The 261,616-nt window shown below is 44.4% G+C and overlaps 9 protein-coding genes and 1 pseudogene across 15 annotated transcripts; 5 read left to right on the top strand and 5 right to left on the bottom strand.

Annotated features, from left to right (window-relative positions):
* Positions 1-3,694: 3,694 nt before the first annotated feature.
* Positions 3,695-17,686, top strand: SUN2 (Sad1 and UNC84 domain containing 2; the record flags this gene model as incomplete). Of its 4 annotated transcripts, none has more annotated exons than XM_079715477.1 (17): positions 3,695-3,831; positions 4,702-4,904; positions 5,285-5,422; positions 6,102-6,197; positions 6,550-6,643; positions 7,695-7,765; positions 9,834-9,961; positions 11,632-11,886; positions 12,336-12,413; positions 12,891-12,934; positions 13,518-13,683; positions 14,028-14,249; positions 14,596-14,680; positions 15,067-15,182; positions 15,315-15,482; positions 15,861-15,953; positions 16,934-17,686. In XM_079715477.1, 17 exons carry the CDS (start codon positions 3,710-3,712, stop codon positions 17,045-17,047), a joined length of 2,193 nt encoding a protein of 730 aa, XP_079571603.1. In that variant the 3' UTR covers positions 17,048-17,686. The 4 variants fall into 4 exon arrangements, with proteins under 4 accessions (XP_079571603.1, XP_079571604.1, XP_079571605.1 ...); XM_079715478.1 differs by having other exon boundaries at positions 3,710-3,831; positions 6,529-6,643; XM_079715479.1 differs by lacking the exon at positions 6,102-6,197 and having other exon boundaries at positions 3,710-3,831.
* Positions 17,687-22,468: 4,782 nt separating this feature from the next.
* GTPBP1 (GTP binding protein 1) lies at positions 22,469-45,641 on the bottom strand (the record flags this gene model as incomplete). The annotated part of the gene is made up of 12 exons (XM_079714704.1): positions 22,469-22,561; positions 23,454-23,654; positions 24,943-25,121; positions 25,758-25,893; positions 26,645-26,827; positions 26,943-27,087; positions 30,792-30,906; positions 31,769-31,892; positions 35,445-35,793; positions 36,387-36,567; positions 42,665-42,776; positions 45,450-45,641. The coding sequence occupies 12 exons, from the start codon at positions 45,639-45,641 to the stop codon at positions 22,469-22,471; spliced, it is 2,010 nt and encodes a 669-aa protein (XP_079570830.1).
* A 4,413-nt stretch (positions 45,642-50,054) lies between these two features.
* JOSD1 (Josephin domain containing 1) lies at positions 50,055-59,304 on the top strand. The gene is made up of 4 exons (XM_079715184.1): positions 50,055-50,363; positions 58,091-58,219; positions 58,348-58,542; positions 59,196-59,304. The coding sequence occupies exons 1-4, from the start codon at positions 50,179-50,181 to the stop codon at positions 59,293-59,295; spliced, it is 609 nt and encodes a 202-aa protein (XP_079571310.1). The 5' UTR covers positions 50,055-50,178; the 3' UTR covers positions 59,296-59,304.
* A 3,359-nt stretch (positions 59,305-62,663) lies between these two features.
* Positions 62,664-69,092, bottom strand: TOMM22 (translocase of outer mitochondrial membrane 22; the record flags this gene model as incomplete). The annotated part of the gene is made up of 6 exons (XM_079714904.1): positions 62,664-63,373; positions 63,606-63,723; positions 64,191-64,309; positions 64,561-64,715; positions 64,765-64,847; positions 69,073-69,092. 6 exons carry the CDS (start codon positions 69,090-69,092, stop codon positions 63,299-63,301), a joined length of 570 nt encoding a protein of 189 aa, XP_079571030.1. The 3' UTR covers positions 62,664-63,298.
* Positions 69,093-70,766: 1,674 nt separating this feature from the next.
* Positions 70,767-85,439, bottom strand: CBY1 (chibby 1, beta catenin antagonist). Its single transcript, XM_079715706.1, has 5 exons — positions 85,356-85,439; positions 73,942-74,057; positions 72,907-73,012; positions 72,703-72,821; positions 70,767-71,431 (listed from the first exon to the last, which is right to left on the bottom strand). Exons 2-5 carry the CDS (start codon positions 74,017-74,019, stop codon positions 71,351-71,353), a joined length of 384 nt encoding a protein of 127 aa, XP_079571832.1. The 5' UTR covers positions 74,020-74,057; positions 85,356-85,439; the 3' UTR covers positions 70,767-71,350.
* A 4,173-nt stretch (positions 85,440-89,612) lies between these two features.
* Positions 89,613-170,165, top strand: FAM227A (family with sequence similarity 227 member A; the record flags this gene model as incomplete). The annotated part of the gene is given in 14 exon segments (XM_079714903.1): positions 89,613-89,754; positions 97,814-97,896; positions 104,850-104,996; positions 109,050-109,151; positions 109,648-109,752; positions 112,000-112,123; positions 116,703-116,810; positions 129,013-129,107; positions 138,588-138,759; positions 140,480-140,636; positions 146,016-146,156; positions 157,725-157,810; positions 170,030-170,118; positions 170,121-170,165. Coding segments are annotated over 14 exon segments (1,596 nt in total).
* Positions 170,166-172,684: 2,519 nt separating this feature from the next.
* Positions 172,685-212,149, top strand: DMC1 (DNA meiotic recombinase 1; the record flags this gene model as incomplete). Of its 2 annotated transcripts, XM_079715639.1 has the most annotated exons (13): positions 172,685-172,735; positions 173,420-173,464; positions 174,378-174,524; positions 177,623-177,705; positions 183,257-183,309; positions 184,907-184,948; positions 186,060-186,132; positions 189,769-189,860; positions 190,275-190,348; positions 190,481-190,595; positions 191,629-191,689; positions 203,494-203,610; positions 212,080-212,149. In XM_079715639.1, 13 exons carry the CDS (start codon positions 172,685-172,687, stop codon positions 212,147-212,149), a joined length of 1,023 nt encoding a protein of 340 aa, XP_079571765.1. The 2 variants fall into 2 exon arrangements, with proteins under 2 accessions (XP_079571765.1, XP_079571766.1); XM_079715640.1 differs by lacking the exons at positions 186,060-186,132; positions 189,769-189,860.
* On the bottom strand, positions 176,632-177,167 carry LOC307059951 (large ribosomal subunit protein uL22-like; annotated as a pseudogene). The gene has a single exon. The product of its transcript is annotated as a large ribosomal subunit protein uL22-like (transcript).
* Positions 212,150-227,011: 14,862 nt separating the features above from the next.
* On the top strand, positions 227,012-243,252 carry DDX17 (DEAD-box helicase 17; the record flags this gene model as incomplete). Of its 2 annotated transcripts, none has more annotated exons than XM_079714421.1 (13): positions 227,012-227,076; positions 230,893-231,043; positions 231,732-231,831; positions 232,669-232,802; positions 233,108-233,173; positions 234,576-234,717; positions 235,091-235,251; positions 235,343-235,515; positions 235,859-235,969; positions 236,102-236,163; positions 237,625-237,684; positions 241,667-241,903; positions 242,747-243,252. In XM_079714421.1, the coding sequence occupies exons 1-13, from the start codon at positions 227,027-227,029 to the stop codon at positions 243,250-243,252; spliced, it is 1,953 nt and encodes a 650-aa protein (XP_079570547.1). In that variant the 5' UTR covers positions 227,012-227,026. The 2 variants fall into 2 exon arrangements, with proteins under 2 accessions (XP_079570547.1, XP_079570546.1); XM_079714420.1 differs by having other exon boundaries at positions 241,667-241,909.
* Positions 243,253-245,873: 2,621 nt separating this feature from the next.
* Positions 245,874-256,631, bottom strand: KDELR3 (KDEL endoplasmic reticulum protein retention receptor 3; the record flags this gene model as incomplete). Its single annotated transcript, XM_079715278.1, has 5 exons — positions 245,874-246,600; positions 247,468-247,720; positions 248,753-248,911; positions 252,228-252,328; positions 256,541-256,631. 5 exons carry the CDS (start codon positions 256,629-256,631, stop codon positions 246,560-246,562), a joined length of 645 nt encoding a protein of 214 aa, XP_079571404.1. The 3' UTR covers positions 245,874-246,559.
* Positions 256,632-261,616: the final 4,985 nt, after the last annotated feature.

Raw genomic sequence — 261,616 nt, 5'->3', positions numbered from 1 at the left:
GTTTCCTGATCTGTAAAAAAAAAAAAAAAAGTGTAGAAATGCCTAAGAGAACAATTACGCAAGAGATTCCAACAATCCTTTGGGGGAGGTCCTCTAAGGGCTAACTACACGCTACCCCTCCAGGTGGGTCTTAGGCCAGGGGTCGTCAATCTCTCCTGCTCCCCACTTCCTCGTGCCATCTTCAATACCTTTAAGGTCCTGGCACCCCGGCCCTGTCGAGTCAGCTTGCCGAGAGCTGGGACCCAGAAGGCCGCGGGTGGGGTGAGGCGCACGAGGCAGTACCAGGACAGGGCTCAAGTGTTTTGAGCAACCAGACCGGGAGTCCAGTGCGAAGTCAGGCCAGGTCGAGCCCCTGCTTGCCGGCTCCATCCGAGTTCTCCAGCGCCCAGGGGGTGCCCACACCCCCGCGCCTCCCACGCGCGGATTCTTGTCTGGCCTTGCCCCGCCCGCTTGGCCCACGCGGCGGGCGGGGCGAGCCGGAGCCTTTGTGTTCAAACCGCCCAATGGGCAGTGGCAGTGGGCGGTGACGCGGGCGGGGTCTGACCAATGGGCTGCGGTCTGTCAGCGTTGACTGACAGGCGCACACATAACACACTCGGCCACGCGCGCCCCGTCCGGCCCCACTTGCGCAGCGCGGTTCTACGCGGGCCGCATTGTCCGCCAGTCCGCCGTCCGCAGTTCCCCGCGCGCCCCGGGTCCCCGCGCCGACCGCACCTCCCCGGATTCCGACGTGGTAAGGGGGTGCGCCCGAGAGGCGCGGCTGGCCTCGAACGTCCCCGGCCCCGCACGGAGCAGCGGCGACAGCAGGTAACAGCCGGCCTTGGGCCTCTGGCGGGCGGACGCGCGGGGCGAGGGTGGTGGGGCGGTCTCGCTCCCCTCCCCGCGGGTCCCGGGCCCGGCCTGACCCCGGGGTCATCGTCGGGCTGCACCGGCCAGAGCCGAGCTGCCCAGGCCTGGCCCTTCCTCTCCGGGCCAAGCTGGGCCAGGCTCCAGCCCCGCCCGGCGCACGCCCCTGGACCGGTCGAGAAGGGCCAGCGCTGTGCCAAGGCCGCCGTGACTCATCTCCGCCGCCCGGCCCCCGCCCCCGGGACTGGCCGCTCCACTGGTCAGTCTGGAGGGCGGATGTCTCCGGGCGGGACTTCCCCGGGCCGAACCTCCCCGGTAGGCGAGGAGCGGAGACCCGGCTGTCCCAAAGCGGCCCAGGCCAGTGCCCGCCTTTTCGTGCCAGTCAGGCAGTTTCCAGGGACAGGTAGTTCTCTGCTTCTGCCGCCGCCTGTCATAACTCTGGTAATAGGAGGGAGGCCCATTTTGTTCAGTTCTAAAAAAAAAAAAAAAGAAAGAAACCAAACAAATAGGAGGCGGGAGTGTGACTTAGAGCAGAGAGGCAAGGAAGGCGCATGGTTGGTAAAAACAAAAACAAAAAACAAAAACAAAAAAACTCCCGCAGGTTTAGCCAGTAGGGAATGAAGGGAGCAGAGTTAGCACCTGGAGCGTTTTGCAGGTCCCAGGAGAGAATGTAGTAGGAAAACGTACCGCGGAGGATGCCCAAGATCTAGGTTAAGTCTGAAGACTGGATGGATACTGCCATATAAGTTTGTGATGGGGGTGGGGAAGGGTGGAGCTGAGAAAGGATGTGGTTCCTCTCAGAAGTGGGAAGGGATGTTTTATTTGAGGGTGTCTTAATGGGTGTGGGGGGGAGGCGGGGGATGTTTATTCTGATATGCAAAAGATTGGAGCTCTGAGAGGCTCACCTCTTGTTTTGTTTTGGAGGACGGGGCCTTGACCTTTTCATCTTGTGAAACCCAGATTCAGTGATAAACTCTTTCGTGATAGCAGAACCCTATGAGAAAGACTAAAAGGCACCCCTGGAAGGGTGCTGACTGCTGATGGTTTTCAGCAAAACCCCCCCCAAACACACACACACACACACACACACACACACACACCTCCATCTAAATATTTATTTATATTCTTGCCAGCAGTAGCTTGAGTTCTGTATAAACACATTGCTTTGTTCCTGCCCCAGGGCGAAGGCTTCATCAGCTTCTGCAGGGCAGGGTTAAGAGGAGGAGCCTGTGTGAGCATCTGTAGCTTTCAGGTGGGGAGGGCAGTAGCGGGGGTGGAATTACCTTATAAGGAATGGAATATAGAAAAGGATCCAGACCAACTTCCTGCTGTGGCTACTACCAATCAGTCCCTTTACCACCATCGGCTAAAACCAGGGTGGACATCCTACCTGTGAAGACACCAATAAGACCCAAGACATGAGGCTGCTTGTTTTTCAGAAGAGGACTTTGTAGAATTCTTCAACTGGACTAACCAGACCTCCTGGTTTCTGTAGTCTGAGTTGGGATGTGTTAGAGCCTATGTCCACCACACAGCCCAGAGAACTAGTAATTTAAGTATCAACCAGGAATATTGGAAGTGATAAGTCACAAGTACTAGGACCAAAGTATAACAGTGACTTTGTGACTGGCCAAGGCACCATGTTCAGAGTGCTCACACTGGTCATCTGAGATTTTGAGTCTGGGTTTCTAGAACTGAAGGGTTTATGAATTCTCCTTGTGTTGTAGAATGCCACCTTTTGCCATGTCTTTTCACCTTGGCCTCCTCTGAGTCTTCCTTATCAATTCCAGAGCCTTGGTTTTCCACCCCACGTAGTGACTGGTCTGGCTGGTAGGGACTGAGGGTAATCCCACACTGCCGCTCCACCTGCCTGTTTTGTTAGTTTATTAACAAATGGAACAGCTCTGCAGCCTGTTCTGAACATACTGGAGGCTGTAAAAGACTCTAGTTGGGGGCACAACAACATATTCCTGAAACAACTTGAAAACTTCCTGGTGGAGTGGAAGGACCCAGGCTCTGCAACCTGTGAGAGCTGAGCTCAAACTCTGCCACTGTCACTTACAGGCTGGGTGGCTGTGGGCAGGTTACTGATCATTTCAGTGTCCCAGGTTCCCCCCTGTACAATGGGGGTAACGATGCCTTCCTGGGTTATAATGGGTGTGTAAGGAGCCGGGTACCTAGGAGGCATTTAGCAAAGTATTTTATTGTATTAAGATGCACTGATGTTGCAGCCCAATCATCATTAATGGGATACGGCATCCGGGCACCATCAGGGTGTAGGCAGGGGTTACCGTGCAAAAGTTTTCTGGAGTCAAAGTTTGATTGCGGCTCTGAATCAGTGAATACAGCTATGAAGAAAGGAAAGCACGTCCCATCTAAGGGAAACAAGCTAGAACAAGAACAGGCACAGCTCTAGGGACAGGGCAGCACGGTAAGATGGCTGGGCTGGAGAGCGGGTGCAGGGCAGCAGTGATGGAAGGCATTCATTTAGCACCTGTGGCCTACCTATCAGGCGCCACAGGCTCTGTCTCATGTCAAAGGTTGCAGAAGGCCCAATTCTAGCTCTCACGGACCTCAGCATCCAGTAAACTGAGAATTAGGAAATCCTGTGGAAGGTGCCATGAAAGAGGCTGCCCAGGGCAGAGGGCAGCAGGGTGGGCGGGGCCGGGATAATTAATAAATTCCCCATGTCACCCACATCTCAGGCTGTTTCAGTTGAATCCCGGCGGGGGGTGGGGATTGGCTGGGAGGCAGTGCCTTGTTTCTCCTCCCCTGGAGAGGGGCTGAGAACAGCCCCACGCTTCACATGGCACCCTTTCTCTCCCAAGACTCTTCAGGGGAAGGGTCCCCCGCCCACCTCATCATGTCTCGAAGAAGCCAGCGCCTAACACGCTACTCCCAGGGTGATGATGACGGCAGCAGCAGCAGTGGAGGGAGCTCGGTGATGGGGAGTCAGAGCGCCCTGTTTAAAGACAGCCCTCTCAGGTAGGGGGTCGCCACTTCCAGCCCCACCCGCCTCCGTGGGATGCACTGACCTGCAGAGCAGATGTCTTGGGCGGTTCACTGCGCAGCCTCTTCGTCTTGTGACTTTTGTGGGCAGAGATCAGATACCCATGTCTGGTCAAAGGGGACATTCACACCTCTGGGGATGCCAGGGCCCAGTGCTGTTTCTTCTCTCCATACTGTAAGCTGGGCTGCCGCCCTCATGTTCAGAGAACAGGAAGTGGGGAGAGGCAGCTTCAAGAATAAGCCGGGCCGGAAACCCCAAAACCGAGAGCTGGGCTCACAGGAACCCATTGTGCTGTGGATGGCTCTGCCAGTCTGGCCATCCTCCCCAGACCCACACCCACATGTGCCACTGTCTGTAGGGCCTCCTCAGGGCCAGCGAAGCAGAACAAGTCCGAGGGGCACCAGGATGTGCGCTAAGGCAGGCGCCTGCCTCACCCTGCCCCCTTGCAGATGTGAGGCCCAGATGACAGCCCCTGAGGCTTTGACTAGCTCTAGAAGGCCAGGTTGGGTTTGTCTGGGTTTTCAGTGGGTTGTAGAAATTACTAATCCATGAGGAAGCATGAAAAAACACTTTGGCTTTGAAGTTAGAGACCTGGATTTGAATCCTAACTCCATCACTTACTGATGACCTCGCCTAACTGCTTGTGAGATTTAGAGATAATGGGAGCACAGAAAGTACCTGCTTTGCGGGTAGACAGTCAGCAGTTGGGAGTTGTTAGTTGCCTAGCAACAAGGCCACGCCCCCCATCTTAGGAGGGCAGAGCGCTGCCTAGGGCGCCGCTTTCACTTTCCTGGCTGGGCTCACCTGCCAGCTCCCTCCTCTCTCCTCCTGCTGACCTCCCACAGGACCCTGAAGAGGAAATCCAGCAACATGAAGCGCCTCTCCCCAGCACCGCAGCTGGGCCCCTCCTCCGACAGTCACACCTCCTACTACAGCGAGTCTGTGGTCAGGGAGTCCTACTTTGGCAGCCCCCGGGCCGCCTCCATCGCTGCCTCTCTCACCAGGAACTCCATCCTCGACGACCAGCCGCTTGGTGACCCCTTCTGGAGTGAGTGTCCACAGCCTTTCTCCTGGGTCTCTGCTGCCTCTGGAGATTTACGGTCCAAAATCCTCCCCGGGGGTTTCCTAGCCGCTGCTGGGCCAGAAGAGGGGCTCCCCACCTTCGGAAACCCTTGGGAGAGCAGCTGAGTGTCTGAATTTCCAGGCCCTTTTAGACGATGGAGGAGCCACGTAGCTGCTCCAGGCCTAGGCGACGGAGGGGCCGGTCCTAGTTCACCCTCCCTTGACCCAAGGGAGCTCGGGAGGGGCTAAGAGTAGCTTCCATCTGCCCATCAGAGATGCTCCTCGGGCTGTCCCCGCGAGTCCCTCTGGAACACCCTCCTCGGAGCATCTCTGCCCCAGGAGAACCCCGCGTTCTTCCCTCCTCAGGTGAGGACCTGCGGGTGAGGAGGAGGAGAGGCACAGGTGGCCCTGAGAGCAGCAGAGTCAACGGGCTCCCAGAGGACAAGCTCTCCGAGGACTTCCTCGGGTCGTCCTCGGGCTACTCTTCTGAGGATGACTACGTAGGTAGGCGACGTCCTCCCTCCCCAGCCTCGGGGAGATGCTCCACCAGGTTCCTGGGCTGCTGGGGAGGTGACGGGAAGTAGGGGAAGGCGCCCTTACAGCTCGAGAGAGCATGGTGTCCAGCTGAGTGTCGCTGCTGTGCCACCATGGTGCCCTGAACCCAGGCCTGGGGTGGCCCTCGACAGCGCTGGGATGCGATCGCCCGGCCCCACGAGGCCTTGAGCAGCCTGTGGCCAATTCCCTTATTTGACTCATTTCCAGCAAGTGTTTAACGTGGAGCTTCACACGCAGGAGGTGCTTGATCCCTTAGTCTAGTTCTGAGTGGTTTGAGGGGTTGCTGGTGAGGGGAAGGAAGCAGACAAGGCGTCCAGGGGAAAGAAAATGTCAGAAATCTAGCACTTCGCTTCGTCAGCGTTTACTGGCCTGCTAGCTGCCAGCCTCTGTCACTTGGGTCTCAGCTCAAAGTCTAGAGGAGCAGACAACCGACAGTCTCCATGTCCCAAGGCTCTTAAGAGTGAGGACAGCGGCGGTCCAGTGGTTAGGACTCCGCGTTTCCCCTGCAGGGGGCACGGGTTCGATCTCTGGTCAGGGAACTAAGATTCCGCAGGCCCTGCGGTGCACAGCACCTCCACACCAGAAAAAAAGAGTGAGGACAACTGGGCATCTCCTCTCCTCCCTGCAGGCTACTCAGAGACAGACCAGCAGGGTTCAGGGTCACAGCTACGGAACGCTGTTTCTCAGGCAGGCTCCCTTTTCTGGATGGTGGTCACTTCTCCAGGTGGGTGCCGGCTGCTCTGTACGTGATTGTTTCCATTCTCTCTGGCAGTCACTTTCATCCATCTTTCTGCGGTTGGGTATCCAACCCGTTAGAAAGAGACTGTAGGGCCACCAGGGGTAGCTCGTTCCAGAATAATTACTGGGAGCCTGGAGCCACGGGAGCACCCTTGCTTGAAAGCTGGACAGAGGGCGTTGGCAGCGCAGGCGGGTGGGATCACAGGACCTGGGTAGCGTGGAACAGGATGGAGGTGCACTGGCAATCAGGGTTGGGGTCGGGGCAGGGAGGACCGCTGGTGGAGACACACAGGCCAGTGGTTCGGGGTGGCACTTAGGCTTGATGGGCCCTCTTCCAGGCCGGCTCTTCGGACTCCTCTACTGGTGGATTGGCACCACCTGGTACCGCCTGACGACAGCTGCCTCCCTCCTCGACGTCTTCGTTTTAACCAGGTGAGCAAGACTGACAAGGAATCAGAAGGCCCTAGGCAGAAGGGGCCAATAAAGCATCTAAACCTGTACGTGATGGTTTCTCTGAAGGTTTTTTTTTTCCCAGTTTACTTTCAGCTTTTATTAGTGAGCGTGGAGTGGACACCCAGAGCCCCCTTTTCTGCCTGACAGTGGACAGGACTTAGAGTCAGGTGCAGGGAGTGTTCTGGAACGCAGGTTCTTGTTTCTTCTTGGGCGCTCCCTTCCAAACACCAGCCTAGCCACTTCTGAGTCTCAGACAAGCCCAGCCTTACTCCTGCTGGCCAGGCCTTAGGCTCTAGCCAGCAAATGGTGTTTCCCAGAACATTCAGCATCCCTCTTGGCCCCCTGGTGATCTGGACCCCCAGTGTTTTCCAAAAGAAAATACTGTCTGACTAAGGAGTTACTTTTTTTTTCTTCTATATTTGCTTGCCTAGAGGACATCTGTCTGTGAAAGTTTTAGGTTATTCAGAGACCCCAGTATTTACTTATTTATTTTATAAATTTATTTTTATTTATTATTTTTGGCTGTATAGGGTCTTCGTTGCTGCTCATGGGTTTTCTCTAGTTGCGGCGAGCGGGGGCTACTCTTTGTTGCAGTGCGTGGGTTTCTCATTGCAGTGGCTTCTCTTGTTGCGGAGCATGGGCTCTAGAGCACAGGCTCAGTAGTTGTGGCGCACAGGCTTAGTTGCTCAGCGGCATGTGGGATCTTCCCGGACCAGGGTTGAAACCCGTGTCCCCTGCATTGGCAGGCGGATTCTTAACCACTGCGCCACCAGGGAAGCCCGCTCCTCCCCCCCGCAGTATTTATTTTTGATAACATCAATACAGTTCAGAGTCAGAATTGTCCCCGTCACTCCAAGCTTTGCAGGTAAAGCATCCAATCTGGCCCTGGCAAGATGAGAGGCTTGAGGGTGTCCTCTCTAACTCTAGCTCAGCACTCAGGAAAAATCTCTAGGAACTCCCTGGGGGCATATAGAGGCCCTGGAGCCCTCCTGACACCTCCGCCTGCCCTCTCTCCCCTCCTGTGGTCCAGGCGCTTCTCATCACTGAAGCCGTTCCTGTGGTTCCTCTTGCTGCTGCTGCTTCTGACCGGCCTGACCTACGGTGAGCTCATCCACTGTCACAGGGAGGGGTAGAACGAGAGCTTGTGGAGATGGGGCTGGCGAGCCAGAGGGGCAGGCAGAGTGTGGGCCGAGGCTGGTGCTGAGCAGACATGTGAAAACTAGAGGGACAGTGATCAACGACAAAGAAGGGAAGGAGGCAGGACGAGCGGGGTCGGGTGGAGCCTGGGCAGCATCCTGCCTGGCTCTCCTGGGTCCTCAGGTGACCAGTGGGTGAAAGGGGAAATGTTCCGATCCACTGGTCTTGTCCTTGGTTTGGGCTGCTACGCTAGACTGCCTAGCATGTCTAGAGCATCCTTGCAGCCCCAGGGGCTGGAACATGCCTTAGTACAGGAGTACTGGGGTAAAAAGCAGGGACTCTGACACTGTTATTAGCAGTCGTTTTCCCTCCATTCCAAATCAGAGGGTTGTCTGGGTGAGTGAATTATCGTTACAGCAAGCTCAGTCTTCAGCTGTCTTTAGGATCAAAACAATGAAGTAGTAAAGAGAAGTAAGAGCACCTTTTTGCACCGAGATACTGAAACACCTGTCACCTAGAAGATGCCCCACGTTGTTCCAGTCTCTCTCGTTGAACTTTCACATTTTTTACATAGTTGTAATCATTATGTTTATATATTTTGTGTTCAACTTTTGATTTGACAATTTCACATGCGTTTCACAATTTCCTGTGAGTTGCCCCTGTGGCCCCCAGGCTCAGTTTTACCAATTTGTAATTAAAGACCATGCTTTATTATTATTATATTTTTAGAGGTGGTTTTATAGGTTTAGCATCTACTCAAGTTGTATTTCTTTAATTTCTGCCAAGGTAGAACATCTTTCCAAGTGTTGATTCCTTTGTTTCCTGTTACAAGAACAGCTTGTTCCTATCCAGTGGAAACTGGGCATTGCCCTTAAAATAATAATGACCTTTTATAATCTTACAGTGTTTTGTTCAGGCAGCACATTCGCTTGTGTTATCTCAGTTTGTTTCACCACCCCCATGTGGGGTTGGTGGAGCTGAGGTTCTCGTGGTGTCATGAGATGCATACGGAGAGTCTGCAAGGCAGAGGGATGGAGTGACCGGCTCCGGGAGGGCAGTAAGTGAAGGCCTGTCCGGAGGGTCTGACTTAAAGTCTGGTGGTCACGTGCTTCCCGTTGCACCTGCTCGAGGCCAACAATTGAGTGGCAAGTGTGGCATCTTACCAGGGTGGAGACCCCACAGCCAACATGGCTTTTTCAGGCACTGTCAGCCCCACGCATACATGTACACACACACACATGGCACGTGCATAGCTCAGGAGTAAACACATCACAAACAGGTAGCCCCTAAAGCAAGATGCAAATGTCTCTGTGGTGGCAGCCTTGTGCTCTGTTCTGGGGCAGCAGGCAGCCTCTCTTAGCAGGTGGATTCTGTTTCAGTGATTCTCAACTATGGCAGCCCATTAGAGTCACCCGGGGAGCTTTATTTATTTATTTATTTATTCATTCATTCATTCATTCATTCATTCATTTTTGGGGGCCATGCTGCACGGTTTGTGGGATTTTACTTCCCCAACCAGGGACTAAACCCACACCCTCGGCATTGAGAGCTCGGAGTCCTAACCACGGGACTGCCAGGGAATTCCCACCTGGGGAGCTTTTAAAACTCCTTATGGAGGGATCCCCCAGGCCCACGAACTCACTCTGGAGGGCGGGGCCAGACACTGACTGTTTCAGAAGCTCCGTGGGTGATTCTGATGTACGGTCTGGACTGAGGACCACCGTCAGGGCCTCTGTGTTCTACCATTGGATCACCATTGGATCATCCCCAACTTGTGATAGCCGTTTCCTCCAAGCTTTGCCACCTATGGAAAGATGAGAAGTCCTGAGGGGACGTGAGGATGAATACACGCTGGGATTGTCGGGTGGAGGCTGCTGCCTCAGAGAGTGGCGGGAACCTCCACCCCTCGTACCGCTTTTGGCCGGGGCAAGGCTCCCGCGAGCGAGACAGGCTGCTGGTGAGCGCTGCTCATGAGGCTGCCGTCCGCGCTGTGGCCCCGGCCCAGGTTAACTGCCCTCTCCTCTGTGTGCAGGCGCATGGTATTGCTACCCCTTCGGGCTGCAGACGTTCCACCCCGCTGTGGCTTCCTGGTGGGCCTCGAAGGGCAGCGGCGGGCAGCGTGCCGTGTGGGGTTCCAGAGACTCATCCCCACATTTCCAGGTGAGCATCTTAGGGTCGCAGGCTCCCGCCTCGGCCTGAATTTGCCATTGAAGTCCCTGCCCTTCTTCCTCACACACACAGCTGAAGAGATGCTGCCAGGATACCTGTCTCTACTGTTTGTGGTGCAGGTGTTGGGGGGATGTTTTGCCTGTGCTTAAATATGAATCAAAACTGCCCAAAAGTTAGTTGCCATCCTAAGAAGCACGGAAAACAGAAGGAAAAGGAATAAGACAAATTGTCTTGCCTACTTTGTTCCTTTTCAGTATAATTTCACGAATCTTTACTGAGTACCTTCTGTGAGTCAGGTAATATCCTGTTCTGTTACCTATTACAATAGATAAACCACCCCCAAAATCAGTGCCTTAAAAGTACCAGCACTGGGGAATTCCCTGGTGGTCCAGTGGTTAGGACTCGGCACTCTCACTGCCATGGCCCGGGGTCAGTCCCTGGTCAGGGAACTAAGGTCCCGCAAGCTGTGCGGTGTAGCCAAAAAAAAAAAAAAAAAAAACCAAAAGTACAGCATTGGATTAGCTAATGAGCCTGCAGGTCCTCTGGGTGGCTTTTCTGGTCTGAGCAAGGACAGCTGATCTTGGCTGGGCTCCCTCGCGTGTCTGCAGTTGACTGGTGGATCAGCAGGGGCGGGCTGGTCTAGGCCTGGGCTGGGCAGGTTGTACCTTTGCTGTCCAGCAGGTAGCCTGGGCTTGTTCTCATAGTGGCCGGGCAGGGTTCCAGCAGAGTGGAATCATGCCAGACCTTGAGGACTAGATTCAGAACTAGCATACTGTCACTTCGGCCACATTCTATTGGCTGAAGCAAATCTCAGAGCCAGGCCAGATTCAAGGAGGGGGAAATAGACCCCACCTCTCCATGGAAGCACCTGCGAAGCCACATTGCAGAGGGCACAGATGCTGGGAGGAGGGCAGGACAGTGGCCATTTTTGCAACCTGCCAGAGGCTAAAGATGGATCCGGCCCAGGCCCTGCCCTCAAGAGGCCTGCAGTCCAGTGGGGGGCGATGAGTGCACAAACAACCGGAGTGTGTATGTGCAGGTCCTGGGGTCTACGATGAAAATGTAAAACTCTTTGTCCTCTAATTATAGTTATTTGAACTTTGCTTGCATCCTGCTGAATTTAATTTGCTATCACATTTTTAACCGTTTATTTTGGTAGATACTACTTTCCTGACCCTGATTTTATTATTTCACAAAATAATGATGTGTTCTGGCATCTTTAACTTTTTTTTTTAATCACTAGTAAAGACAATTCAATTTCAGGACCACCTTTTCTGTAAAATGGGGGAAGTAAAGAATGACATATGTTTGTATTTACTTTCATCTGCATAAAGACACTAATAAAAATAGTTGTCTGGTTTGGGAAGGGTTGGTGGTGAGGGCTCTGAGTGGATGGGGCAGAGGTTAGGAGCATGAGTTTTTGCTGTTTGTTTGCTTGCTTTTTGAGTCATGCAAATACTGCCTAGTTTAAAAATGGAATTTTTGAAAGTCAGAAGCCCAACCTCTGTACTCAGTAGGCTCGTGCCTTTTAACTGACAGTCAACAGGCTGTGTTTCATAATTTCATTTGGGTGTTTCTGGGATTCTCTTCCCTTCCTCTGTAGCAAGCACTGTTGTCGTAAGTCCCTAACCTCTGTGGCTCTTCCCTCCCCGTCCTGCCAGGCGGAGCAGCGCATCCTGTCCCGGGTACACTCTCTGGAGCGGCGCCTGGAAGCTCTTGCTGCTGAATTTTCCTCCAGCTGGCAGAAGGAGGCCATGCGCCTGGAACGCTTGGAACTGCGGCAGGGGGCTGGAGGGCAGGGGGGCAGCGGCAGCCTGAGCCACGAGGACACCCTGGCGCTCCTGGAGGGGCTGGTGAGCCGCCGCGAGGCTGCCCTGAAGGAGGACTTCCGCAGGGACACCACTGCTCAGATCCAGGTCGGGGAGGGGAGCTGAGGGGCCCGTGGGGCTGACACCCTGGGTGTGTGGGGTGGAGGGGGCGAGGCCCTGCACCCTGACATGAGGGAAACAGCAGTGTGTCATTCAGGGTCAGACGGCTCTACCACTTGGCAATTACCTTCTCTAAGACTTAGTGTCCTCCTCTTTAAAATGGAGACTCTCCTGTCTGCCCCGCCCCTGGTTGTGAGAACATGAGATTGTAGCGCGCCTGGCACAATGCCCATGTAGGTGTGGCACACCATGCCGGTGTGCAGTAAAGACCGAGAGGAGTCTTGCATGTTTCCAAGAAGCACTGTAGCAAAAAGGCCAGGAGCTGAAGTTTGCAATCAAACAGGCCTGGTTCGAATTTGGTTACACCACTTACTGGTTGTAAGCGGCCTCTGAGCACGACTCAGTAAAATCCTTAGCCTCTCTCCTATGCCTGATAGGAAGAACTGGTCACCCTGAGAGCAGAGCATCAACAGGACTCAGAAGACCTCTTCAAGAAGATTGTCCAGGCCTCGCAGGTTGGTGGGCTTGGGGGCACTTGGAGCCTACGGTGGGGCGCTGATCGAATTCATCATCTGTTCTTGGGCTCAGAGAGACACCTTGGCCCCTAAGGGTCTGCTTAGATGCAGAATGGGGAGAAGGGTGTGTAGTCTCCTGACTTCTGCTTGAACTGAATCCACCTGGGCTGGAACACTCTGCAGAGACGCCCTGGGATCATGCCTGAGGACAGGAAGGGCTACTTTCAAGTGGCCTGTTGTGCTGGGTATACATGCTGAATGAACGAGTGAACGGGTGAACGCCTAAGCACAATAGATATGGGGCGAGACTCCCATAAGGACCTCAACCAGGAGGCCAGTTTGACGTGTGCTAGATCAGTCAGGAGGCCCTGGGGTGGGGATGTGGTTAAGCAAAGACCCCAAAGGGAACAGATCCTGCTCTGGGAGACTGCTGTGAGCCTGACATTTCTTGTATTGGTCCTTTCTTTCTGCTTATAGGAGTCTGAGGCTCGACTCCAGGAGCTGAAGTCTGAGTGGCAAAGGTAACTCGCACTGCCATCTGTCCGAGGCCTGCTCAGCCCCAGCATCCCCATTCCCACCCCCAGCTAGGCCTGGGCAGCAGAGCCCCGGAGCAGAATTCTGATTGTGTCCCAAGCAGAGAGGGAGATGGCTGAAACCTAGCTCAGGATCACCTACTCAGAGCCTGTCCTTGAGGTGCAGTGGAGGTCTGGCAGGGGTTGCAGGCATTGCAAGAGAATTGGGATTCATGGGTTCATTTACAGACATACCGTCTTTTCTGTACAGCCTCATGCCGGCTGCCTTCCCATGCCCCAGATATCTGTACTCGTGGAGGATGTGAGAGCTGAGGCAGAGTGAATTATGGATCTGGGCTTAGAAGGGAAATGGGATACTGTAATAATTAGCTCCTTGGGATATGCAAGCCAAGTCATAGGCACCGGAGCTGTGTTCTACAGCCAGAACCTCCAAGAGTGAGCCTTGCACTCACCAGTGAGTGGTGGGCACACACTTGTATCAGGTGCCAACTAGGGGATCCTCTTGTTCTCCTCAGCATAGCCTTACCCCTCATCAGAGATCCAAGGCTTACTCTTCTCTCTCTGGGAGTAGGATGACCCAGGAGTCCTTTCGGGAGAGTTCCATGAAGGAGCTGGGGCGGCTGGGGGTCCAGCTGGAAGGCCTGCGGCAGGAACTGGCAGCCCTGACCCTGAAGCAGAGCTCGGTGGAGGACCAAGTGGGCCTGCTGCCCCAGCAGCTCCAAGCGGTGCGGGACGACGTGAGTTGGAACCATCCACATCCCTTGCTGAACACCCCTCCTCTGAGACGGTCCTAGCAGTCTGCAAGGCAGAGAGCCTCTCAGCCCCTGCTCTGGACTCGGCACAGATGCTGGCTTTCTTTGACAGAAGTTCTTCCTGTTTTCTCATTGATAACATGGAGGGTTGTTCATAACTCTTTCCTCGTTGTGGCCTGAGCAGGCACATGCTGGCCCTCCCCTCGCAGGCCTGTCCTCGCTCCCTGTCCCCTCTACCCAAGCCAGGCGCCACCCCACCCTGGCCAGGGCTCTGCTGTGGCAGCTTCCACTGTGAGCCTCCCAGAGTGAGACCTTTTTTTGGTCCCTAGGTGGAGTCTCAGTTCCCTGCCTGGGTCAGCCAGTTCCTACTTCGAGGTGGGGGAAGCCGCACTGGGCTCCTTCAGCGAGAGGAGATCCAAGCTCAGCTGCAGGAGCTGGAGAGCAAGATCCTTGCCCACGTGGCCGAGACGCAGGGCAAGTCAGCGAGGGAGGCCGTGGCCAGCCTGGGGCTGACGCTGCAGAAGGAGGGCGTGATTGGGGTGACAGAGGAGGTGAGGACTGGATGCCCCTGGACACCCCCGCCCCCCGCAATGGCTAATCCACCCAACACACACGCACTGCTTTCCTCCCTGGGGGCCGTAGAGCTGCACAGTCCCACACTGCCAGCTCCCTGGCCTGTTCTATGACCTAAGTGACATCCAGGAGGCTCCGATGTTTGTTTTGGGGCTGGTGTGGAAGGGTGGAGGTGTATGCCTGAGCAAGCGGCATGTGTCTGGACTGCAGCATGGTGCAGGCACAGGAGGGCTGAGTCCAGGGGTTCCTGGCCTCTAACAGTGGGGCCACGGAGGTGGACCAGTCTGCTTCCCATCACAGCTGCTCGGGGCGCCTGTGTTTTAGCAGGTGCACCGTATTGTAAACCAGGCTCTGAAGCGCTACAGTGAGGACCGCATCGGGATGGTGGACTATGCTCTGGAATCGGGAGGTGTGTACACATCTCCTCCCTTTGCTGGGCCCCTTTCCCTACACTGGCGGGCCCCCTGGCATCTGCTAGGGTAGCTGTGGTGTTAGGCAAGCAGGGCTTGAGGTCAGCAGAACTCACCCAACCCAGAACTCACAACAAAGGCGAGTGACTGCATGGGAGAAGCCGGGATGTGCTGAGCACCCTCCTCGGCCAGGAAGAGGCGGGCGATGCTTACAGCTGCTCTGGGGTCTGGGTTAGGTGTGAAGACTGGTCCTCAGAGAGGGGACGGGCAATAGTAGTCCCTGCTGGGGTTCCCTTGGCTGGCGAGCTAAGCTGGTTGTGTGGGTCTCCCTCCTCTGCTGGAGTCCAGCCCTAGGCGCCCACGCTGCCTTTCTTTCCTGTCTCAGGGGCCAGCGTTATCAGTACCCGATGTTCCGAGACCTACGAGACCAAGACAGCCCTCCTCAGCCTCTTCGGCATCCCCCTGTGGTACCAATCCCAGTCTCCCCGAGTCATTCTCCAGGTGGGGGCCCTGAGCACACCGAGTCGCCTGCGTAGCTGGGTGACTGTCCCCTCCTGGGCCATTGAGAGCTGCGCTCAGGGTGGCTTGTCTTTGTCACCTGCCATGCGCTGACCTGACGTTCTTCCCCTCCAGCCAGACGTGCACCCAGGCAACTGCTGGGCCTTCCAGGGGCCCCAGGGCTTTGCTGTGGTTCGCCTTTCTGCCCGCATCCGCCCCACTGCTGTCACCTTAGAGCATGTGCCCAAATCCTTGTCACCCAACAGCACCATCTCCAGTGCCCCCAAGGACTTTGCCATCTTTGTGAGTATCCCACCTGGGGGCTAGAGGGGCTGTAAGAGGGCCCTGTGGGTCTCTATTGAGGATAGAGTTGGGATCGTTCTTTGGTTGAGGGGAAGGGAATAGATATGGAAGAGACGGCGCCAAGGTGGGAAACGGCACTTTGGTCTCAGTTACCTCGGGCTGCGGAGGAAGAAACGGAGGCCTGATGAGTTAAGTGACTTGTCACAGATCAAACAACAGCCCTGTGTACAGAGCTCAGGCCCCCTGCAGTCCCCGAGGAGGCTGGTGCCTGCCCTACTGGGTGGGAGGGGACCAGTGGGGAAACGGGAGGGAAGGCCTTCCTCCCTGGGGGCCCATGTCTAAGAGCAGGATCTTCCCTCCATCCTTTGCTCTCTTCAGGGTTTCGATGAAGACCTGCAGCAGGAGGGGACGCTCCTTGGCCAGTTCACCTACGACCAGGATGGGGAGCCCATTCAGACGTTTTATTTTCAGGTACGGGATTCTGTTCTGCTGGCGGAGGAGGCATATATATGTACTTTCCCATCCATTCAGCAGAGGTTTTCTGAGTACTTGTCCTGGGCTAGGCACTGGGGGTTCCAAGTGAGAAGTCACAGCCCAGCCCACCCACAGCTCGAGGTACGGAACAGAGACCACTGTCCCTGTGGCGTGGGAGAGGCGCCAAGTGCACATCAGCGCAGGGGAGGGGCCCTCCCAGATGGGCAGTGCTGGGGAGCTGCCTGCAGAGGGCAGGTATCCGAGTGAAAGTGGCCCAGCTGGGCCTTACACAGCGCAGTGTGGCTGGGCCACTGCTGGGGGGCTCCTGCCTCAACTTGAGTGGGCATCGGTCTCCTAGGCCCTTGTTAGAAGTAGATCCCCAGTCTCCAGCCCAGGTGAATCTCTGGTAGGTGGCCTGAGAGCCGAACCAGGGGAGTCCTAGTGTGAGGGAGTGGGTGAGGTGGAGAAGGGACCGGGGCGGGGGGGCGGGGAGAGGCAGGCCTGGCTACCAGGCAGAGAGTTTCAGCCCTCAGCTGAAAATGAACGTACGACACAGAGGACTGATGGGAACTTGAGAAAGAAAAGAAATTCTGCTTAATTCACAGTGAAGGAATTCTTTTTCAGCATCGACATACATCAGACTCTCCGTAAAGGTAGTTCTGTTCATGGTCAAAGAGAGGTCCTGTGAGGTTTTCCCAGTTTGAGATGAATCATGCTGGGGCTCGGTTACAAGGCCATTTTTATATGGCCGTGGGCTGGGCCTGGCGCAGCCTTACATGCGTTGGCAGCCCCTGTGGGACCTCTAAAGCCTGTGGGGCTCCTTGGCCCACCAGCTGGAAACTCTGTGTTCCAGCGTCTGAAGACAGGAGCTTTGAGGTCCGGTTCTCTACAGAGGCCCGGGGGAGGGGGCATCTGGCCCTAGGTGTGGCCGTCTCCCCTCCGGTCTGAGGACTCTCACCCCTGCCTTCTCTCCCCAGGGCCCTAAAATGGCCACGTACCAGGTGGTGGAGCTGCGGATCTTGACTAACTGGGGCCACCCCGAGTACACCTGCATCTACCGCTTCAGGGTGCATGGGGAACCCGCCCACTAGGCCTTCTCTGTGCCGCTGCCGCCGCCAGCGGGGAGGCCAGCTCCTCTCGGCACGTGCTCCCTGCTCTGGGGGTGGCTGCGCAGCACCCCCGCCTCTGCCCCCACACGCTTGAAGCGCACTGACTTCCGGGAGCAGGCAAGAAGAGCCCCTGGCCCAGTGGAGATTAGAAGGAACGCGCAGGCTCTTCCTGAGCACCGGGTGGCTCTAGCGGTCAGCAGGCTCCGGCGTCTCTTTTCCTTCTTTGTTCTCTGCGCGCTGGGCACTGGGTGTCGTCTTCTCCCTCCTGCGAGGGTGTATATATGTAGCATGTTGTGGGAAGTCGAGGCAGGGAGAGACGGGATGAGTGCCCATGTTCCGGCAAAGGTGGACGAGACCTGCCTACCCCTTGCCCATGTGCGGGGGCTGGCACCCAGGGAGCTGCATAAATGAAGCAGGTGCCAAAGCCGTGGGTGAAACAGGCTAGGGCCTGGGGCAGCTGAGCTGTGCCCCCTCCCTAGGCAGAGAAGTGAGGTCCTCTGGGAGGAGGGTGCAGGCTGGGACTGGTCCCCAGGCAGGAAGCTCCTGGGAGAAGGCAGCTGGGCTCCTCCAGAAAGCTAGTGCCATCAGCCTAGGCCCACAGCATTCCTGAAGGGCTTCTATACACTGTATTTGTCCTGGATCAGGGTGGGTCAGGGTGGGTCAGGGTGGGCCGTGGCGCTTCTTCTACCCTGGAGGGTCTGGCTCCTGAGAGCCTGAGGGTTACTGCTTCTGTGGCCCTGTAGGAGTCCCCTCTGCTGGGGACAGTAGTTGCTTTCTCCTGATGCTGGGACTGGGGCCCACTCTGCTCCCCACTCCTTGCTAGGGCCCACCTGTGCCCCAGCACAAGCTTGCTGCATTCCCCAGGGTGCCCAGACCTGTCCTTCGAGGCCATAAACATCTGGGGTCAGCTAGAAGTGTTCAGGGGACTCCCTGGACTCTTGTGGTGGCCCAGCGATACAATGACTGACAGTGACACTCAGGGTGCCACGGTGGGAGGAGGTCGGCACTGTTGGCCCTACCCTACCCCTATCAGGCCGCTGATGTAAGGGGCCCCCTAACCCTAAGCCGCCCCCGGGGGCTCTCTCAGCTCTTGCTCAATTCTGTTTCTATTCTCTTCTGACTCATTTTCTATGGGGGACAGACAGGGGTGGGGGGCTGGGTTAGGAGGGGGGGGCTGAGGTGGGAGCTTTTGGACCCAGCAGGCCCTGCTCTATTATGTATTTTTCAAGGTCTGTTTTTTAACTGAAAAGCTAAGGGCTTGATTCCTAGCCCCGTTCTGTGGGGTCTCGGGTGAGTTCAGGTCCTTGTAACCTGGCTGCCAAGAGGGGCTTGGGGCACTGGTTCCAACTCTGTGGTTCGTTCCGGCCCGTGGGGAGGGGGCAGGAAAGGCTGCTGTGCAGGTGGGCGCCCTGAATGGAGGACGGAGCTGGAACGAAGGCGAGGCCCCGGCCATCCTGTAATAGGTCCTCTGGCACTGGCCCTGCCTCCAGACAACCAGGTTTTGTTTTGCGCTCTCCTGTCACAAATGCTGCACTATTGGTTATTAATTTTGTATCTCCAGATTCTAATTTATGCCTATGCAAAAAATAAATTATGCCCAGGATTAGTGGAGTGTGTGGTTTTTATCTGGCCATTGCACGGGACCCTGCTCTTGGGAAAAAGAGAATGAATTCTTAGCCAAAACAGTGCCCCAAAGGCTTCCTCCTAAGCTTTAGAAACGCAGGCTTCTTGGCTAAAACTCAGCTGTGATGGGAGGTGGGACCTGAGGCAGGCCCGGTGCCTGTGACTCTGGGCTCAAGGGCTGGCAGGAGAAAGTGAGTGGCTTTATTAGCTATCGCTGATGTCCCAGTCCCACTGGGAAGCAGGAGGCCTGTCCTGCGTCTCTCAGCGCCACTGGAGCAGAGGGTAGAAATTACCCACTTTACTGCCAAGCTCGTCCGCCATCAGTGCCGCAGCCCCCTCCGTGGGAATTAAACCCTTGTCCCTTGTACCTGTGTTGGGATGGCACGAGGTGGGTCCCCTGAAGAGCCAGAATCTTGCCAGTTCCAGGGAGCAGGTCCTGGCCCTTCCCTGCAAATATCTCCCCAGATTCAGTGCCTCCAATGAGCAGCTCCAAGGGCCAGGGGTGGTTGCCCAGGTGGACTCTCAACACACGCCTCTCATCCTGACCATGGCACCTGGCCCAGGGAGGGGCCCCATCACAGCTGAGAAAATAAAGGCAGGAACAGGTCAGTAGGCAGGAGTTGGGGGATAAACTGCTGCAGGAGATGGTGCTGGGTGGAATGCAAAGCCAGGCCCAAGGCTTCGGGCCAGTTACTCAAGCCCTCAGCTCTCTCTCTGCATGAGGAAAAAGCTAGTACTATGGCTCACCCCTCAGCAACTGCTCGCTTCATCACCTATTTCATTCACACTTGCACTGCGTTTAGCACCATTTTTCAACAAAGGTGACATCCCTGAGCGGCATTAGTAAACGCATCCCTGGAACCTACCACACACAGGGCTCAGGGCCTCTGTTCGTGCCCTCTGGGGCCTGTCTGCACACGTCCAAATCGTAAGAGGCCCTCATGGCACAACCCTCACACCGTCTTTTCTATGGTCCGTTCCGTGACCCCAATCAAACCTGCGCTTCCCCTGCAGCATGGCACATTCCTGTGACCTTATTCTGTGCTGGGGAGGCCGATAAGCCAGAACAGTGGGCCTGGCTGAATTAAAGATGCCACACGTTAGCTGCGTTACAAAAGGGTCAGGATTTGCCATTTGAGGTGACTGGATTAACAACTTTATTCTTCATCAACAACAAAAGGGCTGGTGTTTTGTTCCAAATAGTCGGTAGGGCTGAGACCCATATGGGACCTTTGTAGTCCCAGCTAACGACAATAAAATGCTGTAGCCAGCCCCCGGCTAGCAGGTGTGGGCCTGGTGACCACAGAGATCAGAATGACCTGAGTGTTTGAAGGCAGAGGCCAGGGTGGAGGCCACAGTTTCAAAATGTAAAGGAAGTGGTTATGCTCACAGCAGCAGGAGAGTTCCAACAAAATGTGGTTCTGCCTGTTCCAAGGTCCCCCCATGGCCAAGTCCTGTGGAAACACAAATTCCACAGCACCCGCCATGGGGACAGAGAGCACAGGGTGCTGCTCAACGCTGGAACTCCTATTACAAAGGCACCACTGGGCAACGGCCCCTGTAAGCAGAACCAGAGTCAAAATGCAAGAGGGGAACAGCCAGTAGACGATGGAAATAGGACAGGCTGAAGGACACACTGGAGTGGGTGACTGGCATGACTGGGGGCTGGGGGCACTGCTCCCCTGAGCTCCAGTGTCCTTAACCAGAAAAACACAACTACCACCACCTCCCTCATAGATGGGAGCTGCGAACATCAAAGAACATGAAGCGAGGGAAATGCCTGGCACTGTCCCAGCTACACAGCGGAGACGTGTCCATGCCACATTTCTCCTTTTGAGTCTGTTGCCCAGCTTGCGGCCTCTGCTATGGACGTGGGAGCCGGCATGGGTGGTGAGCAGTGTGCTGACCATTGTTCACCGGGCACCGCCCACACGCTGGCACATCAGGGCCTCACACACACTCTCTCGCTGAATCCTCGCAACCACCCGACGTAGGCATTTACCTCTTGCTGTGGATGAGGAAACTGAGGTTCAGAGGATGGCAACGTGTCCTGTGTCACAGCTGGCGGAGGAGTCTGGGTTTTGAAGCCATGCCTGCCTGACAGGAGAAGCTGGGCCCCTCCCGGCCCGGCCCGCAGCCGGGGGCTCTAGGGCAGGCAGAGCAACGGAGTTCCCCGTGGCCGCACCTCCACCTGGAGGGGCTGGGCAGGGAACAGGACACCGTCAACTTGGAACAAACTTTTATTTTGTGTGCTGGTTTGGTCGGTCCACGGCCACAGGTCAGTGGTAGCTAGAAACAGTTAGGAGGGGAGGAGAGGGGAGCAGCAGTCCGGAAGCAGGAGTGGCGGCGAAGGGTTGGGGATGGAAGGGAGGCGAGGCTGAGGAAGCACCCAGCCAGTTGGGTGTCCCAGGCTAGAGAAAGAACATATCTCTGCCCATCAGTCCACCCTAAAGAGAGGGCTTCAGTCCACAGCTCTGAGCAGGCTGGTTCGGGGCCCATGCTGCCATCTCTGGCCTGGGCAACACCACCCCCACTCCTGGCAATGATTCTTCCAAAGGGCTTAATGCTCTGAGCTGGGTCTGGAAGAATCTTTTTTACTACCTCCTACCTGCTCTCCCCGTACCCCAGCTGGAGCTTCCAAATCTGGGGCTCAGGCCCTTCACTGCTGGGCTCCTGTAGCAGCCATGCTGGGGCGATGTGGCGGGGAAGGAGGGGTTCCAGTCCCGGCCTGGCTCAGAGGAACACCTGGCACCCCCACCAACAGGAGGTGCTGTTGACCGTGACCCTGAGCAGGCGGACCCCAGGCCCGATCATCAGTGCCCTGAGGCCCAACAAGAATCAGAGTCAAAGTCCAAGCAGGAGGCGGCCCCAGGGCGAGGTGAGAGCCCCCAGCTCCGCAGACTCTGCAGAAGAGGAGTCACCCCAGCCAGCCAGGCAAACAAAGGATTGTCTCCAAGGGGAAAGAAGAGCCACAGCTGTCTTCAGGTCAGTGGCAAGGTCAGAGGGGCAAGGAGGGGCCTACAACTCAGTCACCAACACCCTCCACACGTCTACAGTTACAGCCTAAGAGCTTTTGGCATTACCTGTTTGGGGGTTTAAGGGAAACGAGGGAGAAAGAGAAAAGGGGAACCACCGCTCTCCACTCTGCTGAGATCCCCAAGTCGCAGGAGGACGGCCCCCTGCTCTGGCAGCAGCAGATACTTCCCTGGACGCCCCTCAGCCTGGAGGCGGCTCCGTGGCGGGGCTCCAGGCGCACTGGCGAGTGAGCACAGGGAAGGAGGGCGCGCTTCGGCTCCTGACGGCCCTGAAAGGTTCTCACAGAGACACACGAACGCACGGACAGACAGGCAGCCAGCTAGCTCCTGGAGGCTGGTGGCCAGCCACGGAGGAGAAAGGGGAAAGACTGCCAGGCCCTGACCGGCCGTACTCCTGCACCTCACACGCCCTCACACACGCACACGCACACGCACACTAGATAGATAGATAAGATAGATAGATAATAAAAAGAATAAAAACTAAGGGCCCAGATGTACAAAAAAGGTGTGAGTGAGGAAGAAGGAGGGGAAGAGGGTCGGAGATGGTCAGTCCTCCACAAGTCTGGCCACCTTCCTCAGCTTATAAATTACAACCCCCCTGGAAAATGGGGGTGGGGGGAATGACGAGGCTCCGGGTGTGGCCTGGGGGAGGGCGAGCGGTGGTCAGAGTTGCTCTGGCCCATCTGGTGGAGTCGTGGCCAGAGAACGAGGATCCCTTGGGTGGTGGAGGTGGGCTGGGGGAGATTCAGCAGCCGCTGGCGGGAGTCATGCAGGCCCCCTGGGACTTCACTTTGTGACGCTGGCCCCCCCGTCGCCGGCCCCCGCTGCCGGGCTTGGGCTGAAAGAGAGAAGAAGGAGCTTGAGAAGCAGTGGCCCATCGGGGGCAGGGCAGGACAGGACAGCAGAGGGGCAGGGGAAGTGGGGGCAGGAGGTGAGCGAGCAGCCATCTGCTACGCCCTCCGCCAGATGGAGCTGGCGCCCACCCTGCCTTCCTCGCAGCTGGTGGGTCACAGGTGATCACGGCGTGAGAAGCACAGAGAGAGCAGGAACTAACGTGTGCCACTGCTGACAGGTGGGAAGAAAAAAGAAATGAAGGGGTCAGAGGAAAGACTCGATGGGGAGGGAGAGCAGAAAGGACAGGTCCAGGCAGAAGCTTCCTTCTCCAAAGAGGAGTCGGACGAAGAGACGCTGGAAAGGGGTGATGTGAGGGCCACCAGGAGAGGACTCCAGGGGACAACACTGGCAGGAGGTGCTGAGTGAGAGCCACACTGACAGGGCCCAAGACCACCTACCCCTCAGGAAGTGTCACGTCGGGGAAGGGGCCAGGAGGACCCTCTAAGGCAGCGTCTTTCAGATGTTTGGGCTGCAGTATGCACATACATCACTTGCACCCTCACACACACAATGCTCACTCTTACTATGACAGGGCAACGCTGACATTTTTCTATTCTCTTTCATTAAAACTAAATGCTGGTCAGGACCTATTAAGTTCATTTCATGTACGCCACATCTCAGTTTGAAAAACACTGCCTTGAGAGACAAGAAGTTCACACTTAGATAGCACTTAGGGACCTGGAGTTGTGGGAAACACCCATCTAGGAACTCAAAGACATGGCAGACTGGTGAAGGCTGCCGGCGCTCTCCTATGGGTCACCTCCACGGCCACGCCCCCGCCCCCGCCCCGCCTGAGGCCGTCAGGGGCCCAGGACCAGCCTGGGAAGCACACTCACCTGTGGCTGGAGACTGCCGGATGCAGCTGGCTGCGCAGCCGCTAGAGAGCAAGCTTCATCTCCAGTTGGGGGTGCCCCTACTGCTGGCCCTCCAGAGGGACCTCCCTCTTCTCGTTTGGGCAGGGGACCCTTTTTCGTCGATTGCATTTTAATCTGCTGGGGCTTGGAGTTCATTGGGGAATTGTTGGTGGTCTGGAGGAGCTGCAGGAGCCAAGGGGGTGGGGGATGAGACAGAGCTGCAGGCAGTGACCTGGGCTCAGCTGCCCCCGCCCCGCCCCTGAGGTCTCAGGGACCTCTCACTCCGTGGCCTGGCTGGGCCTGGGCGAGGTGGGTGGCAGGAGGGCGATGACAGGGCAGTGGGGTGGAGAGATGTCCTCTCCACTCAGCGTACCAGGGCTGCCCCAGCCAGGGCCGATGTCTCACCTGCCTCAGCCCAGCCCAGAAGGGTTCCATCCTGTTCCCTGCCCCAGCTGCTCTTCCCACAGACAATCTGTGAACCTCAGCCATCTCCTACTCAGCCCAGCTCCCAGGTTGGGGTCCAGTCTGCCCAGAGCATCAACTCTATCTCTTGCTGCCCCTGTAACAATAGCCTGGGGTAACTTTTAATTTTGGGCCTCCCAGAGAGATCAAATGAGTGTCTCAGGAGCTGAAAACGTTTGGAGTGTGGCCATCAAAAATCTTAAGAGCTACCACCCAGGAAGGACTGACTCAGAGCCTTCCTTTATGGTCCAAGTTCAATCTCAAACAAAGCAGCGAATAGGCCCAGCTGCATCCCCAAGGGCATTACAGCATATGCGGGCAGCTTCTGTCAAACCCTCTGCCAGTCCGAAGCAAGGGGGCCTTCGAGGATGATCCTCCCCACTCCTCAACACACTCTGCAGTCTTAGTGACGTGGATGGGCCTAAGGAAGGCCATTCTGGAGGAAAAGCAAGCCTGAGGCTGATTCCAAGATCTCAGACAGGATGTATGGAGCAGGGGTCAAACCATTCTATCAAGCGCCGCTACTCAAGGCCATAGATGAAGTCTGCAGAGAGCATAAGGTGGGCTCCAGGACACAAAGAGCTCAAGCCCATGCCCCACTGCTATCCAGCCCTCACTCCAACTGGACCCACTGCTCTAAGGGCACAGCCCCAGCCAGACCATCGGAGCCTGTGCCCAACATCTCAGAGGCCAACACTGGCTGGGCCCAGACACTCTCCCACCACGGACTGCCATACCTCAACTCCACCTTCTCTTCTCCATGGTCACTACCAAAGCTCAGAAAGACAGGAGGTCTAGGGAAACCTCTGAGGAGAGCAGAGAAGACGGCACTAAGGCTATACCTCGGCGCTGTTCCAGTTCTCCCAAGGTAGGGACTGGTGCCTCTGCCCCTGGCGGTCAGTAAGATTTCACAGGGCTTCTTGAGAAGAGCGTGCTGTGCTCACAGTCTAGAACTGGAGCAGCCCCTGGTACTTCTTGTAGGCAGGCAAGGTGGTCTGCCCGGCCGTACCTTAGTGATGGTGCCTACAGCCTTGGTGCGACCTTCCCGGAACACCAGCCGCTGGTCTATGTGCAGGTACTCGGGGGTCTTGATAAAGCGGAAATGCACAGTGGCCTTGTCCCCGGTGCGCAGACAGTCCTTGTCCATGCTCAGGATGGTGGCTGTCTGCCTGATGCTCCCACAGTGCACTGCCAAGGGAGCCAGGAAGTCAGGAGAGGCCTGAGCCACTCAGTGGCCTCAGGGCAGGGGAGGCAGTGGGTGAAAGCATGAGACAAGCTCGAGCTGTGGCAGGATGAGGACCTGAGGGCAGAGCGAGGCTAAGCGGCTGGAGGCCCGTCCTGGGCTGACCCCTGCCTCACGTCCTCCCACTTTTCCCTCCAGTTAGACCTCGCTTGTCCCCGGACCCACTTGTCCTTAGTTCCTGAACACAGGGCACTCTGTTTGCATGCGTGCCTTCTCTGGACTGTGGGCTTCTTGATGGCAGGGCCCTTGCCCATCTTGTCTTTGTCCCCAGCACCTTGGCAACACCGCAGGGCACACTGCAGCACTTGGTAGATGTCTGCTGAAGGACTGAGTGTGAGGTCCTTGAGGGCAGGTCTGGGTCTCCAGAGCCCAGCACTGAGCTGGTACTTGGTTAGTGTTTGCAAGAATGAATAAACCACAAGCCACAGCTCATGTGTGGAACAGAGGGGATGGCATCACTGAACAGGGCAGCGACCTGACTCTTGGCTGCAGCTGAAACTTTGGGGTTTGGGCTGCTGGAGCACACTTTATGGGGAGCTAGAGCAGGGGGCTTCAGGCTGGCAGTGCCTTTAGACACCTACCCATGGCCTGGTACCGCGGGCTGATTGTGGTGGGGTGGTGAAGGACAAGGATCTCGGCCTCGAACTCCCAGGATGCTTGGGGATTCAAGCGTGGAGAAACCATCACCATGCCCTTCCGGATGGACGAGCGCTTGATCTGAATGAGAGAGAATCCCAGACCTCAGGGACAATAATGCCTTCTGGCTTCACCCCCTGGTCACAGAGGACCAGGACTCCTTCTGGGAACTGCTACCACCCCAACTTGGCCGTGACCCCTCACTGCACTGGACCACAGGCCTTCTTTAGTGCTACATGGGAAGCCTCAACACTGCTATTGGGGGGGTCAGGAAAGACTTCATACAGAAAGTGGCATTTTAGGCAGGACTTGCAAGACGGGTCGGAATTAAGTGGGTGGCGAGAGGGCAAAGGCAGGCAAGCACTCAAGTAGGAGAAATACGGCAAGCATGATCTGGCTGTTGGGAAGTATATAGAAAACCCGGCTTTGCTGGTTAATTTGGCTGGTGCAAATGACCCAGGAGCTAGCACTGACCCCAATCCCCAGGGGACTGAAAGCTGAATGGCAAGAGGATCTGGCATGGACTCAACAGCCCCGTGTAGAAGGACCCCAGCAAGAAGGAAGAGCAGGAAGGCTCCCAGCTGACCTCACCGAGCTCAGGGTACCAGGTGGAGGAACAGAGCTCAGGAGGCCGGCAGGCCTAGGTTCAAGTCCCGGTGTTCTCACCGAATGCTGGGCAAGTCACTCGGGCTCTCCTGAGCCTCAGTTTCCTCACCTGTAAAAGTAAGGTCAGTAATCCCTGCCTTGCAGAGCGGCTGTGAGGACTGGAGATGACCCGGGGCCTAGCATAACACGGAGCTCGAGGGGAGTTCTTGGTTTTATCAACACTCACCTTCTTCAGCGCGAAGGAGGCCGTCTGGCCCCCCCGCACCTCCTTGACAGGCATGCGCTTGCGATGGATCGATTTGACCGCAATGGACAGGAAGTTACCCAAAGGATCTGGGCCCAGCAGCAGCGTGTCATTCAGCTTGATCAGGCCCCTCAGTGTTGTCCCCGACACCACTGTTCCCACACCCTGCAGACAAGACCCCGGTCCAGTAAGTCCACCGGCACTACAGACTCGCCCCGGCACCCCTGGAGGAAGCGCCACTCAGCCTCCCACCTTATTCAGTCCACCAGAACCCACTCACCGGGACAGAGTAGGTGTCGTCAATCTGAAACTCAGCAGGCTCTTCCTCCCGGTAACTGGTGCGAGGGGACAGCAGGTTGAGGAACATCTTCAGCAGATCTAGGTTCTCGCCTGTAACGTTGGAGATTTGGAATATCGGGCACATCCTAAGGTGGGGAGTGTGTGGAGAGAGAGGAAGAAAGGTGCTCAGGTGGCGAACTCCTGCCTGATAGGGGATGAGCGGCACGAGGGCTCCTGGAACGGCTGCCGCTGCTAAGGGTCCCACCACCCCTTCACTGGCCTCCCAGGCCCTCTGCCCAGCCCACCTACTTCTGTCCAGACCTGCTCTGAGGCCTCCTCCTCCTAGTTAGTTTTGTCTCTGAAACCTGTCTCCTCCTCTCTGTCTCGGTACCACTACCCCATTTCGAGCGATCATGACTGCCTCTTCTTCCTAAAGCACACACATCCTTAAAACCGTAGCCAACTCTCCACTGCAGAAAAGACAGCTGGAATCCCTCCTCCCAACATCTTTGCCAGTTTATTTCTCTCAAATTCCTATATTCCAGCCAGACCAGAGAACACTCCCTCCCTTCTCCTAAGACCTTCGGACTTTTTTGTTCCCATGTACTTGTTCACTCTGAATTGTTCACCTCCTGCCTGAATTCCTTCCCTCTTATCCAACTACCAAATCCTCTCATCCTTCAGAACCCAGTTCCAACGCCGCCTCTTCTAGGGAATCCTTCCCAGATGGGCACTCTTCATTCCCTCTGAGTTTTCAAAGAATTTTTTTTTTGTGTAAATTTTATTGAAGTATAGTTGATTTACAATGTTAATTTCTGCTATACAGCAAAGTGACTCAGTTATACACATATATATATTCTTTTTCATATTCTTTTCCATTATGGTTTGTCACAGGATATATATATATATGTATTTTTAATTTATTTATTTTTGGCTGCATTGGGTCTTCGCTGCTGTGCGTGGCCTTTCTCTAGTTGCGGAGAGCGGGGCTACTCTTCGTTGCGGTGCGCGGGCTTCTCATTGCGGTGGCTTCTCACTGCGGAGCATGCTCTAGAGCGCAGGCTCAGTAGTTGTGGCACATGGTCTCAGTAGTTGTGGCTCACGAGTTCTACAGTGCAGGCTCAGTAGTTGCGGCGCACAGGCTTAGTTACTTCGCGACATGTGGGATCTTCCAGGAGCGGGGCTCGAACCCGTGTCCCCTGCATTGGCAGGTGGATTCTTTTTTTTTTTTTTTATAAATTTATTTATTTATTTTTGGCTGTGTTGGGTCTTCGTTTCTGTGCGAGGGCTTTCTCCAGTTGCGGCGAGCGGGGGCCACTCTTCATCGCGGTGCACAGCCCTCTCACTGTCGTGGCCTCTCCCGTTGCGGAGCACAGGCTCCAGATGCGCAGGCTCAGTAGTTGTGGCTCACGGGCCTAGCCGCTCCGCAGCATGTGGGATCTTCCCGGACTGGGGCACGAACCCATGTCCTCTGCACTGGCAGGCGGATTCTTAACCACTGTGCCACCAGGGAAGCCCTGTCACAGGATATTGAATATAGTGCCCTATGCTATACAATAGGACCTTGTTGTTTATCCATCCCGTATATAGTAATTTGCCTCTGCTTATCCCAAACTCCCACTCCTTCCCTCCCCTACTCTCCCTCAGCAACCACAGTCTGTTCTCTATGTCCGTGAGTCTTTTTATGCTTCATAGATATGTTGATTTGTACTGCATTTTAAATTTCACATATAAGTGATATCATATGGTATTTGTCTTTCTGACTTACTTCGCTTAGTATGATAATCCCTAGGTCCATTCATGTTCCTGCAAATGGCATTATTTCGTTCTTTTTTATGGCTGGGTAACATTCCATTGTATATATATACCATATCTTATTTACCCATTCATCTGTTGACGGACATTTAGGTTGTTTCCATGTGTTGGCTACTGTAAATAGTGCTAGAATATAGGGGTGCATGTATCTTTTCGAATTATAGTTTTGTCTGGGTATATGCCCGGGAATGGGATTACTGGATCATATGGCAACTCTATTTTTAGTTTGTTTGTTTTTTTAAATTAATATTTTGGCTGCACTGGGTCTTTGTTGCTGTGCACAGGCTTTCTCTAGTTGCGGTGAGCAGGGGCTACTCTTTGTTGCGGTGCGCGGGCTTCTCATTGAGATGGCTTCTCCTTGTTGCGGAGCACAGGCTCTAGGCGTGCAGCCTTCCATAGTTGTGGCATGCGGGCTCAGTAGTTGTGGCTTGCAGGCTCTAGAGCGCAGGCTCAGTAGTTGTAGTGCACGGGCGTAGCTGCTCCACAGCCTGTGGGATCTTCCAGGACGAGGGCTCGAACCCATGTCCCTTTCATTGGCAGGCAGATTCTTAACCGCTGCGCCACCAGAGAAGTCCCTACTTTTAGTTTTTTGAGGAACTGTTTTCCATAGTGGCTGCACCAATTTACATTCCCACAAACAGTGTAAGAGGGTTCCTTTTTCTCCACACCCTCTCCAACATTTATTCGTAGACTTTTTAATGATGGCCATTCTGACTGGTGTGAGGTGGTAGCTCATTGTACTTTTGATTTGCATTTCTCTAATAACTAACAATGCTGAGCAACACTGCATGTGCCTATTGGCTATCTGTATGTCTTGGGAGAACTTTTTGTGTCTCTGTTACACGTGACTACATCTGATTTTCTGTCTGTTATCTGAATGGCCTCTATATCTCCTATTCACGATTAATCAAACTCCTCAAGATCAGGAATTATATATTTCCCACAGCTCCTAGAGTAGGGACAGCACAGAATAGGCACTCAACAAAATGAATGAATTGAAATGGGGTCGACTGAAATGTACCCCCTCTGCTGGCCAACTGCTGGTACTGAAGACAGCGTCAGGGCAGAGACACAGGCCAAAATGTCAGGCTGCTCCGGGTCCTGTACTTAAGCAGCCCCAAGACTCTGGGAGAAGGAGCAGTGTTAACAAAATTTACTATTATCAAGAGATTATCTCTGACCAAGGGGCCGACCACCTTGAGGACAAGGACTATGCCCAAGTCAACTCTGACTCCTCAATGCCTAGATGAAAAGCCCAGTACAGAACACCCAATAAATATTTATGGAATCAGGGAATTTCCTCGCAGTCCGGTGGTTAGGACTTGGTGCTTTCACCGCTGAGGGCCCAGGTTCGATCCCTGGTCAGGGAACTAGCATCCTACAAGCCGTGCGGCACGGCCAAAAAAAAAAAAAATTTATGGAATCAAAGGACATGCTAATGAATAAATGCCAAAACTGATCTGTGATTAGAGAGCTTTTGAGAAACAACCGTGTAAAAAAATTAATAACCATTCTAAAAATGGCTGCGTATCTATCACACAGCAGCCAGGCACAGTGCTAAGTGCTTTACATACATCATTTCCAACACTTACAAGAGCCCTATGAAGAAGGTAATATTATTTCCATTTCACAGATAAGGACACTGAAATATCAGCTGGGATTCCAACCTCAGTGAGACCAGCACCTCAGAATCTGGGTCACCTGATACAGCCCCCGAGCAACATTGCTGAGAGCAGAATCTTCTATTTCAACCAATCTCTGTGCCTGTACAGAACTGAATGCTCCCAGGACTTCCCTGGTGGTCCAGTGGCTAAGACTTCATGCATCCAATGCACGGGGCCCGGGTTCGATCCCTGGTCAGGGAACTAGATCCCACATGCTGCAACTGAGAGTTCGCATGCCACCACTAAAAGATCCCGCATGCCACAATGAAGATCCCACGTGCCACAACTAAGACCTGGCGCAGCCAAACAAATAAATATTTTAAAATACATAAATAAATAAAAGGAAGAAGTGAATGCTCCCTATCCATTACCTCTCAGAGCTGAAGTTGGAGGCTGTAACAATTACATCATCCTTGCTCTGCACCAACACAGGGATCTTGCGGCAGCCGGGTGACTTCAGCAGGCGCTGTAACAGCTTCAGGGTTTCTTAAAGGGTAAAATGGAACAAAATTAGGGGAACGTAGCCTTCTCTTTGGCCAGGCTTCTAGGGCAAGACAGGTCCACTCATTACTGATGCAAGCAGGAGACAAACAGATGGACAGTGTTAAATGTCATAATGCCTGGAGAAGCAAAAGGAGGATCAAAACTTTGGGTGGGTAAGTGCTTGCTAGAGTAGAAGGAGAGTACAGACGGGGACTGTCTGCTAAGGTTATAAGTCTGAAACCTGTCAGGTTTCTCCAGAGTCTCTAGAAGACCCGCATCCTATAAGCAAGTAATTTGGGGGTCCACCAGAAGGACAATGTTGTTCCTAGAATGCCCTGCTTCCTGGAAAAAAAAGTTCATCTGACAAAAGGATCTCTAGGACATTTAGACGCCTGAAGAAGCCCTTATGAGGCCCTCCAAAAGGATACGTTTTCACTTCTCTTCCACCATCTTTAGCAACGGGGGAGAAATGCATGAAAGCCTAGTCTTGCAACACTGTTTTGAAACCTTTGGTGGTAAAAGGTAATCAGACTCTCTGCCCAAATGTCTCCACGTATGTCCAGCTTAGATGGTAAAACCCAACCCCTTTTGCGTGGAACCATCTGAAAAGAGATGCCAGATTAGGGATTTCAAGGACGCTGAATTTGTAACCAGAAGGAACAATGAGTAGGAGATAACTCTAAGCTCTGCTCAGACCAAGAGGCAAACAGGGAGAAAGCAAAAGATTCTGGGTTGATGGACATTCAGGCCAAGGTCTAAGCACAATACAAGGAAACAGAAAATTCCGGGTAGCAGATCACAAAGGAGCCACAGTGCGTGACTGTCCCAAACAGAGAGACTGCTACTGGCTGTTGGCTTCACTTACCTTGCAGGATGTTGGCAGGACACATGTCAATCTTGGTGACCACCACAAAGACAGGCACATTGAGTGCCAATGCCAAGCCCAGGTGCTCCTTTGTCATCCCCACGATGCCAGCATTGCTGCCCACCTGCCCCGACAGAGAAAGAACTGTCAGGACAAGGGAGACAGAGATTGCTGCTGGGTGGGCACAGGGGCTCAAAGAAGGCTGAGGTAAGAGAGAACTCCCATCTCTGAGGCCACCATCAGAACAGAACACAGGGGGCACAAGTCTTAGGCCAGAAACAAAATGGCTGTAGATGAAAGCTGGGCTGGGCACAGATTGCTTTAACCTCCAATTTAACAGTGTGGGCTATCAAAATCTGAGGAGACTTCGAAACAATAAAAAAGACAAACTCAGTCTGGGAAAACAGTCATCAAAGTGTATTCAGTTTAACATCCCTGGCCCCCAGTTACCCCATCTATAAAATGGGGGATAATAATATTCACTTTAGAGGGTCACTTAGGTTTAAATGACCAAACATATGTCAAAGGTCCAGCACACAACTAGCACGAATTAGGTATTCAAGCAATGGCTGGGACTTCCCTGGTGGCGCAGTGGTTGGGAATCAGCCTGACAATGCCGGGGACATGGGTTCGAGCCCTGGTCCAGAAAGATCCCACATGCCGCGGAGCGGCTAGGCCTCGGTGCCACAACTACTGAGCCTGTGCTCTGGAGCCCGCGAGCCACAACTACTGAGGCCTGTGCACCTAGAGCTCGTGCTCCGCAACGAGAGGCCACCACAGTGAGAAGCCCATGCACCGTGACAAAGAGTACTGCCCATGTGCAGCAGTAAAGACACAGTGCAGCCAAATAAATAAATATAAATAAATTTATTTTAAAAAAAGCAATGGCAGCTGTTACTACTGTTACCATTCCTTCCTGTAACAATAAATGTTTTAAAATATCATCATAAAGGCTGGTTAAATAAATTAGAGCACATGCACAAGTGTGCGATACAAAAGAAAGAGGAAACTCTTAACTGATGTGGGGCAATCTCTAAGATATGTTTTAATGGGAAAAAGCAAGGTGGTATACAGCATGCTACCACAGAGAGTGGTGACTGGATCACCGTTTGAAAAAAGCAGCTGGAAGACAATTGGGGGAACGTCTGAGATAACATAAATACTTTTAGACTAGATACTGTATGATATTAGGGAACTCTTGTTCGTCTTCTTGGTTGCAATAACAGTAGGAGGCTGTGTGCTAAAGTATTTTAGGGGCTGTGTGCTGAAGTATTTGGGGGTGAAGAGTCACAATGTCTATAATATAATCTACTTTCAAATGATTCAGCCAAAAAACCAACCAACCAAAAAAACAAAAACAAAAACAAACAAAATAAAACAAAAACCATACACACACACAGAAAAACTCCACATATGCATCTATCACATGTACAGATAAATATGGCAAAATGTTAATGATTGTTGACTCCGAGTGGTGGGTTTATGGCATTCGTTGTACTATTCTTTCAACTTTTCTAAATGTCTGAAATTGGAGGGAGAGAATATACGCATATATGCTGGTGTGATTACAAAATATCTCTAGAGGATACATAAGAAACTGGAAGTACTGGTTGCCTGTGGAGGAAACAACACAGGCGGAAGAGAGGCTTTAAGTCCTTTGGTACCTTTTAATTTCTGTACCATATGAATGTATTACTTACTAAAACAAAATAAAATTAAAATTAAAATCGCCAAGACATATTTATACAGGGCTTTATACATTCCAGAGGGACTTCCCTGGTGGTCCGGTGGTAAAGTCCCCTTCCAAGGCAGGGGACGCAGGTTCGATCCCTGGTTGGGAAACTAAGATCCCACATGCCGCGGGGCAACTAAGCCCGCGTGCCACAACTACTGAGCCCGTGCGCCTCAACTAGACAGCCCACGTGCTGCAAACTACAGAGCCCATGCACTCTGGAACCCGCGCACCACAACTAGAGAGAGAAAACGCGCATGCTACAGCTAGAGAGAAGCCTGCGTGCTGCAACGAAGCGTCAGCGCTCCGCAGCAAAAGATCCCGCGTGCTGCAACTAAGACCCACCACAGCCAAAAATAATAAATAAATAAAATAAATATACATTCCAGTGTTCTCAAGCGATGCTCTCATTTGACCATTACGATTCCCAGGTGACCTACCACCCCACCAGCATAGATGTCCCACGCATGTTCCCTTTGCCTACACCGAGACACCCCCACCATTTCCCTCCTAATTCTTCCCATTCCCTCCAACCACCTTTCCTAACCAACCCAGACCTGCTTTTGTTCTTCCCAAGCGGGATACGAGAATGCTCTCTCTCTGTTGTCTTTATATTTTTAAGGTTTTTTTGTTTTTGTTTTTCTGGAAATTGATTGCCATGGAACATAATGAAATATTTCATTGTTTTCCACAGAAATTTTTAGTATTTAGCTCATGGCCTAAAAGTCAGATAATACATAACATTTCATCTGGGGTGAAGATATGTTCGTTAATTGACCTTGATCACTGTAGCTCAGTTAGAAAAACGCTCACGTTAAACTGATTTCTACACCCTTCTTAATCTCAACCCAACAACTGCTCCAAATACACCCTATGGCTCTTCCTTCGAAACCCTTCTGTAGAGCGGCTTTCCTTAGCCAGTCAAGGTCGGTAAGATATGGGAGATAAAACCACAATGAGATTGCAAGAACCTCGGGCAGAGAGCTGACCAGAGTGTTCACACATATGCTCTGCCTCTCTTTACTCTCCGGTCTGGGGAGAATTTGCCTGAAAACCTGCGTTTGTGGGGCAACTTGATCAAGTTTGCTCTGAACAGATGTTGGCATTCACTACACTTACGAATACAGACAGCTGGAGGAACTGGGAAATGGGGAAGGGTTTTGAGAAGGATTTTTGCCAAAGGAAAACTCGCTCACTTGCACCCTGTGTGAAAGCTGTGAAGTTGTGACCAAGGCTGGGGGCCTCACACACTCCTACTCTCTGGCCAGGAAGATCAAAGGGGCCCAAGCGCGAGCTTCGAAACATGATCCAGCCCAGAAGCCTCTGCTCCCTTCCCTCTTCAGTTCACCTACATGATGAACTGCTTAAAAATCTATTTCCCACTAGACTGTAAGCTCGATGGGAGCTCAGGACACCCTGTTCACTGCTCTGTCTTCAGGCCTGGCACCGTGATAGGCATGCAGAAGCTTCTCAGCAAATAGCTGTGGGACTGGTTGACACTGGTTCCAGGCTTCAGAAGAGGCCACCTCTCAGGCCCCTCAGTGGCTGTCTGTGCTCTCTTCCATTTCCTTCCCAGGCCGCCCCATCTCTGAGGGTGCTGCCTGGTGTCATCTCAAAGCAGCCCAACTCCAGGAGGAAATAATTCTGAAGGTAATAAGAAATGCCCCAGGAGAAACCCTCCCTTACCCCTCTCTGAAAAATAAGAGAGGTCTGCAAATGGCACCTTGGTTTCTGCTTAGAGGATCTCCTCCTGGCCTAACCTAGGAGAAAGATCAAGGTATAGTCCTTGAGAAGGCTGGGCACCCCTGCAAAACTTGTCGTTCTTATCCAATTTCAAAGCCCTAAACCAAAAGGCCCTGTCTCAGAACTATTTCAAACACTTGCATACCACCACACCCCAGGAGCCCAGCTGAAGCCTCCCCTCCCCAGCAGCACCTCACTTACCATGAGCATGCAGAAGTCAGGCAAATGGCCAGTCATGCCAAAGACAGTGGTCTTCAGGTACTTCTCATGGCCGGCCAAGTCGATGAAAGTAATCACCTTAGTGGATTTCTCACAGATCTTTGTCCACTCCAGGCTGCCACCATGGCTGTCTGGCTTGTTTACCACATTGCCTTCACTGTCAAAGCCCAGAATGTCGTTGCCCACACTGCTGGTGCGACCAGATTCAATCTCATGTTTGTGGCGGAAGAGTTTCTGGCGGGCGAAGCCTCGGCCATTGTCCAGCTCTCCGTGGGTCAGGACCCCCAGAAGCGTGCTTTTGCCGGCATCCACGTTGCCCACTACCGCTACCCTGTGTGAACACAAACCCATCCATTTGTGTGAGAGCTGGTGAGTGAGTGAAGTGAGCCTCAGCAACCGGATCCACAAGGACAGGCTCACCCCTGAGCCTCTCCACCTCTCTGCTCCTTCTATTCATGGACGAGCACATTAGGAGTGCTCTGGGAGCTGTATCCAGGGAGCAGAAAGTTATTCAGGAGGAACCGAGTTCCCACCACAATGACTTTCTCCCTTAATGTCCACTAGCTTTCCCAAAGCTGCCAGACAGATGCCCTAAAGCCAAGAGAGGTACAAAATGCTCTCCTCCATTACCCTGGTTTCAAGCCTCCCAGCCTGATGGGAAAGCAAATGCAGCCCACAAAATGGCCACAGAACATATGGTTGGCCTCTCTCCCACTCTTTCCAGATGGAAATATTTAGGGATGAGGAAGTGCAGAAACAGAGAATGGAGCTATCGGTGTCTCTGGACACTCTTTCCATGCCTCAGGAAGCGGAAGGGTGTAGCCGACATGCCAGGTGTCAAAGGCTCAATCACCATTCTCTGTGAAGCCCTAGACCCCAGGGTCATGCTTCAGGGGACCTGGAACTGTTCTGAAGCCTCCTCACCTGACTTCCAGGAAGTCATTGTCTCCTACTCGTTTCCGGACCAGGTAATCGCGCACACGGCCCCCAGCTTCTTGACGTTCCCGGAGGAGGATGACATCGGCCTCTATCTGTTCTGCCATGCTCTTCACTGTGGCATAGGAGGCCTCCATGTCAGCTTCACTCAGCCCGTACTCAGTCCCATCTGGTGACAAGAGCCCAGACGTCAGTCTGCCATCAAGTCTGCCAGCCAGCCACCCCTCACGAGGTCCCACCCCGGGCACTGAAGAACATGGCTCTCTCTACCAGACACTTCAAAGATTTGGGCACAAGTAAAGTTAATAAATAATAGGCTTCCCCATTAAGCAGGGCATTCATTAATTCATTCAACAGTAATCACTGAGACTCTCCTAGGTTTTATGCCAAGTCTCAGGCTGGGTACTGGGAATACAGGTGCCCTTAGCGAGCTCACAGCCCAGCGGGAGAGACAGGAAATTAATTAACTGCAATACAGCTTGAGTGCTTTACTACAGAACTGTGCAAAGAGAATGTAAAGCATGAGCAACTAGCATTGCCTGGGGAAGCTGAGGACAGCTTTGCAGGGCGCTGACTCCAAGCTGCGGCTCCAAACATGAAAAATGGGCCTGCGGAGAAAGGAGGAAAGACATCCAAGGCAGCAGAGCAAAGCATGGAGCACGGCAGATCATGGCACGTTCAGGGAGCAGTAAGCAGCTGGGCGCGTTGGGGAGCAGGGTGTCAGGTGGCGGGGGACCACATGAGAGGCAGAAACAGTTAGGCAGACGAACACCACACAGCAGCAAAACACATATGTACCAGGGTGGGAAGCCTTGGGGTTACACAGGGGAGTAACAAGATCAGATCGCTGTGGGACAGAAAGATCTCTTGAGCAGCAGTGTACAGTGAGCGCTGGCAAGCGAGAGACCAGAAACGGGGAGTCCAGTTAGGAAGTAATTCTAATAATCCAGGCAAGAGATAATGACAGGAGACAAAGGAAAATGGAGAGAGAACTTAAGAATGAGTTTAGGGACAGATTTTTAACAGAGGTGGCTCAGGTGAAATGTCCAGCAAGTAGCTGGAAAAACTGAGTCTCAGCTTAGGATGAGGAAGGACGGACCAATCAACCACTAATTTATTGAGTGCCTACTGTATGACAGTCCTGGTCGGGTACTGTCCACATGGTGTCATATTTCATCCCCGCAGTAGAATGGCAGCCCCTCCAGCTGTCTCCTGGGAGCACCCCTCTCCTTCCCTGGGCTCATGTGCCCAACCTCTTTTCTTTTCTGCCTCCAAAGACCTTGCAGCACCTTCTCTCACCCCCTTCCACTTCTCTCCCTACAAACAAGCTCAAGGCTTTCCTAAACTAAAGGAGACCCAACCCCTCTTCCCTTGCCCCAGCTTATCTACTGAGCTACCATCTCCTCCAAGCACCTCCAGAGTAATGGACACTTGTTAACTTTATTTCCTCACCACCTTCTCACTGATCTGATGACTCTGGAAAAAACTGGTTTTCAAGTCATCAGTGGCGTTCTGCCCACTCACCCAATGCCCTTTCCTTGACCCCTTCACAGTCAACACTGCTGGCAACTGTCCCTTTGTTTACTGAGGCACTTCATTCCCACCCTGCTTGCCTATAACCCGAACTCTTCTGATTCACCTCCTGGCCCTCTGGGCCTTCCTTCTGTCTCCTCTGCTGGCTGTTCCTGCTGCGGTCCCCAAATGCCAGTGTTTTTCAGTAGTCAGTCAGTGGCCTTCTTCTCTATCCTTGAAACATTCCCCTTGGCCTTCTCATTCTATGGGTTCAACTGTCATTTTGAAAACTATGAAAACATTCATATCTACTCATTCTTCCCGGAGCTCCATCCACACCCTTTTTAAACAACAGCACAAAAACTAACACCATTAATAAAGCATTTTAGTCCTCCCTGCAACCCCATGAGTGAGGCATTACTGTTCCCATTTAATAGTGGGGAAACAGAACCTCGAGGCCTCTGAGCTGGGAGGGCACAGAGGGGCCGCGGGAGCCTGGGTCTTCTGATGCCAAACCTACAGCCTTTTTCTCTTGGTGCCAGACCAGTTCCTCCTCATGCCTTACCTATTTCTAATGACACCACTGTCCTTCCAGTCACCCCAGCTGAACACTCATCACTCCAGTCCTGCCCCTTTCCTTGTCCCTGCTCTCCTCTTTTTGCCAATCCAATGCCACCAGCCTGATTTAGGCCATTATTCTAACTGAATCGCCACAAGAGATCCTTAACTGGTCTTAGCAAATCCAGTCTCTGTTTCCGCCAACCCACCCTGCATAGACATACAAGCTCAAGGTCCTAAAGAATGCACAGCTCTGACGTTTGTCACTTCCGAGTCAAAGTCTTGGAAGGGCTCCCCAGGCCCAGCAGCGCTCAGTTCCAATTCCTTAGAGGCTTCCATCCCCCTCCCCCGCCCTCCCCTTCTAAGCTTTGTTCCAGTGCAGGTGGCCCAGTCACCATCCCTCCATGTCTCTGCACTTTTCTAGCTCTATACCGTTGCTCGTGTATTTCCTGCCCTAGAAAGCCAATCAGCGTATCTCTACTTGCCAAAATCCTACCCATTCTGCTCCCTTATGAAGTTTACCATGGAACAGTGTTTTGGATGCGTGTCTTCCCCTGCTATACACAAGCATCTCGAGGACAAGGGCCATATCTCAAACATTCCTGGACACTCCATGAGGGGTGCCTTTCCTATACCAACTCCTCAAACGTTTGTAAAATGCAAAACAAATGAACAAAGAGGATGCAGTTGAGCCAAGGAGTTTCTTTTTCTTTTTCTTTTTTTGGCTGCGCCACATGGCACGCAGGATCTGAATTCCCCAACCAGAGATCGAACCCATGCCCCCTGCAGTGGAAGCACGGAGTCTTAACCACTGGACTGCCAGGGAAGTCCTGCAAGCAGTTTCTGAATGCACGGCGAACTGCGCTCTGGAAATATTCTGGGTTACAGAAGGACTCGGAACCATCCCTAAGAGAAGGCCAGCTAGCCCTGCCATTCTTGCTAGACCCCCAAATTCTATCCAACCTTTCCTGCTTCTGGTACAATGAGAAGCTTTCAGATCCTACCCCACACCAGCAGGCAATCACCAGTGTCACCTCATCCATCCAGGGCTCCCAGAAATGCACCCAGTCACATTGCCCTTCTCCAGCACGCTCTATACTCCTCACTCTGTAGGAGCGGAAACAAAGGCCAAGGAGAAAAGCCGCAGAGGTCCAATTACTAAAGGCCACATATTCAGCCATGCAGGAACCTAATCAGATCTCGGTCCCACCACTGACTTACCTTTCCTATATGTACTCTCCTGCTCAACATGCTGCATAGGCTCCCCAAACTTTTAGGATAAAAGTCTAAACGCTTTGGTATGGCATTCAAAGACCCTCAGACCTGGGCCCTAACTACCTGTCCAGTCTCCCCTCCTGACACTCCCAACCTCACATTCTACATTTCCTACTTTACTGAATCACTCCTGGTCCACCAAATACTCCACACTCACCAATGCCTCCATGCCTCTGTGCTTGTGGCTTTCTCTGCTCACTCACTACTGCCTCCACTCACCTAGAAAACTCCTACTCATCCTTTAGAATTCACTGAAGGGGCACCTCCTCCTTTGGAAAGACTTTTAAGTCTTTTCTGACCCTCCCACAAAGATGTAACACTCCTCCCATGCTCCCTGAACTTCTAATGCAGTACCTGGGTCTTAGAAAGTCATGATTTAATATTTGAAGAATCAACAAGGTTCTTTTTGAAAGAAATCTCATGGTAAATCATCTATAACCTGGAAACCTTAAAAAATTACTACTGCAACTATTAACACTAGCTAACATTTATCTAGTGCTTACTATATGCCAAGTGTTAATCTTCACCATGCCACCATGGACTAGATTCTATTATTATCCCCATTTTAAGACAAGGAAAAGAACCAGTAGGCAAACTTAGATCCACCAGGTTCCAGACCCTGAACTAACTACTAGGTCACATTGCCTCCTTTTAAAATATCAACCTTAACTTAAGAATGTATACTTAGGGACTTCCCTGGTGGTCCAGTGGTTAAGACTCTGTGCTTCCAACGCAAGGGGTGCGGGTTCAATCTCTGGTTGGGGAACTAAGATCCCACATGCTGCACGGCGTGGCCAAAAAAAAAAGGAAAAAAAGAATGTATACTTAAAGAGCACATTCCTCCACACTGCTTCGAATTTTTTTAAAGTCTAATTTATTCCTAAAAAACTTGCCTCAGGTTGTGGGGGCAGTGGTGGTACCATCCGCCCGATTTTATAGATGAAGGAAGCGTCAAACAGAGGGCAAGCACCAAGCACACACAGGAAGTCAGGGATGAAGCTGACCCTGGGGGCCTCACATCTCTTGTAGTCTTCTGCTTGATCTTCAACTTGTTTAACTAATTACAATCTCTTTCTGCCCCTGAAGAATTCCAGCAGGAAGGAGTCACTATGAATCTAATAGCATCCAATTGGTAGATGCAAAGATAATGCTTGGATGTGTAAAATACGTGTTAATGAACGTTTGCCATCTTCCTATGCTGTGCCACGGGAGGGTTAATTAACTGTGAGCCACCAAGGTATGGCAAAGTTCAGTAAGAGCCCACATTAAAGAATAAGCAAAGAGTGGGGGCTTTAAGAATCTGGGTCTTCAAAGAACAGTCCCAACACTTGTCAGAACTGATCTAGATGTGGTTTCTTCAATTCTATAAGCTGGAAGTGACCTTTGAGTGGTTCATCCTATTACAGGAGGCCAGGTGTGCACCTGACACAAAAGCTTTCAAAAGCCTACCAATGATCCCCCTAGTCACCAAATGGAATGGCTTTTTCTGAACCTGACTCTCCCTGCTGTCTCTGTAACACTTGACAATGCTGGCCAACTCCCTCTCTTTATTTTTTTTTTGCGGTGCGCGGGCCTCTCACTGTTGTGGCCTCTCCTGTTGCGGAGCACAGGCTCCGGACGACGCACAGGCTCAGCGGCCATGGTGCACGGGCCCAGCCAATCCGCGGCATGTGGGATCTTCCCGGACCGGGGCATGAACCCGTGTCTCCTGCATCGGCAGGCGGACCCTCAACCACTGCGCCACCAGGGAAGCCCCTCCCTCTCTTTCTTGACAGAACCTCTTGGTTTGCCTATCTCTCTGACCATGCCTCCTTTAAGGTGGTAACACCTAAAACTGGGGAGGTGGCAGTAAATACAGAAAGGAAAGGATAGATATGAGAAACAGTTCAAAGGAAGGCAGAGCAGTATTTGGAGATCAAACCCTTCTTCCTTGTGTCATTCTTGCAGCATTTCCAAATATTGTTTTCTACTGAGGTTAACTGTGTATATGCCATCTCTCCTTCTCGAGACAGAGACCAGATTTTAAGTATCTAAAAGTGCTTTGCAACAGTATCAAGACCTTCTAAGATACTTAATAGATATCTGTCAAATAGTTCAAGACTGATTTTGAGATTTCCTCCATCTTAGACTCAAACTACAAAAGAATTATTACCTGCCTTTACAAAACCTACATTCAGCACAAAGAGAACTAGTCCCTTAATGATGCATTGAGGCCTACTTAGGCTTCTTGTAAAGACGACAGAGACAAGATCTGGTACAGGCTAAATTCATAATTATTAAACAAGTCCAGCTGCCATTTCAGCAAAGATAATGTCTTAATGAAGATGAGAGTAAGCAGGCTTTGTATTGAGGATATAAACTAGGAATGACCAGGGGGAAAAAAGCCCAGGATATAATCTGGGATTCTGTCTTGGGGGCTGCCTTCCTCTAAAACAATGGGCCCCATTACAATGGAATAAGGGGCTTGGAGGACAATAACAAGTCCCTTCCAGAATGGCAACAAGCCTACATGTCTGATGGGATCTCACAGGGAGAAAAGAGGACCTCTGTTATCACAGCTATCCCCACCGAATGGTCAGTATGGTCCAGGGCAAGGCAGCCTTGCTGAAGACAGGAATTCTGGATGTCCTTTCCTTGCTGACATCAAGAAGTATCACAGGGGTTCTCTGCTAAGCAGGCAATAAGTAGCAATGGGATCTGTAAATCAGGCTTGGAGGGGAAGACTTAGAGCTGCCTAGGGAAGGCTTAATTCTAGACCTAACTGTGACTTACTCTATTACCTCGGACAAGAAGTTTCCTTGCTTTGTGCTTCATCTCCTCTTATGCAAATGTAGAGTACTGGCAGTAGAAAAGCAGCATCTGTAAAACCGCTTGGAAAGTGAATTTTTAAAAAAGTAAAGTGAAAGGAAAACTATGCTCACCTGATCCCTGCCCAATGACATATATGGTCTCTCCGCATCCCTCGTCCATCCTCTCCCACATTTGCCGAAGTAGGCTGTCATACTGCTCTGATGTAGGGCTCACTAGAACCAGCTAGAAGAGAAACCAACAACCTTAGGACCACACTTACTAGAAGAACACCACAGCCAAAGCAGATCAAGAGCCTGACCAAAGACCCTGACTGAACCCCACAGCACCCTGATCTAAAATAGCTGTGCAGCCCTCTCATGCCCTCTCTGCCTCTCCTTAAATAGCCTTTGAGCCCAAGGCCTTATGAGAGTTGAGTTATATGAAGTACTGAAATGAGTATGTCTGAACCACAACCCACAGAAAAGAGGGTGTGAGCAGCCTGCCTCCTGCTGCTTAACAGGAGGGGCAGGATCCACAATGACTGAGAATCTGGCATTGTAGGTAGGAATTAATGAGTAGTGCTTTACACCTACATGCCAAAGTCTTCTACCTGCAGCTTGCAACTCACAGGACAGAGAGCTCATATACTGCCATGCCCTCCATCCAAGGCCAATGGTTTCCATAATAACATAAGAAGTCTGTTCCAACTTGCCTTGGCTATCTCGATTATTTAGGAATCGGCAGTAAAAACTGCTGCAAGACTCATCTTTATCAACAAAACACATTACCCCTAAGATGGGTATTAGCACCGTCATTTTGCAAATTTCTGCCAATAACACTAAAATATCAACCACTTATCTGAGGAGGCCATTTACCAACAGACATGTCAGATCCCATTCTCTAACCACTCACGTGTGACCTTGGACAAAGAACTTAACCTCTGAGTCTCAGTTTTTTAATCTACAAAATGGAGATACTACTACCTACATCCTAAGGCCACTGTAAAGACCAAATAAGATAACATGTAAAGCATCCAGTGCACAGCTCAATAGTGGTAATTACAATTTTCTTCACCCAGTCATCCTAGAAAAATCTTCCCGGATGAAACTAGCCACCACAGTTCACTAATTGTTTCTCCTTTTGGAAGCTCTCAGAGCCTTATATCCATCCCCACATTTAATTGTAGCAAGTATATAAACTTATAGCTTCTAATCTTTTCCTCAGGAATCAATCTGTTCAACCCATCTATTCTCTCCCTTCACATCAGTTTTTCTTTTCAATATCATCAGTATTAATCTACATATAGCTTCTCAACTTTAAAATACTGAGAAGGACTCCCCCAGCTACGTGATGAAGCAACACTTCCCTATCCTGGAACATTAAATTAAGTTGGTCAGGAAATAGAGGTACTACTCTCTGCAACTCTGCCCTGCAATTTCCCACTGTTTTCAGGTTTCTTCAGCACCTTGGCCATGAATTGACATCTAGCTCATCTGCTTGAGTCAAGTGTATCTCTTACAATTTCCTGAGTTGACTCATCAGAGCTTATACTTTGAACCTGGGTGCTGGGTCTTGTGCATCGTGTCCCATTACCTCACACATTTCCCCTGACCATCCTCTCTCAACTTGGCCAGCCTCGTTATGGCATTAGAGGCACCAGACAGGACAACTGTGACAAGGTGCAGTACCGGCTTCTAAGTGCTCAGCAGAGACTAGAGGGAGAGATCATTTAGCTGCAAGGTAAAGTTCTCTCCTGTCTGGACCAAGTTTCATGCAACTTTGCCACCACAGACTAGAAAGTCACAAATGTTTTCAAAAGTCGTTAAACTTCTCTACCGTAAGTACACAACAACAGGTAAGGAGGTGGTATCGGTGTTCTATCTTGCATTACCTGCTATTTAATCTGCACAGGGAATTATCAGTTTATTCAGTTCACCTCAAACATTTACTGAGTAGTATGTAACCGGCAGTGTAGTAGGTTTCTTACATACAGTTCTCATTTTTACAATGCATCTGTACTAAAAAGATGATGGAGCTGGAGAACTGAGAGGTTAAGAAACTTTCCCAAGGTCACAGAGCCTTTTTAACTGGCAGGGCAGGAAAGGGAACCCAGCCCTGTCTGACTCCCAAGTTGGCATTCTTTCCTTTAGCAATGTTAGGCACCTTCGAAACACCAGTCCCAAATTATACTTAATTTTTTATTCCTCCCACTCCCAACGCCAAGCAGATGAGCCCTTAAATCCTGCCCACCTTCTCAAGAGCTCAGAAGACACGATTTAAATCGTCCTTCATTATTCCAGTCAAACAACATAAGGTTCCACTCCCAGAATGGCGAAATGATGGGTCACTGCCCATCTTTCACTTCTGTTTTGGGTGGGTTTGTAAAGTAGACATTCTTCAGACGTCCTTCTCCCGGACTGAGCGACTACTTAATGTTTCCTCTCCCGACACCAGGAAGAGCCGCGGCTGACTCCCTGCTCCCCCCTCGGACTACATGATCCTCCCGCGCGCCCTGCCCAAGCCACCTCCGACCCTAGGCTGCCGTGGACAGTCCACGGGGTGAGCCACTCTCGATCTCAGGGGAGGCGGCACCGCGTGGGGACGACCACTGTGCGAGTAGCTGCCGGCGTCCGGCGCCCGCGTTCCACGTGGCGGAGGCGAGGGGTTGTGATCTCGGCGGGAGCCGGACGGCGGGAGGCCGGTTGGGCGCCGCCGGGGAAGGACAGCGGTGCGGCGGGCCGCCGGAGCCGCCCCTCGCCGGGGAGCCCGCCGCGCGTCCCGCACTTACAGGTGGGTGGGTTCGGCCCCTCCTGCCCCAGCCGTCGCCCCGGAGACTGCGCGGCCCCACCGCCCGGTACCCCTCGGCGCCCGGTCCCCTCGGCGCCCCGTCCCCTCAGCGCCGGCGCCCGGGCCTACCTTGCTGGTGAGGTCCAGCTCCGGTTCGCCGTTGAGCGCCTCGCCGTCCTCGCTGCAGTCCGAGTCGAAGCCGCCGTGTAGCCGGGCGGCAGCCGCCGCGGCCCTGGCCGCCCCCGGAGAGCTGGGCTCGGGGGCGAACATAGAGGCAGGGACCGGCGAGTCCATCGGGAAGCGACTCCGCTCCGCCGCCATCTTTAATAACTTAGGCTAATTCGTAGCCGGCCTCCCCTCCCTCCCCAGCTCATTTGCCTAATCTATGCGCAACCCCGCCCCGAACCTCATCAGAATAATTTATGCGAAATTTCTCCAGCCGCGTAGAGGATGACACTTATCTCTCGCTAAGAAACAAACGACCAGGCCTCTCAGCCACCAATCGCTGCAGCTCTTTTAAGTACCTAATGAATAATTAATGAGACCCAGAGCCCAACAACAAATGTCTGAGACGTCACGCGCCTTGATCGTAAGTTGGGAGGGACAACACCATGTCCACGCTACCTGCCAGGAGCATTCCCGCCAATGGGAGCAGAGCAGAGCACGACTGACACAGCAGCCATACAATGAGAGAAATACACACAACGCTTACCTTCACCGCCCATCACTCTCCTTGTTTTCAGAGGCAGTGCTCAGCTTCCAAATCCTGCTGCTAGGCAGTCGGGGGCGGAGAGCCTTCCGATGATAGACAGGTGAAAGGCCCAATCCAGTCTTCGGACAAGTCCCGCGCCTCGGGCCACCGCCCACGGAGATAGTAAACTGCGCAAGGCGCCTCCCACTCAACTCAGTGACTCCAGGCAGTCACTGAAGACTGATTTTCGACCTGCTGGCAGTCTCCAGGCAATTTTAACACTAGGATCGATGCCTGGAATACTACGGCAGCCAGAGCGCGGCAATTAACTGAACGCTGACCTTAGGGAAAATTCTCCATTCATTGCCTCTGCGGAGAGAGCAATTACACGACCAAAATGAGGCACCTAGCTCAATAGAAGCCAAACGTACCTCAACACATTTGTGAACTGTAAGGCCGAGATCTAGAGTCTGTTAAGGTAGTTTCCTATGGATGATTCTTCCTGTGTCATCAGCTGTGTAAAACCCAACCCAAAACACTATCAACAGAAGTTTTACTGTCTTGAATTCCTCTTCCAAAAGACTGAAGAGCTTGATGAAATTAGGGATTAGTCAAACTCTAATAATGCTGGCCATGGCCACTCGTCCCAGGCAGCAAGCAAGAAAGAGCAGCCATTTCAGAAGATAACATACCCAGATTTAGGGGTTTGGAACACAAGATTTTGTGAGCAAGAGGCAGGGTTCCAAAGAGCCTTCAGTTTCAGGGATCTACTTGAGAGTTAAGAGGCAACTTCTTGTTCTTGTTTGCAACTACGATCAAATCTTTTTTTTTTTTTTTTTTAATATTTGTATGCACCGGGTCTTAGTTGCGTGGCACGCGGGATCTTAGTTGCCGCATGCGGGATCTAGTTCCCCGACCAGGGATTGAACCCAGGCCCCCTGCATTGGGAGCGTAGAGTCTTAACCACTGGGCCACCAGGGAAGTCCCCAATCAAATTTTATCTGTACAAACACAGGTGGGAATCTGGGATGAGAAGCCATCCAACTCCAAAGGTCTTGATAATAGTTCTTCAATTTTTTTTTTTCTGGTGAAATTGCTCACCACTATCCTACATATGCCTCTATGAGGTAGATAAAAATATTAAAATCTCAATTTGGCAGAAGAGCCAAATATTGTGGCATTATACTCCAGAATAATATTGATATTTAGAATCTTACCAACTGGCTCTTCCAGAAAAAGTTCAAGTTCAGAATGCGCTGACACCTGATGGTAAGCTAAAAAACATGCCCTTCTCATTACAGGGCTTTACCCAGAAAAAAATATATTCTCAGAGAAGGTGCTTGTTGAATTGAATAGAGAAATCTGAAAACACATTTTAGAGAGGGAATTCCTTACCATATTTACATCCTCTTTCGGAAGACAGGTTAGAACCTAGGTTCAAATCCTAGGTCCACTATTTACTATCTATGTGACCTCAAGCAAGTTAATTAACCTCTCTGTGCTTCAGTTGTCATCTCAAAAAGAAAAAGTACCTACCTAACAGGTTAGCAGTAAATGAGTTAATATAAGTAAAGCACTTAGAAGAACAATGTTTGCAAGCCTCAATTACGAATCATACACAAATATAACTGTAATCCTTAGGTGACTTACAGATAATAAAAATTTAAGATAATTCAAAAGTTGTCTGAACGAGGGCAGAGGACTCCCAACCACATGGTACGCACACAAGCAAGTGTGTTAAGTGATAATTCTGTGTTTAGTGTAATGGTGTTGTTAAAAAGAAACAAGCCCCAAATGGAGTCACTTGTGTTGAGCCCCACCAAGATTTAACACATAACCTAACTGCAGTTTCAACCTCTATCAGGAGTAGAATCTTAAACCAATCACTCTGGAATTTCCTGAACAACACTAGTGAGGTAATCTGCCTGATAAGACCCTTTGCTTCCTATAAGGAAATGTGACCTTCCCTAATACAATCCACTCTTTCTTCTGCCTATTGAAAACTTTCCATTTTGCACAACTCCTAGGAGCGCCTTTCTATTTACTAGGCGGGATGCTGTCCGATTCATGAGTTGTTTAGTAGGCCAAGTAGATTTTCAGATTTACTCAGTTGATGTTTGTGTTTTAAGTGTTGAGCTGTGTTGAAGCAGGATTAAAGAAATGACTGAATTAAGTGTGATCTTTTGTTTTTCCAACTTTCTGAACAAAAATCCAAAAGGATAGCAACACTAAAGTGGATGATGAATATTTGCTGAAGCCTTCCACATGTCTTTGAGTAAAAAAAAAAAAAAGGGAAAACAATCCATGTGGGACTGAGTTCATCTTCCTGACACACACAATGCACTTACGCCTTGAGAATACTCAGAGGAAAGCTCTACGGCCGCCACTGTGAGACCAGACGGGAACCCGAAGGCAAAAGGGCAGTGATCTGTGAGTAGCAAGCCGAAATACGACACCAAGGAACTGAAATAGGATTATTCCACTTGAAACGTGACTCCCGGCGAGGCACTTACCCTCAGAGCTCCCGGAAAGTGAGGGCGGTCGGGCCCACTAAACAAGAGAATTTGCGCCCGACCGCGTCAGTAAGGTGCTTTGAAATCACCTGGCGAACGGCATGCTAGGTAAACATAAAACGGCCAGCGCAGGTGAAACTAGTCCGGGTTCGCGAAAGCACTCTGCCCAAAAGGCCTGATCAGAAAGACGGGAGGGCTGGGGAGAGTCGCGAAGTGTAGCCCCAAGCTGGGTCGCCGCCCCGGAACTGAGCCGACGCCCGGGGGAGGAGAGGGGCGGGACAGGCATCGGGGCGGGACTCCCGCCGGCCGCCCGGCCTGCCCAGCCCCGGAGGGAGAGCAGAGGATCCGGGCACCAGCCGAGGAGCCGGGCACTATCTGTACCTTCGGCGAGTCGCCGCTACAGCCGCCGCCGGGCTACCCACCCCACACCGCCAGGGGGCCCAACGCTGCCTGCACCCGCGCAACAGACGCACGGCGGCCGCGGCCCCAAAGCCGGCGCCGCTGACGTCAGGGTGACGTCAGAGCGGACGCCGCGTTGGGGCGGGAGCTGGGACGGCGAAGGAGGGCGTTTTCGGAGCACGCGCTGGGCTGGGGCCGCTGACGTCGGGCTCAGGTGCGCGCGCTCGCTCGCCCGCCCGAGCGCGGCCCAGGTGGCGGCCCGCAGCTCCAGGTGGCGGCCTGCAGCGGTGAGGGGGCGACCGGCGGCGCGTCCGTAAGCTGTCCCGGCGGCGCGGGGGACCGGGCGGGGTCGGGGTTAGGGGAGCGGTGGGAGGGCGCCTCGGCTTGCACTCACGTGACGGGCGGGGAGGTTGGGGTGGGGGCGGCGAGCTGGGTGGGCCCGGGCCCCCGAGGGCGAGACGAATTGTCCGGCCCCACCCCTCGCGGGCCTGCCAGTCGCAGTGCAGGACCTTCCTTGGGGCTGGGGCCGGTCCCGCCGCGCAGCTTCCCTGGGCAGCCTGGTCCTGTGCGGCGGCCCGCCCGACCGCCGGAGCTGACAGGAGTTGTCTCCCCCGTAGGGCCGCGGCGAGAGGGTGAGAGTCCGCGCTATCCGAGGGAGCTGCGCCGGCCTCGGCCCCGCGGGGTCCCACCGCACCCGAGAGGATGGAGAGCCTCCCCCGACGCCCCAGCAGGGCCCGCGATCCCACGCTGGCCGGCCCTCGCTAGCTGCTCGAAATTTGCGTTTTATCCACCACCTAGGCCTTGTCTCCTGAGTCAGTGGCGTTGTGGTTCCAAAGAAATGGAAGAAAAGGAGCGATGTGACCGACTCCGTTCGGTCCTCCTGCCTTGAGGCCTGGTTGTCATTTGCAGAAAGGAAAATACAGCAAGAAAATAGTGTTTTTTTTTTGGAAGGGGTAGAAGAGGAGGGTGGAAGAAGGAAAACAAGGTCGTAGATTTTATATGATTTTTTAAAACTTCTGCACTTCGACAGTGGTGGCAAAATACACTAAATCCAAAAGTTATCTTTGTTTTGAGAAGAGGGGAATTATTTTTCCTTTTGATTACAACCTTTTCTCCCCGTGACAAAGCATAAATCATGGACACCAGAAAATAAGGTAGACCTCAGGAATCCTGCAAAGACTGAGAAGCTTACATTCCTCCTCAGGAGGGAAGAGTGGGGTGTTTTTAGCCCTCTCTGGAACCTAAAACGAAAAACATGAGTTGCGTGCCATGGAAAGGAGACAAGGCCAAATCCGAATCATTGGAGCTGCCCCAGGCTGCACCCCTACAAATCTACCATGAGAAACAGCGCAGGGAGCTTTGTGCTCTGCACGCCCTCAATAACGTCTTCCAGGACAGCAATGCCTTCACCCGGGAAACGCTGCAAGAGATTTTCCAGAGGTAGGGAACTCCTTCTTGGTGTCTCTATACTTTTGTGCTCTTTTTGAATTTCTGTGCGTGGGGCAGCGTCTCTGCTGCAAAAACCTTCAAACCAACAGGGATTGTTAGCTAAATGCTGTTAGCAGGTATAAGGGACACAGGAATGGGAAAGTGAATAATCAGGACCATTTACTGAGCACTTACAGTGGGCTGGGCACAGTGCTAAGAGCCTCAGTGGTGTTATCTCAAGTGATCCCTTCTACAATCCATTGGAATCTGTGTTGTCATTTCCATTTTATGGATAAAGACAGGGCTGAGAGAAGTTCAGTAATTTGCCCAAGGTAACATAACAAGAGATGAAGCCAGGCTTGAATCCAGGTTTGTTGTTGCTGTGCTATTGACCACTATGCTGTTAATGCCTCTCAAGTCCTGCCCCCAAGGAGTTTAGAGTCTAGAAGGGGGACAAGATATGTACACACTCAGTCACCTGTCATCAGAGTTGGAATGTAGTGGGTTCCATAAGAAGGGTATATACACAGTGCTTTTTGCCTCAGCTTTTCTACGAGGCCATGTGCTGGCGTTGGTACTTTTCATATGGTGTTTTGTGTAGCTCTCCTAACAGTAGATTTACTGTCTCTATTTTACTGATAAAGAAACAGAAAGAAAGGTCAGGTAATTTGTCCAAATAGCTTCTAAGTAGCAAAGCTGTGATTTGAAGCTGACTCTAGGTCCCCTCCCCTTTCTACTTCATTCTAGAGGGTCTTTCTTATCCACTTTCCAAACGCTACCAGACAGGTTGATAGAAGTTCAGCTTTCTTCTGTCAGCTTTGATGTTCTAAAATTCTCTCAAAGGGTATGAGAAATGGTTCTGCAGTGGCTGGTTCAGCACGTGTGCTGTCCATAGCAACTTTGTGAGCCTGTCTCACTACTCCAGCTTATAAAGAGTTATCCTGCTCAATTTTCAGTGCAGAGAAAGCCCAAGAATTCTTCAAGCAATGTATATTGGCAGTTCCAGAAGACCCTTCTCTGACTCCATTCAGAGATGAAATGATTGCCCCAGAGGGCCTGAATTACAGCTGGGAACAACCTATTTGGGGTGGTTTATGAAGCATAGGTATGGACCACTTACCCTGAAAGAACCATAGGCCCTCTCTTAAAAGAATGTTAATCCCAGTGTGCTGACAAAATTGTAATGAGAGTAATTACTTTCCAGTGCCAGTGATAACCATAGTAATGCCTTAGCAGGGCAGATGTGTCCTTTGCATCATGGCCATCATCTGGCAAGTAGAATTAACTCTTCTCAGGAAATAGGGCCCTGGGAGGTGAGATAATTTGTCTCAGATTGCTAGGTCATGTAACTGAAAGTAGAAAGGAGGCCAGTCCATTAGACTGCTTCCTTTTGGCCAGCCATTAATATATCTTCTACTGCTAATTGGATATTTGCAGATTATTTCCTAATCGAAGTCTAGGGAGAAGAAAAAGACTGACAGTGAGTCCTTGAATGTGCTTGGTACTTGGTACTCTGTGACAGCCCTGCAACAACCTTATCAGTAGTGATCCTAGGAAACTAGGGTTCCATTTAAGCAATTTGCCCAGTTTCACTCACTAGTAAATGTCAATTCCAGGATTCGGTGTGTCCATTCAGAAGTTTTCCACTTCTCTAAATTTGGCCTGGATCTGACATGATGATGATCACTAACACAGATGAACACTCACTCTGTGCAAAGCACTGTTCTGAGTGCTTTCCTTGTGTTAACTCACGCCTGACACCAATCTTAAGGGTAGATCCTGGGACTTCCTTGGCGGTCCAGTGGTTAAGACTCTGCACTTCCACTGCAGGGGGCACTGGTTGGATCCCTGGGTCAGGGAGATAACATCCCACATGCTGTGCGGCCAAAAAAAAAAAAAAGGTAGATCCTGTTATTTTTCATCTTTCCAGATGAGGGAACAGAGTTCACAGAGCTATTAGTTGTAGGATTTGGTCCCAAGCTTTGTGAATGGAGGGCCTGCTTTCCTATCTGCTCTGCTACTTCCTGAGTATTGGGAAGGCGTCTCAGAGCAATTAGCTCATCAGTAGCTGTTCACCCTGCTAGGAAGTTGGGCCTGGGTTTGAAGATGTGGACTATAAACTGTTTGTGGATAATAGCAGGACTTTTTCAGCTATGTTTTCCCTGAATCAAAGAATGCTGAATATTTGCTAAACACTCACATGGAACCAAAGTTCTATTCCTGGCTTTTGAAGCTTTAGCAAGTTGTACTACATTCCCCCAGGTACCTATCAGCACAATGTAGAGATCCACCTCAGAGTAACAGCAGACCAGTACATATGAGAATATGTGTACCCTACCACTCCAGAGGTGGAACTCTGTATGGAGTATTTAATATGGGAAGATTCGGTGTGGATAAATAGAAACCAAGAAGTGTGAAAGGGATGAGAGGAAAAAACAAAGGGAGGAGAGGTGAGGGAGAGGAGATAGAAATTCTAAACAAACATTTACTAGCTGCCTTCAGTATGCCAGGCACCACTACACACTGTAAAGAAAACAACCTGAACAAGACTCAGCTGCTGAGAAGTATGTCTTAGAACTATCCATTGACCCGGCCTTGAGAAAAGACTTAAGTGAATTTAGAACCATGGAATTCAGAGCAATCTAAAGGGAAAAAGATAATCTATTTGGATTTTTAACAGAAAAGAAGGGTAATGTTGGCAGTAATGTTAACTAGATAATTTTTAATTCCCAGATCTTAAGTTCTATGCTTTTTTGAAGATGTGGCTGATGAATGGTAAAAATGGGTCAAAATTTTTGATTAATGCCATTTGTTGAGAGGAAGTTCATTCTAGCAGTTGAATTTTAGCCAGACAGAAGAAATACAAAAGCAGGGTGGAGTTTCAATGCAGTTGTGGGTATGAGATGACTCATGGTTGGAATAGAAATGAATAGGAATTTAGACAGGACTAAGCTAGTGACTCGGCAGCAACACAGAAACAGGGAAGAGAGGAGTCAGGTGTGACAGGCTCAATCCAGGATTTGAAGATAGTGGTCATGATCGCAGTGATAGCAAAGAGATCATTGGTTTGAAAAGGAGGAACAACTGCAATTGGAGAAAAGGTCAGACTATAAGAGATTATAGATACTGGGGAACATCCTTTACCACAGAGAAGCCCTCCTACCTCCCCATTAAAAAGTCCCTGAGCACACATTTAAAGGAAGGGGCCGCATTTCAAGGTATGGTGGTTATAAATTGAGAAAAGGTGTTGTTGAGTGTTAACCTCTAGAGATTTAAATTTTCTCATCCAAGGGCCAGGCAGACTCCTCCTCGTCATCATCATCGCCAGCACCTACAGAGTACTTTTGTGTGCCTGGCGCTGTGATCTGTGCTTTATGTATTTAATCTGTGCTTTATGTATTTAATAATTTAAAAACACATTAGGAAGTTCTGAGCCATATTTTCTAAGGTCACACGTCAGAACTTATAAAAAGGAAAAAATTAAGGGAAAAAAGGAATCTTGATGACATGTTTCCACATCTCCTTTTCATTCAAACCTGAAACATCACCTTAGCCAGACACAGTGGTAACTACAAGAGAGGACCAGAGACTTAACTGAGGGCACAGACATCAGTGGAGAGACCTGGACTAGAACCCATCTTCTCAGTTGTAGATCACTTCAAATATTATGGCTCTAAGCTCTGCCTATGGTGACAAAAATGAGAGGCTAGCGTATAGTCCAGAATTTCCGTGGAAATAATTAAGACAGTCCTGAATAGGAGTTTGCCGAGGAGTCTCAAGAAAACATTCCACTGGGACAGAGTAGAATTCCCATGGAATTCAGTGGGATCAGTGTGTTGAAATATCCAGGAGACTTCATTGTAGCTTTAGGTTTGGAGGTGGAATCCTAGCTCTGCCACTCACGAGCTGTATATGACTGTACAAGTCCATAACCTCTTTGTACCTCAGCTTCCTTACTTACACTATGGGGTTAATTTCTATCTCAAGATTGTTGGAAGGATTAAGTGATAAATCTCATAAAAATAGCTAACACAGTGGGCACTTGATTATTGTCAAAGTAAAAACAAGCACTGGTATAATGGGCGCACTGGATGGATCCCACTTATTCAAATGGCCACTCTTCTAGGAGTGAGATGGAAACCATTCTTAGCATTTCCTGTATTGATTGGTTTGACAGACCCATGGTTATGCAGTTGCCAGTGCCCAGCTGTGAGAGATACAGAGGAGATGAGTCATCCCCTTTGCTTCAGGAATTTACTATTTTGTTGGACATGTATAAAATAAATGAATTCTTCATTCCTATAAGATAGGAATCATTTCCATTTTTACAGAGAAGCTAACAGGCATGGAGACTAAATCTCAGAATTGATATTGATTCTGCTTGGATGTGAACTCAGATGTGTGTGGTCCTCCTGATCTCCCTCCTTTTTCTACTGCACTGGAGCCAGGAAGGATTCCATGGAAGAGGTAGGAGGTTAGGTTGAGCTTGAAGAAGCTTTAGGATTTAGCTTGAAACAGGAACTAGGATAAAAGAAGAGAGGCCACATGGTCATGGTGGCTGAAGTACACTAATTCCAATGAAAGGGAAACAGCAGGTCAAGTGGGGCTGGGAGGGTTGGAGTTGGCCAACCAGTCAACTGGCTCCACTGACAGTTCTTATGTAAGTGAGTGAAATGATACCTTGGTGAAGGTGGCAGGAACGTAAAGGCTGAATAGGTGGAAGGAGCATTTGGAAGCAAGGAGGTCAATTTAGGAACCTGTTTCAAAAACTCCAGGTGTGGGACTTCTCTGGCGGTCCAGTGGTTAAGACGCTTCCAATACAGGGGACGAGGGTTCGATGCCTGGTCGGGGAACTAAGATCCCACGTGTTGCATGGTGCAGTCAAAAGATTTAAAAAAATTTTTTTTAAATCCAGGTGTGAGGTGAGGGGCCTCCAGTTAGGGGAGAGATAGTAGGAATAGACAGGCAAGGATTTGAATATGTAGGACAAGGAGAAGAGACACTTGGAACACTAGTCCTAGAAGGTGCACCTGAAAAAAAATGTGTGGTCAAACCTGTTTGGGAGCTGCAACCTTTTGCATACCCTCTCCCCGAGACTCAAGGTAAATATTAGCATATTAGGGGCTTCAAGGAAACCTGTAGGAAAAAAACCTGTTTACTTGATTCATTCAGCTATTGTATTAAATGCCTCTGTGATCCTCTGAGGAGCGCATTGGGGGGAAACGCAGCACTAAGGTTTGAGCCTGGTAGGGAGTTAGATGGTGAAAGAGGTGGAAGACTCAGCAGTTTCTTTGCTGGAACCTTCCTGTGTCTACTGGCTGGAGACTTCTCTGAAGGTATTGAGAAGCTACTGAAAAGTTGGTGAAGGGAGAGGAACTTGATATATCTTGAGATAGACTTTCATATGCTTTCTCATTTAATCCAAGTGCCCAAGAACCCACTGAGAGCCTTTGTCCTGTTAAGCTACATTTTAGGCCCAGGCCAAGGGACTCAGCTGGCCTTTCCTCTTATCAGCCCACCGCCACCAGCCACTCTGATTCATGAGTCCTCACCGTAAGACAGCAAGCAGAACTTTGGATTCAAACAAACCTGAGTTTGAATCCTAGTTCTGTCATTTATAAGGGAAGTGATCACGGGCTAGTCATTTTAAATCACCAAACTTCAGTTTCTAAACCCATAAAATGGTAATAATTCATAGCTTCTTATGGGTTTATTGTGAGGATTAAATGAGATACATAGATGAAAGCATCTGTCATCAGGTATGGCAGAGAAGTTTTCACTAAACGGTATTTATTGTCACAGGTAAAACAAAGTTTGGTTGCAGAGTGGAATTTAGTGTCCTCAGATCCCCTTCTTTGCTAACTCTGGAGGCTAGCATATAAGCCCTTATTATTTTAAGGGTCCGCTAATATTTACAGGGCAAGAGAGAGGGAAAACAAAATAAACATGGAAAACGTTTCAACAGATGTCCCTCGAGCACCTGTCACGTGCCAGGTATTCTTTGAGGTCTGGTGATGGGTAGAGAAGGCCTCTGCTGTCATTCTAGTGTGGAAAAACACGCAAGTCAGAAAACATGTCCAGTAGTAACACGAGCTATAATTAAATGAAAGCAGATGGATGTAAGAGGAAATGACTGGGAGAAATGTAAGGTTGGGTGGTCAGAAAAGGCCTCTAGGGCAATAACACTTGAGACCCAAAAAATGAGGAGCAGAGCAAGTGGAGATCTAGGGGAAGAGGATTCCAGACGGCGGGAACAGTGAGTGCAAAGGCCCTCCAGTGAGAAAGGGCTTTGTGTGTTCAGGTTGCAGAGAGAAGGTGTTTGTGCTAAGAGGTAGGGATGAGGTCAGCAGAATCCTAAGGGCCTCGCAGGCCAGAGGAAGTAGTTTAGGTCGTATTTAAGTGCTTTGGGAGCCTTGGAGGGTTTAAGTAGTGGCAAGAGTATGTTTTATGTTGGAAAAATATCAGTATGGTTGCTGTATATAGAGTATAAGATTTCTCAAGTTTTTAGAGTTGACCTAAAGATCTGATTCTCTTCTGGAGATGGCATTTAGCAACCTCCTAGACATCCGCTGTCCTCTTTTATTCCTGAGGAACTCACGTCATTTCCCTTCCTCCCCTTCACACAGAGGTGAAAGGCATGCTGCCCCTTCCTTCAAGATGGCCTTTCCGGGCTTCCCTGGTGGCGCAGTGGTTGAGAGTCCGCCTGCCGATGCAGGGGACACAGGTTCGTGCCCCGGTCCGGGAAGATCCCACATGCCGCGGAGTGGCTGGGCCCGTGAGCCATGGCCGCTGAGCCTGCGCGTCCGGAGCCTGTGCTCCGCAACGGGAGAGGCCACAACAGTGAGAGGCCCACGTACCGCAAAAAAAAAAAAGATGACCTTTCCTCAGGTCCTGGCCTGTGCAGCCTATGAAAGCAAATTAATAGGATTGGGAATGCCTTCAGAACTGACCTTGTCATGAGATGGAGGAGTGGCTAAAGAGGCCTGGGCAAAGATGGCTTAAAGCCAGCGAGCAAACCAGACTTCAGTTGAGTTTTGTTTATCTGGTACAAATTTTTTTTCCAATTTGTGTTTGTTTTATTTTTTTTAATTCAGGTATTTTACACACGTGTATATTCAGAATACCTTTAGGTGGTTCATGAATTTCAGTTTAATATGGGCCTTACTACTTTTTATTGCCTTATGTGGCCCAGTTCATACATTTATGTTACCTGTCTGAGCCCCTGTAGGCCTTTGAGTATTTAAAGATTGATGATTACCAAGTTTGCAAGCCTTAAACAGAAAGCATTTAAAGTGTAAGAAATAAGAGTAAGAAATACTACCCATGCAATCAAACTATCAAATACTATTTGTAATGTTAAAAAAAAGGCTGTATCAAGGCAGGAAGATCAGCAAGGAAGAAGACTGCAGAAATGGGAAGACGGGATTTCATAGATGAGACTCCTTCGTGGAACATTCTCTGTATCCATTGAATTCACTGGAGACACACTTTCTAAATGGCAGGCAGATAGGCCCCACTGCTATTGAATTATTGTTTTTCATAAAAGGAAAGGTAATCTCTAGGGCAGCAGGAGCCCAGACTCCAAAATACTTTGGTAAAAACTCGTTACATTTACTTGAATGGGAGGAAACAAGCTTCCAGGGGCAGTGGTGTAAAGTGCTCTTTTGTCCCTGCCAGTGCAGGGCCAGGAGGGGTTAGGTTGACCAGCAAGTCTCAGCTTTCCTCTTTCACATTTGCAGGTTGTCTCCAAACACCATGGTGACCCCCCACAAGAAGAGCATGCTGGGAAACGGGAACTACGATGTGAACGTCATTATGGCAGCACTTCAAACCAAAGGCTATGAAGCTGTTTGGTGGGACAAGCGCAGGTAGTTGAACCAGGCTTGACTTGATGAGAACTGGCACTCAGCTGGGGAGGTGGCCAGTGGTGTTGGTACAGCTGGGGAATCCGGGGGAGGTGGCTGCTGCAGAGCCCGACACCGTTTCTGTTCTGCAGGGATGTCGGCGCCATTGCTCTCACTAACGTTATGGGCTTCATCATGAATCTGCCCTCCAGCCTGTGTTGGGGTCCGCTGAAGTTGCCACTCAAAAGGCAGCATTGGATCTGTGTTCGAGAGGTGGGAGGTGCCTACTACAACCTCGACTCCAAACTGAAGATGCCCGAATGGATTGGAGGCGAGGGCGAGCTCAGGTACCTGTGTGGCTGATGTAGTGGCAAGTTGAGCTTATCTTTGGACAAAGGAAATGAAATTCCTAGCTCCTTGGGTCCTCTCCTTATTGTCACTTAGAATCATAGGGTTTCAGACTTAAAAAAGACCTGAATCTTTGATGACCCATGAAGACATTAAATCCCATTGGTAGAGAAGTCCCATTACCTGAGATGCTGGCTTTCTAGTCTGGCAGGACTGGCATTGTAACATTCTCCAACTTGACAGTATAGCTGCCAGTTCAGTGAAAGGAAGGCAAACATTTGGGCCAGAGGGGGCTAAATTTCCCTGTAACCAAAGAAGAAACTCTTCTTCTTCTTCTTCTTTTTTTTTTTTTTTTTTTTTAACAATTATAAGTCCTTTAGAGTACTTTGGGCTCTGTTCCTCACAGAACTGGCTACTGTTGGCAGTAACATATGAGGATGAGCAAAAATTCAGATTGGAAATTGAACTAGACAGATTGAGGGGTAACCAAATGTGGACTCCTCCAAGAACAGATCACTACTAGAGCGTGTTTAGGGCAGCCAAGGGTATAAATAACAAGGGTCCTGTCTGGCGAATGTGTAGCCCCAAGACTGGAGTTTGCAATTTTACTAGTATTTTCATTTTCTCTTTCATCTACCCTTTTTTCCTGTAGGAAATTTCTAAAACATCATTTGCGAGGAAAGAACTGTGAACTCCTGCTGGTGGTACCAGAAGAGGTGGAGGCCCATCAGAGTTGGAGGGCTGATGTGTAACACAGTTCTGCCCAGCCTTCCCTCACCTCAACCCCCAAAATCCTCTGTGATGTGCTGTGGCCTCTACAGTGGGTCTGCCCTTGCCACGTCCCCAAACATCTCATCGGGTTTTTCCCCTCAGATTTGACAGTGCAATAGGACAGACGTGTAGACTGTTACAGAACCAACCAGCGTTACTTGTTCTGGGAAAGGAAAGTAGGAGCTCTGTGTGCTTAGGGCAAGCTATGGAAGACTTCTGTTTTATTTAAGAGAGGAGAAAGAAAGGTGGGTCTTAGCTTATTTCCCTGCTTCTCTGAGGACTTGCCAGAGGCTCTGCTGGAGTTCACTGCTGCTCTGACTCACCTGGAGATGCTGCCTTCACTTCCCCTTTCCTGGCAACCAGTGGGTCTGAAGACACAGTACAGGCAAAGCCCATGTGACAGGTTTGAAGGACTTAGAGCAAAAAGGCCTCTCAGGAAACCATCTCCAAAACTGCAGCAGCAGTACAGCATGCTGTCTCCAACCCTCAATGCCGCCCTTACCCCGTTTTTAAGAGTGGTTTATGGCCATCCTTGGAGTTTTATAATGAAAAGTTCTTTAATATTCCATGCCGGGTGGTTGAATCCTGCGATATTCTAGGGTAACAGGGTGAGCTAGATACCTAAGAGGATGTGGCCAGAACCAGGCTGGGGCAGGCGTGGGCAGCCTGTCCGCCTCACTCCAGCATCATCCCTCGCACTTCACTGCATTGCATTGGTTTAGGAGGCTTTGAGGCACAAGATAGGCAAAAGGGCAGTTTTCCCAGCTGACCCACTCTGGCAAAAATCAGGAAAAAAATAAGACTGCCTTTGACATCAAATTCTTCTGGTTTGAGACAGAGTTGGGCAAGGAAAGTATTGGGAAGATAAGCCTTCAGAGACTTGGAGCAGCTAGAATGGGTAGAAGTCCTAGGCTTGGAGTCACTATAGTGACGAAGCAGAGCCCTCACGTTGGGTGGATATGTGCGTGGATATGTGCGTTAAGCTTTGTCATCTCTCTGTAGCTTCCTTTACAGATCAACTGAGAATGGACCCGTCCCCTACCTCTTTAAATAGTTGTAGGCCACTTTTCTCCCCGTAACTTGAGAAAACAAAAGGAGAAGTAAGGGTAATACTACACCGCCTGTCACCACAGTGACTGTGGTTGTCTCAGGACAGGTGGGCAGGCAAGGATGGCCTGTCCAGCCCTCACAGGTCAGTGGTTTCGGCAGGTCTGAGAGCCGCCCCACTGGCCAGACCTCTCCAATAGCAGAGCCAGCCTGGGGCTTGCATGTCCAGCCTGAGCAAGCTTAACGGGATGAAGCTGAGGCTTTCTCCCCACTGTGACTGGAGTGCATGTTTACACCAGCACTTTTTCTGCACATGTATCTTCAATCCAACAAGGCCGTTTTTTATGCTGAGTAACAGAGGCCACCAAGAGGCAACTGCATTATACCCTCCCAGCCCGTGGCCGCATTCTCTCCTGCACCATTTTCTACACCAGACCTGCTTGGCACCACAGGGAGCTCTTCGCCCCTGCACGATGACATTCCAACCACCACCAGCCAGAAGTTACAGCCAACCTTGCTCATTGTCACAAGCAGGACCTTGGGTCCATTGGCACTGTCAGTGATGTAAGCCATTTCCTGGGAGGAGAAGGAAACTCCTCACCACCAATCTGCTTGGGCCTGTGCAAATGGCACTTCAAAGGAGTCCCCATGCACTTGGAGTCCATGAGCCAGTGGGATATATGCAAAGACGCTTAAAACATTTCAGGGCTGGTTTCTCTGTTCATATCCAATTCTGGTGCTTAGGAACAGGGACCTATGCTGATGCCCAAGGGCAAAAAGCCCCACTTCCTTTAAGAAAGGGGGCAGGCCTGACCCTGATGCCCAGTAAGGGGCAACCCTAGGCTTTTTGTTTTTCTTGCTTTTATTCCTTTTTGTTGGCCTTGTGCTGGGTTTGTTTACAAAAGATGTATTTTGTTTAACCAAATATTAAAAATGGAAAACTCCATACATAAATTTCATCTGTCTGAATTCTATAATTATGTACATTAAAAAAAGTGTAGTTTAGTATAATGCTGCTTTGGAAGGAATTCACTACCACCATAAGTCATCTTTTAGAGACATTGTGCTTTGGCCAGACCTCTCACTTCAAAAATCCAGACAAAATGCTCACCAAGTAGGACTTGATTCAAAAAAAGCCTGAGACACTTTTCGATTTAATTTGTAAAAACTAGGCTCCACAGTATGAAGAACCCTAACCCTAATCTTAAGTACAAGTTTTCTTCACTGACAAGTGACTATTCTTCCCTGGTTAACAGGTAGAAGAGTATGCATTTACACAGAGGACCTGGGAGGCCCCAGCACCAAGTACATAGCAGGACTCCGAGCCAGACTGCCTAGATTTGAATTCAGATCAGGCATTTTCTATTCAGCCTGGAACAGATCACTTAACCTTTCTGGGACTGTTTTCCTCTTCTGTAAAATGAGACTACTACCTCCTCCTAAATTGTATAGTATAGTTCCAGCAACCCACATAAAGGACTTAGTATTGTTACTAGCACAATGCCAATAAAAATGTGTGTGAAGTGGAAAAATGTAAACAAACTTCAAAGATAGGGCTACAGTTGGATTCACTGTCAATAGCTCATCTGCAATTACAGCTGATCCTCAAACAGCACAGGTTTGAACTCTGTGGGTCCACTTACACGTGAACTTTTTTCAAGAAATAATACAGTGCCACATGAACTGTGATTCGTTGGACAGCAGACACATAGAGGGCCAATGATTTTTAAAAGAAATGCACAGGCTTTTGACTGCAAGGAGGGTTCCCCTAACCCCGTGTTGTTCAAGGGTCAACTGTATTTTCAAAAAGAACAAACCCAAAATGTTCTATTTGAAACCTCCCTATCCCCAGACTAGATAGCAATACTATGTCATTCCTTACAAGTTCTTTATAATTATTGTTTTTTCTTTTTTTTTCCTTTGGCCGAGCTTCACAGCATGTGGGATCTTAGTTCCCCAAACAGGGATCGAACCCGTGTTCCCTGCAGTGGAAGCACAGAGTCCTAACTACTGGATTCCCCCTTTATAACTGTATAATGTCATTGTAGACTGCAAGTACATGGACCCAATCCTTTGCTGGTGGATCTGAAACTGACTGCCTGAACTCAGAGAGGTTCTTGGTCAAAAACGAATTTTTTTTTACCTCTGGGAATTTAACTAACTTGGGCCTAGGGATCAGTCAGTATTAAACAGTGGTGCTGGCTCAGGTGAGAGAAAATGTGAGGGGCAGTTTTCTTTGCCCTTCTAAAATGGTCTAAATAATTTCAAGGTATGTATGACGAGCACTTGCAAGACATTTTTGGTTGGAATCATTTTTTAATATTTAAATAGAAAAAGTGAGCACTGACTTTTTTTTCTCTTTTAGACACACACACGTCTAACAGCCAAAATATGCAGAGGAAATGAGCTCCTGCTCTGTCCTCCACAGTCCCCATCTTGTGGTTGAAGCTGTTGCCAGCCCTCCCTCCATCCTTTCCAACATACACAGAAATTCACAGCACAGCTGTTGCATTTTATCTCGTGTGCACGTCCCTCCCCAACATCCCCATTCTTAAAAACCAAACAGTCGTTAATGGTCAGGGGCACATCCTTCCCGATGGCATCAGTTCCTACCCCACAATGGGATAGTGAGGAGATCTCCCGTCAGAAGTAATTTAGTGAAAGGGGTGGGATGGCCGGAGCTGGAGTAACCGTCTGCATTGCTGCACTCTGGTATCAGAGTGAGGACAGAAGAAATAAGTCAGGAGAGCATGGAGGGCACAGTTGCAAGTGAGGAGTCTCTCCATGAGACAATGTGGGGAGAATTCTCCCCCCCAGGTTTAGATAGATCAATGTGCCAAAGTTTAAAAAAAAAAAAAATCCAATAATCAGCAGTTCAAACACTATTGAATTTTCAAACTTCTCCCACCAAGACAGGCCAAACATAGCAGTAACAATCTAGATCTTTCCAGGAAGTGAAGGTAGGGCCCCGGGCATTCCTCCTGACAGCCCTGTATTAGGCCCTAGAAGTATCTGGAAAAGAAAAGGAGGGGTGTAAGGCATTGTACAGACCTAGGGCTCTCATTTTCATCATACCTGTCCAGGCAGACAAGGTCTATGAAAACAATGCTGAGAGCACAGGCACCTAAAAGAGTGTGGGCCGGATCCCAATCCCTACCGGCACATTAACCGCCCTACCTAGGTGCTGGAGCAATAAACAACTTATGTATCCACTACTGGCAAAAAGCCCAGGGTCTGGGTTCACCTGCCGTTGCTGCAGCTGCTGCTGTTGCTCCATCTGCAACTTCTCAGTCTCAAAGACGACCGGAAGAACCAGGATCATGAAGGAAGTGGTTCCAATCCACAAGGCTGCCCTGGAAAACCTGCAGAGGGAGCATGAGCATGATGGCAAGACAAAAATACACAGCTTCACCGAGAACTCACTAGTAACCAAATCTCTCACCCTGCACACTCCAGTGTTGTTGGTAAGCGTGTTCTACCCAACTCTTGCCTGTACTCCCACCGGAAACGGGAGGAGCAGTTCCAGGGACTGTACATCTAGTGAGAGTAGTCTGAACACTCTCCTGAGTTCTCACAGTGCTACTTATACATTAATTATATCACATAATCTGAGATGATCCTCACAACGACCCTGCCCAATAAGAATCCTCACTTTACAGACGAGGAAATAGAGACCAAGAAAGGTTAAAGTAGCACCAGTCCAAGGTCACTCAGTGATCTAGCTGGCGGGCTGGCCTCCAACCCAGGTCTGCTGCTCCCAAAGCCCGTGTTCATTCAGGGCACCTCAGTCAACCCAGCACACCCCAATGTCTTTGCCCTCGTCCCTTACCTGTACATTTTTTGAGCCACGAAGAGGGAGAGATCAAAAGTGGCTCCAGCCGCGGACCGGACTCTCTCGGGGAACATCTCCGTCAGACCCCACAGTCTCTCCGACAGAGTCTCATCTAACTGTGGTGGAGGAGGCGCGGATATGGGCCGAAACAGCGGTAACCACCCCCCGACGCCGGGACATGCCGGTCCCCTGGAGCTAGGGCACCCCGGCCCCAGCGGGGCCTCACCCCGCCTCCCGGAGACGCCTCTGCTCGGACTCTCCAGGCTCCGCGACGCGCTTTCATCCCGCTCCTGCAGCACGCGGAGCCCTTACCCCCGCTCCCCGCCCGCACCCTCCCAGCCCCGCTCCGCCCCGCGGCGCCCAGTACCTCCTCGTCGTCTTCCTCCTCCAGCTCCTCCTCAGGCTTCTCAGCATCACCTTTCGGAAGCAATTCGTCCGGGGACAGCGGCACCCCAGGGCCGGCGGCGGCGGCGGCGGCGGCGGCGGCCGCGGCGGCAGCGGCCGCGGCGGCAGCAGCCATGGCTGTGGGGAACACCGGAAGCGGAAGAGAAGAGGCGAGTGCGGCGCCGACGGCGGACAGAGCCGCCCTTCCGGGAGCCGGAGGCTGGAGGTCTGGGGAAGAGCGCCGCCCTCTGGTAGGCGGGCTTCACCGGCCTTCAGCAAAGGGCGGCCGGGAGGTCGGAGAACGTGAGACACGTGGGAAACTTATTAAAGCCCGGAATCGGGGTGCATCAGCGGTAATTCTGTTCTGTGGGCTTAGGGTGAGCCTGAAAATCTGCATTTTAACAAGCCTCCCAGAGATCACACGTAGACAAACACGAATCCAGTTTCATTTCCCTGAGGGCTGTGTTTGGGAGGAGTAAATTAGAGATTTGGAGATTTATTGGTCTTCTGGGAAAACGTCAAGTAAACAGTCCCAATGTACAAAACAAAGGCGAGTGTGTACCAGGCACTGTTTGTGCGTACGAAGGGCGGGGGTGGGAGGGGCGCTCATTTAATCTTTGCATCAACCCACTGAGGTGCTACTATCCCCATTTTTTTTTTTTGGCCGGGCCATGCCGCATGCAGGAACTTAGTTCCCCAACCAGGGATGGAACCAGCGCCCCCTGCATTGGGAGCCGCGAGTCTTAACCACTGGACTACCAGGGAAATCCCTATTGTCCCCATTTTAGAAATGAGGAGATTGAGGTACAGTACAGGGTTGCTGCAAGTATTTCTGGAGGATGGATTTCAAGATGTGGGTTTGCTGGCCAAAAAGTATGAACGTTTAAAATTTTGGTAGGTATTAGCTAATTGCCCTCGGAATTATTATATCACGTACTTTCACAATAGTAAATGGAAGTGTCCTTTTCTCCACACCCTCCCCAGCATTAGGTATTATCCATATTTTCATATGATGGATGAAAATGCTCCTTTTTATAATGTGTCCCACAGTTATTAATACAAGGGTGATTTGATATACCTCTTTAGACAACTGACCATGGAACCGAAGAATCTCAGGATTGGACAGTCCCGATCCTTATCTGATACTTGAGAGACGTCCTCTGCTTACATATTCCGGGGAGGGGGGGCGGGGTTTGCACTTTCTCCAGATAGAGTCCTCAGTCCTCTTTATCTTTGGACAGGGCAGCTCTAACTACAAAAAGTCTTCATGTCACAAAAGGGTGCCTACTGTCTGATTCCATTAGGTAAAGTTAAAAGACAGGCAAAACCAATCTATGGTGAGAAACGTAGTGATTCCCTTTGAGGAGGAAGAGGAGGTAATATTTGGGAAGGCAGGAGAGCTTCTGGGGCACTGGTAAAGTTCTATTTCTTGACGTGTGTGGTATTTACATGGGTATGCCCATTTTGGATAATTCATCAGGCTGTACATTTATGAATTATACTTTTTGCATGTATTTAAATTTTTTTAAAAAGTAGGCTTGAAACCAAGCAGGACCCTGTGTGTCCCTCCCGGGTACAAATCCTTTCCCTGTCCCTGTTTCTTGTTTGTAGGAAATAGGCTTCTTTCAGCTTCCCTGACCTTCCCTGAGTTCCAAAGGGCAGGTTCAAACAGTTGCTAATCAGGGAAGGGAGGGAATGCAGAAACAGAGGAGCAGTCAAGAAAGAGTGCAGCGATCCTGGTTCCTCCTCAAGAGATATACATAACATTTGGGTTCTTCTGCAGGAACTAAGGTCCCCACGCAGGTGGAGGATGGTAAACTCAGGCTGAGAGCAAGATTCCTGCAGCACCGCCCTGTTACCTCACCACCAACCAATCAGAAGAAAGTCTGCACACAGTGGAAGATAAGGAAGACTCTGACCCTCTCCCCAAATGATTCTCCCAGAATCTTTGGAGTTGGTTTTTGGATATGAGTCTGACTTCTCCCCAGGTTGCTGACCTCCTGAATAAAGCAAGCTTTCTTTTCCAACCAACACTTGTCTGAGTATTGGCTTTCGAGCAGTGAGCAGCTGAACCTGAGTTAGTAACAGGTTAGCTCTACATAAATGCAAGGGCAATCAAATGCCAATGGCTTTTGATTCTCTTATGGGCTCTTTTAAGAAATGCTGGAAGACCAACACTCTTGAAGGGTAGAGAAGGCAGTCTTATGTGGAAACTACAGACATCATTGATTCTGATGAAATAAAATTCATATTTTATGGCAAGACAAGAAAAATTTAAACATAAAATCTTTCTTTGCCTGTTTGGGCCTCCTCCCTCCCCTTTAGTGTGTATTGTGCACCTGCATTAACCAGACATCCTTAGGAGACAACCTTCCTTCTTGTAAAAGGCCATGATGACCCATGACCCACTACTCCCTGTGTACACATAGGTCTGGATTGTGTAAATTGTCAATAATACGTCATTTAACATATAGCACTCTGTCTCAAAAACTTATATAACTGTGCTTTGACCTCTAACAGATGGAAAAATTCTCAGAGCTTTCTGAGAGGCTTTCTCCAGGTTATAATCCTCAATTTGGCTCAAATAAAAGCCTCCATTTCTTTCTTAGATCGACTGATTAATCTTTTTTTTTTTCCATCGACATCTCCAAGTGGAAAGTCACAATGCTAATATGAAGAAGTTTTTGGAAAACTTTGACCAATTAATTTTGTTTATATTCACAAATAGTACATGATTTTTTTTTAAAAATCCATGTTTAAGGCTGAAAGAGCTCTTTCAATGTTTATAAAATTGTCAAAGGATAGGAAAAAATATTGGGAATCATGCCATGCAGAGTATTCAAACCTTAGGAATAGATGCGATGATCCAGAAAAGGCAAAGTGAGAAAGACAGAGCCCTGTGGAATCAGACAGGTCAGGGGGTACTTAGTCAAAATCATAGACAGAAAGTAGAATGGTGGTTGCCAGCGGCTGGCAGGGAGGAGGAGATGGGGAGTTAGTTGTTGATGGGTATACAACAGCTTCAGTTTTACAAGATGAACAGTTATGGAGATGGGTGGTGGTGATGTCTGTACAACAGAATGAATGTACTAATATTACTTAACTGTATGCTTTAAAATAGTTAAGATGGTAAATTTTATGTTATGAGTTTTGCCACATAAAACAATTTAATTAAAAGCAAAAAAAAATCAGAGTAATAACAACAACAAGAAAAACAGAACAACTATCCCCCAGAAAATCCCCCAAAAAAGGTCAGGGGCAGGGCGGGGCACCTTCTTCTCCCAAATCCAAGAGATTCGAGGAGGAGCTGCTGGAGATGAAGAAGGGAAACCTTCACTGAAGGTTTCAAGGGGAAATGCTCAGTGGCAGCAAAGAAGACATATGGTAAGATTGATGCCAGCCCAGGGGCCTCAATCGAGGCACAAGTAAGGGTGCCATCACGTAAGTGATAAGGTCCCATGCTGGGCACAAAGCTGACTCTGCCATCTGGATGATGATGATGTGCTCTAGAAACCCACCCCCCAGCTCCTCTCATTCCCTATCCCTCAAGTCCATGGTTTCCACCTTTCTTGTTCCTGTCTTGTCACAATGTGAAACTGGTAATGTAGTAGCTCCTAACTCAGTTCGGTTCGGTGTGGGGCGTAGATCCCTTTGAGAATTTTACAAAAGCTGTAAGTACTCCCCCCGCAATAAAACATACACGTTAGCCCATATCTGTACAATTGTGCATATGGATCCCCTTGTTAAGCCTCAAACTGTTAAGATTTCCTCTGATTGTTTTGCACTCCCTCCCTCACACCCGCAGGACTTTCAATCTCAGCTCTTCAGTAACAGTTCTTCCCTTATCTGACACTCAGTTCAGAAATTTACAAAACCGCTGTAGTGATTACAAATGATAAGTTCAAGTAGAGAGCACTATTTACTTGGGTGCCCCCAGAAGTAGTAGATTTGGTCAATAAAGGCTTTGAGGAGGAAGTATTTTAGGCAGAACCTAATAGATGTATCGGACAAAAAGGTAAATCTTTAAAGTATGTAGCTTTTTTTTTTTCTTTTTTTTGGCCACACTGCCCAGCTTTCAGGATCTTAGCTCCCTGACCAGGGATTGAACCTGGGTCCTCAGCAGTGAAAGTGCAGAGTCCTAACCACTGGACCGCCAGGGAATTCCTGAAAGTACATAGCATTTCATTGGGGGGGAAAAAAAACAACAAGGGTTAGGGTGGTGACATATAGCTGATTCTTTTTCCTATTTCTTACATATTTTCATTAATAGGATTATCCTTGACTCAGCTCACACACCACATCCATCAGCAAACTTACAATTTGATGGTGGGCTCTACCTTCAATTCCTGCCTAGAATTTGACCACTTCACCTCCTCTACTGCCACTTCCCTGTTCCCAGCCTTGAGCTCTTCAGTCTGTTCTGACCACACAGAAGCCAGAGGGATCTTTTTTTTTTTTTTTAAGTCAATCATAGCATTCCTCTGCTGAAACTCACCAATGGCTTTCTTCCCTCATCACCCCAAATACAAGTCCTTCTTCACTGCAGAGCTGTCCCACACAGCTGCAGCCCCCTCAGGTGCCAGTGGTGGTACGGAGGGGACCAGGACCCACATCACTATGACAACCAAACGTGCCCCTCCTGACTCCAAAGGTTTCAGTCCTAGCTCCTTCCCTCCCAGCTGTATCACCTTGCTGGGCTTGTTTCTTCATCTAAAAGCAGGGGATGACGATAACAAACTTGAAAAATTCTCATGAGAATTAGAAATATAGCCCTTCTTTGGTTTATGTCCCAATAAACCCATCATAAGTTGAAAATATAAGTCGAAAGTGCATGTAATACCCCTAATCTACCAGACATCGTAGCTTAGCCAACTTACATGTGCTCAGAACACTTACATTAGCCTACAGATGGGCAAAATCATCTAACACAAAGCCTATTTTACAAAAAGTGTTGAATATCTCATGTAATTTTTCAGATACTGTACTGAAATGAAAATGAAAGACAGAGTGGTTGTCTGGGTCCAGACTGGTTTTAAGTGTGTTGATTGTTTATCCTCGTGACTGCATGCTGATGGGGAGCTGAAGCTCACTGTCACTGCCTCGCATCACGAGCATCGTATCGCATTTTGCTGGCCCAGAAAACTATCATAATTCAAAATTCGAAGTACAGTTTATACTAAATGTGTATCACTTTTGTACCACCATAAAGTCTAAAAATTTTAAGTTGAACCATCATAAGTCAGGGGGACCATCTACAGCTGTCTGGTATCCAGGGTGCAGGGTAAATGGTTGCTAATGATACTGGTCTAGGAATAAGCAAACTCTCAATTGCGCCTATTATCTGCACCTGAAGATTTACACCCTCATATAACATCCTTTTCCAATGTCTTCTGAATTAGTCTCTCCTATTATCAGGAAGGAAGGTTATGGGCTGGGGCTACAGATCATGCTTCTCTATCCATCCCCCATGGAGCTGGCCCTGAGGATGGCCTACGCACAGCAGCCTCCATTTGAGGCAGCCCCCAACCCAGCTCCCCTCTTTCAATGTGGGCTGGGAATCAGCAGGCTCCCACACTTCCGCTGTCTGATCCTAGACCAGTTTCTGAACCTCCTGGGGTTTGCTTCCTTGTCTGCCAATAGGCAAGCTGACTGAGAGGCCCTGCTCCACAGGGCTGAGTGGAGGAAATGAGAGTGTGAGCAACACCCTGAGCCCCATCCAGGTGGGTAACAGGTGTTCTGGCCTTAGTAGCCATCCCTGGTCTAAAGCCTGGGGCTCTGTGTCCCCACCCTCAGTGCCTTCCCCCTTGACTTTGGAAGCTCGACTCCCTCTTACTGCCTTTGGCTGGCTCCCTCCCCCAGCCAGAGAAGCCCAGCTCACTCGAAGACACAGATTCCCACTCCAGAAAACCAGGCCCCCATCCCAACCACTCGGTCCCTGCCCGGTCCAGGCTAGTTCCAACACCCCGAAAGAGGAAGGCAGGGGAATCTGAGCAGAGAGACTGCTCTGTTCCAGATCACCCTCTGCCAACACCCAGGAAGCTGGAATGCTTCTTCTGCAACGGTGACCTTCCCCCACAACCTAAAAGTTCTGTCTTTGGATGGAGCATCGGAAGCTTAGAACCCAGCCTCCATTATTTACTTCTTCAAGAACTGATGTTTCTTTTTTCAGTCACTTTGGCCAGAGAGAGATTATAGAACATCATTTAATTTACAAAAGAAGGATAAACAGGAAAGTAGCACAAAAAAATAGTGTTGCCGTGGGAGGTCAGCGCTTGCTGCTGAGAAGCTGAAGCCAGAGGAGGCTGTGGATTTGGGGAACGAGTATTCTTTAAAGGAGGGAGAGAGTGGCCTGAAGGGCAGAGAACCAGGATAGCTTCTTATCTGAGACCCCTAACAACAAGGCTCTGTACACCTGATGCCACACCACACCCAACAGTGTGAGGGGATGATACGATGAACTCCGTCCGATGAGGGTGAGCCTGGGCCACAGGCATTTGTGTGTTAAGTAACTGGAGAACACCCAAAGGCCTCCATCACTCCAGGCCTCCCTGAGGGGGCCTCCCTGTGCTGTGAAGCACAGGACTGGCCTGGAATCCACTACGTTGTCACCTTCCTACTGCCAACCTAAGGGGGCCAGTGCCTTTTGGCCCCATTATATGATACTCTCTCCCAGGACCTAATCCACTAGTTTGGTTAAAAATTCCCTCAGCCACATCCTCCTCTTCTGATGAATGGGTTTCCCCCTGTGCTCCTAACGGGTGGCTTTGGGGTCTTCATTTTCTCCGCCGGCTGACACTCTTCAGTTCATCCAGCTCCTTCTCCATTAAGTGGGATTCGGCAGTGGTCTCAGAGAGCTGGAAGTAGAGCAGCAAACCGTTATAAAGAAGGACTTTTCTGGGCTACGTTTCAGGTTGGCAAGGCCAGCCCTGCGCGCTGGGAGAAGCCCCACGGCATTTCCCTTAACGCAGCCGGCAGCCTCCACGACGGGAACCCCTTGGTAACTGGGCAGAAAGTAACGTCCTGATGACCCAGGGCCTCAAGCACTTGAAGAACATTCACCAACCATTCTATCAACAGTTTTGATCACCTAGGATTGCGTGGCACTCACTGCGCGAAGGACACCAGGTTTCAGGGGATGAAAAAGGCAAATATTGGTGATTTTAAGGTTAAAGGACTAAGGTCTAAATTGCTTCTGAGTCGTGGCTCACATAAAAATGTTTAAAAAAGCATGCCACTTCCCGCATCAGAATCCTTCAGTGGTCTTTAGAGGGGAGGGTGGAAGACACTCCAGGCAGGGACGGAGAGATACAAACTCCAGAGGTCAGCTTACTGTGAAACAGAAGAGCTGCACTTCCTGAGCAAGACACTATTCCAAGAGCTTTGCTTATATTATTACCTCACTAATGAGGTAGATCCTACTATCGTGATCATTTTATTGCTGAAGATACTACGTTTCTTACAGATACAGAGCAGTTAAGTAACTTGCCTGAGGTCACACAGCCAGTGGTGGAGCTGGGCCAGGGACCTGGGCAGTTTAGCTCTAGACACATGCTCTCAACCACTGCAGTGTGTGCTCTGCTGCCTCTCAACCAACCGTCACACACAGCCCTAGGCTCAACAGGTTGTTGGGTTTCTAAAAGCCACAGGAAACCGATGCCAATGCAGAGAGTGCCCCTCGGCAGGCCTGCACGGGGCACTGACTAATGGCTGCGTGGTGCAGGACCTCGCCCAGCCAAGAGCAGGCTGTCCTTCTTCCTGAATGCCTTCATCCCAGCCTCCATTCCCACCTTTATCTTTCCACATTCAGCTCAAATATCCCTTCCCCTGCAACATCCTCCTGACTGGACAGAATGAATCTCTCTCTCGCATGCGTGGATGCCAGGCCCCGGACAGACTTTAATCACTGCCCTTACCATGAGGCACTGTCACTATGTTTACTGTCTATTTCCCCACTAGACTGGGAGCCCTGGAGGGTGGGGACTGTGTCTGGTTTGGTTTTGCATCTTTGGATTCACAGCAATGTACCTGAGCAAACTGGCACTCGAGAGGTGTGGACTGGCTGAAAGGATTTGCAGTGGACCTGCCCAAGGAAAGCCAAGGCTTCCCTCCCCACCACCCTCCTCACCATGTCCAGCAGGATGTCCACCTTCAGCCGCAAGAGATTATTCTCTTCCTCCAGCTGCTGGTTCCGCCTCTGGAGGCGCTGGGCCTCCCTCCGGTCCACACCTCCACTAACCCCTGTATCTGGTGGAAGGACACAAGCAGCAGTCACTAGGAGGGGGTTCCTTCCACCATCTTGCTGGGCAAAATGGTAGGAAATGCAGCCCACCTGCTATCCACTGGCCGTTTTCAAACTTCAGGCTCTGCCCGGCCAGGTTCATGGTGGGCGTTCCATAGTCAAGGCCCAGCTCCACCTCCCGGGTCGACCGATCCAACTGTGGGGGAGACGCGCATGCTGGCTTTGGGAGGCCGGAGCACAGGGGCTCGAGGCCCAGCACCTCTTCTGCTAACGGCATGGTCCCAACAACTCATTTCTTCTCTATAATCATTACCCAGCACATTTAGTAATTGTTTTTAAGTCAGAAAATTAAATAAGGTACCCCCAAAACTTTTAAACTGTAAGAGAAGAAATGTACAGCTTTATACCACAGATATTTTCTGGAAAAGCTATATATGCTGAAATTTGCAAACTGAATTATTTCATATCTACAGGGCACTTAGCAGTTTAAGAAACCCTACTGTAAATTTTGAATAAAGTGAAAAATTCTTTTTAGATGTAATAAGCCCAAGCTATCATTTGTTTCTTATGGAGCTACGTATGTCCTGGAAAAGGCATAAAATGCTAAGGCCCAATGAGTAGTAGTAGCTGTTCTTTAATGTGTTTTTCAGTGTTTCTACAGCTCACTGAGCACCCACCCTGCACCAGGACTGGTACTGGATATACAGAAATGAATGCAACCCCTCTGCCCTCAAGGAGCTCAGAAACTGTCTTTGGAGCTGTGATATATCCTTCTGAACGCTCTTAATGATAGCAAAACATCATCCTTTAAGAATAAATTTGATTCTTAGACATGACTAAAACTGATTCCTGGACAAGTCTTGGAAGTAAAGTGAAGTCAAATTGGATAACATCACTTGGTCCCCCAAATCATAAAGAGGATGACTATCTTTTAAGGTTCTTCAACAACCTCTGACAATAGTTCCCAAAAAGGAGTTAAAAAATGTTTTCAGCAATAGCAATAATATGAATTAAAAGGATGCCCTCCCACGAGGACACCTCTGGAGGACCACACTTTCCATAAGAAACCAGGCTCGATGCTCCAGTCACGCTGCACACCAGGTCGAGCCCCGTGCTGACACTCACATTGTGCAGGTTGGAGAGAGACGCAGACTTCCGAGGGGGCGTCTTCTTCGGACTGAATATACTCCCAAAGAGAGGCATCTTTGGCCTGATGAAGGAAAGGTCAATGCTCCCTTCTCCTAGGGTCAGAAAAAGTCAGGGATACAAAGGGTTGGGTCAGTGACCTTGCGCCCCTTACCGGAAATCATGAAAACACACATCTTATCATGTGGCCATTAACAATCTTGGGTAACAATCCTCAGTTCCCATGTGCTGAGTGCTCACTATGTGCTAGGCATAGTGCCAAAACCTTGGCAATATCTCAGGCCTCACAACCACTCTTTGTTTAGTTCCTCTTCCTATACCTATTTGACAGATGAGGTTTAGAAAGACTAAGGTCCTAAGTGTGAGTGAGGATTAGAATGCAGGTCTGTGTGGCTCTACAGTTCACGTTAACCACAGGCAAGTGCCTAACTGGCCTCTCTTAAGTTTTGTCACAAATTGGCATCACCAGATTTACACTCTAGGGCAAGGCATGTGACCCTACTTATTCCTGAACACTGGTAAGACTCACAGCTAGGGCAACAGCTTATAAATATACTCCATTTTCAAGAAATGAAGTCTTTTCTGGGACTTGCCTTTTTCCTTTTTTATTGGTTTCTTTTTAAGTTTTTTTCATTTTTCTTAAAATTTTATTTATTTATTTTGGCTGCATTGGGTCTTCGTTGCTGCGCACAGGCTTTCTCTAGTTGCAATGATCATGGACTACTCTTTGTTGTAGTGCACGGGCTTCTCATTGCAGTGGCTTCTCTTGTTGCGGAGCACAGGCTCTAGGCGTGTGGGCTTCAGTAGCTGTGGCACAAGGGCTCAGCAGCTGTGGCTCACGGGCTCTAGAAAGCAGGCTCTGTAGCTGTGGTGCGTGGGCTTAGTTGCTCTGCAGCATGTAGGATCTTCCTGGACCAGGGCTCAAACCTGTGTCCCCTGCATTAGAAGGCGGATTCTTAACCACTGCACCACGAGGGAAGTCCTATTGGTTCCTTTTTGATTAAAGAAGTTCTTAATTTTAATGTGATCTAACTTATCAAAAAAATTTTTTTAATAATTAGTGTTTTTGTGTCCTATTTAAGAAATTTTTGCCTAAGGTCACAATATTTTCATATATTAACTTTTGGAAATTTTCTTCTTTCAGCTTTCACATTTAGGACTATGACTCATCGGCAATTAACTTTTGTATGTGGTGTGGGGCAGGGTCATGGTTCATTTCTTCCCATGTATTATGCAATTTTAATGTGTAATACACAAATAGCTTAAAAAAGATTCCCTCTAAGAAACTGTAGACTGATGATAACAATAATGAAAGCACAGGTGAACAACAAGAAAGAACCAGAGCTCTCACTTTTCCTACTCTTAGGTATAAAAATCTTCCTTCACCACATTATGAGACAGAAATAGTAATGAGTTTATCACATCTAACAGGAAGTTGGCAAAAAAAAGAGGGAATTTATCAAGACTATCTGAAACAAGGTTTTATGTCAACTATCTTTTTTTTTTTTTTTTTTTTTTTTTGCGGTACGCGGGCCTCTCACTGTTGTGGCCTCTCCCGTTGCGGAGCACAGGCTCCGGACGCGCAGGCTCAGTGGCCATGGCTCGCGGGCCCAGCTGCTCCGCGGCACGTGGGATCTTCCCAGACCGGGGCACGAACCCGTGTCCCCTGCATCGGCAGGTGGACTCTCAACCACCGCGCCACCAGGGAAGCCCATATGTCAACTATCATTAAATGATAACTCAAAGTAGGAATTCATCACAATTAGCAAGACATATATTCAATGAGAAAATGAAGAAGAAATTCTGGGCTGTTTTCAGTGATGCAGAAATTAACATCACTAAAATTAATGATAAAAGTTTAGAAGCTTCTTTAGAAGCTTTACAATACATATATACACTGCATAGAAATATATGCATAAATGACTTGTAAATAAATAAATAAGACATTTAGATGTGTGTGCTCATGAGAGTTTTACTGGTGTGTGTCTGTGATTAAAAACAGTGGTAGAGAGACCTGAACCAAGATGGCGGAGTAGAAAGATGTGCTCTCACTCCCTCTTGCCAGAACACCAGAATCACAACTAGCTGCTGAACAATCATCGACAGGAAGACACTGGAACTCACTAAAAAAGATACCCCACATCCAAAGACAAAGGAGAAGCCACAGTGAGACGGTAGGAGGGACGCAATCACAGTAAAATCAAATCCCATAACTGGTGGGAGGGTGACTCACAGACTGGAGAACACTTATACCACAGAAGTCCACCCACTGGACTGAAGGTTCTGAGCCCCACGTCAGGCTTCCCAACCTGGGGGTCCAGCAACAGGAGGAGGAATTCCTAGAGAATCCGACATTGAAGGCTAGTGGGATTTGATTGCAGGACTTCGACAGGACTGTGGGAAACAGAGACTCCACCCTTGGAGGGCACACACAAAGTAGTGTGTGCATCGGGACCCAGGGGAAGGAGCAGTGACCCCAGGGGAGACTGAACCAGACCTACCTGCTAGTGTTGGAGGGTCTCCTGCAGAGGCGGGGGTGGCTGTGGCTGTGGGGACAAGGTCACTGGCAGCAGAAGTTTTGGGTAGTACTCCTTGGCGTGAGCCCTCCCAGAGTCCACCATTAGCCCCACCAAAGAGCCCAGGTAGGCTCCAATGTTGGGTTGCCTCGGACCAAACAACCAACAGGGAGGGAACCCAGCCCCACCCATCAGCAGTCAATCGGATTAAAGTTTTGCTGAGCTCTGCCCACCAGAGCAACAGTCAGCTCTACCCACCACCAGTCCCTCCCATCAGGAAACTTGCACAAGCCTCTTAGATAGCTTCATCCACCAGAGGGCAGACAGAAGAAGCAAGAAGAACTACAATCTTGCAGCCTGTGGAACAAAAACCACATTCACAGAGAGAGACAAAATGAAAAGGCAGAGGGCTATGTACCAGATGAAGGAACAAGATAAAACCCCAGAAAAACAACTAAATGAAGTGGAGATAGGCAACCTTCCAGAAAAAGAATTCAGAATAATGAGAGTGAAGATGATCCAGGACCTCGGAAAAAGAATGGAGGCAAAGATTGAGAAGATGCAAGAAATGTTTCACAAAGACCTAGAAGAATTAAAGAACAAACAAACAGAGATGAACAATACAATAACTGAAATGAAAACTACACTAGAAGGAATCAATAGCAGAATAACTGAAGCAGAAGAACGGATAAGTGACCTGGAAGACAGAATGGTGGAATTCACTGCTGAGGAGGAGAATATAGAAAAAAGAATGAAAGGAAATGAAGACAGCCTAAGAGACCTCTGGGACAACATTAAACACAACAACTCTCGCGTTATAGGGGTCCCAGAAGGAGAAGAGAGAGAGAAAGGACCAGAGAAAATATTTGAAGAGATTATAGTCGAAAAATTCCCTAACATGGGAAAGGAAGTAGCCACCCAAGTCCAGGAAGCGCAGAGAGTCCCATACAGGATAAACCCAAGGAGAAACACCCTGAGACACATAGTAATCAAATTGGCAAAAATTAAAGACAAAGAAAAACTTATTGAAGGCAGCAAGGGAAAAACGACAAATATCATACAAGGAAACTCCCATAAGGTTAACAGCTGATTTCTCAGCAGAAACTCTACAAGCCAGAAGAGAGTGGCATGATATACTTAAAGTGATGAAAGGGAAGAACCTACAACGAAGATTACTCTACCCGGCAAGGATCTCATTCAGATTCGATGGAGAAAACACAAGCTTTACAGACAAGCAAAAGCTAAGAGAATTCAGCACCACCAAACCAGCTCTACAACAAATGCTAAAGGAACTTCTCTAAGTGGGAAACACAAGAGAAGAAAAGGACCTACAAAAACAAACCCAAAACAATTAAGAAAATGGTCATAGGAAGATACATATCGATAATTACCTTAAACGTGAATGGATTAAATGCTCCAACCAAAAGACACAGGCTTGCTGAATGGATACAAAAACAAGACCCATCTATATGCTGTCTACAAGAGACCCACTTCAGACCTAAGAACACATACACACTGAAAGTGAGGGGATGGAAAAAGATATTCCATGGAAATGGAAATCAAAAGAAAGCTGGAGTCACAATACTCATATCAGATAAATTAGACTTTAAAATAAAGAATGTTACAAGAGATAAGGAAGGACACTACATAATGATAAAGGCATTAATCCAAGAAGAAGATAAAATAATTATAAATATATATGCACCTTACATAGGAGCACCTCAATACATAAGGCAATTGCTAACAGCTATAAAAGAGGAAATTGACAGTAACACAATAATAGTGGGGGACTTCAACGCCTCACTTACTCCAATGGACACATCATCCAAAATGAAAATAAATAAGGAAACAGAAGCTTTAAATGACACAATAGACCAGATAGATTTAATTGATATTTATAGGACATTCCATACAAAAACAGCAGATTACACTTTTTTCTGAACTGCACATGGAACATTCTTCAGGATAGATCACATCTTGGGTCACAAATCAAGCCTCAGTAAGTTTAAGAAAATTGAAATCATATCAAGCATCTTTTCTGACCACAACGCTATGAGATTAGAAATGAATTACAGGGAAAAAAATGTAAAAACACAAACACATGGAGGCTAAACAATACGTTACTAAATAACCAAGAGATCACTGAAGAAATCAAAGAGGAAATCAAAAAATACCTAGACACAAATGACAATGAAAACACGACGATCCAAAACCTATGGGGGGCAGCAAAAGCAGTCCTAAGAGGGAAGTTTATAGCTATACAAGCCTACTTCAAGAAACAAGAAAAATCTCAAATAAACAATCTAACCTTACACCTAAAGAAACTAAAGAAGACCAAACAAAACCCAAAGTTAGCACAAGGAAAGAAATGATAAAGATCAGAGCAGAAATAAATGAAATAGAAACAAAGAAAACAATAGCAAAGATCAATAAAACAAAAAGCTGGTTCTTTGAGAAGATAAGCAAAATTGATAAACCATTAGCCAGACTCATCAAGAAAAAGAGGGAGAGGATTCAAATCAATAAATTTAGAAATGAAAAAGGAGAAGTTTCAACAGACAACACAGAAATAAAAAGCATCCTAAGAGACTACTACAAGCAACTCTATGCCAATAAAGTGGACCATCTGGAAGAAATGGACAAATTCTTAGAAAGGTATGACCTTCCAAGACTGAACCAGGAAGAAACAGAAAATATGAACAGACCAATCACAAGTAATGAAATTGAAAATGTGATTAAAAATCTTTCAACGAACAAAAGTCCAGGACCAGATGGCTTCACAGGTGAATTCTATCGAACATTTAGAGTAGAGCTAACACCCATCCTTCTCAAACTCTTTCAGAAAATTGCAGAGGAAGGAACGCTCCCAAACTCATTCTATGAGGCCACCATCACCCTGATACCAAAACCAGACAAAGATGTCACAAAAAAAGAAAACTACAGGCCAATATCACTGATGAATATAGATGCAAAAATCCTCAACAAAATACTAGCAAACAGAATCCAACAACACATTAAAAGGATCATACACCATGATCAAGTGGGGTTTATCCCAGGGATGCAAGGATTCTTCAATAGATGCAAATCAATCAATGTGATACACTATATTAACAAATTGAAGAATAAAAACCGTATGATCATCTCAATAGATGCAGAAAAAGCTTTTGACAAAATTCAACACCCATTTATGATAAAAACTCTCCAGAACGTGGGCATAGAGGGAACCTACCTCAACATAATAAAGGCCATATACGACAAACCCACAGCAAACATCATTCTCAATGGTGAAAAACGGAAAGCATTTCCTCTAAGATCAGGAACGAGACAAGGATGTCCACTGTCACCACCATTATTCAACATAGTTTTGGAAGTCCTAGCCACGGCAATCAGAGATGAAAAAGAAATAAAAGGAATACAAATTGGAAAAGGAGAAGTAAAACTGTCACTGTTTGCAGATGACGTGATACTATACATAGAGAATCCTAAAGATGCCACCAGAAAACTACTAGAGCTAGTCAATGAATTTGGTAAAGTTGCAGTTTACAAAATTAATACACAGAAATCTCTTGCATTCCTATATACACTAATGATGAAAAATCTGAAAGAGAAATTAAGGAAACACTCCCATTTACCATTGCAACAAAAAGAATAAAATACCTAGGAATAAACCTACCTAGGGAGACAAAAGACCTGTATGCAGAAAACTACAAGACACTGATGAAAGAAATTAAAGATGATACCGACAGATGGAGAGATATACCACGTTCTTGGATTGGAAGAATCAATATTGTGAAAATGACTATACTACCCAAAGCAACCTACAGATTCAATGCAATCCCTATCAAATTACCAATGGCATTTTTTACAGAACTAGAACAAAAAATCTTAAAATTTGTATGGAGACACAAAAGACCCCGAATAGCCAAAGCAGTCTTGAGGGAAAAAAAAATGGAGCTGGAGAAATCAGACTCCCTGCCTTCATACTATACTACAAAGCTACACTAATCAAGACAATATGGTACTGGCACAAAAACAGAAACATAGATCAATGGAACAAGATAGAAAGCCCAGAGGTAAATCCACACACCTATGGTCAACTAATCTATGACAAAGGAGGCAAGGATATACAATGGAGAAAAGACAGTGTCTTCAATAAGTGGTGCTAGGAAAATTGGACAGCTACCTGTAAAAGAATGAAATTAGAACACTCCCTAACACCATACACAAAAATAAACTCAAAATGGATTAGAGACCTAAATGTTTAGACAGGACACTATAACACTCTTAGAGGAAAACGTAGGAAACTCTTTGACATAAATCATAGCAAGATCTTTTTTGATCCACATCCTAGAGTAATGGAAATAAAAACAAAAATAAACAAATGGGACCTAATGAAACTTCAAAGCTTTTGCACAGCAAAGGAGACCATAAACAAGACGAAAAGACAACCCTCAGAATGGGAGAAAATATTTGCAAATGAATCAACGGACACAGGATTAATCTCCAAAATATATAAACAGCTCATGCAGCTCAATATTAAAAAAAAACAAACAACCCAATCCAGAAATGGGCAGAAGACCTAAATAGACATTTCTCCAAAGAAGACATACAGATGGCCAAGAAGCACATGAAAAGCTGCTCAACATCACTAATTATTAGGGAAGTGCAAATCAAAACTACAATGAGGTATCACCTCACAGCAGTTAGAATAGGCATCATCAGAAAACCTACAAACAACAAATGCTGGAGAGGGTGCGGAGGAAAGGGAACCCTCTTGCACTGTTGGTGGGAATGTAAATTGATACAGCCACTATGGAGAACAGTATGGAGGTTCCTTAAAAAACTAAAAATAGAATTACCATATGATCCAGCGATCCCACTACTGGGCATATACCCAGAGAAAACCATAATTCAAAAAGACACATGCACCCCAATGTTCATTGCAGCACTATTTACAATAGCTAGGTCATGAAAGCAACCTAAATGCCCATCAAGAGATGAATGGATAAAGAAGATGTGGTGTATATATATACAATGGCATATTACTCAGCCATAAAAAGGAACGAAATTGGTTCATTTGCTGAGACGTGGATGGATCTAGAGACTGTCATACAGAGTGAAGGAAGTCAGAGAGAGAAAAACAAATATCATATATTAACGCATATATGTGGAACCTAGAAAAATGGTACAAATGAACCGGTTTGCAGGGCAGAAATTGAGACACAGATATAGAGAACAAACGTATGGACACCCAGGGGGGAAAGCGGCGGGGTGGTGGTGGTGGTGGTGTGATGAATTGGGCAATTGGGATTGACATGTATACACTGATGTGTACAAAACTGATGACTAATAAGAACCTGCTGTATAAAAAAATAAATTAAATAAAATTCAAAAAAAAAACCCCAACAAACAGCGGTAGACCCACAACCTGGAAGATGGCATTTGGGGTGGGGCACAACACTTTAGGACTTGGACAAACCAGAATGATTCCAGCTTGGTGGTGGATAGGACGGTACTGAGGACAAAGATGATGAGGGAATTTGAAGCTGTGCTAGCATGTCATCCAAAACACAGTGGAAGCCCTGGCATTGTTTCTGCTGGAGAAAAGAAAAAGGGTGGAAGAGGGAAGACAGTTAATCTTATGTCTACAGAGGGTGGAACAGGAATGAAATGGGAATATCCAGGAAGAAAGATTTTTAACTCAAAAAAGAAAAGGTCACAACAAAAACTAACTAATATCACTTCCTGCGTATCCACTAGGGTTTGGACACAATGCTAGGCACACTTCATAAATTTCTTTTATTCCTGTAGTAACCCCATAAGGTAATTTTCCTGTCCATATCAGAGATGAGAAAACTAGGGCTCAGAGAAGTTATCCAATTCTCCCAAGGTCCACAGCCATGGTCAGCTGGCTAAAGATGTATACCAAATTATCCTTATATTAATAACTTGTGGGGGAGACTTCCCTGGTGGCACACTGGTTAAGAATCCTCCTGCCAGTGCAGGGCACATGGGTTCGATCCCTGGTCCAGGAAGATCCCACATGCCGCGAAGCAACTAAGCCCGTGCACCACAACTACTGAGCCTGCACTCTAGAGCCCACGAGCCACAACTACTGAGCCCGCGTGCTGCAACTACTGAAGCCCGTGTGCCTAGAGCCCATGCTCCGCAACAAGAGAGGCCACGACAATGAGAAGCCCGCACACCGGAACAAAGAGCAGCCCCCACTTGCCGCAACTAGAGAAAGCCCACGCACAGCAACGAAGACCCAACGAAGCGATAAATAAATAAATAAATGTATTAAATAAATAAATAAAATTTAAAAATTAAAAAAATAAGTTTTAAAAATTAAAAAAATTTTTAAATTAAAAATTTTTTAATTAAAAAATCAAAAGATAAATTAAAAATTAAAAAAACTTGTGGGGTACATCATAAAAGGAAGCATTTTCATCCATCACATTGGCAAAATTTAAGAGCTCAATAATATCTAATGCTGGTGAGGGTATGGAGAAAAAGATACTTTCATTTACTCTTCGTGGAAACATAAGATGCTATCATTTTTTCAATTAGGCAAAAGCTAGCAAAGTTTTTCATGTGCATACTTTTTGGGCAGCAAATCTGCTTCTAAAAACTCTCCTCCAGAAAGAATTGGACGTGTTCACACAAATGTTCTCTATTGTTGATAACAGCGAAAAATAAGAAACAATTCAAAATGCCTACCAATGGTTGGTGTAGCCAAATACATCGTGGCACATTCTTATAAGGGAGTCCTAGACGGCAAGTAAAGACAGAGAGACAGCTGTACATGGACCACTCTAACATTAAGAAAGCAAGTGAGGGACTTCCCTGGTGGCGCAGTGGTTAATAATCTGCTCGCTAATGCGGGGGATATGGGTTCGAGCCCTGTACCGGGAAGATCCCACATGCCACAGAGCAACTAAGCCCGTGCACCACAACTGCTGAGGCTGCGCTCCAGAGCCCAAGAGCAACAACTACTGAGCCCACGTGCCTAGAGTCTGTGCTCCGCAACAAGAGAAGCCACGAGAAGTGGCTTGAGAAGTCCGCGCACCGCAGCGAAGAGTAGCCTCCGCTCGCTGCAACCAGAGAAAGCCCACCCACAGCAACGAAGACCAAACGCAGCCAAAAATAAATAAATTAATTAATTTTTAAAAAAAGCAAGCAACAGAACAATGTGTATACTATAATCTTACATGAGAAGACAAAAAGAAAATAAAAAGCGAGAATATAGGTCGCTAAATAAAAGGGATTTGGAGGGATAAACTGCACACAGTGGTAAAATCTGGGAAAGGAAGTAGGATGGCTGACTGAACTGAATTTGCCATTTTTAAAAACTTTTAATTTTAATTCTAATTTGTTTTGGCCAAGTCGCGCAGCTTGCAGGATCTTAACTCCCCAACTAGGGATGGAACCTGGGCCCCTGGCAGTGAGAGCACCAAGTCCTAACCACTGGACCACCAGGGAATTCCCTGAATTTGCCATTTTAAAGGTTAAAAAAAAAAAAAAGCCAAATAGTGGCAATTTCATGTTACAATATAAAGTTATAGTAAAGAAATATATTTCTGGATTCACTGAATTATTACAATGATAATATATCCATATATTACTTATGAAAAAACAAACCAAACAAATGAACAAAAAACCAGATAAAAAGCAGTCCCCGCCCCTCCAAGATTTGGAGACCAATTGAAGAAGGAAAAATAAGCCAAGCTGTTGTTGCAAAGCCCACAGTGGTGCTAAGAGCACTAAGCCTGAGCATATCACCTGGACACAACAGACCAAGTTCTAGGCCTGGCTCTGCACCTCAGTTGCCTGCTAAACCCTGGCCAAGTTACTTTATTCCTCCAGGTTTTAACGAGGGCACTTCACGCGTGACCTCACTAGTTCTCACAACACTTAAGCCAAGCACCGTCACCAATATTTTACAGATGAGGAAAAGGAAGGGTCTGGACTCGCTTTTAAGTCAGATCCACTCATCCACAAACAACTCTGGCTGAGATCCTGGGATCCTAGAACATTAGTGTGGACCAAGAGGTCCCAGCTGTACCCTTGGCCCAAGGAAGCCTTCTTTCCAGTGAAACTCCCTGGAGAGAAAGGGCTCAGCACAAAGGAAAGCTTCTACGTTCCAACCATTGCTCTGCTTCTCAACCCCAGTGGGACCCTGCAACGTACCTTCCCTGGGCCCCAAGGATAACAATAGTACCCACTCACAGACTGTTTTGTGCTTTAGTGTTTTTAAAAAACGGTGGCATTTGATGCTCACAACAACCCTGGCAGAAGTAGATCAAGTAGTTTGTTCCTGTCTACAGATCAGAAAACTGAGGCTTAGAGAAGTTAAGTAACTTGTTCCCAGTCACGCCGTGGGAAGGCGGTGGAATTGGGCTTCAAATAAGGTCTACTCCTCTGCGCTGATGACAATAATCACTTCAACACTGTGCAACGCTTTACAGTTTGCAATGGGCCATAAAATACATTATCTTATTTTAATCTAACAAGAAGGTGAGGAAGCAGTCTCTGGCTTTCATCGGATTCTCAGAGTTCAGAGCCAACCAAGTATAAGCCACGCAGGTTCACGCCCACCCAGGGCTGTAAACTAACAGTAGCGAACAAACGTTCGTTCGCACGCTCTCGTTAGTCACCTTCACAGCTGACTTATGAGAGGAATTACCACCCCAATTTACAAACGAGGAAACACACTTGGATAAAGGAGGTGACGGGCCTGCGGTAAACCCGGCCCCCGCCCCCTGCTCCGCGCCCTCCGGCTGCCCCAGCTGCGGAGAGGCCCTGGGTCCCCTGGGGAACGCCCGGGGGTCCCAACCCTCCTCGGGCCCTGGGGCGACGCCGGGCTCGGAGACGTACCTGATGTGCCCCAGAAGCCGAGGTTCGAAGAGAAACCCCCGACTTCCCGCTAGGTACCCAGCAGAAACCGCCTCGCCCGCCGCGACCTCGACCGCGGGGGCCTCCAGTCTGCGGGCCGCGCGCACGCGCACACGCAGCCCCGCCGGGCTCTACCACCGAGGGAGGTAGGGGTGCCCGGCACGCCACGGTCCCCAGCGCGAGCCTACGCAAAGCACCAGAAACTCTTGAGGACTACCCCCGATATATTTAATAGAATCCACAAAGGCAGTGTCTTCTGGAGTGACTTCCATGCCCCGTGCTATAGGCTAGGACGAGGAACCACACTCATCCTCCCCACAAACCCCTGGGTCTGGTCTCCCCCGCCTACAGGGGCCTTCGCCGTGGTAACAGCGTCTCGCGGATGAGGTGGAGGCTCGCCACGCCTCCGTTGTAGTGGGAAAGGTGCGAGTGGTGGCTGCGGCCCGCGTTGCCTGGAGACCGTCAGGACTTAACAAACGCAAAATGGGCCTCTCCCCGACGTCCCTCCTCCTCTTCCTCCTCCCAGACCACAGAACAAAGTGCACCCCTTCCTGGTGGATGTGGGGACAACGGGTGTCGGGTGTCCCATCCAGAACTTTACAGGGTCCCCTGAGGGAGCCATGGCGGAATCGGCCCCGAGTTCGTCGGATTCCGCCTATGTCTTCAGGTAAGATGAACAGACAGACAGTGACCCTGCCTGCCAGCCTCCCCACGCCGGGCCTCTTATCGGCTTTGACGGGCAGGGGTACCTGAGGTCAGGGGCCGCTTCAGGGTCGCACAGTGAGCAAGGGGCAGACAACTACTCGAGAATCAACTCCAGATCTCCTAAAATCCTAACTGTGTGTATTACTGGTTCCATTTGACAAATGAAGAGACTCCGGGTCATTCAAGGGATATTTACTGGCTGCTTAGTGAGTGCACCAGGTCATCCATCCAGTGAGGGGCAGGACCCATAGGTCTCTGGCTCCAAGTGCAGTTTTCTTCCAACTACACGTTACTTCACTGAAAAGGGGAGAGCTCCGTGTCCTAGAACCAAACCACATGGTCTAACCCAGCACAGTCCAATGGAAACATAATGTGGGCCACATATATAATTTAGAATTTTCTAGTAGCCATATTTTTTAAAAAGTAAAAAAAAATCAGGTGATGTTAATATGAATAATGTTTTAACTCATAAGTCCCAAATATGATCATTTCAACATACAATCAATATTTTAAAGTTTATTCTGCTTCAGTTTTTAAATTTTAATTAACTAAAATTAAGATTTTAGTGTTTCGCTCACACCAGATTCCAAGGGCTCAATTGTCACATGTGGCTAGTGGCTACTGTGATGCACCGGTCCAATCTTTTCCTATCTTTCTACTGTGTGTCCCTCTGCTTGGGTGGTATTTCCCCTCCCCACTTATCTAATTAACTCCTGCTCTTCCTTCAAGTCTTAACTCCCTTGACTAGGTCATTATCCACTATTATGTTGTCTCTCACAGCACTGTGTCCCTCCCTTTGAAGCAGTGGTCAGTTATAATTCATGGTTATGTATATAATTAATTATCACTTGTCACCCCTAGTAGACATAAGCTCCATTAAGGCAGGGATAAAGTCTGGTTTAGCTCACCATCCTGTCCCCAAGTAGGGACACATTGCTGGCTGTGTTGCGCAGTCAGTAAGTAGTCATTTAATGACTGAAGTTTAAACTGAACAAAAGTCTGTCTGACTCCAAAGTCAGCATTGTTTTAACTTGTTTAACATGTTTAAGTTAAAATGTGTTAACTTTAAACAAGGGGCTTCCAAATCTCAGCTGCCAGAATATGTGCTCCATGAGGGCAGAACGTTTTTTATTCTTCCACTCACCTGCCCCTAATATACAGCACAGTGCTGGGCACAGGGTGGATACTCAATAAAGTTAGTTTGCTCCCCCACCCATTTTTTCTTCCCAAATAGTGACAGTAAAAACTTATCATGCTTCAGAGAATACTTATCCTAAAATGATATGATGAAAATTTCAGAAGGGAACAGAGTATTTTAAATGTTTTTTTAACATATGCTTTTAACAAGCATAATATTCAATTCTCCCATTAGGCATGGGTAATAATGTTAAGCTAAAGCAAGAGACTTCTTAACAGGGTCCCCCTAAGCCTGGCTTTTCAGAGAGCATGGAGTTTTCCAGTCATGCTGGCGGGGGTGGGTGGGTGGAAGAAAAGTGAGAAGCCCTAAAATGCACCTGCCTCCTCTTTACCCTCACCCGCTTGCCTGTATGGCTAAAGACTAGGGGCAGGAGGCAGGAAATAATAGTGTTGACCTGAGCCTGGGCCAACCTTTCCTACAATCCAACTGACTTAGGACAGCCCAAAATGGATAGCCTCTTTGGACCAGAAAGAAGTGTGGTGAGTGAGTTAAAAATGGAATCAAATATTGAGTGAACCTAATTCCTAGAGAGTAATTTGACTAATGGAGAAAGACGTAGAAGCAAATAATTCTGGTTCTGTATTGTAAGTGCTGTAATAGAGAGTTGAAAGCAGAATCCTGGACTTAACAGAAAAGGGGTGGTACTAATGGCCTGGAGTAATTCAAGAAGGTTTTCCAAAAAGACATATCACCTGGACTGATTGAATGGAGGGAATTGCATGTACAAAGGCATAGAGGCACAAAGCGCACAGCATGGCAGGGACCAGGAAGAAGTTCGGTGGGGCAGGCATGTAGGATGGATGGCTGGGGAGAAGACAGCAGAGCAGAAGGCATGAACCAAAGGAGAAGAAAGGAGGCTGTGGTGAAAGGACACCTCGGTTAAGTTTTCCATCAAACTATACCTTTTCTCTCTCTTTCCATTATGTATGAGCTTCTTGAGGGCAGGTCTGAGTCTTTTACTTCATTATAACCAGGCCTAGACCACCAGGCTCTGGACAGGGAGGACCCACAGAGGGTAGTGATGAACTCCTCCTGGCCAATAAGCAAGGACCCAGGAGAGCACTGTGGCCAGAATATTCCAAATCCAGGAGGAAAAGTAGTGTGGGCCAGTTTCCTGAAAGGGAACAGAAAGCCTCAGCTAGATTAGGAGCCTCATGCTGAGGAGATGGACCCAGTATCATAGAAGCCCAGCATCTGAGTGCTGAAAAGGGGCTTAGGGACCTAATCCAAATCTCTGACTTTACAGGTGAGGCTCAAAGAGCCAAAGAGATTTGACTGCATTTCTAACTTGGAAATTGGCTTGCTAGATGGTCTGGAGCCCCATTTTTTCAGCAGTCTAGTCTTCTTATTTTTATTTATTTATTTATTTGGCCACACTGTGTGGCTTATGGGATCTTAGTTCCCCAACCGGGATGGAACCCGGGCCCCTGGCAGTGAGAGCGCCGAGTCCTAACCACTGGACCACCAGGAATTCCCTAGTCGCCTTATTTTTAAAACCAGAATAATTCTCATCAGGGGGTGGTGGGGATCAGCAGGTAGAAAGCAAAAGTATATATGCCTTGAAGTTCTCTGTTAAGAATGTAGTACCTATATACAATGAACACATGTGGGCTTCTCATGTGGTACATATATACAATGGAATATTACCCAGCCATAAAAAAGAAGGAAATAACGCCATCTGCAGCAACATGGGAGGACCTAGAGATTGTCATACTGAGTGAAGTAAGTCAGACAAGAGAAAAACAAATACCATATGATATCACTTATATGTGGAATCTAAAAATATGGTACAAATGAACTTATTTACAAAACAGAAATAGAGTCACAGATGTAGAAAACAAACTTATGGTTACCAAGGGGGAAAGGGGCAGGGGAGGGATAAATTGGGAGATTGGGAATGACATATACACACTACTATATATAAAATAAATAACTAATAAGGACCTACTCTATAGCACAGGGAACTCTACTCAATACTCTATAATGACCTATATGGGAAAAGAATCTAAGAAGAATGGATATACATATATGTATAACAGATTCACTTTGCTGTACAGCAGAAACTAGCACAACATTGTAAATCAGCTATACTCCAATAAAAATTTTTTTTAAAAAATGGCTTCTCAGACAAAAGCCTTTATTCCCCCATTAACATGCAGCATGTGCCTCGCTATCAGCCCTGCTTACAAGATGAGCATGGTTGTGCCTTCTAAGATGGTTCTATGCTATTTGTGATTCCCAGGAGGCTGGTGGAACAGAAAACAAGATTGTAGTGAGGAATGAGAGGCTCTTAAAAGTGGAAAGTTACTGTTTGTCAGTTTACAAGAAACTGGACAATGGCTGATTTCAGGAAGATGGATGTCATCAATTTCACTGCCTTGCCAATGGTGCCAGTAGATGAGCACCTGACTGTCTCATTCACTGCACAGAAAGTAATGAAGGATGCCATGAGGAAGAATCTGGAGGACAATCCACCCTGTATCCTTCTGTGGTGCTGTCTGCAATTGAGACCAAACACACCCGTGCAGAGGTGTAACCTGGGCTCAAGTCTATAACATACACCACTTACTAGATCGTTTCTTATATGTTTGTTAAGTTTTTTCAATTACTTAAGCCCTACCTGTCCTTTAAAAGGATATGAGGCTGTGAAGGATTGTTTGTCTTGAGTTTGTTTTACTAAGATAATCAGAAAGAGCCCTAAAGGAAGACATACTGGAAATATTCGTTGAAAGAATGGGGAAGAAAAGAAAAAAATGTTCTTTTTCCCCCATTGTCTCTTTCTTTCCCTTCTGCCTTCCAAAGAATTAAACTTATAGATAGAAACTAAGTTGTAGTCCAAACCTCTGCCCTCAGACTAGTTAGGTGAGTACCCAACTTTAAAAAAATTTTTTTCTTTTTTTTTTTTTGTGGCCACACCGCATCGCAGCTTGCAGGATTTTAGTTCCTTGATCAGGGATTGAACCCAAGCCCTCGGCAGTGCAAGTGCAGAGTCCTAACCACTGGACCACCAAGGAATTCCCTTTTTTTCTTTCTTTTTCTTTCTTTTTTTTTTTTTTACTCCCTTTGACCTTTCCTCTTCTCACCTGCCACTGCCAGCACCTCTACCTGGGTCCAGACTTTGCCCCTTCTGACATCATCCAGGCTCTACCAGCATCTTTCTTCTCTGACTCTGCCTTTATTGATCCAGATCTCACTTCTGACCCTGAACCTTGTATCTCAGGGACCCACAGAATCCCGTCTCTGGGGGACCATAGAACTCATCCAGCAAATAAAGACCCTCTCAGGTTATAAATAACCCTGTCTTTCCATCTTATATAGAGCTCATTTACCTTCAAGTCATCCTCCTGCCAACCAAACTGCATGTATCCCTCTGCATCACCTCACTTTCCATGCCTCTCAGAAACCCTTCTCAAGATGAGCACAAATGATCCCATCAGGATCTATTTCAGGGTCTCACTTTCCTGGGCCTTTTTCTAATGTACCCTCTTTCTTCCTAATCCTACACTTACCTCAACCTAAGTAATCCATTTCACTTCCTATGATTTGTCATGTCCCTCCTTGACATCTTCATTTGTCAAGTATCCTCCAATTTGTGAGGACACTTGAGGGTAATGGAAGTAACAGTGAACCCTGCTATATGTGAAGGCAGTGAGGAGTGGTAGGATAACGGGGCTTTTACAAAGGATATATCCTAAACCAATTGAGGCTAAGACAGAAAGAAATGCAAACGTAGAGAGGGTAATAAGAGGGTGCATTGAACTGAGCAGCGACTTCAACAGTGATAAACAAGGTTGAGATGCCCTTGGACCCAGGCATCCTTCACCTGAAGGAAACAGCTCTCTGTGTGACTGTGTGCATCACAGCATTATCTGTAGTTGTAAAAAAAAAATTTAAACAACTTAAATATTCAATAGCCAAGGTACAGTTAAGTCTATTAAGATGCATTCTCTAAATGGATTTGTATTCTACCATTTAAAATATTATGAAGAGGGCTTCCCTGGTGGCGCAAGTGGTTGAGAGTCCACCTGCCGATGCAGGGGACACGGGTTCGTGCCCCAGTCTGGGAGGATCCCACATGCCGCGGAGCGGCTGCGCCCGTGAGCCATGGCCGCTGAGCCTGCGCGTCCGGAGCCTGTGCGCCGCAACGGGAGAGGCCACAACAGTGAGAAGCTCGCGTACCGCAAAAAAAAAAAAAAAAAAAAATATTATGAAGATTATTTAGCTTTATGGAAAATAATCATAATAATGAGTAGGAGAGAAGTCAGAGTAGTAAAATAGGCATCCACTGATATTATAATTATGTAAAAAAGTGTGTATATCATAATGCTAGAAGGAAGTCTCCCAAAAACCTAACAAGTTGTTAGGGTGGTAGCGTAATGGGTGATTCTTTTTATATTTTCCAAAGTGTCTAGAATATGGTTAATTTTTGTTTATAATTTGTAAAGCAACTCATTTAACACAAGATAAAAGAAGTGTGAATGTTCGCAGAGAAAATAATTAAATGAAAAGACAGCACAGAGGGCCCTGAACCAAGATGGCAGAATAGAAGGATGTGCTCTCACTGCCTCTTGCGAGAACACCAAGCTCACAACGAGCTGCTGGACAGTCATTGACAGGAAGACACTGGAACTCACCAAAAAAGATACCCCACATCCAAAGACAAAGGAGAAGCCACAGTGAGACGGTAGGAGGGGCGCAATCACAGTAAAATCAAATCCCATAACTGCTGGGTGGGTGACTCACAGACTGGAGAACACTTATACCACAGAAGTCCACCCACTGGACTGAAGGTTCTGAGCCCCACGTCAGGCTCCCCAACCTGGGGGTCCAGCAACGGGAGGAGGAATTCCTAGAGAATCAGACGTTCAAGGCTAGTGGGATTTGATTGCAGGACTTCGACAGGACTGTGGGAAACAGAGACTCCACCCTTGGAGGGCACACACAAAGTAGTGTGTGCATCGGGACCCAGGGGAAGGAGCAGTGACCCCAGGGGAGACTGAACCAGACCTACCTGCTAGTGTTGGAGGGTCTCCTGCAGAGGTGGGGGTGGCTGTGGCTCACTGTGGGGACAAGGACACTGGCAGCAGAAGTTCTGGGAAGTACTCCTTGGCGTGAGCCCTCCCAGAGTCCACCATTAGCCCCACCAAAGAGCCCAGGTAGGCTCCAATGTTGGGTTGCCTCGGACCAAACAACCAACAGGGAGGGAACCCAGCTCCACCCAACAGCAGTCAATCGGATTAAAGTTTTGCTGAGCTCTGCCCACGAGAGCAACAGTCAGCTCTACCCACCACCAGTCCCTCCCATCAGGAAACTTGCACAAGCCTCTCAGATAGCTTCATCCACCAGAGGGCAGACAGAAGAGGCAAAAAGAACTACAGTCCTGCAGCCTGTGGAAAAAAAACCAAATTCACAGAAAGATAGACAAGATGAAAAGGCAGAGGGCTATGTACCAGATGAAGGAACAAGATAAAACCCCAGAAAAACAACTAAATGAAGTGGAGATAGGCAACCTTCCAGAAAAAGAATTCAGAATAATGAGAGTGAAGATGATTCAGGGCCTCGGAAAAAGAATGGAGGCAAAGATTGAGAAGATGCAAGAAATGTTTAACAGAGACCTAGAAGAATAAAAGAACAAACAAACAGAGATGAACAATACAACAACTGAAATGAAAACTGCACTACAAGGAATCAATAGCAGAATAACTGAAGCAGAAGAACAGATAAGTGACCTGGAAGACAGAATGGTGGAATTCACTGCTGAGGAGGAGAATATAGAAAAAAGAATGAAAGGAAATTAAGACAGCCCAAGAGACCTCTGGGACAACATTAAATGCAACAACTCTCACGTTATAGGGGTCCCAGAAGGAGAAGAGAGAGAGAAAGGACCAGAGAAAATATTTGAAGAGATTATAGTTGAAAAATTCCCTGACATGGGAAAGGAAATAGCCACCCAAGACCAGGAAGCACAGAGAGTCCCATACAGAATAAACCCAAGGAGAAACAGGCCAAGACACATAGTAATCAAACTGGCAAAAATTAAAGACAAAGAAAAACTTATTGAAAGCAGCAAGGGAAAAACGACTAATAACATAGAAGGGAACTCCCATAAGGTTAACAGCTGATTTCTCAGCAGAAACTCTACAAGCCAGAAGAGAGTGGCATGATATACTTAAAGTGATGGAAGGGAAGAACCTACAACGAAGATTACTCTACCCGGCAAGGATCTCATTCAGATTCGATGGAGAAAACACAAGCTTTACAGACAAGCAAAAGCTAAGAGAATTCAGCACCACCAAACCAGCTCTACAACAAATGCTAAAGGAACTTCTCTAAGTGGGAAACACAAGAGAAGAAAAGGACCTACAAAAACAAACCCAAAACAATTAAGACAATGGTCATAGGAAGATACATATCGATAATTACCTTAAACGTGAATGGATTAAATGCTCCAACCAAAAGACACAGGCTTGCTGAATGGATACAAAAACAAGACCCATCTATATGCTGTCTACAAGAGACCCACTTCAGACCTAAGAACACATACACACTGAAAGTGAGGGGATGGAAAAAGATATTCCATGGAAATGGAAATCAAAAGAAAGCTGGAGTCACAATACTCATATCAGATAAATTAGACTTTAAAATAAAGAATGTTACAAGAGATAAGGAAGGACACTACATAATGATAAAGGCATTAATCCAAGAAGAAGATAAAATAATTATAAATATATATGCACCTTACATAGGAGCACCTCAATACATAAGGCAATTGCTAACAGCTATAAAAGAGGAAATTGACAGTAACACAATAATAGTGGGGGACTTCAACGCCTCACTTACTCCAATGGACACATCATCCAAAATGAAAATAAATAAGGAAACAGAAGCTTTAAATGACACAATAGACCAGATAGATTTAATTGATATTTATAGGACATTCCATCCAAAGACAGCAGATTACACTTACTTCTCAAGTGCGCATGGAACATTCTCCAGGATAGATCACATCTTGGGTCACAAATCAAGCCTCAGTAAATTTAAGAAAATTGAAATCATATCAAGCATCTTTTCTGACCACAACACTATGAGATTAGAAATGAATTACAGGGAAAAAATGTAAAAAACACAAACACATGGAGGCTAAACAATACGTTACTAAATAATCAAGAGATCACTGAGGAAATCAAAAAATACCTAGACACAAATGACAATGAAAACACGACGATCCAAAACCTATGGGATGCAGCAAAAGCAGTTCTAAGAGGTAAGTTTATAGCTATACAAGCCTACCTCAAGAAACAAGAAAAATCTCAAATAAACAATCTAACCTTACACCTTAAGGAACTAAAGAAGACCAAACAAAACCCAAAGTTAGCACAAGGAAAGAAATCATAAAGATCAGAGCAGAAATAAATGAAATAGAAACAAAGAAAACAATAGCAAAGATCAATAAAACAAAAAGCTGGTTCTTTGAGAAGATAAGCAAAATTGATAAACCATTAGCCAGACTCATCAAGAAAAAGAGGGAGAGGACTCAAATCAATAAACTTAGAAATGAAAAAGGAGAAGTTACAACAGATACCACAGAAATAAAAAGCATCCTAAGAGACTACTACAAGCAACTCTATGCCAATAAAGTGGACCATCTGGAAGAAATGGACAAATTCTTAGAAAGGTATGACCTTCCAAGACTGAACCAGGAAGAAACAGAAAATATGAACAGACCAATCACAAGTAATGAAATTGAAAATGTGATTAAAAATCTTTCAACGAACGAAAGTCCAGGACCAGATGGCTTCACAGGTGAATTCTATCGAACATTTAGAGTAGAGCTAACACCCATCCTTCTCAAACTCTTTCAAAAATTTGCAGAGGAAGGAACGCTCCCAAACTCATTCTATGAGGCCACCATCACCCTGATACCAAAACCAGACAAAGATGTCACAAAAAAAGAAAACTACAGGCCAATATCACTGATGAATATAGATGCAAAAATCCTCAACAAAATACTAGCAAACAGAATCCAACAACACATTAAAAGGATCATACACCATGATCAAGTGGGATTTATCCCAGGGATGCAAGGATTCTTCAATAGATGCAAATCAATCAATGTGATACACTATATTAACAAATTGAAGAATAAAAACCGTATGATCATCTCAATAGATGCAGAAAAAGCTTTTGACAAAATTCAACACCCATTTATGATAAAAACTCTCCAGAACGTGGGCATAGAGGGAACCTACCTCAACATAATAAAGGCCATATACGACAAACCCACAGCAAACATCATTCTCAATGGTGAAAAACGGAAAGCATTTCCTCTAAGATCAGGAACGAGACAAGGATGTCCACTGTCACCACTATTATTCAACATAGTTTTGGAAGTCCTAGCCACGGCAATCAGAGAAGAAAAAGAAATAAAAGGAATACAAATTGGAAAAGGAGAAGTAAAACTGTCACTGTTTGCAGATGACGTGATACTATACATAGAGAATCCTAAAGATGCCACCAGAAAACTACTAGAGCTAGTCAATGTACAAAATTAATACACAGAAATCTCTTGCATTCCTATATACACTAATGATGAAAAATCTGAAAGAGAAATTAAGGAAACACTCCCATTTACCATTGCAACAAAAAGAATAAAATACCTAGGAATAAACCTACCTAGGGGAGACAAAAGACCTGTATGCAGAAAGCTACGAGACACTGATGAAAGAAATTAAAGATGATACCAACAGATGGAGAGATATACCATGTTCTTGGATTGGACGAATCAATATTGTGAAAATGACTATACCACCCAAAGCAATCTACAGATTCAATGCAATCCCTATCAAGTCACCAATGGCCTTTTTTGCACAACTAGAACAAAAAATCTTAAAATTTGTATGGAGACACAAAAGACCCCAAATAGCCAAAGCAGTCTTGTGGCAAAAAAAATGAGTTGGACGAATCAGACTCCCTGACTTCAGACTATACTACAAAGCTACACTAATCAAGACAATATGGTACTGGCACAAAAACAGAAACATAGATCAATGGAACAAGATAGAAAGCCCAGAGATAACCCCACACACATATGGTCAACTATCTATGACAAAGGAGGCAAGGATATACAATGGAGAAAAGACACTGTCTTCAATAAGTGGTGCTGGGAAAACTGGACAGCTACATGTAAAAGAATGAAATCAGAACACTCTCAAACACCATACACAAAAATAAACTCCAAATGAATTAGAGTCCTAAATGTAAGGCCGGACACTATAAAACTCTTAGAGGAAAACGTAGGAAGAACACTCTTTGACATAAATCACAGCAAGATCTTTTTTGATCCACATCCTAGAGTAATGGAAATAAAAACAAAAATAAACAAATGGGACCTAATGAAACTTCAAAGCTTTTGCACAGCAAAGGAGACCATAAACAAGACGAAAAGACAACCTTCAGAATGGGAGAAAATATTTGCAAACGAATCAACGGACACAGGATTAATCTCCAAAATATATAAACAACTCATGCAGCTCAATATTAAAAAAAACAACCCAATCCAAAAATGGACAGATGACCTAAATAGACATTTCTCCAAAGAAGACATACAGATGGCCAAGAAGCACATGAAAAGGTGCTAAACATCACTAATGATTAGAGAAATGCAAATCAAAACTGCAGTGAGGTACCACCTCACACCAGTTACAATGGGAGTCATCAGAAAATCTACAAACAACAAATGGTGGAGAGGGTGCGGAGGAAAGGGAACCCTCTTGCACTGTTGGTGGGAATGTAAATTGATACAGCCACTATGGAGAACAGTATGGAGGCCCCTTAAAAAACTAAAGATAAAATTACCATATGATCCAGCGATCCCACTACTGGGCATATACCCAGTGAAAACCATAATTCAAAAAGGCACATGCACCACAATATTCATTGCAGCACTATTTACAATAGCCAGGTCATGGAAGCAACCTAAATGCCCATCGAGAGATGAATGGATAAAGAAGATGTGGTACATATATACAATGGAATATTACTCAGCCATAAAAAGGAATGAAATTGGGTCATTTTTTGAGATGTGGATGGATCTAGAGACTGTCATACAGAGTGAAGTAAGTCAGAGAGAGAAAAACAAATATCGTATATTAACACATATATGTGGAACCTAGAAAAATGGTACAGATGAACCAGTTTGCAGGGCAGAAATTGAGACACATGTAGAGAACAAACGTATGGACACCAAGGGGGTAAAGCAGCAGCGGGGTTTGGGGTGGTGGTGTGATGAATTGGGCAACTGGGATTGACATGTATACACTGATGTTTATAAAACTGATGACTAATAAGAACCTGCTGTATAAAAAAATAAATAAAATTCAAAAATTAAAAAAATAAATAAATAAATGAACTGTGGGAAAAGAAAAAAAAAGACAGCACAGAAAGGCAGTGAGCTGCTGTTCTTTCCAGGCTCCCCCATCCTGTTCTATTTGTGTGTAATCATCAGCCAGAAAGTTTCCTTAACAGACTCACCTCCCAGCCTGCTGCACTGGCTCCATACAGCAGGTGAACCAAGAGATTGCTGAGACAGATCTGAGTCCCAACCCATTGGTGCACAGCCTGGTAAGTTATGTGTGCTGAGGCAAGGCCTCCAGGAAGGAAGGGCCCTAGGGGCCCCTCTACTTATTTGAAAGCACATTTGCACAATAGAAGTCTCAAAGGTATATTTTTTAAATTAATAAACTTTATTCTTAGAGACATTCTTGGTTCATAGCAAAATTGAGCTGAAAGTACGGAGTTCCCACATACCCCTCCCCGTCCCCACACATGCACAACCTCCCCATCACCAGAGTGGAACATTTATTATAATTGATGAACCTAAATTGACACATCACATTCACCCAAAGCCCATGTTTACATTAGGTTTCTCTCCTTGTGCTGTACATTCTATGAGTTTGGACACATGTATAATGATGTGTGTCCACCCTTATAGTATTATACGGAATAGTTTCACTGCCTTAAAAATCCTCTGTGCTGCTATTCATCCCTCTCTCCCCCCAGTCCTTGGCAACCACTGATCTTTTGCTATCTCCTTAGTTTTACCTTTTCCAGAATGTCACAGAGTTGGAATCATAAAGTATGTAACCTTTTCAGATTGGTTTCTTTTACTTAGTAATATGTCTTTAAGGTTTCTCCATGTCTTTTCATGGCTTGATAGCTCATTACTTTTTTGCACTGAATAGTATTCTGTTGTTTGGATGTCCACAGTTTATTTATCTGTTAACCTACTGAGGGGCATGTTGGTTGCTTCTGAGTTTTGGCAACTTTTTTTTTTTTTTTGTGGTACGCGGGCCTCTCACTGCTGTGGCCTCTCCCGTTGCGGAGCACAGGCTCCGGATGCACAGGCTCAGCAGCCATGGCTCACGGGCCCAGCCGCTCCGCGGCACATGGGATCCTCCCAGACCGGGGCACGAACCCGCACCCCCTGCATCGGCAGGCGGACTCCCAACCACTGCGCCACCAGGGAGGCCCTGAGTTTTGGCAACTTTGAATAAAGCTTCTATAAACATTCATATGCAGGGTTTTGTGTGGACATATATTTTCAGTTCATTTGGGTAAATACCAAGGAACATGAATCCTGGACCATATGGTAAGAGTATGTTTAGTATAGTAAGAAACTGCCAAATTGTCTCCCAAAGTGGCTGTGCCCTTTTGCATTCCCACCAGCAGTGAATGAGAGTTCCTGTTGCTCCACAGCCTCATCAGCATTTGGTGTTGTCAGTGTTTGGGATTTTGGCCATCCTAACCAGTATACTGTGATATCTCGTTGTTTTAATTTGCAGTTCTCTAATAACGTGATATTAAACATCTTTTTATATGCTTACTTGCCATCTGTATATCTTGTTTGGTGAGGTGTCTGTTGAGGTGTTTGCCCCATTTTTTTATTGAGTTGTTTGTTTTCTTATTGTTGGGTTTTAAGATTTCTTTGTATATTTTGGATAACAGTCCTTTATCAAATGTATCTTTTGCAAATATTCTCTCCAGTCTGTGGCTGGTCTTCTTTTGCTCTTGACATTGTCCTTTGCAGAGCAGAAGTTTTAAGTTTTAATGAAGTCCAGCTTATCAGTTATTTCTTTCATGGATCATGCCTCTGATGTTGTATCTAAAAAGTCATTGCAAAACCCAGGGTCATCTAGGTTTTCTCATCTAGGTTATCTTCTAGGAGTTTTATATTTAGGTCTATTATCCATTTTGACTTAATTTTTGTGAAAGATGTAAGGTCTGTGTCTAGGTTCGTTATTTTGCGTTTGGATGTTCAGTTGTTCGAGCACCATTTGTTGAAAAGTCTATCTTTGCTCCATTGTATTGCCTTTGCCTCTTTGTCAAAGGTCAATTGACTTTGTTTATGTGGGTCTATTTCTGGACTCTCTATTCTGTTCCATTGATCTATTAGTCTGTTTTTTTGGCCAATGCCATGCTGTCTTGATTACTGTAGTTTTATAGTAAGTAAGTCTTGAAGTCAAGTAGTGTCAGTTCTCCTTCAATACTGGGTTTGCTATTCTGGGTCTTTTACTTCTCCATGTAAAGTTTAGAATTAGTTTGTCAATATCGACAAATAAGTTTCTGGGATTTTGATTGGGACTGCATCGATCAAGTTGGGAAGAACTGACGTCTTGACAATATTGAGGCTTTCCATCTGTGAACATGGAATATCTCCATTTATTTAGTTGTTTAATTTCTTTCATCAGTTTTGTAGTTTTTCTTATTTTGATCTTGTACATATTTTATTAGATTTATACCTAAATATTTCACTTTTTTGTTAATGTAAATGGTATTGTGTTTTTAATTTCAAATTCCACATGTTCATTGTTGGTTATAGGAAAGGTCACATATCCAGTTGATTGATGATGCTGTTGAGTTCAGCTATTTTCTTACTAATTTTCTGTCTGCAGGATCTGTCCCTTTCTAACAGAGGGGTATTAAAGTCTCTAACTATTATAGTAGATTCATCAATGGATTCATTGTCCATGCAATTCTTTTTTTGCCTCATGTATTTTGATGCTCTGTTGTTAGGCACATACACATTAAGATTGTTAAGTCTTCTTGGTGTATTGACCATTTTATAATGCCCCTCTTTATCCCTGATAACTTTCCTGGATCTGAAGTCTGCTCTAAGTGAAATATACTTTTTTTTTATTAGTGTTAGTATGGTATATCTTTCTTCATACCTTTACTTCTAATCTATATATTTATTTATATTTAAAATGGGTTTCTTATAGACAAAGTATTTTGGATCTACTCTGACAATCTCTGTCTTTTAATTGGCATATTTAGACCTTTCATGTTTAAAGTGATTATTGATATAGTTGGATTAATATCTACTGTATTTGTTCTGTTTTCTATTTGTTGGCCTGTTCTTTGTTCCTATGTTTTAAAATATTTATTTATTTTTAATTTATTTTTATTTTTTGGCTGTGTAGGGTCTTAGTTGCAGCATGCGGGCTCTTTGTTGTGGCGCGTGGGCTTCTCTCTAGTTGTGGTGCATGGGCTCAGTGGTTGCGGCACGTGGGCTTAGTTTCCCCGTGATGTGTGGGATCCTAGTTCCCTGACCAGGGATCGAACCCACGTCCCCTGCACCGGAAGGCGGATTCTTAACCACTGGACCACCAGGGAAGTCCCCTTTTTCCTACTTTTGTCTTCCAAACTTTTTCTGCCTTTTGTGGTTTTAATTGAGCGCTTTATGTGATTTTATTCTCTCTCCTTTCTTAGCATATCAATGATACTTCTTTTTGTACTTTTTTTAGTGGTTGCCCTAGAGTTTAAAATACACATTTACAACTAACCTAAGTCTACTTTCAAATATTACTATACCACTTCACAGGTAATGCAAATACTTTACAATAATAAAATATTCCTAATTCCATCCTCCTGTCTTTTGTATCATTGCCATCATTCATTTCATTTCACTTGTGTATGTGTGTATATGTATATAGACACACATTGCTACTATTATTTTGAAGAAATTGCTATCTGTTAGATCAATTAAGAATAAAAAAACAAAATTTTTTATTTTACTTTCACTGATTCATTCTTTGATGCTCTTCCTTTCTTTATGTAGATCCAAGTTTCTGACCTGTATCATTTTCCTTCCCTCTAAAGAATTTCTTTTAGCATTTCTTCACGGCAGATGTACTGGCAACAAATTCTCTCAGTTTTCGTTTGTCTGAGAAAACCTTCATTTCTCCTTCACTTTTGAGGGATAATTTTGCAGAGTACAGGATTCCAGGTTGGCAGGGTTTTTTCCTTTACACTTTAAATATTTCACTTCATTTTCCTCTTGCTTGCATGGTTTCTGAGAAGTTGGATGTAATTCTTATCTTTGCTCTTTTATAGGTAAGGTATTCCCCCCACCCCCCGGCTTCTTTCAAGATTTTTGTTCCTTTTTTTTTTTTGTCGCTGTTTAAATATTTATTTATTTATTTATTTAGGCTGTGCCAGCTCTTAGTTGCAGCAGTGGGATCTTCGTTGCTGCATGTGGGATCTTTAATTGTGGTATGCGGGATCTTTTAGTTTCAGCACGCAGATTTCTTAGTTGTAGCATGTGTGTGGGATCTAGTTCCCCGACCAGGGATTGAACCCAGGCCCCCTTCGTTGGGAGCACAGAGTCTTACCCACTGGACCACCAGGAAAGTCCCTAAAGATTTTTATCTTTGATTTTCTAAAGTTTGTATATGAAATGCCTAGGTGTAGTTTTTTGGGTTTTGTTTTTTGCATATATCCTACTTGGTGTTATCTGAGTTTCCTGGATCTGTGTTTTGGTGTCTGACATTAATTTGGGAAATTTTCCAGTCATTTTTTGCTTCAAATATTCCTTCTGTTCTTTTCTCTCTTCTACTTCTGGTATTCCTATTATGCATATGTTACACTTTTTAAGAGTTGTCCCATAGTTCTTGAATATTCTGTTCTGTTTTGGGGGGTTTTTTTTCAGTCTTTTTTTTTTCTCTTTGCTTTTCTGTTTTGGATGTTTCGATTGTCATTTCCTCAAACTCAGAGATTCTTTCCTCAGCCGTGTCTAGTCAACTAATGAGCCCGTCAAAGGCATCCTTCTGTTTTGTTACAGTGTTTTTGATCTCTAGCATTTTTTTCCAAAGATTTTTTTGATGTGGACCATTTTAAAAGTCTTTATTGAATTTGCTACAATATTGCTTCTGTTTTATGTTCTTGTTTTTTTGGCCACGAGGCATGTGGGATCTTAACTCCCCAACCAGGAATCGAACCACAGCCCCTGCATTGAAAGGCGAAGTCTTAACCACTGGACCACCAGGGAAATCCCCTCTAGCAACCACTGGACCGCCAGGGAAATCCCCTCTAGCATTTGTTTTGGACCCTTTCTTAGAATGTTCATCTTTCTGTTTACATTATCCTTCTGTTCTTGTATGTTTTCTGCTTTTTCTGTGAAAGCCCTTAGAATATAAATCATAATTTAAAAAAATTCCTGGTCTGATAAGTCCAACATTTCTGCCGTGTCTGACTCTGGTTCTGATGTTTGTTTATGCTCTTCAAACTGTGCCTTTTGCCTTTTAATACGCCTTGTAATTTTTCGTTGAAAGGTAGATATGACGTACTGGGTAAAAGGAACTGCAGTAAATAGGCCTTCAGTAATGTGGTGGTAGGTGTGAGGGTTGGGGGGGGGAGTGTTCTGTAGTCCTATGGTTGGGTCTCAGTCTTTTTTTTTTTTTTTTTTTTAGCTTTTTTTTTTTTAATTTTTATTTATTTATTTATGGCTGTGTTGGGTCTTCGTTTCTGTGCGAGGGCTTTCTCTAGTTGCGGCAAGTGGGGTCCACTCCTCATCACGGTGCGCGGGCCTCTCACTATCGCGGCCTCTCTTGTTGCTGAGCACAGGCTCCAGACGCGCAGGCTCAGTAATTGTGGCTCATGGGGCTAGTTGCTCCGTGGCATGTGGGATCTTCCCAGACCAGGGCTCGAACCCGTGTCCCCTGCATTGGCAGGCAGATTCTCAACCACTGCACCACCAGGGAAGCCCCGGGTCTCAGTCTTTTGATGAACCTTCGGTACCTCTGGACTGGACTTCACCATTGCTTCTCAGTTTTTTCCCCCCTCTTGGGTGGGACAAGATAGCTAAATGGTGCTAGAATTGGGTATTTCCCCTCCCCCAGGTGGGTTAGGCTCTGGTAAATTATTGTCTCCTGAGGGAAGACAAAATGCTATATGGGATATTTAAGAATGGTTACATTTCCTCTGCACTTCCACGTGGGGTCATCAGCTGGAGCAGAACAGCAGTGGCTCTCTTTATCAGAGCGTGAGGTCTCCAGGTCGCCACAGTCCCCACCACTCCCTGATGCTCCTGATATGGAGGCAAAGTGTTGGTTGCCACATGGTCTTACGCTCGGCCGGCTTCACTCATTTATGTTACTATGTCTCCAAACACAATGAGAGAGACACAGACTAGAAGAGAACCCAAGTCATTTGTTGGCAGTGCAGTTCTGTAGATTGGGAGGACCTTCTCTGTGGGTTCTCACTTGGCCTGATCTTCAGTCCACCATGCTCCCTGGCCCTCCTTCTCTCCCATCCCTTCTCTCTGCTTCTTCGATCTGTCTTAACCCTGCTCCTTTACCTCCTGCCAGTTCACTCCACCTAAACCTCCTCACCCCTTCCTACCTGGCGTCTTGCTCTCCACCAAGTTCCTCTGGCCCAGGGTCCTGAACCTGGTGGTCTGCCTCCACAGTTTTTAGCTTTACCCTCACCTCGGCTTTTCCAGTACTGACTTTTGGGCCAGTTTAGCTCTTGAATCAACAATCTTTTTCTTTTATTAAAAAAAATTTAAATAGCAAGGTAATGCATGCTTATTCTAAAGTATTCAGGTATCTACAAGTATGTAAGTAAACAGTGAAAGTCACTTTCCCTCCCAGCCCTAGATCCCTCCCTAGAAGTAACCATTGCTAGTTATGTGGTATATATCCTTCCAGAACTTTAAAAAAATACATTAGAAATATACAATATAGACATTTAGGGTTATTGTTTTCTTTTAGGGTTATTGTATCCTTCCAGAACTTTAAAAAAATACATTAGAAATATACAATAGGGCTTCCCTGGTGGCGCAGTGGTTGAGAGTCCGCCTGCCGATGCAGGGGACACGGGTTCGTGCCCCGGTCCGGGAAGATCCCACATGCCACGGAGTGGCTGGGCCCATGAGCCATGGCCGCTGAACCTGCGTGTCCAGAGCCTGTGCTCCGCAACAGGAGAGGCCACAACAGTGAGATGCCCGCGTACCGCAAAGAAAAAAAAAAAAAAAAAGGGTGTGTGTACATATACGTATTCTAAAATGATTGAAGTAACATACATATTTGTATACATGTGCTCAAAGCCAGAAAGGGAAAGTGGAAATAATGTATATAGGTGTTTGGTAAGGGGTGCTGGGATCATGAACGCACTCTATAAAACACTCTGTCTATAAGGTTGTTATATTGTCTCCGTGATAAAAAGGAGCAGATACTGTATTGTTTTAAACTGTCAAAATGATGGACCCCATTTTCGTATTCTGCTTTTTTCTTCAGAAAACAGCAGACAAAAATTTGCTGGCAGAGCTGTACCAGTATCCACAGTTTGACGACTCTAAGCCAAACAACCTTCCAAATGGGGTGGACTTCTGTGACATGGTGGGCAATGTGATCCAGGCTGAGAGAAACCCCCTTAGGGGCAAGGTGAGGAAAGAGAGCGGCAGCCCCTCTGTGATATCCAGCCAGCCTCACACCAACCTGCACGGCAGACACAGCGGTCCCAGTTTTACACACCAGGAAACCAAGAGTGGTGGCAATTAAGTTGCTGAGGGCCACACAGTTTGCAAGTGACTGAGCTGAGATTAGACGCCAGGCCCACGCTTCCTCCAAAACCTTCATCCTTTCTCCCAGACCTCTGGTCTCCCAACTACCTGTTCTGATCATGTATCCTATTAGCACAACATTTTGAGTTCACAGCCTCAAGATATATGTTTCTTTATAAATGATATATGTGTTCTGTTGTCAGTCATGATGTTGTATATTGGTAAATTTCATTTCTTTTTTTTCTTAATTAGACATTAGTTAGAATATTTACTTCCCATACCCTGTGGTACCCCTTGGGGTGAGTCACGCACTTGGAGAGCAGTTCACACTGGGTTCCTTAGGAAGGAAGGAAGGAAGGGAGAATTCGAAGGCCCTGAAGCACCTGTGTGCATGTGAAACAACGCTGGCCACTCAGGAGCTGGGGGATAGTTGTGAGGAGGGGTGGAGAGGGGAGGAGGCCCAGAAAATCGTCTCAGCAGCCTTACAGCTGTGCCTCATCGCCCTTCACGATGGCACAACTCCAGGGTCCCCAAAGAAGCTATGACATTGTATCCTCAGCTCCTAACTAGTCACCCCTACCCCCATTCTTGGGACCCAGCTTTTCAGTCTCTTCTGTCTGTACTTCTCACTGCTGCTTCAAATCACACCCCCATCTCTCCCTCTTTCTTCCTCTCCCTGCCCACCCCCATCTCCTCCTCCCTCTCTCCCTCTCCCTTCTCTGCCTTGTTCTCCCCCTCTTCATGATTTTTCCCTGCTACCCTCTCTCTGGCTGTGTCTCTACCTCTGTTCCATCTTGCATTCAGACTTCCTAAGAGCAATGATCTGTTTAGTCCAGTCACTGCCCAGTATGACAATGGTGTCTGCTGGATTTCCAGTGCCGGGCTCTGGCATGGACTGCAGTCAGTAAGCTGCCTTTCACCAGGTGCTGGTCCCCAGGGCAGGCAGTGGTCACCCTGGGATCAGGTACCTGATCCCCTGCTTTCTTTATCAGAGAGGTGGAGGAGCAGCAGGCCCTCAGAGCATCACATTCTCTCCAGGACAATGTAAAAAGATGTTCCCCACATGGTTTCTGTGATAGCAAGGAACTGGAGGGCAGTACATCTATGGTGGTTAAGTAGCTCTCTGGGCTCCAGTTTCTTCTCCTATAAAATAGGGATAACAGGGCTTCCCTGGTGGTGCAATGGTTGAGAGTCTGCCTGCCGATGCAGGGGACACGGGTTCGTGCCCCAGTCTGGGAAGATCCCACATGCCGCGGAGTGGCTGGGCCCATGAGCCATGGCCGCTGAGCCTGCGCATCCGGAGCCTGTGCTCTGCAACGGGAGAGGCCACAACAGTGAGAGGCCCACATACCGCAAAAAAAAAAAAAAAAAAAAAATGGGATAACAATAGTCTCTACCTTGAAGTATTATTGTAAAATTAAATAAGATAATATACATAAGCACACTTAGCACAGTGCTTAGTAAGTCCTAATTGCTCAAAAAATGGTAGTTTTTATTATCAATGTTATTAGAAAAGTTTAATGGTCAATAATAGAAGGACAGTACAGTCATTTTTGGTTTATACATGATGGACTACTTAGCCACTACAATGAATATGTATGAAGAGTGTATTTTAACATGCTATGCTATGTTGTTAAATGAAAAACATCGGTATATAAAACGCAGTACAATGTTACATAAGCACACACAGGAAAATCTGGGGTGAAACCATACATAGCTATCACTAGCATTCTCTGAGCAATAAGATTGTAGTTTTTAAAAAAAATTTTATTGAAATATAGTTTATTTACAATGTTGTGTTAGTTTCAGGTGTACACGATTATAGTTTTTTCTTCTTTTTCTATAATTTAAAAATGGAAGAAAGACCTTTGGAAATGGATGGTGTGTTTCACAGATCCACCATTCCTGTGAGACCTTCCAGCCATCTTTGCTGCCCCTGATAGGCCCACTGGCCCAGCCACATGTGCTCTTGCTCCATTTGCTGTGTGGGTGGCCCCCAGGACAGTGACTACTATGCTACTTAATGTCCCATTTTTCAGGTCCCCTGGGGAACATTTTCCTTAGACCTTAATCCCAAGAAAAACTGTGCATCTACTGGAATGTTTTTAGTCTTATAACTGATGCTGGTTCCTGCTTTTCTTTGGCTCCCAGGAAACCCAAGGCAGATTTGTGCCCTGCCTTTAAAAGGACCCTCTTCCATCCTGCTCAGGGGCCATCCCAAACTTTTACTTACCTCCTCCTGGGATTCCTTCTCTCAAATATCTGTTTACCTGTGAACACCTTCAGAGCAGGGACTCTCCATCAACATCCCGAGCACCTAGGTGCTCGATAAATATCTGTTGAAGAGCTGAAATGAAATCTTTTTGAAAGGAAGCAGGAGTGTGAATAAATAAACAATAAAGAACTAGCACACTCTTAACAAGTGTTGCCTAAGTGCCTGACACTGTTCTAAGTGAGTATGTATGCTTTGTGTGTGTCACTCATTCATTTAACCCTCATAGCAGTCCTGGAGGTAGGGACTGTCGTCATCATGATCTCCATTTCCCAGATGAGGAAATTGAGCACAGACAGTTTCAGTAACATTGCTCAGGGTCACGCGGCTAATAAGTTTAAGAGCTGGATTAGAATCCAGGCAGTGCGGTTATCAGAGTCTGTGCTCTCCACCTCTCTGACGATACTGCCTCTCTAAGGAAACGTGAGGAATGGCAGAAAAGACAAAGCCAAGAGCAGGGCTCAGAGAGCTCCTTGCTAACTAGGGTGGCTTGTGTATCAATGCACCATGACCTCAGCTTCTGTAGGCTTGAAGGGAGTGCCAAGGAGTCTTTCCCTTTGCATCCAGGATGGGAGCAAGAGAGAGATCTCTGCTCCTCCTAATGGTAAGAGGAGAGGCAGCCTTACCATGTCTCTGGGGCCAGACTGCCTGCTTTTGAGCGTCCCAGGCTGTGTAAGCTTAGGCAAGAATCCTAACCTTTCGATCCTCATTTGTCTCTTCTATAAATTGGGGATAACAGTTCCATCATCCAGCACCAACCGCAGAGATAGATGATGAAAAATAAAGTGAGATAAAGAATGAATGGCATAGCTCAGTGCCTGATACATGGCAAGCATTCAACAAATGTTACATATTATTGTGGTAGCAGCTTTGGAGTCAGGGAAGGTTCAAGACCCAGTTTAGGACAATGAAGCCTGAATTTTCTGCCTCTCTGAGTTCACTGATAATTCTGTTCTAATTTTAGAACACCATATGCTTACTGCTAACTCAGCAGGATTTCATGGTCCAGTGATTTGCATCTGTATAATATCTATGTTTGTTGATACTGATTATTATTGAATGAACACAGATGACAGCATGGAGCAACTGCCTAGAGTTATGGGTTCCGATCCTGGCTCTGCCACTTGCTGGCTGTGTTGCTTTGGGCAAGAGACTTCAGCAATATGTTTATTTATTTTGGCCGTGCCATGTGGCTTGCAGGATCTTAGTTCCCCCACCAGGGATCAAACCCGTGCCCTCAACAGTGAAAACGCAGAGTCCTAACCTCTGGACCTCCAGGGAATTCCTGTGACTTCATCAGTTTAGTCCTCAGTTTCCTCATCTGTGAAATGGAGATAATAACACATGCCTTGTATGATTATTATAGGGGTTAAATGAGAACATGTAAAAACACCTGGCAAGGTAAATAGTTGGCACTCACTGCAAGGTTAGGTGTTTTGTTTTTTTTTTAAGTTGACCCCAAAGTGTGTTGACTCCAAAGATGTCTGGCGGGGAGGTGGCGTGATTAATGACAATAACAAGCCATGGAACATAGGCGGAAAAGCAGGTTTTGAGTGGAGATGATTATGAATCTGGCTGTGGCTCCAGGTAAATTTCAAAGAATAAATAAGTAAATAAACAATAACAATAGCAACAGTCATGTGAATTTTGTTTCTTTTCAAGTCTTTCTGTTCAGATAGAGAATTAGAGCAGTTTCTCTCTTCTCCTTCTGTAAGAGCCATGTGGCTGGATAGCTTCTGGTGGATCTTTCATGAAAGGTACCAGGTAAATGAAAATCCGATGGCTTCTCTCCCTCACTTAAGTTATTTTTCTGCGGCACAAACCCCAGCCTCTTTAACATGGGCTGTAAGCCCTTCTGATTCCACGGACCACCCCGGCAGCCTCATCTGTCACACCCTATCCCTTCCCCACCCATGCCTCGTCCATACACTCTGGGCTGTAAACATTGCACCACGTCCTGCAGCTCCCCAGAGCATTAAGAACTGGTCCGTGTCACATGGCTGGTCAATGGCAGGGCAGAGAGTAAAGTCAGGACCTCCTGGCCCCGAGTTTGGGTGCTTTCCTCAACATTCTACCTTTCTGTATGTGTTTTATAGATCCTATAAAGCAAATCAGTATAGTATTTCATAAATAATATGAGATTAAATACCTTGAGAATAAGATTCCTAAAAATGAGAGAAATACTTAGTTAAGATTCCCAGTCCTTGGCAGCTTCAACAAGGGGCTCTAGTAATTCCTTCTCCGTTTTTATTCCTGGTAGCCAAAGAAGGAAGTCCAGAGCAAGCTGTTCGACCGGATAGCCCAGCACTATGCCTTTCTTTTGTCTCGTGAATCCAGGTCCCACTATGAAGAGGCTCTCTTAAAAGTGAGCATTGGGCTTCCCTGGTGGCGCAGTGGTTGAGAGTCCGCCTGCCGATGCAGGGGACGCGGGTTCGTGCCCCGGTCGGGGAAGATCCCGCATGCCTCAGAGCGGCTGGGCCCGTGAGCCATGGCCGCTGAGCCTGCGCGTCCGCAGCCTGTGCTCCGCAACGGGAGAGGCCACAACAGTGAGAGGCCCGCGTACCGCAAAAAAAAAAAAAAAAAAAAAAAAAAGTGAGCATCAATCGCTGTTTAGGAAAAAAATCACATTGGATAGCTATAGTGCCAAGTTAATGCCCTTAATGTGCTTTCCATAAGGGAGTAATTAGTAAGTTGTGATGTATTCATATACTGGCTTGTAATGCAGCAGTTACCAAAAATAAGGTATATATACTGATAGGGAAGATGTAATGATGTATTTCAAGTGAAAAAACTCCATGTTAGAAAAGTTATATGTATATGTATGTGTGCCTATGAGTAGAAAAAAAAGTCTGGAAAAATATTTACCAAACTCATAGCAATGCTTATTATCTCCAGGGAATAAGGTTGTAAGAAGCTTCCTTTTATATTTTACTTATTTCTATAGTATTTAAATAAGCATGAGATTTTAAAATTATGAATATACATATGTACTTTTTGTATATGTGTGTATGTACATGTATACTAAAAGGGTTGCTAGAAGAAAATATAAGTGAATATTTACATGATTTGGGGGTGGGGAAGGACTTTCTAAATATGACCCCAAGGGATTAACCATAAGAAGACTGATTTAACTATATAAATTATTTAAATTACTACAGTCAAGGTTAAAAGGCAAATGAGAAACTACGCAAAAAATACTGGTAACATATATGCCACACAACATAAAGAAGTCTTACAAATCAATAAGAAAAATGGACCAATGGACAAAGTACATAAACCAGAAATTCACCAGGGAAGAAACAAAAATGGGAGAAAAAGTTCACCTTTGACAATAATCAAGGGAATTCCCTGGTGGTCCAGTGGTTAGGACTCTGCGCTTCCACTGCAGGGGGTGCAGGTTCTATCCCTGGTCGGGGAGCTAAGATCCTGCATGCAGGTGCGGCCCCCCCAAAAAATAATAATAATTGAAAATACAAATTAAAACAATCCTTTGGTACATCTTTTTACCTGCTAGATTGCATAGATTAAAAAATGTAATTCCCAGTGTTATGAAGGACATAGAGAAATGGCACTCAGACAGCCTGAGTGGGAAGTGAATTGGTACAGACGGGCTGAAAGGCACTTACACTAGTTAAGTGTCTGCTTAACAAGTTGCTTAGGCTTTCTGTGTCTCAGTTTCATCACCCATAAAATGAGGATAATAATGCCTCTCTCGTTGAGTTGTCCTGAGTATTAAATGAGATGATGTTTGTAAGGCATCTGACATATCACCCAGCACACGATAAGCCCCCAATATATAATAGCTGCTATTATTACTCTTATTATACCATCTTCTGGAAGTCATATTTGAATATATAGTAAAAGCTGCTTTCATTTATGCATTCAACAAATTTTTTTATGCATTCAACAAATTTTTGATTGCTTAATATGTGCCAGACACTGAGCTAGCTTAATAAATAAATACAATTATTCTGCATAATTTGTAACGCAAAGTCCTAGAAACAAGACAATATGCACAGATGCTGAATGTTTAAGTAAATTTTGATATGGTCACTCAGCACAATATTATGAAGGTCACTACTGGAAAAAAAAAAAATCCCAAAGAGTTTATAGTAACCCGGGGAAGTATTTATGTTATGATGTTAAATTAATAAAGCCAGATATAAATGTATAATTTGACCTTAACCATAGTTTAAAAGCAACAACAGTACCACTTATGCACAGAAAAGGAAAAACAAAACAAAACAGGAAGTAGGACTTAATATTATCTCTGGGAGACAGCAAGATGGGTATGTCAAATGTACTTTGTCATCTTCTGCGCTAATCTTTGGCCAGGTTGTAGAAGGGGCTGAGGCACAGACTGCATGCAGAGGAGCTGGGGGAGGGGTGTTTGCTGGCCAACGTAGCATGGTGTTTGAGGAGTGGTCCCCAAGTAGGGTAAGGGGTCCACCGAGATGTGGGGCAGTTGCAGATAGAAATTGCTTCCCTCGTGAACAGGAAGGCAGCACGGTGTCAGGTAGAGTGTTTTATCACAGGTCCTTTCTGAAGTCAGGGGCTCTTTTCTGGGTGTGGAAATGTCCAGAATATTGCCTGAGCTCTGCTTGTCCCCCAGAGGTTGCCATCACTTCTGAGTAAAGCCCTGTACACCAGCTTCTGCTGCTGCTTCCCTCAGTCCTGGTTCAGCACTCACGAATTCAAGTCTGACATCTGTAACACGATGAGCCTGTGGATTTCAGGTGAGAGGTAGCTACTTTCTCCTGGGGAAAGCAATTCCAGAAACACGTCTTCCACCCGAGCCCAGGTAGGTTCCTGTTTGCCATCACACCTCTTCATCGAGGCAGTTGTTCTTTTCTCTCCTTGACAATAAAGAAAGTAAAGTGTGTGGTTACAGCCCGAGGATTCTGCTCCCTCAAACAGTTCTGAGACGTTCCTAGTCCCCTTTCATCCCCAGCTGCATCGGCAGGGAGCAGGTTTGGGCACAGCCCTGTTAGTTAACAACGTGCTGTAGGCCGATGGACCCAGGAGCCCAAAAGCAGTGTGCTGGCTCGTTAATCCCACCTTCCAGCCCCACTGTGACCCCACTTGACCCAACTGTCGTCCCCCTCTCCCTGCAGCACACACAGTGCCAGCTTGATGTTTGCTTGTCAATTACTTTTCAGTCTCCTTCCTCACATCCCCCATCTCAACCCAGACATCCTCTAAGGTCGTTGAAAGCTGAGAGGTTCCCTGTGTACTAGGTACTGTGCTAAGTAAGCACCTTTCACATTTCCTACTGTGTTGAGGGTCTCCGAGATCAATTCCACATTAGGAGATTTGGTAGAACTCACAGGTCTCAGCATACAGTTGTATTTATGGCTAAGATTTATTATTGCGATGTAGTAAGGGTACACAGCCAGATCATAAGGGGAAAGACAGTGTTTGGAGGAATTCACTTGCAGCCCTCCTCCTCCCGTGAGGAGTTATACAGAGCCCCTCATCCCACTGCAGTGAACACGTAGCAACATATGTGTGATGTTTCTGCCCAGAAGCCCATTAGAGAAACAGCGCCCAAGGGTTTTACTGCGGGCTGGTCATGGAGGCACCTCTGTCTATCATGTACCAAAGTTCTAGGGAAGCAGATGTTTAGCATCAGCTACATTGTTATATAAACAGTCTAGGCGCAGTGAGTCACTCATCAGCTAGGGAATAAAATTTCCCCCAGGTTTATTGAGATATAATTGACATAGGACACTATGGAAGTTCAAGGTGTACAGTATGATAATTTGATACACGTATATATTGTGAAGTTTTTACCACAAGCAGGGGAGTTAACACATCCTTCACCTCACATAATCCCCATCATGTTGTTGTTGTTTTATGATGAACATTTAAGATTTACTCTCAGGACTTCCCTGGTGGCACAGTGGTTAAGAATCCGCCTGCCAATGCAGGGCACAAGGGTTCGAGCCCTGGTCCAGGAAGATCCCACATGCCGCAGAGCAGCTAAGCCCATGCACCACAACTACTGAGCCCGCATGCCACAACTACTGAAGCCCATGCACCTAGAGCCTGTGCTCCACAACAAGAGAAGCCCCTGCTCACCACAACTAGAGAAAGCCCGCACGCAGCAACAAAGGCTCAACACAGGCAAAAATAAATAACTAAAATAGATACACGAAAAATAAATAAATAAATAAAAAGATTTACTCTCAGAGCAACTTTCAAGTGTACAATACAGTGTTATTAACTGTAGTCACCGTGCTGTCCATTACATCCCTGGAACTTGTTCCTTCTGTAACTGCAAGTTTGTACCCTTTGCCCCACATTTCCTGATTTTCCCCACCCCCAGCCCCTGGCAACCACTGTTCGACTCTCTGCTTGTCTGAGTTTGGCTGTTTTAGATTACACACACATAAGTGAGATCATACAGTACTTGTCTTTCTCTCTGAGACTTATTTCACTTAGCAAAATGTCCTCAGGGCCCATCCATATTGTCACAAACGGCAGGATTTCCTTCCTTTTTATTGCTGAATAATGTTCTATTGTGTATATATGCCATAGTTTCTTTACCCATTCATTTGTGAGTGGACGGTTAGGTTGTTTCCAGGTCTTGGCTATTGTGAATAATGCTACAGTGAACATGAGAGTGCAGATATCGCTTTGAGATAGTGATTTCATTTCCTTTGGCTGTATATCCAGAAGTGAGATTCCTGGATCATATGGTACTTCTATTTTTAATTTTCTGAGGAACTTCTATACTGCTTCCATAGTGGCTGTTCCAACTTACATTCCTATCAACAGTACACAAGAGTTTCCTTTTTTCTCACAACTCGCCAGCATTTGTCATCTCTTGTCTTTTTGACAATAGCCGTTTTAATAGATGAGAGGTGATAATCTTATTCTGGTTTTGATTTGCATTTCCCTGATGATTAGTGATGTTGAGCACCTTTTCATGTACTTGTTGGTCATTTGTATGTCTTCTTTGGAAAAATGTCTCTTCAGATCCTTTCTCTTTTTCTAATTGGACTGTTTGGGTTTTTTTGCTACTGAGTTGTATAAGTTCCTTACAGACTTTGAATATTATCCCCTTATTAGACATATGGTTTGCAAATATTTTCTCCCATTCTGTAGGTTGCCTTTCCATTTTGTTGTTTCTTTTGCTGTGCAGAAGCTTTTTAGTTAAATGTAGTCCCACTTGTTTATTTTTGCTTTTGTTTCTCGTGCTTTTGGTATCATACCCTCCCAAATCACTGCCGAGACCAATGTCAGGGAGCTTTTTGCCTGGGTTTTATTCTATGAGTTTTATGATTTCAGGTCCATTTAAGTCCTTAATCCATTTTGAGTTGTGAATGGTGTAAGGGGTGTCCAGTTTCATTCTTTTGCATGAGTATCCAGTTTTCCCAACACCATTTATTAAAGAGAGTATCCTTTGCCCATTGAGTATTCTTGGCTCCTTTGTTAAATATTCGTTGATCATATATGCATGGGTTTATTTCTGGGCTCTCAATTCTGTTTCATTGATCTGTTTTTCTGCTAGTACTATATTGTTTTGCTTTTCATAGCTTTGAAATATATTTATTTATCTTTGTAAATTTATTTATTTATTTTTGGCTGCATTGGGTCTTCGTTGCTGCGTGCAGGCTTTCTCTAGGTGCAGCGAGCGGGAGCTACTCTTCGTTGCGGTCCACGGGCTTCTCATTGCTGTGGTTTCTCTGGTTGCGGAGCATGGGCTTTAGGTGCACGGGCTTCAGTAGCTGTGGCATGCGGGCTCAATAGTTGTGGCTCACGGGTTTAGCTGCTCTGCAGCATGTGGGATCTTCCCGGACCAGAGCTCAAACCCATGTCCCCTGCATTGGCAGGCGGGTTCTTAACCACTGTGCCACCAGGGAAGTCCCTGTAATATAGTTTAAAAACAGGGAGTGTGTTGCCTCCAGCTTTGTCCTTTTTCAAGATTGCTTTGGGTATTTAGAGTCTTTTGTGGATCCATACAGATTTTAGAATTGTTTTCTATTTCTGTGAAAAATATCATTGGAACTTTGATAGAGATTACATTGAATCTGTAGATGATTTGGGTAGAATGGGCATTTTAACAATATTAGTTCTTCTGATCCATGAACATGAGATATTTTTCCATTTATTTGTGTCTTCAGTTTCTTTCATCAGTGTCTTAGAATTTTCAGTGTATAGATCTTTTAATTCCTTGGTTCTAAGTTTACTCCTAAGTATTTTATTGTTTTTGATGTTATTGTAAATGGGGCTGTTTTCTTTATTTCTTTTTCAGATAATTCACCGTTAGTGTATAAAAACACAACTGATTTTGGTATGTTGATTTTATATCCTGGAATTTTACTGAATTCATTTATTAGTTCTGCCAGTTTTTGGTGGAATCTTTAGGGTTTTCTATATATAATTTCATGTCATCAGCAAACAGAGACAGTTTTACTTCTTCCTTTCCAATCTGGATACCTTTTATTTCTTTTTCTTGCCTAATTGCTCCAGCAAGGACTTATAGTACTATGTTGAGTATGAGTGGTGAGAGTGGGCACCCTTGTCTTGTTCTTTTTCTTTAAATAAATTTATTTATTTTATTTATTTATTTTTGGCTGCATTGGGTCTTTGTTGTGGTGCGCAGGCTTCTCATTGCGGTGGCTTCTCTTGTTGCAGAGCACGGGCTCTAGGTGCACGGGCTCAGTAGTTGTGGCACGTGGGCTCAGTAGTTGTGGCTTGCGGGCTCTAGAGCACAGGCTCAGTAGTTGTGGCGCATGGGCTTAGTTGTTCTGTGGCATGTGGGATCTTCCCGGGCCAGGGCTTGAACCCATGTCCCCTGCATTGACAGGCAGATTCTTAACCACTGAGCCACCAGGGAAGCCCAGCAAAGTGTAATAGTATGTTGAACAAACATTTACTAAGTGCCTATTTATTGTGTGCCAGGTCCAGTACTAAGCCCTGGAGGTACAAAGATGAATCAGACCCAGCCCCTGCCTTCCAGGCAGAGGAGATAGACAGGAAAACAGATAATTACTATGCCTTCACATCTGTGTAGCGTGTCACAGGTTCACATGTCTGTGGTGTGCTTTCATCCTCACACTTACACTGTCAGGAGGGCAGGGTGGGTATCACATCTCCATTTTCCAGATGAAGAAACCAAAGTCTCATAGAGAGGAAGTGGCTCACTCAAGGCTACAAGGCCAGTACTGGGGGGAGGGAGGAGGGATAATGCTGGAAGCCCAGCCTCCCCGGGACCAGCAGGGGCATCTCAGAGACCTCTGTCTTCCATCTTCTGCCTCCCTTTCTCTTTTGCAGAAGTTTTCACGATCACTCTTGACTCCCTCTTAGGTATATATCCTTGCCCACACAGCTATAATAGCTGGGACTACTCAGAACTGGATCCAGAGAGATTCCGGAGAGAAGAATTAATGTTGCAGAGAAAAAGACTGCTGAAGGGTAAGGTGCCAGCTAGGGACTTCCGTCCCCTCTGTCCCCTGCCACACCCAGCTACCATCTAGTCTGGGCTGGGAGGGGCCCTAATACTGAAATCCTCTGGCCTGGTTCTCTCTCACATACCCCAGACTAGCCTCCAAAATGACTGAAATGTTAATGCTTAGCAACTGTAGAGTCAACACACCAGAAGTGCTGGGATGTGTGGGAATTTTTAAATAGTAGATGTCAGTTATTCGGTATCTACCATGTGCCAGGCACCAGGTATCCTTTTTATATATATATAAATTTATTTATTTTATTTTTTTATTTTTGGCTGCATTGGGTCTTTGTTGCTGCGTGTGGGCTTTCTCTAGTTGCAGCGAACGGGACCACTCTTCGTTGCAGTGCGCGGGCTTCTCATTGCGGTGGCTTCTCTTGTTGCGGAGCACGGGCTCTAGGTGCACGGGCTTCAGTAGTTGTGGCACATGGGCTCAGTAGTTGTGGCTGGTGGGCTCTAGAGCGCAGGCTCAGTAGTTGTGGCGCACGGGCTTAGTTGCTCTGCGGCATGTGGGATCTTCCCGGACCAGGGCTCGAACCCATGTCCCCTGCACTGGCAGGCGGATTCCTAACCACTGCACCACCAGGGAAGTCCCTCCCATCTTCTTGAAATGCCTTTTTCTCTTCGCTTCTACGTTGCCAGACTTTTTCAAGGATCTTCCTTCCCGACTGGCTCCCTGTCTCATCAGTCAGCTCTAGCCTGGCTCCTTCCCCTTCTATCTATATATTCTTCCCGGGTGGTCTCATCTGGTCTGGTGGCTTTAAATACCACACATATGCCAGTAACACCCAAATCTCCCTCCACACCCTGGCCTCGCTCAGGACTTAGGCAGGTCTGTCCAGCTGCCCTGTTGGCCTCCCTGGGAGTCTCTCAACTTAGCAAGGGGAGGGAAGAGCACTGATTCCCAGCCCCGGCATCACTCCTCTCCGGCTCGTGGCAGTAGCCTCTTCCTGGGCTCCTTTCCTTCACTCTTAGCCCCAGCCCAGTCGCCACACAGCGACCAGAGTGACCTTTGACAGACAGACACCAGATGAGGTTGTTCCCTGCTCAAACCTCAGCAGCTTCTCCCGTGCCCTTCAAATGAACTCCAGACTGCTTAGCCTGACCTGAACTGCCCTGCAGAATCCAGCCACCATCTCTCTCTCTCCAGCCGCCTCACTTCCATTCCCTCACTTCACTTCCTTCTGCCTCTGGGACGCTCCAGGCCTGTGCCCAGTTGCGTCACTCGTTGTCACCTTTGCCTGGAACGTGCTTTCCTCAGGGTCCCTGAGGGAAGGACTGGCTCCTTCTTGTCCTTCAGATTCCAATTTTCTGTCATTGCCTTAGTGGCGTCCCTGGCTCCCCGGCCACTCTCTGTCATCACATTGACTATTATGATTCCCCGTACAGTGCTTTTCACGCTCTGCTATTCTTCCTGCAGGATTTATATGTTGTTTAGTATCTGCCTCCCCTTATTTGAATGTAAACTCCATGAGAACAAGACCTCGTTTCCTTTATCCCTGTTCTATCTCAAGCTCCTAGAATAGACCATGTACAAAGAAGACACTCAACAAGTATCTCTTGACTTCACAAAGGAAGTCATCTATGAAAACTCTCCACCCTGTGCTTAGTGTATAATGGTTCTCTGTAAATGTCAGCCTCCAAAAGTATAGACAAAACAGGCACTGTGGAGGGACAACTGTCACTCCCAGACCGAGATCAAAATATTATTCAGTGTTTTTGCACTGCCTGTCACAACCGTGTCAAACACATGTATTTTCTTGTACTGGAATATGTAAAATCTTCTGACAGTTATTTCAGAAACCCAGCTAAGAGAGTCAGTTTTCTTCCCCAGAAATAGAAATAATCAAAAGCTTTCCAGCCTTAAAAGCAGCTGAAGTTTTACTGGGCAAACCAGGATGGAGGGAGTCATCAAATTCCTCGTGCGGGCAGATCCTCTCTCTTCTTTTTAGCAAACATGCTTTCCCATCTGCTCAAGGAAATAGTTGGCTGTGTTCAAAATGTGCTTTTCAATGGTAGCAATCTGTCTGGGAGTCCACAGCTCGGGGGAATGAATGGCAGTCATTTTAAGTCTCTGACCTGTGGTTTGCCCTTCTCCCACTTCGTGTTGGAAATTTGCACAGTGGGAATGAAAAAGCATCTAACTGTATATCTGACTTCTGCCATGAGGCTCAGCTATAAATAAGGGCTCCTACCTATTAGAGACCGGGTCATTCGTTCATCTAATAAAATGAGAGAATTGTCAAATAAGACCTTTGTGAGGAGGAATCCTCCTCAGAGTTCCTATTTGCAAACAAGGGAATCTACTCCAGCTACTTTAAACAGGAAGAATGTATTAAAGGGTATTAGTGGTGCATGGCTCCCCAGGATGGGCCAGTGCTTTGGTTTCAAATGCCATGCCGCCAAGAACGATGCCCAAACCATACACCCCTGCAAAGGTACACTGATGTGCGCCGACCAATGGTAGTGGGGACTGATGCTCAAAACTGCACTCTGCTTTCCTTGAAAAGCCAGTTGCCCCTGTCAACAGTCTCTCCAAAAGCTAAAGTCTCATTGGTTCCCCACTTCCTCACATTGCTCCTTTCCATCTTGAGGTCTCAGGCAGGTGAGTTGCCTCTGAGGGCTAGAGCCTAGGTAAAATGTCTGCACCCAGCCACAGAAGAAGCTGGGAGAGCAGCTTAAGTCTTTCACTATGGGGCCTGGGTCTCATGAACATGGAGAACATGTGACAAATAACACCCCCAGAAAGTGCCATTTGAGCTGAGAACCAAAGGATGAGAGGGAGTCAGCCATTAGAAGAGTGAATGAAAGAATCTTCCAGGAAAAGGGAACAGCATGTGCAAAGGCCCTGAGGCAAAAAAAAAAAAAAAAGGGAATTGAGATATTCAGGGAACAGAGAGAAGGCCAGTGACGCTGTAGCCCAGTGTGTGTGTGTGGAAGAGGGGCAGGAGTCGAGGCTGGAGAAGTAGCAGGGGCTGGATCCTGCAGAGTTGGGTGGGTCATAGTAAGAAGTATGGATGTAATTTCAGTGCTGTGGGAATCCATTGAAATAAGGGGATGACATGATCTGATTTCTATTTTTTAAAAGATCAGTGTCTTCTGAATATGGAGAATATAATTGAGAGGGGGACAGGAGACCAGTTAGGAGGCTTTTGCAGTTGTCTAAGGAAGAGGCAGTGACAGCAGGAGGCAAGAAGCAGAGAGATCTGGAAGGTGTTTTGGAGATGGATATTTCAGCACTTGCTAATGGATTGGCTTTGGGAGTGGGGAGGAGGGGGGAAAATGGGAGGAGTCAAGGATGCATCCCAGTGTATGGCTTAAGCAGCTGAAGGTGTGTGGGGTTTGTGAAATGGAAAGTGAAGGGTCAGGGGTGGGGGAAAGCTATCAAGTTCAGTTTTGAACTTGTTAACTTTAAGGTGCCTGTGCAAATGGAGATGTCAAGTACGTAGTTAAACATGCAAGGCTAGACCAGAGGAGAGGCCAGGGTTAGAGAAAAAACAATTTCTACCCAAGTTTCATGTATTTGTGACAAAATATGGGGACTACGAGTGAGTGACCACCGTGGAGCCATAGGCAAAGGCAGAAAGACATACTAGGCTTGGTTCCAGAAGAGCTGAATTTTCCCACCTATCAGTTATATAGCTTTGAGCAAATCTGAACCTCTCTGTTCTTATTTGCAAAATGGGCATCATGACTGGTATTAATTATTATAGATTCAATCTAGGTTTAGGAGATGTCCCATAAATTGTTGTCTAGCCATGTCCTGTCAGAATGTGTGCTCATTTTAACCAGAATTTTCCCAAGTTCCAGAGCATGGGTACATAAGGGTCATTTAACAGTCATGATCCAAATTCCTGCAGCTCATTCCCATACCTGCTAATACCAGATCTGCAAAGCCCACTTCCCTTGCAGACATTCCAGGGCATCCCCAGATTGAATCTCACATCAGCTCAAAAGAAGGTTTCCCTGCTGCTCTGACCCATCACAGCTAAGCCCTCAGTGTGCAGAATCTGAGCGGCAGGGTGGCACGGGGTGGAATGGTTCCATCTCCTCTGTGCCATGGTAGGAAGGGGGTCCCAGAAGAGTCTTAGTTTACCCCCCAGCCCAGCAATAGTCACCTTGCCTCATATACTCAGAGGGCGGTTGCTGGTCACAACACGAGAGTGGGTGGGAAAGGACTTTGGAGAAAGTCCACCACGTGCAGACTTTCTTTGTGTATATCCTCCTAGTACATACAACACCCCTGCACGGTAGGTAATTGTTATCTTTACTTGACAAAGGGAGAAATAGACTCACACTGGTGAAAACTTGCCCCAGGCCACACAGCTGACTTCAGATGACGTCAGGATGCTGCCATTCTGAGCTCTTTCTGCATCATCATGCTGCCTCTCCAACAAATACGAGGGTCTAATAACTTTAGCCAAGCCCATCTCCTTGCATCTATTCTCTGCTCCACGACAGATCGCTCCGAGGCCTGTTAAGAATGAGCATGATGCTTCACTGTGCCCCGGGAGTGTCTTTTCTCTAACAAATCTGAGTAACCACTTCAACACTATACAAATCAGTAGCTGTTGGACAACCAGCTGCATGGCGGATGGGAAGTCCTTTCAGCTTTCTTCTTCCCATTCAAATATCATATTTATAGAAAAGCAAAGTGAGGATCGTTGAGGCTGGTGGACTGCTTGTCTGCCACTTGGTGGGCCATCTGTTTAACATTGCCAAACTCCTACTCATCCTTAAAGACAGAACAAAAGTGTCTTCTCTCCTTGGAAGCCCTCCAGCTCTGCCCCAAACAGAATCAAGCATTCGCCACTCTGGCTTCCTAGAATAATCTACTGGTACTGCTGACTATTAACTGTTCCCCAATATTTGTTGTTTCCTCCCTCTATAAAAAAAAGAGAACCTATAAAATAAAGATTACATTTCCTCACCTCCCTTACATCTATGTGTAGCCATGTGACTAAGATCCAGTTAATGAGATTTAAGCAGATGTGCCTTGTGGCCGTTTCTGGGAGCCCTCCTTCAAAAAACAGCTCATGTGACTCCTTCGTCTCTTTGTCCTTTTCTCCATTCTGCTGCCTGGAATGCGAATGTGATGACTGGAGCTCTAGTTGCCATCTTGGACCCTAAGAACAAGGGTCCTATCTTAGGAAAGTTGGAACTGAGCTAGAAGAGGTCAGAGTCCCTAAGGACTTATCACAGCAGAAATAACATATAGACTCTGAATTGCCTACCTTCAGACTATTATGTGGGAGAGAAATTTCTACCTAGTTTGAGCCACTATTAATTTTGTGTCTTTGTCACTCACATACAAACCTAATCCTAAGTTACGTTACCTCTCTAATATGTGGTACTTTCCACACCTTAGCATAATTGTCTGTTTACTATTATCTCCCCTGCTAGACTGGGAGCTCCTCTAAGCAGAGATTAGGTTTCAGGTTCTGCCCAGTGCCAGACACACTAGAAGTCACTCAATGAAATGTTTCCTGAAGGAAGTGTGGTGAGTGATTGCATAAACAACCGTGCAATGTCAGCGGAGCACTTGCCATGAGCAGCAGCTCATGCACTTTGCATGCATTAGCTGACTTAATCCCCATAAGAACCCCACGAGGAAACCACGGCAATCGAGAGGTTCAGTGACTTGCCCGAGATCACCAGCTATTGAGTGACAGGGCTGGGACTAGAACTCCAGTCTGCCTCAGTCCCCAGCTCACGTATTTTCTACATCAGCCACTGCTCTCCCCTGTGCTCCCAGGATGGAGGGCTGAGCTGTTGAGCTGTGCCTGAAAGGTCTCCCTCTTCGTGTTACTTTGTTGAGAACAATGACAAATATCTAGGAAATTGCACGTATACTTTTTGTATTCTTCTCACTACCAGTTTTACTAAATTTGTTCTTCTGTGTTTTTGTTTTTTGTTTTTCCCTCTCTTGTCATCTTCTGATATGAATTCAACCAATGAGAGAACCTCTTTTGCCCAGAAGAATTCAATGGATGACTCACGAATACAGAATACCTCAAAAGGTACATTAACCACCTAAAGGGGAAATGTAGGCTTTTGATTTAGTTATCATCTCCAAAACCATAGTTTCTTGGGTTTTTTGGAACCTAATCTGCCACCCTCATTTGCACCTGTGCTTCTAGCCTTGGGCCTTGACATCAAGCAATATCTTACCAGAAGACACGATTGTCTTTTCAGTTCAGTTATCACTAGTTAAGTTCCACTTTTGTGATAATGAGTTCAACACAGTGCTTATATCTGTGGGGAAGAGAGATTGTTGGCAATGGAAGAAAATAAATCTAAGATATGATCACTGCTTCTCTCCCCCATCAGAAACCAGCATTTACTGAGTTAGAAACTGATTTGTACCTGGGTGTTAATTTACAAAGGTGACTGAGCGACTACACAGGTCAATGCCATTGAAAGAAAACTTTGTTACTCTCAGTTCTAGAAACGGGAGGCACAGCTCACCACGCAGGACCCTGGGAGGGAGCTCCAGTGTTGGTTAGGGGGCAGAAGTTGCTACTGAAAGCTCGGCCTCTCTGGACACTGGTGCCAAATCCAATGCCGGGGACAGAGTTTTGGGGGAAGTAGGAAAGGATAGCTTTATTGCTTTGCCAGGCAAAGTGGGACACACTGGGCTTGTGCCTCATAAAAGCTATGTGTCCCAACCCCAGAGGATTTGATGAGGGGTTTTATAACAGTGGTTCAAAGGTGGGGTCCTGAAAAGATTAGTGTGTGTGCAGGGCTCGCCCCCCCCACCTTAATCTTGTCTCAGGTGGTTTCTTGGCTGGTCCTCCCTTGATTAGCAACTGTTTGAATCCACCCTTTGGAACTCAGGGAAGGTCATGGAGGCTGGGGTCTTGCCTACAAGAAATGGTGGACAAAATGAGGCCTCCGTGCCCGGGCTCCACTTGGTTTCAGGGCCTGGGAGCCCCACAGGGCCCCGCTAGGTTTCAAATGGAGCAAGCGGAAAGCACAGGCCACAGCCCTTACTGGGATTTCCTTGGGTAAGGCAAGACACGACAGGGTAAACAATTTAGGATTGGCTCTATTGAATAATTCCGGTGGGCTTTGGAGTATAAGGGCTGTCCCTAGTTGTCTGGCACCTGGGCCTGGGCTGATTTAAGTCAGGGGAAATATTGGCTTGGTGTGAGAGTTAGATAAAGAAGGTAGTTCAGAGTATGGGCTCTGGATCATGGAGGAGTTGTAAACAACTTTGGCCATTAGTTTGGCCCTGTAATTAATGGGTGCCAAATAGACAAGTATAGAACCTAAGAAACCTGAGTTAGAATATAAACACTTAAGTATCATTCTAGACCATTTCACACATGTCATCAGTATTTGAAAAAAGTTAAGCAATCCTTTTTCTTGATGGAGAAATGGAGAAGTACGTGAATTACATCTCAATAAAGCTGTTAAAAAAACCCAAAGCTTGGGGGCCACTCATCGAGAGGTATGGAGGGGATTCCAAATAGAGGTAAATATTTGTGGGAGACTTTGCAAGTCCCCAAAACATACATATATAGACCTACGAGTCAAAGAGGAAGTATCAAGAGAAATTAGAAAATATTTTGAACTGAGTAAAAAGGAGACCTTTTTTCCTAATATGACCATTTAATGCTATAGAGTTCCCTCTGAATGCTAGGCATCCCACAAATGTTTTAGATATAGTGTTTTATCTTTATTCAGTTTGTGTTGTTTCTACTTTGGAACTATCATAAATAATGCTGCTGTGAACATTCATGTACAAGTTTTTTTGTTTTGTTTTGTTTTTTTGTGGTACGCGGGCCTCTCACTGTTGTGGCCTCTCCCGTTGCGGAGATGCACCGGTCCAGCGGCCATGTCTCACGGGCCTAGCCGCTCCGCAGCATGTGGTATCTTCCCGGACTGGGGCACGAACCCGTGTCCCCTGCATTGGCAGGTGGACTCTCAACCACTGCGCCACCAGGGAAGCCCCATGTACAAGTTTTTGTGTAGACATATGTTTTCATTTCTCCTGGTTGTATGTATACCTAGGGTGGAATTGCTGGGTCATATGTTTAACATTTTGAGGAACTGCCAAACAGTATTCCGAAGTGATTATCGTACATATTTTAAAGAATGTAAGAGGAGGAAAATACAGTATTATATTTACTCTATATAACCAGATAGATTTATAATATATATAATATATTTACTGTTTATATTCTATATTGTACTTACTATATATAACCAGATATTTACAGTTTCTGTTGCTTTTCCTTCATTCCTGAAGTTCCAAGTTTCCCTCTGGTATTATTTTCCTTCTTACACACCCCCCTCCCAAAAGAAAACCCTTCATTTAAAATAAGCCTGCTGGCAATGAATTCGCTTAGTTTTCTTTCTTCTGAGAATGTCTTTATTTCACCTTCATTCTTTTTTTTTTTAATGGCCTACTCACAAGACTACCTTTATTTTTTTTAACATATTTATTGGAGTATAATTGCTTTACAATGGTGTGTTAGTTTCTGCTTTATAACAAAGTGGATCAGCTATACATATACATATATCCCCATATCTCCTCCCTCTTGTGTCTCCCTCCCACCCTCCCTATCCTACCCCTCTAGGTGGACACAAAACACCAAGCTGATCTCCCTGTGCTGTGTGGCTGCTTCCCACTAGCTATCTATTTTACATTTTCACCTTCATTCTTTTTTTTTTTTTTTTTTTTTTTTTTGTGGTATGTGGGCCTCTCACTGTTGTGGCCTCTCCCATTGCAGAGCACAGGCTCCGGACGCACAGGCTCAGTGGCCATGGCTCACGGGCCCAGCCGCTCTGCGGCATGTGGGATCTTCCCAGACCGGGGCACGAACCCGTGTCCCCTGCATCGGCAGGCGGACTCTCAGCCACCGCACCACCAGGGAAGCCCCTCACCTTCATTCTTGAAGGATATTTTTTTCTGGTTATAGAATTCTGTGTCAAAAGTTCTTTTCTTTCCACACTTTCAAATGTCGTTCCACAGCTTCTGGCCTCAAGGGTCTGATGAGAAATCCACAGTCATTTAATTTCTTGTTCCGCTTTTGTGTCAAGCATTTCTCTTAGACTGCCCTCAAGTTGTCTTGCCTTTCAACTGGTTGTTTAGGATGTATAGGGGCATGGGTTTCTTTGACTTCGACTTGATTGGGGTTTGCAGAGCTTCTTGAAACTGTAAGTTTATGTCTTTTGCCAAATTTGGGAGGTTTTTCAATTTTTTTTTGGTACCACACTCTCCTTTCATTTTAGGACTTTGATGACACAATTTTCGACCTGTTGATATTGTCCCATAGGTCCCTGAGGCTCTGTTCATTTTTTCTGGTCTTTTGTCTCTACACTGTTCAGATTGTATATATAATAAAAATACAGATTTGATCTTTGTCCCCAGTTCCTGGCACAGAGCTCCTAAAACCCTTGGGATTTCCTGAGTGATGGGAATGTCTTTTGTTATTCATTATTAGCGTCTTCCAACCACACCTGAATATATCCTAATATAGTGACCCAGGTTGGGGCCTTAGATAGCTTCAGGATAGGACCCAGAAAGACCAAAACATGAGGGACTTCCCTGGTGGTCCAGTGGTTAAAAATCCACCTTCCAATGCAGGGGACACGGGTTTGATCCCTGGTCACGGAACTAAGATCCCACATGCCGCGGGGCAACTAAACCCGCGCACCACAACAACTGAGCATGTGGGCCACAACTATAGAGCCTGCGTGCTCTGCAGCCCACATGCCACAACTAGAGAGGAGCCCATGCCCTGCAATGAGGAGCCCGTGTACCACAGCGGATGATCCCACGTGCTGCAACGAAGATGCAAGGCAGCCAAAAATAAAAATAAAAATATAAAAAAAAAAGACCAAACATGATTAGAGGGTGGGAACTTTCAGCCTCACCCCTCCCAGCCTCCAGGGATGAGAGAGAGACTGGAGACTGAGTTATAGAAATTCCTGAACAATGTGATTTGGTGAACTTCCAGGTCGCTGAACACACTGATGTGCTGGGAAGGTGATGTGCCTGAAGAGGGCATGGAAGGTCCGTGCTCCAGCCCGCACACCGTGCCCTATGTCTCTCTTCCATTTAGTTGTTCCTGAGTTGTGTCTTTTATAGTAAACCTGTAATAGTAAGCATAGCACTTTCCTGAGTTCTGTGGGCCATTCTACTGAATTATTGAACCCAAGGGGGTCATGGGAACCCCCAAATTTGTAGTTAGCTAGATAGAAGCATGGGTGGCATTTGACACTGGTGCTTGAAGTGGGGACAGTCTTGTTGGATTGAGTCTTTTAACTAGTGGGATCTGACACTAATTCCAGGTAGATTTGGAATTGAATTAAATAGACACCCAGTTTATTTCAGAGAATTGGAGAACTGGTGTGGAAAACCACACATATGATATTATAAAACACACAAATTGGACAATTTTTGTTGATCTGTCTTCAAGTTCATTGTCTCCTTCCTCCATCACCTCCATTCTGGTATTGATCCCATCCAGTGAATTTTTTATTTCAATAATTGTATTTTTCAGTTGTAAAATTTCTATTCAGTTCTCTGTCATAGCTTCTATTTCTCTGCTGAGACTTTCTATTTTTTCATTTATTTCAAAAGTATTCACCCTTACTTCTTAAAGCACTGTTATAATAGCTGCCTTAAAACCTTTGTCTGATGATTTCAACATCTGAGTCATTTCAGGATTGGTGATGCTGATTGTCTTTCTTCCTTGAGAATTTATCAGATTATTCTGGTTCTTTGTAGGCTGAGTAATTTTGGATTCTATTCTGGATATTTTGAATATTTTGAGTCTTGTTTAAATGTATGAAGAATGTTGGAGTGTTTTGTTTCCTTTGTTTTAGCAGGCAATTCACCCAATTACGCTCAGGTCATAAATTTTGTAGATTGTGGTTTCAATGTTAGTTCAGTTTTCAAAACTTTTGCAGTGCTATTTTGATCTGTCCTAAATGTGTGCTACCCAGGGACCACATTTGAGACTTGAGAAGTGATCACCCTGTAGTTCAGTTCTCAAAGCCATCTGTTTAGGGTCAGATACACATTTATATGTGCAGTTCAGGGGTGGGCATATGCATCCATACACAATTATTTAGGATTCCTTTCTTGATCTCTCTCCTCTCTGTAATTTCCCCCATATATATATACAGAGAGAGAGAGAATTTTTAGCAGTTCCTTACTGCAGTTCTCTTGGTAAGTTCCCTTGGTTTTTGTTTTTCTATTAATGTCTTTATTTCATCTTTCTTCTTAAAGGATAGTTTTGCTGGGTGTACACGTTTACCTTAATGCTTTGGTGATTTCATTCCACTGTCATCTTCTAGCTTCCGTTGTTATTGTTGAGAACTCTGCAGTCATTCTAATTGTTATCTGTTTATAGATAATCTGTTGTTTCTCTCTTCCTGTCTTTAAGATATTCTCTATTAACCTTCTACAGAAGAACCATAACTTTGTGCAAGAGTTGGATATTTTTTCTTTTTTAATCACAACACCTTTCCTGAGTCTGCTTAGCATTTTTAAATCCTTTAGGCTCCTTCTTCCTTATTCTGGGACCATACTGTATTGTACAGAGAATTCTATCATGGCACATGAGTTAGTGTTACACTTATCATTTACCTGTCTTTTTTTTCTTACTAAGCTGTGAGTTCCTTGAAGATAGTCTACTTCCAGCACCTAGCATGGGCCCAGCACATAGTAAAGGCTAAACAAAATGTTGGATGGGGCTTCCCTGGTGGCGCAGTGGTTGGGAGTCCGCCTGCCGATGCAGGGGACACGGGTTCGTGCGCTGGTCCGGGAGGATCCCACATGCCGTGGAGCGGCTGGGCCCGTGAGCCATGGCCGCTGGGCCTGCGCGTCCGGAGCCTGTGCTCCGCAACGGGAGAGCCACAACGGTGAGAGGCCCGCGTACTGCAAAAAAAAAAAAAAATGTTGGATGGATGGATAGAAGGATGGGCAGATAGATTAGTAAATGGACAAGTGTATGGCCACAAGTGTACATCTGGCTAAAATGCAAGTGAAATTCTATGAATTTACCTGAGTGACTTCCTCTAGCATCTCCCAATGATCTGAATATACCCAGGCATTTTCACATTAATAGAAAGCTGAGGTCTACCATATGCTCTTTCTCATGATAGCTGAGAAGGCCTATTGATCATTTTTTGTGCATATTGCATTGACAGAGCATAATTATCAGACTCTGGTCTTGAGGAAAGCAACACAACAAGTCAAAAGGATATCAGCAGCAAGAGAACTTGAGAATATGCTTCCTAAGCCGGTGATTGCAAACTTAATAGCAGAGATGATTTAAAGGGGGCTAGGAGATCTGGCTAGAAAAGCTAGCTCTGTGAAGATGTCAGGATAAGAACTGGGGTATTTCTGATTGTAGACTTGGGTGAAACAGTAAGGAAATCTCCAAGAGTAATTACTGACTGAGGTAGGCACAAGTTGAGTGAGAATTTTGCCTGGATTTCTCCAGGATGTAAATTACTTGCTTGAAACTCAAGAGCCTGGGTGTAACGGAAAGAGAACAGAGTCTCAGTTTTCTACTCTATAAAATGGGGGCAATAATTCCTAGGTCCTGGTGTTATTATGAGGTTTACCTGAGGTAGTGATGATAATTAACATGTAATGAACACTTACTCACTACATGTCAGGTGCTATACTAAACCTGTGCATACAGTGTATTTTATTTTACTGTTACAGTCGTTTGAGATAATTACTCCTGCTATTCTTTAGTTTATTAGTGAGGAAAGTGATGCTCAGAGCAGGTAACTAATTTGTCCAAATTCACAAAGCAAATAAGTGATAAAGCCAAGACTTGTATGCAGATCTGCCTGACTCTGAGCCTGAGCTCTTAACCTCTGAGCTTTGCCACCAGCACAGCCCCCAGAACACAAGAGGTGAAGGATTACGGTGTGTTCTCTCCTCCTCCCCTCCCGCAAATCTTCCCTACAAACCTCAGTGCATGGTAGTTTATATCAATGGCACATTCAGTCTTATGTAGTGGGAAGAGGCCCTTAGGACCCTGAACAGGGCAAGAGGCTTTGGGGCTTCCCCAAGCCACCAACTAGCAAGGGAGTCAGGCCATAGAACTTGGATCAAGTATAGCAAGTATTGTAGAAGATTTCTTTCTTTCCTTCTTTCTTCCTTTTTTGTTCCTTTTTTTTTGTCCATGCCGTGCAGCTTGTAGAATCTTAGTTCCCTGACCAGAGATTGAACCCAAGTCCTAGCCACTGGACCACCAGGGAATTCCCTGTGGAAGATTTCTTGAACGTTCTTTGTTTCTCCATAATTATTCCACTGCCTATTTCCCCTCAGCATTTAGCAGTGAAACTTTTGAGAAGTAGCAGGGCCTGGTGGAAAGACACACAGACATGAGTTCAGATCTTGGTGCTGCATCTACCTCCTCAGCTGTGTTACTTGAGCGAGTTGTTTAACTCTTCTGACCTTCTTCTGTAAAATGGCGGAAATAAAGCCCAGCAGTGTTACGGTCCTTACTGCCAACAGGGATCGTGGGGCTGCTCTAGAGATAGAGACGAGGAGATGAGTAGTCATGTCCTACTCTGGGATCTGTCCTGGTGGGGTGGTGAAGCCCAGCAGTTAGAGTGTATAGTGGCAGAGTTTAACAGGAGTGGAAAGCAGCTGAATGGCCTGTGAATGGCCTGGCAGACACGTGGAAGGGAAATGCGTCCGTGAGCTATTCACCGGGGGTGGGGTGTGGGGGGCCTTCTGGATGTTCCTGACAGAAGAGCCAACACGTGACTCTACCACTTTAAGAAGCACAGCACTGATACAATCTGCTGCCCATTCTTTTTTTTTTTTTTAATACCGTAGTTTTTATTGAAAAAATCTTTGCCTGTGGTAAAACCAAACAGTATTAAAGGATATATAACAAAAAGTTAATCTCTCTTCCACGCCAGACCCTATGCCCCCTCCCCAGAGGCAAACCAAGTTTTTCCTTATATCCTTCTAGACATGTTTGATGCATGTCAAGGAATATAAACCATTTTTTAAATCAAAAATTGGTATAATATATACACCATTTTTCACTTTGCTTTTTCAACCTAGCATATAATAGCTAACAATTATTGAATGGTTATATAGCAAACATTGTTCTAAACACATCATACATGTTAATTCATTTAATCCTCACACAACCCTAAGAGAAGTAGGTTTTATTTATTATCTCCATTTTATGGATCAGAAAACTAAGGCTCAGAAATATTCAGTATCTTGCCCAAAGTCAAATAGCTAGTAAGTGGTAGAGCTAAGATTTTTTTTTTAAGCTATAATTCACATACCATAAAAATCAGCATTTTAATGTAAAACTCAGTGGTTTTTAGTATAGTCGCAAGGTCCTATAATCATCACCACTATCTACTTCCAGAACATTTTTATCACCCAAAAAAGAAACCCCATATACTCATTAGCAGTCACTCCCCAGCCCCCTCTCCCCACTGCCTCTGGAAACCACTAATATAGTTTTAGTTTGTATGAATTTGCCTATCCTGGACACTTCGTATAAATGGGAATCATATAATATGTGGCCTTTTGTGACTGATTTCCTTCACTTAGCATAGTGTTTTCAAGATTTATCCATGTTGTAGCATGTGTCAGTATTTCACCTTTTTATGGCTGAATAATATTCCATTATATGACTATACCAAACTTTGTTTATCCATTTACTAGTTAATGGACATTTGGACTGTTTCCGCCTTTTGGCTATTATGAATGACATGGCTTCTATGAACATTTATGTACAAATTTTTGTGTGTACATATGTTTTCTATTCTCTTGGATATATACTACTTAGGAGTGGCATTGTTGGGTCATATGGTAAGCCTACGTCTAACTTTTTGAGGAACTGACAAACGTTTCCACAGAGCCTGTACCATTTTACATTCCCACCAGCAACATACAAGGGTTGCAATTTCTCCACATCCTTGCCAACACTTATTTTCCATTCTTTTTGGTATAGTTATCCTAGTTGGTATGAAGTAGTATCTCATTGTGGTTTTGACTTCCGTTTCCCTAATGACTAATGATACTGAGCATCTTTTAATGTGCTTATTGGCCAGTTGTATATCTTCTTTAGAGCAATGTCTGTTCAAATCCTTTGTCCATTTTTAGATTAAGTTTTTGTCTTTTTGTTGTTGAGTTGTAAGAGTAGAGCCAGGATTTTAACCCAAGCAGTGTGACTCCAGACCCCATGTTCTAAATCAGACTCTGTACTGATTTCAGCATATCTTAGAGAGTATTCCGAATGAAAGCACATACAGATCTATCACAATCTTATTTCATGGTTGCACCTGTATTCTATAATTCATTAACCATTTTCCTATTCATGGACATGTATGTGCTCCCAGTCTTTGCTATTATAAACACTGCTGTCTTGAACATCTCGGTATTTGTGTGTTTCTTGGCTCATATGTACAAGTATACATGTAGGAAGAATTCCTAGAAGTAGAATTCCTAAATCAATTGTATATCTTGAATTGCTCTCCAAAGAAGTTGTACCAATTTATATTCTCACCAGCAGCACGTGAGAGACTATCCATGTACCTTTGCCAATGTTTTACGTTATCAAATTATTTGTTACCATTCTGATGAGGGGAAAACGCTATGTTATAATTGTTTCAATATTCATTATTTAATTATGAGTGAAGTTACATCTATTTTCCTATAGTTATAATCCTTTGGAATTTCTATTTCCGTGAAATGCCTCTTCATGTCCTTTGGTTTTGTTTTTGTTTTTTTCTATTCTTAGTAGAAATATTTCTGTTTCTAAGGTTCTTAGTCTTCTGCTCATTTTTGATCTGTAGAAGCTCAATTCTTAGTCATATATTTGGCAAAAAGTGTTTCCTATTTAATCTTCTTACTTTAATTATGGTATTTTATTCTAGAAAATTTAAATTTTTTTTTTTTTTTTTTTTTGCTGTACGTGGGCCTCTTACTGTTGTGGCCTCTCCCGTCGTGGAGCACAGGCTCTGGACATGCAGGCTCAGCGGCCATGGCTCACGGGCCCAGCCGCTCCGTGGCATGTGGGATCTTCCAGGACTGGGGCACGAACCCATGTCCCCTGCATTGGCAGGCGGACTCTCAACCACTGCGCCACCAGGGAAGCCCAAAAATTTAGATTTTTATACAGACGTGTTAATTGGTCATCTCTTTTACAGCTTCTGGATTTCATTTCCTACTAAGAAAGATCTTTACCACTCCAAGATTTTATGAAACATTCTCTCCCCTTTTTTTCCCCAACGTTTTTATATTATCACCTATTCTTAATAAAAAAACTTTACTCTCATAACCCAGATGTCACCAGGGGTTACTCTACTCCTTTGAATTTAATTAAAGATCGGTTCAAGCATTTGTTATATGATTTGTTTGGAGCCTCATACCCTCCCCCAAATATCTGAACTCTGGGGACTTATGTTTTCTATGGCACCGAGCTCCTCTTTTGTCCTGCATGTGCTGTGCACGTACCACCTCTTCCCTTGATTTTCACAAAAACTGCTCACACAAGGCCTGTGTGGGTGTGCTGCGTATATAGAAAACTTTACTAAGTTTAAAGAGATGGGAAGAAGGGGGACCATATCACAGTAATGCAAAGACCTTTAATGTGAGTTGCCCTTCTTAAAATCCTTTAGTCATCCCACAATTTGCAAGACCATCCTCTATAGTCGTGGGCACTTTCCTCTCTCTTCTTTCCCCAAACTCCTGCTCATCTCTAATGTAGAGCAATGTAGCTCTCTGCCTTTGGCTCTAATCTTTGTTTTCCTGAGAAAGGACAGTCCCCTCCCTCTGGTGTATTCTGGTACTAGAGAAGTCATTTTTTTTACATCCCTCTATGCTAGGAATAGAAGGAGACCTCAGTAACTTGATAAAGCCATTAGCATCAAAGAACCTACAGAACAGTGGAACAGTGGAGGTGTTTGGCTTAACACCAGGATCAAGCAAAGGACACCCATCATTCCACCTCCCTTTGAAGTTGTTTTGAATCAGGGCATCCAACTTCAGGGCTCCCTTACCTCCCTAGGCCTCAAAGGATTTTCCTTACTTTCTTACAAGCTCCTTCATTCATTTAAAAGGATTTTAAAATATTTTTCTAGCATTTTTTAGGTGTTTTGTCATGAGTTTAGGATATTCTATTAAAATTTTAATGGCATACACTGAAGACCTGGCAATTTCACTTCTAAGAATCTATCCTGTAGAAATGTTCATACAAGGCCATCCCTTACAGCATTAATCTGTACCAGCAAAAACTGAAGAAAATTAACATTTCAGTAGATAAATAGGTAAACTGTGAAATGTTCATAATATAGATACTCTGTTGCTGTTAAAAACAGACAGATTTATACCTTATCATATGAAAGAATGAAAGTCAACAATGTCTAAAATTAATAAATCAAGAGAATACTATAGGCAATGTATTTAGATACTGATGAGTGAAAAATTAAAGTAATAAAACATGGTGTATAGTATGATTCTGTTTTTATTTTTGAAATACATTTTTGGTATAAAGTCATTATGTGCTTATAAAAAGGTTTGGAAGAATACACGGAAAAACATTAATAGTATTTATTCCTAGAAAATGCAAGTGAGGATGGAGACTCTTATCTTTTACTATATACATTTATACATTGTATGAATGTTTCACAAAGAACATGAATTTATTTTGTAAAAAAAATAAATAAGTGTTTTCACTCTCAGAGATAGCAGAAAAGGATATGTAAATGTCAAAACAAAGAACTTTTTAAAAAGATATACAATTGGCCCAGAATAAGGAAGAGGATGGTCCCACTTCAGATGGTTCCATCTAACATGTGTTCAGGGAGAGGGACCAGGCTGGAGAGAAAGAGGGTCCAGGAGTTACTGAAGGCACTGAAGATGTTTAGGTTGGAGAAACAAGACTTAGAGAACATGTGAGGGCTCTCCTCAATTTTTTTTTTTTTTTTTTTGACCACGCTCTGCAGCTTGCAGGATCTTAGTTCCCCGACCAGGGATTGAACCTGGGCCCGGCAGTGAAAGCGCTGAGTCCTAACCACTGGACCGCCAGGGAATTCCCTCCTCAAATATTTTAAGGACCGTTATGTAACACACAGTCTGGAGGGAGATGGGTTGGAATTACAGAGAGTCCGATTTTTATCTAGAGGAAGAAAGAACTTCATAGGAATCCAAGCTGCTGTCATTTTAAACCAGCTCTACCCTCTGGCTTGGCTGCAGACTGTCTGCTGGTTCTTGTTCCACTCTGGCTCTCAAACCATGTCATTCCTCTTGCCAGATCTCTGATGCCAACCCCTTTACTCTAGCTCCTGCTCTGCTTTCTACCTGCCTCTTGGAGCTGAGGTTCCAGAACGACTCTCCTCTTGCCTAGTGGCTTGTCTTTGCCCAGTGCTATGACTCTGAGCCAGCCCTTTCCCTGGGAGGAGAAACCGGATGCTTACCGACAATAGAACTGGATGTTTCAGAAGGGAGTGTATCTCTTGTTTCCAGAGTTAGGGAAGCAAAAATGGGCAAGTATCTACTGAGAATATTATTGAAATGATGTGTATCAGTTGGGATTCTTTGCTTACAAGTAACAAAATCTGCCAACTTGAGCAAACACTGCAAGAACATTGAGTAGCCGAACAGTGTGAAAATCGGTCCAGGGACCAGGAGGAGAATCAAGGCAGTTGCAACCCTTGAACCAGCTTTTCAAGGTGACATCTCTGGTATGGGTGAACCCCCATGTGTTTTCAGTCTGTATTTCACCTCACTCAGGACTAAAAATCCCAGAAACCGGAGTTTTGATTGACCAAGCTTATTCCATGTGCTCTGGCTCTAAATGGGTGGATGAGAGAAAGGCTCTGGCTGGCAGAGCCTACAAAGGCTTCTAAGGCTCCCTCCTGTGGCTCTCATGGGGAGCAAGACATTTGATTTAAAGTCCTTCAAGCTCAGATGCAGTAGAGGGCAGGTAAACTCCCCCAAACACACAAGAATTGGGGGTTGTTAGCAAAAGGAGAATGGGTACTGGGCAACCGAAAGAACAGCACTTGAATAAATGTGGAACTAGATTAGTGGTTCTAGATCTTTGGACTTTTCTAGACTTGGAAAAACTTTTTTTCTTTTCACTAAATAAGTTCATTAAAACAAAGTGACTGCTGGGCTTCCCTGGTGGCGCAGTGGTTGAGAGTCCGCCTGCCGATGCAGGGGACATGGGTTCGTGCCCCGGTCTGGGAAGATCCCACATGCCGCGGAGCGGCTGGGCCCGTGAGCCATGGCCGCCGAGCCTGCGTGTCCGGAGCCTGTGCTCCGCAACGGGAGAGGCCACAACAGTGAGAGGCCCGCGTACCACAAAAAAAAAAAAAACCACAGTGACTGCTATCTGGTATCATCATCATTTCATAAAAGAAAGGTCATTAATGTAAAAAAGTAGAAAGACAATCTCAGAATAAAAAGAGAGTCCTTAAGTGAATAAATTTCCTTTAGGTCATGGAATTCCCTGTCAGTGCAGTGGTTAGGACTCAGTGCTTCCACTGTGGGGGCACAGGTTCGATCCCTGGTCAGGGAACTAAGATCCTATAAGCTGTGTGGCGGCAGCCAAAAAAAAAAAAAAAAAAAATTACTTCAGGTCAGATTTATTACAATGTATTTTTCCTTGTTTCCCTCATTTTGCTGGAGACCATTGAACACAGACTGGCCCCCATTTGGAGATGGGCTTTTAGGAATCATTGGACTAAATGATCTATAGGTGCTCTACTAACCCCAAGTTTCTGTGATTCCATTGGGATCTTGCTATAGAATAGTGGTTCTCAACTGGGGACAGTTTTGCCCCCTAGGAGACATTTGGCCATGTCTGGAGACATTTCTGGTTGTCACAGCTGGGGGTGAGGGGCAGAGTACTACTAGCATCTCTTGGGTAGAGACCACGGAGGCCACTCGATGTCCTACAATGCACAGGACAGTCTCCCACAACAAATCTGGTCCCAAATATCAAAGTGACAAGGTTGAGAGACCCTGCTATCGATAGAGGAAATCTCATTAAGCAATTAAAATGAATAGGACAGAGAAGAGTGTGGTTAGGTGCTGCTGCAGGCTTCACTCATGAGACAGAATTTTTGTCTGGTTAGATTTTAACCGCTTCTTCCAAATAAAACGTATTTTTTAAAAAATACAAAAGAAGCACATAATCACCACTGACATTTTGGAAAAAGGCAGAGGAATATAAGGAAGGAAAACAGATTACTCTCAGCCCCTGCCTGTTCTCCTTCCTGATCTCTGTTTCCTCTTGGTTGTCTATTAGCATCTCAAATACAGCACATGCAAAACAGACCTCTTGATTTTCCTGCCCTGTCAGCCTCTTCCTCCCCACATCTTCCCAGCTGGGAAACTGGCACCTAACCCTTTAGAGTCACCCTTGACTCCTCTCTTTCTCACACCTACATCGACTCCATCAGCAAATCCTGCCAATTCTGCTTTCATAGTACGTTGCAGATTCCATCACTTCTCACCCCTCACCATTCCCAGCCCCAGCACTGCCTCAACCACTGCAGAGGTCTCCCAAGTTCTCTTCTAGTGTCCACGCTTACCCACTGCAGTCATTTCTCCACACATCAGTTAAAGTGATCTTTTTTTTTTTAATTTGTATTTTTTGGCTGTGCCATGTGGCATGTAGGATCTTAGATCCCCAGCAGGGATTGAACCCACACTCCCTGCATTGAAATCACAGAATCTTAACCACTGGACCACCAGGGAAGTCCCAGTTAAAGGGATCTTTAGAAAAAATTAATCAGATGTACCCCAGCTCAAAACCTTCCAGTGGCTTCCATCACACTTAGAAAATCCTAACTTCTTCCTGTGGCCCAAAGACCCCGCTCCTTCTTCAGCCTCATCATTTGTTCTCATGTGAGCCGTGCAGGCCTGGTTGCTGTCCCTCAGCCACACCAAGCTCCTGTCTGCCTTGGGGTCTCCTGCACTTGCTGTCCCCTGTGCCTGGAACATCGCACAGATCTTCCTTCCATCATTCAGGATCTGCCAGGATCGCTTCTCCTCAGGGCAGTCCTCCCTGACCTCCCCATGGAAAAGATCCCTCTCCTGCCCAGTCTCCCATCCCACCACCCACACCCCTTGCCCTACTTGATTCTTACCTAAAGCCCTTATTATTCCATAGTATCATGTTATTCTTTTACTTGTTGATTTGTTTATTGTTTTTCTCTCAACTATGATACAAGCTCCGTGAGGGCTGGAATTTGTCTTATTCTCGGCTGAAAGGCCAGTGTCTAGATCAGTGTGTATACGCAGTAGTCACCCGATAAATATTTGCTGAATGAATTGTTAACATTTTGGTAACTATGCTTCTAGTCTCTTATCTATCATTTTTTTTGGTTGATTGATTTCATATAATTATATTCATTTTATATAAAAAAATAATATTATCTACCTAATTTTGTATCTTGATTTTTTAAATTACTGTTATATCTGAAACAATATCTTAGTACCAACTCTTCATAAACAATTTAATAGTGGCGTACTGTTCCTTTGGGTAGAGATGTCAACATCTCCTTGAACATTTAGGTTGTAATCTTTTGCTGTAGTAATTGTCACTGCAGTAAACATTATAGTGCCTAAATCTTTTTTTCTTGTGGGCAATTTCCTTAGGATAGCATCCTAAAACTGGAGTTACTAGATAAAGGATATGAGTACCTTTACATTTCTTAATATGTGCCGTAAAAATGATAATATCCTTTATTTTTTTTCCTATCTCTTTCCTACTCAGTCTTACCCTGCCTGCAAAAGCCCTGAGATGACTTCAAACCTCTTCAACATTTATGGGAAGAGCCCTCTGATTGTGTACTTCCTCCTGAACTACGCCTCTCTGCAGCAGCCTGGCAAAGACGTGTTGATGGTCAGGAGGGAAAAAACCAAGACCATCCTATATCCTTTCCACCGTGGGCTGGGCACACATTACTCCAGGCCCCTGCTTCCTCTTCCCAGAAGCAGGGGTGAAGAGACAGGCATCCAGCCCTTAGCACAGCACCTGACACATAGCAGGGGCCCATCAAGGGTGACCATTGTTATGAGCCTACAGGTCAGAATCTTGCTCATTTTAATTCCAAATCTGCCTCGTGCACTGGCTGAGTGGGACCCTGGGCAAATCGAATTTCCCTGTGTGCAATAATCTCTTCCTTTCTACCAGAAAGTATGGACTACTTAGGGACTCTAACATATTTTGCAACTCAGTAATGCCTCCTAGATGCTCATTGACCCCACAGTATATATTGATCAGGAATTCTGGTGTCTAGGCGTTTGTTTCTTCCAGCACCCTCCTCACACACACCCCTCCCCAGACCCATCAGCAGATTCTTGGCCCCGATGACATTTATCCTAAAAATATGGTAAAAAGCTCAGATCTTAAGAAAACAGGCGTGATATGTGTTGGTGTCCTGAGTCTTAACAGTTTACCACAGAGGGTCAGAACATGGAATCAGATAGACCTGGATTCAGGAACCAACTCAACTGCTTGCCAGCTGAGTGATCTTAGACAAGTTCCAGCTTCTCTCTGAGCCTCATTTTTTTCATCTATAAAATGGAGATAAGAGTACCCGCCTTATAGAGTTGTGATGCAGAGAACAGGCACAACAGCGGTAAAGGCTTATTTAGCACAGTGCCCAGCAGGTAACAAATGATTGAATGTTACCTATCAGCATACAGCTCCCCATAAGGAGAAGCTTTCATAATGAAGTAGGTAGGACTTAACTCCTGCCCTATAGCACTTTATATCCACAAGCATATTTATATATCTGTAGGCAGAGATTAACAACGCACAATTCATAGTACTTTATTGTTTGTAAAATGTTTTCCATTATATCACCTCACTGTTCTGTAAAGACAGTGTAGTGTAGTAGAAGGAGCCTGGGTCAGGGATACACAGCCCTGGATTTGAGTCCCAGCTCAGCAACCCACTGGCTTTAAGATCTCACGTGCACAGCTTAACCTCTAAGCTCAATATCTTTATCAACTCATTCCTAAAGTGAGGATAGTTATACCAAATCAATAGTGTTGTGACCAGGGTTAAATGGAATACAGCTGGTACTAAAAAAAATAGTAACTATCATCATTATCATTAACATCATCTAAGGTAGGTACTCTTATCCCTATTTTATAGATAAGGAAATGGAGACATAGAGGATGACATAGATTGTCTGATGTCCCACAGCTTGTGATGCGTGTGGCTGAGATTCTGACCAGTTCAGAAGGGGTGGAGGGGTGGCGAAGGTAGAGAGAACTTTTCAACATACAAACCTGAGACGGGGAATGAGGACTGGGCCTGAAAGGAAAGGAAAGTTGGAATCCCTTCCTATTCACCACTGTGATAAGAGAGTAAGAATTTTAGATGATAGTCTAAAATAAGCACTTCCTAGCCCTTCCATCAGCAGGAGGGGAGAAAGACTTTATTAAAAGATGGGGAATGGCCTAGCCATGGAGAGGATAGCTTCTTTCTTTCCCAAGCAGGCCATGCCGTGGTTTCCTGTTCAGATTTCCAGAAACAGGTCGGTTTCCCCGCCCTGCTATCACACCCACCTCCTCCCCATGTACTGGACACATCCCACTAATAATAATGCTGAGTCAATACCAACTGACAGTGTGGGGTTTTCCTCGACATGAAAGCCACTGAGTCCACCCTGACATACGTTGAGGTCATCAGCCTGACCCTGAGCAACATGAAGAAGCGGAGGGACGTCCTCCACCAGCTGAACCGGCTTCACTGGAGTGAGTGGAATCATTTCAGTGCGTACCTGAAGGATCTGCACAACAACTTCCTCAGGTATTTAAGGGGCCTTCAGGGGAAGAGGCGTGGTTTCTGCATTTGTCTGTCGCAACACATCACACTAATTTGTAACTGGGGTCCAGCCCTGTAATGACCTGTGAAGCGCATTCAGCTTTCTTGTGGTCAGAATGTAAACTCCACGATAACAGAGACCAGATATTTTTTTAAAGTTATTTTTTCCTAACTACAAAAACATTTATGCTCAATGAAAACAAAAAAAGAACCTGGAAAAGCACCTACAGGTACACATTGCCAACATTTTTCTATAAATTCTTCCAGTCTTTCTTCCTGGACACATATATCTGGATCTCTAAACAAAAGTAGTAATCGTGCTGTCAGACTATTTTTAGACTCCCCCCCCCCCCATTAGCAGCATATTATGAACATTTTCCTGTGCCTTCTCCCTCTTCAATATTTTTATTATATTTAGAAATTTTTCAGACTTTTCAGAAAAGTTTAAAGGACAGTGCCGTGGACACCATTATGCCCTCAATGTGTTTACCAATTATTCACACTTTGCCACATTTTCCTTCTCTCTCTAATAATTAGGTCAAATAAAAATTTTCCCAATTGTGCCCAAAGTACCATTTTTGGTTTTACTTGCTGCTCCAGGATCCAGTCAAGGATCAGGTATTGTATTTTGATGTTCTCTCTTTGGTGTCTTTTAGTCTATGATAGTGCCCTGGCCCCCAGCTTTGTTATTATTATTATTATTATTTTTTATGACATGGACTTTCTTGAAAAGCTCAAGCCACGTTTTGGATTTTTCTGATTATTTCTTCAGGGTATCATTTAACTTGTTCCAATTGATCTCATATTTCCTATAAGATGGACATTGGATCTATACTAGAGGATTGATTAGATTCAGGTTAAGTCTTTTTGCCAAGAATACTTCACAGAGACCTTGTAAATTCATGTTATACCTCATTAGGAGAAACTTAATGTCGGGTTACCCCACTGCTTGTTTAAGGTGGTCTCTGCCAGAGCTCTCCATCGTAAGCCTACATTTTTGCCTTTCTAATTAGTCAGTAATCAATGGTGTGATTCTTTGAGACTGTGAATATGCTTTCCCAACAAAATTCATCCAGTGGTTTTAACATCCATCCATGGTCTTTGCCTGAATCAGTTGTTACATTTGGGGCTGCAAAATAGTGATTTTCTACGTCTACTATTCCTCCTGCTTTTATTAGCTGGCTTTTTTTTTTTTTTTTTTTTTTTGGTAAAAAGGAGCTCACCTTCTTTTTTCACTCTTTGTCTCTCTTGTCTTCTCTGCCTGCCCCCATAACTCTTTCATGTGGCCACCATGAAAGAGAAGCTTGAGAAGTATCTGAGAAAGGAGAAGGAGATTTTCATGACTGGATTAGACCAGAACTGGTCACTTTGTTATCCAAAACAAAACTGGATTCAGTTTGCAGGGGAGAAAGGGGGAAATGGCTATTGGCTAGACAGCCATCTATATCTGCCATAATATAAGAGAAAGAAAAATATGAACTCATAGATAAATACTTTGTTATGCAAAGTGATACAATGAAGTTATTTCTAAAATGTGCTGGGACACAGACAAACAACACATACACACACACTTGTTAAGCACCAGCACAGAAATGCAGTTCAGCCTAAACTTTCATCAAAAGATGATTGGTTAAATAAACTATCAAACGTCCATACTCTGCAGCCAAAAAAATGGTGATGTTGATCTATTTCTATTTTACAAGGAAAGATGGTCACAACATATTAATGGCCCCCAAATCACGTTATAAAATGGTGTGTATAAATAGGCACAGTTGTTTATCCTTATTTTACAGATGTGGAAGCTGAGGTCAAAGGACAGAACCTTAGAGGGCAACTGCATATGTGGGAGAGGATAGAGTATGGGGTAGAGGGAGAAGGAATGACCAGAAGGAAGGAGGAGAGCTTATGTATAAAGGCAGACCAACAGAGAATGAAACTGAGAGAAGGGGAAGTAGTAATCAGCAGTGTGAGTGCCAGACACAGAAACTTGGGGCTGAGAGAGGTTTGGTGCTTTGGTAGAGAGAGCAGTCAGACACTAGAACATGGGACATTAGGGGAAGGTATGAGTCCCCATGTGGGGGTGGGAGGGGGGAATAACTGGGAGGCAGAGGAACAAAATTCTGAATCAAAAGGCAAGATTGGATGGTAACAGGGCTATTTAAAAATAAGGTGGAAGACTCAAGCCTATATGAAGAGGGAGAGATTGGAGGTGCAGGTGAGAGAGGAGAAGGTCACGGTGGGTTAAGGGAGAACACACAGGAATTGCTGTTTAGGGCTCTTTGCTTCTGCCTCTGTTACTGTAGTTCATTATGCTGTTTGTTCTGTAGTTCATTGTCCCAGCAAATATTTTCAGCACCTTCTATGCACCAGGCATTTTATTTTGTTTACAAAACATTGTTTTGTAATGTCTGTCTCTTCCAATAGTTGTAACAATTCTTGAGGGTGGGACCCATGAATGGCAGAGGCTACAGCCGGAATATAGGCTTTTTCACTTACTAGCTCTATGATATTTGATCTGTCACATAGGTCATTTAGCTTCAGTTTCTTTGTTGATTTAATGAAGATAGTATTTCCTACTTTGTAGGGTTGTATTGATCAAATAAAATAAGGCATGTAAAGCCTTTTCATAACCAAGCCCACAGTAAATGATTGTATAAATTAGAATTAGATTAGGCTTCAAGTGACAGAAGAGCACAAAATAGTGGCTAAAACAAGATACAAATCTATTTCTCTCATTTAAAAGGAGTCCAGTAGATATGGCAGTTCACAGTGTCAGGGATCCAAGCTCCTTTTATCTTATTGCTCCGTAATCCTCAGCCTCATGTTCCAATACGGCTGCTCAAGCTCCAGCCATCAGGTCCACATTCCAGCCAGTAGGAAGGAAGATGGACTTCCTCCTGGAAGTCACAAATACACCTTCCATTTTCATTCCATTGGCCAAAACTTAGTCCCATAGCCACACCCAGCTGTGGCATTAACAAGGCAAAAATAGTTTAGGGTTAACATTAAATTCATATAGAATATTCAAGATTAAGCCTACAGAGGGAATTCCCTGGTGGTCCAGTGGTTAGGACTCCGCTTTCACTGCCAAGGGCCCGGGTTCAATTCCTGGTTGGGGAACTAAGATCCCTTAAGCTACATAGTGTGGCTGAAAAAAAAAAAAAAAAACAGATTAAGCCTACAGAATATTTATTTCAGAAATATATAAGGAAATCCTTTTTTAATAATGACATCCGGGGCTTCCCTGGTGGCGCAGTGGTTGAGAGTCCGCCTGCCGATGCAGGGGACACGGGTTCGTGCCTCGGTCCGGGAGGATCCCACATGCCGCGGAGCGGCTGGGCCCGTGAGCCATGGCCTCTGAGCCTGCGCATCCGGAGCCTGTGCTCCTCAACGGGAGAGGCCACAACAGTGAGAGGCCCGCGTACCGCAAAAAAAAAAAAAAAAAAAAGACTGACTTCAGATTGATAAGTAATGAAGCAAGATAATGGGTAAATGATGTTAATTATACAATTTTCTTTACTTTTATAAATGTTTAAATTTTTGAACACTATCTTTTTTTTTTTAATGGTGGCCATAACAAGATCAAAAGGTGACAAATGCCCATGTGGAATAGTATTGATATTTGTAGGTGGGCTAGGACTCTTTTGGGACATCAATTATCACTTGTTCCCCTAATGTAGCATATCAGCTGGGAGCACTGCCATTGACATTGGATAGACCAAAGCTGTAGGAACAGCTCTGTTTCACCCTCGGTATGATTTAGGTCCATCATTTAGCCCATGTGAGGCTTGGATACCTCATCTACAAAACAGGTACACTACTCACAGAGTAGTTGTGTAGGTTAAAGGAGATGTCAAGCTTAGTGCCTGGCTCACAGGAAGTGCTCAGAAAATGACGGCTATTAGAGATAATACGTGTGACCCCCACACCATGAAGAGTGCAGGGGCCAAAACAGCACTGGGTCTTGGAGTTGGAAAGTTTGCCACTGGGGAAGCCTAGCAAGCGGTCTCCCTTAGAAAAGGCGATCCAGCAGCTGGTTTGCTGGGGTCTCTGCTCTAGGTGGAGGAAGAGCCTAGCTGGCACATGCAGATGGAGCTGTACAATGAAAGAGCGGGGTCAGTTGCTGCTGCAGAACTTAGTTTCCTTGTGAGTCCAGAGCCCTGATCCTTAAACTTGTATGGGGGCAAAGCACCCGCAATTCAAAATGCCCTTTGCAGAGTTTTATGAAACGTTTCAACATATGATTCTCTCATACAAGCTAAAGATGCTTCTACTAGTGGAAAATAGGAGCCTAAGACATGTATAGGCTTCAACAAATCAAGAAATGACAATATAGAAAATATTGTCAAGGAATTATGACCAAGTTTTCCTGTTAGAAAATGTCATCATAACAAGGACAAATGCAGTTCGCTGCTTGTTCTTTGTCTCTCCACTGCAAGCAGAAGCAGGCTTCAAAAGGTTAAGAAAAAATTGTGGCAGAAGATGACAAAAATGAGAATTTTGTTTCAACATATTTTTTTCCTTTGACTTGGGGAAAGACCCTCACTGTTGGAATAACCACTGGTTTAGGCCAAGTTCAACACTAGTTTCTTAACACCAGTCTTTCTACATCTATTCTGCAGCAGCAGAGAAGTATATGACAGCATCTTAATTCACTTGAATGTATATTTATTGGTATTTAGGCTGCCTTGAATGTCCATAACCTGCTTCTTCATCAAGTGGAGGTCCACTCACATTTCACAGATCAGCTGGTATATTTTCCAGTTCAGCATTTCTGTTGACTACCCCAAACGTATCTGAACATGCTCCACTGAAAACCTTCTCCTATAATAACAGCAGCAGCAGCAAGCAATATTAATTGAGCACTCCCTATGTACCAGGCACTGTGCTAATTGCTTGACCTATGGTAACTCAATTAATCCTCACCACTACCGTAGGTTCTATTATATTACCATGTTGAGATGAGTACACTGGCACAGAGAGGTTAAGTAACTTGCCCAAGAACACACAGCAAATGGCAGAGCCCCAAATTGAATTCAGCCTGCCCTCAAGCTCATGCTTCAGCTTTCTCTCAGATTGTTGGTTTTCCTCACCTGTCTTCCTAATTTGAGTATGATCCATTGAGTCAGGGACCACATCTTATTCCCCTGTGTCCCCCAGGGCTATATGACTCCCAGCACATAGCAGGGGCTCAGTGACTGAGTTGCTGCTGTGCAGCCAGCTTTCTGCTTCAGTCAGTTGCTCTCGACAGATGTAATGAATGAATTGGTAAATATTTGCCTCTCTTTTCATGTGAAAATAGAATGAAATGATAACGCTGACTCTTTAGTCTTTTTCCATGTGTCTTTGTGATTTTCTCCACAGGGAGGTGAAGAATATTGATCAAAGAGCAAAAGACAAAAAACAGGCGAACCACATGTTCATCCAGCCTTCAACCTTCATTGAGGACTCCCCTGAAAAGAAATCTAGAAGAAGCCATCAGAGGGAGATTGCGTTTCTTTTGAGGTTTGTTTGAACGAAGACCATGGGAAAAGTAGAAATGTAGAAAAAAAAAGTAGAAAAAAGTAGAAACTTTAGGAATTCTTAATATGTGTAAAAGTATACATAAAAGTCCACTCACTTTTATGTGTTAGTCACTCAACTCTCACTTTATTTTTATTATTATTAATGATAGTAGTAAGAGCTACCAATGACTTTGTACTTCCTCTATGCCAAGCATTTGTACTTTACGAAGTGTATTATGAGTCAGTGCTCATAGGTTGCAAGTGCCAGGAAACCAGCTCAAACCAACTTGAGTGGAAGGAAAATCTCGTGGCTTCAGTAACAGGGAAGGCCACTTTCAGGCTGGCTGCAGCCACGATGGACCTAAGGGCTCAATGATATTTTCAGATTCTCTCCCTTTCTTTCTTGACCCTCTTTGCCTCTGTGTACTGGCTTGCTTTTCAAGATGCCCCTGCCCTCAAAGAAAGAAAGAGGGCCAAGAACAGCCCCAACCCTATGTCCTTATAAGTGCACGACCTAAAAGGAAGAGAGACACCCTCTCCCAGCCTCCATAAACCAAGCCTCAATAAAAGTCTCTGATGGTGATGCCAAAAGCTCAGCCTCTGTACACTGGTGCCGAACTGAATCTCTGACACAGAGTTTTGGGTAAAGTAGAAAATAAGAGATTTATTGCTTTGTCAGGCAAAGGAAGACACAGAGGGCTCCTGCCCTCGAAACTGTGTGTCCCAACCCGGGAGGATTTGATGAGGAGTTTTATAGCAATAGTTCAGGGGCAGGGTTGCTGACAAGATTAGGGTGTGTGCAGGGTCTGCACTCCCTTAATCTCATCTCAGGTCTCCTAATCTTGATGAGCTTCTCTGGTCCCTTTAATCTTGCCTCAGGTGGTTTCTTGGCTGCTCTTCTGACCTTTGGAACTCAGGGAAAGTCATGGAGGCTGGAGTCTTGCCTACAAGAAAGAGGGGACAGAAAGGCTTTTGTGCCCAGGAGCCCCCCAGGGCCCTTCTCGGCTTCAATGGCTCTGCTTGGTTCATGGTTCTACACATCCCTTCTGAACCAACACTGTGTTCAGGAAGAAGCAGTGCTATTACTAGCCAGACCTGACCATCCCTGCGGCCTGAGAGAACAAGGCAAAGTCAGTGACATGGGGTAGAATTGGTGAGATGCCATCAGACAAAAACAACATGCCCAGTTTATTTGTATCTCAACAAAACCCTATTAGATAGCATAACACCCATTTTACTGAATAGAAAACTGAGGCACAGAGAAGCCGAGTAAACACTGACTGAAGACCTACTATGCCAGGCACTAAGGATGCAAAGAAATAAATAAGTTAAAGTTCTTGCCCTCAAGGGCTCATAGTATAGAAGAAGGAAAAAGATATGTAAATAGATAACATGCAACAAATTGCATAGGTCCTAAGAGAGGACTTCAGAAGAGAACAGAGTAGGGAGCAGTCAGTTCTTTATATTTGCTAGGCAAGGGGGGAGGGGAAGAATGGGCTGGAACTCTAGGCAGAGAGATGTTCAAGCCAATTTGCAGAGCTAAAAGTTACCAGACTGCAATTGGGTCTGGCTGATTAGGGAGTGAGGGAGAGTTGAGGCAGTGAGGGGCATCAGAGGGTCTCACATGCCACCTTCTAGATTCCACCGTCCTGTAGTGCATAGGCATCCAAGAGTCTACAGAAATTATAATTTTCATTTCTGGAATTTACATCCATTATTCTAAATAACATGCTTACATATGCATTTCTTGATTTCCTTTTAGACGTTATCTGTTGATAAGGTTTTCCAGATTGTTAAAAGCTATCAAAAACCAAGCAGTATCATTTTCCATATTCTGAAATGTATCATATATATTCTATGTATATCGTATTAATATATTTTGTTAGGTAACGTGATCATAACCAGGACAGATGCAGTTAGCTGCTTGTCCTTTTTCTCTCCAGTGCAAGCAGATGTAGACTCCTAAGGTTAAGAAAAAGTTGTGGCAGAAGATCCTGAAAGTGAGAATATATTCTGATAATTTCTTCTTCATTTTTTTAATCTTTTTTTTTTTTTTTTTTTTTTTTTGCGGTACGCGGGCCTCTCACTGTTGTGGCCTTTCCCGTTGTGGAGCACAGGCTCTGGATGCGCAGGCTCAGCGGCCATGGCCCACGGACCCAGCAGCTCCGTGGCACGTGGGATCTTCCCGGACCGGGGCACGAACCCGCGTCCCCTGCATTGGCAGGCGGACTCTCAACCACTGCGCCACCAGGGAAGCCCCCATTTTTTTAATCTTGGAGTTTTCCATCTCAGGCCCTCATCCTCCTCCAGTCTGGACTGGTGTGCTCAAGGTCTGCTCTCAGTTATCATCTTGGGGCTTTTTTTCACCATTATCCTAGGGCTTCCCTTAGTCAACTTCACTTTGTTGGAGTCTCCCAGGTCACATGTCTTTCTCTTTCTTGTTTACTCATTTTGCTGGAGCACATCTTCTAGTAACTCTCAAGGGAAAGGTACATAGAAAGTTTTTTAGTCTTTACATGTCCAAAATGACTTTGCTCTTGATTAATATTTGACAAATGTTTTGCTGGGGATAAAATTCTAAGTTCAAAGTCAACATTCCACAGAATTTTGAAAACATTTTTTTTCCTACCTTGTAGTTTTGCTGTTGCAAAATTTGATGCTGTTCTGATTCCTATGGTCTTGTATGTCACCTCCACCCTCCCCACCCCCCAACCCCCATGGGAGTTTTTAGGATATAGTCTTTCTCCCTATTATTCTGATGTTTCACAATCATGTGCCTTGGTATGACTCTTTTTCTTAATATGTTTCATTGGGATTGGGAAGCCTTCTCAAACTGGAGAGTAGTGTCCTTCAATTCTGAGAATTTTTCTTTTACTATTTCTTTGGTAATTTTCTTCCCTTTATTTTCTTAGCTCTGTTTTTCTGGAGCTGTTATACTCAGTTGTTATACCTCCTGGACTGATTCTCTAATTTTCCTATTTTGATTCTCCTCTTGGCATCTGTATGAATTTCTGTCCTACTTTCGAGAGGAGTCTCTACATTTTATCTTCCAATGACTTCTTTTAATTTTTAAAATTCTACTGTAGTATTAACTTCCTAGAGTGAGGTCTTTCTTGTATTTTGGTTGTTCCTTTCTCATAGCATCCTATTCTTTTTCATGGGTGCAATATTTTCATCTATTACTGAGAACATTAATCTTTAATTTTAAAGTTTCTAACCCCCATATTATTTCTGTGGGTTCCTTTTTTTGGGTACCTTTTTACATTTTTTGACTGTTTTCTTGTTTTGAACTCTCACCTTTGAACTCTCATCATTTATTTGGCTGCGCTGGGTCTTAGTTGCGGCACGCAGGAATCTTTTTTTTTTTTTGCGGCATGCGGGATCTTTAATTGTGGCATGAGAACTCTTAGTTTTAGGTTCACTCTTAGTTGCAGCATGTGGGATCTAGTTCCCTGACCAGGGATGGAACCTCAGCCCCCTGCACTAGGAGTGCAGAGTCTTAGCCATTGGACTACCAGGGAAGTCCCCTGGGCTGTCTTTAGATTTAGGAGTGAAGCTCTAAAAAGCTGACAGAGGAAGTTGGTATCAGTGGTCATGGCTTCTCAGTTGGTTGGCTCTCTTTTTTCTCATGATCAGTAAGCAAGCCAGCTTTCTCATTTGAGAGACTCTCAAATATCAGCATCTACGCTCTTTTCTCAGAAGCCATTCGGTTTCTTAGGAGAAGAATCCTCCAATCATTTGCCTGTGGGACATATGCCTGGCTAATGGCATTCTGGAAACAGAGGAAAGGAAAGGGGGGTAAAGATCCTGCATTTATTAGAGCCAACTTCCGCTTAACTATTTTTATTTTCTACTAATATACTATGCCCAAGACTGTAGCCTCTTTATTTTAATTTCCCCAGAAAGAAAAACAAAAGCACAAGAAAAACTTCCAATTTTCATTTGACTCTCAGAACAATTCTTTGATGTAATATATAAATTAGGATTTTATTTAGTCATATATAACAGAAAAATTAAAAATAACAATGGCCCAAAGGTTGATTCTCACATATAAAAGAAGTCTGAAGGTAGATGATATAGCCTGATACGGTGTTTCAGGGGCTTCAGGGAGCCAGGCTCCACCATCCTAGCCCTTGGTATCCTTCCCCTGGGACTTCCATGGTCCACCAAGACGGCTGCTGGAGTTCCAGGCAACCTGTCTGTTTTCCGACCAGAAACTATAAGAAGGAAGGGAAGAAGAGGGCTAATGTCATTCTCAATCTCTCTCTCTCTGTCCCTCTCTCTCTCTTTCTTTAAATATATTTTTAGAGGAGTTTTAGGTTCACAGGAAAATTAAGAGTAAGGTACAGATGTTTCCCATGCACTCTTGCCCCACCACACGCAGAGCCACCCCCATTATGGACTTTCCCCACCAGAGTGGTATATTTGTTACAACTGATGAACCCACAGTGACACATTATAATCACTCAAAGTCCATAGTTTACATTAGAGTTCACCCTTGGTGTTATACATCCTATGAGTTAAGACAAATGTATAATGACATGTATCTATCATTATAGTATCATACAGAGTATTTTCACTGCCCCAAAAATCCTCTGTGCTACTCTTATTCATCCCTCCCCTCATCAAAACCCTGACAACCACTGATCTGTTTATTGTCTCCATAGTTTTGTCTTTTCCAGAATGTCATATAGATGGAATCATACAGAATACAGCCTTTTCAGATTGGCTTCTTTCACCTGGTAATATGCATTTTAGGTTCCTCCATGTCTTTTCATAGCTTGGTAGCCCATTTCTTTTTAGGACTAAATAATATTACATTATCTGGAGGTACCATAGTTTATCTGTTCACCTACTGAAGGACGTCTTGGTTGCTTCCAAATTTTGGCAAGTATGAATAAAGCTGCTATAAATATCCGTGTGCAGGGTTTTGTGTGGATGTAAGTTTTCAACTCTTTGGGTAGATACTAACGTGTGTGATTGCTGGATCCTTTGGTAAGAGTGTGTTTAGTTTTGTAAGAAACTATCAAACTGTCTTCTAACAGTTTGTCTTCTAACATCTAAGTGGATGTACCATTTTGCATTCCCACCAGCAATGAATGAGAGTTCCTCTTGCTCCACATTTAGTGTTGTCAGTGTTCTGGATTTTGGCCATAATAGGTGTGTAGTGGTATCTCATTGCTGTTTTAATTTGCATTTCCATGATGATGTAATGTGGAGCATGTTTTCATACGCTTATTTGCAATCTGTATATCTTCTTTGGTGAGGTATCTGTTAAGATCTTTGGGGGCTTCTCATTGTGGTGGCTTCCCTTGTTGTGGAGCACGGGCTATAGGCGCTCGGGCTTCAGTAATCACAGCACACAGGCTTCAGTAGTTGCGGCACGTGGGCTCAGTAGTTGCGGCACGTGGGCTCAGTAGTTGTGGCGTGTGGGCTCAGCAGTTGTGGCTCACAGGCTTAGTTGCTCCACGGCATGTGGGATCTTCCCAGACCAGGGATTGAACCCGTGTCCCCTGCATTGGCAGGCGGATTCCTAACCACTGAGCTACCAGGGAAGTCCCTTTGGCCCATTTTTTTTTTTTTTTTTTTTTTTTTTTTCTTGCGGTACGCGGGCCGCCTCCCACTGCTGTGGCCTCTCCCGTTGCGGAGCACAGGCTCCGGCCGCGCAGGCCCAGCGGCCATGGCTCACGGGCCCAGCCGCTCCGCGGCACGTGGGATCCTCCCGGACCGGGGCACGAACCCACGTCCCCTGCATCGGCAGGCGGACCCTCAACCACTGCGCCACCAGGGAAGCCCCTCTTTGGCCCATTTTTAAATCAAGTTGTTTGTTTTCTTATCATTGAGTTTTAAGAGTTATTTGTATATTTTGGAAAACGATCTTTTATCAAGTGTGTCTTTTGCAAATATTTCCTTCCAGTTCATGGCTTGTCTTCTCATTCTCTTCACATTATCTTTTGCAGACCAGAAGTTTTTAATTTTAATAAGGTCCATTTTATCAATTCTTTCTTTCATGCATCAAGGCTTTGGTGTTATATCTAAAAAGTCATCACCAACCCCAAGGTCATTTAGATTTTCTCCTATGTTACCTTCTAGGAGTTTTATAGTTTTGCTTTTTTTTTTTTTTTGAGTTTTGCTCAAAATGTGTATGCTCCATTTTTGAGTTAATTTTTATGAAAGATGTAAGGCCTCTGTCTAGATTCTTTTTTATTTTTTTGCAAGTGGATGTCCAGTTGTTTTAGCACCTTTTGTTGAAAAGACTGTCTTTGCTCCATTGTATTGCCTTTGCCCCTTTGTCAAAGATCAGTTGATTATACTTATATGGGTCTCTTTTTGGGCTCTCTATTCTGTTCCATTGATCTCTTTGTCTATCCTTTCACTGATATCACACTGGTTTTGTTTGTTTGTTTGTTTGTTTGTTTTTTTGCAGTATGCAGGCCTCTCACTGTTGTGGCCTCTCCCGTTGCGGAGCACAGGCTCCGGACGCGCCAGCTCAGCGGCCATGGCTCACGGGCCCAGCCGCTACGCGGCATGTGGGATCTTCCCAGACCGGGGCACGAACCCGTGTCCCCTGCATCGGCAGGCGGACTCTCAACCACTGCGCCACCAGGGAAGCCCGTTTGTTTGTTTTTTTTAATTAATTTATTTATTTATTTAGGCTGCATTGGGTCTTTGTTGCTGCGCGCGGGCTCTCACCGGCTGCGGCGAGCGGGGGCCACTCCTCACCGGGGCGGGCGGGCCCCTCGTTGCGGTGGCCTCTCCTGTTGCAGAGCACGGGCTCTAGGCGCACGGGCCTCAGCAGCCGCAGCACGTGGGCTCAGCAGTTGTGGCTCGCGGGCTCTAGAGCGCAGGCTCAGCAGCTGTGGCGCACGGGCCTAGCCGCTCCGCGGCATGTGGGATCCTCCCGGACCAGGGCTCGAACCCGCGTCCCCTGCACTGGCAGGCGGACTCCCAACCACTGCGCCACCAGGGAAGCCCTATCACACTGTTTTGATTACTGTATCTTTATAGTAATTCTTAAAGTCAGATAGTGTCAGTTCACCAGTGTTGTTTTTCCCCTTCAATATTGTGTTGTCTATGCTAGGTCTTTTACCTATCCATATAAACTTTACAGATCAGTTTGTCGATATCCACAGAATAACTTGATGGGGTTTTGATTAGGACTGCATTGAATCTACAGATCGAGTTGGGAAGAACTGACATCTTAACAATATTGTCTTTCTATCCATGAACTTGGAATATCTCTCCACTTATTTAGTTCTTATTGATTTCTTTCATCAGAGCTTTAGTAATTTTCCTCATACAGATCTTATACATATTTTGTTAGATTTATACCTAAGTGTTTCATTTTTGGGGTATTAATGTAAATGGTATTGTATTTTTAATTTCAAATTCTACTTGCTCATTGCTGATATATATCAATAGGAAAGAGATTGACTTTTTAATTTTTATTTGATTTTTATTTTGGGGGGTGCCACACCGCACAGCTTTGGGATCTTAGTTCCCTGACCAGGGATTGAACCCAGGCCTTCGACAGTGAAAGCACGGACTGCCAGGGAATTCCCACGATTGACTTTTTTATATTAACTTTGTATCCTGCAAGTATGCCATAATCACTTATTAGTTCCAATAAGTTTTTCATCAATTCTTTTGGATTTTCTACATAGATGATCGTGTCGTCTGTGAACAAAGACAGTTTTATTTCTTCCTTCTCAATCTGTATACGTATTACTGTATTGTATTGTATTATTGCATTAGCTAGAACTTCCAGTACAGTGTTGAAAATCAGTGGTGAGAGGGGCATGGTTGCCTTGTTCCTGATCTTAGTGGGAAAGCTTCAAGTTTCTCACCATTAAGTATGATGTTAGCTGCATATTTTTGTAGATATTCTTTATCAAGTTGTGATAGTTCCCCCTATTCCTAGTTTGCTGAGTTTTTATCATGAATGGGTATTGGATTTTTAAAGTGCTTTTTCTGCATCTATTGATATGATCATGTGATTTTTCTTCTTTAGCCTGTTGATGTGTCAGATTATATTAATTGATTTTTAAATGCTGAACTGGCCTTGCATACCTGGGACAAATTTCACTTGGTCACAGTGTATAATTATTTTTATACATTGTTGGATTGACTGGCTTATATTTTGTTGAGGATGTTTGCATCTATGTTCATGAGAAATATTGGTCTATAGTTTTCTTTTCTTGTAACATCTTTGTCTGGTTTTGGTATTAGGGTAATTCTTGACTGGTAGAATGAGTTAAGAAGTATTCCCTCTGCTTCTATCCTCTGAAAGAGATTATAGATAATTGGTATAATTTCTTCCTTAAATGTTTGGTAGAATTCACCAGTGAATCCATCTGAGCCTGGTACTTTCTGTTTCTGAAGGTTATTAATTTTTTATTCAATTTATTTAATATATATATAACTCTATTCATATGGTCTATATCTTCTTGTGTGACTATTGGCATATTGTGTCTTTCAAGGAATTGGTCAAGGAATTGGTCCAGGAATTCCCTGGCAGTCCAGTGATTAGGACTCAGTGCTTTCAGTGCCGGGTCCTGTGTTCAATCCCTGGACGGGGAACTAAGATCCTGCAAGCCACACAGTGAGGCTGAAAAAAAAAAAGGAACTGGTCCATTTCATGGACCAGTTGTTTATAGTACTGCTTTATTATCTTTTTAATGTTCATGATTCTGATATTAGTAATTTGTGTCCTCTCTCTTGTTTTCTTAGTTAGCCAGGCTAGAGACTTATCAATTTTATTGATATTTTCAAAGAACCAGATTTTGGTTTTGTTGATTTTCTCTACTGATTTCCTGTTTTCAATTTCATTGACTTCTGCTCTAATTTTTATTATTTCTTTTCTTTTGCTTACTTTGAATTTAATTTGTTCTTTTTCTGGTTTCCTAAGGTGGAAACTTTAGATGATTGATTTCAGATCTTTCTTCTTTTCTAATATACATATATAATGCTCTAAATTTCCCTCTAAGCACTGCTTTCAGTACACTCAGCAACCACATTCTCTTTTAAGGAGCATTTCCAGAATCCCACAAGTTTTGATAAGTTGTATTCTCATTTTCATTTAGTTCAAAATATTTTTAAATTTCTCTTGAAATTTCTTCTTTGACCCATGTGTTATTTAGTAGTATGTTGTTTAATCCCCAAATATTTTGGGGTTTTCCAGCTCTATCTCTGTTACTGATTTCTAGTTTGATTCCATTTTGGTCTGAGAGCAGGCATAATGTGATTTCTCTTATTTTAAATTTGTTAAGGTATATTTTTTGGCCCAGAATTTGGCCTGTCTTGGGGAATGTTACATGTGAGCTTGTGGAGAATGTGTATTCTGCTGTCTTGGGGTGATGTAGTCTACAGATGTCAATTACATCCATTTGATTGTTGGTATTGTTGAGTTCAACTATGTCATTGCTGACTTTCTGCCTGCTGGATCTGTCCATTTCTGATTAGAGGGGTGTTGAGGTCTCTAACTATGATAGTGGAGTCATCTATTTGTCCTTGCTATTCAATTAGTTTTTGCCTTATGTAGTTTGATGCTCTTTTGTTAGGATCATACACATTAAGAATTGTTATGTCTTTTTGGAGAACTGACCCCTTTATCATTATATAATGCCCTTCCTTATCCCTGATAACTCTTCTTGCTTTGGAGTCTGCTCTGTCTGAAATTAGCATAGCTACTCTTGCTTTCTTTTGATCAGTGTTAGCACAGTATATTTTTCTGCATTCATTTACTTTTTTTTTTTTTTTTGCATTACGCGGGCCTCTCACTGTTGTGGCCTCTCCCGCTGCGGAGCACAGGCTCCGGACGCGCAGGCTCAGCAGCCATGGCTCACAGGCCCAGCCGCTCCGCGGCATGTGGGATCCTCCCGGACCGGGGCACGACTCCGTGTCCCCTGCATCGGCAGGCGGACTCTCAACCACTACGCCACCAGGGAAGCCCCATTCATTTACTTTTAATCTATAACCACATTCTCTTTTAAGGAGCACTTTCAGAAGTCCCAAACAACATTTCCACTTATGTCTCATTGCTAGAATGTGACTACATGGCTACAGCAATTTCTTTCTTTTTAATAAAATATTGTTTTAAAAACATTTTAAATGTTCTTTTATTAAAATAATAATTATTAATATTTATAATTATGATATAATTATAAATATTATAATTAATATTTATAATATTAATGAGGTACAATTTCCCATAAGATTTGCCCACTTTAAGGGTACAAAATTCAATGATTTTTAGTAAATTTACAGAGATTTGCAACAATTACTACAATCTAGCTTTAGAATTTTTTATCACCCCAGAAAGTTCCCTCATGCCCATGTGTAGTCAATTCCTATTACCCCCTCCCTTTTTAGTAACCTCCCTGGAAATACCATATAACATTACCAGTTTATTTCAAGGGCCAGATATTAGTCACATGGTGATGTTAGTTTCAAAGGAGCCTGGGAAATGTGTGACGGGTTTTTTTTTTTTAATCTGGCTCCATTGCTAAAGTAAAAGGGGAGAGTGGATGATGGGTTGTTAACTAACCATCTGTATCACAGATAGATGGTGTTATACTCTCCATTTCAGAGATGAAGAAACCAAAGCTTAATGAGTTAAGAAATTTAGCCAAGGAAAACTTTCAGTCTTAAACCTTCTAGTCGAAATTTTCCTTCAAACCAGAAAAAGACCACATTTTTTTTATACTAGGAGTTTAGCTTGAGGCCCACCTGTTTGAGCCATGGAATACTATAAGTTCAATGGTCACTCATTAGCAGTCTTTCTGATATCCATATTAGATTCTCAGAAATACAAAAAGCCAACTATTTTAATTCACCAATATTATTGTCATTCCCTCAGACTTGACTTTCCTTCAACTACTTCTTTTTTTAATTGAAGTATAGTTGATTTACAATGTTGTGTTAATTTTTGTTATACAGCAAAGTGATTCAGTTATACATAAATATACATTCTTTTTTATATTCTTTTCCATTATGGTTTATCTTGGGATATTGAATGTAATTCCCTGTGCTATACAGTAGGACCTTGTTGTTTACCCATTTTATATAATAGTTTGCATTTGCTAACCCCGAACTGCCAGTCTGTCCCTCCACTACCCTTTCGACTACTTCTTAATCTAGCTAACCCCTCACTAACCCTTAAAACCCAGTTCAGGCATCACCTCCAGGAAGTCTTCCCTGACTTGCCTTCTCAGGGTATTGTCCTGTGCTTTCCTGATCATGCCTACTCTAGTTATAAATTTGCTTGTCCATCTCCCTAGATTGAGGTTTGTCCTTAAGGTCAGGAATAATGCCCTAGATGACCTTTTTTTCCCAGGGCCTAGTGCAGATCCTGGCACCCTACAGGTCCTCAGTCAATACTTAGAAGATGAATGAGGGAGTCGTTGCAGTGTATTCAGCACTCTGCTTCAGTTATTTGCTATTGCCAATGTTACTGACTTTTGTAAACTTTTTCTTTCAATACCTATCAAGATTCTACTGAAACCTTTGAAGAAGTTGCACTGAATTTTTGAGCCGATTTTTGTTGATGTCTTTTTTGTTTCCCCCACAGGAAGGAAAAAGAGGAGAGGGAAAGAGAATGGAAACAGAAGTTGAACTACTCTTCCTTCTCACCATCAAGCCCTGATGAATTCTATTCCCTGGAACTAGGAAGCCCCTACAAAATCTCTGATATTTCTGCTACCAGGTAGAACAACAACAGGAGAAAAAGAAAATTGTGGCCAAACACTGAGAAATAGAAATAACTATTCCCAGGATAGGGGAAAGATTCCACTATAGTTTTTCCTAGGCTGAGTGAAAAGCAGGAGTGGGGAGATTTTTGCTTAGGTCACTACTTTTAGTCGTGATAACAATATTAAATTATAATATAATAATCATGGCTACCATTAACTAACTGTTCACTCTGTACCAAGCACTAAGGTAAACGCTATACAAACATGACCTCATTTTAACCTTCATAACAGTCATATGAGGTAGAGGTTATCCAGTGCATTTTATACAGCAACAAGCCCAGATTTGGAGAGGTTTTAAAAGTTCCCTGCAGCAGACCCTGGGTAAATAACAGTAGATAAGACACAGTCCCTATTCTCAAGGGGCTCACAGTCTGATAGAAAGAAGGCAGATATATCAACAAATAAATACCATAAGTTCCAGAAGTGCTATTAGACAAAGGAGACAAAGAATGCAATGGCCTGGGAGCCATGCAGACACGTTTTATAGAAGTGGTGTCCCTTGACCTGAGTCTAGAAAAGATAAGGTGTTTGTAAGGCAGGAGGAGGTGGATGAGGCAAGGGGTTTGCATTCTCAGTAGATGGAGCAGCAGAGGCAAAGGCTCAGAGGCAGAAAGTAATGTGGCAGGAGGTCAAGAAAGTGTGTGAGGAGCTCCAGGAGAGGTGAGCCTGGAGAAGATTCCTGGACAAATCATGAAGGGATTTTATTTTCTAAGTCGTGGGGAGTCACGAAAGATATTAAACAGGGAACCACGTGGCCATATTTGGATTTTTAAAGTCCTGATGGCAGATGGTGGTCTCCATGAAGGGAGTATGTATGTACTTTGAGGGATTTGCAAAGTATCCGGCAAACATTTACCTCTACGTGAAACCCTGACTATACCACTTGATCAGTAGTCCCCAAGCTTTCTTGATCTTGTATCTTTCTTAGTAAAACATTTATGAGAACTCAGCCCCTAATAATATATTAATTATTCAGTAATAATATATATAGTTCTATGCTAATATAATATGTATACTATAATATAAAACATACAGAAAATAGAAATTAAAAAGAATGAGATAAAAATATATAAATAGAAGTTCCAATATCTTCTCCTATAATGGATCCATTTTGGACCCATCTATGGGTGGGGATGACTACTCTGGATGAACCCCAGGTAAAAATTAACCAGGTAAGGGAGTTACCTTTTAGTGTCCCCCACAGGAGAAGATGAAGCAGTAGAAGGAGCTTTGACTCTAAAAAGATCTGGGGTTTTGAATCTTTGCCCTGCCCCCTCTATGACTTTCAGTTAAGTTACCTAAATTCTCCAGGCCTGTTTCCTTGGCCATAAAAAATGTGGAAGTTTAGGGGCTTCCCACGTGGCGCAGTGGTTGAGAGTCCGCCTGCCAATGCAGGGGACATGGGTTCGTGCCCCGGTCCGGGAAGATCCCACATGCCGTGGGGCAGCTGGGCCCGTGAGCCATGGCCGCTGAGCCTGCGCGTCCAGAGCCTGTGCTCCGCAACGGGAGAGGCCACAACAGTGAGAGGCCCGCGTACCGCAAAAAAAAAAAAAAAAAAAAAAAAAATGTGGAAGTTTGTTAATGTGTAAACAAGCTAACCCATATAAAGAGTCTGGCATAGAACTTGTCAATAATTAATAGGCAATATATTATTGTTTTCATAAGCTTCTTACATTCCTTAATCCAGGAAGCCTTCGAGCATGCTTGAGAGCACTGGTCTGGCCCAGCCCAGAAAGACTCCCTGGTTTTCTAAGCCCTGGACCAGCTGGGTTCTCATCTCTTAGGGCAGTCCTTACCCTGTGCTTACCCATCATGGGGGACTGAAATGTCGAAGTTCCAGAAAATATACAAGTTCTTATTCATAGGGAAGAGCCTCCAAAGTCTAAAAGTTTCACATTCAGATGGGGCACAGCCTGTGTCCAAAAATGTCCCCCTAGACACCTCTTTCAGAGATCAAAAGTCTGGTGACCCCAGAATTATAGGAGCCTGAGGAAGAGCAGACCTGCTCTTCCTGTTACAAACACTGGAAGAGAAATTGAAGGGAAGATTTCCCTGGCCCTGTGATAGGCATATTCCATTGGTTATCTTATTGAAGTCTCAGAACAGTCCTGTGAGGTAAATTTTCTTTTTCTTTTTCTTTTTTTTAATATTTATTTATATTTGGCTGCATGGGTTCTTAGTTGCAGCACACGGGATCTTTCACTGTGGCGCGTGGGCTCTCTAGTTGTGCGGGTGGGCTCCAGAGCGCGTGGGCTCTGTAGTTGTGGTGCACAGGGTCAGTAGTTGTGGCACGTGGGCTTAGTTGCCCTGTGGCATGTGGGATCCTAGTTCCCCGACCAGGGGTCGAACCCGCGTTCCCTGCATTGGAAGGCAGATTCTTAACCAAAAATAGGAAAGTCCCCCTATTTTTCTTGTTTTTCAAAGGAGGCAACTAAGACTCACTTGAGTTAAGGCCCAGGCTCCCCATGGGTCTCTTTCAAAAATCCATATCTCATCAGGCTACTCCTTTGCTTAAAACCTGCAGTTTCTTCTCAACCCCTAAGGATCCTAGGGATAAAATCCAAACTCTTAGACTCGAGGCCTTCATGAGGTGGCCCTGCCCACCTCCCCTCTCTCCTCTGTCTTCACCCACCACTCCCAACCACCTTTCAAGCCACATTGAGCCCCTGCAGCTGCATTAAGAGGCCAAGTTCTTCCAGCTTCCAGGCCATGCTTGGCACAAGCTTCTTCCTCTGCAGGAAAATTTCCCCTCCTACCCCTGGCTTCCTTCCCCAGCCAGCTCCTCCTGCTTCTTCAGAGTCAGTGCAAATAATGACTCCTCCAGGAAGCTTTCCCTGACACACACACAGAAGATCAGGGTTCAGCACTTCTCCTCAAAGCTCTCAGACCTTCCATACCATGAAAACTTGCTGAGCCCAAAGCAGTGCAAGGAACTACATTGGAACATTCTGGACTGGGAGGTTTGGGGCGGACCCATTTTTGAGAAAGCATCCAGCAGTTGTTTCACATAGTTTCTGCGCTAGAATAGAGGATGAAGCCAGCTTCAAGTGCACATGCACTGAACGGTAAAGGATCAGATGCTGACATACTCGGCATTTTCCTGAGTTCAGAGCCTTGATTCTCCCATCTGTCGGGGACAGGACTAGAAGTCATAGTGCTCTTTGCAGAAACCTATAAAAATATTACCAAATTATTTTGGTAATAAAGGACTATTGACTAAGATAATATATGAATCTTTAGATAGCTGCCAAGTTATCTTAAAATAACATAATATGTTACGAAATCACAACTAACTTTTCGCTTAATTATAACTTTTACTTACTCATTTGTTTTTATCACCTTGAGTACACAACACAGTTGTGTTTGCCAGGTCCTTATTCTCTTCTAAGCATGATACGTGTATTATTTAATTCTCACAGCACTTCTGTGAGATATGGGATATTGTTATCCTCATTTTACAACTGAGGAAACTGAGGCTTAGAGAGGTTAGTGACTCTTGCTCAGGTGCTCACATTTGGTAAGCAGTGGAGCCAGGATTTGAAACCAGTAGTCAGACTCCAGGGCCTGGGCTACAGCCTAACAAGACTTAAGAGGTAAACTTGGGACTTCCCTGGTGGTCCAGTGTGTAAGACTCCGCGCCCCCAGTGCAGGGGACTGGGGTTTGATCCCTGGTCGGGGCACTAGATCCCACATGCATGCCGCAACTAAGGGTTTGCATGCTGCAACTAATAAGTTTGCATGCCGCAAGTAATAAGTTCGCATGCCACAACTAAGACCTGGAGCAGCCAAAATAAATAAATAATAAATAAATAAATATTAAAAAAGAGGTAAACTTAATATGAAGAAAGTTTTATCAATTCATTTTTTCCTTTGATTAGAGAAACAGCCACTGATATTGGAGTATAGCAGCATGGTTTGCACCCCATTGGTTTATGCTATGGAATCTCCAGGTTAAGAGGGGCTTTTAATACTATTGTTTTTGACATCCATTTTAGAATTTAGAATGGAAGAGGAAACAACAAATTCAGTTCATTTTAACAAGTATTCACTGCTCTTTCCTATTCCTTGAACATACTTTGGCCACTTTTTCATCTGGCTAGATCCTATCTGACCCATAAAGCCCACTAAGATGTTGTCACTTCCAGGAAATCTCCCCAGACTGCCCTAGTGACTGCCTATTTTATACTCCACTGAATATGTCCTACTGTAGTCATGGAGTTGTCTGTCTCCCTCTCTGTACTGTAAGTCTCCCAAGGGCCTTTTATCATTAAGCATTGAGTCTCCTGCACCTGTTCCTGTGGTTGGCACATAGTAGGGATTCAGCAAATTCTTTTTTTTTTGGCTGTGTCATGCAGCTTGCGGGATCTTAGTTCCCTGACCAGGGACTGAACCTGGGCCCCTGGCAGTGAGAGTGCGGAGTCCTAAGCACCGGACCACCGGGGAATTCCCGGGATTCAGCAAATTCTTAATGAGGGAATTAATGATTAGCTAATGTGTGTTTAGCATTCTGCTCCAGTTAATTGCTTATAGAAAAAAATAACTTATTACATTTTAGAACTTTGTCTGTCTATACTCAAAGTTGGGAATAAAGTCTCTTAAAAATCACACTTTTTTAATTTTTGTTTTTATTTTAATTAAAGTAATACATATTCATCCTTTAAGAATCAAATAGAGAGGCAACTCTGGGGCCAGACCACCTGGGTTTTAATCCTAGCTCCACGACCTACTAGCTGTGTAAGCTTGATCAATCATTTAACTTCTCTGCATCTCAGTTTTTTTTATCTGTAGAATGGGGATGATAATATTATGTATAGCATAAGGTTATTATGAGGATTAAATTGGTTAACATTTGTAAAGAAAGCACTTAGAACAGTGCGTGATGCACAGTAATATATAAGGCACATTAAATTAACTGATTGAATTAACTAATGCAAAGCATAATATGACTTATTAAATTAACTAATTAATAGTTCTACAAAGCTTGTTACAAAAAATTGCACTCCTCCGGACCCCCATTCCCCAGCAACACTTTCCACTTTCTTAACTGATTGTTTTGTTATTTGTTTTCCTCCATATGTCTAAATACCGTGGTGCTCTGGCTCCTTGATTTTTTAGTGTTAGGCATTATCTATTGAATTCACACTAGGAAAAGTGAGGACTGGGCTCTCTCTCACTTGCACACACTTCCACTCTCCCATCCTCCCAATGTGTCTCTGTTGTGATTTTGGTTGGATCATTAATCAGCATTATTATACTATCAACACCACTGCCATGAGCTACAGAGTATACTTTGGTTATTTTTATTTCTTGCAAAACTTTTTGCTATCCCTGGAACTAAGTCTCTTTTTCAATCTGCCTGTTTTCTTTCTTTTTTCTTTTTTTTATGTACTCATCTCAGTTTATCTCCAAATTTTCCCTTGGTTGTATAAGTCTCCCAGTACATTCAGACACTTTACATAATCTATCAATTCCACCTTTATTTCCCAGCCTCCTGATCTGCTTCTCTAAGTGGTTGATTTCCAGGCTGTTTATATAATCCTGGGGATTCCTTTCTTCATTCTCTTGATCACACTGTTTTTTTAATTTGTTTCTGTTTGTATCTTTATGGTTCATCCACAGAAATGTCATCAAGAAGTCAAAACCAATGCAGAAAAAGTAGTCTTCCTTATCCTCTCACCTTCCAGCTCACCTGCATGAATCCTTATCCAAGAATCAGAAGGACTTTTTGGATGAAGCCTGCACATGTTGTTGGATTTAATCTAAAATAGAAACAACAAAACAAACAAATAAAAAGTAATACTGTAATACATTTAGTCATTCGTAGTCCATGGGATAAAGAATATTAAAGTCCTCTCCTACCCTGGGCCAAAGTCAGGATTTAAACTGACATAAAGTCACCTCATTCATTCATGCATTTGCTTACTGATTCTTTCATTCACTTGTTTATTAATAACAACACTATGGAGTATATATTAGTATGTATTATATGTATTATATAACAGTAATCATAGGAGACATCATTTATTGAGTACTTACTATGTGCTAAGTACTCTAAATCCTTTTCAAACATTATCTCAGATTAACCCTCCTGCCCCCTTCTCTCCCCAAGGTGGGTGTTGTTACCTCCATTTCTCCTAGGAGGACACTGGGGCTTGGAGAGGTTGAGGAAGCATTCACTAGATATCTATCCTATACCATGCTTGCACATACCAGGTCCTGTTGATACAGAGATGAATAAAGACATAGTCCCTGACCTTAAGGAGCACACAGTCTGGAAGAGGGGGAGGATGTGTAAACCAATAAATGCATTAATGCTGTGCTAGAGGTTTGTGTGGAATCCAAGAAAAACCAAGTCCAGAGAGACTTCACTGAGGCTCAGAGGTACAGGGGCCAGTGTGTAGAAGGACCTGAAGTTCGGCTGAAGGGCTTGGCCTTTATCATTTGGGCCTTTGGGCACAAGGGAGTAACCTGGTCTGCGTTAGAACAGTCTGCCCAACCCAGCCAAGAAGGAAAAACTCAAGCAAATCGCTGTTTGCCTGAACCAAGAAGCAATTAAGTATATTCTTGGGACCTATGGTGTCCCCCACAGATAAACATCTTCACTTGAACCTGAGTGTAATTCTAGGTGACCCTCTTGGAGAACATTACCCAGGTAAAGGGATGAAAGAAGGGTAAAAGGGAAGAGCTCAAGCTTTGGCCCCAGAAAATTCAGGGCTTTGAATCCCTGCTCTGCTTCATAGTAGGTATATGACCTTAGGCCTAGTAGCTTTTGTGACTTGACTTTTCTGAACTTGTTTTCTTTTTTTTTTTTTTGAACTTGTTTTCTTGAATGCAGAAAGGGAATGCCTGCCTAGGAAGGTAGTGCTGTTGTGACAGTTAAATGAGATAATTTATGCAAAGTTATATGCATAATTATATTATGCATATAATTTATGCATATTTCACTTGGTAATTGCTACCAGCTATTGTTGTTGTTGTTATTGTTGTTACCATTGCCGTTAAAAGGTATACTCTGGGCTTCCCTGGTGGCGCAGTGGTTGAGAGTTCGCCTGCCGATGCAGGGGACGCGGGTTCGTGCCCCGGTCCGGGAAGATCCCACATGCCACGGAGCGGCTGGGCCCGTGAGCCATAGCCGCTGAGCCTGCGCGTCTGGAGCCTGTGCTCCGCAACAGGAGAGGCCACAACAGTGAGAGGCCCGCGTACCGCAAAAAAATAAATAAATATAAATAAATAAATATATATATATATATATATATATATATATATATATATATATATATATATATATATATATATACTCTTCTGAAACCAGGACATGTTGAGCATGGAAACCAGGACATGTCTTTCAGGATACTCCTTTGTACAGCTTGGGTCCAAGACCATCCCTGCTCAGACCCCTTCCAGAAATTACTGAGGACTCATAACCATAGGCCTCTCAGGAAGTTCAAGATGAAAAGATCTGTCTCTGTTCTTTGTAAGTATTAGAAGGGAAAATTATGGTGAAGAATTCTTTGCCCTTTATAAGTGGGGGGTGGAGAGAGGGTAGAATGTCAAAGGGAGCTAACATTTAAGAAGCATTAACTGTAATGTGGGATAAAGCAAATGAGTAATTGTGTAGTACCCCAATTCTGTCATTCCTACTGTGGCTGAGAACCGGTATTCTCAGCATGGAAGTAAGGAAATTCAGATGTTAAACTAGAAGAAATGAAGTTAAAATCCTATAGTCCTGATTTTGAATTGATTATGAATTGAGAATATATTTTATCTTTAAAAACAAACAAATAGTTGCTAAAGAGGGGAGGGGAGGAGAGGATGGAAGGGAATACAAAGAGGCCCAAGAAAATTTTGGGGCATGGTGGTTATGTTTACTATCTTCATTGTGGTGAAGGGTTCACAGGCTCACACACCATATACAGGCTTTAAATATTTAAATATATTCAGTTTCTTGTATGTCATTTATACCTCCTTAAAGCTTTAAAACAACAACAAACAGACAAACAACAAAAAAGCCCCTACTAACTCTGTCCATTGAAATGCCCTAGAAATAAAGACTGACCGAGTAGCAATGACCTGGACTGTGGTTTTGAAATACAGTTTGCACTAAAAGGGATACAGGGATCCTTGAAGGAGTGTCTGGTTCCAGATCTAGGGCAGGAAAATCATGAAATGAACATGGAACATCTTGTCATACTAGACAGCAAGGAAGCTACCAAAGATGAGAGTCCTGTCAGAAAGACTCAGTGGCCAAATTAGAGAGAATCCCATTGGCTTAAGATGGGACAGTTTAAGCATAATAATAATAATAGCCATGGATTGAAGCACGTCAAACGTGTTTTCACCCATATGTTCATATCATTACTTTAAAAAAATTAACTGGTCACCATTGAAGGATACTAGGGAACCAATTCATTATTTTGAAAACTAGCAAATAAAGAAAACAAATCAGCGTTTATCATGCCATTCCCATATGAACTGTATTAGCAGGTAAGCAAACAAGAGATGAGGGGAAGTTTCTCTTTTAGAAGTATTCCACCTAATTAAAATATCACCATTTTGCAAACCCTAATGAATTAACGGATCTAGGTTGCTGCTTACATCCCCAAAAGATAAAAAGCCATTAAATGCCTCTTGATGGTAGACCACAATACCACCTATGAAATAGTCTTTACCAAATAATCAAATCTGGGTCTGATCTAGACTCCAGCTGCAACTATCATAATAGGAAATACAAAGGACAGAGAAGCATGTTAACACCAAGGGGATGCAATCAGCAAAATCTAGGCTATGGAAAACTCCAGAGCAAATGACTCCATTTTTTTTTTTAAACAAATAAGTTGCAAGGGAAAAAGAGAGGGAAATCTATAGATTAAGAGAGGCCTAAAAAGCATCAATAAATTGCAACAGGGGGCTTCCCTGGTGGCGCAGTGGTTGAGAGTCTGCCTGCCGATGCAGGGGACATGGGTTCATGCCCCGGTCTGGGAAGATCCCACATGCCGCGGAGCGGCTGGGCCCGTGAACCATGGCCGCTGAGCCTGCGCGTCCGGAGCCTGTGCTCTGCAATAGGAGAGGCCACAGCAGTGAGAGGCCCGCGTACCGCCAAAAAAAAAAAAAATTATTATTTTGGGGGTGTGATAATGGTGTTAACGGTTATGTTTTTAAAAAGAGTCCTTATCTTTTAGAGATACATACTGAAATATTTACAGAAGAAATTATATGACATGTAGAATTTGCTTCAAAATAATATGAAAGGGAGGAAGTGGATGGAGGTATAAGTGAAACAAGACTGGCCATGTGTTGAAAATTGCTGAAGTTGGGTGATGGGGATATTATAACATTTTACTTAAAAACATGAAAGGCATTACTGGGGACTAGGTACTTTTAAGCATATTTTTACGGATTATTTTGTCTTCTCTTATAGCCCTGTAAATGGCGTACAATTTTCTCTATTTTCAAACTGAGGCCTTTCTTGATTGAAGCTACCATTGCCCCTGTCTTGGACTTTTACAGCATTCTCCTAGGTATTCTCCTTGCCCTCTCTCTTGCCCCCTCCAATCCATTTTCCACACAGCAGCCCAAATACTTCAAGTATCTTAACCCTTTAATTCTCACAACTCAGTACCAATACTATTCTTGGTTTTCACATGAGGAAACTGAAGCACAAAGAGGTTTAAATAAATTTTCCCAAGACCACATAGCTTGTAAATGGCTGAACTGTACTGTAAGTCTGGCATAGTTGCCATGCCTATGTGTACTTATATCATACTTCTATAAATGGAAAATAAAATCACATATGAACATACAAGATCTGTCATATACTGGTTTAGCATATTAATAGGCTGAGAGCCTGAACACTGGAGCCAGCCTGTGAACCTTAGGCAAGTTACTTAACCTTGTGGTGCCCCAGTTCCATCATCTGTAAACAGAGATAATAATAGTTCCTACCTCATGGTATCTTTGTGTGAAGTAGATGTGTAGATCTACAGATGTGTAGATCCTCACTTATCCTTTCAGCCCCAAATTAAGGGTCACCACCTCTGTGAGGATCCCCCAGGGAGAGGCCTATTTGGTTCCCAACTGTGTGTATAATCCCTCTTATCTCACCATGTGTGTTATTATCTGTTTCTGTATCTATCTTCCCTAGTAGACTCATCCCTCCTTGAGAGTAGAGACCTGTCTTTATCTCCATATCCAGCAGAGAGCTGGGTCCAACAGTGTTTAATAAATGTTGGTTAAATAAACAGTCATGAGCGTGCCTCTCTGGGTAGCTGCATGCCAAAGTTAGAAGTTTTTCAAATTTGGAAATAAATCTAAATAAATGAGAAAAGCCTCAAATGACTGATATGTATGTATGTATGTATATGTATATACGCTACTGCAATTGCCTATAAACTTATCTAGAGCCCACACTAGGGTTTGTTTCTTGTTTGTTGTTGAATCCCTGGCAACAAACACCTAGTACAGTGTCTGACAAATAGTAGGGTCAATAAACATTTTAAAAAATAAGTGTGCTTAAGGAGAGGTATACCCAATGAAATGCTCTTTTTGTAATGACCCTTCATTCTTTAGTTCTGTACTAAAGCATTTCTCAAATTTGAGCTCTTGAAACCAAGAATATGCATCCATAGGCACCAGTTTGAAGCTACCCAACTGTACACGGTGGAGTTATATGCCTCTATTTGATTATAAGGTGGTTGTCCACAGAGGGGCAGTAAAGTGTAATGGTTTAAAATTCAGGTCACCTGTAATTCCACTGCCTGTTTTTTATTTCTTAGAATATCATAAAATGACACACATTTTAAAAATTTTGTAGAGACCTTGTGGACTCGCTGAAGGATTTGAGAAATTGGGAAAGCTAATTGGCACAATTACTAATTGGTTACTAATTGACACAAAAGCTTTGGTTTGCCATGCTCTATATCTGGGATAGGAAAGTAGCATTTTGCCAAGCAGGATTTTTCTCTAATACAGTCATTCTTATAAGTCTTTTATGGCTTCTGAGTTTTGTGTCATACTTGAAAAGACTTTTCTTACTCTGAGATAGTAAAAAATTTTCCCATGTTTTCTTCTAGTACTTTTTATTTATTTATTTATTTATTTATTTATTTATTTATTTATTTTATTATTATTTTTTTTTGCGGTACGTGGGCCTCTCACTGTTGTGGCCTCTCCCGCCGCGGAGCACAGGCCCCGGACACGCAGGCCCAGCGGCCACGGCCCACGGGCCCGGCTGCTCCGCAGCATGTGGGATACTCTCAGACCGGGGCACGAACTCACGTCCCCTGCATCGGCAGGCGGACCCTCAACCACTGCGCCACCAGGGAAGGCCCTCTTCTAGTACTTTTAATATTTTATTGTTCAGATTTAATTTCTTGATCCATCTGGAATTTATTTTGGTATAAGGTGTGAAGTATGGTTACAATTTTATTTTTTTCCAGATGACTACCTAGTTTGTTCCAACACCATTCACTGAATTCATTTCCCCACTGATTTGAAATGCCACCTTCATCATATTCAGAATTTCTGTAAGGTATTAAAGACTAGTGTTTTTTTGTTTTTGGTCCTGATTTAAGTGGAAAGATCTTTAAGTGTACTTTTGAACTACCCCAGGGTTTTGGACTTTTTTTTTTTTTAATTTTAAAGTTGTATATAACCATCAATATCCTATCCAAACGAAATTTTTATACTTACTTCACGAATTTGTCATTACCAAGCTCGCTTCAGTTTCTTTAAGTATACTGCACACAACCTTCAAGTATTATGAACATTTCTCTCTCCCAGCTGTCACTACACCAAACTACATATGTTATATTTCCCTAAATCATCTTGCTGTGCTCTTTGCAGCTCTTCTGTACAGTTGATGTCTCCATCTAACAAGTTGCTCAGAAGTTACTATAATTGTTTTATGTGAGGCCCAAAGTGAAAGCCTAGCATCACTATCCAGTTCATGTCAAAAATGGGCATTAATTTCCATTTAACATGGACAGGCTATGTTTCTGGAAAATAACAGATTTTGAAGAACTATGGCAGTTATTTGTTGGCTCTTTAAACAATCCACCTGGGGGGAAGGGGAATGTCCTACAAACTGTCAGCTGCTATTGTGGGAATTTTTTGCTATTTATCCCAGCAAAAAAAGATTCAGACACTGAAGAAAAAGGTCGCCCTGTACTAGGTCTTGAACCCAAAGAACTGCTTGCACAGATATTCATCCAAGATACATCGCAGCCTCCACCTCAACAGATGCTCTTTCAAATGTTTCATGACTCTCCTCAACAGTCAGTTTCCATTTAAGGGGAGGAGGATGACGCTGCCAGAGACGGCTCTGCTGGCATGAAGGCTGGCCTAAAATTTCTATTTAAAAGCTGGATCAAAATATGTTTGGCTTCTGTTGTCTATTTAAAATTTCAAGTTAAGACGAAGAAAAATTACTCTGCATCGTGAATGGGCCTTGGGTGCCTCACTCACAGACTAGAGTGGCAAATGGTAAGAGAGTCACAGAGAAAGGAGAGAAAGTAGGAACGCGGACTGAGGTATTAGGTACAGACTGTGAAGCCAGATATGAAAAACGTGGAGTGAAAAGAAAAGCCTTGAGCAGGGGGAAAGACCCCCATATTCGACCTCCTAACCCGAGGATCCTGATTAAGATAAGCATTCTGCATGTCACCTGTCACCATGTCAGCCACCTCCGCCCAGCACCCCTCCCCCGCCTCATGGCCTTCCACCTCCTGACCCCTTTCCAGCGGCCTCTCTTCATATCAGAACACGCCTCACCTAAGGGCCTTCTTTCTCACAGCTGCCTGTCTTCACCTCAGCGTCCACCTCAGTACCCGCTAATTCGATGCGTCTCCTCAGTGCCCCCACCTCAGTCCTCTCCCTGACTTCAGCATCTCTCTCCGCTCTAGAGACGCCCCAGCCTCCCCTCCGACCAAAGCCCCTCTCTTCAGCACACTCCCTCTACCTCAGAGCCCCGCCTCACCCCAGCGCGCCACCCTCAAGCGGCTCCTTCTGCTGCTCCAAATTGCTCCCGACCCTCCCGCCACCCCGCCCCCTCGTCCTCTGCCCCGCCCCGGGTCCCGCCCCTCGCTCTTCGCTCCGCCCACGGTGGGCCCGCCCCTCCGTCCGGGTCCCGCCCACTCCAGCTACGCGCCCGAACTAGTCTTTTGGCGCCAAACCTCTCTGTCAGCGACAGGACGGCAGTCTCCGCCTTCTGGTTCCGAGGCAGAATCCCTGAGGATTGGAAGGCCCGGGCGGGGGAAGGAAGGGATTCAGATACCTTGAAAACCCCCGGGAGACTGTGGGTACGAGTGGAGTTTGTGGCAAAAAGGGAAGGCGGGTGAAGAATCTGAGGGGAAACTCAGGGTTTCCTTTCTTTGGTCATACTCGGTTGTCGTTGCTGGGCTCTGGGCTGGTGGCTTCGTGCGTCCCGTCCCCAACCCAGCCCCCGGAGGGAATCTCAGTGCTCTCGAGGGATTTCCAGCATCCTTATTTTAAACCAAGTCGGACCTAAGTCTTGAAGAGGCCTCCTCGGCCTTCTTATGAGGGAGTCAGGTGTCAGGAAAACGGCTGGTGGCGGGGGGAGGCGGTGAGGGTGATCTGGACCGCGCTCCCCACGGTGAGGGCCAGCTTCTGGTGCCTTAAGCCGAGGTGTCCGGGAGCCCTACCTTGGATTCAGCTGTTCACCCCGTCAACTGCTATTTGAGATAGATGGAGAACAATCTTTTTGTTTATCAGGGAGAAAAGAAAGGACAGTCACTGTGGAATTTGGGGTTATCATACATATGATTAGCTATCTGAATGAGGGACCGTACTCCAGAAGATTCCATCTCCACTGTCTCCTCGTTTGCCTCGAATACTTTGCTGTTCAGAGGTACTAGGTGGTAGCGACCATACCTCTACCTTAGCAGTTTGTTCCCCTTCTGGGCCGGGCGCCAACCCGAATTTGGTGTGAAGCGAAGAGATGGAATAGACCAAGAAAACTGATTACTTGGACCACGTTTTCTAATGAAAACAGTCATACCTTGTAGCTTCCTGAGATCTTAAAACAACTGCTACAGTGTTAAATCAAAGACTCTTTATCTGCTTATTGGCCCTAATATTTTATCATGTTTAAATATTGGGTATCTGCCATAATTTTAAATCTTAAAAAAAATACATAATGAAACTAGTAAATACTATAAAACAAAATACATCTAATGTTTTATTAAACAAAAAATATATATGTTACAAGAGAGCCCATTCATAATTCCCAAGCAGGAAGTCATCCCTCATAAATGAGAAAAAAAAATCTTTTTTTTTTTGAGGATAGACTAAGTTCTAGGTGCCAGGGAGAATACAAGGAAGATTGACTTAAGGCCAAAGTTCTTAGAGTGTTGTTAACCAACGTGAAAGTTTAATAACAATATGGAATTCTAATATTCTACTTCTAAATAACATTCCAAGTCAACAAAAAAAGATATTATTAGTCATGATTAATTGTGCTATAGGAAATTGAAAGATGATACGAAGTGGCCAGTTTTGAGGAAAGAGAAAAGAAACTTAAGTCCCCATCGCCACATACACACACCAACAAAAGACATAATGCCACAGGCTTGGAGAAAGAAGATAGGCCAGCCCAGTTGTTCCAAACTAAATATTTTTCTAATGGTCCTTCTGGTCCTTGATATCTGAAATGAAATCAAGAAGGGCTATGGGCAAAGGATTTTGTACTATATGATCTATGACTACTTCTTAATATTTCTTATTTTTCCAGAATTGATTATTTTTCTGCTGTTCACCTTTCAATATGAAGGAGGATCAAGTTGTGCTGGAAGAACCAGGATTCCAAGATGAAGAAGTATGGCTAGAATGTTGAAAGATATCTAGACACTCAGTCATTCTACAAAAATGAAGTTCCTTCTCTGTTAACTACTATTTTTAGAAACTGAGATTAGAAATAAAACATAGTTCTGGAGAGAGGCAATATTACAAATATGTAACAACTTGTTTGGCAAGGGGTGCTAAGATTAGCTACTTAGCAGCTGGCATGAAAGTATTTTAATAATTTAACAACTGGTATGGCCATACTGGTACCTATGCTTACTGGTACCGAATAGCAGAGGAAGGAGTGCACGGTCTGGTGGGGAAGAAGATTGAGAAAACATATTTTAAAATAGATTGTGCTGTTCCACTCTTTTGGATTAAGGTCTTAAAAATTTGGAGAGACCATGGGACTTCTCTAGTGGTCCAGTGGTTAGGACTCCGTGTGTCCACTACAGGGGACTCGGGTTCGATCCCTGGTCGGGGAACTAAGATCATGGGTGCCTGTTGGGCTTCACATTGCTTTCAGTGTTGGCACTTCTTTTAAGTATGTAACAATGTGTTTGAAAAAGCATTATTGATCCTACCTCAGTCTGTCTAGAGAAGTGGAATTTGAGGCATTTTTGAGTGACTCATAATACTGAATTAACTCTTTAAAATATGTGAAACAGTTGGATATGAAGAATCAACACTCCTTTTTTTTCTGTTCCATGTCCTTTAGGAATCTTTGTTTCAAGACATTGACCTGTTACAAAAACATGGAATTGTAAGTATTTTTTCAATGCTGTGTGAAATTGTCCATTTTAGAGTTTCTTGGGCTTGACTTTATTGGCATTTGGAACTGGGTAATTCTTTGTTGTGGGAGACTGTCCTGTGCATTTTAGGGTGTTTAGCAGCATCCCTGACTCCTAACCACTCACTATATGCCAGTAGCAACTCTCTAGTTGTGACAACCAAAAATTTCTCCAGATATTGTCAAGTGTCCCCAGGGGGCAAAATTGCCCCCAGTTGAGAACCACTGGTCCAGCTGGAGGCATTCAGAGCTATCTACTGTTTTCATCAACAGAAAATTCACCTTCTGTGTCATGTGATTAAATGACGTTGACAGAAATCAAGACTTTAAATAACTAGCTAGATGAATTTCAATAGCAATCAGTTGGCAGTAAAACTTCTCTGACATTACCCTTTGAAACCCTCACATTTAATCTTTTTCAGTTGAATTTAGAAAATTGGAGCAAGAGAAAATCTTGGTCTTTTGGTTATGTAGTTATTTGCATTCTCCAAGGGTAAAGAAAAAAATCTTTAAAAAAATTTTAAAGAACATTTTGGTAATGAAGTTCTGTAGAAGGAAGCAGCTGAACTGAGGGGGTGAATGTGTGATAAATTTGTTAGCTTTCCTACCAACAGACTTTTCTTTTGAATTCCTTGTTACATTGCCATGGTCTCACTAACATTCTTGGGAAATCAGGGCACAGCCAGAACATTTGGCATCATGCTGGGTATGTTCTACTCAGATATTTCCAGAACATTTGGCTACATGGTGGGTGGGTTCCACCTGGCCGCTTGTATAAAATTGGCATCATGATGGAAGTAGATGGACACAAAAGCACATGACATAGTATGGGAGCCTTTCAGGCTGGCATTTGCTCAATCTGCTGCACCCATTCTTTTACTTACAGAATGTGGCTGACATTAAGAAACTGAAGTCAGTAGGCATCTGTACCATCAAAGGGATACAAATGACAACAAGAAGAGCGCTATGCAATGTCAAAGGGCTCTCAGAAGCAAAAGTGGACAAGATTAAAGAGGCAGCCAACAAGCTTATTGTAAGCAAAATCCATTCTTTGTTGTTTTAGCTTAGAAGGGCCCTGTGAGTCTCTGTATCCTTTCTCATTATGTACACTAGAAACTATTATGAGAACTCTGAGTTCCTGTAGATCACAAGATATTATACACCCCATGTTAACTTTTCATCATGTCGGTTTCAAAGCAATTAATTTCTGAAGGAATGAGACAGGGGTTAAGAGACCTGGAAAACTATGAAGGTAATTATTTTTTACCGAAACTTTTCTTTTTGTCTCCCTTTATATTACTTTTTTCCCCCTTTATATTACTTTTTTCCCTTTCTGTGTCTCTGCCTTTCCTTCTCCTTTTCTTTCTTTTTTTTTTTTTGGCCATACCACGTGACTTGCAGGATCCTAGTTCCGGGACCAGGGATTGAACCTGGGCCCCCGGGCAGTGAGAGCACCAAGTCCTAGCCACTGGACTGCCAGGGAATTCCCTCCTTTTCATATTTTTTATCTTCCTCCTCCTTATTTTTGTCTTATCTCCTCAAACATTGTATCTATGGCTGTTGTGAAGTGCTCAGCAACAAAGAAGTTGCTCTCTCCTGCTTTAGGCATTTGATAAGAGAGCATTGCATTTGAAAATGCCAAGAGTGGCTGGGTCTACATGTGTGCAGTTAAGATAGATATGACCAAGAATGTCCTCACTGAGGCACCTGAGCTTAAAGCTAAGTGAAACCTCTACCTCGTAGCTGGGCCCACAGAACACAAGACACCTATGCAGCTGAGAGGCTCCAAGCAAAAACACATGCCTTTGACCCAAGCTTTTGTGTAGAGCTTTTGGGGGCCACTGGAAGCACCAGCTCTGGAAATAAGAATATGCAGAAAGACAAAGTCTCCCTCTTTGCAGAAGAGCAGGCTTCTCCTTTTCTACATGTGTACGTGAGGCTCTCATTCCCACCAAGTCCTAGAAAGTCTCTTCACTGACAGCCCTCCGGTTTCCTTCTCCAGAGGCAGTTGAGGCATGAGAGTGATGCAGTGTGGTCCTGAGCTTGGAGAGGACCCAAGTGAACTGCTCTGAACACAGCTCAGTTACTTTACCTTCTCAGTACTCGGGAAGTATACCTTCAAGTCAGTTCCATAACTGCCAGGGTATCTAATGAAGCCCTAGGGCAGTACCCAGGGTTTGGGAAACTGCTACTTTATAGCTCCTAGGCATTAGTCTTGTTTTTTTTGGAAAATAATTCTATTACCAAAGAAAAGAACCTCTCTCCTTCTCATGTACCTACTAATGCACCAAGAGTCTTATCATTTCTTAACTAAAGCTATTTATTCTGAAAGAAAGAGAAAACGATTGAGACATAGAGGGAGAGACAGACAGAGACAGAGAGAGACAGTTAACTTCACAGTACAGTGGTATGTATCAGAATCATCTGGAGTGGCTTGTAAAGAACACAGAGGCCCAGGCTCATTGAATTAGGATTGGGCATGCACTTTTCCCCCACTTCAAGTTCTCTGAAGTTTGAGAACCACTGTCATAGTATAAAACAACAAAGAGGGGAATACATTAGACCACATCAGGACCTATTTTCACTAGTTATAACACTGCATCAGCTGTAGCTCATTAATTCAACCAATATGTAGTATATCTAACGTGAAAAATATTGTATCATGAATATTGAAAACTGAAATTCCTGTGCTCCTTCCAACTTCTAGAGCTGGGGGAAATGATGCTATTGAATGAAATCAACTGAATCACTTAGTAAAGTACCATTCTACTTTATGCCATAAATATATCTCATTTAATCCTTACAACTCACCTATGAAAGAGACACTATTATCCCCGTTTGACCCGAAAGAGGAAGCCAAAGTACAGCAAGATTAAGTAGTTTACCTGACATCACACAGCTAATAAGTATTAGAGACATATCTTGAACCTTGGTAGGGTGACTCAAGAGCCTGTGTTCTTTTTTTTTTTTAATTTTTTCTTTTTTTTATTGTGCTAAAATACATATAACATAAAATTTACCATCTTAGTCATTCTTAGGTATACAGTTCAGTGGTATTAAATACATTCACATTGTTGTTGCCGCCATTACCACCATCCCTTCCCCATAACTCCTTTTTTTTTTGATTTTTAAATTTTATTTTATTTAAACTCTTTTTTTTTCTGGAATGTCTTTTTCTTCTGTGTAACCTCCTCTTCTGGTTTAGGAACAATCTGTTCTTTTTCAATAAGGATCATTCAATATGGCAGGGAGAGGTCATGTATGGGTTGATCCGACCATAAGCTTTGTAAGTCCTGTGCCACATCTTGGGGGCTTTGTTCACCTGGATGTGCTCAATGACCAGAGAATCTACATCTAAGCCCTTAAGTTCAGCATTACTCTCTGCATTTTTGAGCATGTGCAGTAAAAATTCAGCACTCTTTTTGGGCCACCAACCCTGAGTCCAGCCCCACTGTTTCGCCTGGGCACACCTACCAGCTCCACCATTGTAAAGTCGGAATGGCACACATTGCTTCTTTAAAGTGACATCCTTCAGATACTTGGTGGCTTTTCAGATATGCATACCCTTAATGGCCTGGGCAGTTTCACGAGTGCTCTTAAAGTGAACACAAAGATTTGAACCTCTTGATTTGCATGATTTCGTGGGGTTTTCTGGGTCAAGTGAATAGCGAACCATTTTTAGAGGTCACCTGGAAGCGAGCAAGAATAATTCTGTCAACATATATTTACAGTAACTCATATATGTACTAAACGCTGCCAGCAGCTACTCAGAGAGTTGTTGTTTTCATGATTAATCCAAAGGTGTCCTAAGAAATGCCATCATTGCAGTCTTTTTTTTAAATTTAATTAATCTATTTTTTTTTATTCTTTTTCAAATTATTTTCCCATATAGGTCATTACAGAATATTGAGCAGAGTTCCCTGTGTTATACAGTAGGTCCTTGTTGGTTATCTATTTGAAGATAATAGCCTATGTCCTTAAGCATGATCTTGTGCTGCCTTCAAAGACAAATGAACTGTAGCTTATATCACATGATGACCCTGGTAATCAAGTATATAGCTTTTGGTGGGATTTGAAATTAAAACCATCATCTTATACCCTTTTTGAACTTTTTCTTTTGTCTTTCTGTAGGAACCAGGATTCCTGACTGCATTTGAGTATAGTGAGAAGAGGAAGATGGTTTTCCATATCACCACTGGGAGCCAGGAATTTGAGTATGTATCTCATATTTTTTATAACCACTAAGCATAATCTTTGGAATACTATATTTCTTTTCCTCTATCCAGGTTGTTATTTTGACTATAAGTAGTAGAAATAGCTTCTTATTTTGCAGAAGTTTTTTTTTTTTCCTCAAAAGGCAACTGAAGCAAATAAATTCCAGACTGCTTATAAAAACAGGATTAAATTTCTTACAAGAAATTCAGACCCAAAATATAAGTAGTTTCTAAATCAGCCTATATTAATCTATAAACCATTTAAAAAATTAGTTTAACTTTTCATTTCTCTTTTCTTCTCCACTGATGAAGGAAATTCCATTTCACTTTTGGTTTTACTTAAAAATCAGTTGTTAGAGTGAATATTTTAGAAGAAATAATGCAGTGTTGGTTTTGCTCTTCAGCCTCAGCAGTTTTAACTTCCCTTTTTAATTTATCATCTTATGATTCCTGAGACACAGTCATCATCTTCCCAATGCAAGTTGACTAGAATGTGGTTTTTTTCTCTACCTTAGTGGGCAGAGTTACTGTTTCATAAGTCAGAGCAGTGGCCAAGATCAATTTGAACAAAAGCAGTATTTCTTCAAAGTATTCCTCAAAACCCTGACCTCACAAAAAACTGCAAGAAAAAAAGAGTTCATAGTCAAACATGCCTCCACTTAAATGTCTGCTAGGCAGCTCAGACTTCACAGGTCTGAAACCAAACTTCTGATCTTTGCCCCAGATCTGCTCCTCCTAAAATCTCCCTCATCCTGAACTCTTTTTGATCCTCAGATCTGAAACCTTAGTGTCATCCTTAGCACCTCTTTTCCCCTCTCACACCCTAACTCTAATCTATTAACAAATCCTGTCTGCTCTACCTTCAAATATATTTAGTCAGAACAAACCAACCGGGCTTCCCTGGTAGCGCAGTGGTTAAGAATCCGCCTGCCAATGCAGGGGACACAGGTTTGTGCCCTGGTCCGGGAAGATCCCACATGCCGTGGAGCGACTAAGCCCGTGTGCCACAACTATTGAGCGTGTGCTCTAGAGCCCACGAGCCACAACTACAGAGCCCACGTGCCACAGCTACTGAAGCCCGCGGACCTAGAGCCCGTGCTCCGCAACAAGAGAAGCCACCGCAATGAGAAGACCGCGCACTGCAGCGAAGAGTAGCCCCCGCTCGCAGCAACTAGAGAAAGACCGCGCAGCTACGAAGACCCAGTGCAGCCAAAAATAAATAAATAAATTTATAAACAAAACAAAACAATCCTTATATTTAAAAAAAAACCAACCAGTTTCTTCAACAAATAAACTATAAGGAATAAAAAAAAAGAGATGGAATCAGGGAGAAGACCTAGATATTAAAAGAGATTTGAAAGACATGTCACTTAATCCCAATATGTGGATCTTATTTTGGATCCTGATTCAAACACACACGGATAATAAGACATATGAGACTGAAAAGTGAACACTTACTAGATAGTTGATATTAAGGAATTACTAATTTTTTAGGTGTGATAATGGTAATGCAGTTATGTTAAAAATAAGAGTCTTCATCTTGTAGAGATACCTACGGAAATATTTAGGATGAAATGATATGTTGCCTAGGATGTGCTTAAAGTAATATGAAAAGGGAAGGAAGTGGTTGGAGGTTTATATGAAAAAAGGTTGACCATGAGTTCATAGCTGATAATTTTTTAAGCTGAGTTATAGGTACATGAAGGTTCATTATTATACTGTTTTTGTCTACTTTTGTATGTTTGAAATTGTCCATAATAGAAAGCTTATATATATACATGTGTGTGTATATATACATATAATTTTTTTTTCTATTTGTGTCTATATGTGTACAGAGAAAGAGAAGAAATACAAATTCAATTACTTCTCACCACCTTCTCCTTTGTTACCTCACTGGTCTAAAACACCTGTTAGTATCTCTTCTGGATTATTAATAATAACTTCTAACTAACTTCCCTCCTTTAGATCTTGCCTCTACCATTTATTCTTCACATAGGAGCCAGAATAATCCTTTTAAAACATAGTTCAGATCATAACACTCTTCTGCCCAAAACATCCTAATGACTCCCCATCTCACTCAGAGCAAAAACCAAAATCCTCTCTAATCTCAAATCTAAGCTCATCTTTAATTCATCTTGTGGTTTACTATGTACCAACCACACTAACTTCTTTGCTATTCCTAGAACATGCCAGATACACTCCCATGTCAGGGCCTTTACACTTAGCATTCCCTCTGCCCGGAACACTCTTTCGTCATTATGTTCATGACTTGCTGTCAGGTTTTTCAGATCTTTGTTAAAATGTCCACTTCTCACTAAGGCCTTCTCTGATCACTTTATTTGAAAATTTATTTGAAAACTCCCCATCTTCATCCTCTGCACATCTTATCCCCTCGCTGGATCTATTTTTTGTTTTTTTTTTTTTTTGCAGTACGCGGGCCTCTCACTGTTGTGGCCTCTCCCGTTGCAGAGCACAGGCTCTGGACGTGCAGGCTCAGTGGCCATGGCTCACGGGCCTAGCCGCTCCACGGCATGTGGGATCTTCCCGGACCGGGGCACGAACCCGTGTCCCGTGCATCGGCAGGTGGACTCAACCACTGCGCCACCAGGGAAGCCCTCTGGATCTAATTTTTATCCATACCATTTAATAACAACTGACATACCACAAATTTTACTTATGTTTATTGTCTGTTCTCTTATTAGAATGGAAGCTCCACAAAGTGATGGATTTCTGTCTCTTTTGTTCTCTGCTTTACTCCAAGGGCATAGAGCAATCTCTAACACAAACTAGGTGTTCAATAAATATTTGTAGAATGACTAATTGAATGAATAAACAAATAGTGAATAAAATAAGTTAGGGAAGTGCAATATACTATATTCTCCTCTTGGAGATTCACACATTTTATTAAAAGGTCTGAATTCCTGCAGTGAAATAAAACACCTCCTTAACCTAGCATTGCCTCAAATTTTTAAAATCACAGAACTTTTTTTCAAGTAACAGCTAAGGAAAAGTCTTTGGTCCAAGACAAATTGGTCAAGGTAACTTGATTCCGGGACTTCCCTGGTGGTCCAGTGGGTGGAACTCCATGCTCCTAATGCAGGGGGCCAGGTTCTATTCCTGGCCAGGGAACTAGATCCCGCACGCATGCCGCAACTAAGAAGTCCACATGCCACAGCTAAAAGATCCCGCGTGCCGCAGCTAAGACCCAGTGCAGCCTAAATAAATAAATAAATAAATAAATAAATAAATAAATAAATAAAAAAAACTTGATTCAAATGACATCTTGATATTCTCCAGTTGCTCTACCACGTCATGGTTTAAGAACCATTCGGCTTAGAGAAATTATTACTCTCATAGTGAGCTTTCTGATGTCCTCAATGTTGGGTTTTGGGGCACATAAAAGATTACTCAGGAGCTAGATTTTTTTAAGTTAATATTTTATTTGTTTAAATGTTATATAATTTTTTCTTAAGCTGCAAGTCTGTTTATAAATTTGGCAAATTTTAAGGGAGCCTTTCTAATATGGTTAACTAAATTCCCTTAAACATTTTAAATTATATTTATAAATTTATTATATTATATTTCCTCTAAGAACTTTATCTGTGTAATTATTAAAATCTTTCCAATTATCTGAATGTCTTATAAATTTAATAAATTAAACTTATAAGTATAGTGAGTCTTAGACACTCTTAAATGTTCAAATACTGTGTATAAACTTAGTTATCAACTTAGAAACTGCAGGTCTATATCATTTAATCAATTAGAGGCTAATGTGTTATTATAAAAATGTCAAATTCTCTTAAATTTTGAAAATTCTCAGGGACCAAATATGCACAGATTATTCCCAAATTTAATATGAAAATAGTAATCTGTGGGTTTGATTTGTGTCTCCATTTTTTAATCTTCCTAGATTTAAAAACACTATTTCTGTACCTAATTGTAAATTTTCCTGAGTTTCATAAGGGAACAATTATGCTATCCCAAGTAATTTGGGGTACCCTTTCAGTTAAATTTTGGGGTCACTTTTTCAGCATATCAACCAGAAATTTTGTCTGAGATTTTCCAGAGCTATAGCCTTTCAGGGTGATTTTTCTCAAGATGAGGAGGACCAAGTATCAGTAAAACTCTCTTTAATAGTTGGTAGGTTTATAGAATCCCTAAGTATTGGGTTGGCCAAAGAGTTCGTTAGGGTTTTTCTGGAACATCTTGCAGAAAACCCGAACGAACTTTTTGGCCAACCCACCAAATGGCGTGGTCTCTCCACCATGTCCTTTATGCGGGTCAGTATCTAGATTTTTCTTCTTCTCATTAAAGTCCATAGCCCTCACTAAATCTGTGGATAACTTCCAACATTACTTCAATTTACATTTAAGCTGCTCTCTTAAACTATGTAAGTGTAAATCTGTTAGATTATCCATCTCTTAAAGCTTTGTCTAATCTGTGACCATGTCCCAAACGTCATGCTAATAAAAACTACAAAGATTTTTGGGCTTCCCTGGTGACGCAGTGGTTAAGAATCCACCTGCCAATGCAGGGGACACGGGTTCGAGCCCTGGTCTGGGAAGATCCCATATGCTGCGGAGCAACTAAGCCCATGCGCCACAACTACTGAGCCTGCACTCTAGGGCCTGTGAGCCACAACTACTGAGCCCGCGTGCTGCAACTACTGAAGCCCATGCACCTAGAGCCCGTGCTCTGCAACAAGAGAAGCCACTGCAATGAGAAGCCCGTGCACCACAACGAAGAGTAGCCCCAGCTCACCACAACTAGAGAAAGCCGGTGCACAGCAACAAAGACCCAACACAGACAAAAATAAATAACTAACTACAAAGATTTTAAAAGTGCTCTTACCAGGTCTTAGCACAATTGCCATAATTAATATTTGTTGCATTAAATGAATGAATGAGATTAATTAACTTTAGGTCTTTCCATATCAAGAGTATGTATTAAATGTGCTGAATCACTGCATTACCAGTTAAGTGCATGCTGTCAAAATCTGATAGTTATTCTTCTATCTGCTAGCGTTACCTGTCACGTCTTTGAATATTTTCTATTCTGACATGTTCTTCATAGAATTTGGTTTGTGTGAGATAAGCCAATCATGGTGACAATCACTGGATTCTCCTAATATCTATTTTTCATGTTTTTCAGTACATTAAAAAAAATTGGATATTCAGTTGACTTTTAGAAACATAGTCCCAGCACAATATGAAAAACCCAATTAATAACTAAAAATCACTTATTCGCACTCCAGTTCAGTTCTTTAGAATTACTGAAATATAAGCCCTGCATAGCCCATTTCCTATTGGTACACAGGAGTTAAGAACAACAGGGCTTATAAATTGTTTTGTTGATCCCCCTGCCCATACACAGTATAACCTGTGATCTAGACAGGTGGGAAGCCATTTATTCAGCCAAGAATTCCTGTTCATGTTGGACAGATAGAAAGATATATAGATAGATAGAAATGATACTAATGATGTTAGCACTTTCTCCTTTCTTGATATCTCTATTTCTGTTCCAGTTACTAAAGTTTACTTTCTATTTCTAGTAAGTTGCTAGGAGGTGGAATTGAAAGCATGGCAATCACAGAAGCTTTTGGAGGTAGGTAGAACCTTAATATTTTGTTTTATGAAAAATATGTGTATATATACACACCCATATATATATATAATTAAGTAGTCAATTGTAAATTGTATCTATTTTGGAACTTATGATGAAATATCAGTTATCATAATGCAAGATCGTTCTGGGCTGCAATTAAAATATATTCCAACATTAACAGATGAGTTTTATTGGCGTTTTTCATCTTTTTATCTCTGATTCCTATAGAAAAGATTAGAATTTTTTTCTGTCATACCTTCAGAGGGTAGTTGTATAATGAGACCGATCTTATTTCTAAAAAATACATGTTTCAGGAACACAGAATAGATTTCCCTTCCCTTATTGTATCCTCTATTTAAAAAAAAAGTCAGGAATTCCCTGGCGGTCCAGTGGTTAGGACTCTGCGCTCTCACTGCCAAGGGCCCAGTTTTGGTCCCTGGTTGGGGAACTAGAATCCCACGGGCCACACAGTGTGGTCAAAAAAAAAAAAAGTTCATGCATAGCTATGTTATGTACTATTCCTGACAGTTCCAGTATTTTCAGTCCTCAGAGAACTAAATCTGTTTTTTGGTTGTTGTTGTTGTTGTTTTTTTAATATTTTATTTATTTATTTGGCTGCATCAGGACTTAGTTGCAGCACACTGGATCGTTTTGTTTGTTTGTTTGTTTTTGCGGTACGCGGGCCTCTCACTGCCAGGGCCTCTCACTGCCATGGCCTCTCCCGTTTTGGAGCACAGGCTCCGGACGCCCAGGCTCAGCGGCCATGGCTCACGGGCCCAACCGCTCCGCGGCATGTGGGATCCTCCCGGACAGGGGCACGAACCCGCGTCCCCTGCATCGGCAGGTGGACTCCCAACCACTGCGCCACCAGGGAAGCCCCCACGGGATCTTTTAGTTGCAGCATGTGGGCTCTTAGTTGCAGCATGCAGGATCTAGTTCCCTGACCTCGGCTGGAACCTGGGCCTCCTGCATTGGGAGCATGGAGTCTTAACCACTGGACCACCAGGGAAGTCCCTGTTTTTTGTTTTGTTTTGTTTTTTTGGTGTTGATGTTTCTGTTGACTTGGAGAAATAAATCTGTGTTTATTTCAGTTGACTCTCAGTCTTAATGGCTTACCTGCTGTTGTATTCATTGATATTTGTGAGCTTATTTCTTGATTTTAATCTGTTGGAGTTCAATAGGCCTAAATTGGTGAGTGGGGACATTTTTCTCCGGAGAGAATTTGCTTTTGTTGGTAGCTAGGGAATACCACCAATCTGAGGATCCCTCTGGGATCCCCCCTGAGGATCTCAGGTCAGTGGGAGAACCCCAGACTCTCATTCCTGTGGTGGAGTCTTAAACTTTCATTTATATAACTATTCCTAAGGAAAATTTGGTTTAAGTTAATTATTATCTAAAGGACAGTTCTGAAAAAGAAAACCTTTTAAAATTTGTTTTTACTACTGGTACTCATATATGCAGAATCCATTCATGACACAGAGGTACTTTATGTGTGAGATTTGACAGTGGAAAAGAAAACCATACTCTGAGGCCATATTTATTCTTTATGAAAATATCTAAAAATTAACTATGTATGGTTTTTTTCTATATTTCACAGAATTTCGAACTGGAAAAACCCAACTCTCTCATACCCTCTGTGGTAAGGATATGTAACAACAACAATAATAGCAATAACAATAATAATCATAGAGATCACTTACTATTCTACTTTGTGCCTGGTACTTACATAATCTCATGTAATCTGAACAAACTTGCAAGGAAACTAAAACTCAGAGACATTACATAAACTGCCCATGGTTACACAAATACCAGAGCTAGTCTTTGAATATGTGATGCTTGAGGTGATATTGTATGTACTGCTGTCTGAACACCTAAATAGAAATACGGAGGAGGTAAATGGGTATATGAATGTGTTGGTGGAGAGAGGTATTCATTCATGGTCTCGATTTTTCCCATTCTATCTTTTCTATATTGTATTTATGAGAATGTCAGAGAATCTTTTGAGGCCTAGAATTCCTTACTTTCCATAGAGTAAGGTTGGAACTAAAAAAGACTTAAATGTTTCTAAAGCAAAATAAGCAAAAATACCTCCTTTTGCATAAAGACATTTACACTACATTTCTTTGACCTAAGTAGAAGGAGCATGGAAAAGTGTTTAATAAGGGGATTCTGGCATCAAAATAGCTCTGTCAATAATAGCTGCATGACCTGGGGTAAGTTGCTTCACCTTTCAGATTTTCCCTATCAGTAAAAGAGGAGTAATGATAGTGCCAAACTTAGGGTTGTTTTGAAAAATAAATGAAATAATGTATGTACTTCATGTGAAGTAATTCCTTAGTGTTTACTACATATAAAGAAAATGCATTTAAAATTTTGACATACATTAATTGAAAAGTTACTTAAATGAGTTATGTAGCATAAATTATATTTATGATTATTTCTTATAGAAAAAAGTTAGTGATACTTAAATTCTACTTCTTTAGGAGAACTAAATTTCATGAATATCTCCCATTGTGAAAGATATTGACATTCTTTGTTGAATTACTATTATGCTGGCAGAATACTTATAATCTTACCACTGGTTAGTAATATAAAAATATAGCATGCTGTTTAGAAACTAAAGGATCATTATTCTTTGCTACATGGCTAGAGAGTTGCAACCAGCCTAAATACCATGTTAATTTATATACACATTTGTACGAAGTTTATTCACTCTTACTAATATTAACTAAATTTTAATTGCTTTCTAGTGACAGCTCAACTTCCAGGAGCAGGTGGCTACTCAGGAGGAAAGATTATCTTCATTGATACAGAAAATACTTTGTAACCCTTTTATTTAAACAAGTTGCTAACATAATAGTGAGATATAGTACTGTTACTATAAAAGAGAATTCGTTTGAAATATGTCATTTTGTGATCACCCTGTAAACCAGCAATAATGAGAAAAGCCAAGGGAAAACAGTTGCTAGTTGAGTTCGCAAATCACTTTTTCCCCCTGAAATTTTTATTTTATTTTATTTTATTTTTTTATTGAAGTATAGTTGACTTACAATGTTGTGTTAGTTTCAGGTGTACAGCAAAGTGATCCAGTTTTATATACATATATATATATGTGTATATATATATATATATATATTCTTTTTCCCTTATAGGTTATTAGGTTATTACAAAATATTGAGTATAGTTCCCTGTGCTATACAGTAGGCAGTAGGTCCTTGTTGCTTATCTATTTTATATATATTAGTGTGTATATGTTAATCCCAAACTCCTAATTTATCCCTCCCCACTACTCTTTCCGCTTTGGTAACCATAAGTTTGTTTTCTATGTTCAAATCACCTTTTTTCATAGTTTTTTAAAAAATTTATTAATTTAATTTATTAATTTATTTATTTTTGGCTGTGTTGGGTCTTCGTTGCTACGCATGGGCTTTTCTCTAGTTGCGGCGAACGGAGGCTACTCTTTGTTGCGGTGCACAGGCTTCTCATTGCAGTGGCTTCTCTTGTTGCAGAGCACAGGCTCTAGGTTGTGGGCTTCAGTAGTCGTGGCATGCAGGCTCAGTAGTTGTGGCTCGCGGGCTCTAGAGTGCAGGCTCAGTAGTTGCTGCGCACGGGCTTAGTTGCTCCGCGGCATGTGGGACCTTCCCGGACCAGGGCTCGAACCTGTGTCCCCTGCACTGGCAGGCTGATTCTTAACCACTGCGCCACCAGGGAAGTCCCTCAAATCACCTTTTTTTAAAAAAGGTTCTCCACTTCTCCAAATGGGTTTGGTATAAAATTGACAAAACAAATACATGAGAGGAAATTACATCCTGTTTGTTTTTAATTCTCTTACTTCTCCAAAGATTTAACTTAATAGCTAGAAGATTATTGACTCACTCAAAGTCATGGTCTCAAATAAAGGAAAAGGTCTGAATTGAACAAAAATACAGAAGGAAAAAGAGAAGAACCTGTTTGGGTAACAAAAAGAATTGCAGTTTTATTGAAGTGTAAGTTATTTCAGAAAGCAAGACTGGAAATGTGGGTCTTAGACCTGAAGGGCCTTGAAGCTGGATGATGGGTGTAAATTGGATTCTTTTGCAATATTCTAGGCAAGTAATGAGATTTGATGACTGTATTTGGTAGACAAAGGAAAGAGAGTCTTGGGAAACCACTCTTAAGTTTGCCTAGATACTAGGAGAATAATGATGACAGAATTGGGAAGATCATGTTTCAGAGAAAAGGTAATGTTTCATTTTAATATGTCGAATATGAGGTACAGAGGGACATCCATATGGCAGTTGGAAATGTTGGACTCAGCTTGAGAAAGGGGTAGGGCCAAGGATATGGATGGAATAGCCAGGGGGAGGCAAGAGAACTTACATAGAGAGAAGAGAAGAGAACTGAGAACATAACTTTGGGGTGTGCCTATGTCTAGGAAGAGGGACTAAAAAGACGAATCAATAGAGACAAAGTAAGAGGATATCTGGTTGTGGATGCTAGGCATAAGGAAAGTTTCAAGAAGAAAATGGTAGTCAGTGATGTTCCACAGAGAGAGAGAGAGAAGGTGCAAACTGAAAAAGATCACCGAGGTTTGCAATTAGGAGTCCAAGAGGCCATTTGCAGTAAAGTAAGATGATGGAAGCTTGTTGCAAATAAACAGTAAGGAATTGAGGCAGTGTGTGATTCACCAATAAATAGAAGAAATACGGTAGTTTGAGGAGATATCAGGTTCAGAGGACATTCTTTTTAACAATAGGACTATAGGAAGAGGTGCCCAGCTGGAGTTCAGCTAGTTTCAGAAACAGTTGATTAAGGATGGTTCTTGAGAAGGAGGAATTGTTCTTGCAGAATAGCTGCCACTGTTTGGGCAATTTGGATTTTATCAAGAATGGCTGAAAGAAACAGTTAGGAGCCAGGTCATATGCAAGAGGGAATAGGGAGGAACAGCTGGGAGGAGCAAGGACATGCAGGAGCCCTAGTGGAATGTTCTCACTCTTTCAGTGTCTCTTACATGTATACTGCTCTCTCTTGGTACTTTTCTTTTTATGTGTTTATATTTTGCCTACATAATTATGTTTTACACTTACCTATGGCATAGATTATCTTATGACCCTTAAATCCTCCCCAGTGCCTTGCACTGGTAATTGGTTAATATGGTAACCGATTCCATATGGGAATCAATTAATAAACATTTGTATATTGATTTGAACTTCCCTTCAGCATAAGCCCAACTTTTACATTCCTGGTTACATAGTCACCCGGCTTTGTAAAAACTGACAAAGTAAAAAACATTTTTTATTGCCTCTTCCAATTCCTTGTCTTCTTTGATTTGTCCACCAAAAACATCTACTGGGTATACTCAGCAGCAATAGAAGATTTAAGTGGCTGTCACTAAAGCTCTGAAGAAAACATATATAGTGCCGTAGGACAGAGATGGCTGGGAAATCCTAAAGACAATTCAATTCAGTGTTTACTGAACTAGTTCCAAGTGTCACAAATAAGATTAAAAATGGTCCTTACTTTACAGTTACTTATAGTATGATCAGTATTATACAAATACTGTAAACAAAGTGAAATTAGACCACAGACGTGCATTTTATTTTATCTTACTTCACTTTAGAGAATATTATAGACATGTTGTTAGGATCACCAAAGACCTATAAAGAATGTTTATTACTCCTTTATAGTCTAGATAGGTATAAGTGATTATTAGCATCTTCCAGAATACCTTTTCAGGTACACTGAATTTGCCCCCCTATGAATTTACTAATTTCAAAATGCTAACACAACTCCTTTAGAAGAAAGTGCATTTTAAACCCTAAATAAACCAAAAACTATCTGATCATAATTCCCTTCTGGACCCTTGAAGTTACTTTTTTGACTCTTTGGTTTATGTAGTCAAATTTATCATTTGTTGGCAACACCTGGTTAGTGATATATTAAACTATTTCATGTTGAACAAGTGAGGAATATGAAGAGAGTGAATTAATTCACTTTGAACTGACTTGAATTATAATTCAGTGATATTATCTTCCTAGACTAGGTCTATGTTTATTGAACGGAGAACAACAGAGATTCACAAATCTTAGTTTCTAGTTTTTCTCTTGGAACTGAGTTGCTGCATAATCCTGAGTCATTTGCCTAATCTCTGTTTGTCAGTGTCCTCCTTTGTAAAATGTAATAGAGACCATAACAACTAACTTCCAAGGTTATTGTTTAGATAATTTAATATTTAAATTCATTACTGTCTCATTATTTCTATCACTGTTATCACTACCTAAGGTATTCATTAATTGAGGCACTTATGAAAAACAAAGTCTGATATAGATTTTAAGTGATTATTAGTATCCTCCAGAATACCTTTGCAGGTACCGTGTTTTCCCTCTCTTTGATACACTTGCTTACGGTATTATTTTTTGTAGTTGTTGTCTAAACTTTTTGGAATTGATTTATTGAATCCTTAATCCTGGCATACTCCAGCCGTCCAGATCGCCTTCGGGACATTGCTGATCGCTTCAGTGTAGACCATGATGCAGTCCTGGACAATGTACTTTATGCACGTGCATATACTAGTAAGAGCCCCATGCAATTGGATGCTTAAGCTGTTTTAAGGTTGGCAGCACTGATTTATTATTTGAGTGATGCTTACAACATTTGGACACTATTCTTTTCTCTTTATATTTTACTTTTCTCTAAATTTATTTAGTCAGTCCACAAATTTTATCATTTGGTAAGTCCTTAGACATCGAAATGCTCTCAAATTATTTCTTATTCTTTGTCTTTGAAATGGAGGTAACATTCTTTTTGGATAAGGTAGCATTTGGTATGTATGCTAAGGCAGAATATGAAATCATATTTAATAAAGTCATAAATAATTAAGAAAATCCTTCAAGGACTCTCTTTTGCCTGACTCCCAAGACCATACATGATCTTAGCCTCTGCTTCTTCTAGTTTTTATAACATTTTCCCACTGCATTTCCCACCAGGTGAACATCAGATGGAGCTACTTGATTATGTAGCAGCAAAGTTCCATGAAGAAGCTGGCATCTTCAAACTATTGGTACGAGCTTTTAAATATTGCTCAATCTAGAACTATTTAGCATATTATCTTTCTTCTATTGATTCCAATTCAAATTAACTTCTTCCTTCCATTTCCAAATGCATTATTTATTTTTACATTAATCCTACACAGATCATTGATTCAATAATGGCACTTTTCCGAGTGGATTTCAGTGGTCGTGGGGAGTTGGCTGAACGGCAGCAAAAACTGGCCCAGATGTTGTCACGACTCCAAAAAATCTCAGAAGGTAGATTTTTTCCTTAATTTTTTAAAAATAAATTTATTTATTTATTTATCTTTGGCTGCGTTGCTTGTGCAGGCTTTCTCTAGTTGCGGCGAACAGGGGTTATTCTTTTTTTTTTTTTTTGGCTGCATTGGGTCTTCACTGCTGTGCGCTGGCTTTCTCTAGGTGCGGTGAACAGGGGCTACTCTTTGTTGCGGTGCGCAGGCTTCTCATTGCAGTGGCTTCTCTTGTTGTGGAGCACGGGCTCTAGGCGTGCTGGCTTCAGTAGTTGTGGCACATGGGCTCAGTAGTTGTGGCTCGCGGGGTCCAGAGCACAGGCTTAGTAGTTGTGGCACACGGGCTTAGTTGCTCTGCAGCATGTGGGATCTTCCTGGACGAGGGCTCGAACCCATGTCCCCTGCCTTGGCAGGCGGATTCTTAACCACTGCGCCACCAGGAAAGTCCCTCAGAAGGTAGATTTTTAAAATAAATGGTGATATCAGATTAGCACCTGTGACTGTTTGCTAAGTAGGTTTTTCAGAGAAGCTCAGAATAATGTCAGGAGGCAATCCATTTTTTAAAAATAAAATTTCCTTCATGGGAATACAACTCTTTTTTTAAACCAAAAATACTGATTCTAATACAATAAGGTACCTGAATAATATAACAATAATAACTTTAATTTATGATATCAATGAAAATACAGGAATGTAATCTTGTTCATCAAAAATTCATGGCAGGGCTTCCCTGGTGGCGCAGTGGTTGGGAGTCCGCCTGCCAATGCAGGGGACGCGGGTTCATGCCCCGGTCCGGGAGGATCCCACATGCCGCGGAGCGGCTGGGCCCATGAGCTATGGCCACTGGGCCTGCGCGTCCGGAGCCTGTGCTTCGCAGCGGGAGGGGCCACAGCAGTGAGAGGCCCGCGTAACACAAAAAAAAAAAAAAAAAAAAAAAAAAATTCATGGCACAATGTTTCTAAACTCTGAAATCTAAGCAATGAACTTTTAATATTCACACTGTCATTCTCTTAGTTTCTTAATTTTATTTCTTGATGCAGAATATAATGTGGCCGTGTTTGTGACCAATCAAATGACTGCTGACCCAGGAGCAACTATGACGTAAGCCCTAATATTCTGCTTTTGTATTTCACAAAAGTTAATATCAAAAGGGTTAGAGTGTAGAATAGGAAATAATTCCAAAATCATCAGCCTTGATGTGGACACAGATATGTCACAAAACACTTTTTGCACAGTGCATATTACTTCATAATTGCAAATATCATTTATTTGTTATCCAGATCTATTTTTCTCTAGTTTTTTTAATAAAACAAAGCAATAGTTTACTATTTTCAGAGATATTTTGGGTTCCTTTTTGTCTAGGACTAAAAGGATATTGGAGGACAATAAGAAAAAGATCTTAGGGAAATAAAAACTTATATTCCAGATACATGAATGGTTTCTAATGCACTGATAAGCTGTTAGCCTACAAACAAAAAAAGCAAGCTCTCTACAGGATATACATGAGATATATATTTAATTTATATATTTATTATATTATATAAATATAATATATTTATATTTACAGGATATATATGAGATATATTTATGAGTCTCTTATATATTTATAAGAGACTTGCTATGAAAGAAGTCTCCTGTTTGGAGAAACAGAATTTCACTCCACACTAGGCATATTCAGAATTTGTTGAAGTAGTTGTGCGCATAACATACATATTGATGGCTCTGCTTGAAAGATGGCAGGGAATAGAAAGACAAGGAGATGGTGGTGTGATGAATTGGGAGATTGGGATTGACATATGTATAAAATGGATAACTAATAAGAACCTGCTGTATAAAAAAATAAATTAAATTAAATTAAAAAAAAAAAGAAAGACAAGGAGAGCGAAAGTAGTATAGTGAAACAGAAAGTTCAAAGAAGGACTTCCCTGGTGGTCCAGTGGTAGAGGCTCCGTGCTCCTAATGCAGTGGGCCCGGGTTTGATCCCTGGTCAGGGAACTAGATCCTGCATGCCACAATTAAAAGATCCCACAAGCCTCAACTAAAGAAAAAAAAGATCCTACATGCCACAACTAAGACCCGGCACAGCCAAATAAATAAATATTAAAAAAAGAAAAAAAACAGAAAGAAAATTCAAAGAAAGTTCAGTCGCCACCATCAAGAGTTTTGAGCATTATATATCTGAATAAGCAGTCAAAATAGCCTTGAATCTATGTACTGCTTTTTTTTTTTTTTTCTGCCATACGCGGGCCTCTCACTGTTGTGGCCTCTCCCATTGTGGAGCGCAGGCTCCAGACGCTCAGGCTCAGCAGCCATGGCTCACGGGCCTAGCCACTCCACAGCATGTGGGATCTTACTGGACTGGGGCACGAACCCGTGTCCCCTGCATCAGCAGGCGGACTCTCAACCACTGCGCCACCAAGGAAGGCCCTGTACTGCTTTTTTAAAGGTCTTTTCAGCAACTTCTTATTTATAATAATTTTTAGCCAGAGAAAAGTTCCAAGACTAGCGTAATGAATCCACAGTATCATTTGCCTAGTTTCATCAGTTGTTAACATTTTGCCACATTTTTTCCCTCTATGTGTTTGTGTGTGTGCATGTGTATGTGAAATCTCTCTATGTGCTACATACACACACATGCTCATATATGTAAAAGTGTATATGTTTTGTGAACCTTTTGAGAGTTTTTTTCTCTAAACCAGTGAGAATTATTTGCAGACATCATGACACATCACTTCTTAGTACTTCAGCATATCTCTTCTAAGAACAAGAACATTCTTCTACATAACTACAACATAATTAGCACAGTCAGGGAATTTAACATTGGCGTACTATTTATCCAATACACAGTTATATTCAAGTGTCTCCAATTGTTCCAATAATATCCTTTGTAGTTTGGGGGGTTTCTTGTTTTGTTTTTGATCCAGGATCAGTTAAGGATCATGCATCCCATGTACTTGTCTTGTCTCTTTAGTTTCCTTTAACCAAAACAGCTCCTCAACCTTCGTTAGATTTTTGTGACACTGACTTTCTTTTTTGGTGGCACTGTGCAGCATGCAGGATCTTAGTTCGCCGACCAGGGATTGAACCCATGCCCCCTGTATTGGGAGTGAGTGACATTTCTGAAGCACACAGGCCAACTGTTTTTCAGAATATCTCTCAATTTGGAGTTGATTTTTTTTCTCATTATTTAAAATGTTAAACACTTTTGGCAGGAAAACTACTAATATATAAGTAATGTTATGACCTTTTCCATATATCACATCAGGAGGCACACTGGCAGTTTGTCCCTTTATTAGTGATAAGTTTGATCATGTGATTAAGATGGTGTTCACAAGATTTCTCCATTGTAAAAGACCTTCTCCTGTTTGTAATTAATAAGTAATTTGTGGGGTGATACTTTGAGACTTGTGTAAATATCATGTTCTGCACCCAATGGATTTAATAATGTCCATTGGAGATTCTTGCTTAAATCATCACTCTGATGGTTGCAGTACAAAGTTCTGTTACTTTAAAACTGAGTCAGTACATCATTTGGTAGCAGATAAATCAGTCATTGACATATATATTAGAAGGTATTTGATATGATATTCTAAATTATGTAAATTGTACTGAAATGAATGTATCTCTCTTTAGGCATTTTCTAAACTAAACCCTAAGAGTATTGCTGCATCTTCAGCAGTTTGCTATAGCTCTCAGTTTTCAATACGCTTTTATGATATTTTCTACTTAATTACAGGAGATTCCAATGTGAAAAGGATTAATTACATGAAAGGTTTTAAGCAAGGTTTTTTGTTTGTTTGTTTTTTGGGTTTTATTGGCTGCACCATGCGGCATGCAGGATCTTAGCTCCCCTACCAGGGATCGAACCCACACCCCCTCAGTGGAAGTACAGAGTCTTAACCACTGGATCGCCAGGGAAGTCCAAGCAAGTTAAAAAGATTGAGGAGGGGGAAATCAATCATTTATTCATTCAGTATACATTTATTGAGAATCTACTATGTATCAAGGTTCTAGGAATTCACTAGTGAACAAGAGAGACTATGTGCCTTGCCTCCATTAGGAAAAAAATAAATGTTGTCCATTTAACTCAAAATTTTAAAGTCTTGGTAGGTCATGCATTGTCTGTAGTCCTTGAGTGGTTAAGGCAATATTCTCTGTTTTATAGGATGTCTTTCATATACAGGACATGAAGTACTTCACAAAGAGAATAATTTTAAACTGAAGAGCAATGGGAGATTTTTAAGGCTCGCTTTAAAAAGAGAAAATGACTCATTGGCTCAGAGGGAGGAAGTGGGTTGCATTCAAATAAAACAGTACAAGTTAAAGAGCAATGTTCTTTCTTCAGGTGTAGGGAGGGAACATTGAAGAGGCCAAAACTATCGATCTAGAGTTAGAAGACAAAGGAAGTCTGTGGAAATTAGGTCAGATAGGGTTCTTTTTCTTATATTTGTAGAAAGTTTCAAAAAGAGTAAAACCATTTTGAATTGACTCCAATAAGAGAAAAATAGAGAGGTGACAGAAAGGAAATAATTGCAGAAGTTCAAAGAGGGGAGGAGATTTATAATAAAATAAGCTAAGAAAAGAGCCGAAGAAGGTAACAAAGACTAGTATTTTTGCTGGGTGAATCTGCTTTGAAACAGCATCTCCTCCACCTAGCCAAGTTATACGGAAACAAATTTCACTATAATTAGTATATTCTAAAGTACATTATAACAATACAAATTAAATGCATGTGCTGTAAAGCACATAAATTGCCACAGCTAAATTAAAAAAGAAAACAGGACAGTTTTAAACTAAAGGATTTCAAATGCTATTAGAATCCTTCCCATAAAGGAAATATCTTTGTTTCTCAGTGTTAAGGAACTCCAAGCTGCAACTCCGCTGGAGCCTGTCAGAGAAATATCACTATAATTGGTATGAGTACCCAAGTACACTGACAATAATTGAGGCTTCCATCCCATGCATTATACTTGATGGCACATTGTATTAAAAAGGAACAAAATTATAGAGGCAAGGAGCTGCCATATGATACACCAGAGCAGTAACTCCTAGATGAGGCTTACAGATACAGATTTTAGAACTAGAATGAGCCAGTTGATGAAGGCCTGGAAATAAAGTCAAAGTATCAGCCTGTAAAGCTCCATACCACAGCAAAAATAAGATAAGCAACAAATAAGACCATGATGTTGCCCCCTACTTCATTTGTGTATTTGTTTCCCTAAAAGTCATCTTAGAACATTTGCAGTCTTGTAAATGTGCAGTTTATTCTTTAAGGATGTCACTTACTGATTCTACATCATTAGTATAAATTAAGAGGCAATATCGGGACTTCCCTGTTGGCACAGTGGTTAAGAATCTGCCTGCCAATGCAGGGGACACGGGTTTGAGCCCTGGTCCAGGAAGATCCCACATGCCGCAGAGCAGCTAAGCCCATATGCCACAACTACTGAGACTGCGCTCTAGAGCCCGCGAGCCACAACTACTGAAGCCCGCGTGCCTAGAGCCCGTGCTCCACAACAAGAGAGGCCACCGCAATGAGAAGTCTGTGCACCGTAACAAAGAGTAGCCCCCGCTCACTGCAACTAGAGAAGCCCCCGCACAGCAACGAAAACCCAATGCAGCCAAAAATAAATAAATAAATAAATAAATTTAAAAAAGAGGCAATATGGCTAGAGAAAAAACATTAAACCAAAGTCATTAGCATGGTGACCTTGTGCAACATTTAAATTATTTGAATTTTACTTTCCTCTCCCTCAAAATTAAGAGCACTTATATTTATTAGTTGCTTAGCATGTGCCAAGTGCTTTCATGTATCATCTTATATAATTCTCATATCACCCCAACATAACTCAGCCTCCTAGACCTCCCTGGTCTATGAAGCCAGTCTCAGTATATTGCTATATCTCTCCCCAACCCCCCAACCGCCCCCCCAATTCTATCTTCAAAATATTGAAAAATGTATAGATTTTTCTGCATATTTTGGGAGGAAATGGGGGGTGGGGTTATTTAACAAAACTTCTTAAACATACTCTTTTTTTTTTTTTAACCATCTGTTCTTTTTCACCAAAATTCTCTTTATCTTCCTCTAATCTCAAAACATCCTCCTCTCTCTTGGACATGGTTCACCCAGTCTTTCTCTCAATGGACCCCTTCTCAAAAATTCCATCTTTAAGCTTAACCCTTAGCAAGTCAAAAGTACCAGGAGTACCAATTGTCCCTCAAGTTTGCCCTTACCCAGACCCCTCAAGGTCTCCACTCCAACCAGTATTTAAGGTAGACACTATTATTATTCCTAATATATAAAGGAGGAAACAGAGGCTCAGAGTGCCTACTTGCTCAATCATACAGTTAAAAAACAGGAGTCAGAAAAAAAAAAAAAAACAGGAGTCAGATTTTGAACCCAGGTTTCTTTGACTTCAAAGTTGATGCTCTTTTAGTCTCACTGTGCCATTCTCACTATCTCACTCCCAGAAAAATATCACCTGCCCTACCATCACCATAATCCTATACTCCCTGTACCCTAATTTGCAGTTGGAAGGTCAGGAGGTTCTGGGTCTTACTGTCAACAATATAACAGGCTGTGTCCTGTTCAACCAGAGGGGGATAAATGAAACAATCTTTCTCGGCCCCTCTTTATTCCTAATATCCACCCCCATCTCTTCCTCCTTCTCATCATCTCCCCCATCCCCTGAGAAAAGGAGGAAAGAAGAGAAGATAATATAAAAGAAGGGGAAATAAGAGAGTAGGCTAAAGGAGGCATGTGGGTGGTTTTCTGAAGCTGTTTTTACTTGGTCAGAAATAGAAGTAAATTAAAGCCCTCTAAAAGAATGTGGAATGCTATTACACCTTATTGTACTTTACCTCAAGACTTGTTTATAACTGCTAGAATACTCAAGAAGTTCAAAGAAACTTGAAGAAATGTTTCTTTTTTTTTTTTCTGCGGTATGCGGGCCTCTCACAGTTGCGGCCTCTCCCGTTGCGGCCTCTCCCGTTGCGGAGCACAGGCTCCGGACGCGCAGGCTCAGCGGCCATGGCTCATGGGCCTAGCCGCTCAGTGGCATGTGGGATATTCCCGGACTGGGGCAGGAACCCGCGTCCCCTGCATTGGCAGGCGGACTCTCAACCAATGCGCCACCAGGGAAGCCCAAGAAATGTTTCTTGATTAACATGTCACTGAAAGAGGGTTTTAACTGAATCATTTAGTTAAATAATAATAGTTACCATTTATTGAGTATCTCTTATGTGCCAAGATTACTGAAAGGGTAAATCTAATGCTTTATAGATGACCTGGCACAGTTCCTGGCATGTAGTAGGCTCCCAATGAGTTAGATTAAATATATGTTGAATCTTCACAACAGCCCTAAAAAGTAAGGGGTTTTTTTTGTTCCCATTTTACAGTTAAAGAAACTGAGATTCATAAAGGTAAATAATTAGCCCAAGGTAACATAGATAATAAGTGAATCAGGATTAGGAAGGCAGATAATAATAATTGCAGTCACTGGGTTAATGCCTTACCTAAATTATTTCATTTTATTGTTACAACTACCATACCAGTTAGGTACAATTATTATCCTCCATTTAAAATGAAGAAACAGACACTTAGAATGATTAACAATTTTCCTGAGGTCATATGTCTGGCTGATAAGCCAAAATTTGAACCCAGGTCTAACTCGAAAGCTCTTACACCACTTTACACATTGAGGCTGTATGTGCCTGGGGAAAGGTTAGCATGCTGTCATATGAGACGCTTTGCGGGGATATATCCATTGCCCTGGTGAGTTGATCAGTGTTCAGGGCCCTCAGCCTTACAGACAGAGATTTGATTTGGTCATCCTACTGAGCACAAATCCATTTCTCAGGGACAGACTCACATTAATCAAACTCATGAGACTCAACGAAAGATCAGAGGGCCAGTTTACTGATAAAGAAAAATGTAACTACATTTGAAGTTCTTGTGACCAGGGCATTCTCTCCTTGTAGGCAGACCTCTATAGGAATCCAAATTTTAATCCAAAGCTATTTACTAAATATGGAATCCAAGCAAAGGGAAATAATTAGATGAGTTAGAAGTGTCTGCCACATAGTAAGGACTCAGTAAATCTTGGTTGTGAATGTTATTGTTAATAGCCAACCACACTGGGGCGGGGAGCGGGGTGGACCATGAATCTCCTAAACTTATATGAAAATTTTTGTATGTGTACATATGTGCATTTTTCTGGGGGAGAGTCTATATCTTTTATTAAATTATCAAAGTGTTAGTGACCTACAGGAAAAGTCAAGAGCCATAAATTCTACATGAAATTCTACACAGAATCCTGAACACTTTGATGGAGCAAGTAAAACTTGAATTGGCTTGATATTCTCCCAGAGCTAAGGCTGTTATGCTATGTTGCAATTTATTTTAATTAAGTATAACCTCTTACATTATGAGTCACTTTTTAGGACTTTTTTCTCCCCATATTATCTTTCCTATATGATTTCTTAGCACTTTTGCAGATCCTATCATTTATTTCTTATTTAGTTCATTCAAAATCATCTCCCTTTGGAAACGACATTCTTTTTTTTTTAAATTTATTTTTATTTTTGGCTGTGTTGGGTCTTCGTTGCTGCGTGTGGGCTTTCTCTAGTTGCGGCGAGCAGGGGCTACTCATCGTTGTGGTGCGCGGGCTTCTCACCGCAGTGGCTTCTCTTGTTGCAGACCATGGGCTCTAGGTGCACGGGCTTCAGTAGTTGTGGCACGTGGGCTCAGTAGTTGTGGCTCGTGGGTTCTAGAGCGCAGGCTCAGTAGCTGTGGCACACGGTCTTAGTTGCTCCGTGGCATGCGGGATCTTCCTGGACCAGGGCTCGAACCCATGTCCCCTGCATTGGCAGGCAGATTCTTAACCACTGCCCCACCAGGGAAGTCCGGAAACGACATTCTTAACACTCAGGCTCTTCACCTGGAGTAATCAATGACAGGCAGTAGTACCTATTCTCTTTTGTGCATAGGGTACCACACTGGTAATAACAAACAATACTTTGCTAAGAAAAAAACATAGCCATACAGCTAAAACCTACAGATTCCTGCTCTTCCTTAGATTATCTGTAAGGGGGTGGAGGCGGGGAGGATTACTTCAATTAGGGGGAAATCCTGTCTCCTTTTACATTTCCCTTTCTGTCAGAACACCCTTTAAAAGTTCCTTGAATTACAGCTTCTTTGAAGATATATCACAAATCTGTGTCTAAAAAGATCTAATTTGGAGGAAACCCAAATTGTCTTCTCTTCCCTTATCCATTCAACAAGAGCTATTGAGTGTCTTTTATATTATAGGTACTTTTCTAGGCACTGGAGTTACTAAAATGAATAAGGATTTAGAGTATAGTTGGGGAATGAGACCCATGAATTAAAAATTATAATGTAGCGTGCTTTAATAGAGTTATATACATAGTGATATGAGAGGACAGGGGAGGTAGGCTCTATTCTGTTTCAGGGTATCAGGCATGGTTTTCAAGAAGGGATGACACTTGATGGGTGAGTAGGAGCTAAATGAGCAAACACAATAGGAAAGGGGCTTTTGCTTCAGAGATGACTGAGTTTATAAAGGCATTAAGGTATAAGAGGACTTGCTGAAATAAGAAAAAATAAAAGCTTGAGGAGAAAGAATGAGTACAGCTGTAGATAAGTACAGTGGGCCCTTCGTATCCATAGGTTCCACATCCATGAATTCAACCAACCTAGGATCAAAAATAATCAGAATTTAAAAATCCAGAAAGTTCCAAAAAGCAAAATTTGAATTTGCCATGCTCTAGCAGCTATTTACATAGAATTTAAATTGTATTTACAGCTATTTATGTAGCATTTACATTGTATTAGGTATTATAAGTAATCTAGAGATGATTTAAAGTATATGGGAGGACACAATATTGTAAATCAACTATACGTCAATAAAAAAATTTTTTTAATTAAAAAAATAAAAATAAAGTGTATGGGAGGATGTGTATAGGTTACATGCAAATACCACACCATTTTATATAAGGGACTTGAGCATTCGTGAATTTTGGTATCCATGGTTGGGAGGTGGGTTCTGGAACGGATCCCCCTATGGATACCGAGGGAGGACTGTATGTAGGTAGCAGACAAAAAGAAGCAGAAGTTGAGGGACTGTCTTCCTGAGAGCCCTCCTTTTCTTTGTGAAGAAGCAGGCAATGTCATCCAAAGTTAGGGAAAAGAACAGAAAAGAGCGCTTAAGGAGACTACTGAAAGTTTGGTAAAGGGGAGGTGAGGTTAACCATGCTCATATAGAAGAATTACTAGGCAATATGGAGAGACCATCTGTGAGAAGCATTAACATAGCTGTTAAAACTTCTCTCTGACCACTCAGCGAACCCCGACTCTCCTTTCTTGTCTCCTCTTCATAGCAGTTTCTAACTGGTCTACCTGCTGTGGGGCCACCTATCTTTCTATTGCCCAGTATTCTCCTTGGTATTTTTGTAACTTCTATGCCTTAAGTACAAAAAATATTTTTGAGCACCCACTGTGTGGCTGGTTGCTACAGAGCTGGATACAATGTCATCTGCCCTTAAAGAGCTTAGTGATAGGTAATAGGCGAGGGATTGAGGGGGAATATAATATGTAAATAATAATAGCACTAAAGGCAGGACATGAAAAATGCACTAAAGAAGCATAAATACAGTGTTTGCAAGTTCAGAGCTCACAGCCCAGCTGAGAATATCATCAGGCCCTCAAGCCCATCTATGTAGAACATAGGATTCTTTTAAGACCTTGAAAACCACCTGTAATGGAGGGTAGCCTGGAAGGTTTAGAGTTATTCCATTAAAAAGAGTGGCATTGATCTGTAAGCATTATAGAGACAATTCATCTCTAGCTATTTCATCCAACTGAAAGGGCTTCATTGCTTTACTACCCTTTCAGCTGTCTGAGTAAAGCAACCTATCTTCTGACTTCTTAACTCCTGTCAGTCTCACCTGCCTGGTTGCTACTTTCTTGATAGTGGTTCACTCCAAAACTAACTCTGTTCTTGTTCTCACGTTGGACCTGCTGAATCAATCAATCCTATCCAACCCCAGCCAGCTGGTCCTAACCTGTGAGCCATTTAATCAAGCAGCAGTTTATTTTTTATTTTTTTCAATTGTTTGACTCTGCAAAAATCAGAAGGCACTAACAGACAGCCAACCAACCCATCCCCGTGGTGCCCTGAGTGAAGACAAGTCAGCTTAGATATATGATGTAGTAAAATCCCACCACCTAAGACTCTAAGCAGTGAAATGAACAGCCATCAAAAGGCAGCAGTTTGGGACTTCCCTGGCAGTCCAGTGGTTAAGACTCCGCACTTCCACACAGGAGGTGTGGTTTCGATCCCCAATCAGGGAACTAAGATCCCATGTGCTGCGAGGAGTGGCCCAAATAAATAAAAAATAAAATAAAATAAAAGCAGCAGTTTATATTAGCAGACTCCTTTCCCAGAGAGCTTCATATCCCCATTAACCTACAATCTTTTTAGCCTCGTGTCAATCAGCCACATCGTCACTACACCAAGCCTCATGCTTACAGTAAACATAATCCTGAACTTCATGGAGCAAGCAGAATTTGAATTGACTTGCAACTGAATTCTCCCAAAGCTGAGGCTATTATGCTATACCAAAATTTATTTTGATCAAGTGTAACCTGTTAGTTTAAATTCAGTTCCATTTACTGATGATTTTGAAGCCTAGATTTTCTTCTGCATCAAAGGAGATGATCCTGTGGTTTTCTCCTTCATTCTATTGATATGGTATATTACAATGATGATTTTCCTATGTTGAACCACTCTTGCATTCCTAGAATAAACACTACTTGGTCATGGTCTATAATCCTTTTGATATGTTGCTGGATTCGGTTTGCTAGTATTTTGTGGAGGCTTTTTGCACCTAGGCTTTTTAGAAGGGCTTACTATATTAGGTTTATTAAGAACCTTTCACTTCTTACCAAGTGAGTGCTAGTCCCCTAGGGAGTATATCACTCAAGAGTGTCAATATTTGTAACTACCTTGCAATCATAATATATTTTTGAATTGATAAGATCATAGTAAGAGTTTATCTTTTCTGTATCCTATTTTAGAAGAATAAACTTTAGACATCAGCAATAAAGATATTTCTGAGATTCTTCTCACCTCAAATTCATAACCAGTACAACACTGAAGGCTTCCAATGTACAGTTAATGAATAAGAAGGAGGTTCTCAATCTGCTCTCATTTACATCATAGCATCATGAGGGAGGGTTGGGTATTACTTATTCATTAGACTAGAATAGTGGTTGGCACACAGTAAGCCATTAATAAATACTTCTGATACATGAATGAATGAATAAATTCAATCTTTGTATTTTGTAAAGAAAAATTGCTTAACCCCAAGATTTATCCTAAAACAGTGAGTAGTGTTTTATTTGTGTTTTTGTTTGTTTGTTTGTTTGTTTTACGGTACGCGGGCCTCTCACTGTTGTGGCCTCTCCCGTTGCGGAGCACAGGCTCCGGACGCGCAGGCTCAGCGGCCATGGCTCACGGGCCCAGCCGCTCCGTAGCATGTGGGATCTTCCCAGACGGGGCACGAACCCGTGTCCCCTGCATCGGCAGGCGGACTCTCAACCACTGCGCCACCAGGGAAGCCCCTGTGTTTTTTATTTTTAAAAAATCAAACAAAACATGAACCATTTATCATAGAAATCTCAGAAGCCTGAACTGGGTGGCAATGGGGTACATAGCAGCTCCAAACCTAGCCCATTCCCTGGTTTATGAACAAGCCTCTGCTTGTTTAGAACGCAAACCTACTCTGTCCCCTGCCATACTCCACAGAAAAGTTGCCTTGTAATTGCAGGTAGTACTGTATATAGTCCATATGATGAAACCTGAAAAGGTGTTTTATTAATTCAGTTTTCAGGCTGACCCCAAAAAACCCATCGGGGGACACATTCTGGCTCATGCTTCAACAACAAGAATAAGCTTGCGAAAGGGAAGAGGAGAGCTGAGAATTGCCAAGATTTATGACAGGTAAATATTTCTTATCTTAATCAGATTCTTGTGCATATGGTATTATATAGAATTGCCTCTCCTGAGAGGCTATGATTATTCCACTGGCAGATACTACATGTTTGAATTTCCTTCTCAAAAAGTATTCAATTCATTGGGAAGTCCCTACTACATACTGGGTTCTAGGGATTCGGGGATCTTGTTGACAAATTGACTTGGTCTCTGACCTTCCAAATCTTACAGTGAAGCTAGAAAATGAAATAATTGATTCCAGTTGAAGTGAGGAAAATACAGGAAAAGTACAGCATGTGATAGGGATGTTCTTCTTTCTTTCTGCCAGTTTTCTTTTCAGGTTTCGGTTTAAACATCACTTCCTCAAGGAACCTTTCCCTGACCCTTACATTCTAAGCTAATACTCTATATTACACCTTTTATTCTTTCACAGTACTTTACTTATTTAATTAACAGTTATAAGCTTAGATTTTACCAGCAACAAACCTAAAGCGATTTGAATTGGGGAGGCATTACCCACACCTTCCTGAGCGTTGCTGCTGACCCTTCTCTGTGGACCTCCCCCATTTTTGCCCATCTGTTGTGTTTATCTCTGAGGGGTTGGCAGGGGAGGGTACCCCCACCTTCCCTGCAGCTGTTCCTCAGGAGTCATGACTTTGACTGGGTCTAGAAAGGTTGAGCTGGAAGGGGTGGCCCCTGGTCACTTTCTGAGCACATGTCTCAGAGACCTGGGGCTGGTGGGAGCGCTGCTGGAGCTGGATTTCAACACATAGGGTGCCGCTGGGCCAGCTGGTAGGGTTGCTGGGCTCCAGGCCTCTAGCTCCAGCTGTTGCAGACCTAGGCCCCTCTCTGACCCGAGAAAGCTCCTTGGGCCCTTGAAGCTGATAAACCAAGAGAGTAAGGAAACATTCTTTTAGAGTGAGAAAGCTAATGTTTCAGCCACTTAGAGATAAACTGCAAAACTAGAGCCTGGCATGGGGCTGGGGCTAAAGATTTTTCTCGAACTTTTCAAGATTTGCAAGTATGCAGCTTGGAAGGAGGCTGGTGGTTTTACTGTTAAAAAAGCAATAGCATGGCTTTTCCTGTAAGGCTTGCATAGTACTTCTTACCCCTCTCCTGTCTCCCCCTGCAAAGGTGGTGCTGGAATGTTCTGGAAGGTCATGTCAACTTCAGCTTCTCCTGTGGAAACGGAAGCCATTGGGGTTTTCTGTCCAAATTCAAAAGGAGTCATACGTGTGTGTGTGTGTGTGTGTGTGTGTGTGTGTGTGTGTATGCATATATGTAGATGTACATATATACACATACACTCATTTTATATATATGTATGTAAATGCAAGTATTATATATATATACATATATATATACATGTGCAAATATATGAATAAACTTTGACAACATAATTGATGTACATGGTAAAAAATAAATAAAATCAAACAGTACAAAAAAAAGAGTTATAAGCTTAATAAGTTTTTACAGAGAAACCTATTACATATCAGCTGTTCTAGATTCTGGGGATAGAGCAGTGAACAAAACAAAAAGACAAGGCCCTGCCCTCATGGAGCTTACATTCCATTGGTAATGATTTATGTAACAAATGTCATCCCCACTAGACAGTAAATACCCTGAGGACAGAAATACTATTCTCTTGCTTACCACTGTATTCTTAGTTCCTCGGACATAATAGATGTATTTGTGACTGACTGATTAGCCAATCCTGGCAACAAGGTAAAGATTTGTAATAACTCTTTACCCTAGGGAGGGAAAAATCAGCCAAAAAGGAATCAGATGAGCTCTTAATCTGGTTTTGGCTATGAATCACAGGACTTACTATGTATTGTCATTGAAAAATATTAAATAATCAGTTCCCCCCTCTACCTGGTTTTTATTCAGACCATTCTGCTTTTCATCATCAGTCCCTGTAGAAGACTGTGATACACATATGCAAGTGCTATGCTTTGTGGAGCTTCAGCAATCTCTAGAAATTTGTTACAAATGTTCTTTGTTGAATTAAGTAGATAGTAGGATTGTTCCATATTTTTACTAAAATTTCTTGGTCTATATCTTGGAGAGATTGCTGTGCTTAGAACTTTCCCAAACATTTTTCACTCTGAATTGTAGTCAGCTGATTACATGTACATCTCCCTCACTACAGGGACTGAGTCTGGTTCACTAATGTCCCCAACACCTAGCATGGTCCTTGGCACATAGTAAGAGCTCAATAACTATTTGTTGAATTAATAAATGAATGAATTCCATCTACATGTTCAATCATTTGTATATTTAATCAAGTCCTCCAAACTTTTAGGAACAAATAACCCCTGCAGTTTTTACAGTCCTAAGAGAACACTAGGGTTCTGCAGTCTCAACAAAGGATAATTAAAATTATCATAGAAGTTAGTCATGTCAACTTTCCATAAATCTGAATAAAAATAGCAAAACTAGATCAGAACTTAAAATGTGAAAACTTAATTTGCTGTGCATCTTGTACTGCCTTCTTTCTGGTCCCTAAAGATTTCTCACAAAGAATTCTCCTTGACTTTAGAAAAAACTTTTTGGTAGAGAAGATCATGATGCTAAAAATGATAGCTAACAATTACTGAGTGGCTACTATGTGCTAGGCCTGTGCCAAGTGCTTTATTTATTTACTTTTTCATTGTTTTTAAGGACAACCTTAAGAGATAGAGATTATTATCCCCATTTACACATGAGGAAACCAAGGCCCTAAGTAGTTAGGTAACCACTGCCCCTCTACAGCCTATTTTAAACACAGAAGCCAGAATGATCCTTTGTAACACCAAGTCAGAGCATATCTATCCTCTCTTTAAAACACTCCTATGGGGCTTCCCTGGTGGCACAGTGGTTGAGAGTCTGCCTGCCGATGCAGGGGACACGGATTCGTGCCCCGGTCCGGGAAGATCCCACATGCCGCGGAGCCGCTAGGCCCCGTGAGCCATGGCCGCTGAGCCTGTGCGTCCGGAGCCTGTGCTCCGCAACAGGAGAAACCACAACAGTGAGAGGCCCGCGTACCGCAAAAAAAACAAAAAACAAAAAAAACCCCACTCCTATGGCTCCCCATCTTAACTCAGAATAAAAGCCCATGTCTCTTCACTGGTTTACAGAGCACTACATGAATGGCCCTATTCTTATTCCTCCTGCTTTCCCCCTTGCTCACCGTGCTTCACACTCAGTGGGCACCTTGATATTCTAGAAACATGCCAGTCACACTCCTCCCTTAGGGCCTCGCCTCTGTGATTATTGCTCTCCCTGCCTGGAATAAGCTTCCCCCACATAGCCCTCTTTCTGGCTATCTCCCTCACCTCCTTCAAGTCTTTGATCAAATGTTACCTTCTCAACAAAATGCCTATCTTGATCTCCCTATTTAAAATTGCAGCTAGCCTTGTCCCAGTTTCCATACTTCCAATCTCCCTTATCCAACTCTATTTTTTTCTTTCCCTATAACACTTATTTTCTAACATATCACATATTTATTTATTATGTCCATTATTTATTGTCTGTCTGTCCTTCCCCCAAGTATAAGTTCCACAAGGCCAGAGATCTTTGTCTATTTTTTTCACATACGGATCTCAAGTGCCTACAGCAAGGATATAGGAAGTGCTCAGTAAATTTTTTTTTCTTTTTTTTTTCCAATTTTTGACTGCGTTGGGTCTTCGTTGCTGCATGCGGGCTTTCTCTAGTTGCAGCAAGCAGGGGCTACTCTTCGTCGTGACGTGCATTGCAATGGCTTCATTGTGGTGGCTTCTCTTGTTGCAGAGCATGGGTTCTAGGCACACAAGCTTCAGTAGTTGCAGCACGTGGGCTCAGTAGTTGTGGCATGCAGGTCCTAGAGTGCACGGGCTTCAGTAGTTGTGGCGTGCGGGCTCTAGAGCACAGGCTCAGTAGTTGGGGCGCACAGGCTTAGTTGCTCCTCAGCATGTGGGATCTTCCTGGACCAGGGTTCAAACACTCCCCTGCATTGGCAGGCGGAGTCTTAACCACTGCACCACCAGGGAAGTCCCAGTAAATATTTTCTTAATGAGTAAGTGAATGGACTTGCCCCACATCACAAAACCAATAAGTATTGGAGCCAGGATTAGAATCTATGCTGTCTGAATCTAGGGTCTACACTTTTAACCACTACACTATTTCTTAGTTTATTAAGGATTATCTATTCAAGGTAGTAATAGCTAGTCTGCTATAGCTACTCCCATGGCTTCAACTACTACCTTATACAGATGTAAAAGAAAGACATTTCTTGTTAAAACAGAATTCCCCAAGAATTGAGCAGAAAAGGGTTCTCATAATTCCCAGGAATACAGGAGTGACTACAAAAGGGAACCTAGCCTTTTTCCTTGAATAGCCTATAGTTACTGCTTCTGTAAGTAACCATAACTGGCCCTCAAGTGTATATTTTCTCTCTTTAAAACTGTGAGTGAATAAAAACCCCATTTATTTTATTCTACTTAGCATATCTGAGATCAGTGAACATTAAAACTCTACTGAATTCAAAGGAAAATCAAATTTTAAACAATTACAAAAAATGAAAAGGCATACAAATGGTCAAGTTTCTAAAGTCGTTGTTTTTTATTCTGTTTCAAAACCAAAACAAACAAACAAGCAAAAAACCCTGGTTCAACTTTGCAGATACTTTGCTTGGCTTCCCTCTTTCTCAACCCCTTGTCTTCCTGCCCTTTTTAAGTGACTACTTTCCATCAAAGTCAAAAAGTTATTTTCTAATTCCACTCACGCCTTCTTATTCTTCAACCCCAACTTCAGTCTAGCAAGACCTACTTTATCTATAGCTCATGTTCTATCCTCCAGGGAGATTCCTCTGCTCTTTCTTAAGGGAAGTAAACTTACCCATGGTGTGCTCAAAGTATACTAGCTAATCTGCACCCTCCAAACAAAACAAAACAACCAAACAAACAAAATCAAAAAACAAAAACCAATTTTGCATGACAATATAGCCTACTGATTAAGATCATGAGCTTTGGAATCAAATACCTTAGTCTCTAATCCTGGCATCTTCAATTCCCAGCACTGTGACCTTGATCAAATTACTTCTCTGAACCTCAGTCTTCTCATCTATAAAATGTGGATAATAATACATACACAACAGAGTAATCGTAAAGTTTAAATGAAATAATATAAGGGAGCCTGACACATAATAGTAAATACTTAATAAATGGAAGCTATTAATATTACCGTACAGTCACCATAACCTGAATATAATAACAGCACAAAGTAGCAGTAGGCTCTCTCTCTCATGGTCAGTGATTTTCAAATTCCTATTTTTAGTCTAACATTTTATTCAAGTGTTAGATATTCATTTCCAACTACTTGCAGACCTCCTCTACATCAATGCCCCACAGGTATCTCAAGCTCAACATATCTAAACCTAACTTCTTATTCTTCCTCTCTTTCTTTTTTTTTTTTTTTCCGGTATGCAGGCCTCTCACCGTTGTGGCCTCTCCCGTTGCGGAGCACAGGCTCCAGATGCGCAGGCTCAGTGGCCATGGCTCACGGGCCCAGCCGCTCTGCGGCATGTGGGATCTTCCCAGACGGGGGCACAAACCCGTGTCCCCTGCATCGGCAGGCAGACTCTCAACCACTGTGCCACCAGGGAAGCCCTTCTTCCTCTCTTTCTTATACACAAAACAAGCTTCTCTATTCCTACTCTTTTGTTCATGCTAGAAATGGAATACCCCCATTTCTGCTTCAAAGCCTTCTGTGAAGTCCTCTATTATCTATGAAATCTTTCCTGATCAACCTAGCCTGCATAACTTCTCCTTTCCTTAGAGTTCTGTAACATATACTGACTTTATGGAACCTAGCTTACTTTGCATATTTGTTATGTCATAGTTCACCTTTTAGGCTTCTTGATAGTAAAGACTCTGTCTCATTTTTGTAAATTCTGTGGGGTCTAGTACATGCTAAAGTATGATTTTCAAAGAGTTAAAAACATCACTTTCTGCAAATAAGCATAAAATGGACGTGTCAAAGATTTTATTCAACTCCTTAATTAATGAGGAAACCACTGATTCAAAGGATAATTTGAGGAACAGAGATTTATGTAGTCAGTCAAAGCAATGCTGAAATAAATTTGCTAATAGATGCAAAACTGGTTAATATCCTACCAGGCAATAAATTGTAACATTTGAAGTTGTCTTTTCTACTGGAGAGAAATCAATTATTTCTCTATACAATGAAATTCATTTCCATTGCTATAGACTGGCATCATAAGAATAATCTGCATTGTTATCAGTTTTCTACAAATTAATCTCTACTAGTCCTATAGAGCTGTAGAATAAATTAAAAGGTAAAATTTAAAAGAGCATGAAATCATGACTCGTACAAGTATAAAATGTCAAAGATTTTATTTAACTCATTAACTCATGCAGGAACCAATAAGATTTTATAACCAGATCAAAGGAAAAATCAAATTACCACACATATGTAGTCAAACAAGTAATGCTGAAATGCATTACAAATTGATTAAAAAAAATGGGTCAGTATCCATAAGACAATAATCAATTGCATTCCTCCTCACACAATTTACATTTCTATGAACTAGGATAATTTGTATTATTCATAGTTTTCTACAGCTCATGGAGTTGTAAAACAGCTCAAAGACAAAGCCACGGAGTCCTCATAGACTTGGATAACCTGGAAGGATGTGTTTGGCAACCTATTTTTTCACTGAAGGTACTCAGTTATCTTTTAGTTCATTTCAAAGTCTTTCATGGTTTTTGCCTACATTAGTCTAGTCAATGGAAATGTGCACACCCATTTAAAAATTTTTATTGAGGTATAGTTGATTTACAATGTTGTGTTAATTTATGCTGTACAGCAAAGTGATTCAGTTAACATATATATATTCTTTTTCATATTTGTTTCCATTATGGAAACAGGATATTGAATATAGTTCCCTGTGCTATACAGTAGGACCTTGTTGTTTATCCATCCTATATATAATAGTTTGCATCTGCTAATCCCAAACTCCCAATCCTTCCCTCCCCCATCCTCCCTTGGCAACCACAAGTCTGTTCTCTGTATCTGTGCGTCTGTTTCTGTTCATTTGTGTCATATTTTAGATTCCACATTTAAGTGATATATGGCATTTGTCTTTCTCTTTCTGATTTACTTCGCTTAGTATGATAATCTCTATGTTCATCCATGTTGCTGCAAATGGCATTATTCTATTCTTTTTTATGGCTGAGTAATATTCCATTGTGTATGTATGTGTGTGTGTGTGTGTGTGTGTGTGTATACACACATATACATATATATATACACTACATCTTCCTTATTCATTCATCTGTCAATGGACATTTAGATTGTTTCCATGTCTTGGCTATTGTAAATAGTGCTGCTATGAACATAGGGGTGCATGCCTCTTTTCGAATTATAGTTTTGTCTGGATATATGCCCAGGAGAGGGATTGCAGGATCATATGGCAATTCTATTTTTAGTTTTTTGAGGAAGCTACATAGTGTTTTCCATAGTGGCTGCACCAATTTACATTCCCACCAACAGTGTAGGAGGGTTCCCTTTTCTCTACACCCCCTCCAGCATTTGTTATTGGTAGACTGTTTTTTTAAATTTTTATTTATTTATTTATGGCTGCATCGGGTCTTCATTGCTGCACGCAGGCTTTCTCTAGTTGCGGCAAGTGGGGGCTACTCTTCATTGCAGTGAGCAGGCTTCTCATTGCGGTGGCTTCTCTTGTTGCGGAGCACGGGGTCTAGGCACGTGAGCTTCAGTAGTTGTGGCACGCGGGCTCAGTAGTTGTGGCTCGCGGGCTCTAGAGCGCAGGCTCAGTAGTTGTGGCGCACGGGCTTAGTTGCTCTGCGGCATGTGGGATCTTCCCGGACCAGGGCTCGAACCCATGTCCCCTGCATTGGCATGCAGATTCTTAACCACTGTGCCACTAGGGAAGTCCTATTTGTAGACTTTTTAATGATGGCCATTCTGACCGGTGTGAGTTAATACCTCATTGTAGTTTGATTTGCATTTCTCTAATAATTAGCAATGATGAGCATCTTTTCTTGTGCCTATTGGCCATCTGTATGTCTTCTTTGGAGAAATGTCTATTTAGGTCTTCTGCCCATTTTTCGATTGGGTTGTTTTTTTGTTATTGAGTTGTATGAGGTACATACCCATTTAGAATCAGATAAGCCTTTAAGGGTCTGCTACACAATACCTGACAGTGCACTGTAAGAACACACAGTTACCCCTTTTTGCCTATTTCCAAGTGTGGGGTAGTTCTTCTTGATGTTTAGAACCTTACATATAGAAGTTGTTCAATAAATGTTTGTGATGGTTGATAATATTTGTAGGAAAATTCTGTAGTCCACATTTAGCTGTACCAACTCACGTCTCTGGAGACTCAGACTAATAGGAGTGTGATGCTGTGACATGAATATAGTATTTATAGAAATAGAGCTTTTTATAAACTTCTGTTCCTTTGTATTCTGTTAGCCCCGAGATGCCTGAAAATGAAGCCACCTTCGCAATAACTGCTGGAGGAATTGGGGATGCCAAGGAGTAGGTGGCGAATTGATGCAAATTGCTTCTTAGTGCTTATTAGGAGCTGAAGAAATGGAAAAGCAGTCTCAAATTTCAGATCTTGAAGTAAGAGTCTGTTTTTTTTCATGTGTTATTAAAGGAAAGTCAGCAAAAGAGAATTAAATCATATTTATCTTAAAGGTCTCTGATTTACAATAACTACACATTGTATGTCGGTTCAAGAATATAAATATATATATGAATGAATAAACCTTTTGAAAAATAGTTGGGGAAGGGGTACCTCACTTTAGCTTCCCAAAGTGAGCCACTAAGCAGATGGCAAGTCTAAGAGCTCAGAAATGTCTCCTCCTCCTACAGCTGCCCCCCAAACACTTACAGAAGTGAATACACTTCCAAAGGAGGGAGACATTTAAGGGAAGAATGTTTACAGGACACCAAAAGAGCTTTTTTATTTATGATATCAAACTATATGTTCACATTTATAGCAACAGAAAAGAAACATTAAATTAAGCTAAATTTTAAATCATTTGACTTTTCAACAAGTTGAAATTACTTTTTAAAAATGTACTTCTGATACATACTATTTTACTGGGAAGATAAAAAGGAAGGTAATTAGGAACTTTATAATTTTGGTTGGTCAAGATAGCATGACTTTTATATTTTAAGTTTTGGGTAGAGAATTCAGAATCTTCTTTAAAATATTAAAGTTAATTTAAATGTAAAATTTCTAGATACTAATTTTATAAATGTATAAAAAATATTGGTTTTTCTAATTAAATGAAAATAAAATCTAGTTTTCAAAATGTATGTATGATAAAAATATTTATTAATTAAAACACTAATAATATTTACAGTGACAATCTTTATAGATCTCAGAAATATTTAATATCTTATGTTGCATCCACTTGTATGAGAATTCAAGTATTGAAAGTACCATTTGTTACAAAAGGTATTTGACTATCCATTAAGTCATTCACTCACCAATTGTATATTGAATGCTAAGTGCTAAAGAATCTACAAAAGAAGTATGGTTCCTGCCCTCAAAGAATGTGTATACTAGTTAAGAGAAAAGACTAATATTTACGAAAGGATGAGAGGACAAATGATTATAATTAATTTGGATTGTGTGATTCCAAAAATCGGAGAGGAAAGGTTAAGCTGTAGGACAGCATGTGCAAGTATAGAAGCTGGAATTTGGAAACAAAGAGACCAACCTGGCAAGCAGAAATTGTTCACAGTGTGGAGTTCTGGGAAATAAGAGCTTTTTAATTTTATAATTTTTAAAGCTCAGAAGCTGCTCCTCTGAATAAGCAGACGTTAAAGTAACTGTGAAGCAGATATTCTGTATTCTGCAAAGTCAGTTAAATGCCTTTTCTTAGTATGCAAATATAAATGCACACTTTTTACTGGGGAAGGGAAGGTTTTGCTACTTGATAAAAACAGCATCTACTAGAGATTCCCTGGTATGCCAAGTCCTGGAGAAGGAATGGACTAATTTGTATAGGAGCCCAGAGCTGTTTGATAGGAAAGGAAATAAAACTCCCAAGATTTGAACTTCAGAAAAATTTTCTAGGTTAAGCTGAGTACCCCCTTGACAAGGATAATTTACCCATTGGTGTAGAGTTGGAAACCAGGGCTCAACACAAGGGCCTACAGTTCTGTGGGGAAGGCTGGTTTCAATATGGCACGTGGCTAAGGCTGGAAACCTCTCTGGATCCAGCCACTCTGATATGTCCTGCTTTGGAGAACAGTAGCTGAGCATGTGAATGTGAACTAAAAAGCTGTAAACTTGGGGCTCAACTTTGGGACAGCATAGCAGATTGTGCAGTGCCCACTGAACTTTTCTAGGTCAGGGTTCAATTTGCCACCAATGATCAAAGCATCAGGTCTTTCCAGTCCTCCCTCTCCATCTGACTGTACAAATAGCTTTGGCTTATTCCAAGCGGGAAAGAGAGACTCAAAAAAGAGATGTTGGGCTTCCCTGGTGGCGCAGTGGTTGTGAGTCCGCCTGCCGTTGCAGGAGACACGGGTTCGTGCCCCGGTCCAGGAAGATCCCACATGCCGCAGAGCGGCTAGGCCCGTGAGCCATGGCCGCTGAGCCTGCGCGTCTGAGCCTGTGCTCCGCAATGGGAGAGGCCACAACAGTGAGAGGCCCGCGTACCGCAAAAAAAAAAAAAAAAAAAAAAAAAGAGATGTTATTGGTCAGGACTCTTTTAGTCACAAGCCACAGAAACTCAAACTAGCAAATGCAAGACGTGAATTCATTGGCTCAAGAGAGTTTGAAAAGTCCAGAAGTAAAGCTGACTTTAGCCACAGCTGGAGCCAAGATCTCAAAGAGAATCATCAGGACTTTTCTCTCTGTCTCCATCTCCTGCTCGGCTCATTTCCATGCTGCTATTGTTCTTTGACACGCTTTCCCCACATAGTAAATAGCCAAGATGCTGCTTGTATCTCTAGGCTTATATCCCAGCAAGTTAGAAAACACACTAGAAAAAGCATGCCTTTTTCTTCCACAGATGATTCATTCTGTGGAAATAAGCAAAAACTACCAAATGAGAACAGAGGCTATTTACTCAGAGTTTGCTACAGCAAGAGTCAGTGACCTTCATTTGCTTTTGGCAAAGACTCAAAGGCAGGCAGAGGAATGGGAAAGCTTTATAGAGAAAAATAGGAAAGGCCTCAGGTATGCTCTGGAGGTTGTTGGCATGGGAAGTTGGAGGATTAATTTGATAGAGATGCAGAAAATGGATAAAGGAAATAATACTGGCATCAGGGAGATAATTTAGGAACGGTTATGATAAATCAGTTGTGAAGTGATAAAGAATGTGACTGGGGGGACTTCTCTGGTGGCGCAGTGGTTAAGAATCCACCTGACAAGGCAGGGGACACAGGTTTGAGCCCTGGTCCGGGAAGATCCCACATACTGCGGAGCAACTAAGCCCGCGCGCCACAACTCCTGAGCCTGTGCTCTAGAGCCTGCAAGCCACAACTACTAAAGCCCGCGTGCCTAGAGTCCATGCTCCGCAACAAGATAAGCCACCGCAATGAGAAGCCCACACTCCTTAAAGAAGAGCAGCCCCCGCTGGCTGCAACTAGAGAAAGCCTGCGCGCAGCAAAAACACCCAATGCAGCCAAAAATAAATAAATAAATAAATAAACTTAAAAAAAAAAAAAAAGAATGGGACTGGGGTGATAGCAATGAAATGGACAGTTCAAAAAGGTAGTTAAGATTTGGTGTGAGATTGAATATAAAAAGAGGAAGAGAAGGCAGAGTCACAGGTGACTTGACAAAGTTCTTTAACCTATGAGGGGAGATTATGTTTGTATCGTGAACACGAATGAAGAAGTGTAGAATAAAGATTAGGTATTTTACCTGAGAAGGTTACCTTGTATTAGTTTGCTAGGGCTGCCATAATAAAGCACCACAAACTAGATGGCTTAAACAACAGAAATTATTGTCTCACAGTTCTGGAGGCCAGAAGTCCAAGATCAAGGTTGGTTCCTTCTGAGGGCTATGAGGAAGAATCTGTTCCATGCCCCTCCCCTAGCTTCTGGTGGTTTCCTGGTAATCTTCAGCATTCCTTGGCTTGTAGAAGAATCGCCCTGATCTCTGCCTTCATATTCACATGGTTTTCTCCCTGTGTGCATGTCTTTGTGTCCAAACTTCCCCTTTTTATAAGGATACCAGTCATATTGGATTATAGGCCCACCCTACTCCAGTAAGACCTCAGCCTAACTAATTACATCTACAATGACCCTATTTCTAAGTAAGGTCACATTCTGATTAATTGGGAGTTAGAACTTCAACATATAAATTTTAAAGGGGACACAATTAAATAACAGTAAGAATCAGGTACAGTTAAGAGTCAGACACCAGGATGCACAAGATACTGCTTGAACTCAATACCTGCTACAATCAGAAACATGGAAGTCAAGATCTGGGGAAACCTAGTACCTATTTAGAAAATGAAGAGATTGAAATAGATGATCTCTTCCATCCTTTCTAACTTTCCTGTTCAATCATTCCTTAAAGAACAAAGAACAGGGAGTTCCCTGGTGGCACAGTGGATAAGACTCCACACTCCCATTGCAGGGGGCACGGGTTCAATCCCTGCTCAGGGAACTAGATCCCACATGCATGCCACAACTAAGAGTTCGAATGCCACAACTAAGGAGCCCTGGAGCCGTAACTAAGGAGACCACCTGCCGCAACTAAGGAGCCTGCCTACCACAACTAAGACCCAGTGCAACCAAATAAATAAATAAATAAATATCTTTTTTAAAAAAGGAAAAGAACAGAGAACAAACAAGGACAGAAAGCCAGGAGATCAGAATAGGGTGGTCAAGCCAAAAATAGGGAATACAATAGACTAGACTCAGAGAAGGGATATCTTTCATGGAGAGGAGAGGGATTGGGACCTTAGACACCAAGTTGCAGCCAGTCAAGTCTCCTTCACCTGACTCAGGATTGTTGGATATTTATCATTTTTTTTGGTTGCACAATTTCCATTTATCCATCATAATAACACCCTGGTTTTCTTTTAAAGAGTCACCTCTCCCCAGTTCATGTAGTCTATCCTGAGACACTGGATACTGAGTGACAGTCACAAGGATGAGAGCATGGGTTAGAGGCCACTAATACATGCAAGGACAGCAAGGGCAGTAGGGCCAGCAGCAGTGGCATTGACCTGAACAAGCTGTTCCTGCTGTTAGACTGCAGGTTTCTGACTCCTAAACTGCAGAGTTGCTTAGACTCCTGTCCATTCCTATGGTGGTTCTCCAGCCTCCTGCCAATTCAATGACTCCTAATGTCCTTCTGATAAATTTCTCTTTGCTTCAGTAGCCAGAGTTGGATTCTATTACTTGCAATCTAGAACTCCACCCAAGGTGACACCCAAATGCTGCTTCAGGGGACCAGAAAAAAGGAAGCCAGGAAGGGCTTACTTAACAGTCAGGTGGATGATTCCTTATTATTCGTATACTTTTCTATACCAGTCTTCAATATTTTATTTTTTTTTTATGTTTGTTTATTTTTTGGCCGCACTGGGTCTCCGCTGCTGCACGTGTACTTTCTCTACTTGCGGCAAGCGGGGGCTACTGTTCATTGCAGTGTGCAGCCTTCTCATTGTGGTGTCTTCTCTTGTTTCAGAGCATGGGCTATGGGGCACGGGCTTTAGTAGTTGTGGCACGTGGGCTCAGTAATTGTGGCTCGCGGGCTCTAGAGTGCAGGCTCAGTAGTAGTTGTGGCGCATGGGCTTAGTTGCTCCTCTGCATGTGGGATTTTCCCAGACCAGGGTTTGAACCCGTGTCCTCTGCATTGACAGGAGGATTCTTAAGCACTGCGCCACCAGGGAAGTCCCTACCAGTCTTCAGTATTTTAAAAGGAAAGTTGTTGAAGAGACTATTAGTCAGGGCTTCCCTGGTGGCGCAGTGGTTGAGAGTCCACCTGCCGATGGAGGGGACACGGGTTCGTGCCCCAGTCCAGGAAGATCCCACATGCCACGGAGCGACTGGGCCCGTGAGCCATGGCCGCTGAGCCTGCGTGTCCGGAGCCTGTGCTATGCAACGGGAGAGGCCACAGCAGTGAGAGGCCCGCGTACCACAAAAAAAAAAAAAAAAAAAGAGAGAGACTATTAGTCAGAATTTTTCTTGGCCGAACTCAAAATAATAGTGTCTTAAAATCGAGGTTTGTTTTTTTCTCATAGACAAGAAATCTGAAGCCAGGCAGTCCAGAGCTATTATAGTGGCTCTACTTTGTCATCAGGACTCCAGGCTTCTGCCTTTCTGCTTCCATCCTGCTCTTGGCTTCCATTCTCAAGGTCAGCTCATGGCCTAAGATGTTACTGGAACTATGGTCAGAGAAATCAAAGTTGGGCGAATGAAGGTGAAAGGCAGAAGGGCAGAACAAGGTTCTTTCCAGCTGAGTCAGCTCCTATGAAGACCCCCCCCAACACACACACACACATACACAACACTTCTGCTTACAACTCATTGGCCTGAACTCAGTCATATGGCCATATCTATATATAAAAAAGTAATGAAATACTGTCTTTTGTTCTAGGCAGTGATATGCCCAGCTGAAATTCGTAGTTCTGTAATTAATGAGGAAAGGGAGATTGGCTGTTGGGTAAGGAACTAGCAGTTTCTACCACAAAATCTTCTTTTACTTTCTCAGCAATGACAAATTTCTTGAATGTCTATCACAGTAAGTCCCCTACATACGAACCTTGAAGTTGTGAACCTTCAAAGACGTGAACGTGCATTCATATATCTAATCACGTAAGTTAGTTCACGTGTCTGGTGTACATTGTCACATACGTGCATCCTCTACAAGTGGTTGTGCTTTTGTGTACTTTGTATAGAGTACAATAGTACAGTATCTTTATTTCAAGCCCAGGATGTCTGGAAGCAACTGTAAAAACAGTGGTGATGTAGCTGGTACTGCTAAGAAGCACCAGGAATTGGAGGCCCAGAGAAAGAATGAAGAGAGACAAGAGGAAGAAGTAACTGCAGAACCAAAGAGATTCACGATGCAGGAAACGGCAAGGGAATTTTCTTTATTTGAGGAGGTACTGTTAGTTTTTGAGGCACAGGATCTGAATGTGGAATGGTACATGAAGGTTGCAGCAGTTGTTCAGAATACAATCCAGTGCTACCATGTCATCTATGATGAGAAAAAAAAGAGCTGCTACCCAGACATCACTGGATCATTTTTTCAAGAGGGTAGATAGGACTGAATCCAGCAAAGAACCAGAACCTGTGCCGTCAACATCAGGCGTGAGTGAAATTGCAGGTTGCCCTCCATCTCCTATTGCTGGCGATCCCTCAGCTCTACCATCTCCCACCTCCTCTCCCTCCTCCAGTTAGTAACTCTTCTTGCCTGTTCACTTGATGCCAGCCCCTGTGTGCTGGCTGTTGTACTGTACTACTGTACTTTTCAGAGTACTGTACTGTAAGATTAAAACTTTTATTTTTTGTGTTTGTTTTTAATGTATTATTTGTGTGAAAAGTATTATAAACCTATTACAGTGCAGTACTATATAGCTGATTGTGTTAGTTGGATACCTAGGCTAACTTTGTTGGACTTATGAACAAGTTGGACCTACTAACACCCTCTCGGAACTGAACTCATTCGTATGTAGGGGACTTACTGTATATACTATGCAGAGCATTTCAGGAGTTTTGTACTTGTACCAGCAAAGTTGGTTGAGGAGTATATCAGTTAGAATGCCCTCAGCTGCAAGTAACAGAAAACCCAACTCAAAGCAACCTAAACAATGAGGAAATATGCCATCTCATATAATAAAAAGTCCAGGGACTTCCCTTGTGGTCCAGTGGTTAAGAATCAACCTTCCAATGCAGGGGACATGAGTTTGATCCCTGGTAGGGGAACTAAGATCCCATATGCTACAGGGCAACTAAGCTTGTGCACTCTAGAGCCGGCACGCTACAACTGGAGAGAAGCCCACGTGCCGTAACAGAGAGCCCACGCACCACAGCGAAAGATTCCACACACTGCAGCTAAGACCCAATGTGGCCAAAGTAAATAAATTAAATAAAAAATTTTTAATTAAAAAAATAAAGTCCATAAGTCAACCAACTCCTTAGTTGATTCAGCAACTCTATAATATTATCAAGGGCCCGGGTTCTTTCTTTTCTCTCCACTTTCCCATCATTGTTGTGCTGGTTTGGGTCTCTAAAAGCTCCCCTTATGGTCAAAAGATGACTATAGCAGTTCTACCTTCACATCCTAACTTGATCACATCTAGAAGAAAGACAAGGCATTCTTTTAGGAGCAAGGAACGGCTCACTCATACAGCTGCATTCAGTTCATTGGTTGACTGGAGGGTCTAAGATGGCCTCACCCATATATCTAGGGTCTTGGTGGGGATGGTTGAAAAGGTGAGACTTCTCTCTGTCATCATTCAGTAGTCTAGCCTGAGCTTCTTTACATGGCAGCTGGGTTCCAATAGGGCAAGTGCTTATCAAGCCTCTACTTGCATTGTGCTTGTTAGTGTCTCACTGGCCAAAGCAAGTCACACAAGAAGCCCGGAGTCTTTGTGGGAGGGGACTACACCGGGACTTGAATACCAGTTGTGTTTTCTTGGAGGTCATCAGTATAACAGTTTTCTCCAAGGTACTGTGTTGTGCCCTTTGGGGTGGGGAGAGTTTGTCTTCAAGAGCTTACAATATGGTAAGGGACGTGAGACACAAACTCTTGTAAAGTTAAATAGAAACACATGATTTAAATATTTAAATAACATTTTAAAAGCCATGTAAGTCTGAAGGCAGGCACAGAGAGGGGTTTCAGCCTGGAAAAGCTAGTTGGATTTTTTTCCCAGGAGATTTCATATGGTGGTGAATGTTCCATGCCTCAGGGTCAGGCCGTCAACCTTCATCTTCAATATGTTAGTGCCCCAGTACTGGTTAATTTCTAGAGAGATGCCTCAGTCTGACTAAGCACACAATCTGCCAGGGAGAGTATACCAGGATGCCAGTGACACTGAAGAATAGAATATAATGTCAAGCAGACCAGATGTGAAGACTGACCTGAACAACCAACCCATTGCCTCAGTGAGCAAGTTCATGTGAAGCTAAAGGTACATGATGAACACAGAATCGGAATAAGGCTGCTTGGATATAAAACCTGAATTATTCATGGGTTCTGGTGGCCCATTACATTCATCTTCATTCATTCATATGTGTATTTTAAATGTATTATGAAGTATTTAAGATAAAAAGGCATAAAAAATAATACAATTAATATTCATAAAATAAAACATTATCAATACAATTAAAGACCCCTAAATATCCTATAGGATTGACTCTCTTTCCTCCCCCACAGAATTATTCACTCTTCTGACTTTGTTGTCAAATACTTTTATGCATTTCTATATATATATATCCCTAAGTAATAAAACATATTGCCTTGCATTCAACCAATATTGAGACACCAGTTAGGTGCCAAGTACAACAGATATAGTAATGATTAATCAAGACAGTCCCTGAAACGTGGAGTTATGGGGAAAATCACCCAAATAACCACAAACATGGTTAAGTGCTGCAAGGCAAAAGTATAGGAAGCTGTGAAAGTACCCACTGAGGGAGCCGCCTTTTCTGGGGTTAACCTGACCTGGTATGGGGCAGGTACAAAGGCCTGTCCAGCACCTTGGACATTCACATTGTCTTGATAGGCACCCTCTACCTTGGGTAGCTCTTGAATGGCTGCATTGCCAACCTCCCCTCTACTCCCTTTCCCAAGTAGTTTCACCCCTTCTTGGCAGAGAACAAAAGCCTGTGCTGAACACTACAGTCCCAATTCAATTCACAAGTACTACCAAGGGAGTCAGTTCCCTCATTTCCCAATCTGAGAACTGGTCTTTGCAGCGATTCCAATAGGTAGAGGAGGTAAAGCCATGTGAATCTGCTTACACTGACTTATTTACTCTGAGCAGGAGCCATTTTGAGGGGAAACAACAGGTCTGCATCAACCCCATGAATTCTCAAACACACATGTCTAGAATTACATATGTATACAAAAGCAAAAGTCCCTTCTTTTGACTCCACCTGATTTCCATCCAGTACCAATAGAACCACCTCCAGATCAGGTAGGGGTGTGTGTGTGTGTGTTAGGGCTTGGTGTCCTTGTTTGGCACAGCCCTTCATCAGAGATAACTCTAATGCTAGTTGGTTTTCCTCCAAGTGTGTGCAAACAATATTTTGCCTTTGTGATCAAAATTATGTAAATACCAGAGCTTCCCTTCTTATTATATAATATCTTAGAGATGCTAGTTGGTGTTTAACTAACTTATTGATGTTTTCACTGTCTTTGTCCTTATGTTCTAATTTTTGGTGCCAGTTTGCTTTTCTTCACACTATTAAGTCTACGTATTTCTAGAATACAATTGACTGTAACATAATTACATACTTTGGGATCACCTCTCCTCCTTTCCATTTTATTTCTTAGCAGGATGTTGCCAACTTTCCTCTCTGACTCTCAACTCAGCTCCATATCGGATCAACACCCCTATATCTGTCTGGGGAACACAGAGGAACCTATTAAAAAACATGAACAAAGCTCTCTAACTCTTGCTCAGCTACTAAGGAGTTTGGTCTCTATTTTAGCATATACCTACTCCCTCCTCCAGCCTATGAGAACTGACTTTTGGGGCTGCCCAGTGTCCATTCTTCCATATCAAGGCACAAGATTTCCACTGAGGAACACCCTCACTTCAGGGTGGTCTTGGTGGGATGTGAACCAGGTGTCAGTCTCCCCAGAGAAGCTGACACCATGTCCTATACAGTGGGGGCAGGCACTGGACCCTCTTCCAGGCTGAGTCCCCGGAGTCTCCAGCTAACCTGTATAGCTTCTACCAGAGGCCCCATGCCCTAGGGTTTGTCTCCATGGCTTGTGCCCTTTCCAAACCAAGGGAATAAGTTCAAAGAGGCCCAGAGACCTACAGATGATGCACAGCCCCTGGGGAGCTCTGGGCACACAATAAACCCTTTCCCTGGTCACCCAGTAGGGAGGGAGAGAGAGCAAGACCTTTACTGCACACCCTCTGGGTCCTAAAACACAACCGGAGCAAATATCAGCCCTGCTCCTCCAGCGCTGTCTCCTGGGCCCTAAGGCTGTGGGTGAGTTTTAGTTAATGAACTGGGCCAATTCCCTAATTCATACTAGGTAGTGGCTGACCCCTTCCTCCTGATGAGGATCACACCCCTCCTCCCTCCCCTGTATCTCTCTGCCTCCTTCTCAAGAAACGGCACTGTCAGGACTTCCCTGGTAGTCCAGTGGTTAAGACTCTGCACTCCCACTTCGGGGGCATGGGTTCGATCCCTGGTTGAGGAACTGGGATCCTGCATGCCATGTGGCAAAAAAAAAAAAAAAAAAACCCAAAAACATGAATAAGCTCTTCAAGAGTTGAACATTTTATATGGTTCCTTTTTCTCTTTGAACTCTTATTTTCTTTCCAGAATTTTAACTTATATTTTTACATCAAATGTCTTATTCATCACTTAATTTTATTTCTCTGTGTATTAAAATATCTTCTGGATTAAGTTATTGCAATTATTCGAACAAAATTAAGCAAAGCAATTTAAATATATTACAACTCTTAATAACTATTAAACAGAAAGTAAAATTTTTAATGGAAATTCATCTTTTAATAAGATAGAAAGAGACTAAGGGGGGCTTTCCCTGGTGGTGCAGTGGTTAAGAATCTGCTTGCCAATGCAGGGGACGCGGGTTCAAGCCCTGGTCAGGGAAGATCCCACATGCCGCGGAGCAACTAAGCCCGTGCACCCGAACTACTGAGCCTGCGCTCTACAGCCTGCGAGCCACAACTACTGAGCCTGTGTGCCACAACTACTGAAGCTTGCGAGCCTAGAGCCCGTGCTCCGCAACAAGAGCCTAGAGCCCGTGCTCTCACTGCAATGAGAAGCCTGTGCATCACAACAAGGAGTAGCCCCCACTCGCCACAACTAGAGAAGAGCCCATGTGCTGCAACAAAGACCCAACGCAGCCAAAAAATAAAATAATTTTTTTAAAAAATAGAAAGAGACTAAGAAAAAGTAAACCCTGTATCCATAGAAAAATATTACTTTTGGCAATTTTTTTCTCCCTTTCTATAGCCATTAAGTGCTTAGAAACTTTGATCACATAATTTAGTAGGTGGGAATGGAAAGAGTTTTGTTAGGGTAGTGTCCCTCAATTCTTTGATCTTCTTCCAAGTTATATGGCAAAAATTCAGTAATCTATCTTAAGTTATTTTTAAGGATCTATCAGCTGAAAATTCCACGTGGTCCTCCTTCCATTTTGTTGAAAACTAAGAACCAGAATTCTCCTGATTTGCAAAAGGATTTGTTACCAAGTCATTAGAATCATTTACTTTTTTCACATCAATATTAGCATTTCTAATTGTCCTTCTATTTGTCACCTGAGATTTTTACATCCATGACAAAGTCCATAGTAAGATTTTGAGTAGAAGAGAAATATTCTTTTCGTTTGTAATGTGGGAGGGTGCAATTACGGACATATTTCTCAGTCATATCAATTTTAGAAAGGAATATATATGAAAGTTCAATCTGGAAATAGACTTCCTGAAAACTCTGTTCCATTATGTCCCTTTTATATCATAGTTTGAAGGCAGCTGCTTTAGGTGACCTTGTTGACTTAATGACCTCAATATTCTCAACCTCTTGTATCTAAAGTACGATTGACCCTTGAACAACACAGGGGTTAGGGGTGTCCACGCAGTTGAAAAGAGGCCTATAATTTTACAGTTGTCCTTAAATCTGATGTTCCACATGCATGTATTCAACCAACCTCAGATCTTATAGTACTTATTTAGTGAAAGACATCATGGTATAAGTGGACCTGGGCATTTCAAATCCCTGTTCTTCAAGGGTCAACTGTACAATAAGCCAAACTATCAAAGAACCAACGTGGGTCATACCAAGACAGAAAGCAGAGGCATTATATTTCACATTTGGGTAAGTTTAATGACTATGCAATCACAGAGTTGTGAACCACTCACAATAACTCCTTCAGGGCTTATACAGCCTAAATCATAGTAGGAATTTAATTGTTGGCCAATTCCTACAAAATTCATCCTTGACTCTTGTTTCTTTCATATCCCACTAATCCAGAAATCGTTGGCTAGATTTTCAATCAGACGATTTCTCCTTTACCCACTGCTATTAACCTCACCAAGCGCCATCATTTCTTGCCTGGATTACTGCACAAGCCTCTTAACTGATCTGCCTGCTTCTGTCCTAGCTCACTCTCAATTTATTCTTTAGACTGCAGTGATAGGGGTCCTTTTATTATGTCACTCTGCTTAGAACCTTTTAGAGATTTCCATTTTACTGGAAGGAAAAGATAAAGTCCTTAAAGTGGCCTACAACTCCTTCAAACTCCTTCATAATCTGGCCCTCTCCTGTCTTCTCCTTGCTACTCCAGTTACATTCTGCCTCAGGGCCTTTGTACTTACTCTTTCCTCTGTGTTAGCAAGCCTAGCTCCCTCACTTTAGGTCTCTGCTCAAATGTCACTTGTTCAGGAAGGTCTTCCTAGGACATCCTATGTAAAATACTATGTCACAAGTATACTCCCCTCCCCCACAGGCACACATACACTATCCCTTTTCTATGCCTTTAATTTTTATTTAAGTTAGCAACTGCCTGACATTTATTGTCTATCTCCCCACTAGAGTGTAAAATCCACAGGCACAGGGACTCATTTGTTCATTGCTGTGCCGCAGTGCCTAGCACAGTGCTTGGACCATTAGGTCTTCAACACTTGTCCAATGAATCCATGATTGTCCATCTTGTCTATGGTCTAAGACAGCTGCATGACTCGTCACAAAACTCCTTTCCTTATGCTACTTTTCCAATAACTTGGGAAGCACTCAGAACAGAAAAGGAGACATCACTTAGCCCCCACAATGAGGGACCTCAAATCTCCTCCCCCTTCAACCATCTGTAGAAATAAGAGAGACGTTCAGCGAGCTGCTCTGCAAGGGCTCTAGCAGCTGACAATTCTGTGACGCTGTCTGGCCAAGCTTACGAGACTTTAAAGTGCAGCAAGAGAAAGAAGGAAGCAGGTAGGGAGAAGGAAGTCATCTTAGAAGGAACTGAGAGAGGAAGGCAGCCTAGCCTGGTTAAAAACATGTACTTATGCCTTCACCTTTTCAAGGTCTCACGACCACCGCTTTTAAATCTTTTCGTCTCGGGAGGGCACTAGGGGCCTGCCACGGGCCTCCTGAGGCAGCGCCATTTAATGGCGGCCAAGGGGCCTCAGCGTCTACCTTAAGAGGGTCTCCACCCACATTTCGGTTCTTTGTTAGCTAACTGTGCTCAGCCGGGGACAGTGTAAATATTCTGTTCAGAAAATGCACTCCAGTGTGAACCAAGCGTAGCAGAGAGTGATCTAACTCAGCTGGGACGTTGGCGCCTGACCAACTCCCCTAAGAACCGACTACGGACATCCATCATGGCCGCCGGCGACAGCGCAGGGAGAGGCAACTGATAGGAAATGGCGCCGGGGCGCGCGGCCAGACTCGCAAGGCCCAGGGCGGCGGGGCCAGATGGCTGGCAGGACCATCTTCGAGAGCCAGCCAGGGACCCTGAAGACGCTCGTGGGCGTTTGACACCTGGAGACCCTGAAACTTGACGCCTTCAATATGGAGGACAGTTATTGTCTCTGCAAGGCAACTTACACAAGCAGGCCAGTATTCCGTCCCGTGTCGGAACCCGGCAATATCCTCTATTCTCTAAACAAAATGCATTACGCACACTGCGCATCTTCGCAATAGTGGGCCGGCTAACGACGCAGAGAATGTTACGTCGCTCTCCCCCTCCCCTCCCTACCCCTAGTTCTGGTTCAGGTGGTGCGAGAACTCTACGCCTGATCCGTACTTTGTTTTTCTGCTCCCGACCGCAAAGTGCGCCCGCCTCCGCAACTGCCGTAAAATGCTTCCAAGAATACCCGTAGTACTCTGCGAAGCCCGCGGGCTATTCCGAGACGTTGTTTACGTATCGTCTCCGGCGTACGTAGCGTTAAGCTGGAGCAGTCTCAGTGCCGGCCGCCATTTTGTGCAGTCGCTGGGAAGGAAGGAGACGCCTAAACCGCGGCACTGCCGGGTTTGAGCGTGGCCAAACCTACCCACTGCTTCTGTAACCCCGATTCTCTGTGTTTTGCTCCCGTCTCCGACGAGAGAGGCGGCGACGGTGGCGTCTGCGACGGGAGACAGCGCGTCGGAGCGAGAAAGCGCCGCGCCTGCCGCCGCCCCAACAGCGGAGGCGCCGCCGCCATCGGTCGTCACTAGACCGGAGCCGCAGGCCCTCCCGAGCCCGGCCATCCGTGCCCCGCTCCCAGATCTCTATCCATTTGGGACCATGCGCGGAGGCGGCTTTGGGGACCGGGACCGGGATCGTGACCGTGGAGGGTAAGGGGGGAGGAGGAGAGGAAAGACCTTGTGTGCACGCGGGGCGGGGAGGAGGTTGCTTCCTGAGGAGACCGCAGCCTGCGGTCGAGCGGAAGACTTTAGAGCTGACTACGAGCGTGGGAGCTCCCGACTGTGGGAGGCGAGGCGACCCGGGACGTAATACCGGTTTAGAGCGCGGGCCTCTGGGTGGGCCTGGGCCCCCGGGTCACTGGTGACCCGGCAGGGGGGGGCGGCGGCTTGGCGACGCCCCAGCCCCTGCTTGCGGACGGTCGTCGTGGCGCGGCGCGGCCCGGCCTCAGCCCCGCGGGGAGCAGGAGGGGAGGCCTGGCCGCCGCCAACTCAGCCCGGGCCTCCTTCGTTTCCCGGCTTTCGAGCCCGGCCGATTTGAGCAAGTCATTTGATCTCTCCAGGCCTAGTGTTTATCCGTGAAACTCGGATGTTCTTGCTGAGAGAAGAGGATGAGGTCTCCGAGTTCAGCCTGGGAAAATCTTTTATGCGAAATGGCTTCCCTGTTCATGGAACTGGAAACCTGGCTTGAAACTAGAGACTAAGAGGCTGAGTGGTAGTCTTTAAAATATTTAAAAATTACCTTTAGTCGTATTTTAAAATAATTCGATGGAAGCACATTGGAATGCAAAGCGATGGGATTACTTGCCCTGTAAATGGTCGTTTGGGGGGAGGGAGTTTTTGGTTTGGTCGTTATTACAGGGTTTTTTTTTTTTTTAATGTTTCAGTCTTTTTTTTTTTTCCTTCTCTAATTGGACTGAAGCATTAACTTCTCAACCTAGCTTGAAAATTTTTGATATTGTAATGCCACGGTTATTGGGTTGGAAGTTAACAGGATTAAACCTGGAGTCTTCCCAGATAACTGAGATTCAAGTCTTAATGTGTCCCCCCCCACACCGTTAAAGGAAAAAGTTGCTTTAGAGATCCGTGTTGACTTATGCTGTTTACTTTTTTGTAATAAAAGTTTTATCTATGGATAAAAAGTTTATGTGACGCCACTTCTTAATATATATATGAGTGTGGGTGACTTTGGGCAAGATCCTGAACCTTTGTGAGCCGATTTTCTCATCTGAAGATGGGGATAGTAATTGCCTTTGCATTGTTCTCCAGAATTGAGATACTGTGTGTAATTGTCTCTCTGTAGTAAGCATTCTGTTAATGCTGTTTTCTCACACATTTTTGTCTTGTTCAGATACACAAGTACCAGACCTTCTAGTCACAAGCTCCTCAATTATCTCTTAATTCACTAACTAAAAAGGATTGCTTTGACTTATACCTTGTTATGAAGGAAAATATTTGATTTTAGCATTAAATTCGGAGGGCTGTAAGTGGAATGTTTGCTTAGTGTTTCACAGTATAGCTAAATTTAGAAGTGAATTTCAGTACAACCACTTAGGAAAAAGAACTTAATGTTACCTGTAAAATGAAGATGACCCAGAATTCCTCTCTTAAGCTTTATACCCTAGACTCTTAGGCCTAGAGAAACCCTGTACACATACCCCGGTATCCATGTTTATAACTGTTCTCATGACAGTATTAGGAACAGCTCAAACGTCTGGATAAATTCGTACAATAGACTGCAGTACAACAGTGAAAAAGAAAAACTTGTATCAACATGGATGATTCACAAATACAATGTTAAGTAAAACAAGTTATACTAGAAGAATAACATATAAAGACACTAACAAATATGACAAGACCAAAAAACGATGCAGTGGTTAAAATTCGAGGTACTAGTTATGATGGGGATTGTAAACTTGAAATAGGCACATGGAGGCTACCAAGGTACTGATAATGGTTGTTATTTTACCGTGGGTGTTTGGTTTAATATCTTACTGTATATAGGCTTTAATAATAAAAGTTCATTATTTGAAAAGAGAAAAAGTGAATTACTGATCCATTCTTAGTTTACCCCACCCATATTGACTCTTAAGTGTCAGATGACATTAAAAAAAAGACTTTAGAAATAATTCATTTCAAACAAAATGGCACTCTTTAATAAGGTCTGTACCCTAATTCTACCTTTACTATGAAATTTCCTGTGTTATTTGAATTGCTGCTGTTCTGAACTGAACAGAGCTGAAATGGATTATTGTTTTGAAAGGGGAATGAGTGAGGTAGTGTACGTACACGGACAATACAAATGTGCATTGTACATTTAAACTAGCTTGATTTTGCATGTTAATGTACAAATCTTCAAAACTGGTATTGCAAAGCCAAATTAAACTTAATACTCGGTAAAAACATTAAATGAGCAGCATGGTATGCAGGGGGTTAGGATATGTGCATCTTTAAATGGTGGCACAAATATACTCAAATTATACAAGAGAAAAGGCTCAAGTACTGTTCTAGGTTGTTATTTTAAGGTCTGGGTAGCACTGGAATGCAACAGCAGCAGCATTGAAATGGCATCTTCTAGTAATCACATAAATTTATATAATTAGGCAGCCAATCTCTGAAAATTGGTCTTGGGTCATTTTTATTCTTTACAAGACTGACAATCTAATGACTTGGCTTTTTTATTTGTAGAGTACCTTATTTAAAATTGTGTTAGTTGCTTCACTTGCAAGTGAGGGGGGAGGAGGGGTCAATCCATGTAGTTTTTAGGTCTGTTCAGTCTTAAGCCTGAGGGCATATTGAAGGTGTCTTAGGTATCGATCAACAGTAGTATAAATGAAATCAGCCAAGTTCTGCCTTTTGAATGTAAATATTTAATAGTCCCAGTAAAATTTCCAGCCATCAATCTTTGTGTGTATTTAGAGAAGTGTATAGCTGGGTCTTTAAGCCAAATAATTTTAAGAGCATTTTGAATTCCAGGAAATTGAGGCCCTTTAGGATAGTTAGTACATATACTGCCTGTTGATTATTAAGTGGAACCACTTGCCAGAGGATATGAATGAGTTAGAGTGGAAAAGAATTAAATTCAGTGTATTTTCAGGAGTAAGGAAATGGGATGAAAACATACTGTATATTATTTGTCCATCAGACAACGCCCTGCACTTTAATAGGTTGAAATACAGAAATGAAGACCATCTTAGTGTTGGGATTCTTATAGGAAAAGTAGAATGTATCAAGTTCGGCTAGTGGCCATATTTGTATTCCAGTTGAACTTGTCTGTTGTGAAAGACAGATAAAGCAAAAAGATTGATTTTTAAATAGAGATTTAAAGACCTTAAATAAGCCTTATTAATGGTTCTTTTAGCAAATTTATAGTTAATAGTGCTATTTGCCTGTGAACAGAAAGGAGAAAGAAAGGTGGAGATAAAGTGGAAGGAAAGATCATAAATTTTTGCCCTGGCCATTCATTAGCAGAAACAAAAGGTGAAGGCTAGCCTACCAGTCTTTTAGGGGTCCTAGTAGTTTTCCTTAGCAGATTAGCAGGCAAAAGGAGTGCTCATCACAGTATAAAGGGGTAAAGGGTTCAAAAGCTGTTCCAGGTATGGAGCCGCTTGAACTGTTTTTCTTCCTGTCCACAATTTTGCCCTAATTTAAACTTCTGTGTCCTCACCTACATTTCAGAACATTACATACGAGTAGAGACTTCTATTCACTTCAGTATTTCTAGCACCACTTAAAACAGTACCTGGTACATAGTTGGTACCCAGTAACTATTTGTTAAATGAATACAATTAGGCCAGCTTGTACTGAGTGTTTACTATGCCAGATACTGTTTTAAGCACTTTACATGTAAATATTTTTTTGGAGGGGGCTGGTAGTATCTTAAGAGTCCCATCTTTTTACATGTTTTTATGGCACCTAAGGCATTTTGCTTTAAAAACACTAAAAAGATTAAAATGTTCGTGTTTCTAGATTTGGAGCAAGAGGTGGTGGTGGCCTTCCCCCGAAGAAGTTTGGTAATCCTGGGGAGCGTTTACGTAAAAAGAAGTGGGATTTGAGTGAGCTCCCCAAGTTTGAGAAGAATTTTTATGTTGAACATCCAGAAGTGGCAAGGCTGACTCCGGTAAGTTTGGGAGGTTTTGTTCATTCACTTTTTTTTCATACACAGTAATGAACCAAGTATGTACATTAGCCAGAGTATACTCATATACAGCCGTTGCTGTTATATGTTTTAGTCTAGTGTGGTGGTACTTTCCTTGGTTCTTGTTAGGATTGCTGATACAAGAGAAACCAGTAATACCTAATGTATTACATGGTTCTCATTTGTTGGTTATATTTTCCAACCAATTTGTTATGTGATTTTAGCTGTATATGAGGTGTCATGTCTTTTCATCTATGAAGTAAATTAAAATTTCAAAACATTGGCTTTTACTCCTGTTTGTATTTTTAACCTCATGATTATTTTGGACTCTACGCATGACATGGTAACTTGTTCAGAAGAAAGTGTAAGGAAAGAGCACTTGGTCCTAACTTCCACATTTTCTCCCTCTTCCTACTTCTGGCCTTGGGCAATTTACTAATCTTTCTGAGTAACTTTTCTCATGTGGAAAATGGAACGGTTGCTGACCTGCTTCATTGACTCAGAGTTGGATGAAGCTGGACACATATGAAAGCACTATAAGAAGTGTTATACATATTTTCCAATGTAATTGTGGATTTGATGATAATTGTTCTGCTGTATTGGAACATAAAGTTTTGCATGTTTAGAATAACTTGTTTACTGATTTGTCTTACTTTGTTGTCTTACATAGTATGAGGTTGATGAACTACGCCGAAAGAAAGAGATTACAGTGAGAGGAGGTGATGTTTGTCCTAAACCTGTGTTTGCCTTCCATCATGCTAACTTCCCACGTAAGTGTTTTTCAATCCAGTATCTTAATTGTTAATTTAGCTTGAATGGTCAGTGTGGTCATAGGTTATTTAAAGGTTTTGACCCAGGCTCAGGATTTTGTTTAAAAGACAAGTAGAAACTTTTCACAAAGGTTTTTGGGTGTTTTTGTTTGTGTGTGTGTGTTTGTGGTTTGGGGTTTTTGTTTTATTTTTATTTATTATTATTTTTTTTGCGTGGTATGCGGCCTCTCACTGCAGTGGCCTCTCCCGTTGCGGAGCACAGGCTCCGAACCCGCAGGCTCAGCGGCCATGGCTCACGGGCCTAGCCGCTCTGCGGCATGTGGGATCTTCCTGGACCGGGGCTCGAACCCGCGTCCCCTGCATCGGCAGGCGGACTCTCAACCACTGCGCCATCAGGGAAGCCCTGTTTTGTTTTATTTTTAATGCTCATGTTTTCTCTGCTTATAACTTTTTTTTTGCTTTTTTTCCCCATCTTTCTCTGGGATTTTGCCTCTACCTTTTAGAAAACAGCAAAATGAAATTGCTTTCTAGCTGGTTAAAATTTGAATTAGGTAAACAATAAGTGACTACCATATACCATGGTAGTCATTACCATGTTAAATACTTCAGAGCAGTGGTTTTCAAGTTTTCGAGGATAAGGGTAGATGGCTGTGACAGTAGCCTTCTTGAGAAGTAGTAATTAGCAGCTCAAAGATTCAGTACTGAAGAAAAAAACAATACTTGGAGAGATGTAAAGCTGGGTAAATCTTCCCTTCAATGAGCTTAACAGTTTTTTAAATTTCTTTTGGCTGTGGGTCCTTAGTTTTACTTAAAGTAGTAATATCGATTTTCATACAGAATACGTAATGGATGTGTTGATGGATCAGCACTTCACAGAACCAACTCCAATTCAGTGCCAGGGATTTCCCTTGGCTCTTAGTGGCCGGGATATGGTGGGCATTGCTCAGACTGGCTCTGGGAAGACATTGGCGGTATGTACCAGCAAGGGAAGATTTTTAATATTGTGGTAACTTATTTTGCTATTGTAAATACTCCATATGTTCTCAATTCTTGAAATTCTAATTCAGATAGGGATAATATTTCAGCTTTTTTAGCTATCTGAAATATGTGGAAGCATTTTGTGTTCAAATATACATCGCACATATGTGTAACAGTTGTGAGTTCTGTTTTCCCTTTCCTAGTTACTTAGGCGTTATCAATTACTGTGATAATTTAGAACAATTAATATAATGGCTTAGTTTTGGTATAACACTGTCCTTCTTTCCCCCCACCCCAGTATTTGCTGCCTGCTATTGTTCATATTAACCACCAGCCTTACTTGGAAAGAGGAGATGGCCCAATTGTAAGTGTGTTTCAGTTTGTTTACACTTCTAAGAATGACTACAACTTAATGATTATTGTGTTTCAGGCACTGTGCTTTACATATGTTCTCAGATTTCATTCTCAACCCTACCTTCCGTATCTGGAAGAGAGATTATGTCTATCTTACTGATAAATTTTAGACACAGTGCAATTAAATGACTTGCCCAGGGTCATATAGGAATTAAATGGCTGAGCTTGAATTTGAACTACTTGTACTTTTAACCATTATGCCCATTACCTTCATATAGAGGCATTTACTCTGCATTAAATTCAAGTGCAATTCTTAATTGCTCATTGATGCTATGAGGGATAAAAAAGTAAGAAATGAGATCCTTGCCCTGTGGCTGAGTTGGATTTGGGATGTGTATTCTTTATGGTTAAGTGATGCGTCTTTAAATGTTTATAGAGCAGCGTGATTTTCTTGTTTGATCATTTTCATTTATGCTATTTACTGTAAGATTTCAGTAGTGGTCTTCAAACATTTTGAATGTACATTCTTAACTTTATTTTAATAGAGCTTGCACTCACTGTATATGTTCATGAATACATTATTATAGTATGTCTCAATGTATTCACAACAAGAAATAATGCATTACCTTTCATTAACATAATATGTAATGTATTCCATACGGCTAATAGAGTTAGCTTTATTTTCATTAGTTAATGTCTATTAACTAATGAATCAGTACACCAAGTGAGAGTCAGTGTTAACAGTATATAGATACCTGTTTCGAAGTGTCTTAATTTTGTATTTTTTGGCCAACTTCTTGTCACGTTGTGTATAAGTCATCCTTGTTTTTGCCTAATGTGCCTGGCTAAGAGCTTAAACTTGATGTCAGAAAAGTGTCAGCTTTGCTCATTTCCTGTTCATCTGTTTCTAATTTTTTTTCTTTAATTGGGATACAGTTGATTTACAATGCTGTGTTAGTTTCTACTGTACAGCGAAGTGGAGTTCCCTGTGCTATACAGCAGATTCTCATACATATTAGTGTATATATGTCAATCCCAGTCTCCCAATTTGTTTCTAATATTTAATCCATGGTTTTGCAGGAATATTTTATAGCTACTTACTCATTTTGTGAGTTGTTTAGTTAAAACTAGGTAATACAGTCTGTAAATCTACTTACATAGCACACATAACGGTAATGAATCGTGTCAAAAGTCAACCATCATACCACATGCCAAGTATTAGTTCTCATAATTTTTGCCACACTCCAGTGCACTGTCTTATACCCCCTGCCTTCCCAACTCCCCACCCCATCACATACTTTGAAAGTACCAAATTAGACAATAGAGAATTAAATAACCTTTTTGTACTTTTTTTTTTCCTCCTTAAACTTGGGATAGGTGTCTCAAGTGATTTGTTTGTTTGTTTGTTTTAGTGTCTAGTTCTGGCTCCTACCAGAGAGCTTGCCCAGCAGGTACAGCAGGTGGCTGATGACTATGGCAAATGTTCTAGATTGAAGAGCACTTGCATTTATGGAGGTGCTCCTAAAGGTCCCCAGATTCGAGACTTGGAGAGAGGTAATTTTAAAAATTAGTGTTTAAGAATTATTAGTTTCTCTCATTTTACCAATTTCTGTAAATGAAATTGAAAAACAGTGGATTCTGGTTGGGGGGTGGAGATCAGTATTTCAGCAGCTTAGCAATTCTCTAATATGGTTAAAATGCTATTTTAGGGAAGTTCAGCGTGACTAGAGACTTAAACTTAGTCGAGGTTTGGATGATTATACATAAATTTTTGTTACATCCTGCTTTTCCAGGCACTGTGTTAAAATTTAGTTAGTGTTCTGCAGCACTGAGTACAACCACCAGAGTTGGTGCTTCTTAGTTTGCTGAGGCTTGAACAGTGTATGAAGAATTCTTAGTTGGATAGATCTTTGGATTTGTTTTACAGGTGTCGAGATCTGTATAGCTACTCCTGGACGCCTGATAGATTTCCTGGAGTCAGGAAAGACAAATCTTCGCCGATGTACTTACCTTGTACTGGATGAGGCTGACAGAATGCTTGATATGGGCTTTGAACCCCAGATTCGTAAAATTGTTGACCAAATCAGGGTGTGTAAAGCTGATAATTCGTTGTCTTATACCCTTTGCCTGTAGTAGTTACTGAATCTAAAAGAAAGCCTTTCCTTTCCTTTCCGGATAGCCTGATAGGCAGACATTAATGTGGAGTGCAACCTGGCCAAAAGAAGTAAGACAGCTTGCAGAGGATTTCCTTCGTGATTACACCCAGATCAACGTAGGCAATCTGGAGTTGAGTGCCAACCACAACATCCTCCAGATTGTGGATGTCTGCATGGAAAGTGAAAAAGACCACAAGTATGAAAGATTTCACTGTTTTGATGATGCTGATAAACCTTTCCTAATAATCCTCCAAAACTAAAGTGTTACAGAAGCCAGTATTTTTTAGGCTTGAAAACATTAAAAGCATTGCTAGCTTTCTAACAATCCATTCTTTATATTATTCATCAGAGCTTGTGGTTAAAGGCAAGGATTCTGGATCCTTGGATTTGAATCCCAGTTCTGATAAGTACCAGCTGTAGAGAAAGTAATTTGAAAAGAAAGTACTAAAGCTTTGGAGGGTTGATAATGCAAACATAGCTTCTGCGTGATGTGTAGGGGGCCTTCTCTGGATGACTGAATTGTTTGGTCTTGTTTTCAGGTTGATCCAACTCATGGAGGAAATAATGGCTGAAAAGGAAAATAAGACAATAATATTTGTAGAGACGAAAAGACGCTGTGATGACCTCACTCGAAGGATGCGCAGAGATGGGTGAGTGCAGCACTGAGGTAATTAATTTGCCTCAGATTTTATAGTTCAGTAGGAATTTCTAAATTGATGTTGTGAATGTTGTATAATATTTCAACAATGCCAAACATGTACTTTGCTCTTTTCTTCTGACAGTTGGCCAGCTATGTGTATCCATGGAGACAAGAGTCAACCAGAAAGAGATTGGGTACTTAATGGTGAGTTCAGAACTAAGCATTGTCCTTATGCTCTGTTTCAAGGATTGGCAAACTTTCTGTAAAGAGCCAGGTAATAAATATTTTTGGCTTTGCAGACTGTATAGTGTTTTGTGTCACAACTGTTCAACTCTGCTGTTGTAGCACAAAAAACGGCCATAGGCATTATTGTAAAGAGACAGCCTGGCTGTGTTCCAACAAAACTTCATTTGCAGAAATAGGCGTTGTGCCAGATTTGACCCAAAGACCAGGGTTTGCCTAGCTCTGCTCTAGTTAATTGAATATTGGGGGCATTTTTGCCATGTCCACCATACTTCACGGTCATTAGTGCTGGCTCTTTACACCACTTTTTCACCACTTAGACCACCCTTTCTTTATGTAATGAGTTCTTGTCTTTATAGATATGTACACCAGCCTGGAAGCTCCCCACATCCCATACTTGGGGGATTTTAATGGAGGCTTCATCACGTTAACTCAGTCTCCCTCTCTGCTCCGCTCCTCTCCTCTCCAGAGTTGGGCTCAAATTTCCAAGCTTCTCTGATCATGGCTTGGTCTTTCTGGTGAACAGCCTCCATCCAGGAGCTATTCTGGAGCCCATCAAGTGTCTTTTCACTAGAACAAAGATTCCTGTCTTGTTGTTCTTCTTGTTTAGGAACTCTTGTTCAGGGACCAGGGTCAAAGACTTAAGTATTAGAATAAAAGATTCTCCTAGCATCCCTGTTTTACAAGGGTTTTAGGAGCTCTGTGCCAGGAACTGAGGGCAGAGACCAGTATATATATTCTGTTATTTCACAGGGCAAAGTTAATGGTTTCTCCTTTCATTCCACATCTTTTTTTTTTTTTTTTTTTTTTGCGGTATGCTGGCCTCTCACTGCTGTGGCCTCTCCCGTTGCGGAGCACAGGCTCCGGACGCGCAGGCTCAGCGGCCATGGCTCACAGGCCCAGCCGCTCCGCGGCACGTGGGATCCTCCCGGACCGGGGCACGAACCCGTGTCCCCTGCATCGACAGGCGGACTCTCAACCACTGTGCCACCAGGGAAGCCCCATTCCACATCTTTTAAACTTCCTCCCTTTCCATACCCCCTCCCCCAACCCCACTTTTGGTTTTGTTTTATTTGGGAGACAACTTTGCTGTCATAATTTAAGGGAAGAAAATTTCCAGCTCATGTTAATTCTGTTACACATTGCCACACCATTTTAATGGAACTTCATTATTAGAGGTAAATTTTTTGATGTGTTGCTCCTCTGCTAAAGGTGATTATAATAAATATTTTCAAAAGAATTACTATTATCTTTAAATTTAAAAGAGCTTGGCGTGTTCTTACACCATTACTTGAAGTTTTAATATGATAGGGTAAGAAGGCCAGATAGCTGGGAATGTTTATTTGGTCATTTTTTTAAGATATATCACGGTGTAGCCTTAATTTTATAACTTGCTTTCATGGTACTATCCTTGTTTTACAGAGTTCCGTTCTGGAAAGGCTCCCATTCTCATTGCCACAGATGTAGCCTCCCGTGGGCTAGGTTTGTATAGATAGGTGTCTCTGTCAATGGTATATGTATCTTTTGGTTAAAAAGATTTGCTTGTCTTTTCACATTAGAGTTGCATATACGTGTGTTTAGATAAATATTTAAAAGAGAAGAATGACATACAAAGTACGTGATTCCCCTTCCCCCCATGATTTTTTTTAACCTTGGTGGGTTTTTTGTTTGTTTTTTGGGGGTTTTTTCCTTTTATTTTCAAAGTCTCTTCCTGCTCCTAACAAACAGGCTTTGGTCTGCAGCAAGGCCTAGGCATGACTGTTTATTTAAACCGGTAGAGAGAGAGGAGACGTTCATTTGCACAGCTCAACTTCTTCCTGGTTTTATTCTATATTCTGGGTGAATAAAATGAGCCCAATTGAACCTAGCTATTAGAAGCTAATTTCTTCAGTTATTTTTTTCCCCTCTACTAATCTATCTGCGGATGTCCAATTCCATAAATGCTAATATATTCTTGGGATTTAGTAAATCTATAGATACGATATCTTTCAGCAATTAAATCTGCGTTGCCCAATTTAATTTACTGAAGTAAAACTATCATGAGCACTCAGTTATCCCCTCCTCCCACCCATACTCATATCATCGATGTGCTGTCTTCCAATTTAAGAACTTAATTTGAAGTTGATGTTCTGGAGTTTTCAACCCATTACGATTTAAGGTATTCAGAGATATTTTGTGGTACTTTAGCCCATTATTCTGAGCAAAACAGGTGTAACTCAAAACTTATATTTTAAAAAATGATAGAGTATTTCTGTCACAAAGATATTTTTAAATTATTGACAGATACTAATTTCTTGCCCAGGAAGGCGAGAAGCACCATATTCCCTTATGATATTCAACATAGAGCAAGTATTCAAACTGGAATACAGAAGTAATGAAGGCTTTTTAAACATTGCACTCATCATTCCCTCCTTCAGAGGTGGTGACTTGCAGCCATGACTGAAAAATTGTCTCTGCCCTCTGAGGTCATGTCTGGATCTGTGCGGTTAGAACTTGGACCTGTTGGGAGAAGAGGCTGAGGCCTGAAAGCAGTTTACATAAAAGCTTTCAGTGATGGTGGTTTTTAAACAGGCTTGCTATGTGCTGGTAGCTTCTTTGTGCATCTTGCCTAGACAATTTAAAATATTTGTTCCATGTCCCCCTGCATTTCTGAACCAAATCAATTGGCTGCCATTAGAATAACTTAGACTCTTCATCCCACCCCCACTCATCCAAGAGAGGGGAGAGGGAAGGTATCTGAGTCTGTTTCTTGTTACTCAACATCAGTGCTTGTTTTGGGCCCCTTTGTTTGCTGCCTTGTAAAAAAATCAAAAGGAAGGGGAAAACCCGCCAAAATGGCAGAATGCTGACCAAGGTCCTACAAGATCCTGGAAAGTGAAGGCTTCTACCTCATTAGACAGGGGTGCAATTTTCAGCTGAGTCACCAGGCCTTTTTTCACTTCCTGTCGAGCGATGGCCTCTTAAATGTTCCCTTCAGGTAAGTTCTTCGATTCCCATAATTTTATAATAGTCATCCTCAGGAAACCACTATTTATTCCCTTTACAGTGGGATATTTTTTATTTTTCCTTTTTTTGTTTAAACTACACACTGTTAAACTAAAAGTATTGAATTTATTTTGTTTTGTTTTTTAACAGAAGCTTTGATAGCAGCTGCAGATCACTCAGTACATGGCTGAGGCAAATCTACATTGGCCCGAAGCAGCTCTAGATGAGCCTATTGACTAGTCTCAGCCCCTCCCAATTAGTGTTTGGAGATTCAGGCCATGTTATAGGGCTTGTCAGACAAAAAGTTCTTACCCTGGGCAGCTGGCCAAAACATTAACTTTTTGATTTCTTACCCTGCAACAGCATCTTCTCTAAAGACACCAAGGTAATATTGTGACAGTGCACAAATAACATCGGGGCAGGCTAGACTAGACTGGAGAGAAACAAATTCTGCGCTTGCTCTTATGTGCCCTCAGCCAGCTATATCTGTGCACACACAAGACACCTTTCTCGTATGAAGAACTTGCACCATGTCTGCCCACTATTGAACCCTTCCAGAAGTATTCCCAAGTGTTGATAGCTGAACTGTTGACTCCAGTCCCCAGTGCTTTCTGCTAGGAAAGCACACATCTGTGCATCCAGTGCAATAATTCAACCTGCTCTGCTGCCCGTGGTCTTACACAGTGGGAGTGAGTAAGGAGCATTATCCTAGCCCTGAAGATGTGGTCATGGAGCATAATTCCCCATCCCCCCCGTCTCACATCCATCCTGGCCCTGTAAATTTTTGTTTTCCCTTTGTTACATCAACGACCCTAGCCGGAGACTCACGCTGCCCCCTGTGATAAGTGCCTTCTCGTCTTTCTGGTGTGATTTCAGGACTTTAGGGGTCAGTAAAGACTGAGGAGCCTTTATTGTAATAAGAAACAGACATAATGCCCCTTTCTTCACAGGCCCTTTAACAACAGCTGAATTTTTTTTTTTTTAAATCATCTCCCCTTTCCCCCTGAAATTAATCCAGTCTGGGCAATAGATGCAGTCTGACCCTTTGGATGTAACTTACATTTTTTTTTATTAATTATTTTTTTCTACAATCACCCCAATTATCCTTGGGGGAGGCGTTGGAGGACCTGAAATTTTTACCCGAACCCAGGTTCTCCGGCGCTTGGCAACCAAATGGGGCTACAGAGAAGCATCTAAGCCAGTTCACAGAGCGAGCGTGTGTGGGGACTTCTCACTGCCACGGACCCTTGATGCATGCTCCCCGCGCTCCAGTGGTCCCGTGTCAGAAGGCGGAGTTTTCGAAAGGAGGCCGCCAAAAATAAAAGGCAAAGAGACGGGATCGGCTGCAGCGGTTTCCCAAAGGAGGAGGGAGTGTGCATCGGTCTGGTAACAAACAGAGAATGTTTTTTAATTATTTATATCACAAAAATCTGTGTTTTATCTAGGATATTTTCTGAATATTCTTTGTAAAATGCAGATTTTTTCCACAAAACATTAGGATTCTTTGTTATATTCTTAAATTTGTTTGTTTAAGTAGGTAAAAATATACATTTAGCTGAAAGCATTACACTAACATTTACATACTTTAAGCTTTAGGAGGTTATTCAATCCAATTCCCAGCAGTGGACAGAACATTAAACTTGTGTCTCAAGGTTTCATGGTTTTTCCCACACTCTTTGGCTGTTTAATTTTCCAGGTTACATAGACAATCTTTGATAATTGAAGCAAGGACTGAGTTAAAGTAACCTTGAGTTGAGAAAAAAACCTCATTTGGCAGAGCTGGGCTTGGTAGTACAGTGAAATTTTAGTGTAATGTGCTCTTGTGGTAATTGAAAGGAAAGGTAATTTGGATATTTCTGCAAAGGAAAATAAGTGTGTATTTAACTTTGGCTCTGATCAGTTTTTTTTTAATATAAGCAAAAAAATTTTAATCTAAATATCTTAAATCTCCATGAAAATGTAGTAATAAAGTATATGAAGTTTTTGTTTTTGTTTTTGTTTTCTTTTCTTTTCTTTTTGCTCTGTGACTGGTTTAAAGGTAAGTTTGTTATATTACTGGTAGATTTTGCCAGGCTTCTCCCAACAGAGTAGAAGTGATTTGGCCTTGTAGCTTAATGATGGTACCACTTTCTACATTCCAGTTTTGAAAAGGATGGAACTGGAATTTGGTACAACTCCTGTCAGTAGTATATTGGTTAAGATACAGAAGGGGCAGGAGTTCGGATGGTTGAATGGGATTTCCTTAGGATTTTACAGCTGATAAAGATGCCGCTTCCTCTGCATGTCCCAAGCATCATTAATCCTCTTTTACTCTGTTGGGATGAGTCTTTTTTGTTCCTGTTCAGAGTGGTTATTAACTTAATCTTCTCTCCTCTTGCTGTCATCTGCATTCGTGCTTCCCACCTGTTGTTGGCATGTCCTTTACCTTCTCTTTCCCTGCCACATCAACCTACACACTGACTCATCGTTGGCTTTGAAGATGTGGAAGATGTCAAGTTTGTGATCAACTATGACTATCCAAACAGTTCAGAGGATTATGTGCACCGTATTGGCCGAACAGCCCGTAGCACCAACAAGGGCACCGCCTATACCTTCTTCACCCCAGGGAACTTAAAGCAGGCCAGAGAGTTGATCAAAGTGCTGGAAGAGGCTAATCAGGCTATCAATCCAAAACTGATGCAGCTGGTGGACCACAGAGGAGGCGGCGGAGGAGGGGGTAAGGGTAAGTCCTGGAGTTTTCCAGGTACTGCCAAGGTATCTTTTTTGTGTGTTCATTGTGCCTTGTTTTTTTAAGCCAGTGAAGGTTAATGTATGTTGCTTAATAATTTTTCATAATCTCTTCTAAGTAAGACAATATGAAGTTTGGGAGCCTGTCATAGCCTTAGTAGTATGTTAGGTTTTCGGTTTTCCATATGGAGAAATCAGTAATTTTATACCATTTCATGGTAGTAGAGACAGGCGTAGTTACTGGATCTGAATTGGACAGTTGCAAAATATAGTAGGATCTGGGTTTCCTGCCTACAAGTTTGATAGGTTTGATAGGATGTTTTCCCCCCACTTACTGTATGTTGAAGCTTTACATCAGAATTCCCTTCGAGGTTTTTAAAATGCAGTTGTTTTTTTTAAGTGGGTTTGGAATTGAACTAGAAACCTGAACTTTTTCCCTAAAACTTGTGAGATGATTCTGATGCAGTTAGCTCTGCAAAGCAACATTTGAGAACCGGTGTGCACTAGTAGAGGATCCCTTCATGGTCGTATGAACTTAGCTGCATGCCTTTTTTTGTTTTTTTAAACCGTTCTTACCATTTTTCTTACATTTTTAAGAGTGTGTTTCTTGGTAATCCTCAAATAAAGAAAGAGCCTAAAAGGTGAGAAGTTGAATATCCTTTAATAATGTTTACCGTTCTTTTGAGTATAAAGTGCTGATTTGGAAGCTGGCCTAGTGCTTAATTAGAGATCAAGAAAGAATATTGAATACTTTTGTACTGAGTAGCATTTTTACATGTGGTTATGTTTGGATCATATATGTAGCACTGAAAATTCCTTGTGTCCTCATCAGGAGGTCGTTCTCGATACCGGACCACTTCTTCAGCCAACAATCCCAATCTGATGTATCAGGATGAGTGTGACCGGAGGCTTCGAGGGGTCAAAGATGGTGGCCGGAGAGACTCTGCAAGCTATCGGGATCGTGGTGAAACCGATAGAGCCGGTTATGCTAACGGTAGTGGCTATGGAAGTCCAAATTCTGCCTTTGGAGCACAAGCAGGCCAATACACCTATGGTCAAGGCACCTATGGGGCAGCTGCTTATGGCACGAGTGGTTACACAGCCCAAGAATATGGTGCTGGCACTTACGGGGCCAGTAGCACCACCTCAACTGGGAGAAGTTCACAGAGCTCTAGCCAGCAGTTTAGTGGGATGGGCCGGTCTGGGCAGCAGCCACAGCCACTGATGTCACAACAGTTTGCACAGCCTCCGGGAGCTACCAATATGATAGGTTACATGGGGCAGACTGCCTACCAGTACCCACCCCCTCCTCCTCCCCCTCCTCCTTCACGTAAATGAAGCCACTCAGGTGGTAGTGACTTGTGCAGACTTAACTACATTTAAAGGAACGCTATCTTTTCCTTTTTTTCTTCCTCCCTTTTTCTTTCTTTTTCTTTTTAAATTTTTTTTCCCAACCATTGTGATTTGTCTTTCATGCAGATTAGTTAGAATTCACTGCCAGGTTTTTTCTGCCTGCCAAAATGATCCAGTCTGTAATAACAGATTTTGTAAAAGTATATATATATGTATAGCCGACTGGAAGAGATTTTTTTCCCCCCAACTTCTTGCATGTTGAGGATGTTTGAGCTATTTTTCATCTTTAAAAGAAAAAGTAAGGTGTTAGGCCCCTTTGTGGGAGCCCATTTTTTTGTTGTCCTGAGTTGCGGTTGCGGGGGAGGGTAGAGGGTTGAATTCTGCAGAAGAAGACGGCATCTTTGCTTTAAATTGCTCTCGTTACTGGAATAGAAAACCAAGAGGGAGTTCCCTGCACATTTTCTGTAATGCTTTTTAATGTTTTTTTAAGCTGGACAGGGTTCCTCAGGCCTGATGAATTTTTAAGACAGTGCTTTGCCATTGTCATTTTGGCTGATTACTTGTTAAATGCATTTGACAGGTTTTTTTTAAATTCCGAATTGGCTTTGTCTCCCTTACACTCTGCCTTCCCCCTTCCCAATTACTGAAAAATAACCATTTTAGTTGTCAGGTTAGAAATTAAATTGCTGAGTCTTGAGTTTTTTTAAGTGTATCCTTTAAATTAAAAACCCCAAATTGTTTATTGTAATGGTTAAATGTAGCATCTCAGCATCTGGGTGGAAGCTGCCTATTTTTCTTCCCCGTATTACCAGGGACCATCTGTGAAATTCATTTTCCAACCAGACAGCTGCTGTGAGCAGAATGAACATAAATGCTCACTGGAAATTTATGAACCAGTTAAATATGCATTCACCTGCAGAGCGAGAACCACGTTTAATTATAAACAGTATACTCCGTGGGCAGGTTTTCTTTTTAAACTCAGTATTTGTAGAGCTAGAGTAAAAGCAACCCTTTGCCAGCTACTCAGCCCTTTTGGCCAAGTTATCTTGAAGGGTCTTAAGGGTTTATTAACAACTCCTACTCTCTTCATACTCCCGTTCTCTGCAGTGCTTTGTAACAGCTTTTGGGTGCAGATTTTCCTCAGCATCCTTTTGCACTCAGCTTTTTACAGGTAGGTAGTGCTTAAGAAAAGTTACAGAGGACTAAAGTCCAAGTCCTTTTACTTTTCCTCCACCTGAAAGGTAGGTGAGATTGTCCCCTTCATAGTAATACCAACTGTTTTACTGAGACTTCATATAGCAGATGGGCTTGGAAAGAATTTTCTGCTCTTGTGTTCACTGTAACAGGACAGGGAGATCAGACAACCTCAGAAATCTCTTCGTATCTAGTGTGGGACTTAATTTTTTAATATTGTTATCGATGTTGTTCATTCACAGTGTAGTTAAAGGGGGGCGCCTCCACTGCATTCTTTGGTTTAGGCCTGAGATTGCTTGCTGGTTTGTAAGATCAAAATACCTAAATACTTGAGGTTTTTGTTTTTGTTTTCCTCTTAAAATTCTTCAGGGAGAGAGAAGGGATTGTTTCTGAGGGGTACTGAAAGTGTGGTTGAATGTGCGACATACAGGTAGGTTGTCAGCATAAGCTGAAATGTATGCATGTGAGAACTTTGACATCTCCCCCCACCCCACCCCCACTTTCTTCTTTCTTAACTTCTTTTTCTCTTCCTTATAGAAGTTGAGGCTGAGGGAGGATGGTAGGCACAGGAAAAACATGGCAACACCACTCTGTGCTTTCAAACCAAAGTGTCCCCCCCCAAAAAAAAGTTCGTCTAAGCACTGATTAGTCCATTATAGGCATTTTTTTCTACACCAAAATTCTGTTTTTTTTTTTTTTTTTTTTTAAACACAAAGGTGCCACCACAGGGGGTGTCCTACTCTCTTGCAAGTCTTGAAAGCATCCCTTTGCGGGAAAGGTCTCTGGGCAAGCAAGCAGTATTTGGTCTGCTGCTTGCTTTCCTTTTTCCACCAGGGATGTTGTAATCATAAAAGTCAGAATAACAGCATATCCCCAAACTCAAAAGCTATTGTGGCCTGAGCACAGCTGAAATCTAGTAGTTTTTCCTGTATAGCTCCAGAGTTAAGTCTTCTGCCTCTATGTCTGCCACTCATAATTCAGGTTCTGCCTTTGCTTCAGAATGTGAGCAGAAGAATCCTCATTTGATGCTAATGTAGTCATGATTGAAACTCATTTAGGGAAAGGATTTCTATATTAAGCTGTGGGGCTGCTTCTCCCCAGTCCCTCCCTAACAATTCATTGTGTGGACTTCTCTCATCTAAAAGGTTGGTGGCTTTTGCTTGGGATCAGTGCTCTCTCTATTTATGTCCTTGCTGGTTTCTGAACACATTCCTGTTGCGTTAAGACTTGAAAGATTTGTAGATGTATGATGTTCAGGCACAGGATGCTAAGAGCTTAAGAGCTTATGTTACTATTCTTAGTTTGTAAATTGTCCTTTTGATACCATCTTGTTTCTTTTGTAGGTATAAATAAAACACTTGACAATAAGGTGTGAGATTTTTATTGCTTAAAAAATTCTGACTACAGGCCAGTGACAGTCTCTTAAGAGTTTTTATTGGCTTCAAGACCATGTTGATTGACTAACACCTTAGCACCTAAAAATGTGCAAGGGGGGGTGGGATTAATTGTTCTTAGTGCGACGAAGCAACAAGACAGTACCTAGTAGGTAAAGCCTGGGGTATTTGTTTCCTCATAACATTTCCCACCTGTCATATCACCTCTGTATCTTGACTCCCTAAACTTGATGGTCTCCTACCTGGAAAGTAAAATTAATCACAACAGTACACTCCTGATGCTTAGGACTCTCTGTGATCTTCATTTGGGGCTTTTGCCTTATACACAGCAGGGTATATTTCCAGATTGGGATTGGCTGTTCCTTAGCATGAGTCTCACACTAGGGCCTTAGAGAGCAATAGTTGACTTGATCCATTCATGGGTTAAACACCTAAGGTTTTTATGAAGGTCCAGTTGACATTGTGAGGGTACCATACTTATGTAATTGGCCCAAGGTTTAATTACTTCTATAAGGGAGATACTGGTGAGAAGAAGGTCTTTTAGATAGAATGATCAGCACTTTGCTGAATTCCACACTAAGCATTTTTCTGACTTCAGTTTTAACATTTGGTCTCAGTCATGTAAAAGTCACCCAGGAGAACACTTCAAATAGTTTGCTTCGTGTCCATGTTAAGGTGTAGGTGTAGAACATCTTTGAGGACCTTCAAATTGGCATTGGAAGACTTAACTTCTTTCCTTTAAGGACTAGAAGAAAATGACTGAAATTAGTATCTCGTGAAAGGACTCTTTTATAACTTTGTGCATAATCTTAGTATCTAATGCCTATTTCACAGTATGTATTCAGATGTTAAAGCCAAGGGGAAACATCTCTGCAGGTTAACTACAGGTTCACTGACCCCCATCTTGGACACTGATGCCACCACTCCCTCTCTTGGCAGGCCATGAGTCTAGCAGTTGTCCTCAATTTCTTTATTTCACACCTCACACCCAGTGCACTGACAGTTCCTATCAACTCCACTCTCGAGAAAGGTCCCTATCTCTTTCCACTGATGACCACCTCCTGGACAATTCCAACTGCTCCATAACATCTCCCTGCTTTGGCTGCTGTTTACCCTACAGAGCAGCTGGTGGATTGGTTTTCAGATGACCCCAATTGCTGCCGTTTGTGGTTAGAATGCAACGTGACTGACTTACCCTGACTTAACTGAGGCCCTAGGTGACTAATCTTGGTTGACCTGCCATATCTAGGTTTACAGTTGACTGTACTAGCCTTTTTGTCCTTTTATCATACCAAGCTGGTTCCTGCCTTGGGGCTTACACATAAGCTGTTCTCTCTCGAGTGTATTTGTCCTATATTTTCCTAACCCAAGTATTTTGTCAAATGTTATCTCAGCTGTCTTCCCTGTACACTGCATAATACCTAAAATATCCTACTGGTCTGTATTTTTTTTCATGGCACAGAGTTTCCTGAAAACATTTGTCTTCCCGTGTTAGAATGTAAGCACCATGAGGGGCACACAGACGTGCCTCTGTTCACTTCCGTATCCCCTCCAACACTGAATGCATTGGTAACTGAGACAGTGCCAGCAACACTGTTCTCGCAGCACCTACCTTTGGTCACATACAAGTAGAAGAAGTCACAGTAGAAGATGGTTTGTACTACCCCAGACACCACTGCAATTTGGTCATAGAAATTCTCAGTCTGGTACCGCCTGATCCAGTTAGCCAAGTAGAGGGCCCGGTATAGCCCAAGAAAGAACAGGTAATGAGTAGTAATGGTCTCAGCCTCTCCAGTCTTGCTGATCATGAAGAGCTGGGGCAGGATGGCCACTGATTCCAGGTAGATAGAGAAAGTCCAGAGGATCTGAGCCAAAGAGAAGTAGCCAGAGGAGGCTGATCAAGAAGGGGCCATCTTTAGAATTTAGTTACTAAAATAATGTTTATTGGAGAGAATACAGTGAAGCACTAGTTCACCATTTATTCAGGTCTTATTTATTTGCTGCTCTGCGTGGCTTGCAGAACCTCAGTTCCCCAGCCAGGGATTGAACCCGGGCCACGGCAGTGAAAGCCAGAATCCTAACCATTAGTCCCCCAGGGAACTCCCAGAATCATGTTCTTGAAATTTTTAAATATTTTCATCAGTGTATCATTCCATCCCTTTCTTTGTACATAAAAAATATTTTTAAGAGATTCAAGCATACTGCTTTTTTCACAAGCATGAACGTTGCCATAGAACATAATTTTTAATTGTTGCAGAATTCTGTCATACAAACTTGCTTTAATTGAGGCTGTGGTTTCTCAAAATGGAATCGATGAACACCACCATCAGAATGTCCTCAAATGCTTGTTGCCCCAAAGATTCTTGGGTCAGAGGCCAGACCTGAGCTGAAATCTGGGTCTGGACTGTGCTCTAATATCCACTAATCACCAGTTGGACAGAGGGTCTTAGTCTTTTTGCGGTACGCGGGCCTCACTGTTGGGGCCTCTTCCGTTGCGGAGCACAGGCTCCGGAAGCGCAGGCTCAGCGGCCAAGGCTCACGGGCCCAGCCACTCTGCGGCATGTGGGATCCTCCCGGACTGCAGCACAAACCCGTGTCCCCTGCATCAGCAGGTGGACTCTCAACCACTGCGCCACCAGGGAAGCCAGAGGGTCTTAGTCTTAAGTGGTGCTGTGATGCCTGCTTTGTTTATGAACACGAGTATTTAGATGTGTCCATTTTCAAGAGGAGCACTGTCAATAGCTTATTGGCAATTTCTAAACTTACAACAACAATACAAGAGTAACGGCCATGGTTGTGGCAGAAAGGTAGCCCAGACGTTACCAAGGGTCCAGAGGTAAGGACTTTAGGGAGTGTATTTACCTTTGGGAATTAGTACTCTGGGTCCCTTCCCTTACCTCCAGAGGAGTGAAACTGTAGTTTTCAAGGAAGGAGAGGCCAATGACTGGGACCAGAAGAAACTCCAGGCGGAATGTGTCATTCTCACTGTCAAATGTTTTCCGGAATTTCCCATAGATCATGTACACTGTGACATAGGCACAGAGGAGAAAAACCACCTAAAAAGGGAGAGAGACACATGGGAATCGATAAAGTCATTTCCCAACCTATTTGCTGGGCTTCAAAGCCACCCTGAGTTGGGACCTACCAAACCCAAGGGCTAGTGTTCTGCCTTAAGGTGGAAAAGGTGAAGTGTGCTTGCACATTTCTCTTGGGCCAATGAACCTAGAATCTGAAGCTAATGACCTTTTTGTTAAGTACCTCCATGCTTCTAACTGGGACTGATAGTGCTACCATGAAGACTCAAAGGTGCCCAGGCGTCCTCTCACTGTGGAATGTTAGGCAAAAAAAAAAAGGAATTGGTCTTTGTCGGGGGACTTAGTGGCATTCCATGGCTCTTTATTTTTAGTTTATTTTATTTATTTTTGGCTGCATTGGGTCTTCGTGGCTGCGTGCGGGCTTTCTCTAGCTGTGGCGAGTGGGGGCTACTCTTCGTTGCAGTTCGCGGGCCTCTCGTTGGCAGTGGCTTCTCTTGTTGCAGAGCACAGGCTCTAGGTGTGCGGGCTTCAGGAGTTGTGGCTCGAGGGCTCTAGAGCACAGGCTCAGTAGTTGTGGTGCACGGGCTTAGTTGCTCCGCAGCATGTGGGATCTTCCCAGACCAGGGCTCAAACCCGTGTGCCCCGCATTGGCAGGCGGATTCTTAACCACTGCACCACCAGGGAAGCCCCCAGGGCTCTTAAAGCCTCAACTTCCTGGATCTGCATCAGTGACTTGAGAGCATTCTTCCACAAAGACTTGAATCACTTGACCATCAATCCTTCAGAAAAGTGCTCTTTTTCTAACTACAGTAGCTGTCCTCCAGCATATAATGGTTTTATGATCTGGCCTCTAACATAGGCCAGAGGCTCTCAAACTTGAATGTGCATCAAAATCATATAGATGGCTGCCCCTTCCCCTGCCCCCAGAGTTTCTGATTTAGTAGGTTTGAGCGAGCCTGAGAATTTTGCGTTTCTAGCAAGTTCGTGCGTGATACTGCTCTGCTGGTCCAGGACACTAGCCTAGAAAACTAATGTTTGCACTTCAAAACTCAGGTTATTTCCTCAGTCTTTTCTCACCAGAACGAGGCACACATGCTCTGTGTCACCATACCCCCATGTAAAGATACTCATTGCTGCTTGTGAGCACATGTTCTGTAAATGTCTGTGCACCAGTCTGTCTCCCCTAGGAGAGGAGATTCCATAAGTGGGTCCATGCCCTGTCCACCTCTGAATCTAACTCAGGGACCAGCACAAAACAAATGCTGGAATGAGTGAATGAATCAATGAAATGGAGATCACTTCTTCATTTCACAAATTTGGAAACTGGCCTCTTTGAGGATCCGAGACCTCATTCAGCCATGGCAAGGGCTGGGTTTACAATCCCTGCCAGGACTGCCCAAGTCAGACCCTTGGGCAGAGAAATAAACTAAGCAGGTGGTGTTTGCTACTTCTGTGTTGGATTTAAGGAGACAACGATTTCAGGACCTCAGACTGTAGTTCACACTGAGTTCAACACCGCACGAGTAACAGCATCCTCCATTCCACCAATCCCAGGAACAATATGCCCAGAATCCCAAAGGGACATCCCTGATATAGAGAAAGAGGACTCACTTTCGGTTAAATATCTTCTGGGTGCTAGGTACATTACACAGATTATCTCATGTCATCTTCACAATAGCCCTGCAAGATAGGTAGGATTCCTCCCACGTAGCTTTTTTTTCCTTAAAAACAGGACTCCTGTTAGACAATGTGCCCAACTAAAAACTAATTTCCCAGCCTCCTTTGCAGATAAGGATGGTCAGTGACATGTAGATGGAAGTCACTGGAAAGCTCTTTAAAAAGGGCTTACCCGGCTGACAGGCACCCTATTGCTCTTTCTCCCCTTCCTCCTCCTTCCTGTCCTGAATGTGATGTGATGGTAGGAGCTCTAGCACCTATTTTGTGACTCTGAGGCAAACCTGAGGACAGATATCACATTCAGGACTAGCTATATCATTTGCAGGGCTTCTTGTTAAAAAATAAGTATTTCAAAATGGCAACAGCAAAGCATTAAACCAAGCATAAGGCCCTTCTGAGCAACTGCACAGGTAACAAGCTCAAGTGCTGGTTAAACTAAAGCTGGCAGAGCAGAAAGTTAAAAGGAATGCCATCCCAGCCCTAGACTACGCACTTCCAGATTTTGTGTTATGAATGAGATAAAAATAAATCCTTACCTTATTAAAATAACTCAAGTCTCTGTTACCAGCATCCAAACCGTTACATCCCACTTTACTGACTCTGAAACCTGAGCTCCTTCCACTAAACTGTGTTGGATGGTTGGTTAAAATCTCAGAAAATGTCTCATCCCAACCAAACCTCACAGCTATGGCCCAGGGCTGAGAGATGCTCAGGTTTCTCCGTCTATAAAACAGGACCAAGCTTCAAAGCAACAGCTTCCCATGGCAAAACCGAATCCAAACTGTTCACCTGGATCATCTGCCCTCACCCAGCCCTCTATCGGTACCCCTACCACCAGCAGGTAGCCCTCACCTGCTGAGCTCCCACCATGCCTGCCTTCTGTCTGTCCTTTGAATACACCAAGCTTGTTCCTGTCTTGGGGGTCTTTGCATCAGCTATTCCATCTGCTTAGAATGCTCCTCCTCTGAGCTTCATTCCTTGTGTCACTCAGATCTCAGCTTACACGTCACCTCTTTGGAGAGGCCCTTCCTGATGACACTCCCTAAATAGCTCCCTAGTCGTTCTCTATCATGTAACCCTGTTTTTAAAACTTCTTTCGTTATAATTGAAGGAAACATCGTCCTATTTTACTTATTTGCATAGCCTTATCCCTAACCAGTTTTTCTTACTTGTTTTATTATCTGTCTCCCCGGTTAGAATGTAGGTTCTGTGAGTATAGGCGCCTCATATATCTCCTTCAGGCACCTAGCTCACAGTAGGTGCTCAATAAATAATTGTTAGATAAATGGGCGAATAAGTTCTCTGAAAGCTCAGGGTTCCGTGTTTGATTTTTTGCTTATTTTTTAACCATTATAATAGCTAACCTTTATTGAGTTTTTAATATATGACAGCTATTGTGTATTTACATTTATTACCTTGTTTAACTTTCACAACAAAATCCTCTGAGGTAAGTACACCTATTCTTAATTTTGTAGAGGAGGAAACCAAGGTGCACAGAGGCCAGAAGCCTTGCCCAAGCCCAGGTCCCACAGCTGCTAACAGCAAAGCCAGGATTCAAATCCGGGTCTGCCTGGCTCCACAGCCTGAGTCCCCAAGTATACTGTCTCACCGTCTGGGGGGTGCTTGGCAGCCCCCCACCATGGCTGCCCATCTCCCTTACCTTCATTACTGTGTTGTAGATGGAGATGAAGTTGGTGAACAGGTCCAGGTACCTGGTGGTGAAGACGAGAGCGAAAAGGATCTGGCTCTTCCCGGAGATGCCTGTAGCCAGATGGGGACAGGAGATAATAAGAACACAGACAGCCAGGCTCACACACACTCGAGAAGCCCAGAGCCTGAGTTGGAAAGGCCTCCAGAGTGTCCACTTCATAATGACACCCTGTCCAGGACACTGTCACCCTCAGAGGGCCAGGAAACACCCCTTCCCATTGGGTCACTTGAGTCTATTACTCTCATTAGGCTGTAATCTGTCACTCAGTCTCCAAATCAAGACATGAACACCAAGTTCCCAGGGCCCCTGTGCGCGCCTGCCTTGGTTCCTGCTCTGGGGAGGGCGTGGGGATGGGGGGAGTCAGGCTCGCAGGGGGTGTCAAGGCTCCTCTTTGCTCTACCCCCAGGGTTCCACTGACAATCCCCAGAGCTCCATCTTTTGGAGAACAACCCACCGACTCTACAAGGTGCTGATTCACCAGGGAGACCACAGCAGGTGGAGGAAGGCACAGGGCCAGGGGAGCATTCTATTTTATTTTTCCAAATTTTAAAGATTAAAAAAGCTTTTTTTCTAGTTATAAAAATTATGACTATTTTTACTCATTGTAAAACAAAAACCAGATAATACATAGAGATGTAAATTAAAAAGCAACAATCACCTGAATCCCAAAGTCTGAGTGTGCGATCTTCCAGATCTTTGTTGTTGCACACATACAGCACATATGTGCACACATATGACACATATGGACACATCAAGTTGACAAAACTGGGTTCGTACTTTCCATGCTATTTCCTCATCTGCTTTGGTCTCTTTAAACTTTTTATTTTGAAACAATTTTAGATTTACAGAAGAGTTGTAAAGACAGTACAGAGAGCCCTACCCTTCACCCAGCTTCCCCTAATGGTAACACCGTGCATAATCACAGAACATTTGCCAAAACTAAGAAACTGACATTGGTATAGCACTACTGACTGAACTCCAGACTTTTCACGTTTTCCCACTGATGCCCTTTTTCTGTTCCAGGATCTAATCCAGGAATCGAGGCTACATTTAGCCATCATGCTCCTTAGTCCACTTTTGCCCACTTTGATACTTCGTGGAGGTGGTTCCTGGGTATGAAAGCAAGCAGCTGCCCTGCTTCCCATTTCTCTTGCCCCATTAAGCCCACAGCAGTCTGAATACTTCACCAAACCACTCCCATGGTCCCTGATGCCCACGTTTCTGCATCCAAACGTCAACTCTATCTCACCCACCCAACTCCTCAAGAGCCAGCTGAGCACTCCGTCTATCCCAACCACACCTTTCTCCAGGTTTCTGTGACTGCCCACACTGCCAGCTTCTCACCTCCTCTGGCCACTCCTGTCCTCCGCAACACCTAATCCTCCGAGGGCTACCTCTCTTCTCCCTCTGTCCCTTTGCCATCCCATCCCACACACAAGGGACCCTCTGGCTCCAGACTCTCCTTGGATCTCTGACCTATATATTCCTGCCTGACTAAATCCACCATCTCCCCTTGAACCCCCTCCTTCTCCTGTCTTCTGTCCTCCTTCTGCCACCATCATCCCCTTTGTGCTCAAGGTAGAAAACCAAGAGCCATCCTTGAGCCTCTCTCACCTTTGTCCCCTCACCCCTGGATTTTATTCTAACTGTGATGGATCTACCGGGGAGTTTGACACCAAGAAGTGACATTACCGGATTCAGGGTTTGATTCCTTTGTACGCCTGATCTGTGCCTTTTCTAATTATTCCTCTGGTGAGGGACATTTTGGGGAGAGGGGACAATTCTAACGACTGAGGATGAACACCGCTGAAGCCCCTGATATTCTGGAGAGGGCTGGGTCCACTTGCCAGCTTTCCTACCAGCATGGCAACCCTGAGCCTCATACTCCTCACCTGTAAAATGGGGCAGGACTGACGTGAGGACTGAATAGGATTCAATGAGAAGCCGAGTGCCTCCCTGGGGGTCTGGCAGTGGGGCTGGCTGTGGGTGAAGGAGCCCCCTGGGGGAGGGGGTCCGAGTCCAGGAGGCAATACTGATGCAGCTCAGAGCTATGCCTTTCGTTATGCCATATCCCTGAGCCCTCACTGAGGTCTGGCCAGGGGGGTCCTCAGCCCCATTCAGGAGGGTTCAGGCGGCTCTAGTGGGGGATGCTTGGCTACCCCCTCACTCGGTCTTTCCCCACTCCTCCCCTCTTTCCTGCCAGCCTGCCAGGCCCCTGGGCTTCACTCACATTTTCCTTACCTCTTTGGGAGCCCTGGAGGTCTTGAGCACAATGCTTTTTTCACACTGTTTTGAAAGCAGTGAATAATTTCCACCAAAGCAAGCTGTGCATGGAGACCCCAGGACACAGAGGGGAACAGGAGCCAGTACCTGGCCAGAGTCCCTCAGGGGACCCACTGGCCAGGTACAGACCTCCTGCCATTTGACAGATGGGAAAACTGAGGCCCAAGGTTACACAGTGAGTCCGTGGCAGAGCAAGAATGAAGCTCCAGTCTCCTGCCTTCGGGGCTGGGTCACAGGGGTGTCACACCAGGCCCTGCTCCTCGGGGCTGACGGCTGGCATCCAGGAACCTCACCCCCTCCGTTCTCAACCAGGCCTGTGCTGATTCCTCTCCGCACACACACAGGCCCCACTGCTCACCTGCCCTTTCCTTTTCCCATAGCACTTCGCTTCCCTGACAAACCGTATCGTTCACTCGGTTGCTACCACTGTAGCTGGTTGGCGGTCTCCCACTGATAGATTCAGCTCCACCAGGCCGGGATCTCTGCCTGTTGCCCGGTTATATCCCAGGTGCCTGGTACAATGCCTGGCAGAGTGGGATGGGGAACAGAGCCCCCTCCTGGTCACGGCTGCTCACCCCATCCAGGGCCCTCCAGTGGCAGGGACAGGTCCAACCTAGATTCTTCCTCTCACTGGAGCCTCTCTCAGGGCTCCTGGCCCACTTCCCCTGAGTGGGAACCTGAGGGCCCGTGAGTGCCCATTTCCCTGGAGACCCCAAACCTGAATGGCCTCCAGATCTGGAATCACTCCCTCCGCAATGACCCTCACACCGGCACCCACCTCTCCCCCCAACCAAGCCCCCTGGGCCGGCAGCCTCCACGACGCGCTCTGCTTCCTCTCTCAGCCTCCGCACACAGCTTCCAGGGGCCCCTCCGAGTCCCTGCCCTGCTCCCAAACCTTCCTTGGCTCCCAGTCCCAACTCCCTACTTGACAGACAAGGCCCTTTCACATATGACCACCCACCCCCCTGGACTCACCTCCCTCCCGGACCACCCCGAAATCGGGCTGCTCACCATTCCTGGGACATGCCCTGCCCTCTGTGACACGACACACCCTTCCTGGGTGACACCCTGCCTGTCTTCCAGGACCCAGCACAGAGCTGCTCCCTCCATGAAGCCTCCAGGGGTCCACTCTGCCTCCTTGGCGCCCACAAGGAGCCTGGGCACCTCTCTGTATCCCCTCACCCCAGTGCCAAGCACAGGGCAGGCGCCTCCAGGACACCAGTGGACAAAGATGGCTGCAGGCAGCTCGGGCAGCCTCTTAATACACTGGGTCTGTTTGGCCACCACCAGTCCAGCCTTGAAACTTCTCCAACCGCCTAGCAGGGCGGCCAGACTGCTGGGCAAAAGGGGGACCCCCTCCCGCCCTCCCTGCGCTTCTGCTCATAGGCGGCTCCATGCTCACCTGGGCCTGGCTGGTGCCCCTCCTGCCACATCATAGCCGCCTGAGGCACAGGCTGGGGAGGAAAGAGGGCCCAACTTGGGGGGAGGGGGGAAGTCTGGGAGGGGGAGGGGATGGTGGTGGGGGCAGGAAAAGAGAAGACCTTGAGGGTCTGGAGCTGCTTCCTGTGTGTGCGCCTCCTTCTCTCCCGCGCCCCGGTCCCCACCCTGGGTGGGGGCAGACAGAACAATGGGCCCCAAGGGATGCTGCTCCTGGGCAGCAAAGGGGGTGTCACCTCCTCCTTATCCCCCTCCTCTTCCAACTAGCGGTGGCAACGCCAAGCAGGGGAGAGAGGGGGTCGGTCAATGGAGGCGCAAGCCCATCCTCCCTCCGTAACTTCCGCGGGTCCTTCTTCTGTGATATGGTACAATTTTAAGTTTTCTTTAGAAGCCGAGCTGCGCAAAAACAGTTTCAAGCACCCCGAAGCCGAAGTCCCTACCCTCAACAGACATTCAGGAGACTCCCCGTAAGCCCTGCAGCAGGGGCGTGGGGCTGGCCCTCCGGCCCCGGGTCCCCACCTCCCGCCCGGAGCGCCCCTCACCCGTGCAGCACTTGGAGCGCCAGATCTTCCCCAGGAGCAAGATCATGGCCAGGAGGTGGCTCAGGTCGCCCAGGATACGAAACACGTTCATGGTCCGGCCCGCTCTCAGCCAACTCCTGGGAAACTTTCTGGCGGGCGAGGCGGCTGCCACGTCCCCGGCCCCGGCCTCTGGGTCCCGCGCCCCTGCCCGCGCCCCCGAGCTCCGCGCTCCCGCCCGGGCGCAGCCGCTCCGCCAGCGCGCTCTTGGCGGGGCGGTGACGTGGCCGAGCCTGCCGCCGTGCCAGGGAACCAGGAAGCGCCGCCGCCCGAGATCCCGAGATCCCGAGATCCCGCCTCCCGGCCCAGCCCAGCGCCGCAGCTCCCGGGGCGGGGCGGCTCCGCGGGCTGGGGGGGCTTCCGGCCTGGGCCAGCCTCCCGCGGCCGGGGCCCGACCCCGCGCCGCCCGGGCCGCTCTGTGTCTGCGAGGTGCCTGCCACGTCCCGTCCGCGCCCCCACCCCCCATACCCGGAGAAGGGTCCGCCGGGAGTCCGGGACTCTGCCTTCTCTGCTCGGAACCTGGGGTCCTACCGCACGTGACCGTGGGCAAGCCACTGGGTCCCTCTCTCTGCCTCGGTTCCCTCATCTGTACGCAGGGCTAAGAAGACCCGTGTTGGTGGGAAGTGGGGTCCCGCGTGCCACTGCTTGGCATGAGCTCAGCAGGTTGGAAGCCCCCCATAAATGGTGACCCACTGCTATTGTCATCATCAGCCTGGGGTTGGAACTCCTCGGGTGGGGAGAAGAGCTGGAGCTGTGTTCCCCACCCTCTCACCTGTTAATTTGAAGAGCCGCCTTGTCCTGACCTGGCCTGTTGGACAATGGTAACCAAAGACTCTCTGGTTGGGAGTCAGGCTGACCTTGGTTCCAGCCTGGGTGCTGAGAGACTTCCTCTCTCTTGGCCTCAGTTTTTTCATCTGTAAAATGGGGTCACTGTGAGCATGGAAGAGGTCAGGTCTCTCAGGGAGATCCAGGATCCTCCCTAGTGTCTCCCTCTTCTTGGTGTGACAAGATGTTAAACAGGAGCACAGGCCAGAAGGGCTGGGGAGTATTGGCCAGCAAGCTGGGAGGGGTGTGGGGTGAAGGACCAACTGTGGGCAGGAGTCCTGTCAGTGCTGCGTGACCAGAGCCAGTCAGACACACTCTCTGGGCCTTGGTCTCTGCATCTGTAATAGTGGATCGCGTGTGCTAAGGGCCATTATCACCGCTGCCCTTTTGACCCCTGTAGCCCCTTCTCCCACTCAGGACCTTCATCTCTCCCTAAATTACTGGCTTCCTTTCTGTGGCCCCCCTCGGCATCACAGACAGCCAGAGAGGCTTTGCCATGATGAAGTCTGTCACTCCTCTACTTGTGACCCTTCCATGGCCCCCTCACCATGACTCCCAGGGCAAGGCAGTCTTTTGAGACTCAAAATGTGGTCCAAGGACCAGCAGCATCTGTATTGCCCGCTGGGAATGCGGAATCTCGGACCCCACCCCAGACCAACTGAATCAGAATCTGTTGTTAAACAAGATCCCTGCGTGATTTGTGTGCACACGGAAGTGTGAGAAGCACTGATCTAAGCAAAACTAAGAGGGAGGTACTGTTATTATCCCCATTCTACCCTGGGGAAACTGAGGCACAGAGAGCTTAAGTAATTTGCTTAAGGTCACACAGACACTAAATAGTGGAGCCTGGATTCCACCACACAGTCTGACTTCAGGGTTCATGCAATTAAATCATGACATTACACTCTGGGCTGTCATGGGAGGTGATGAGCTCCCTGTCATGAGAGGCAGGTGAGCAGGGGGGTGGGTGCCATTTGTCACGGATGTTGCAGTGGGGACTCCTGCCCTGGCCGGGATAGCCATCAAGTATTGGGCACCTACTGGGTGCCAGGCACGAGTCAGGCACGTTATCCAGGTTCTCTCCGTTCAGCCTCAACAGTCACCCTCAGAAGCAGGCTTTAAATCTTCACTTTGCAGGAGAAGCCTATCGAGGCTCAGGGAAGTGAGGTGCGTGGTCACAGTTCTTCCGGGAGGAAGAGCCAGGCACTCATCCCAGGGCTGTGACAGGTTCTGAATGGGCCGCTATGTTCCCTGCTCCCCCCCACCAACCCTGCCCAGATACCTCCCCTCCAGTCAGTGCCCAGAGAAGGCGGTGGCTATTTAAATCCGTCAGGTGTGGCTACAGTTCTCTCTGCCCAACCAGCTGGCATCTCCTTCTCAGCGCCCACCTCCTCCGCAAGCCAGGGAAAAGCACGTGCATTTGCCATTTGGTAAAACATCTGTCCTCTTGAGAAGCAGCCCCAACTGCCAGCAGGGGATGGAACAAGGCTAGAATCCTCCTCTTCCCTCTACTTCTCCAGGGGGACCACAGGGGAACTGGCCCAGGCCAGGGAAGGCCTGAGGAGTGACCACCATGGTGGTGGAGGGGGAAGAACTCAAGATCTTGTCCTGGGCCTGCCACAGTGGCCTTGAGCCTGCCTTGTCTCCTCCTTGGGCCTCAGCTTTCCCATCTGTTGATGGGGATAATGAAGAGAGAAGTATTGCTGGCTTGTTACTCGGTCCTCCTTACATCTAGTCTTCCCAGTCTCCCTATGAAACTGATACTCCCTATGTCTCAGGACAGAAAACTCATCACCCCAATTTTGCAGATAAGGAAACTGAGGCTCAAACTTGTCTCTTGCTCCCACAGGTCACATAGACCTCCTCTCCCCCAAGGTTCTACCACTCTGTCCGTAATCAGCCCTGACTTTTTCACACCTACTCCATCTTCAAGGCGGAGCATTTTTCAAAGCTCCTAACGAAGAGCAGGGAAAAATCCCCTACTCATTTGATTCCCATGGCTCTAGCGCAGGCCGGCACTCTGGCCGCCTGCACTGTCGGACCTATCTTTCCCGGACGCTGGGTGGTTCCCGGCAAGTCCCTCACTACTCAGCCTCACTTTCCTGACACTCGAAATTTGTCTGCTGTAGGAATGCAATTGAGGGGAGGCCAAGGGGGAAACTTCCTTCAGTTCAAAGGGCAAGGATTCTTTTTCCCTCATTAAGAAAGCAAACTGTAGGTTCAAAGTCGGATTTATGGGAGAGTGAACGGGAAAGTGGCTCAATTATAGGAAGAAAAAAATGCATGTATGGTTTTTTTTTTCCTACCTGGTCCTAGCCCTTTGTTATATTTCACTGCTCTTTTGAATATCCTGCTAACTGCCTCAAGTTCTGTGGGGAAGGGAAGTGTGGATATAAGGTGAAAATCACGATCCTGAGGACACCCCACCACTTAATCAGCTGCCTCTGGCCGGGCAGGGCCCTGGCAGGAGGTGGGAGCTATTGGTCCGGGCTCCCGGGACTCCCTTCGGGTTCCTGGGGGCCGCTATGGCTTTCTCTGGTCTCGGCAGCAGTGGACGCTCCCCCCGTGGAGGGAATGAACTCTTCCCAGGCAGCCCCGAGCCCGAGGTCCCGCCGTCCGTCCCGCCCCGTCAAGAGGCGTGGACGAGTCTATTCCCTAATAGAATGAGGGTGGGCTGAGGGCAACCTTACTGTGGTTCCGCCTCAGGTGTTCTGGAAGCTTCCCCCTCCCCACTCCCGCTCAATACGTTTTGAGTGACACACGGCAGGGCCTAGTATGCGCCCCATTTTTACCCGGCGGGAAACCAAGGTTCCAAAACCTCTCTTCCACTTTCAGTCCCGAGCACATTTATTGAAGACCAGCTGTGTGCCAGGCGCCTTGCAGGTTGATTGTAGGTGCAGACTTAAGGAGCCCTTGGGGCACCGTGGGAGGCGGGTGCCTGTGCATGCATTGGATATGGCACAGAGGTGAGAGTAATTACCCTGGACTGGGGGGAGTCACGAGGGAGAACTGCAGTTAGATAGGCTTCAGAGGATGCCAGAGCCGGGCATTGAAGGATGAGTAGGAGCTTGTCTCAAGGACAGAGCCTGGGGGAAGAGAGTAGGGTCCCAAGTAGAAGGAACTACATGCGCAAAGGCGCAGAGATATGTATGATACCACTCCCTGGTCGGGGCCTCCCAGTGCGCGCAGTCAAAAAAAGAGAGGAAAAAAAAAAAAAAAGGAGAGGGGAGAAGGATGAACGTCAAAGGTTAGAGAGACCTTTGTTCGAGGCTCAAGCTCCACTATATACGAGCTGTCCGAATTCGGGCAATTTATTTAACCTCTCCAAGTCATAGTGTTCTCATCGGTAACTTGAGGGTAAACCAAGTACCGACTTGAGAGGGTAGCTATCAGGGTCAAAGTTAGCTAGGTTTCTAAAGCGCTTTGCAAGGAGTAAACCACGCAACAAATGCCAGTCCCTTGCTCCCCTTTACAGGAAACTGAGGCCTAACGAGGCAAAGCAGAGCCGGGAGAAAACACGGAAATTCCGTGTCCTCAGAAGGCAATCACTCCCTCGCCGGTTTATTCCCGGAGAAGCGCAAAAGAGACAATTATTTGTAACCTCTCGGTCCGAGGAAGCCTTCTTGGGCGCTGGAAGTGTTCTGTATCTAGATCCGAGTGGTGATTACATGAGTTTTATACATACGTAAAAACTCACTGAGCTGTACTCTTAAGGTGTATTACTGTTTGTTAGTTACACCTCAATTAAAAGAAAAAGAAACCAACCCTGGCCGCGATGCCCTGGCGACAGCTGTCTTTCCGAGACTCCAAAGGCCAATCTCCCAGCGTCCGGCGCAGGCACAGCGCCCTGCGCGGAGAATCGCGCACCTCGCGCAAGGGCCGGGGCGAGGTTCCCAAGGCAACCGCAAGCCGCTAGCCGAGTCTCCGGAATGACGAGGCGCCACCGAAGACCCGGGGGCCGGATTGCTGAACCGGAGCCACGGAGCGAGGCTGGAGCGAGACGGCGGCTGGCCAAGTGCGGAGGGGAGCGACTCCGCGGCCTTTGTCCTTGCGCTGGCATTCCGAGGGCAACTGGGAAACTCCACTCCCAGCCCTGACTGTGGTCATAAACTGCTGTTTGAATACACCCCTAGGGATTCACTCTCGGCTTTCCAGGTGGGGAGATGGAGGGCTTGGCTACTCCTCAGAACCATAGGGCAAATCAGGGGCAAAGCC

This window comes from Hyperoodon ampullatus (genome assembly GCF_949752795.1).
Source record: "Hyperoodon ampullatus genome assembly, chromosome: 11".
In the NCBI taxonomy this organism is placed as follows: domain Eukaryota; kingdom Metazoa; phylum Chordata; class Mammalia; order Artiodactyla; family Ziphiidae; genus Hyperoodon; species Hyperoodon ampullatus.
This window is presented reverse-complemented; position numbering and strand designations above follow the sequence as displayed.

What these genes read in the sequence shown, in the direction of transcription:
- JOSD1 (XM_079715184.1), top strand. Translation starts at nt 50,179, where the DNA reads ATGAGTTGCGTGCCATGGAAAGGAGACAAGGCCAAATCCGAATCATTG. An exon ending in CTGCAAGAGATTTTCCAGAG is followed by an intron (nt 50,364 to 58,090) that starts GTAGGGAACTCC and finishes TCACATTTGCAG; the next exon opens with GTTGTCTCCAAACACCATGG. An exon ending in GTTTGGTGGGACAAGCGCAG is followed by an intron (nt 58,220 to 58,347) that starts GTAGTTGAACCA and finishes TCTGTTCTGCAG; the next exon opens with GGATGTCGGCGCCATTGCTC.
- CBY1 (XM_079715706.1), bottom strand. Translation starts at nt 74,019, where the DNA reads ATGCCTCTCTTTGGGAGTATATTCAGTCCGAAGAAGACGCCCCCTCGG. An exon ending in CTCTCTCCAACCTGCACAAT is followed by an intron (nt 73,013 to 73,941) that starts GTGAGTGTCAGC and finishes TCTCCCCCACAG; the next exon opens with TTGGATCGGTCGACCCGGGA. An exon ending in AAACGGCCAGTGGATAGCAG is followed by an intron (nt 72,822 to 72,906) that starts GTGGGCTGCATT and finishes TCCTTCCACCAG; the next exon opens with ATACAGGGGTTAGTGGAGGT.